The sequence below is a fragment of the Poecilia mexicana genome, unplaced genomic scaffold, assembly GCF_051168715.1.
Source record: "Poecilia mexicana isolate PSO_F unplaced genomic scaffold, ASM5116871v1 scaffold_8, whole genome shotgun sequence".
NCBI classification, from domain to species: domain Eukaryota; kingdom Metazoa; phylum Chordata; class Actinopteri; order Cyprinodontiformes; family Poeciliidae; genus Poecilia; species Poecilia mexicana.
Window position 1 is genome coordinate 10161339 of NW_028263377.1, and position 288358 is coordinate 10449696.

Genomic DNA, 288358 nt, shown 5'->3' on the forward strand with positions numbered 1-288358 from the left:
TGCAAATGTTGCATCTTTTTACAAGCTTAAACAGAGCAAGTAGAAGAATTTTATTAAAACACGATAAGCCGTTCACATTTGTTTTCAGCTTTTATAATCGATGAGCCCTTTGCTGCTTCCATCTTCTTATTTAATTCACAGAGGAATTTATCTTCTGCTTTGACTGTGAGCAACAACAAGCCGTGGTATTTTCTTAAATGTCAAACTATTAACCAAAGGTAAACCGTCCATCATTTCAGACAAAAATACAAAACACTATTTTTAATGCAAGAAACTTTTCACTTTGTTTCAGTCATCAATAAAATTCATAATGCTTCAGCTTACCAGACAGAACCAGATATTTTTTTTATGAAACATCACAGATTCAATCAACGTGCATGAATCAAGTTACCATATGGAAAATGTATGGAAGTTTTTTTTATGTGGGAAGAGGATGATTAGCTTCTTAAGAAAAGAAAAAACAAAACAATTAAATAAAGGACACATAAAACAGAATATGGACCTCTCTATTATGTATCTGAGATGAAGCTGATTCTCCATAAAATAACTTCCTGATGTATTAGAATCTTTTTTTTTTACCATGGAGGAATCAGCTGATCACACCTTTAGTAAAATGTGGTGCGTTCACAGACAGAAACCGAAAAACAGAGGTGTGAGACGTCCACAGTTTAAAGTTGTTCTACACCAAATAACACAATCACTTTTTTCTTACCAATTTTCCAAATTGTCAGTAAGAAACGTTAGACACCGCCGGAGCGTTACCATCACCCACTTGGCTGCTACAGAGACAGAAGATCCAAAGAAAATACCGACCAGAGCTGCAAAATTTGTTGCGTCAACTTTAGACAAAATTGGACCAATTCTGGATCAGTTTGACATTTTAGCTCCTAAATTTGGCAAAAAAATAAAATGTTGTTAAACATGCAGGTTTCTAGAAAAACGTCCCTGTATGAGAACAAAATGTTCTTATTGTTAAACAAATCAGACAGGAACCGTAACTTAATGGCGTCCAAACCTTGCTTGCCACACATTTTCAACCAAATTAGCACCGTTTTTATCTTCAAATGAATGACTTTTACTCCTCGCTCGCCTTTGCCAGTCTTGTAAACACCGCAGTGGCAGCACTGCAGATTTTAGCCTCCCTGTTTCTTCTTACAACAGCCTAGTCAAAAATCAGTGCATGTAATTTGTGTCCATGCTTGTTAACACTATAATGTGCTGCGGGTAGTAAACGGTGCGCGGTACAATTATATATATATAAAAAAAAGGGGGAACGGTGCAGCCAGTCAGAGCAGCGGCGTAACGGCTCGTACGGTGGATTGAGGGCAGCTTTAGAGGCGGCGAGGAGAAGCTTGAGTGGCTTAGCGGGGTTGTGTGTATGTAGGCCGTGTTCTGCATGTTATTTCCTTGAAGTCATCAGACCTACGCTCCCCCCATCATGGAAAGGCTCTTATGATAAGTGGCAGCCATGAAATATGCACAGCCTGCCCTAGCTGCCTGACTCGTTTCGCAGAGCGTTGCTTTGCATTCCCGTCCGTTCCCTCCATCTTGTCCTCGTACCGCTTTCCTCCCTCGTTTCCAGTCGTTCATTAGTGAGTCTCCCTCCTCTTTTACAAACGTACTCCCTCCCCCTCCCCCCAAGCCCTCAGGTTGGTCAAAGATCACCCCTTTCTCTCACCCCAATCTCTACCTCTTGGATTATTTTTCTTTAAGTCTATCCATTCTCCATTCTCTTTTACAAACACATCAAGCTTGTTTCCCAGTGGCAACAACAGGGTTTGTGAGTTTGACCGTGTAATGAGTTAAAGCTACAGCAGTGAGGGATGCAGAAGAAAAAAAAAAAGAAAAAAAAAGTCAACAGTCACCCAACAGATACACACTGAAGGACAATAAAAATGCACAAAGCAAACTTGAAAAGCACGGATTTTGAATTCTTTATTTATGGAACGTCTGCTATTCTAGGAATACCCCAAAGAGTTTAAAAAAGAAGAAGAACAAAATGGAAATTTGGCACATGGAAAGCATTGTAAAAAGCACACTCCATTATATGAATCTTCACACACAAAACACATAAGTTTAGATCAAAGCTTTGGAGTACTGCTATTATAGAAAACATGGATCGTAATAATATTTGAGTAAATTCTAAATGATAAGAATTGTTTTTTTTTTCATGCACAGTTTGTTTTATCGTTGTCTTTTGAACAAAAAGGATGGGTAGAAAAACCCCCCACCAATCTTTTACAATACTGACCACATGTGTAATTATAAGCATATAAAGATATTTGACATAGTAATATATTGGTGCATAACATATCTTTATATTTGTCGTGTTGAAATTCAGCAGGAAATGAAAAAAATAAAATAAATAAATGAAAAAAGCGAGAGCACAGGCGATGAACACAAATTTAGACTGAATTTGGCGGTAAAATACAGAAGATAAATATTCTGAGATTCATAATTATATTCAACACATGAAAAGATGTAAATCCAGACTTTTCCCACTGCTCTTGATATTTGTAGCTCTTACTTTAATGGTACCTTAAACATCAAGATTCTTACCTTGCAAAGCATAAAAAAAAAAAAACACACACCGTTTCACTGATTGCACAAACAAGAGTTGAATATCTTTGTAAGACCAAACGACATTTAAAAAGAGAGCGCCGTATTACGGGAGATGTTACAATGCCAAAGAGAGGCATGGTGTGTTTCCTGGTTGCTGGAGAGAATCGTGTCACGGGTTGCAGTATTTATAAATTGGGTTGATGGACCAACGAGGGACCTGAACGAAGGTGGATCTATTGCAGTCATACGCAAACCTGCACCAGATTTCACTCAAAACCCGTATCTGATCCGAAGAAGACAAAAGTAAAGTACTATGAATGCAGAAAAGCTCACTTAGTCTGTATAGTGAAACATGCTCAATCAGTCTGAGTAAATGTAGACATGCAAACTTTTAAATTATACAGGACTGTGTTCAATTTGTCTCAGAAGTTGGGATTATAATCTGGGAATGACGGAAGACGGAAATTTTAGCCAAACAGAGGAAGTAACATACAATTTATGTCTTAAAATCCTTGCAATAAATGATTTTGCAACTATGATTTATGTTCTCTTTTTCTCCATTCGTCTCATTTATGCAAACCAACATGATCAATACTTAGCTGCCTCACCTGCTGAGCAGTTTATTGAGGTACTTGGAATTATGTTTTCTGCATATTTTAAGCAATTAGTTAAAAGTAAAGTGGAGCAAAGACAATATTCTTCAATTAAACAAATTTTCATGCCATTTGAGAGGAGAAGCTGCAAAAACACAATCTGACACAGAGAACAGCTTTTGTTTTTAGGGTCAATTAATAGGATGCGATTCCAACCTTAATGAGTAATGCATCATATAAAAACAGTTAAAAATGTGCTGTGTAATTTATTTATTTATTTTAAATTCACAGTTTTATCACGTTTTAACTCAATGTTGTTTACATCTAGAAAATACAAAAATGAATCCAAACTTTCCTTTCCTCACATTTTCGGATTTTGTGAAAACTATACTTTTAGGCAATAAAACAAAAAAAAGAAAAAGTGAAGATCACTTGGTTGTTAAAAACTGTCCCGCAACAATTTCTGGCAACAGATTGGCTTCTGACTAATTACTTCAAAAGAAGCTGAACTGATATGAGGACGAAGTGGCCGTGCTGACGCTCCGCAGACGGGAAAACGTAAGCGAGGACAGGTGAAGCTGTCCGTGTTAAGAAAAAAAACAAACTAAAAACTTCTGCATACAAGCATCATACACACTTGACGAAACCCACATGCCCACACACACACACACACACACACACACACACACACACACACGCACACACACACACACACACACGTTGTAAACAGATGTCCAGGTATAGGAATCATGCATTTGTACCGTAAACATAAAAAGGCTCGTTTCCAGGTTAAATACTTAACGACACGTCCGATCCGAGTAGAAGAAAGAGCGTTATCTAGACAATGAACTACTTCAAGCCTTCCAGTAACATTTAAGTTCCCAACTGCCTTTCGCCGTACGGATCCGACGGATGGAAAGCAATAACATGCACTAAGAATCAGATATCTGTGGTGCAAGTGTGACTCTGTACACGTGGCGGCTTGTCTGGGTAAAACAAGGTTCTGTAAAATGACTTACAGCAGAACGGGTAGGAACAAAAGTCTAGAGAAACTCCTAATACAGAAACCATGCAAGTATGTGAAGCATTCCAGTTTTAGATAAGGATAAACATACAGACACTCATACAGGTATATACTCATTATAATGCACATATCTAACTAAAATGTTCATGTTTCGACCCCCCAAGGAATAAAGTAAAAATCTCAAAAGGTCAGAGCTTGTTTACACAGAAAATCTGCATTTGTTTTCAATACTTGGCCTTTATTAGCCAAAAGTTTACTGGTGTGTGTATATATATATATATATATATATATATATATATATATATATATATATATATATATATATATATATATATATATATATATATATATATATATATATGTATATAGATATATGTATATATATATAAATGGTAGTAAGAAGTAATTTTTAATCCCTATTTGATTGTCAGTTAAATTATTTGTATGTGGTATAATCGTTTTAAACTGTTTAAATTGACATTTCACGAGCAATTTAACCGTCCAATTATTTTTCCGTCCTTGTTTTGGTTATGCGCTGATAATTATTAAAACACAAATCTTTGTTCACATTGCAATAAACACAAGCTAACAATGATTCTGAAAAACTTGGGGTGAATCAGATTTCCATGCTTCATCTATAAAAGTTTTCACTGTGTCATGCATATCCTTATAATACATTGGTTAATACACTGATGGCATACTTTTTTTTTTGTTTGTTTGCTGTAGCAAAAACCGGACAGCAAAAGCATAAAGAATATACCTGCAGTATCTTGCAAAGTCCCAGTAACGACTAAGAAGGTAAAGGTATCTTATTGGGAACCAACCAAAACTATAGAGCGTACGTTCAGAGCTCGAAAAAGTGAAAAGTTAATATTGTTTTTAAATGAAATCAATAGTCATACTTTCAGCTTTGAGATGTCTGAGATTTGAGATCCTGAGCTTTGAGATTTCTGCTATTTTTTCCACCAGAAAAGTTCTTTCAGAGCATCTGTGTATCAACTTTCAACTTTTAAATTTCGATCCCTCAAACCAAAAATACTTTCTTCCACATGTTGGCTTTCGCTCCTATGACTTGTGGGAAACTTTAAAGGTGACTTCTGCGTTTTGTTTTGTTTTTTTTCATTTTCCAAACGGGTTTCTTCTTACCCAAAGCTGACCTGTCAATCGGACTCTTTCACATGAGCTGTGAATCCCTGCAGCTCCTCCAGAGTTACCATTGGTTTGCTCTCTTTGCCTGGCCCGCTTCGCTGGACAGCCGTGTCTCGGCAGATTTTATTTACAGATATAATGGGATTTAATGCAAATGCATGTCACAGATTTCAGATTTCTATTAAGAAAAATGCTATTTAATGATCATTTCCCTCGTATATCATATATTTATCGTCTAGAAATCCAGATATAATACATCTAAAATTCGTTTAACATGAAAAAGGTTTACCAACTCTTTTGCAAGACACTGTAGTTATTGTAACTATGCTTTTTGTACTTCCAGAGAGCTACAGTTCATGCAGTTATGTTTTGAACCTCAGATTGGGGTCAACATAAGATGTGGAAGTCTGAACAACAAATCTGTGCTCGAAGCATCACCGTGTCCATTGATAGCCTGGGTATGTGTGTGTGTGTGTGTGTGTGTGTGTGTGTGTGTGTGTGTGTGTGTGTGTGTGTGTGTGTGTGTGTGTGTGTGTGCCGTGGAGTTTTCTGCGTGCGAGTCCGTGTTCCGGTGCGTGGAGCTGAAATCAAGCCTGCTCGGCAGTGGCGGCGGTAGCAGCGCTCGCTGGGAACTCCGGGTTGATAAAGGAGAATCCCTGGAACTCGTCCTGGTCCAAGTTCTGAATCACCTCCTCGTCAGGGGGGGTCAGCACCGGCGGGTGGCGCGTGAAAAAGCGGTCAAAGTTCTCGGCCTCCCGTCCGCACTGTCAAGGAGGGCGGGAGAGGGGATGGATTGGGAAGAGGAAGAGCGGGGATGGACAGGAATGGATGGAGCGGGTGAGGGTAGAAGGAGAGGAAAAACAAAAAGAAAAGGGGATGGAACCAAGGTGTGAGATGAACATCACTTGGAAATGGTTTCAAATATCAGAACAAGCAAAGTAACTGCGGCGCGCTCGATTTTGTTTCCCTCCCCCGAGTGGGAGACAACAACTGAAGCGCACCTCACTTTTGCTTTCCTTTTTCAAATATTTGAAGCGTATTCTCAAATTTCGAACAGAAAAAAACCGTCTCAAACATCCTGGAGCAGTGCACTACAATAAACCAGAAACCATGAGCGTGTGATGCAAAGTTAAAAAAATTTGGTGTCCAAAACACTACACAGTCTTGTTTTATTACTGCTGGAGCTAGAATTGGTTTTCTATTTACACATGAACAGCCTCAGAGCTACGAGATAATTATTTGAATAATTGTGTGTTAATTGCAGGTTAATTAGATGTTGCAGCTGTTGAGACCTGCTGAGATAAACTAAATCAGCTCAGATGCAAACGACCACTTTATCCAACTTAAATTCCTGCATTTTTTTTTTGTTTGTTTTTTTGGTTTCATAAATAATAATTTGTAACTGAATACATTAACATTCATGATTTCCTTTCAGCGAGAATTTCAGATTTTACAATTCTCTCCCTTCTTGGCGAAGCAGTTTTGGGAGAAAAAGTTACGACCAGTGCGCACATAAAAAGGGAAGCTTACCCCTGAGAAGGGCTTCCCTTTATGTGCATCCAACAAGTCGCTAGCTCTAAAACCTAGTTTTCCCCATGAAAGTGCTTCACAGGGACTTGTTTCCTCCCATCTCCATCGTTACGCAAAGCTTTAATTAACACACTAATGATCCTGTATTCTCTGACAACGTCGCCCACAGGACAACTGGGAAGTTATTAAATCCAACTCCGGATGAAATTTAACTGACTGCTGTGAGATTTGGGACAATTTACAAACTGAGAATCAAAATTGGAATGGGAGTTTAGAAGCATCTGGATGAGTTAACGGTGCCAAAATCGCTAAAAATCACCATCACACGCTGCTGTCTGAAACAGATTCGCTCTCACCTAAACGCCCTACACTGTTGTGGACATAACAGAGTTTTAAAACTAGCATTTTAAGCTACAAACAGCATGTTTGTCAAGCAGCGGACTGCAGGCCTGCTACTTGAGCAAGTAGCCAGACTAGCTAACGAGCTAAACGTACAACATTTTTGTTAAACTAGCTTGTTATGATCTGTAGTTTCTCTGTAAGAAGAGCAGCAAAAATAATTAAACTGAAAAGTAATTTAGCAAGTGTTTACTCCATCTAATATTAAAAAAGATTTTTTTTTACTAGTTTATTTGACAGGGATGAGTGTCATAAGCTATAGCACTTGCTAATTTGTAATGTTAGCAAATGTCGTAGTATAATTACAAAAAATCATCATTCTAGCAGCTGTATGAATAACCATTGCTGCTCTTTGAATACAGTAGGTCATGGTATTTATAATCTGTGTCAGAACAATATGATAGAAACCTTTTAAATCCTTGATATACTTTGGTACCGTTAACTAATCCACACCTGATTGAGACTTTGTAATAGTGAACAAGCTGAGGCATGCAGCAGAGTTACTTTAGATTAAAATGCTTCGATAAGAGAAAAATCTATCAGGCTAGTTAGTGTTTTTTAAGCAAGCGGGTCTCTAATCCACACTACATATGGTCAGATGTTTCTGGAAAAAAATTTGACACGGTTTCAAGCGACTTTTTTTTTTTCCTAGTGCACTCCATGGCAGGTTTAAATTTGAGACAGAACCTCAGAGCATGCAAATAAAACAGAAAAATACCCAGACAACTTTGAAACACTGAGAGGACAAATAAAATGTGCAGATGAGATGAAGCTGATGGGTTTATGCGTGGCAGATGTGAACAGACGGAGAGGCGATGGAGGAGAAATGAGCTGACAATCGATTGCTGAGAGGACAGATGAATGAAGACGGTCGCACAGCGATGCCTTCAAATGAAACTTCAGAGTGACGGCGTGAACATGTTTATGTGCTGGGTAAATGCATGAACCAGCCGTTCAGCCGGTCTGTTTTTTCGGTGTGCGAGTCCTTCACACGTTCACAAGTTAATGTGCCTTCGCATCAAGCAGATTCTCCAAAGGCATCAACAGCATTTTAAAACCAAAAACAGTTTTTGATCAGCATCAAATATCCCTAATAAATAACATGATAGGGCAGGTTATTTTGTGTTTTTTTTTTAGCAAAAGAAAGTAATTCACTTTATCAAAAATAACACAAATCAAAAACAAACTCCCCTCACTGAAATAGGCCGCCGTAAAAGGATCAAAGAAGCTCTGCCGAAAGTGTCCAGAAAAGACTAACGCTGTTTGTTCTTATTAATAGAAAAGATAAAAAGAGAGGAGGAGTGTGAGACGAGGCAAAGGCCTGGGAGACGATAGGTGTCTGAAAGACGAGATCCAACAGAAAGAGGAGACAGATACAGACAGAAAAGAGATCAGACAGCTTCTGTCTGCACTCGCACAACAGGAATTTACTGTAGATCCGCCTGTGTTACAACAGCCAGGTCCTCGGGATGACCTCTACTTTTAAAAAAAAACCAACCCCACATGCACACGCATGCATGCTTAGACGCAGCCGCATTAGTGATCAAGCACATAGTCCACCGAAAAAATAAAACATTAAAAAAACCCTGCAGGCAGAGAAAGATGCATAAAAAGCTCAACTCAGAGAAATTAAAAAAAGAAACTCTTAAGCAGCAGAAGGGCCCAAGGCTGTGAGAGCGTCCGTATGTATTGTGTGTGTGTGTGTGTGTGTGTGTATGTGTGTGTGTTTGTGAGCATTAGGTGACATCATTCTGACTACAGTTATGATCAAACCCATCTTGTCAGAGAAAAAGGAAAAAAAAGAATAAGAAGAAACACACAGAGTTATTTTCAAGACTTTTCTTTTTCTTTTTGCAGAAACTTTAAGGACGTGCACCTACTCCCTGGAGGCTTATTCCAAAGCGAAAAACAAAAACCCCCTCTGAGCTCATGCAGAGCACATCTGCACCGCAAACTGCAAAGCACCGATCCTGTGCATGCACGGTACTGCCCCGGAGGCGTTATCATCACCACCGTCGTTATACCCATCCCAGCCACACATCCTTCAGCAGCCCCCATTATTTTCAGACTTACCTGTGCACAACTTGCCACATAGGAGAGATAGAGTGTAAAGCTACAGGCAGCAACAGATAAAGACGCGATGTGAAAGTAAAGGAAGACAAGAGGAGAGATCCGGCAGGAGGAGCGTTTTGCTCTCTGCTTAAGCTGATGAGTGTCTTTTGCACGTCTTGTGTTTGATCTGCGCGACAGACTTACAGCTCTGGGTTTGAACGGCGGCTGCACTTCCTTGTTCTCCAGCTTCTCCCAGTCCATGTAGCGGAAGAAGCTGTGCTCTCGGATGTCCCGCTCGCCCTCCGGACCGCAGCCCAGTCGTTTGGCCGGATGCTTCGTCATCAGCTGCACAGAAGCGGACAAGAGAGAGTGAAGCATGGTTTGGTTTGATGCGTGCATCACGCCACCTTTTCTCCGCCGGCGCTCCGGCCTGGTGGATCGGTGACCTTTTCCCTCTCCGTCTCATTGTTCCTTCGCCATCTCCATCCACCGAAGCAATTATTTATGAACTGTAATTCATCTGCAGTTGTTCGTGTTGTACAAAGAACACGTCTGTCAACGGGGGCGCTGCTTAACTTTCGCTGTCCCATTTGTGCTGGAGCTGCTGCGCGAACACTGTTAGCGTCACCTGTGTCCAATGTTAATGTCACAGCGAATGAAGACGTACGACACGATCCACGGCAGAGTCATCCCAGGCCGTTGTGAAACATGCAACAAAAGAAGTCAGCGCTTTCAACTTGTAAGTTGCTCTCTCAACTGTTTATCTCACACGTTTTAAAGAGGACAATTAAAGTAGAGGAGATAATAATTGAAGTAACTTATTAAATCTACAGTCAAAGTGGTAGTAAAACAGATATGTAGCACTAAAGTCTGTAAAACTTTTTCAACTTTTCACAAACTGCACTGCAAAAATTGAGAGACATCGACACAGAGATTTAAAGGGATGTCAATCTACAGGTTTGTTTTTATTTTTAAAATTAAAAAAGAAATCTAAAACCTGACATGTCTGACGGTTTATTTTAATTAAAATGTTGCAGGTCAGGCAACATTTTTGTCCTTTCAAGATCTTTGAAATTAAACTGGTAGTCCTGCAGTTAAAGGTGTTTCACATGTCGATTTATGCAGCGCCACCTTATAATCCACAGTATGCATGATTTTCAACAAATATAATTGTCCATACTGACCTTAAATATTCTAAATGTTTCATTTATAAGTTCTCAAAGGAAAAAAAAAAAATCCGGCAAAGTTAGGATCAACAGAACTGGCCATCGTTTCTGGCCGACATAATGTCTGTCTCTGCATTCGCATTCTGTGCGCAAAGTCGGCTCTACTTTTTCTCTAATGGAAATTACTTGTAGTGTTTAAAAGGCCAGGGCTCATCCAGTCAAATGCACAGACACAAAATGACTTAACCCAGGCAGCGCCGGCAGGGAGCAGAGGGATCCGGGCGGGGGTGGACACGGGCGAGCTTTCACGCTCCACCGAAGACTCACTGTCGTAGCGCTACAACACTGTAATCATAACTAATACATAACATACAGCCTGTGTGTCACTGACAGGCTGTGAGTGTGTGTGTATCTAAGAGGCCACTGTTTCCATTAATTTGCTGATGAATGACTTTGCTTTTAAATTTAGGAAGAGGGAGATGACTAGTATCGGGCCAGAATAAGTGCAGTTCAGCGTAGTTTGATTTAAAAAAAAAAAAAAATAAGGCTAAAATAAAAACATATGACTTCTTTTGAATCAATGACGCCTATTTCATGCGAGATAAGGTTTAATATTTGAATATCTTTTCTGGATTTTTGTTAAGCTTTCTTAGATCCAGAACTTGAGCGAAGCTGCTGGAGAGAGACAACATGATCGGAATAAAAAGGACCAAACATATGTTACCATCCATCCGTCAGCCGATACGGTGTACTGTGTGTGTGTGTGTGTGTGTGTGTGTGTGTGTGTGTGTGTGTGTGTGTGTAGTCTGCTGTGGTCAGTGAAGCTTAGAGGCAGCAGATGAGACAGAGGTTTAATAGAGAGGGCCGACTCCATTTGTTGTAGTAATCAGCCTACCCCTCCCCACCCCCACACACACACACACCGACACACACCAGTCTAACGCAGCTGGGAGTTGTCAGAGCAGAGGAATCGTTTTGGTAAAGGCTGAGCAAACCACACACACTTAAGTTATCTGATCACAGTAGTCGATGCATGCAGCAATTATGAAGGAGATTTTAATGTTTTCTGTTCTGTTTTTCTCCTCTTACTCCCTTTTCTTTCTAAATTAACTGAAGACCCCCCTGTTACTCTGTGTGCGTTTGATAGAGCAGGCTTGCTTGTATGTGTGTGTGTGAATACTCACTCCTTTACATATGGCGACAGCTTCCTTAGACATCGATTTGGGATAGGAGACGTGATGCTCCATTATGGATTGAAACAACTCGTCCTCATCCTCACCATCGAATGGAGGCTGCAGAAGAGAGGGAAGAGTTGAGGAGGAAAAGGAGAAATGTAACACAGGACAGACAGAGGGTTTGCTAAACACAATTATTTTTTATTAATTTTTGAATGTTTTAAAAAAAAATTCTCAAAAACTGAACAAATTCAATCAGTTTAAAAGGTTTTTTAGTGTAATGCCATGCATCCCTTTATCTGACTTTCATACGTATAAATACACACATGATGCTAGTAATAATGGAGGGTTAAAGACCTTCAATTATGAAATATTTGAATACCTTACAAACTAATTCATAAAATCAATTTTTCAGGCAGGTATCAGCAGCCTTGGTAGAGCAAATAAATAATGCTGACAATGTAATATTTTTTTTCTTTTCAATAAAAACAAGACATTCTAGTTTTCATAAAGCTGCAGACCAACCTGTCCAGCCAACATTTCGTAAAGCAATACTCCAAAAGCCCACCAGTCCACAGATTTCCCATAAGGCTGATAGGCAATAATCTGAAATTAAACAAGAGCAGCTGTAATAATCAACAACACTGAGCGAATAGCCAGGTTTTAAAACAAACACGTTCTCCAACTTTGACCAAATTGTTTGAATTTGAGTTTTCCTGATGAACGAATCTTGCGAGCGCCACGTGCACACACACACACACACACACACGCACACACACACACACACACACACACACACACACACACACACACACACACATACACACACATACACACACACACACACACACACGGACTGAGTACCTCAGGAGCGATGTAGTCTGGTGTTCCACAGAAGGTCTTGGTTGTGACTCCGTCAAGCATATTTTCTTTACACATACCGAAGTCTGCAATCTTAATGTGGCCTTCGCAGTCCAGCATTACATTATCCAGCTTCAGATCCCTACATCGGTAAAGAAATTGAATTTCGTTACCGTCTGCGGTTTTCTGTTAGCTACAGCTGGTCTGATTGAGTAAATATGTGATTTGTACTTTTCAGAACTATGTCAGGAACGGCATATAGGTTTAGAGTAGTTCAACTCTCAAAAGCTGCTTTTTAAGTAGATGCTAAATGAAAAAAATAAAGACTAAGATAATGTGATGTGTGTAATGTTGAACATTACTTGCAAACTCACCATTCTCAACTTCTATCTGTTGTTTTCTAACCCTTCCCACAATCCAGCTGAACAATGTACACATACTGGCAAATTTAAAAGGAAATGTGACTTTTTTTTTAAACACACTCCACTTTGCTAAAGCATACAACTACTGACAGATAAAGTGAATTATTGAGATCATCTTGTTTTTCTGAGAGGTTTTAAATGAAGCAGGTGGATAAAATACATTTACTCCTTCTGCTTTCCAACAACCAGGTAGGCTGATATTTATGGGAGTTGCTACCTTTATTTTTAGCATAATTTTGCTCCATTTGCTGCCTTTGCACTTTATTCGTTTGGTTCATTGTGGATGTTACCTGTAGATGATGCCCTTTTGGTGCAGGAAAAATAAGCCAATGGCTATCTCAGCAGCGTAGAACCTGCAAAAGAAACGCAGGAAGAGACAAACGGCAGCACCAATTACAGCGAGGTTGAGAGACGGCGGGTAAACAGGGGAGTTAATTTGCGTGCGTCTACTCTACATAAAGGTCAGAGCTGTCTCGTGAAGGCCAAAGAACAGCTGATAAGATCAACAGGAAGGGCCTTTAACAGGACTGACCACGCAGGCAGCCATGTTTGGACGGCGTGGTTTATTCAAGAAATATACGAGAAGACAATGTGAAGGTGGGCAGGCAGGTTAGAACCAGGAGAGGCAACTTGATGTCTGTTTATTTGGATTTGAAATGAGGACGAAAAAGCAAGAATAGTTTGGAGGATTCTTATTAATTTTCTGCTACTTTAATGACACAAATAAACAATGTTTCTACTGAGCAGCACAGTGTTGGTGGCGTTATGTTTTGTGAAGCTTCACAGGTCAAATCTTTCTTTCGCTGTGACAATGATGAGATGTTTCAAGGACTAATCAGAGGTGACAACGCATTAGGCGTAATAAAAGACCAAAAGATTACAAAGACAAGCCTCAGTTCGTTCGCGCTGGTGTTCAGGGGACGGCGCTCATCGCAGACTTGTGGGATATTTGCGCACGTGTTGAGTAGCTTTGTTCTTTTGTGAGCATGCTATTCCACTCACGGACACTCCCCGGAGCAGAAAGCGTACTCAGAAGAAGACATGCGTCTTGTACCGCACACCTAGTTCTCGCAGATGCAGACTATGAATCTAATTAACCCCAAGCTGGTTGCTTCTTTACCGAGAGAAAAACAGCATCACTGAGCTGTGGAACGTCTACAGTATCTGCTGAGGACTGAGATTTCTACACTGGTGGCAGAAATGAGGTGTGTGTTCTGGGTACTCACACAGCATGGGGCTCTTTGAACTTGCCAGCCTGCTGTATCTGATACATGAGGTCTCCGCCGTTTATGTACTCCATGACGAAATACAAACGGTCCTACGGAGAGAAACAGAAGGGCGGGTGAAGAGCGAAGGGTCAGTAAGGGAAACAGGAAGGAGTTATTCTTCATCCGAATGTTCAAAAAAAAGGTGACGTGAAATAATTATGATATAAAAAGTGTGTACAAATAATTAAGATTTTATAAAAAGAACACCAAAATAGAGCGCAAATATATATATATATATATATATATATATATATATATATATATATATATATATATATATATATATATATATATATATATATATATATATATATATATATATATATATATATATATATATATATACTGCTAAAAAAAATAAAGGGAACATTTCACTTCAATTTTGTGTGTGGCTCCAAATCCAGGCCTCCATTGGTTAATAAATTTGACTTCCATTGATGATTTTTGTGTGATTTTGTTGTCAGCACATTCAACTTTGTACAGAACAAAGTATTCAATGAGAATATTTCATTCATTCAGATCTAGGATGTGTTATTTGAGTGTTCCCTTTATTTTTTTGAGCAGTAAACCATCCATGTTTATAAAACAGACAGACGAGACTTGTAGCAAATAAAATCAAAACCAAAGAAATCAGCTGCGGTGTAACATCATCATATGGAACAGCACATGAGAGAGCACAACATTTTTCTACAGGTGGTTCACATTAAACCAACGACTAAGAACACAAGAACTGAGACCAGAAGGAATAAAATAAATCAGAATGAGAGTAGAGACGAAGCCGTGAGTGTATTTTTGCAAGAGCATCAGTCCAATGCCTCTGCTTTTCCTGATTTAGATATAGAAAATATTTTAGCATTGTGTTGATATCAATGGCAGACATCTAGATAGAGCTAAAGGAGCATGTAAAGGCCTTGAGTCACCAGGAAACACAGCAGAATATCATCTGCATAACTGTGGAGATTTTCACCAGGCCGCCTTATAATTTTCCCAAAGCATCTAAAAGAACAACAAACTAAAACTGAGCCATGTGGAACACCACAGTTTACCTCATAACTAAAAGGTTTGAAACCTTTGATGCTAACCGGGGTCGGTTCGTAACAGTCTACCTCCTGGTACCGAACAGCCCACAATGTCAAACGCAGCGCTAAGATTGAGCAGGACAATCTTAAGATTGAGCAGGACAATCTTTCGGTAATTCACCGTGAAAAACGTATGCCCAGAGGTTAGACTGCTTACGTGAAACAAACGACACTAGAAGTGACAGGAGTAGCCATAAGGAGACAGAGAGAAGGAGGCGACTGGGCCGTTGTAAGTACAGCCAATCAGTCTTGAAGGGACATCAATTTAAGAACCTATTGTCTTCACTTATCTACAGAAATTGCCAATATGGTTCAGTGTTTCAGAAAATCATGGAAGGATTTGGTTTGGGTTTGTGTGTATATATGTGTGTGTGTGTGTGTGTGTGTGTGTGTGTGTGTGTGTGTGTGTGTGTGTGTGTGTGTGTTAGGGTCTGTGCTGTCTGATAAGCCTCATAAACTGACCGTTTGAAAGCAATATGTTGAGCTTGTGTGTCTTCCGATTAAAAATTTACTTGCATGTCTGCACCACAAGTCATGTACAGCGACGACGTCTGAATGCGTGTCCTTTATAATTGCTGATGTGCGATAAGTGTAGGCTAAATTTTATGGCCAGAGTCCTCTTCTGCTGACAGAATTACAGCTGAACTGGATTAGCATATTCACTCTCAGTTGTGTGTGTGTGTGTGTGTGTGTGTGTGTGTGTGTGTATCAGGTCAGCTGAGTTTGTGGCATCTCTCAACCAAGTGACGACGCATCACTAATAACAGCATGCGTTTATGGCTTGTGAAATGAAATGTCATGCACTGAGGGCTACATGTGAAACCACCAAGCTATATTTACTCCTCTGTTGACTCATCTTTGGTGTAATACGGATTATACATCACAAGTTGAGCATGAATTCAGGCTGTGTGTTCCAGCTGGGAGCTGGTGACGGCAGTCGAGGTAGCTGCTGTTAAGACCACAGCGCTCCCTGCGCGCCCTGCAGCAGCATGCTGCTCGCACAATTGTTCCCCACGTAACCTGACAGTGTGGAGATCAACAAAGGCAGCTTGGTTTTGTTTCGTTATCGGCGCCTCTCCTGCGTGTGTGAATCTGCATATTTTCCCCTTTAAACATCAAGCGCCTTGATGCTTCTTATAATCTGCGTCAACAAATATTTTTCAAGATAGATTACCGGTGTCCCTACTGTTGGCGAACCCATTATCTATTCAATAAATGTAACCAAATTGTTACATTCACATGATTTTATTTATTTATTTTGAGCATTGAGAGGAACATTTTATTATATAATCTACTGCTGTTAATTTGGAGCATAAATATGACAAATCTCTCTTTGCCATTCCTCAAAATGAGACGGACAAGAACACATGCCGTTCAAGTTAGGCTCATGTTTTCTTAATTTCCACAGGTCAAGAAGTAAAATAAAAATGATACATTAACAGACAGAGGAATATATAAAACATTTAAGGCAACTGGATGGTGAGGGAGCCATTTGTGTCTAAAAAGTAAAGGTGTAGCGTTTGCTAAACAATACTAGGACTTGATTTCACCGCGCAATACGAGACTTTTACATCAGCGTCAACAGAGCAGTGGCAGGAATGAGCCAATCGACCCACCATGGTCTGGAAGGTGGAGTGCAGCTGCGTTAAGAACGGAGGCTTCCCGGTCAGAGCCAACACCCTCTTCTCCACCATGGTGCACTCGACGTCGTCATCCTGGATGACCACGTCCTTCTTCAGGATCTTTATTGCGTACAGTTCCTCCGTTCCTTTACGCTCCGCCAGCATCACCTAGAGAGGAAGAGGATAGAAACAAAGGCAGGGGTTGAAGAGACGTAATACTCAAACTATTTTCCACACACTTGAGGGTCCAGAGAGAAGAAATAAAAAAAATACATAAAAAATTGGAGGAAAGGGAGAAAGTGATCAGGGAGGCATGGAAAGAATCCACATAATGGATTGTTTGACTGTTTCCATTTTGGGGAAATATAAAGAGCTAAGTGACAAAAGAAGAAGAAAAAAAAAACATGATATTTTGAGATGTCACAGGTGGAAAAGAGAAACCACGGGGAAACCTTCTGACACACTGAGATGTTTATGAGCAGAGATTGTGCTGCAAAACTCCTTTATGAAAAGATAAATCCTGACAGTAACAAAATACGAGTCACAAAATCTAAATATTAGCTTGAATTGTGCATTATACTTCTTGAAAACACATTAAAAAAAAACCTGAATCAGCCTTCTTTGTCTCACTGCATGTGTGATGGATTGAAATTTGGTTATTTACCATTCAGAGGTACATTTACTCTTTTTGAAGTTCAGAGGTTTTATGCTCTGCCCCCTGTTTGGGCTGAAGATGTTAATGTCTAGTCTGATTTGGCTGATGCAGTGGTCAGATTCAACCAGCAGGGGGAGTCTAGCGCACCGGAACTTCCTGCTTAGATAATAATAATAATCGTTGGAGCAGGAGCACCGTGTCCGGCTCTTTTATTAAAATATTCCCCTTCTCCAGGTATGAGTATATATAAACACACCTGTAGGATGTAAACAAGTTTATTAACTTTCAGAAAGCTTGTGAGTTTTTTTTATTTTTTTTACTCTCCGAATGTTAAACTCCGTTGTTAGCTAACATGCTGTTTGTAAGCTAACTTGGATAATAATAATCGCTGGAGCAGAAGTACCGTGTCCGGCTCTTTTATTAAAGTATTGCCATTCTTCGGGGCGATTACACATGTGCTTAAATTAATATAAAGGATCTACTGAGGTGAAATGTGTCAAAGTGTCCAAACCAAAGGCAGAACGTCTCCATCTCAGATGTTTGTTTTGTCAATCTGAAATTAACGATTGAGACATTTTACCATATCTTGGGCACTTTAAAGGTTTCATTCTGTCTGTCAGGTGTCAGTATTTCCTGCACGGGGTTTGGTCTGAGAGAATAAAATTTGGTTTACATGAGCTGCAGCAACCTGAAAGTCACCAAGATTTAGTGCTTCTCTAAGATCTCTCCATGGGGATTTTCTTTGCCCTTCAGAACATCTGGGAAGGACACTAAGAAGAAAAGAAACATCACACAGAAAAAAATGAGAACAAGAATAAAAGGATTTTGTAACTTTTTTTTTTTTTACCCAGAAACTTCAGTAAGATCAGTTTTAGAGGTGAGCTGAGATCAAGGACGGTTGAAGTATGAAAAAAGTGGGATTAGAAAGAAAGAAGTAGGTCAGCAAAATGTGGCGTGACCCGAATGTGAAGAAACAAGAGAATAAAAGGAATAGTTGCTCCTGTTTTAAATGATAAAGACCAGGAACACATGAGTAAAATCATGACTGGGAAACCAGTCAGTCAAAGAAGCTTTGTAATCAAATCTTCACTTTGTCCAAGGCTGGACAGTTCCTGCTGCGCCTACACGTCTTCATGTACACACAGAGGTGGTGATTGTTTAAACTGTGTTTGCTATAGACAAAAGTTAATATTTAAATTAAGGATTTTTTAAACTAAATGTCATGGGCCCTACTTAACCTATGCCTATTATCAGTTTCTAGGCTTAAGACACTTAAAACACTGGGATTTGGACATTTATCTTTCGTGGTTCTGACTCCATCAAACTTTAAACGTGTGGTTAAAAAAAAAGAAAGGTAATGACTCAGACGATGTGGTTCATGATTTGGTTTATCCACGTTTCAAATGCTCTCCCTTTAAATTGTGATGTTCTTATTTTTATTTTTTTTTGCTCTTGCGTAAGATTTACATTTTCAGAAAAAACTAATTTTGGGTTTCAAATTAAAAAGTGTAACAAATCAACATAACTTGTTGATCTGCTTTTGAGTATTTACTGTAAAAAATTAACTGTGATGTATCAGGTTCTTTTCTAATTTTTCTAATCCTGCATATAGCCTCAAACAACAAACATTGATCAAATTATTTCATTTCTAAATACAACCAAAATTCTGACTTGTTTTTTGCAGATTGCCTAATTTTTTTTTTTTAATGCAGCATTTAATTAAGAGGTTAATGCGCATTTTTCAAATTGAACAGTTGAAAATTAGCATTTTAGGTGCCTGTGCTTTATACATATTCAAGTATGATAATGTAGTGAGATTATTGGGACCGGCATTCTACTTGAAGTGCGGCACAAATGGATCCGCTGTGTGTAAAGATGTGCCAGTGTGTGTATTTGTAATTCTGCACAGAAGGCTGACACAGATTAAAACATTTCAACACTGAAATTATTGGAGACCAATAGCAAGAAATGTGTCTGCATGTGTGTGTGTTTGTGTGCATGAACTCGCTGTATGGCGCAGTGTGACTATATGTAAAAAAGAAAAAAAAAAAGAACGCTTTAAAAATGAAACGGCGACACCGAAGGACACCATCTGGCCCAAAGTTCATTCGCAGAACTGCAAGCAAGCGCTCAGAGTGAGAGAAGAAACGATGATGGGGAAACTGGAGAAGCATATCAGAAATAAAAACACTTCAACAAGCTAAACACGCGCAGCACAGAGCAACAAACCGGACCGAGTCGAATGCAGAAGTGCGTTTCTCAAGGTGAATCCGGCTCCAAAGTCTTGAGAGAGTAGTGTGGACTGTGGCGTGTGCAAGCGGTTCATTCATGAAAAGTTATTCGGGGTCAATTGCCAAGCAGCCCAGAGGATATTAGCCGACGTGTGACGTAAACAACGCCGAACGCTGCCCGTTTTCTCCGATGACCTTGGACAGCGACTCTATCAAGGCGAAATTAACTAACCAACACTCGACAGGCACTGGATGAAACCGCAAGGCCTTTGCCATCGTTATTATTATATATGCAGCGACTTTTCTATCCACTGAGCTGCATATAATTAAGAAAAAAAAAAAACTGAGGTGAAAACAGGCCCTTTTCAGGAGCAAAATAATGCAGCAGCTTTAGAAAAATACTAATTTAGATGCTTAGAGGCAACCCGGTGATGTATTATTTACCTGTTTATTTGCTGACGGCCACTTCCAGCAAGCCAAGAGGCAATAGCTCAAATAATTTCAAACTGTTCAAACTGGCTTCTTAAATCTGATCAGGAGCTCGCCGTAATCTGGTGATCTACAGAGTCATCCAAAAAATCATCTCGTTCTTCACAACGGTCAAGCAGGACGTCAGTATCAATAGCTTTGTGACGGTGGAACATCCTGGATGTTCAGCTGGCAGATCTGAAGCGACTGAGTGATTCCGTCACGTCAACATGGACCAAAATCTCTCAGGAATGTTTTGACACCTTGTTATGTCACGAATAATGAAGGTGATTCGGTGCAACGTGTGAAGCATTGAAAATGTGTCGCGTCAGCTTGCAAGAGATTGAAAAGCTTTCATTTAAATCAAATGACAATGATTGCCTAAACCAAACAAAAATGCAAATGAAGCCGAAAGTATCTGGCAACAGAAAAATATTAAACAAAAAGTCTGTAAATTATAGCACCAAACTGTCTAAAATACGCTTGATGACTTTGTAACTGCATGACTATCATGTTATTATCACTTTAATCTGCCTTGTTGCTGGAGATGCACTCTGACTTGACATAAAACAGACATTTTAAAGGAGCAAATCACAGTTTTCATCCTCTTTTCCAGTTTGTTTCCCTGCATTTTTTCCTACCAATTCAAACAAACAAAGAAATGCAGACTCGTCTCTTTGGCATTTGCAGCCTTTCCCTCACCGTTTGACACTCACAGGGCAGACAGCAAATTGTGGTCAGTGACCTTAGATGAAAAGAAAGCAAGGTAGGAAGCCATTAGTCCTTTATCACACCAGGTGCTAAAAAAGTTCAGCCGCTGCAGTGTTGTTCTCCAGCACAGCACCCTTGCCAGACTAATGTGAATTGCCATGGCAGCATGAAACCTTGTAAGAAGAAAACTCTGACCTTATGTGTTCACCTCATCCTCTCAGTGTAATGTCTAATCTAGCAAAATGGCAAACATGTGTGACTGAAACTATATTGAGGGCTGGTTTGTGAGAACGCAGTGAAAAAGACTTTTAAATGGCTGCATGTATAGGAACAGCAGACATACAAGCAAGATGGAAACTAATTTTTTATGTAATTTGCTGACAAAAAAAAATCCTCGAGGCTTTTTGCCTTTAATTCAGTGCTTCATTTAATCCATGCGATTGTGTGCTGCTTAATTGTCGTACTGTGTTACGATGACGTTTATCCCCGTCAAGAGAGGAAGATGGAAATGAAAACAAAAACATATTTCCAAAAATACTTTAGTTTTCCACAAGACGTTTAAAATGCTCCTATCAAACAGATGCATGTCCTGAATCACTATGCGCAAATTCAGGTAGAGATAAAAAGATGTCAAATATGAACCTGCATGGATTTTCCAACACTATTCCTCTTCAAAGATTCTGTATAATTCATAGCAAATCTCTGTAAACCAGTGAGCCTTCCTGCTGCAAAAGGAAAGCCTGCATTGCTTGACTTTAATGTTTTCTTCTCAGACATCACCTTTACTTATAACCTCCGTGTTTGCATAAAACACATCTGAGACGTTTGGCATTTATTTTCCTCTGTCTCAATAGTAAAAAGAAAAAAAGAAAATCAAAGAAGAAGCTAACAGGTAGTATGCAGCAGACTGTCTACTGTCAGTGGGCTGACAAATACATGCATTTCTATATTGGAATAATCTGTTAATATGTGTGTATTTTATTACTAAAGCAGGTAACACTTTTTTCGGTTCTACGCTTAAACTTCAAACAGAACAACACTCATCTGGCCACGTAAAAAAAACAAAGCACAAAATTGTAAAAACAGCTCTGAGGGTTTCATCCTCCGCCTCCCACACAGAGGCTGGAGAAACCCTTAAAGTGCGCAGCGTCACAGGAGCGTCCGCTTCTGCATTTGGCGAATTCGTTCCCGGTAGAGAAAGACGCCTGCGTTCGGGAATGTGCTTTTTTTAAATTTTTTTATTTTATTTACGTGCTTAAGCATGTGAGTCAGGTACTCCGCTAATGACGACTCCAATAATGAATGAGGCTCTCCGCGGTGACACATCAGTGTAGCTTTAAATCCCTGTTACCATGGAAACAGGCAGTTGCTGTACAGGTCTGACACAGACAATGGTCTCCCCCCCCTCTCTCTCTCTCTGTCGTGCTCTTTATGTCACTTTCAGTCTTTCTCCACCCCACTGCTCCGTTCATCTTTGGCTCCCAAAATCTTCCTTTCTTTCTTTCTCTCACATTGCATCCTCCTATTTTCCCCATTTTTTTTGTCTCCCAAATTTCCATTCATTCTTTCTCAGCACCACTCCCCTCTTTCTCTCTCTCAACCTCTCTCTCTCCCTCTCTCCGAGGACCCCTCACACCTATCTTGCCGACTCGCTTTTCATTCATCCTGACGTTTTTACCTCTCTCTCTCAATTCATTCATGTCAGCCTTGTCACCACGGATCTCATCGCCGTCTCCCTCTCCTTTCATCACTTTCACCACTTGCCATGTCCTCCTCTGTGCCTCCTTCCCTTCATCCATTTCTATCTACCTGTGCTTACTCTTTCTTTTTTTCTGTCTACATTTTTCATCCTCTCATCTCTTGTTTAAGCTCAGTCCAAGTCACTACGCCACACCGTCAAAATAGTGGTTTTGCATATGCACGATGGCTGCCTTGCGTATGCTATATCCTTCAGGAACTCAGTACCTGGAACCAATGCCTTTCTATCATTGCAGCATTTTATTTTATTTTAAAATTGCGTGAAAAACAAAAGAATGCATGAACCACAGCACACAGCGGACAGGTAATCAGGAGTCGAACAGTCGTTTAAGGGACAAAGACAAGGTAAACGCACAAGGACACGTCGTTCTCACCTTGCCAAAGCTGCCCTTGCCCAGCACCATCAGGAAGTTAAAGTCGGAAAGCCGTATGCGATCTTGGTTGCCGTTGGAGTCGAACCGGGAGGCTGCGTTTGCCGACTTCCCCTCCGTGTTTTTGCCCACTGCGATTTTAGCCCTCTAGACGGACAAGAAAGACAGAAATGTATAGAGAAACTGCACATATAATAAAGGGGAAGAAAAATAGGAATATTCTATTCTTTTGTTTCCCACAACGTGTGTTTCAGTTTTTCCTGAATGTGTGTGTTTGTAATTTTTATGGTTTTCCGTTTCTCAACAGATTAAAAAGTTCAGTTTTTTCACAAACACGTCGACACTCACAAGAGGATTTATTTTAAAAGTGTTTGCTTTTGTCGGAGGGTTTTATTGCACTCTGAAATGACAAAGATTACAAATGGAGAAATGGCTTGACAATACACTTGCGTTCATAATACATTAGACAAACCTCCATTCAAATCCTTCAGAATTTAAGAAGCAAATTAAGTCTTCCAGTCCAGCATCTTTTGATTTTCCAGTGACGTAAAAGGAACTGGAGTGACGATGCAGATGAATTGACCTGAAGTGTGAAAGTCTCGGGTTTGACTTCTACTTACAAAGTTAATACAGAAAGTCTAACGGTTCAAATTTTGTCTTTAAAACATCTGAAACGTAAAACGCCCTTCATCACCTCCTATCACTCAAACTCACTTAACCAAAGTTCATTTCTCCTCCCAGCTGATTCAAGCAGGCTAGCTTCTTTAAGATGAGTTAAGATTGTGAAGCTAAACCAGTCAATAAAGTCTTAATACATGAAAGCAAAATTAGTTTACAAAAATATGGAATAAAGCCTGGATTAGAACCACTTGAGGTTCTAATCTGAGCAGTTCAAACATTTTCAACACTCACAGAAATATAATATAACATTAATATTTCTTTATATAGTGTTTGACTGGAACCTTTTATGAATTAGCTCTCATTATGCCGAATCCGTGTGCATAAACCTTTATTAGTGTGTGGCTGTGGTTACATGGGAACATGCATCAGATCATGACGCGACCTTTCAAACTCTCCGTCTTTGTCTGTGTCTTTCCTTTCCTCCTGGGAGCCCCCCCACCCCACCCCCAAGAGCTATCACAAGCTCTAAATAAACAGACATTAATTTGTTTATTAATGTGTGCCGCCAATCCCAGCCACCCAGAACCGCAACCTTAAGGAGAAGCAGAGACAACAATAGATAATGGGTAAGAAACGCACAAGACAGTCTAGAGCCAGAGGACGAAAAACAAACAGGAGGAGAGGAAAAAGTAACACGAGGACAATAAAGGGGAACGATTCGAATAGGCAACCCACGTTTAAGGAGTGTTATTATGTTCTATTTTTCCGAGTGCATTCCCCTTATGTGTTGCAAACTGCAACTTAACACACTTTCAGAAGAAGACTCCTGTTTGCAGCTTGCAGTCAGTGTGACAAACGGAGAAAAGAAGAAGGAAGGAGGAAGAAAAAGGGAAAATCACGGAGTGGGGTGATCCTCATCGCTGCCAAATGTGTTAATGAATGGACCTACTGGTCAGCCCCCCCCGCTGCACCCACACACACACAAATACGTCTGGACCTGCCGTGTGCCAGACCGGATGGCGCTGCAAGTGTGCCTGCCAACTGCTAACAGCTCTCCCAGAGTGGCTCTCACTCAGACACACACACACACACACACACACACGCACACGCACACGCACATGCACGGAGAGTGGCCAAAGCAAACTACACACACACACATTCCCAAACACACAACGCATTTAAGCGCATGCAGGCAGGCAGGCAGGCACACACACACACGCCCACACACACACACACACACACGCCCACACACATACGCACGCACGCGCGCGCGCACACACACACACACACACACATATGTTTGTGTTGCTATCTTTGTGGGGACTTTCCATTGACTTCCATTCATTTCTACAGCCCAAACCTTGCCTTTACCCTTTTCCTAACCCTAACCATCACATACCTAACCCTAACCAAAACTCAATTCATACCTTAGCCCTAACTCTGACCCCTGACCCATAAACAGGGTTTCCCCTCATGGGGACCAGGCTCCGGTCCCACAAGGAGCAATTGGTCCCCCCAACGTAGTATATGTCAGGAAAATCGTCCCCACAAGGTATTACAAACAAACGCACACACACACACACGCACGCACACACACACACACACACGCACCTCAAATTTCTGCCGTAGCTCCTCGTTGCCCTCCTCTCCCTCTGGAGCCACGGGAACGTTGAAGTACTCGCCTTCTTCCTGAGAAAGGAGCTTAAACCTGAAATGAAGAGATATTCGCTCTTACATGATTGATGATTGACTTGCACACATAACCCGGGGGGGATATTTATTTTCTATAGGAGTACAAGGGAAACACTTTGCCCATAATAATAAGAACTTCTCTTGGCTGAAGCTCAAACCACACAGCTTCACCAATTTTTTAGAGAATTGATTTATTGTCACCTTCAGCAACCTGGAATCAGATAAACGCTCCCTGAGGCGACAGCCCACGTCTACTGTTGCTTCTTTAACAAAAATATATGAGAGCAAAATACGTTTACATTTCAATCAAAACCAAAACACGGTTAGAAATGATTTTATGTGTCCCGGCTGCAAGTCGTCTGCAAAAGTGTTCATATCCTTCTGATGAATCCCCATTGTGTATTATGAGAAATGTTATGGTACAGAATGGCACCAAGTGGAGCATAATTGTAAATTAAAACAAAAGTGGTGCGTTTTTTCAGCTCCCCCAAGTCAAGACTTTGTAGATTCACTTTTTGCTACTTTTGCAGTTAAAAGTCTTCAAGCAGTTTGTCTCTACCAGCTTTGCACATTTAGAGAATGGTTATTTTTACCCCTCACCCCCACAAATCTTCCTCGATTTAAAGCCTAAACTCAGTGAGATCGCACTCTCAGATTTGTCCCTGCTGAAGAACAGAATTCCCACAGCATGATGCTTCCACCACAAGGTTTCTTGGGGGGTTTAGGATAAAGAGCAATATGAGTTTTCACAACTTCCTCCCTGACCTGTTATGTTCCTGTTATTGCCTGATCACCAACGTTGTCCGACAAGCCTCTGTTTTATTTCTACAAGACCCCAGTTCCTATTTAAAGTGGCATCAATATGGAAACCATATATCCAATAACAGATCTTTTAGTCTGTCAGTAAGTGTGTGGAGCTGCACAGAGGTGGATTAGAGGAAAACCTGCATCTTAAAAGGCTCACTCCAAATATCAGGTGTACTGAGGCTCACCTCAAAAGTTGGCATCTCATTAAAAACCCTGACAGAGCAGTGTCAGCAAAAAAAAAAAAAAAAAAAAAAAGAGAGGAAGATTTAGAGAGATAGTGATTGGGCTGCAGACACATAGGGAGGGAAGGTGGAGGGGGGGGGGCGCGAGGGTGGAGGAGAGGAGAGATAAAGAAGCAGAGATAAAATGACGGGGGAAGAGCTACTCTGGCACTAAATATAACCAGATTAGGAAGAAAAGCTAAAAAAAAAAAAAAAAGAAAAGTTTTTTCTCCTATGCTACGGTAATGAACAAGGTCACCTTCACTCTCCCTCCTGCTGCTCTCTTCTGTTCGCCGCCTCAAATGTTTCCACACCCCCACTCCGTTCATCTCCGTGTCTTACCAGCCATCCACCCCTTGCTTTTGGAGCTCTGAGATGCCGAAGGACAGCGATCCCATGAAGTCGTTGCGGCTGGTCAAGTCCCAGTCCCACACCTCCACTGACAGGCGGCGGTCCTTGTCGTACTCCTTCAGGTGGCTGGAGGAGACACAAGGTTTTGTGAGTGGCGACATTCTCCGAGATACACACCTCTACTTTGTGACATTACATCATCTTAAAGTACAAAATGAAATTAAATCCACTGCTCGTTGTTTATAGCAGCTAGCATGACAATAGTGCTAGTATTAATTGGCAAAGCTTTCAATTAGGAGGTATTTGAATCAGTAATTATTTCCGATTAAGAGTCATCAACTTAAATCCTAGTTGGCATTTATAGAAGTTTCTGGTGAACCAAAATCCAATGTGCCTAAACAACACATTGCGTTTTTGTGGAGAACCCAAGAACAGACTTGTAACACGTAAAACAAGATCTCACAAAACAACAGGTGACATGAAAGGAGTCCACCGAAAGAACTGAAAGGTTTACATACTGAAACTCCTTCCAGTATTAATTACTGCTCATTAGTAATTACCGGTATATTAAGCGGCTGCATCTGATCGACTAAATGTGAAACGACCTTAAGAAAACAGGAAATAAAGCAGAAATGGCTGAGAACCAGCGCTCACAAGGGGTAAAAAGAAAAAACCACAAAACAACTTTTCTTTTTGTCTTTACAAACTAGTTTACTAAAGCGCAATGCTCTCTTATTTCTTATTTTGGTGGCTTGAAAGATGCACAAAGTTCCTCTAAGCCTGAACATCTGCACTGAAATGCCTGGAGTTATCAGTCTCAGTCTTCTCCTGAACTAATCATCGTGAGGATTATCAAGGATGCAGCAGCAGCAAAACAACCCCAAAAGCAAAGTTTTACAAGATACAGGAAGCCAGATGTTGTCATCCGAGCGCCGGCGGTCACTCGAGCATGCGAAGAGCGACACAACGCAGCGGCCCGAAGGCAGTTCTTTGATTAAGACGAAGACATGATATCAATGAGAAACCGAAAAACGCTCTTACAATTTGAAGGTCTCGTTCCATGTGGGGTTTAGGCAGCACTTTATAGTCTTGGTCTTCTGTTTGCTTTCACTGCGTGGATCTGGGATCAACTTCAGCTTCACGTAGGGGTCTGACAGCCCGTTGGGGTCCATAGGAATCAGATTCCTGGCCTCTTTAACTGAAGAAAGCAAAGAAAATATAAAAAAAAATAGCAGGTCAAATTTAGCAATAATTTAACTTTTTCAATTCTAGCTGACAGTTGTCCCTCTTGTGGTGGTCCAGGGTTACAGCATCTAAAGGTCCTGAAACTATTAGCTTAAAAAGAAAGAAGGTCAAGTTGCCTATGCTAGCTGTTCGGATTGAAGTAGAAAACTGGGTAACACTTTATGTGAAGGGGTGTGCACTGTCAAAAACATGACATAACACCTGTCATGAACATAAAGAAGTCTTTATGAATGTCTATGACTGTTGTCATGAAGTGTCATTCGGTAAATAATGACACTTTTAATGCAAAGTTGCTCTAAAAGTTGCATTATAAGTCCATTAAAAATGCCAACTTTGCATTAAATTATCATAATTTACAAAATCATCGATTACCAGAACACTGCAAATACATATTAGTACATTTAATTTTTTGGTTCATTGAAATCCCTCTCCCACCCCCCAAAAAATAGCAGATTAAGGAAAGCGGTGTATGAAGAAACACAAACGGAAAAATTATTTATAATTTTTTTTAAAATGTGGTTCCTTCAAAAACCTACACAAGTTACTGAACAGGTGTTTAGCTTCAATGAAATGTCTTTAGTCATTCACTAAATTTTAAATTGATTAAAAGAAACTTCTACTAATAAACAAGTGCAGCTAAAACGTGCAGATTTTATTTCACCAAATTTAAATGCTTTTTCATATTTACCGGTTAAAGAACTGTTTATTTTTTTACACTGTGATCTGGTGAGGAGTTGGCTGCTTTTATCTGACCTGGCCATCGTCTTCCTACGCAATTCCGCTTGATTCTCATCTCTCTTCCCTCCTTTCTCTGGGATTTCTCCCATCGAGCTGAATTTCTCTGGTAGAATTTCTAATGGGCCAATCAGAGATCAGAAGGAGTCGTTGTGAACAATTATGTTGATCGTCTATTTACTACTTTTTTTTACCACCAGGCTAGCTTTAATGACGTTTTTAGCATGATGAGAGAAATGACAATCTACCAACTACTGTAGATAGTTGCCATGCTTTTCCCCTACCCCATATTTCAGTGAAAGAAAATGCTGTACTTGTCCCATAAAAATCTAAAGGTCTCCTAAGGTGGCGTGTAAGTTTCCTTTGAACCAAGATAGAAAGGAGAGCTTCCCAGGAGATCAGGAAAAATGCTGCCGCTAAAGCATTACTCTCCGCTAACCTCCAATAGGTTAACCGCAGCGAAGACCCCAGCATTAAACTCTCAGCAGAGCGGGGCAATAAATATTAGATGATGCCAGTTAAAGTGACCATCAAATAGCAGTGGAGGAGAGCTGTGAAGAGGGAAGAATACCAAATAGTCCCATAGGACACAGAGTAAACAGCAAAGATGTTGCTGTGAGTAAAAGAACGTATCTGCTGGAGCGTACATATCAATGGAAGAGCAGGTTACTCTACAGTGCCACCTTTGGTGCTTTATTTTACTAAATTACTAAACAGAAGTTCAATCTCACCCAATCTAATCGGGTTACTTCTTTAATCATACGGTTTGTTTCTGTTCACCCTGCTCTAACGTCATCAGGCGACATACAATCCGTTTGGAGAGGAACATATGCACACATTTCAACAGCTACTGAGATCTAAACTAGAAGGAAAAAAATCTTCACCTGTATTGAAATGCAACTAATCCGGCAGCTTCTTGTCATAAAGCTTCTTGTTCCGACAGTCGCAGGTACATCAGTTTTTAAATAAAATGTGATATAGCATGATCTTTACACTTGGTACTTGGTTTGTTCATTTCAGCTGGAGGAGATGCTTGTTATTGCAGCCAGAGGACCGGCAACAAGTGATTCCCACAGCAACAGCACCACCAATAACATTGGAATAAATTACTTTAGGTGTTCCCACTCAGGCGACGGATTAGCTACCACTCCTGCAACCAGACTCCTTCAGGCATGTTCCAGAAACCAAAGAAGTTGCCAGCACAATACTAAACCACGCAAGTTTTGTGCATGCGTAGAAGAGTTAAAGGTCAAACACGTGATTTACGGTGTGCTCTTTGTCCGATGTGAAGGGTTTGAAAAGTCCTGTGCGCTTTTAAACCAGTCTTTCAACACTTGCGCTTGCTATTGATCACAATAACTCCTTTCCCATTGAAGGTTTGTTTACTAAACCATTGTCTTACGGGGGCGACACAAAGCATCTGAAAGATTTTGGTTCGATATCCTACGCTGCATTTTTTGCCATGCTGGAGTCTCTTTAAAAGAGAGGCCTCTCTGCTCCCATGAGCTTTACATCACCGTGAACTTTGATCTATCTACGACAAGAGAAAAGGATGTGAAGAATCTGATGCTTTACAACAGCAGCAACGGCTTCGTGAAATCCAAAATCAGAGTCAACACAAACTCGTCTCTCGGAGGAGCAGCCATATTTTGTTTACCAGATCCTGCTTTGTTAAACTTAAGGGAAGATGCTTGCACTTTCTGCTTCTTATTCACCACAGCTGAAATAAGGATGCTGCACACGGCTCCACACTGATCCCTGTCGGCAAAGAAATGGAACCGCTCCGGCCTCCGTCTTCTACCGTTAAAGAGTTATCACGAAAAACCAAAAGGACGTCGCAAAATAACTAGATGTTGAACAAAACCTTTAACAATGTCCGGATCATCTTTACCTGGACATTTACATACTGGAATTAGTTTGCCGTTCTGGTCTGCTAAGTGGATTTACTGCTGTCCTGGCAGTGTGTGTGTGGGTGTGTGTGTGTGTGATAAGTGCACTCTCTTATTTCCCACATTAACGAGCAGTTAATGACCCCGTGTTGGAGCGTGGGAACCAGAACCAAAGATGAGACTGAAACACACCGAGCAGCAGGGAAGGAGAATCCAGCATCTTGGTTCAAGCACCAAAATAATATTCATTTTTGATAACAATGAATAAGATTAATATTTACTGCCTAACCCTTACCCTGGAGACATGATGTTTAAGTCAAACTAATTTAAACGTTTAATTTAACTTATTTCTATTCCTCCTTTTCAGGTTTTCAACTCTTAAGTCAGCCATTTAGAGGTAATATTACTGTAAAGAAAATTCATAATTATATTGTGGTAATAGTAGTTATAAGGTCCCAGTGAGAGAAAAACATGAGCATGCGGGTCTGTAAGCTTCTAAAATGGCAACTTAAACACTCAACATTTACAAAGTAAAAATTCTGGAGATTTTTAAGTAACACGACACATAGAAACAAGACGAATCAAAGAGTTAAACGTCAAAACATTCTGGGTTTCCCAGGTTGCAATTTTCACACAATTTCAGTTCTGCCTTTGATGATTTGTGGTTGTCGGTTTTTAAATACAATCAGTAATTTTCTCTTCTTAAACGCTAAAAGGTCCACATCTTTTCAGAAAATAATGAACTAACACAGATTTGGTTTATGTCCGCATGTAGCCGTGGTGACGACACAGAAGGGTCCCAGTTAAGATTTTTTTATCAGTAAAAAGTTTATTATAATTTCTCACTGTTCAAATTATGCTGACTTCGAAGAACGTTTGTTATAGTCCTCTGCTGCCTCCTTCAGGTGAAAATAGCCACTACATGTAAAAAGAAATTCTATGAAACCAACCCTACTTTTTATTTTGGGCTCCTTTAGCATATAAAAGACTAAAAGCAAAACAATTTTTTGTTCAAAGCTAAATTAAGTCAAGTACATGAAGGTAGTTTTGTTCTTTGACAACAGAGGGACACATTTCTGCAGGTTTATATTTTTCATAAGAAAATTGAGCACGCAAAGAGTATAAATACATAAATAAATTCATAAGTCATAATTTAAATTTTTGCCTGATTACCTGGTAAAAGTCAACTACAAAACTTATTTGATATTACTTTGGTAAAAAGTAAAATATTCCTACTTGGTTGGAAAGCCCTTAGTTGATTTTGGCAAATTTCAGCCGGATTATTATCCACAACAGTAAACTGATTGTCCAGTTAATTATTCATTTGGTAATTTTTAAACGGTTCTTTGAAAGTTCCAGAACGTCCAACTGGTGTATTGTGAATATTTTTGCAGATTTAGTTTGGCAGAGTCTGAACAAGCAAATCGGGTCCAGAATTACTAAAAGTACATTTATACCATGTTCAGCATCACAAATATTTCCAAGTGTGCAAAAAGAAAGATTATATCTTAACTAAATAAAAGCTTAACCTTATTTTAAATTAGAATTACGTTAAAATTGCTAATTAATTTTAACAGGGATGCACATTATATCTGCACTAACACTGATATTGACTGATAGTCATTTTTTAATCATATTGCTTCGATGAATAAAACTGGACTAATATTTACACTTCTCATCTTTGTTTCTGGAGGGGAAGTGGAGCAGGTTGGTCATGTATTTGTTTTGTTTTGTGAATTATTTTAATTTTCCCAAAACATTTTCTGAATGTCTCATATCTAATATTAAATCTAGAATCTTATTCAAGGAAATTAAAGCTGAGAGACTTTTAAATGGAGGGTGCAAGTTCAAGTCACGTCTACTTCAAAAAACTAAATGTATGCCAGCTTTAAACATTCGAAAGAACGAGGGTTTGGGATCGTAGTTTTGCCGCAATGCCCGGTTGTGTTCAACCTTGTTCGATAGTCAGTGTATGGTACGTCAGTTTTGGATCAGGTGCCTTATGTGAGTAACAGGACAACGAACCCCAAACACGACCAAATACACTTTGAAAGCCCTCAAGCCTCACAAATAGCCCCGGCCTCAACACCATAAAAAAAAACAGATCGAAGTCTACAGTTTCTGGAAAAAAAGAGTAACTAAAAATTCAGCCACAATTAAGACATAAGAAATTGATACCTACAAAAAAGCATCTGGTTTCTCTGTAGCTTTGAAATAAATCACTAAAAGGCCTAAATGATTTATTTTAACTGTGAGTTTCATGGCAAAATACCATGAACCAAAAAAGAAAAAGACCAATCCTTAAATCATGAACCAAGTATTCCCATCTTCATCTCTGCCATCCTTACAGCAGAGGGAGACAAACACCTGCATTCCCAACGCTTCCCAGTCGATGTGTTTGTGCTCTGCATCTGCATCTGCATCTGCATCTGCATGTTTTCCTGAAATGCACTCACTGGTGACGGTGAGAACGTTAGTCTTGACCTCGGCGCTGATCTCGATGCGGCCTCTCCTCTCGGTGTGGTCCGTCCCGCACAGGTTGGGCACGTTGGGCACGCAGCGCTTGTGGATGTTCATCATGCAGTCTGAAAAGCACATCCAAGAATAAACTGTTTGTGTTTGGGGTATGTTTGAAGGATATTAATCCGCCAATGCAAATAAAAGGAATTGGTAAGTATTTTCATGTAGATATGAGCAAAAATGATCATGTTTGAGAGGGTTGTGTGCAGTTTGGAGCGCATACGGTCGCATCTCATCCCCTGGTGGATGAGGCCATAGAGCAGGGAGCCGCAGTGGTCGCAGAAGGTGGGGCTGGAGTAGGTGTGGATCTTGAATTTATGCTTTGCCCTCGGGTCCTGCAGAGAAACATTAAGAGAAACATTCAAAACTTGACAGGCATTCAAAACTATCCTTTTCATCAGAGCAAACATTTCACGACACACAATTAAATAAGCGGGAACTCTGCAGAATCAAAGAGCAAATAAATGATCTTCCATCTCTTTCACCACAAGCCATTCATCTCAGACTTTCCACTGCTGTGAACATTTACAGGAAGTTTACATGGGGGGTAGGTGAATGCAGAGGAGGGTTGACTGTAATCTGATAACGACAGCTTTCCTCTGAATTGCTTTGTTTCTTATCAGCTTTGCGAGGCAACAGAAGCAGCCCGAGTGCGTACGCGCATGCAGGTGAGCGTGCGCGCAGTTCTGTTGACACAACTGTCTTTAATAGGAAGTCAGCCTTCCGTGAAGTTTGATAGAAGCGAACACACCGGTCCGCTGAACAGTTATGAACATGCATGCAGCCACTGGAATGACACAACAGATGACTTGGCATTTTTTCTTTTTTTTTTTCAAACCCCGAACAGAGATTTAGACCTGTAAAATTTTAATGTCTCAAAGAGAGACGAAGTTAGGTTTTAGAGGGAAAATGCATTCAAGGCAAATATCTGTTTGGTTTAATTTTGCATCCTAGATCAAAGATTAGTTCTTCCCAACTAATTTTAAGCAGCGGCGTCGTTTGCCATGAGCTAACAGGCCAAAAGCTGAACCGTTTCAGCTGCTGCAGATGTTGGTGGTCACGTATTGTGCTGTAAGAAAAGCAATACTGAAGGCAGATTTTGATAGCATTCATAAAATTGTTCCCTGTCCTCTTCTGAAACTTAGCTAAGATTTTAGCTTTTGATCTGTTCAAGCAGAGACACTAGGAAACATTTTTTTTGTTTCTGTTTTTGCTGCATGTCTCCACCATCTCAGCATATTTGGAGACTTTTTGTAACTCAAGCTCAGTTAGATTGAGTGAAGAGCACCAATTTTCAAGTTTTCACAGATCTCAATCGAATTTAGGTATGAACTTTGACTGGGCCATTCTGACATGGATTCCCTTTGCTGTATGATGATGAAATTCTTGACCTCTCTGCTGACTTATGTGGTGTTGTGGTGTGGCTTTTTTTCCCCAGTAATGTTTTCAGACAAACCGCTACGGCATCACAGATTCATACTGAGGTCAAAATTTGGACACTACAGTAAGTAACGGTGTCACTCTGACACCTTTACTTAGAGGTGTCAGAGTAAAGGGGTATGAATGCTCTTTAACTCACTCAAGTTAAATAAATGAGTTAAATATAAAATTCTGCTAGCATTGAAGTTTGTGATAAAATGAGTTCAAGGGATATGAATGCTTTTATTGTACTCAAATAACATCTAAGAATTGCAAAACGAAAAGTTTTAAATTTCTGACTAAAGTAATTTGGTTTATTCATCTCATGTAAATAAATCATTGTAAACTGTCGAACTGTGAGTGCTTGATGGATCGTTTTCATGTCTGTAGTCATCACAGTGAGAGTTTTTGACAATTTCTGCAGTGAAGAGAGAATATCGCCTGCACACATGTACAACACTCTTTGCCTTCCTATTGTCTGTGACTAACTCATTTCTGCACATTAACATGCATAAGTTGCTTTTAACCGTACATTAGAGGATTCACGTGGGAGTGTGGAGGGCGGGCCGTATCTCCAGGTGGACTGTGATTCCTTAGGGGAACGCTGCCTTCAGGTTTCTGCATCGTTTCACTCTGAATCATATGACCCGTTTTCTTAATAAAACCCCTAATATGCTCCCCCTCAATTTTCAAACAACAAAAAAAGCGATTATAGTTATTTTGACATTTTGTCGAGACCGATACTGGTTACGTTCTTTGAGGTGAAAATTGCACAACAAATCCTCTTTATGAAAATATATTTAAATGTGGAACCAGAAAGGGGGGTTAGGGGTCTATTTTTGTCTGCTGTCTATCAAGTGCCCATGTGAGTTCATGCATGTGTGAAACCTGCAACCGCAGCAGTGGAGAGAATACGCACCTGCATCTGGAGCTCTATGGTAGCACAGATGTCCAGAGGGAGGCTACGTATTCTCGGTTCTTGTTAAAGTTCTGAACTTTCAAATCAAAAAGCCAGAACAAATTATATGCCTAAATTGTTACTCTAGTCTCCATTCGTCCTGGGACTTAATGTAGCATTTTGACCGTTACCGTCATTGTACCCAACATCTTCAAACTATAAGAACATCTTAGTATGTCGTTAAGTTTTAATCATTTTCATATCTTAATTTTTCTTTTCAGAGGAAGAAATGAGCAGAAATCAATTCAGAAACCTCGAAATTAAACAAAATGAGACAAACAGAAACCAACAAAAACAACATCTAGTTTGTGTCTCGATTTTGTTCGGTCTTTGGTTTGTGGAATGTCAGTAAGATAGCTATGCTCTTTTTTTTTTTTTGGTTTGTTTTATGAGTAAAACAATTATTAGAGTAACAATAAATTAAGAAAAAATAAAACTAAATGTTTTGCATTTGTTGATAAAGCCAGAAACTCTCCATCTACAGGACTGCAGACTAAAACTATAAACTGTTTTAATCTTATTCTAAGAAAACACATCAGTGAAAATAATCACTTGATGCCTCAAAGCTGAAACATACACAAATAACCTAATGAATGTTTAATCATGTATTTTTAGTAACACCTAAAATAATTTACATCACATGATTGTTTTGCGTCTCCATCAGAAACAGGTTGGCAAAGTTATTTAGTGCTATGCATTGGTCTCAACTAGCCTCCCTTTTGTTGAAGGGAAATCTTATTTACAGAGATTGAAAGATAATTCATTTTATTTGTTGTTTGCATTGAGTTATAAATTTTGGATATTTAAAATTTCTTCCATTTCCAGTGTTATATCAATCAAATCAATCAATCAAATTTTATTTGTATAGCACATTTCAGCAGCAAGGCATTTAAAGGTGCTTTACATAATTAAAACACAAAATAAACAGCATGTGACATTGAATAAACAGTAAGAAAGAGATTTTGGAAAAAGAAAAAACAAGTTAAAAAAAAACACACTTTTGTTTTGTATATATCCATTAAAAATAATTGAGAGGTTGTACTTGCATCATAAAGCCATTACCATTGCAGAACTTGAAGATATTCTGTAAAAACAATATCATCATTTATCGCAATAACTTCTGGGGCAATTTATTGTCCAACAAAATTTGCTATCATGACAGACCTACCCGTATTTTCCAGACTATAGAGCACACCTCACTATAAACCGCACCTACAATGTTTTTGAGGAAAAAAAAAAACAAAAAATAAAAAATAAAAAAATAAATAAATAAATAAATATAAGCCATATATAAGCCACTGGTATCTCCGCCGCTCTTGGTTTTCCACAAGGACACAGCAGAGGGCAGCAGAGGGCTGGGTCCTTAATAAATCTGCTATTAAGGACGCAGAGTCTCCAACGCAGAACCATAGTTTCATTCACGCCGAGTTTACATGGAGCGGCTCTATTTCCCTCCTGTACTGCCAGATCGACAGCCCTCAACTTAAAAACTGCATCTTTTTCTTCGTGTTGTTTCCATGATGAGGTATGAGTTTGAAGAAATTTCTCCTGCTGCTAGCATGTGTTTGTTCTAAATAAAAAGCAGCACTTTCTTCTTTTATGTCCAATTCTGACTTCCAATGATTCACTTCCTGCTAAAGCGCCCCCTGGTGGTTGAAGAAAAATCCACAGAAAAGCCGCACCGGGCTATAAACCGCATGGTTCAAAGCGTGAGGAAAAAAGTAGCGGCTTATATTCGGAAAAATACGGTAATTGGAAATTGCTTCATAACCCTTCTGAGACTGATGGGTAGCAGCACTTGGATCTCTAAGATTAATGCTTTTCCAGTGTGTAAACAAACATCTCTACGCTCCAGTGCAGCAAACAGCTAAAACTCCTAGATTTACAAAAGTTGCTGTTTTGACAGTTATGAAAACTTTCATACAACCATAAATTTAAGTTAAACATTATAATGTCCACTTTTTTTTTTAACTTATTTCCACGTCAATGTCTATCCTTTCCCCCTCTCTCCATTCCTTTGTTTTATCACAGCACTCTCCTGTCCAATTATATTTCCTGCCAACGGCATTAGTCATCTCCCGCCAACACACAAATCAAACACATGCTGTCATGTTATTGGAAATGCTCTGTGATAGACAGGCTTCAGAGTCACTTAGTTGGTGAAACAAAAATTTACTTTCTTCCTTGAAATGATCCACACAGGAAACTTTTAAAACACGCCCATGCTCATGTTTAGTCATATTTAAAATAAACGTCAACTGTGCAGCACATTAATGATGGTAATAATAATAATAATAATACATTTTATTTAAACATGTCTTTCAAAAACACTCAAGGATATATATTGTACAAACAAGTTCAAAACAACACATGAACAGGTGATTTTAGCTTGTAAATTAGCTGCATTACAGGCCATGCTATTTATTTTACCTGCTTACTTTTATAGCATTTTGCATTGTGTTTGTTTCAAAACAGGGTAAATGTTTAAGAAATACTTTCTTTATCATCCCCCCACCCCCCATCACTGGTAAAAGTTTAAGCAAATTCCTCTATCCAGCCACAGAATACAACTAATTGACAGCTTGAAGCAACAGGTGGCTAATAGGGCAAATATTCCTTTACATCTAAAATGCAAAAACTGTTGGGTTTTTTCCTGCAGTTTTGAAACCATAATTTTTTTTTACACCTGTACCGCTGAACCTTGAAACCATAAATCAGTTCATGTCCGACATGACGACTGTAAAACGTGCACAGTCCTTCAACCTCCAAGTTCTATAGCATTAGCAAGCTGTGGGCCTGAAATGTAGGTTTCATTAGAGGACATCATCCCTCGACTTCTCCCACAGGGAACCCATTCTATTAACCCAGATCTATAATTGAATTCTTCTTTTATACATACATAGCTGACAGAAGGGAAGAAAAGTGAGAGGCAGTATGGGAATTGAGGAACTGCGGACAGAGAGATGATCTTGCACACACTAGGATTAACTGTTTTCACTCTAAATAACATTATACGTCTGTTTCTAAGTTGATGTACATCTTGGTTAATTTCCTCTTATGTACAAATATAAGCCCTCCGCTCTATTTTCATCTCTAATAATAAAGTAAGCAACTAGTTTGGAGCAGAGCTAGCCTACATTCCCAGGGACTGAGGTCGTAAGGTCATGAACTTATTAAAGAAACAATACGATGATGGTGACACGGCCCCATAATTAAGAGCAGAAGATCCCTGGGTGGATGAGCTTTTAAAATAGACAACGTGTGCGGGAGATATTTTCATACAAGGGGAGAGCTAACAGTACACGCCTACCAAATATAGAAATGTTCAAGTGTCAGAAATGAAGCCGGTGGAAAATAGAAAGAAGATGATAGAGGTGGATGGTGAGATTTGAGGTGACAAATGGAAAAAAAACCCAAAAGCTTAATGCTGGCTTAAAAATAAGAGAGGAGATATTTGGACTAGTTCTTTAATCAGTAAAAAAACAAAAAGCAAAAAGCAGATGAATAATCAAATACTCGTATGTTTCACCCTCTACGAGATTTGTTTATTTTTTATTTGAATAATATCGCCTACATGACAAATTAAAGGTAATTTATTTATATCACCAAAACTGGGCATTTTACCTGCGGTGTGTGGGCTTTTTACTTCCTTGTATTTTCTGCAACATGCGGTTTTCTTTACTAGCTTTAACTTGATGTTCACCAGCTTTAACATATTTTACAAACCTGGACGTTTGAGCCGGATGGGTCAGACACAAACGCATAACGTGACGTCAGACTAGTGTGATGACATAGTATGGTGCACTATTTTGTCTCGTGCTTGTCAAAAGCAGTGACTTTTTTCTGGACTGTGTTGTGTAATACCGGACAGTGCCATCGTCCAAATGGACCTACCCAGGAATGTTGCCATACCAGACGGTTTTATGATTTTGTGATGTAAACAGAAAAAATGGCATCATGTTCTTTTCTTTACTGTGACTGCTAGGAAAGAACATGAAAAAAGCCTTGCAGAAAGACTATGGTGAATAAGCCAATATAAAATGGACTTTTGCAGAAAAAGTTTAAAATTTCGAGTTTCTAAAAAAAAACAAACAAAAAAAAAAAAAACAGATGCTAGCAAAGAGAAGAAGAAGAAGAAGAAATGTTGGAGAAAGAGCTCGACCCTGTGTGAGTTTCTTAAACTAAAATGATAAAAGAGACGCTGTTTGAACCACATCACCAAGAAAGAAATGCTACAGCAGTGAGGTGAAACGTGGGGAACAAATAACTGAGGTGGGTTTTAGACGCATATACAGCCTCATCAGTCAGAAAACCAATAGGCAAAACACAAGTTCTTCCTCTGGAGGCGTCTACGCTCGTCAGGCTGAAAGTTGAAAATCTGAGGGGTGTGTATAGCTTTAAAAATCTGACTGTACTCACGTCTGAGGCCGGTCCTTTGTCCGCGCCTGGACAGGAGAAAGTGACAAACTCATGGCAGCGTTTATGAACCACGAAACAGCACACTGTGAAAAGAGTGTGTGAGAGAGAAAATGCATCAAAATTCAATGTGAAAATTTCACATTTGTTACATTTCTCTCACAACAGTTGTCTGTAAAATACAACATGATAAATTCTCCCAAAATGAGCCTCAACACTGCAAACCAAAATCAAGAGAGGAAGAAAAAATGGATTCTGCACCATTTAGATTAAACTGACCTGGATCAACACATGAGTATTATTAGCTAATCACAGTCTCTCACTGAGGATGGAGACGTCTATTTCCACTTTTCTTCCAGCTTAAATTACTAATACCTTAAAAAAAGGCAGAGAGGAAAGGCAAGTATATCTGTACACCATCATTTATATACAAGGCAGCTTACAGTGTTTAACCACAAAAGGAAATGCAGTGAAAAACTTCATTAAAGGCAGGAAACAAAATCGAAAAGTCATTTAAATGAATGACTCTTAAGCATAAAGTGACAAAGTTGCTTATTAAAAACACTTGTTGAGTTCAAAACTCCCAAAACGCCTGCAGAAAAGGCGTTCGCATTTCGCTGGAATTCTGCTGATTAAAGTCAAACACGTCAAGCTAAAACTTGTGCAACTTTCAGAGGCTAGAAGAACTGCAACAGATGGTGCCTGTGATTAGTCTCTGTATCGCAGATTCAGACTAAGATAACTCCTCCTTTCAGTGGGGAGAAGGATTTGAATCACAGAGCGACTTCTGTAAAAAAAAAAAAAAAATGGCGGAGGAGACCTGATGTTCATCCCCTCTAAAATGGCCTCTCCTTCCGCTTTATCTCATTTCTAAGAGCACATATAATCTAATACAGTTATAAAGTGTAAAATGGCGCTCAATTTCAATTCTTCTTTGCAATTACTCAAATAGTGATCCAGAAATAAATTGTAGCTCGTCAGCTACAACAAAATAGTCACGCATGACCAAATGGATAGAGGCGTCCCCCTTCCTCTTTTGAAAATAAAAAATGCAAACAAAGAGGAATAACTGCAGCTAAAATAAGCTCCGTTTGCGGGCATCCAGTCCGTAATGTAGTCAGACTTGCATAAAACCACGTTGCGAGTAGAAGACGTTTCGCTTAGCATCACCTCACTCGTGCTGTGTTATATTGTTGCAGCTCTTTGCCGACGAACTTTGAAGGGTCCAATTACAGATTTTCTGCCTTTTAATGACTTCCTTCCAGGAGAAACGAGACTGAAAAGCTCTTGATGCGAGAACACTTTTGACTTGACACAAATGTTTTTATTGAAATTAAGGCAAATTACAGATGCTCTTAGGGAGACTTCTTGACCGCAGTGACTTCGCTCTTGGAAGCAGCACTTATATGAGAGTATTTAAAAGCTTAAGTAGTGGAACAAAAGGATCCTGTGGGTCTGTCTTAACACCTACACTGTCTTTGTGTAACTCCTGCGGCATTGTCATTTAGTCAGACGGCCTATTGGACGCACAATGGGCACCGTCTCCTTATCACAACAAGCTTCCTTTCCGTTTCTGGGTTTTCAACAGCTAAGCAAGCGTTACACTTTCTCCTCCCTGGGCTCCTCCAATTTGCAGAAAAACAACAAGGAGTCTACATCAAAGAAATCTTATGCAATCTGCAGCCAAATGAGATGAGAAGCGTGACACGGTTCCACTTTCCAGGTTGGTAACAATCAGCGAGGCACAAAACGTGGAAGCGCTGATGCACAACGAGCCTGTCATCTCCACCCCGATCAGTGTCAGCTCCACTTGACAGCCAAGACAAACACAGAAGGGTAATAACATCACAGACACTTAGAGAAATGGTTCGTACGAAAATGCCCTGGAGTCCATACGCGGAATGACAGATGGGCCCAAAGAGACGCGCTGGATGTGCAAGCAGGAGGTTTCACGAAAGCTCAAGTCAATCCAGGTTACACCACACAAATCTGTTCACATGAATTCATTGTAGCATTTTAGATTATTTTTTTAAAGATTGTGCATTTCCAGCTGATTGTTTTGTACGTACACTTATTGACACTGGGCAGGCAGCAGCAACACATACAATCTACTCTGAGCTTAACATTGAAACATTTGGAAATCTTTGACAAGATTTACGGCACGAATGTTTTTGTTAATTTTGGTCAGATTTTTTGAACAAAAATAGATTTGTGATTTCAGTCATTTTGAAGGTCAGAGTATAAAATTCTCATAGAGTAATTTTATAGCACAATCAAGTCACTTTGTTACCTTCAGCTGGTCTGGAAATCCTGTTAATACCAAAATAACTTTAAAAAAAAACTTGACTTTGCATTATAGCCATGAAATGGGCCTCTGTCTCTTTAAGAACCTCCTACTCTTTCCAACACACTGCCTTCAGTACGTCACTGGAACAATTCTTCTCCGTGACACCATTTACAACCCTTCTTAGGAGAATTGAACTGAGACGTAATTTGTATGATGCGCAGATCCACCAGGTTTGTTTAATTGCTGCTGTCGCTGGTGTAGGATTACGGTGGACGGGTTCACTGTGGGGCTGGGCTGGAGGCTGAAGGTCCTAGGAAGAACGTTGGGTATATTAATACCAACCATTAAAAGTATATATTTTATTCCACATTTATCTTTAATACTTGGTTAGGTTTATTAGTTTAAGAATTGGTAATGATGTGGAAAAGACTGCAGGCCGTTTGGACTAAAATAAAAAAAAAAAAATTACATCTGTGGCACAATTAACAGTTTGTAAATCGGTGTTTACGATTGCAAAGTTGTTAGTTTCAAATAAAGGAAGCTTAGCAGAAAGTTAAACAATTTTTTTTTTATTATTGGAGACAGGTTGTCAAAATTAGTTTTGAATAAAAAATAAAAATACGTACAAGAATACCTTCTGTCAGGGCGAAACTGTAAGCGCATCAAACACTGTTTATCCAGAGTTTACATGTGACTGTGCACACTGCCGAAATATTTTTAAAAGCCCATCAACCGTATACAAACAGTTGACTGACAGATATGTGATTATTATATCACTCCTTATGGACATATTTACTGTCAATAATGAGTTCAAACAGCAGATGCAGAGGCAGATTAAAATGTGGATGAATTAGATGAAAGGACTGGGGGAAGAAGAAAAAAAAAAGCCCACCACATATCTACACAGTAAACGAGTTCGGGGACACTGGGCCTGCATCTTTATGCACCAATCTGCACCAATCTTCGGCAGCAGATCAAGGCTAATTTTAATCATGTTAACGTTTACTTCAAAAAAAAAAAAAAAAAAAAAGATAATTGTTGTGTTGGACCTCCGTATTTTCAGCCTGAGGGAGAGAATACAGTAGGCCACATTGGCTGCGAAAATGAACTTGCCTGCCTACAAGATGATTCAGTGTTGGTAAACTACGTTTGGGAGAATGTGCTCAAAATGTTTCTCACTGCCAACAGACACTCGCTTTAAAATCAAGATAAAGTGCAGACTCATGGTACCCAGGGCATACGTCTCAGCGTGTTCAGGACATTAAAGCAATAAAAACAAACATTTTGGAGGTTACAACATATGTCCTGAGCTGGCAGACATAAAGGTGTGGCAAGGATTTAATGAGGTTTCACTGAAACCAGGAAGATGAAGCAAATCGCATCAGAACTAAAGTCCCTAAATCGGCTCCCTGTAGCTCGGAGAATAGACTTTAAAATACTGTTGTTGGTTTATAAATCACCAGATGGTTGTAGCACCACAATACATTAAAGATCTGCTGCTGCTGCTGCTGTTGTTCTATTAACTCTCCAGATCACTCAGGTCTTCTGGTTCTGCTCTGAATCCCCGGAACCAGAACCAAACATGGAGAAGCAGCATTCAGCTTCTATGAATTACAAATCTGGAAAAAAAAAAAAAAAAAAAAACTTGCAGAAAACTGCAAAACAGCTGAAACACTGAGTTAAAACACCCCTGATTAGAGCCGCCTTTGATTCATAACTGGAACATTGATTAATATATTAATATATTTGATATGTATTTGTGCTTTATGATGTTGGCTTTAAATGAAAATGTAGTGTTTATTGCAGTTTGATAATTGGTTACTGCATTATGTTTTCAATGATGTAAACAAGACTTGAATTTTTTTTTGAGTATTTCCAAAATATTATGTAAACATAAATATAGTGGATATCAATAATACTTACATTCATTTTCTAGTCACAAAAAGAAAAATCTATTTTTTGATTTATAACATGACCTGTCCTCAATGAAACATCGTCATGTTAGTATAAATTAATATCTAAGCACCCGTTTAGCAGAAATCACTGTTTAGTGCACTTTTGTGTGATTCAGTAATTGACATTATATTATATATATATACATATATATATATATAATAATAGTAGTTGCTCTCATTTTTCTCCTTGAATAAATTTACCTTAGAGGCCAGATAGAGGCATCACATCTCAGTGAATTCTTCTCAGCGGTTCTGAGCGGAGCGAGAATAATTAACACAGAACACGTTCTCTACTCTAACACACATTACAACACACATGTGCACCTGAATGGTACTTCACTCCCACGCAAAATTCACTCTCTGGTTACACCACCTACACACAGCAGTGATACTGTACACACACACACACACGCACACACACACACACACACACACACACACACACACACACACACACACACAGAGAAAGCCTCCCCCTCGCTCAAACGACATGAGATTGAAAACAGAACGTGCAGGTGGAGGGATGCGAGTACATCTAGGACTGGTGTGAGCTGTTCGCACAGATTGCTTCAAGGCGACTGCTCTTTTTGGGCTACTGCTACTGCCAAGTCCTTAACAAAGCACACAGTTACACATACACACACATACACATAATGATGGGACTAAAACTGTGCTACGCGTTCTCCATGGTACGATTCGGAGGCCAAAACAAACAGCACATCTGAACAAAAATAGCACCGGGACCGAAATGTGATCGTATTTTCTGTAACCAGAATAATTAGTAATCGCTTTATCTAATACTTACAAAAAAAATAAAAAATCCAACTGTCTGACCCCATGCGTTTAAAAAAATGGATGACGGGATGAGTCTAATTGTGTGAATGAATACAGAGTAGCAGGCTGAAGATATAGGTGGCTGAAAAGGAAAGATTAGAAACAATCTTGTGGATGTGAAGGTCTGATTCATTTCCTCAGGTGGAAAATGGCTTTATCTTTAAATTATTGAACGCAAAGAAGGATGTTTATTTTTTCCTTTTTTGAAGGATGATGCGCAGAAAGCAAAAGATGTTGTTCCAGTTGACACAACTTAACCCGGTATTTACAGCTGCAATATAAAAATAGAAGTAACCTTTTTATTTCGGTGCCGGACATAAAGCCTGACTAAACTTTATGTCCAGACTTCCAGACGGAGTGCTAGACGAGGACCAGTAAGGCTGCACAGCCAAATTAGCCAACAACTTTTCCTCCAGCTACAACTTGTTACTACCTACAATTCGAACTAACACTGAGCGACATTCACCAACTCCGGAGCTCCCCAAGGGTGTGTGTTAAGCTCACTACTCTACACTTTTTCCACACCATTCCTCCAGCTACTGTAATTTGAATCTCATTGTGAAATTTGCTGAAATGATCAACGACGATGACCACATACCAGACAGCCGCATCGTGTGACGACAACAACGTCAAGAAGACAACAAAACTCTCTCTCCACTGGAAGCGAGGTGGCGGAGAGCAATACTAACTTGAAATAGCAGGGAGTAACTATTTCGGAGGACCCGACTTGGGGCAAAACATTTCCTCAGATGTGGGTAAAATAAAGCAACGCTTGTACTCCTAGAGGAAGTTGAGGAGTATGCTAATCCCAAAGCAGTTGATGGTAAATATTTTGTAACTTTGCCATCAACACTGTTTTAATTTATGGATTTTTAGTGTGTTTTGCCAGCTGCACCGAGGTTGTCAGCAGGCTCTCCAGGAGGTGGTAAAAACAGCAACGAAGATTTTTCCAGAAATCAGAAATCTCCCTCCGTTGTGTCAGAGGAATCCACAAAAGTTATGCACAATCGGCTCCATTGAGCGAATCATCTGTTGCATCTGCTGCCCTCAGGTAGCAGGTACAGGCCCATACGAACCTGAACCACCAGACTGGCCTACAACCTGTACCTTCAGGCTGCTAAACCTCCTTCTTCATATATACAATGCTTTTGATTCAACATACGTAAATATCCGGTTTCAATTACTCTTCATTTGAAAAATGAGCGTTTCAAAATGTTGTCACAACCCCTGCCATTTTCTATAGAGTTAATAACAGTGATCAGAAGTTTACCAGCTCTTACAAATTCCCATTTTTGTTTTTTTTACTTTAACATCTAAACTGGTCCTATTCTTATCTGCTTGCTGCGCTTTAACAAATATTCCACATTTAAGAAATGAAGATGTGGCACATATTCCCTGATAGCAGTATTAGATTTAATTCAGGATAAAGTGACGGGGTAACAGGATTATTTCAATCCATGCATCAAAACAATCACGCCTATGTCCATTTCTTAGAGCTCTGTTTTGTATTCGCTTCACATAAATTTCTGCTCTCTCCCACACAAGTCCTAGTTTCACACATCAACATTCTCTGTCCTGCATATTTTTTGCATATTTCAACACTTCATTTAGCTCAACAATGTGACTGCATGAGTTCATGCAACATTCATGTTGATTAAAAAAGAAAAAACAATAATTCTTGCTTCCCGCAGCTGGGAGGAATCAGCAAACACTCGCAGACGCCAACTTATTGTATGACATAATGCATTCTAATGTCTTGTTTGCTACCATTTCAATGCGCTTTGTAATGTTTTAATGTTGCTGAGAGTTTTTCACTCTGACCAAAGAGCAACCGGTTTCTGTCCGAAGGGACAGCATCCCACTGCTTGCTCAGCCATCGCCACCATTTCCAGAGCAGATTCTGACTTCTGTGGAGAATGATTTTTTTTTTTTTTTTTTTTACAAACAATACAAGATGTAACATTAACAAATAATGTGAATAACTGTCAACTTCATCAGAAAAAATAACAACAGAATGAAAACAGTTCAATCAGTCATGAGAAGTTTGAATAGGTCACAACAACAAGCCTCCAAGGCCATAACCACCCAAATAAATTGACGATTCATCAAAGACCTCTTTCACACCTTCCTCCAACCTCTCGTCAGAACTACTCTTGAAGTCTTTCCATGCCATTCTTTTCCAAACAGTACACACAGATCAACACATGGACAAACCCAGCTCACCCCTATGCTGGTCGGCCTTTGCCAGCATAGCACTGAGAAGTGGCTTATATGATATAATGAGTCGATGTGCAGTCCCACCAGGTGTTTGCTAATTGCTGCTGGCTAGTCTGTAGGAGCTGAGTGAGCTGCAGCTTGAAGGCGGCGCTCGGGCCACCCAGGCGCTTTGCACAGCTGAATGGTTGCTACGGAAGGTAAGAAGATTTCTCAAACATGCATGGAAGAATCAGAGCAAGACTACAGGTATGTTTTTGATGAGGGAATAACATTATAACATGATTTAAAGCTCAAAAAGTAGATTTCTTATAATACTGCCCCTTTCAATCTTCATCCATTTGTCTTTTCAGTGGGGCAAGAGGAAACAGAAAATTATGCAATCTCAGTTGCCGCATCCATCTTCTTTATCGTACATTTCCTGGATCATACTTCAGCTGTAGATCACCACAGGGCTGCCACAAGCGCTGCTTCACTTGTTGTGTTTGGATTTCTAATGCTAAGCTCTTATAAGACACGGAAAATGAACCCAGAAAATAAACAGAAACCTCCACACCTATGTGTCTGCAAATTTAACATCAAGAATAAGTAGTTCTTGTGTAATTGTACACATGATGTTCATAGAGAATATCAAGTAAAAGTTTTGCAAGCCATTGCTGAAGAAAAGCAATAGAGTTTGCAGTTTGCAACAAGTCGTGAAGAGGGCATGTAAGAGGAGTCTAAAATTTTGGCAGAAAAAAAAACCACCTTAAAACTGCACATAATAAAATAAGAATCTAAATGTAAAAAGCTAGTAGAGAGCCAAAGATTTCCATCTGGAACTGTGTTGAAAGGCGAATCCATCAAGTATCAATTCAGGGGTGAAGTAGTAAAAATGAACGCCACACTTTTCAGATTTGTATCTGTATTAATAGTTTTCCGCTTACTGCTGCACGTTTACGAGCGAGCACAGCTGCAGTCACAAAACCACCGAGCCTGTGGCTTGACATATTCATTCACAGTTTTACATGTTTTCTCAATCTATGCGCGCCAGTCGCCCGGCGTTATTACGCAACAACTTGTAGCAAATCGATATCAACTTCCCGTCATGGTCCCTGCATTAGTGAACAAACTGCTGCTGGTTGAACCTCCTCTGCTTAAAGAGTCTGCTTTAAATTTTTTTGCTTGAATAAAGATAAATAAATTAAGTCTTCAGCCTTGAACGAACAGATGTGTGAGATTTCAGTCATGGCACTCTCATTTCCTCATCTCATTTCAGCATCATCTATCTTTAACCTCTTCTTTCCACAATTTGTGATCTCCTGCTCCTTTCGCTACTTATTTTCAACTGCATTATTTTCCACCGATCTCCTCTCCTCTGCTCTCGTCGCTCCAGTGTGTTTTGTTCATGAAATGTTGGCAGACCACGGCTGTTGTACGCAGCGTTTCCCTCTAATGAAGTGCCAACATGTGTGTATTTGTGTGTGCTTGCGACACGTAGTGACAAGCTGTACAACGATGTCCCAGATTTAAATGCCGTCGGATTCTGCAGCCGTGTTTAGAGCGAGAGAGATTTCCATTTTCTAGCGTCTCTCGACATATAGCCTCGTTAATGCGTCATAAATAAGTTTTTATGTAAGCGCAGGCAAACACACTGCGTTCTGTGGTTCAGTTTAGATCACAATCTAAACATTTGGTTGGACATGGGTTAAAAAAAACAAAAAAAAAAACAAAACATACCAGCCATACAAGAATATTCAAACCCCTAAGACAGCATGATGATGCTACCGCCATATTTCAACGTTCTTCGCCAGATTTGATTCGTTTTTGGACTTTGGAAATAAATCACTAAAAAGTGTTAAAACAAATACATCCATTTAGGATGTTAATTATACAAAAGTTGAAATCAGATTTCATTTTTGGGAGCACTTTATTTGAAGGGTTGTGCATAATACAGACATAATACTTGTCATAAGCATGAAAGAGTCTTCATGAATGTTTATGACTGTTGTCATGAAGTGTGATTTGGTAAATAATGACACTTTTAATGCAAGTTTTAATAGAATACCACATTAAAAGTGTAATCATTAACCAATAATGCAGAATTGACACATTTAATGGACGTCTAATGCAACTTTGCATTAAAAGTGGAACTATTTACCTAATGACTCTTCATGAAGACCTTCATGAAGGCTCCTTCATGCTTATGACAGGAGTTTTGTCATGTTTATCACAGTGTCATGTCAGTCTTGTGCACAACCCTTCAAATAAAATTACCTCTTTTTTTACATCACAAATAGAAGCTACTTTGAGTTGCTCTATTGCTCACAGGTTCAGAAAAATACTACGTTTGTGGTTCAATGAGTGCAAATACTCTTGCAAGCCACTTCTGTGTCTGATTTAATTATTTGATTTTCTCCCATCTTTTTTTATTTACTTGTTTATTAATATCAAATAATTGAGTACATCAAACACTGTCACATTTATAAACATTGGTGACAGGCACAGGCCTTTCAGTAACAAGCGGATATAAGGACAATGGATGGATGCATGGACATTAATGGCCATAACATTGCATAAACTGCCTTACTTTAATCTGTTTAACTGCATTGTTTTAAAAGGAAGTCGCTTTAATTTATTTGTGGCACAAAGAAAGTAACAGTGCCACATTTGATATTTGAAACCACTGGGGCAAAAGCACAGCAACTGAGCTTGTGCACGTCTCCATCTCGGGAATATCACTAGCATTTTGACTATGATCTCGTCCCTTTTGTTTACGGGATGCTGCTTAAGCAAACAACGCCGTTTCTTCGCCATAAGAAAATGTCAGCAGTCCTGTCAGCAAGAACAATCTGAACTGCAAGAGGAAGATTACGTGAGTGGCAGCACTGGGTGGCAAAACATCAAACAAAGCAGCTCAGATTACAAACACACAATACTTCACAGTCTCTGTCATTTCCCGAACTATAACCAAACGAACGCATCGTGTTACCGGCAAAACACCCCGATCAACTGAACATTTAATGTTCACAAGAGTCTGCTGGGCTCATGTACAGACACCTGCATCAGATCTTGTTGCCTGACTGCAGCCAGGCAGACCTGGCACAGGCTTTAAACGGCGTGCAGAGAGGTCTTGGCGAGCTAGACTCCTGTTGCCATTTTTGTTTCTTGCTCTCTTCCTACCGTCTCGGGAAAGGAAGCATCCCTGTGAGTGGGGTGGAAGACACAAAGACGAGGCTTTTGCAACAAGGAGTAAGAAGACAAGAGTAAGACGATGCAAGAATCGAAGGCAGAGTGAAGTCAATGATCAACACAAAAACGCATCATTCACCCAGGACGCCTCCCCACGTGTCTGTGCGAGGACATATGTGTGTACGGGCTTATATAAGGGGGTGAACAGCCTACGCCGGTGTATAAATACCCACAATGCCACTGGTGGAGCAGGGAGAAGGGTCACAGTGAGTCAGCGTACCCATATCACTCCTCCTCCTTCTGCCTCCTATCAACGCATCCTCTTTTGTCCTCCTCCAGCTCAACATCTACAATTTTTTTTTTTTGCCGCAGTTTGTGCTTTTTTTTTTTTACAAAAGCACAAAGGATTTCACTTGGCAGGCGAACGCTGACCTCCAGTTTGTGATGACTGCACGATAAGCAAACGCTGCAAACAAAACAATCGATTTTGGTTTCGTCGTGTGAAAGACGAGGCTTCCAAAAGAAAGCAGTTAATTATTATGAAAAGGAGGCTTTTAATTTGAGGGCGCTGCCACAATGCCGTGATTGCAACCGCAGCATTCATTTTTATTGAGCACAAAGGTGTAAAAGGTGTAGAAGGTGTGGCCCGGGGGAAGAAGAAGATGAAAAAGTTAGCAGGATTCCTGAACTTTAAATTCCTTTGCCAGATTTGATAATTGAAAATAAATAAATTTCTTAAAGAAATAAAGAAATTTCTTGCGGTTTAGAGTTATTTCAACCAGATTCCACAGAAACTAAAGCACCTTCATCCATCACTTTTATTGAATAAAGTAAAACAGCTGTGAATCTACAAAAAGTATGTCTGTTAAGTAGCCGAGTGCATGCTATAGCTACCTGAGCGGATAGCCTGACTACCAATCAATGTTGAAGGTTTTGGCTTTACTCCAGATATTAAAATCAAAACAATAAGCAATTATCACAGAACATGCTATTATACCTGTAATAATAAAGAATAAGTGTGGCATTTCTATTCTGTTTAGTTTGCCTGTGTGTTTGCTAAGCTCCGTCTGTCTAAATCTTGGAAACATGTTTGTGTTTTACAAATTATTATTTTAGATTTCTCCATTTTCTATGTCTTATTTTCCAGCCTCTTATTCACCATTTCACTGAACAATTTCTGTACATCAAACAACATTAAGGTTGTTTTTACTCAAGGTTATGAGAATCTGATGCCTGTCCATGCCTAGGATTTTGAATTTAAAGCTCATACATTTATAATGTTAAATTGCAAAACGTATACAGCATTATTTATTTATTTGCTTGTAGGTGATCATATATTGACCCCTGTTTCTATTGCAGATGCAACTAAATAATTTAGAAAATGCAACCAAATAGTTTCTGATTGAACATGATGCTGTGGTGATGTTCGCATCAATACGGGGGGGGAGGATGTGCAAAAACTAGCATATTGCATATTATTTTTTTTACCCTTTTAGGTGATCAGTAAAAGCATTTATTGACATTGCAGAAATCAAATTTCTTCTTATAGTTGCTGAGAAGCTTTTTAAGTGTTTCCACTGGTATTTTTCACCATTTATCAATAACGCCCAAATCTTTGAGGTTGGAAGGGCTCCTCGCCATCACCCTAATCTTTAGTTTCCTCCACAGATTCTCTGCTGGACTGAAATCCGTCTCCCAAAACTAATACTTATTGACAGAAGAAATTTAAGCCTTAAACAATAATCACAAAATCATTAAGTAAAGACTGTTAGGATATTAGGGAAGTCAGTACGTAATGTGATTTAGAGCAAGGCTTTTTTTTCAGTTCTGTAAAATCTTCCGGTCTGTGGACTCATTTGCAAGCTTTAAAGCTGCCAGCAAAACCAACAGAAGAAAGATCCTGAGGAAAAATCAAACACATGGAGCATGGTGGCGCCTGACTGTCTGTCATCGCTCCACATTCAGTTTTGAATGAGCCTTTCATTAGAAGCTAGGAAAAACAAATTACTTCGATGGTCAGATTTGCTTGAATTTGAATTTGCAAGAAGGAAGTTTGGAGTTGTGGAACCAGGTTAAATCTCATAAAGCCAGAAGAGCAACTATCCCGGTTATCGAGCAACTCTTCAAATGCCCCCCAAAGTGTTTAGTGTTTGTTTGTTTTTGCAACAGATTAAACTGCAATTGTGACTGAGAATGTCATAGTTTTTAAATTAGCAGAATCGCAGTGTGAAAAGCAAGCGAAAACACTCACTGTGAATATAATTCAATAATGTGTTACACCTTCAAATGAAGGGACGGACAAGACAATCAATTTCTTGCTTTTTCAGGAGTCTGGCCAGCTTCATGCTTGATTTTATATCCGTTTCAGCTCGGTGCCAGCTCCGTGAAAGTTCTGGCACATTCTGATTTTATCTGCTCCAGCAAACACCTCCATCCTTATTCTCTCTCTCTCTCAAGTCGTCCATGTCTCTCTTTACCTCTCATTCACTGTCTTGTCTGACTTTATATCCATCAGACCCTGAGCAGACAGGATATGTGGACGTCTGCCATGATTCACACTGAAATGCCTTTACTGATAAGCAGAACGACTACAAACCAAATCCCATGCCAATGCATGAGGACGTTCAGCAAAATGGATGCAAAATGAGGCATTAAAAGAGCGAACAGAGCACTGGGTTGGTTACCGGACATAGAGAATTAAAAAAATAAAAACAAAAGCAAAGATTGTTTTCGCTTTATGGACAAGCAATCTTGTTAGTAGGCATTATCAAGTTGTACTTTTCATAGAGAACCAGGATAAATGCACTTATCCCCCCGCCCCCATTCTGTTATTTGCAGAATAACACTGAAGTTCAACAAGCCGATATTTGCTGGATAATTAGTGAGGACACGTTGCCTATAAAAAGTTTTCACTCCCTAGAATGCTTATTCTCCACATCACCACAAACAGTATCCCCCACCACTGTGAAGTTTTGCTATTTAAATAGCTTTTTTTTTAAAGCAGTGATTGCAATATTTGACGGATTAATAAAAGTTCACTGTTGCAGTTTGGCTTACATACCTAAAAGATGACCCAGGCCAAGATCCTGGGTGGTTAACATCCAAAGACCACTGTAGTATTTAACACAATGACCACAGGACTGATGTGTAATATAATGTTTGTCAATTGCTCTCATTTACTTGAATGTGCAACCCAAAAGTCCTCATTTTATTAAAATAAATAATGCCCTGAAGCTTCTTTTCTTTCAAATGGTCATCAAATAAGTGCAGAATCACTCCAGAGGTGAAAGTGATTCAATAAATAAACCAGGAAAAAATAAAAAATAAAATTCAAATGCACTAAAACATAAACTATGAACCTGTTGCTCCTCTCCACTCTTCTCCTCCAACTCATCCTCGGCCGTTTCCTGCTTCTCCTTAGACGTGGGAGCAGAAATTCAGCAAAGCGTCTCCCATGACATTTACATCCATTGAATGTCTGATTAGTTTCCATCAAACTTGTAACTGTGGTCCAAGTCTCAATAGTCAAACACACGAAGAATTGCAATAATAAGAAAATCTGGCAAACTGTGTGGTAGGTCTACTAATAAATTTTGCGCAAATTTGGCGTATAGTTTATTTTAAAATTTTTAAATAACACAGGAAGGCTATAGATAACAGTAGAAGTCAATATTTTAGTTTGCAGTATACATATAAAGCTGGAACAATTATGTTTTTCTGATTTAAATCAAAGTAATTTGATTTATTTACTTTTTTATTTTGCATAAAAACAGTCCTACTGCCATGCTGTAAAGTCTTCATTACTTCATTTTACCTCAGATTCACATTTAGGTGCAATTTATTTATTTCTAAATGTTTAATACAGCAAGCAGATGTTTAACATCCCCACAAAGTATGGCAGAAGTACAAAAACACATATTTCAGAATAAATTATCAATGGCGATTTTGAAAAACACTGCGTTCAAATGAGAAAATGTGTTTTTAACAGCCCCATCATGTCTGAGAAGCAGAACTAATTGTAAACCAGTGTGGCATTTATTCTGTTAGCCTTTGCACTAACAATAATTGATGTGTGTGCCAGTGTGTGTGTTTGCTGTGTGTGTGCGTGTCTAAGTGTCTAGAGGGCTTTTTATGTACTCTTACTGCAGAAGTACATCTACCTCCGCAATCGCTGAACATGTGCAGCCAACTCACAAACACACACATAATCCTGTAACCCTTCTGTATTTTACATCAACTTTCGCTTTTGTCTCCATCCCTCACATTTCCCTCCCTCCGCCCTTCACTGCCACTTCCTTTCAGCTTCTCTTAACTCCCCCGCAAACAGAACCTGCTGTTTTGGGCCAGACGGCAAGAAAAATACAGAGGATAAGGACAACAGATTTGAGGAACGAAAAGCATAAGTGTGTGTGTGTGTGTGTTTTTTTTTTTTTACATCCCTGTTTCCTGTATTTAATTTGCAGAGAAGCAGCCATTATCCTCATTGTGATGCTTTATCTGGTGATTTCCTCATTAACTCAGGGAGAGAGAGAGAGAGAGGTGGTATGAAGAGGACGAGGGAGAAAGAGTGGGAGAGAGGACGCGGAGGTGAGAGTGGAGAGCTGCGGATAACGAGGGAGCTGATGAGATGTTTGAATACTGAATAATGGACAAAGTACATCTTACAAAGACGCCAGGATTTCACTGTAAAATAAAATGCATAAAAAAACAACACTTATCAGATTATTGCTATTAAGAAAAGCATCTTGGATTCCTAAACAGGCGCCTGCTCTTCAGCTCTGGATCTTCTTTAAACAAACTTTTTGCATTAATTTATCTGCAATACCCAGCTCACTCTTCAGCCTGCATGCAAACACTAACACAGTTTCCTTATAGAACATGCATAGTGATGGTATCTCAGTTTTCTAATGCGAGTTTAAAAACGGAAGCGCACTGATCTGTTTTTTTTAAAGACGACACCAACGTATAGTTTTCCTATCAGGTCTGATCTTCTCTTTTATTTCAAAGCACTACAGCATGTGAAAGCCAATTTGTTTATACCGAGTTGTAATTCGACAATTAAATGCAGCAAAGGTAAGATGAAGAGAGAAAAAAAATAGCTGCAGGTTCCTTAATAGAAGTACAAGATTTCATTGCAACGGAAAACGGCAAGCAGAGATGGGAATATTGCATAATTTACTCAATCGTCAATCTCCATTCATGCTCAATGATAAATACACAAACATACGGGGCGATCTGTTTGTCCTCCCCATTCGTTTTGTGTGTAGTGGACGAGAGCCCAAATGCAGCAAATAAAGCTATACCATAACGATGGTGTTCCTTATTTAAATCAGGCCTGGATTTTTACTGGGTTATTCTAGTCTGGATGTTCCAGTCTTAAACACTTTGCCTTTCCTTCAGGACTGCCGTCCATTCAGCTCCGTCAACGTTCAAAACTCACCAACGTCCACCTCATCTAGAGAAACACGACACTCAGAAGCTGCGCTAAACTCAACAAGTTAAGTAGCACAACACAGAACAATGCTATCTTGAATGTGCACTTTCACCTCAGCGGAGTACTTCACACCTCTACCGGGGGTGCTACTAAAAAGTTTCACTCTGAGACCTGGTTTTAAAAAGTGCCGTGTCAGATACTCAGATCACTGGAGTTGCACAAACGAGCGGCTGGATCAACTGATTGACTGATCGACGACCGAGAACCCGACTGTCTCTCTGTCAGAGCTCCTGGTGTTCCTCTGTGGAGACAGGAGAACCTTCCAGAGGGACAACCGTCTCTGAAGAAATCAGACCTGGAAACCAGATGCAGGTCATCATCATCCCTGACTTGTGTCCGTTGGACAGATCTGAGAAAGGCTGCACAAACATCTGTCATCCAACTGGATGGAGCTGGAGAAATACTGCCTAAAGATAGATGAGCTAAACTTGTGACATCACATTCAAAAAGACATCAGGCTGCCAAAGGTGGATCAACAAAGTATTAAGCAAAGGCTGTGAATGCTTATTTAGATGGGATTTCTTGGTTTTCTATTTTTAATAAACAAAAAAAGAGGACTGAATCAAAAAAAAATGTACAAACCACTTTTATTCTTTTAAAATCCTCAAATATATTAGGATTTGCTGTCACAGCTTAACTAAATATCCTAAAGGGTATGAATACTTTTGCTCTGTATCCACACGGCTGACATAAACTTTAGAGCAAAGTTTTAGTCCTGGCACTCAAAGAAATGCACCAATAACCTGAGACATGATATTACCTTATTGCATTAAGAGACGGGCAAGCTGGATTCAAGACAAAAAAAAATAAAAATAAAAAAAGGAGGTTGACAGAATGGACAACATACTTGAGGGATTCAGTGGCTGCACTACAAGGAGACTGGCTTTAAAAAAAAAAAAAGGATGCAAAAATGGAAGTAAAGACAGAAAAAGAGGTCTGAGACGCCTGTACTTCTGTCAGCTCGTGCCCCTGTTGCTAGGTTACCATCAAGCGATGAAAGGGTTAAAGTATCTCAGGAGCAACAGTGACACAGTTAGCTGGTCTGCACAACGCACACACAAGTTTGAAACGTACACAAAAATGGAGTGAGTCACAACAGCGTCTGGATCCGTGTTCAGATTTTGGCCGCTGCAGAACTGCACCGCGACGATCGCTCGTACTGCTGGGAGGGATTTCTCCTTATCGTCCTTACATGTTTCAGATCATCAAATAAGTGTTAATACCAGACAAATATAACCTGAGTGAGAACAAAACAGCAGGTACTTCGTAAACGATTCCAACCTGACCCCATGCGAACATGTAATCCTCCCTGAAACCTAAAAACTGGTTGATGGTTTTCGAAATAGCAGCTCTTGAGTCTCTTACGTCTCAGTGGAAGGATTTTGGTCCCGTCTTCTTTGCTGACCATTTTAATTCTGCTCCGTTTTCAAGCATGTGTGCATTTATTTATTTATTTTTGGATAGATGTAGTAGCAGGACAAATGACTTCCGAAAAGTTCCACTTTTTCACGCGAGTATTTTGTTGAAGTCTTGTCAATCATGTTAAATGCGAGACATGACAGTCTCACTTTGACCAGTTCCTTTCTTATTGCTTACTTAAGAACACTGACCTCAACCAAAACGAGTGCTTTACATTTTCTTTCCAGTTTTTTCATTTACATCCTAGATTAATGCTACTAGAGTAATTTTGGTTGGCTGGCCACTCTTGGGACGGTTCCCCACTCCTCCTTGTTTTATCCATGTGAGGATAATGGCTCATTAAAGCCTTAGAAATTGCTTTGTAACCATTTTTCAAACTAATGGATGCCAAGCAGGTAGCATTATTAAGTACTGGTTCCTAAAAAGTACAGAAATACTTTTTATTTACCCTTTACTCTACGTTCCCAGACAAGTTGCTGATCTACAGGTTGAATATTAATTTGGCCAAGGTATAATAATTGAAAATGAAAAGTGGTAAATTACAGTTAAGTGATTATTTAACAAAACATTGGTTATGTTTTCACAGTTTTTTTTTCAAACAAATGAAATAATCATTTGACACCAAAAAATATGTCAAAATTTACCTGATCAGCAGAAACATAAAAAAGTACTCTGTAAGATACTATAATTAAGATAAAATGTTGACATGTACCAGATATTTGGCATGTCTTCTTTTACAGCTAGAGATATCTCCAATCTAAACACACCATAAATTTGCTGCATGCCAGTGTACACACACAGCAAACATGCCATCAAATGGGTATTTACTTGTTTTACAGTATTTACATATAACAGACATGCTGGCTGACGTATCAGTTTAACACCAAGGGCTGCTGCTGAAACATCACAGCGGACTATAAAATGGACAAAGCATCTTCGCAACAGGACCCTGTGAAATCGTAAAAACCAAAAGGAATTATATAATTTCTCGGTTTGTAATCTAACTTGTCATGCAATCGTAGTCGGTTTCAAAGAACACTTTTAAACCCAGAACAGCAGCTTTTCTTTTTTTCCCCCTCAGCAGTTAGTAATCCAGGTGGGCCATCACACCTACACATCATGACTCAAGTTTTAGACATTTAGCTCATCTCATCATGCGCACCAATTTGCCCCGACTGCGATGGACAATGGATGGAGTTCAATCTGCTCACCTACGCTGCAGACATCCAAAACTGAGCGGGGCAGAAGGTCCTGTGATAATGCAGGAGCCAAGTGTCGGAATAGTGAATAATTAAAGAAAAAAAATGAGCAAAGGTGGCAATCGATTTTTGTGGTGAGAGTGGAGTGGGTGGAATGCGGTTAGAAACACCCAGAGAGTATAGTTGCACAAACAGAACAAGGAGCCAATACTTTACTTAATATTTCACGAAGAAAACATTATGCAGAGCAATAAAAATGTTGCATCACTCCAACACAGCGCTTAAGAGTTTCTTAAAGGGACCAAAGCAAAATGAAGGTCATAAAATATGTGTGATGACTGTAGCACAATCTGAAAGCTGTTGTAAAAGTTCAACTTTTACTTGTTTCAACAAAAAAAAATCACTAATGACAAAATAATTCTCACTGATCTCAATAGCAAATGTACAAATATGAAAGGCTTGATTTTTCTTAATTTATTTTAGCACGAGACTGAGCCAATGGAAAATGAATTTAAGAATCAAGACCAACCACTTAATAGCATCATCACATACAATTAATTAATAGAGAGGACATGAAATATTGTCAAGTTTATAAGTTCTGCATGTAAATGAAAATTACACAACTCAGACAGACACAAAATTGTGAAAGAATTACAGATTCAAAGTAAATGGTACAATATTTGTGTTGGGAAATAACACAAAGGAAGATGTTATTGTGCATTAATCTACCAGGATTAATGGTAGAAAAACAAAATCTATAAAAAACAAGAGGACCATAATAACCAGGAATATTCCTGCACAGGAATATTCTTGCTACCAATAATCACAACAGAACCGACTCTGTTGCAGCTCAGCAGAGTCACTTCTCCCAATTACCAAAAACAGGGAGATTCGGCTGAATTTGCATCTGCCACTGATAAGGGTTTAGGAGAATTTGGTGCAATTTACAAAAAAAAAAAAAGGTTTCCATAGTTTAAATGATCTTAAAACTCTTCTTGTGGAGTAAACAGGAAGACTGAACACCCAGCGATAATTAAACACCATGACTACAGGTCAGCTTATCCATTATCACCATCTGCTTTTGGAAATTACATCAGCCTTTAATGCTTTTTTCCCCCCCACTCTCTTTCTCACTTCATCCTGAGTCTGTTTCCATTAAACTTCAAATTTAAGACGTTATAAGAGAAAAGACTGAAGAGAATATGAACCACAGCTGTTTTAAGGGAATTTTTAGCCTTGAACCGTTTTTGGTACAATCATGATCTTCTTTTGAGTTTTATTTGGGTTAATGTCAATGTTACGACCCTGTTCTGGCATCGCATATATTAAATCAATTTTGACCGGAATCCTTTTAAAACAGAGCAAATAATCAACCTTGTAGAAAATATTTAGAGGAGTATAGTTTGGGTTTCATCAGATGAAATAAATGTGGAAAAAATTAATGAAATCTGTTTGAAATCCATATTTTTCTATCATAGTTCTTCAAAATGTTTAGTTAATAAACATCCAATACAGAAAATACATTGTTATTCTGCATATTTTTTCACCCGTTTGATCAGAAATCCTAATTTGGTCAGAGGCAACGAATGGCAGAGCAAAAAGACATCAGTGAAACACATCTGCAAGTGATTGCACCAGCAAGAGGAAGTGAAACAAAATCTATAAAAAACAAGAGGACCATAAGCCTAAAAATATAATGGGAAGGTAATTTACAAAAAGTAGAAACTTTGAGATAGCAAGACAAAGTGACAAGTTTTCTTTTTACCTGCATCATGAAAAAAGGTGACAACTAATCTTGTTTTTTTGCCATCTTTCTGAATCTCAGTGACAAAAATAGGATTTAAGTAAACAGTCACAATCATCATCAATAACTGTACCATTAACTTTACCAGCAAACACGTAACCTGATATGAACCAGAGCGACAAATAATTACTGTGATAACATTTGATGGCAGCAATAAAAAGACAGATATTTGCCTATGTGATGGGGAATTATTGCAGGGATCTGATAAGGTGGAAAACTCATATCCTTTCCAGAGAGGCTGTAAAGATTGCCTGGTTACCCGCTGGATGACCACAACAAACTACAGTCAGGAGTCAATGAGGTGGAAAGGAAGGCAATGCTGCACAATAAAAGCAGGAACTTGAGGCCTTTAAATAAAGCTTAGTCAACACTGACAAAAACAGATAGCAAAAAAAAAACTTTTCCCTCTGAGATTTTTGCAAATTTTGTCAGTGTCTGACCAAGCTGAGAGCTGAAAACCTCACGCTAAACATTTAATTTTCTTTTGATAATACGTTGCAAGAAACGTGCAATTTTTAAAAGTATACAGGGTGTGATTACATTTAGCTCAGGAGGTCAGACCATACCGAATATTTGATTCATATGAATCAGTTTCTCTTCAAAACTGTCATAGCAAACCTGTAATAAGTGGAATGATGCAGGTTATAAGTACATTTATTCATAATTAACCAGTTTGTATGTAGAGATTTTGGAACTGGTGTTGATATAAGTTTGTCTAAATGGGAATATTTGATTAATTCTCACACATTAAAAATCCCCTTTTATGAGTTTATACAAATGAAAAACAGTTTTCATAAACATGTTAACTTAGTTTCAGGAAATTTCTCTTCATTGTAACATTATTCAAATCAGTTTAGCCCAGGAAAGCTTTGCATAAACTTGAAATTCAGATGATCAAATGCAGCCAGTATTCCTCTTAAAACAGTTCTAAATGTCAAAATACTAAGAAATCGTTTGTGTTCATGTCTGTCCATCATTTTCTTCCTGCCTGGTATCAAAATGCTTTCACAAAAGGTGTGTTAAAGGTATTTGGGCTGTTTTCAAAGCTAATGTCACCAGATCGATCCTTGTCCCTGCAGGTATTTCAGTAGTTTGTGGATTTCATGTTTTAGAAATTACACATCTAAACCATACATGGAGTAAAATATTTTATAGAAATTTGAATTCCTGAGGACCATTGCTGAAGGATTAGTTTCCAAAAATTCGCTCTGGTCCTCTCATTCTGTTCCAGCCAACATTTTTCTCGTCCAGTTATTCTAACATGGAAAAAACTCATTGTCTCATCAGCTTGCGTTTTGTTCCAGTACTGCGTTGCATTATGTTCTCACATTTACACGGCTGTCGGACCGAGGTAAACCAGATATGCTATGATTTTCCATATTTTTTTATATCTCCATTGGCGGTGAATCCACCCGCGGTTCCCACACCGTTCACTGATCTTAACGTCAAAGGACAAAAACGAAATGACCAGCGCCTGTCTCAAATGTTTTGAGGATCTAAATCCTGCTGGACTATTTTGCACCTAATCCTTACACTCTTTCCAACAATCTAGACCCACTTAGCCTTGCAGGGTTGCTGGAAGTCTGGGCAATGTTCATTGGGCAAGAACAACCACCACAGGCAGAGGAACATGGAGGAAATTAATGACAGGCAATACAAGGCAAAATTCCAATCCGTGAAGATGGAGACATACAGTAAATATCCAATAATTGGCAAAAACAAAGAGAAACAGCAAGGAGAAATGCCCGAAACAATGAACTCCAATCAGCAAAAGAGAAACAGGGATTATAAAAGGCATGACAGGTGAAAAATACAATGATTAGGAAGCAATGCTAAAAGTTTTTTATTTATGAGATAAAACAAGCAAGAGGAAATTACACAAATTAAGAATTTGTACGCTTGTGTGCTTGGCCTTGAGCATGTCCAACCAGCTTGACCCACATTAACCGTTTGACCCAAGCCGACACGTCTCCAAGGTGTCGTTGCAGCAACGGAAATGCAGTTGCCTCAAATGTGAGCAGCGAGGACGCCCAGGCCCTGCAGGATTGTGTGTCAATCTGGATCTCAAAGCGTGGCACACGCACACAAACAAACTGCTGACATTGATCAGTCTTCAAATGTGTGAAAGTAGATCAGCGCAAAAAGGAGCTGGTCCTCGGTGACGAGTAAAATTAGACTTTATCTCACAAGCTCTCTTTTACACACCTGTGGAACATCGAAGACACACACACATGCACACACACACACACACATCAGGCAGCTAGAACTGATGGTCTGATTAAAAAAAACAAACCAGAGAGAATCTCTGTTTTCCCCCCTGCATCTTGGCTTCTTTCCTATTGTTCTCTGTGATGACAATGATGAAGACACCCCAATGTCTTCATCATTGTCCACACATTAGCTCTGCTCTCAAACAGGCTACAGTATATAGACCTTTATCACTAGCCCACATTACAGGAGAAATTTATTATAGACAGAAATGCAATGGCTGATATTGGGCAAGTGATCAACTCAATTTAATTAACCATATAGCCACTAACTTGTCTCAGTAAAATGCTTTTTGTTTTTTTTTGCAAGTTCACCGTTTACAATATTTGCCTTCCCTCAGACTTTTTGTTATATGTACTAACTTAACATGTATTGTGACTAGAAATCCACCAAGAAACTGGGTGGTGACCAGATTTGGTCTTTTTTTTATGGTCATGTAGGTCAGAAACTCAAAAGTCCTATCTACTTTTTACAAGTGAACGCACCATTTCTAAGCGTTACTATGTTAACGCTCTTCAGTGTGAAAGCTGTTCTCTCCTCAGTGAATGAACTGAAAGGAAAGATGAAAGAATCTATTTAAATGTGGATTTCCTTTTTAAAGGTTAATTAAGATTTTTTTTAGATCTTTCTCTTTTGAAGTTGTTAATGATAATAGTTCCTCGTGTCTATAATAGAAGTATGATGTCATTTCACCCTGAGCATGTTGAAAGTGCAAATTCTTCACCAGCAAACCGGTCATGACATGAAACTCTGACATGACATGAACACCTCAGTTTGATTTGTTTAAATTTGCTAGTCAACTAAACCAGTTTACATCTGATTAGTTTGATAGACATCCACCTTTTCCAAAGAGTTTGTTACTTTTCAACTTGGTTATGGTGGTATGCTAATACCCCACTTCAAACAAGTTCAAATTGACAGTGTAGGTTCAGGCTGCAACAACAGACACTAAGACTTCATTAAGACTGCATTGCAACAATTTCTTTTTGTACCGTTTATATATTTATTTGATTTTGTGTTCTTTTCTTATGCCTGGTTTTGTTGTCAACCCTATTCACTTATGAACCCACACGGAGTCACAAAAAGACGCAAGATTGGGCGATTTTTTTCCGTAAAGTTAACATTAGCAAGCTAACAAATAAAAATAAATAACAGAGGTGTTATTTATTTGGTGCAATAATTTATTTTTGCAAAGAAAGGTTTATAGTTGCACACAGTTCTGTCTGTAAACTGATAAGCCATTTATATCACACATGCATGATTTAATTACTGGATGTGGAGGCAGCAGCTCTGACTACAGCTGGGAGGGACTGACTCCTTCATGAGGACCTGCATGGGAGTGTTTGAAATGAGGGTCGAAGTTTATAGATTTTTCAAAAAAAGATCGCTTAACTTACTTACAAAGTGTCTAAGTTAGCAACATTTATCTGTCTAACTGCTGCAGCAGCTAACCTACTGAATAAGCTAACATTAGCTTAGCAGCCCCCCAAATGTACCTTCAGGAAACTGGCTGGCAATCTGTGACACCGTTGAGTACATTTTAACATCTTTGAAACTGTCTTGATAGCTCTCCTTTGTTGATTTTTGCGGTGTAACCATAAGTCAATCAAGTTATGTTTTTATGCCCCTTCTCTCTCTGTGTCTGCTAATCAACAGCTAACAGAATATTTACTGTTCCATAATTTGACTTGAGTAGTGTTTTATACTTGACTAAATCATGAAATGCATTTTCAAAATATCATGATACCCTGTAATTTCTGTACTTTATTCCTTATTATCATAAACTCAGAATTTAACTGCCCCTATGCCTTAACAGTAGCATACAATGTAACTTCATATCAATCCGGAGGAAGGACAAACCTCAGCATTTGCTCCACAACTCCTAATCAGAGAGCAGCTTTTCACCTACACTCTTCGATTCATGGTATTTTGCTGTGCGCAGTGGTCACTGGCTGTTTCGGGTGAAAGCTCTTTGTGTCTGAAAAGCACCGGGGAATGATGGAGAAATCAATGCACTATAATGCTGCAATATTTTTGGCACTGTCAATAAGTTGACTGAGGCTCACTGTAAAGACTGCAGCGGTAAGTGACCAATGACCGCAGAGTGCTGTTGTATAACCAGAACCTTTACAAAACGCTGCAAAGAAAGTGCTTGAAAAGCCGCTTGGATCTGGTCAGACCTGGACTGACGAGTGTTGGTATACAGACTTACAGCATTCATGCAGAGCATTGACTGTATGCTCTGCAAGGTGCAGGATATTGGAAGTAAAATGTCTGCAAAAGATCCCCTCCAGGCCATGGCGATATGTAAAGAAAACATAGACGATCCATCCATCCATCCTCATTTGTGACAATCTAAGTGATAGTAAGCTAAATGTACTACAGGAGGTAAAGGTAATTGTATTTATATAGCACATTTTCAGCAACAAGGCAATACAAAGTGCTTTACATGATTTAAAAGTGAGTGCTCCACAGCTTTTAGCAAAATAAAATAAAAACAGGAAAGGACACATTAGGGCAAATGGCAACATTCAGACAAAAAAACAAAGGGCAAAACAAAGACATGAGTGAAGGCGGAGACGTAAAGGGCCATGGAACCACGTTGCTCAGCCTCCCGGCAGAAGTCCGATACAGGTGTTGTCAAGGCATGATGTCCTTGGGAGCGCTCAGCTCCACAGCTGCATGGGAAGGAGCGTTATGTTTACATATCTTCAAGGAGATTGGAAATATGCAGCGCTTCCAAGCAGGGAAAGCCAATTCAGAAACGGAATGTTTTAGGTCGGGTAGATTATAAATTTCAATCTTCCTTAAAGTCTCTCCGATATATCTCAGTTCCCAGTTATCCAAACCAGTTTGGTTGTTCCACTGAACTGAAACTAGCAACTAGAAACGAGCAACTTCTCCAAAATCGATTCCATTCTGTTGGTGAGTTTTTGAGTCCTCAGCTGGGCTGCGAGTCTCAGCAAGACTCGCATCCAACTTGCGTCTCTGTCCACACCAGCAGTCTGAGTGTTTGCCTGCTCAGCCAAGTCCGTCACAAATTTGTCGATAAGCCAGGAATCCACAAGCTCCCAACAGTAGAAATCCTGTTATCATGCATAAATCCAGGATGAATCCCACCGGGTCTGTCCCTGGAGGACAAGAGGGCTCTCCTGTGCCCACACTTCTCATGAGAAGATTTGATCAATTGCATTGAGAGATCGGTTGACCAGATCCATAATTTGTAGATTTGGATGATGTGCAAAGACAGGCTCCAAAAATATAGCAAAAGACAGGACAAAAACAGAGCAAGCAGGGCAGGCAAGGGCAGGGAGGGAGCAGAGGAAAAAAAGCGTCCACAAGAGCGCAAGAGAGGAAAAAGAAGAGAGTAAAAGAAAAACATACACAAATATAATGTGGTGAATTAGAAATATGTGATTGGCATTTGGAAGCAAAATCTGGGTGCAATGGTACCAGCAAGAAAAACAACACACAGGAACCAAAGGGTATGCTTCACCAAAAGATATGTCAGGAAATTAGAAAAAAAATATGTGAAGTTAATAAAAACAAAGCAAAAAGAGCATCAGAACAAAGCATTAAAAACAGCATTCAGGGATTGGATAAACTTATCCCATAACCTTTTATTAGTTCTTCACAATATTAATGGAAAAAAATGACCAAAATTCAAGCTTTCTGGATGAAGATTAAAGTTCTGACAAGCTTTTCTGTGGTGCATGGCAACAATAATCTGAGTGGCAAATTGCCTGGGACAACAGCTTAATTTCAAACAAGAAATTTGACAAGTTTTTTCACCTCGTAATATGTTATCTAACGGCAGACAACTAAAATATCGGCTCCCACACAGACTGTGCATGGGAGAGGTTGAAGCTTTTTCTACCAGATTTTCATCAGGTGATTCACTGGGGTGATTTCTCCAAATATAAGTCAGGATGTTGGACAAGTTGCCAATATTAGGAACAACACTGGTTGCTGATGGTCTCAGTATATTACTGTCCATCTATCCATTGTCTTTATATGGATAGCATAGCATCAAATTACACAATGTTATTATTAGGTAAGTTTTATTTATATTGAGCTCAGTACCATGTAGAGAGGTTACTTCCTGATATCAAGACAGATGAACTCCAAAATGATGGGATTGTCAAAAAAAAAACATTTAAAAAATATATTTTCAACTCTTTCTTCTTTCTATTTTGTTTCCTGAATGATGTGCGCTTTTGCCACGTTCTAAGGATAAACTCAGCCTATGAGAGTCGCTTTGAGCAAAGATGGCAATAAGAGGAACAGAGAAGCAGCAGAATTGACACCACAGTGTGCACAAATTGATGCACGGGGTGGTGTGAAACATTTTTACGATAGCCTCAACCTTTTCATCGCTGACAAAGTCAGGAACGCAACGAGAAAAACCGTGAGGTAGAAAACGGCAAGAGGGGTGCTGATCGACACCAGCGGTGTTTGGCAAATGAAAAAAATGTCACATCTACATGGGGGGGGGGGTGCTTCTGGTTTTGAAGATGTCGTGTTTTTTAATATTGGCCAAAGTAATGATTCATTTTTATGTTTCCATGAACAAGCAGCAGAAAAGGTAGCAGGAAAAAAACTATGTTGAATCTGTCCCTTTAACATAGCTTACCGGTGTAAAGACTTTTCAACATGTGTATCAATGAATACAAACATATTCTAAAACACAAGAGGGAAAACAAACAAAAAAACATCCTTTCAGGGTTCAACTTTGACTTATGCCATGTGTTACGTAAACCAAGCATTCCCCTGAGACTGTCGGCATTGAAATGATCCATAAATTTTGCTTCGTAATAAATACTTCCCACTGTTCTTCTTGTTTATATTGTTCTCCCATCACACCAAGTCTGGCCTTCTCCTCTTTCTCCCATATATTCATCCATCCATCCATCCAGCTGGTGCTCTCAGTGAAACAATCTATTTATAAAAGCACCAAAGTCCACAAATAGCACACAGGCACTTGTGGGTAAACGGGGAGGAAAAAGAAAAGTGGAGACGGAATTGAGGGGTTGGAGGAAAAGCAGGAGAGAGAAGAGAAAAGGAAATGAAAGGAAAGCAGGGGAGAGACGGGAAACAAATGCAGAGCTTGGAAGGAAGGTTCAAATGTAGCGTAAGAGTTCAGAGCAGAGGAAAGGTAGGGAGTCGGGAAGGAGAGATCAGAGATGCTAAGAACATAAAAGTAGCAGAAAAACAAAAAAGAAAACTGGATGGCAGTCAAATGCTTTAACCTTTTTCTTTTGGATTGAGGACCTCAGTGATAAACCTCAATATGTGCTCAGGGCATGTTAATGCATGAAAACTCCTTTTGGTTTTCTGTACGCGTTTTTATTTGCGTGTGTGTGTGTGCGTGTGTGTGTGTGTGTGTGTGTGCGTGGGAGGTGGGTTTTGGATCCATCGGCCTCCCACCCACGCAGGTTGGAGTTGCAGAGGCACCTGAGCAGCGATCAGACGTGCGATGTTAGCAAATTTCCACCAGCTCATTTGAAGCCGTACCGAAGCGTGAAAAAGCAAAAAGAAGCCTTTTGTTTACGTCCAGGAGAACTGCCCTCGGAGTCCAGAGAGCTGCCGGATGACTCCCAGTTAGGCAACATTCAAGTAAGCTTCAACAAACCTCCTAAATGGGGCTTTTTATAACTTCGTATTATCTGTTCTGAAAAGCACTAATAGCTGCCGCATGCAATAGCTTCATGGGCTTGTTTTAGGTGCAATCTCCTCTTATGCACGCCTACACCATTTTATCTTCCCTCTTTTCTACCTCATCTTCCCTATCCATTATCTTCTGTGCCCAGCAAAAAAAAAAAAGTCTCTCCAGCCAACTCTCTGCTGGAGTATCATTCTCGCACATCTTTTTTTTCCCCCCCACTCAGTTTCAACCATCTGCCTTGTTTTATTTACAGTGGATTACCCTCGAGCCGCCGGCAGCATCACATGTAAATAAAGATATCTGGTGAGATTTACATGCAGGTGTTACAAAATGGGTTATATTTAGTATTCCAAAGAAGAGGACATGTAACATGTATGCGCCGTTATTTACCAGTCCAGCTTAATTTCCTTATGCAAAAAACGACAGATAGCAATCAATGATGCAGTTATTCCCAATGGTTCAAGAAAACAACATTCAAACATCATGTGCACCACAAATCAGGAGATTATAGAAGAAATACACTGTAGAGTCATGAGAAGTCCTGTTTACAGTGTGCCGAATGCCATATAGGAGGCACAGCGTAAGCGAGAGAAGATGCTCAGTCTGAACACGGAATTTAACATGCTTAATACAATGAAACACGGTGGCAGTAGCATCATGCTGTGGGGACGCTTTTATTCAACAGGGACAGAGAAGCTAGTCAGAGTTGAAGATACAGGAAGAATCTGTGACAGAGGCAGGAAAAGCCTTGAAACAGAGGCGCAGGTTGACCCCCAAACAGGACAATGATCATAAACTTACATTAAATTACACAAACGTGTTAGAATGGCCCAGTCAAAATCCAGACCTGTATGTGAAGATAATTTAAATGTTCACAGATTTCCTTTATTCAAAGGGAACTATTTTTGCTTAATTTTTTTTTTTTTGCAAAGAATTCTGGGTACTAATAAGATATCCCAGCAGCCTTAATGTAATTCAGATGAACTGAACAACAATGAGTGTACGTATCATCATAAAACTATGTGTCATTTTCATTTCGCTTCACAAATATCATGGGGAGTCACATAAAACCCTAAAAATAAAATAATAAAAAAAAGCATTAAAGTTAGGAGTTATAACCTGGATGCGACTGCAGCACACAGTGTAAATAGTGTAGAGATTGTTTACCGCTTGTAAATCACTTCACATCGTGTCACAGCTCTTAAAGCCGTTTCCTTCCGGCACTTGACGCGAGCGTCTTTTGATTTTCAAGAAAATTTCACGTAGGCCTCCTCCCCGTTCTACGACCTTCCCACTCACATTCCCATCCTCTGTCTCTCCCTGCGCGCTCAATGATTTCCTCCCCCAATTAGTCAGCGAGTCTTCCTCTGCTTCTGCCTCCGCCTCCCGTCTTGCCTGTAAAATCTTTTGAAGCATCTTTTCTATTTGTTTTTGCTCCTCTAATTCTCCCTCATCGTCTCCAACTTGTGACGTCTCACGCTCCCCTGCCTCTCGCCGCCTGCTTATTTCGTCTCTTTCCAGCTCCACGAAGGGATGCCATGTCCATTAACTCTGCGAGGAGCGAGTGGAGGACACTTAACAGCCGTGTTCAAAACTAAAGCCCAACTCATTATTAACGCGCTCGTTTCCGAGCATGTGCGTAGACACGGAGACACAAAAGGCAATCGTACGGAAGCAAATGGAGTGCATGCAGCTTTGCACAGGCAGCCATTAAAGAAATAGGCACTCATTAGCAGAAACACGGAGCACATGCATGTACACACCGTCTCACAACAAGTGCTAGAACTGAAAGGAAAAATAAAAAAAGTCTCCGAAATTAAGATGATATAATAAAAGAGTCCCTGTTCAGTCAGACCCACAGTATTTCAAGAGGTTAGAAAATGAAACGGCTGAATCCCATTCAGGCATTCCAGGTTATCGTTTACAGCAACAACACTGCAGGAGTCAGCTGCTTGTACCCGCAACGTTTTACACAACTTTGCACCATGTGCAAATATCAGCCGGCTTTACAGCTTGTGAACACCCAAACAAAGAAACAACTGTGCTTACCCAAGAATTATTATTTTTTTATCATTAACAATCATATATATAGGCAATCGTGTATATATAAGTGTAAAATGACAAATCTGAGGAGTCAGAAGAGTGAACATGAAAATACACATTTCTGACTCTCACTTTGAAATTAATAGATCAAATCAGTTTTTTTAACATGTTGTCCAGCATTATCCACAAACAGCATCTCGTACTCTGCTTGACTCATGGTGGGATTTATTTGCAGCCTGCGTTTAGAGTGAACTTGCGTGGACGGCCACATGTGGGCATTTTGGCAATTACTTTGCATGTCTAATCTAAGGTGGCCTCTCGAATCACATCTCATCATAAGCACAACGTAACGTCTAAGACATTAACTCTTCAATATGCTGAGTAGCAGCGTTCTAATCCGTCGAACCAGTTTCGACACCTGATTATCCTAGGTGTTGAAATTGGGAATCAACTTGGAGGTGTCCTCATTTATTAGGTCTTATGTTGGTTTTTGGTGTATACATCATGTTTTTAGTAGGTTATTAGACTGCAGGTGTCATGCAGTGAAGCTCTGGGTGACAGTAACACATTATGCCCTCTTGGATGAACTTTGACTATTTTGCCTGAGAAAACAGGCAGAATGGTGAAGACAATACGATGACGGCAAAAAAGTCATAGCAGCATTCACCAGTCACTTTGCGGAGTATCCCCAACACTGTAGAGTTCAAATGTTATACTAAATAATAAAACAATACATTTATTAAAAGGCCACAATATCTGTGCTTTATGAAGTCAGGTCCAAGCCAAGCATACTACCTTTAACATTACTTGCAATGTGGAAGAAAACTAGCAGGTAGAAATAACATGGCAGCATTTCTGTCTAGCGGAGAGCTAAAAGCTGCTTCAGCTTTGCAGATTTTTTTGGATTGCAAATCACAATACTTTCCACTCGTGCACACCACCATTCGCCACTGATTTGCTAACGTTCACACTTCATATTGGAAACTTTGATTTTAACCTCAGTTTGTGCAGAATAAATTAATGTTTCGCACCCCTTCCCTTTTGGTTGTGGTCTGTGAGCCAGGCCATAACAGCTGGAGGCTTGTTGTTTAATCAAGAGTCTTTTGGTTGCCAGTGGGAAAAGGTTTTTTTTGTGCGTGCTGATTAGCTGATGGACGCCGACTAAACACTCTGAACTAGGGTACAAACCCTAGTTCGTATTAGCAAAATGTGTTTGCATGCGTTTCCATTTGTTGTGTTGATCCATTTGCTGGATCTCCATATCTGGTTGGTCATTTGTGGTTTGGCTGACTTGTTGAAGTCGTAATGTGGTGTGGTAATGGACGATTTTGTGTGTGGCCATTTGTGCTGCAGTGACAACAGTTCATGTTAGGCTCGGATAACTTGTTGCTATGTGTGGTAGCTTGTGCAAATATTCAATAGTGTGTGATTTCTCTCTTTACTTTTTTGTTTTGGCTACTACTACATTTGTTGCCATCATTTAAGTCAGGCATGTTTGTTTAATTTTTGTCAGTCTCCATAAGAGGCATCCTTATATCCATTTGGTCAGTCAAATTTTAACAACTTATAACTATGCAGTTTTGTTGTTAAAATGGTTCGTCCTCTTCCTGCAAAAGTCATTCGATTGCACGTATATTGAACATAGCAGTAAAGGAGTAACAGGACCTCATTTTGGTGATTTCTTTGGGACGCCATCTTGAGGAGGGCCCCTGCAGGACCCTTGTGATTAACTTGGACGTTTACTTTACGCAACACTGATTACTAATATGGGAAGCCTGAGGACCTTGTTAATCCACTGGCACGCCGCCGGCGTTTGTTTTGTAAGTCATTTTGATTGCACAATGCAAGACTTTCACATGGATCCTCCACCTATTTAACAGACTTTCACACTTCTTATTGAAAACTTTGACCTTAACTTCAGTTTGTGCCAAATTAACACAAACTGGTTGTAGATTTTGAGCCAGCTGTTATGATCTTTACCACAACATGGCAATAATGCACAAAGTCGTTTTCCCCTTGGTGATCGACGAACACAACGAGAATTGTGCACTTTCTAAATAATCTGAAAACAGCATCACTACACACTTGCATCCTGGCAACACTAAACCACAGGGATTGGAAGAAAAATCGGGCTGACGTTCTGCACCTCCACGTGCTGCAGTTTGTTGGACAACAGGGCCCTGCAGAGGTTAGTGACTGGAGCTGGAAGGCTCATTGGAGAGCCTCTACAATCCCTTCACAGTCTTGTTCAGCGCTGCTGCTGCTGCAGACAGAAGCTCTTCCCATCGTCTCCATGAACTTTTTAAACTGCTGCCGTCAAAAGCAGAACCACCAGACGACTACTCTGCTTTTTGCCTCGAGCTGTTGAAATACCAAACTTCTGTTAAGATTATGCATATTTTCACATATCATTTTTGCATGGTTTGTTGCACCAATACGTCATGGTTCCCAGAGAAATGCCAAAATGACAATGAATTGATCCGACTGGATTTGATAATAGATGCTTCCAGGGCGTATTTTAAAATTGGCACCAGTCAAAGCCCCTAATGCACAATAAGAGGGAACAAAGTGATGCTCGATGCTGGATGACTGATTAAAAACAGAATGCTACTTCTGCACATGAGTATGTTCTCTCACAGGTCACTGTTTTTCAACTTTCATATGCAATACAACTTTTTCTGTGCATTGCAACAAATGCATGCTGCTCTAATGAAAACACAAGGTTTTTAATTCACATCATGTCCAGTAAGGCACAAAAGCTGCATGCGTATCTTTTCAAGCATATACACTTTTTTTCTTTTTTTTTTTTTTTTTTAAGTAAAGGTCTGATGACGGAAAGCATTTCATACCACACAGACTTTCAACAGATCTAAACGACATCAGATCAGGCAAGTAAAAAGGAAACTCAACAGGCCACATCGTTGTTAATTATATGCAGCGTTACATGTGGCGGCTGGTTGTCTCTGCTGCTTTCTGAGAGCTGGTACAAACCAATGTTTAGGCTCCATTGGCACACCATGAACTAGGGACCCGTTTCATTCAGAATAAAAGCCTTTCCAAACTGAATGAAGCAATGGATTTTACTCCTGTTCTGTTTAAAGTACAAGCAAAAGTAGACGTACATTAGCGATGCAAATGCAAGCCCAACTTCCTTTTTTTTTTTTTTTTGCCACTCTTGACTGTGCAAAAAATAGCAATGCCATGTGCAGTTAACGTAGCTGATTAGCATTTTGCTGAACCTACTGTAAATTCAAACAGATGGACAAACTATTTGGGCCGTCTGGACAATAAACAAGCAAGTGCATACATGTTTGGCTACAAATAGAACTAAAGTACATAACTAATGTGAGATATCAGTTGGTAGATCTTGCTACAATCTCACACACACACAGACAGACACTATCTGTGTGGCTCTCTGAGAAGAAGTGAAGCACACCCAAACACTGGCGTGTTGCTTCATTCCTTTTGCATCTACTTGTGCATCTGTTTGACCTTGCAGAGAAATTCCCCGAGTGATACTCTGTTCCAAGCGGGAAACAAGTCAAAATCACACTCATCCTCACATTCCCATGAAACAAGACGGCTGGATTGTTGCTGGTGCCCAGTGTTTACTCTAACACACACTTTTCCTCATACTGGACAAAAGCTCGAGTTCAGTCAAACAAGTGAGACTTCCCTACAAGCACACCACTGACAGCTTACACGTCGTATGTACACATGTGCTAATTACCAGCTAACCCACTGCTGTGTTGAAAAGCACCTCCTACATCCCAGAGCCTATAGAGGGCTGTGTCTGGATGCTTCGCTGTTGCTAAGGAACGAGAAAATCCTTGAACATCCAACTGGCTGTAAAGACAGTAGGGAGAAAATAAAACAGACTTCAAGCAAACTGAATAAAGATAAAACGGCCAAAAGCTCCTCCACATTTTTTTTTCTCATGTTCCTGTGGCTGATTAGATCATTTGTTGAGGGAAGACCGGGGAACAGGGACTCTAAAAGTGTCTGACTCTAAAGGTTTGAGTCCACGGAAGCTCGGTGAGCAAATTTTAAAACGGTCTTGCTACGTTTTTATTTTTTTTAATGTTGTTTGCCAGGTCGGATAAATTATTAACGATGCAGGGTTAAATATTCATACCCTTTAAACCTTTTCACATTCTATCATGTCACTGCCTGTGATTCCATATGATAGGCCGACACGAAGCAGTGCATAGTGCTGAATTGGAAGAAAAATTACTCCAATTACAGATACAATTCCTCAAGGTATGTCACTGCAAGCTTTGCACGCTTAGAGATGGAAATTTTTTTAGCCATTTTACTCTGTAAAAGTACCTCAAACTCAGTCAGAATGGATGGAGAGTATTTTTAGTACCAGTTTCGAAGCCTGACACAGATTCTCATTGGGATGAATTAAGCCTCTGCTTCAGTCTAGAGTCTTTTGCAGTCGCTTCCCATCACCTGTTTACAAATCCCTGCTGCTAATGCGCAGCATTATGTGTCAAAAGAGCCAGAAGCAGATCAATGCCACACTTTCCAGATCTTATATTTGTAAGAAATGTTGAAATATGTATAATTCCCCCCCCCTTTTCGATTACATTACTTTGTGTTGGTCTGTCACAGAAAATCCAAGTGAAATGCTGTGGTGGTATGTTTGCATGCTGTATGTAAAACACTTGCAAAATTCCAAAATGAGCAAACTTTTGACCTTTAACTCTATTCATCAAGTGTAGTTTAGCCTTCATGTTACATAATTTCTCAGACACTCATCACTGAACCGTGCATGAACCGATGACAGGAAATTTGTTTGGGCTTCCAGCGACATTTTCTTCAGCTTTTTGTTTTTGTCGTCTAAATCTAAATGTTTGCCGTTTCACAGACGCAACTTCATGAAACAAGGGGGGCCAGACACTCTGATTATGTCATCGTTAATAACAGTGCAAATATTTACTTGCTTCGACTTGAAGGTTTCAAGCTTCAAGCACGCTCTGCCGTTCCACCCCCCCCCCATTAGTTTTGACAAACAAAACATTCATAAGCATTAATTAATAATCATTGTTATTGTCATTTCCTCCTTTGCACCGGCATTTATTCTATTCCCAGAGCTTTGTGATGCTGTTCTCTGTGCCAGTCAAAATTAATTGCACACCAGGGATGTTGGGTGGCCTGTTTTAAGTTTAGAACTGAGCGTAGGAAACGGTTTCTTCAAACCTATTAGAAGTGCACTTAAAGAACAATGTTTGACATGTTGCATTTTCGTCTTTTGAGTGAATTTGTGACTTTTTCAAATCAAGAGAGCTTGGCAAATGTGAGAAGAGTGTGTGTGAGTGTGTGCACTTTCAATTAACCTACCTTGACACTGGAATCCCTGCTTCCCAAATCCCCTGTGGAGCGAAAACAACAGAGGGAAAAAGTTACATAAATACAAAATCTGACTAAGCAAACACATATATTGATCAATAACGTCCAATATTTGCATAGAGAAAAATGTTAACCATTGAAAATTAAAAACACACCGGCAGAGGTGTGTCAGAGATACTGATTTTTTTTTTTTTTGGGGGGGGCAAGACCCGTTCTGTGTGTGAAGTGGACAAACTCAAAACTTTGCAACTCAGCTGGGAAGAACGCCAGCTGCACCGAGGCAAAATGATCTGACACACCTCCTCCAAAGGTATATGGGCAGTGTTGGGATGGCTGCAGGTGCATGCATGAAAACACACACACAGACATCTACACACAAAGTGGCGCACATACACACGCACACACTCTGCCCAGCTCATTTTCATAGTGTAGCTACAAATAGATAATCTCCACAGGTGTGACATCTCTCAGTGCGCACATTGTTCTTTTTCATACTGCTTTTTGACCTAGATAGATAGATAGATAGATAGATAGATAGATAGATAGATAGATAGATAGATAGATAGATAGATAGATAGATAGATAGATAGATAGATAGATAGATAGATAGATAGATAGATAGATCTCTCGTTTTTCAGCCAGTGGGATCTAAAGTCCCAAACATAATCTTCTAGGTCAGATCACTTAGTTATTCACAAATTAAAAAGCTTGTCACAGGTCTGAACTAACAGCCATTCTGGGACTGGTGCAGAGATAATAATAAACGGGACAAATTAGGCCAAACTCCAGAACTAAATTAATTTAACGACCTGAGTGCAGATCTGTGCGGCTGTCTAGTAAACCCAGGTGGCCTGCGTTGATGGTGACATGTTTGCACAGGTTACTGACAAGCAGTGGGAGTTTTTGCATGAATAGCTCCCCCAGGCGAGTCCCTTCTTTAGGCCCCCACCCCAAGCCCCACACACACAACCCAGAAAAAGAAAGGCTGCCCTGCTGAAGCCCAACCTGCTTATAAATGGCCCGTCTTTATCATTCAGTTTAAGGACTTGCATGCTTTCATCTGTTTGACATTAGGCTAAAAGCTAGGAACCAGATGCATCAGCATTGAGAGCCACCTGTACTATACAGTAAATTGAAAGGGGTGCCAAACATAAGGGGGGGGGACGGCTACCCCCTTCCTGGAGATGCAAAAAAAAAAAACGCAACAGAAAGATGGGGTGTAAATAAAAGCTGACATCTGTTTCAACTATTTCTGTCGCCCCTCCTTGACTGTGTCTCCCTTGGTGGTGAGCCATATAGCAAAATGTTAAACATTTATCACTGAGAAATTAGGGAGAAAAACAATTAAACATGTATGTGCTTATCAATTATTTCCTCTCAGGTTATTCCACCAGCCAGGCTTGTTCTAAAAAAAAAAAACAAAACCTAAATTTTTCATCCACTCTCACTTCTTCAACCTACTTAGTTCCATCAAATGTTGGTCTGCAGCTACTCTTTCTTTTTTAACACTACAGCCCACATATTTCTTGGTCTTCCCTTTTTGTCTTGGTGTACAGTTATAGCATCAACAAGTGTGATGAAAGCTGAAGTAGTCGGTTATTTTAAGAAGACGGCAGCCACCTACTTTCTGTATTTCTTAAGGGCAAGTTAACATGGCCGTATTTCACTTCTCCTTGAACTGAAAATGTTTCAGTCTCTGTGAAAGGTAACCCAAATAAAAATCAAATCAAATAACTTCAAAAAAGGATGGCGGCAGCATCATGATGTGGCGCAACAACTGTTCAAAAAGCCCCACTGAAACAGACCACGAACGACCCCCCGCCCGCTCCTCACCAGATGAAGTCGGTGCAGTGGCTGCAGAAGGTGGGCTGCTTGAAGAAGCGCGCGATGAATTTGTGGTCCTTCACCTCGTGCACGTTCTTCTGCCGGAGCGCACCCTGGCGCGCGAAGCCCCTCATGGGCTGCTTGGGTCCGTCCTCCCCGTCGCTGTTGGTGGCCGCCGAGTCTGCCATTCTGCCGAGTTCAGGGGCTCCTGCTCCGCGCTGCTCAATTTAAACCGCTCGGCACGTCGAAGTTGTTGGTGCGCAGAAAAGAGAGAAAGGGAGTGGAAAAAAAAAATAAAGAAAAAAGAGCGCTTATTGAAGCAGAGCAACAACAACAAATAGTTGTTGGAGTTGAGAGAAGTGGCTGCTTGTTTGTTGAGGTGTTGCAGTCTTGTCCGTCAGCGGAGTGAGCTGCTGTCGCCGCACTGGCTTCCCTTCCTCCTCTTCCTCCTTTTCTTCTGACAGCCGCTGACAGAAAGGAGAGAGCGAAACAGAGAGAGCGAAACAGAGAGAGGAAGAGAGATAGAGAGAGAGCGCGCGAGAGAGAGAGAGAGGTAAAAAGCATTTAACGCTCTTCTCCACAACATTTATACGTGTTATTTTATTAGCCAGCACTAGCTTAGAAATAAGCCTGCTGTTTCTCAGTTTTTCTGAAAAAGGAAGCAGCGGTAGATTCTTTCACATGTAAACAACACAGTTAAGCAACTAATGTCAGAATTTGAAATGCAGGTGTTTGTGTCTTAAATTATCTAATTAAATTTGAGGTTTACAAAACCTTTTGAAGAGACTGGTGCTGAATTCAGTTAGCATAGCTGTAGATGTGCTTCCAAAATGTTTATTGGTAAGATTCTGAGCATTTTAATTCAATTTCACAACGTTACCTACAAAACAGTGCTTTGCAGAAGTATTCCCAGACTTGCACTTTTTTCATATTTTGTCACAGTACAATCACAAACTTCAATATGTTTATTGGGTTTTCTTGTTATTGACCAACATAAAATTTCTGCATAAATAGGAAGGAAAATTGTCTCACTCATTTGCATTGAGCCATTAGTTTATTGGTTTCCAAATGTGCCAAAAATATGTTCATACCTACAAATCGAACCATTTGTCCTTAATGGAGAAATGATCTTATGAAACCACATCATGACACATTTGTTTGTTGGCAGCTGTGTTGATTGCTACTAATGTGACAGATCCAGACTTCAACATCAGACAAAGTTTAAGATTGATGTGCAACCTGCCAGACTGTAACGATGTGACAAAAACGGTCAAGATTGCCTGCTTTTGACTTCATCTGCAGAGTTTATCTCCAATATTACAATCAAAGTGCACCTTACAAGCGGTGCAGGTGTCCATCTTTTTTGTGATTCAGGCAATGATGACGGTATGAAATTCCTCTTCAAAATTATGGCAGTTTGCCTTGCTTTATGCTATGTTTTCTACTTTTACTTTCACCAAACTGTGACATGGATAAACATGACGTGTTCAAATAAAACATCCTGACAAGAACAAATGTATCCACACCACCTCTACAATGGAAAGAGCATGGCGCAAATGAAAACCTACAGAGATGTGGCTGTCCACCTAAACTAGGCAGCTGGGTAAAGGAATCATTAATCAGAGAAGTCACCAGGAAACGAAAGGTTACCCTGGAGGAGTGGCAGAGGTCCACTGCTGGAAGAATCCCTGGAAAAGTGCCAAGAAGAAAGAGACATACTGAGGCAGAGAGTCACCTTGATACTGACTCCAAATAGCCAGAGAACGACTGAATGTTTTAGTCGGATCATATTTGTCTTAGTCAAAGTTCAAACCATGAATCTAGTTGAGAATTTGTACCAAGATGTTAACAAGATGTTAAGTTGAAATCCACAGACACTCTGTCTAATCTGAACGAGCTGAAGCTATTTTCTCAAAAGGGGCAACGACTTCTGTATATGGTTGTATATGGTTGTGCCATATACACAACCATATATATGGCACATATATATGTGCCATATATATGGCACATATAAAAGAGGAGTAGATGTTAAAACACGGCACACTTTTAAGACTTTTATTTGTGAAAATAAATAAATAAGTTAAAACGTTAACAATTTCACAGACATTTTTTTCTTCTGTTGGAACAGATGCTTTACAGCAAGAAAGTTGTAAGTTTCTCATTGTTTTAGGTGCCAACTGACTGGTTTGTGCCGTTCACACACACACACACACACACACACACACACACACACACACACACACACACACACACACACATGTGCACACATGCAGTCATCTGGTTGTGAGTGACCTAGATGAGATTGATTTAGCTGCAGGACAGATGACAACGTCCACGGTTCAGCTTGGTCTCATCAAATCAGTGTTTACTGTAGATTTAGCAACCGGTTCAAATGGCTCTATGTTTTTAACCATATTGGTTCCCCATTACCCACCTCACCTCTTACATTAGAGGCACATCTAGCATTATGGTTGCATAACTGTGTCTAGACAGCTATTAAAAGAGGAAGGCAGCTGAATTTGCAATGGTTACAGGCATCTAGACACTCACATACCTATGAGTACCTGAAACGTAATCAAGTGTGTGTGTGCGTGTGTGTATAGGCTGTGGCAGCAACTTGTCATAAAGCCTCAGTGATCTCTTTTTTTATATGTCCAATGGCCAGGGTGCGGTGTAGCTTTTCCTCGAGGCTGTTAAACTATAAGATCTATAACAGTGAGCCGGCCTCCATGTTCAATATCGTTGGTGATGTCGGACTGGAAACAGCTGGACAGTGACTTGTTTGCTCTTATAAATATATTTTTAAAAATGACTTGGGTGATATATGTGATATATGTGATATATCACCCGGTCGCCCCTGTTTTCACCAGAAAAAATTTGGATCATCTGAGAAAAATCATTATTATTATCGTTATGTTTTTTTTTTAATAAACAAGTTGAATAGCAGTTTGAGAGGTTTTCAAATGGTAAACTTTGTGCTTGAATTCTGGTTGTTCACATGTGAGCCTTTGCAGTGTGTGTGAGGGAAACTCACAGCTGGTTAACCGGGCTCTGTTTGGTTATTCACACACTTATGTTTTTGGTTTTGGCCAATAAGATTCAAGTTTAAAAAAGCAAATCAAAAATAAAAAACACATGGCTACTTAACATCACAGTCACATCGCAGTATTTTCATGGACCATGTTGGGCTTTCTTCAAGCTGAAAGAAAGCATTGTCTAATATCTTGTATTGATTATTATCTTGGCCCCCTGACAGCTTTCCTGTGGAGATGAGGAGTAAACAGCTATAAAGGTTGTGAGTGTCCAGTGTTGTAAGCAACCAAAACTACGGCAAATGTGTGTTTTCTTGTTGAAAGATCAATTGTTGATGTTGCCTCTTTTTTCAGCCTCTGCTGCCGTTCTGTTTTTGGGATATAAAGCCATAAAGGGAAAGAAAGATTTTTTTTTGTGTATTTCAACAGGACAACTTCAGGATAATGTCATGGCTAATTTTACTACCTGATGATTTTTCAATGAAAGGCAGTTCAAACCGGAACTTATTCAACACTATGAAAATGAACACACTGTAACTTCTCTTACTCGCTATTTTAGCTTAGTCACAATATTCAAAGTCATTTTTATTTGCTAAATGTCATAAGAATGTGAAAGATGTTTTTCATTACTTCCTTCAAAGTCAGTAGTTTATGTACGCTAAGGTTAATATGCCTTTAAACTATCCAGGAAAGCCCAGTTGATGAGTTTTATCCACCTCTGCAAGTATTTTTTTTACAGCGACACCTTAACACTGCTTCTTTTGTCTCATAATAAGAAAATAAAAAACACAGGTACAGATAGTTGAGAGAGGAGACTGTTTTTGTGTCTCATCAACTCCTGGTCAAAGCTGAAGAAAAAGCCAGCTTACCTTTTGAAAATGTACAAATATATAAATGAAAACATTATGTCGCAATGCTGCAGTGGGGGAATGGCTTACGTCAAAACTTTATGGCATCTCGCAGGAAGAAACAAACGTATTGGTTGAATTAAAATTAGAGTTTAAGGTATGTAAAAACGTCAGGCTTATAGCTCTAGCTGTCTAGAAAGTTATTACTGAGGCTTTGGGACACCTGCACACCACAGTAAGAGCTGCTACACGCAAATGGACGAAACCGAGTCAGAACTGATGTAAAATGAATTGATGACTCATCAAGGAGGTCCTCAAACAACCCAGAATAGCATCTAAAGCGCCTCAACAGCCTTAGTTATTTTCTGTTACTATGGCTCAACAATGAGAGATCTGGCAAAAACAGCGAAAGGCAACAGGAGAGTGTGACAGGAAATGCAAATAGAAAATGGCATCATATTTATAAGAAGAGCAAAATTTGCTAGAATCATAGCTCATCACATGCTGGGTGGTCTGCATTTGTCAGCATAGGAATATTCTTACAGAGAACCTGGTTATACACTACGTAGGCCTGGCGTGCAGCCATCTGGTGGGCATGCATTGTGAATGGCTTTGTCCATCACCTCAAGAGTACAAAGTCTTCCTCAGAGATGTTTTAGATCCAACATCTGGAGGGCACATTGCACCTCAAGGTAAATGAAATGCTCATCAGCTGCATTTCTGACACTTGCAGTGATCACACTGTGTTTTAATGTCTCTTTTCTTCTCACTTTTTTTTCCCCCTTCCCTACTTATGTATACGATGCTTAAAGCGCGTCCCATTCTCTTTGCTTTTCCTCGCCGAAGCAACGCTATTCATTTTCTCGTGATTTCCTTTCACGACTGCAATGGTTTGTTACATAAACCCCCCATCGTTCAGTGACTGCAGCAAAGCCGGGTCTTCGCAAACACAAACACACAAACTCACACAACAACCACACGGCCGTATTATCTCCATTTATCGCTCAGAACATTATACATTTATCTCCCCATTACGTAACTCCTCCATGTCTCTGAAGATGATTGTTTCCCCTTCCCTATCTCTCAGTGGATCTCCACATTGAATCCCCTTTTCTGTGCGTCTCTCATTTCGAGCGCTATTAAAACCAGAGCTCAAACATCATTGATCTGAAACCACACCAAGCTCATTCTTCTGCTTTCACGTCGTATTTGCATAACACCACTTCTCTCGCTCTTTCTCTTTGGCTGCGTGTACGACTGTGCGCATCCGTGTGCGGTTGAACGTGTTTGTTGCGGATTGTTGTGCCTGAAGTTGTTATTGTGCCTCTGCATGAGTGCATGCTGGTTGGGTCCTTGATTGACGGCTGCAGTGGCAGCACTCAAAGCTCTCGGGCAGATGGTTTTTTTTGTGTTGTTTTTCTTTACTTGGAAATCTGTGTAAAAGTCGGCAGTGTAATTGGCTTTTCAGACTGAGTGCTTTTTCTAAAGAGACTGTGGTTAGAGTGGAGGAAATAATTATTTGATCCCCTGCTGATTTTGCATGTTTGCTCAATTACAATTAAATGAACAGTCTAATTTTTTTTTAAGGCGGATTTGTTTTACTGCAGAGAGACAAAATATTAACCAAACACCTAACAAAAACATATTCAATGAAAAGATGAGAAAACTTGCATTAGAACCTGATGGACAAAACTTTGTTGGAAAGATCTCAATAAGGTTTTGTTTTTTTCTTGTAGCTGGACTGCAATTCTTGGGCTGAACTTTGCTCCATACATCTGCCATTCAGAAATTTTGGGAATCATTGACGTTTCTTGGAGGTCGGCTAGAACGGTCAGCAGAACTTCATGGTTGCCTTGGCAGTACTCTTTGGTTGCTGCTGTTCTCCTGGCAACTGCTAACCCAGACCCCTCAGTGCCAGACAAAGAGGCTTGATTTATCGCTACAAAAAGACTCTAACGCAACTGCACTATAGCCCAGTTCATCATGGAAACCCATTGTGTGACGCTTTATGTGCACTGTTATTGCGCTAATCTGGACGCAACATGAAGTTTGGAGGTTTGCAGTTACAGAGTCTGTAGGAAAGCTGCCGACCTCTGCATCCCTGAGTGCGACACATTCTTTCATAAATATTTCATAATGTTTATGGTGGTAGTCGTCATGCCTGGGGTATTCACATGCCTACAGTAATCCAAAGAATTGTTCGATCTAAATTCCAGCGATTTAGAAAAGTGACGGTGAGAAAGGATTTGGCATCTTATGGCGAAAATGTTTTATTTCACTTGGTGTTTCATGCAGTTTGTATGCAAGTTTTAAAGGGGCAGTAAGATGTGTTTTCCAGGCACAGAGTGCCATTTTATAGCATAATCATGTAATTATATTACCATCTAAAAATGCTGTACCTTAATAGACATTTTACTTCTTGGTTTAACACTTTGAAATTGGTCTCTTTAAAAAGGTCCCACTCTGAAGCTTCTCAAACATGGATGAAAGAATCAAGGCAACACTTTGTGTATGTTTTTAATGGGGAAAAAAAGTTCATTTTACATAATACTGCCCCTTAAGTACATTTTACTTTCAGGATTTGTGATATATTCTGAAGAGTTACAAATCTGTGTTCGGCACAAAAATCTTCTTTACTGTCATAGCACTCCAGGTATGGTGAGTAAAAACAACAAAAAATCCCTCTTGAAATACTAAAAAGTGATATGGAGTATTGGCCACCAAGATAGTTTAAACTAGCTGTGCAAATGTTAATGTAAGATTGCTTGAAGATGAACCACAACTGGGGGTTAAACTTGTTCAAAGACATGATGGTGTCACGAACTGGTTGTTAGGTGGAGAGGTTAGACGCAGCACAGGCGAGCAAAAGCTAGGAGCTCAGACACTGGAAGCAACTGGAATAGCATGCACGAATGGAACAGAAGCAGAGCGACAAGATGCAACTTACAACAAACCACGACAAGGACCTGACAGGGAACAAGAGACTCAGGTGGGTTTAAATACACAGGGAAGATCATCAGAGGAAACGAGAGACAATCAAAGGGAAGACGCCACAACGTGGAACTAAATTAGCACAGACAGGACAAGGCTTAGTTTTAGAAATGACAAGATCTGGCTTGTTTACTTCATATAAAATGTATCACCTTTTGTAGACAGAAAGGTTGTTGGCACCTCGCAAAACCATAACAGTAGTTTATGCGCTCACTTATTTGCAGTGTGATTTTTTTTTTTCATCATCAATATTTATACGTACAACAATAAACGCTGAAGCAAAAACAGAAGCAGCTCAGGTGAGCGCTTCTGGGAATTTCGCAGTCTTCTCGAGATGGAAGGTGTAGCACATTCTGGATGTTCGCGATTCAGTAAAGCAACATAAATTGTCCTCATGTCTAAAGTTTACTGATCATGGTTCAAAACACAACAAAAAAAAAAAATGCACGTGCTGCTGGGAATTTGTACAAATTTGTACGCTTTACATGGACAACGCATCAAACCGGCAGTTTTTGTGAATGCAAGTGCACGTCCTTCTTGCTGAAGCACACCTGTGTTTGGCACCAAACCAACAAGCAAAATCAATGCATTCCTTAAAGGCATCTCAGAATTATACTCCCCTGCACTGGAACAGTAAAACAAAACAAAAAAAAAATCCCTCACACCATCGTTCTCGCTGCATCTAACTCCCACTGTTGTCCCAAGGAGGGTGAATACAGTGTTCTGCTTCTCATGCCTGCAGCCTTTTTTATTTTATTTTGCCTATCAGACTGGAACTCCTGACAGGCCAGGTGGTGGGGAGGGAGTGCATCCTTGTTCTCTCAGAATGAGACACTGGATGCACCTGTGGGAGGATTCAGACCTTTGTTTGGTGTTTATGAGATGCACACTCACCGTTTGGCAACTGGAGGCAGTTGACGGTATGTAAATACCCTGAAGGGAAGCTGATCCTGTTCCCGTACTTTTACATTAGAATTCTCAATAGGTATCACAGAAGGGCTTTTATCGCAAACATTATATTTTGCATTTTCCTAGAAAAACAATATAAACTTTTCGGCATCTCTTGGCCTCCAGATTACACAGTCATATGTGTATCGGGGAGGATAAATGGACCAACTTAAATTGTGTTTAAACAAAAAAAAAAAAAAAAAAAAAAAAAAAGACTTGAGAGTAGTGTACAGCTTCCTCTTCTAGCAGGAAAACAGCCTGCTACAACAAAAACATGGAAATGTTTGAGTCAAAGCATATTTAATTTTGAATCTGTGGCAAAGATTTATTTGTTTGTCACAAGAAAAATCCTACTAAAATATACAAATGTTGTGGTTGTAAAAGCAGAACATATGAAAAAGCACCACTGAAATCTTTGCAGGACCTAGTCTTGGTTTTAATTAATCACAACTGGGTTCTGCAATAGCCTGTTTGTAGTTTGATGATTCATAAACAAAGACTGGATCTCATGGGAACAGAAATTAGATCAGAGGGAGAAAAGAGTGAGAGGACATTTTTACCTTCAGCCTGATGAAGATTTCTATCTCTCATCTGGCAAAACACGCCCACGCAGCACCTCATCATGACCTGGCTCTGCTCCTTCACTCAAATGCGACGCCTCCCATGCTTTCTCATCCCGTTTAAATTACTGAACTGCCCCCTCTAGTGGCCATGAGCTGTAGCGCGCAGCTCCAGTTCAAATTCGACGTTCAGGGAAACTCAGAATCATCTTACAGTAATCTTTTTGATTTACACATTGTTTTTGATTTCTGTTTTATCATTTTTATCCTACGGCATCAGCTTTTCTTCTCAGTTTTCACTCTCAGCTCTGTAAATGTAAATGTGGTCCAAAGGTATCTTTGCAACCTTCAATAATAATAATAATAATAACAATAATAATAATAATAATAATAATAATAATAATAATAATAATAATAATAATAATAATAATAATAATAATAATAATAATAATAATAATAATGTTTCAAACATAAAAACACATTATCCGCAGAGAAACTACCACAAACGGGCGCTAGGGGGCGACAAAGCAGCATGTAAATCCTCCGAGGCCTGGAGAGCTAATCTCTGATTCAGGGTTAAAATGAAAGTAAGATGGGCCGCAGGGATTTTTAAGCTTACATTACAGTTTTACATTGGCGGTAAGCCAATTTCTGATTTGAACGTCTCTGTCTAGATGTTCTCCCCAGGGCTGTTATGCGACAGCCGGAGGTAATACATGATGAAGTGATCAAGAAATTCACATTTGGTTCAGTTGTAGCGATAGTTGTAAGGTTGCCCATTTCAGCCATGTATAAGCTGTGTGCAAATATTGTGTCCCTCTGTAAGTTAATGTGATAGTTCATGCTTTTTGTTGGTTTGTTTAGAAGTTATAGGCAGTCAGTGAATAACTATCTCAGAATGCTGACTCCAACTTAATAACTTTTTAATTTTAGACCAAACAGCTCAAACTAAATATGTCCATCATATTAAAAACACTAGTAGCCCTGATGCAATTCATTGTAATCTTCATTTGGTTTAATTTAAGAACAAACAGAAAGGTGGAATCTGGGATGGTAATAAAACGACACTCCCGGAGTACAGTTATTAATTATACATGGTTAATTTCCTCTTTTATGTTGCACCACTCCCACCATATTCAAGTATAAAGAAACGCCCAAAGTGCAACACTAACTCTAAATACTCATTGTTTTGCTCAGCTGGTCGTTTTACTGTTTTTATCAGTTTGTTTGCCAACTTGTGTGAAACTCCTCACATAAATACAGAATTACAAAACCTGACAACATTCACACAAAAAGAACAATCTCACAGTGTCTTACAACACAGTTGAAAAATGCTTTTGTATTTTTATGTTTTATTTTTTTTGGAAGAGAGGACATGCATAAAAACTCAAAAGCAAATAAAATTGATCAAAAAAGGGTGCTGGGATGAAGTTCAAGGCAGCATCTGGGCCTCTTCACCTCCAGATCTCATTATCACATTTCTGAATGGTTCACTTTGGTCTTATGACCACATGCTGGCATGTCTGTTTCCCTGGCAACCCAACACTCGCTCATGATGTCTGCGCATGTCTCTTTGGCTGGTAGTACTCCCATCCTTTTGCGGTTAAAAACGAGAATATGTGAAAACCCTCTATATGTTCAAACACCGAACACATTAATATGCACAGTGGAAACTATCTTAGCGCTACAGCAGAAATCAACATGCACAGTCTTCCTCAGCTCAATCAGTGACAAGAAAATAAATCTCACTCCTGGGTTGCAAACCACAGCCAATAAGCGTGTCATGTAGCATTGGGCCTCTGAAGGTTTTTCCACTTCAAATGCAGTGAAAAAGCTGCATATTCACTCAATGCTTGCAGTTATGCATTCTGCAATGCATCCCACAGGAAAATCTGAGTAGCTGAATTTGCAAATAGGCGGGGTGCACTGTGTGCCAAATGTATAGCAACCCTATAAGCTATTTGTAATTTATTGTTTTACTTTAATTATCCAGTTTATGACCAGTTTTTTTTTTTTTTTGGTAGAAAAGTGAATGTTAAACACAGCTAGAGCTAGTTAGTGCTAACTGTTAATGCTATCTTAAAGGAGCAAATTTGTTTTTTACTGAAAAATCTGGGAACCAAATATAAAGCACACACATAGAAAAAAACAAAAACAAAATAAAAAAAAACTGTGTGGGAACAACATGGGCTAAAACGTGAGTTATTTGTGTGTTTGTCTACAGGTTCATTTGTAGTCCAACCCAACAAACTGGTGTTTTGTTGGCAGAACCTAACAGCTCAAACCCAGCATTTGAGATTAAAAAAGGTCCCAGCACTTTTTAAAAGGCTAAATTAGAACAGGCGATATGATGTTAGTTATTTTCAAAGTAAGGATGTATATTTGTAGATTTGCATTTTTCAAAATGTTCTGATTACTTTCAAACTAATTCATGGAATAAAGGCAAAAAAGCAAAGAACTTTCACAAGAAGCATAAATAACATTTATATATATATATATAAACTACTTAGTTCCTGTTTCTGGTCTGGTGGTTTCAGTGAGAACATTCATTCTTTGAAATGTAGACCTTAAAAAAAAATCCCAGAAACTGACCCCATATGAGTGGTATTCTGAGAAGTTCCTTTGCTTACTGTCTGACCAGTTTCCCGAAGCTGTACATTTAAGAAAACAGTACTACTCTTTCATAATGTAATACATTTCAGTTCGGATAACTGTAGATTTTTGGAGGAAATACATTTGGGACTAATGAGATTTTTTTTTTTTTTTTGCATTGCTTCAAGTTGAATCAGAGGCTGAGACGATGTTTTTATCCAAACTGACCAGGATGTATTTTGCTGGACGCGATCTCTACCCTCGCCTTTCGGGTCGCCGGTTTTAACGTTAAAGTTACTGAGAAACTGGAGGCGAAGTTTTCAGGAGAAGGAAGAAGTGGGTCGTCCAAATGAGCTTAACACTGACAAAAACCATCGTGTCTACATCGACTGTTCACCACTGACTTGTTTCATTGTACCTTTTTTGGGGAAGTATACTGTACGCAACATGCAACCCTTTCTTTAATTAGTCAACAACTGGAAGCACTTTACTACATTTCACATAAGACCAATATTCACGTCAAAAGCATAGTTATTCTTAGGCCTGTTTAAGAGCTAATAGTCCACATTTGACCAGATTTTTTATAGTATAACAAAACATAATTTGTTTCTGTAAAGCAGGATTGCCTGTTTCCTTTTGCTTCCACACTTTGTGCAAACAAAGTTCTTAAAAATATATAAAACACACCGAGCAGACACAGTATCGTCATGCCCCTTGCTTGTGGGTGAACGATATTTGAGCAAGTTTAAGAGGAACCAGATTATGACAGTTGATCCTAACTATTCAGTGCTAAATTAAAGGGACATATCGCCCGTTTTGAGGTCCTCTTGACAACTTTGGATCATCTCTTGTCACGTCAAGCCCAAATTAAAGGTTTGGTTAGGTCCGAGTTGTAAGACTAGTCATTCAAGAAACACCTGTGGCCTTTTTTTTATTTAAATTTTTTATTTCTTTTAACTGTATTATCCACGTGTGACTTAGAGACCGGTCCTTTCCAGCTGCACCCCACTGAGTGTGGCAGAAGTCCCAACAGAGTCAGAACAGCTGGATTGGATCCAGTGGTTAGTCAACATTACTCATGATTCAAAACCATGGCTTGCATCAGCTTGCTCGTGTCTGGTACAACCATGCCAAATGTCAACAAGCTCCGGTTCAAACCTGTTATGTGTCGTGAGAAAAAAAAAACAAAAAAAAAACGCTGCCCGTCAGAGATGTGAGAAGACACGGCCCGGTCAGAGAGAGGCGGCGGGAACGTCTCCACGTTCATTTTTTTCTGCTGTGCTATAGCTCTTTACAGATCGTCGTCATTGTGCTTAGTAATCCAGCAGTAACGTTGGTATTCAGTCAGACAAACCCGAGAGTGTCTGAGGCAACCTTTACCTCAGCGTACTCATCCAAAACCTCGCCAAGATTTGGATGACGGTAAAGTCGTCATCGTGTTTAAGGTCTGGCCTTAACTGACCCGACTGTCGAGGTTAAAACCAGCTAATTTTGTTAGCGAATCGTCTATTTATATTCTGTGTGTGTGTGTGTGTGTGTGTGTGTGTGTGTGTGTGTGTGTGTGTGTGTTCTGGTAATTACTGTAAATGTTTTGATGACATCCTATTCCTCAGAAGTTCTAAATGATCAGAAAAGTTTCATTTCCTTTTTTTTTTTTTAAGTTTTTTTTTTTTTTTTAAAGTTTTTTTGGATACCTTATAAGAAGAGGACACTGGATGTGAACAGGGACGGACCAAAAAACGTCTCCTGGTGTCACAACCATCACACTTTTAACAACACCTTAACATATTTATTGACGACCTGGCGCTTATGTCACTTTCATATCGTCATTTCTTTGAAAGTGAGAAGTGTAAGTTCAGGATCGTCACATGTCTTCCTCTAAAAGGACATTGCTTTCAGACCAAAAAAAGAAAAGAGTGTAATAACGTAACATGCATAACTGATGAAATCACACTTTTTATGACAGATGTGGAGCACAAATGAATGGACAAAGACACTCCAAAGATCAATAAAAACAAAAAGCAGTTTACTGATCACATAAAGGCTGTGTCAGCACATCGCTGGACGTTTCAGTGGAAGGAAAAAGTGTGTGTGTGTGTGTGTGTGTGGGGAGTAGGGGGCAAAATGTCAGAACAACCAATATTTACTTCAATCACCACAAGCATCACTGTGAAAGTTTGACCACCAAACACCAAAGTTAGAGGCCACAGTCTGATCACATTCACACACAAATGACCGTACATGGACACGCTTCACCGAAGCCAGCATCTCTGCATTAAAAATCCTGCTCTTACTGAGCTTATTTAATATTCAAATTACATGAGAAATTGTTTTTTTTTTTTTAAACCACAAATATCTAAATGAAGAGAAAAATATTGAATCTACAGCATAATTATATTGCTGCAGATTCATATAGGATGAAATAAGAGCTGTCTGAAAACATTTATTCAGCTGAAAATTGTATGAAAGAAGAAAATAAAGGTAAATGTAGCATCGACTGGTTTCGGTTTGACATATTTTATTATATATATATATATATATATATATATATATATATATATATATATATATTTTTTTTTTTTTTTTTTTTTTTTTTTTCTGCAGTGCCTTCAGTTCAACATGGGTTCCACCAGACTGAGTGCTATTCACTATGTACCAAGTGCCACCAAGTTAACACAGTAGGTTAAGAGATCAAGTCATTGTGGTCAGGCCTGCATGTTCGTTTATTGCTGATAAACTCTTAGTCTTTAGTGGAAAGCCTGAGCTTACGATTAGTGCCGGTAAAGATAAGCTTGCATTACTATAAGAGAGAAGGAAGAGGTGGAGTCAAGAGTTTTTCTGGTGCATCATGCATCTGTGACTTGTGAATGTGGATCGTTCTGGTACGTTTAACAAATCGCTAACTGAGGTAGCAAAGTCACAGAAGTGGGCTTTGCGTGGAGAGATGAGGTTTTATTAAAGTGTTGGTGTTTTATGACTGCAGGAGACAAGAGAACAATAGGCACTGACTTTTTTATTGTAAGTAATTGTCCAACTGTCTGCACCTACGTTGAGTTCTTGCTAAATTGTAAAGAATTACAGAGCTAATCATTAGCGTCACGTTACCTCTACCATACAATATAAAGGCTTACCTAACAACCAAGATGATTGCATTAATCATTTACTGGGCTTCTGGGAAAAATGGATTATATCAGTGATGAGTTGAAATTACTACAGGAAGTATTACTATAGTTAAACCACGATGCAGTCATGTACTGGTGTCAGTCAAATACGAGTTTGCATGCAAATGTGCAACTTTTTTCAAAATTTGATAATTATTTATATGCAGCTTCTTGCACAATTACTGGCCTCATTTGTAAAGACGTGGGAGAACTGTAAGAAATTAAAAAAAAAAAAAGGTTGACATTAGACATTTTTAAAAAATCCCAACTTAAATTTGAAAATGTACATTTTAGGTTGAATGGAGTGAGTGTACTTCATGAAGTTACACAGATGCCCTCAACTGGAAAGAAAAGAGAACATTCTTTCAGTTCCAGATGAGATCCATTCATCCGTCCGTCCGTCCGTCCCCTCATCCCTCCATCCATGTTCTGTTAAAGTTTGATCCTTGGTTTTTATTAATCAGGAAGTAACCACTTGTCTAAACTTGCCCCTCTCCTGACATATTTCAGTCAGAGCAATATGTAAAACAGTTAAAACAAACAGAACCGTGACAACGTGGATAAGGATCTTGGTTTATTTAGTCATCACAGAGAGTAAACGGGAAGGTAAGGGAGTAAAGAAATGTCTAAACTTTTGATTTGGTCACCAAATGGCTGTAACAACTATTAAATGCCATCTACCCACCTGCGCTTTTGAAAAGTAGGTCACAAAAAAAACAAGGCAATTTAAACACATAAAATGGAGAGAAGTGTATTTTAATCAGTTTGCACTGACAATAGCAGTCGTCACCAAAGCAAACACCGTCGGTTTTTCTGACCTGCCACAGTGAAGGTCTCGGGTATGACATCATTTCCCCGCTCCAAACACCGACTCCTGGGAAAACTCAAACAGGTTAGCGTGTAGGCCATGATGAGCGCTTAAAAATACCAGATTTTTTTTTCTCATAGAGAAGATTTTACCCACTGAAAAAAAGAAAAATCATTCTTAATTTTGAGACTAAATTTTATTTTTCTATTTTTATTCTTCTACATTATAAAAATCTCCAGCAGGGATGCGAATAAGTGGAGTGCTTTGCATTTCGTATCCTTGCATATTATGTACGTGTAGCGTGTTGCAGTCATGATTATTGAGCCGAAGTGTGTTTGCATTTTTATTTTGCTTAACTTAAACTAATCACACTAAAGATAATGCCCTGTTGAATAAACTGAATTTCTTTTGAGACAAAAAATTATATTTTGTTTTAGTCTAATTATTAACAACTTATTCTTCTTGGGGAGATTTTTAAAATTTTTTTATTTACTTTTGTATGTTTGGAGGGTCTGCACAACATTTGAGTCCAACTTATGTTAACTGAAAGAAAAAATATTCAAAGTTCATTTTGTACATTGTTGAAACCCATTCTGTGCGAGTTACACAAAAAGACATCTTTCTTCATGACAAATGCTCCCGTTGTGTTGGTTGTTGCTGTTCTGGGTTCATCGGAACAAGCAGGAACAGAAGCAGCAGTCAGAACATCAAACTTGGAAAAGTATACAGAAAGTCGTATGTGCCGTATGCATAAAATCAATAGTTTAAACATATTTTTTAACTAAAAAAAGACAATGTATGCTTGCACTACTGTTGCCTAACTGCACGTGAGCTCGAAGGGGTTTGACAAACCGCCTGTAAAGGGTGCAGCTAAGATCTCTTTGTCTTTTCTGAGTCATGCAAAAATGCAGCATTGAACAGAAACAGGGAGTTAAACATATTTGCTTTAGACTGGCACATACAGGTAGGGAGCTATTAGCAGATATAGGACATGTGTGGATGTTTGTCACGGAACCTTTTGGCTGCAGGGCTGCATGTTGCGTCTTGTAGGAAGTGCCGCATTTAAAAAAAAAAAAGCTTGGTGGTAAACACACATGTTAAAAAACGCACAAGTTAACAACAGTAACGACAACAACCAAAAAAAAAAAAAAAAAATAATAATAACCTGTTGAGAACATAGGTGAATTTTCAATGTTGGGTAACGTTAAGGGGTATGTTGTGTCATCTGTTGCTACAGGGGTGAGCGCAGCTCAGAGGGATACTTTCACTTTCTTCTTACGAGAAAACCGATCGTTTCAGGCTCAGCAGTGCACCCGCCCTGGATTCTCGTTTGAATTTTTCTGCTGGGCTGAAATGCGAGATTACCAAAATAAATATTTACATTATTTACTGCTTTTGCATACCTTGCCCCACTCTTTTCATCATGCAGAGACACGTTATGTATTGTTAGTCTATAGAGATGAAATTACTCAGAGTAAGTTAGCAGAAAGCTACAACAAAAAAAAAGAAACAAAACCAAAAGAAAAGAAAAAAAACAGGCATTGTCTGCAGTTATCTGTCACTGTGTTGTTGACTGATTATTGGGTGTGGGATGTTTGCATATTTGGCTTTTCAGACCAGAAATTTTCTCTTTTTCCGCTTGCAACGAACTAAAGACAAAGTTTGCTTTAGTTCGCACTACTCGAGGTCCAACCTTTTTTTGGAAATCCGCTCTTTTCCCTTGAAGAAACTGAGGATTGACCTAACCTTATAAAAAAAAAATGCAAACACCGGACAGGGCTTCAGATTTCAGTTTCATTCTGACATCTCACTCTGCACAACACGTGAATCACCAACCAATAAAACAATATAAAAACCGTAGATTTTTGCAACCTTTTGACATATTTACAAGACTTTATGGCAAATGCGTCGTCTAAGCATCTCAGAAATACTTTGGTACTCCAGTGGTTTCCCCCCAGCTGTATATTCCTGAAAAACACTCAAGTTAATTTAGTCACTATTACTGCATACAGTGGACCCTTGGTATTCCTGGGAATCCAGATTTCAGGATTAGCTGAAATCTGGGACTATTTGAGACCCGCTTTGAATAAACTTGTGACTTTAGATTTTAATAGTTCAAACACCAATTAAACCTTAACATGCACTTAAGTACAGCACACTTTGGACATCATAAGCACGGTCATTATATGCATTATTAAAGTCAAAACACCTGAGTCTGTCCTACATATTTTCCTAAAACATATCTACAAGGAATTCTTGCTGTCTGCAGATAAACTCTTAAAATAAAACAATCATAATCAAACCTTTGTTGCGTTTATTTAGCAAATGATTTCATGCGTTTTGTTTCTTAAATCTAAGGAGTAAAAATTACAGTTTTGACTCATCACAGCAACTATTTCTGGAGCTATTCATTAGGTTGATTCTACTGGGATTAGAGTTGTTTTTAATATTTGTCCTGACCTTCAGTTTCTTTCACTAAATCTTTTTCTTTCAATTCATAGTTTGTTCCTTTGACGTGGAGCTGCTTCTGTGAACGCCTGGGAAGGTTTGCAGGCTTTGTGGACTGTCACAACCAAACGACAGCATTTGAATGCAAGACATATTTCATGAATATTATGGACGTAAGTAGAGGCAGGTATAATTTGTGTAGCTTTCTTCTGAGGCGCGTCGGCAGGAGGCGCCTCTGCAAAAAGGGATTATTTTATATCACAGTTTTTTTTAAACACATATTTACCAAGGGTCTGGCACTCTGTGAGAGACCTTATTTGCTTTTTTTTTTTTTCCAAGCTGAGATAAGGATAACGGCAAAGTAATAAAAAATATTCAACATGGCATGATAAGTGACTTTTCTGTTGCAATGTGAGGTTCTCTAAATGTAGCAGTTGATCTCATTGGCATGTAGTGAATTGTTTGCACCACTGGAGGCCACAAATGGCAACTACTATTGCATTTTTTTTCAATCTTTCGTCAGACTCAGCAGCACTGCGTCCATGACTTTACTGGCCATTATATTAAGCAATCGCTTCATATTACTTTCCACAATGGTTAACATTATACTTGTGCGATGCAACCTTGTTTCCACATGCAGATCCAGAAAGATTGAAGGGAACAAGCAGCTTACTGCAGCTGTGATCAGTTTCCTCATGACGTTTGTCTCTGCATTTGGGTTCATCGTGCACATCATCATATTAAGATATCAGGACATTCATGTCATTTTTTAAAAGAAAGTCTTATGATGACGTTCAGACTTCTAAAAGTAGCTTTGACGGCAAAGGCAACCAAAGAGTCAAAGATTATGTTCTGTGCTTTTTCCCTACATTTCAAACACTCTGATTTTTTTTAATTTTTTTTTTTTATGGCATCTGAATTTCTATTTTGAACAAAATCTAAATGTGTGCAAGAAGAAATTAACACTACGAGACAAGGAATGAGGAGAAAATCCAAGAAATGTTTTCAAAAATGACATTTGGTGCGGAGGAGTAGCTTGTTTTTATTTAACTTACTACTTAAAGAAAATCCTTTACTATACATAATTTTTTTTTTTTTTAAACGGAAAAGAGAAACACTTTCCTAACAAATGTTCCAGGAGTTATGACATTTAACCACAGATTTGGTTGCCTTTGTACTTTTAAATTACAAACTCTATTTCTGTAATGGCTGTGGAGGAAACTGAAGTTCATTTCACATGAACAGATTTTTCCGTTTAGGACGGATGACGTTGAGGGCGGAGCGGTGTGGAGGTGAACACTGCTCAACAAAGAGGCAACAGACAGACGATGCAGACATGCAAAGCAACGTTCATATACAAAGTAGTTCCTAGAGACTTATGGTGATATAAAGAACCAGAGGTACAGACAATTACAGTTAAAAGAACATTCAAAGAATTAATTCAAAATCATCTAAAGAGAAAAAATATGAAGCAAAAAAATTTAATCAAGTTAGTGGTTACAATATAGGAATTGTACTGATAATAAAATATTTAACTTTTTTTTTATAAGTGGGAGTAAACAGTAATGCTTTCTGCTTAAAGGAGCCAACTGCTTCTTATTATCTCAAGTTTCAGGAAATTGGTCCCAGGCAACCTGAGGAAACTAGATACCTTTCCGTCTCATTGTTTACAGCTGTGATCCCGGGAACATTGAGTGAACAGGTGTCTGGTTACCTAGGAGACCATGTGGCACATACCTTTCAACCAACTCCAAGCTGATCATTCAGCGCTTCCCAGAGCATGAGCAAGACTTTAAACTCCATGCTTTGATGAACAGGGAGAAGAAGCAGAGATTTAAGGACTGTTTAGATGCGACTAATATTCTTGGTGTTGGTCAGGGTAATAAAAACACCTTTACAAAAAAAAAAAAAAAACACCACACTTGTTCTTCTGCGTCTTGTTTTTAGATTTTTCTTTTTTTCTAAGTCGTGGAAGGTCGATTTCTTAATTGTCGTTCAGTGAGTTTCTTCCACGGTCGGTCGCCGGCCTCATCCAGTAAAAATCCTGTCAAAGTCACTCACTGATATTACGAACACACTTGTGGTCATGCTGCAGCAGAGCTATAAGGTTGGATGTGTAGTCACCCGCTGGTAAAAGATACAGTCGTTACTCCACAAACTGAGCTGGAGGAGGATGCTGAGTACCGAGTCTGTTTATGGAGCCACAAGTAAATGTCATTCAGGATTGGGAATAAAATCATTTGGCGTGTCCTGGATAGAGTTTTATGTCCCAAACTCTAACCAAAAGTAATTACAGAATGATAAGCACCGAGATCCAGATCACCTACTACTTAAAAAGCCAGTAAAAGAACCATATCTAGATTAGCACTGTGTTTATGCTCCACTTTATCCCTCACCAATCACATTCCAGATGTTTCAGTATGAAGGTTTCTTTTTTTTTTTTTATCAGGGACATAAACGTTCAGTCGTACCATTTCTGCAGAACAGTTTCTAAACACACGTGACTCAACAGAGCGACAGTTTTCAAAAGCCTCTCCTTTGCCTTCTGCTGCCTATGTCCACATGCTAGTTAGCTTATGTGTTAGGCTACTGCTACCACGTTTCCCTTCTGTTTTAATGATAATTCAGCTCATAACATATTATAATGCAGCTGAGGTTTAAATATGTGAGGCTAAAAAACCAGAAATTAATCTAAAACAGTGATGTATTTCCCCCCCGATGAGGGTAAATCAATTCTGCAGAAGTTTGAAAATAACTCCTCCACAAAGAGGTAAAAAGATGAAGTCACCGAATGGATCTATAATGAAACACTCTGTGTTACTACCAGGAACTATTTATTTCTATATTATTACCTAACTAAATAAAAGCTCACTAAAACATGTCGCAATGTAGATTGTACCTCAGCAACTACCCCCCTTCCCCACACACACACACCAACTTCACCTAAACGCTGCTATCAATAACATCTGTCATTATATCATGATAATCTGAAGCTAGGAGGCTGAAATCATGCGACTATTAAAACACCAAATATATAATTGAAAGCAAAAGAGTCATCTGAAGCATTTTCTGGAACAGTGAATCCTCCCCATGCTAGCTAGAAGTTTCTCAGCGGACTGGTTGTTCCTCAGAAATGCTGCCAGAGTCTGTCTATAGTGATAGTGGAAGTAATGCTGGTTTCTTCGAGTCACTCCGTTTCATTTGCTGCAGGTGCATTACAGTAAACTGTTTCAGTTCCTGAAAAAAACACAAGAAAGGAGTTTCCTTGAATTTCTTCAGCCCTTCCAGCGCTATGGCCAATGACAAAACACAACAGCTGACACGCCAGCTCTGTGGGTAATGCTTCCATGAGCAAAGCTAATTGTTAGGGTTCAAAAACACTTTTTGTTTCTCTGGAATCAGTTTTCAAGAAAGTATAGCTTGTCTTCAATACACTTGTCTCTTACTCTTGCCGGCGGTGTTTTCCAGTTAGCTAAGGTGCTAATGTTAGCATCTTTACGCTGTGTTTTGAAGGGACTCGGTGCTAATTCAGCTCCAAACACGCATGTTTCGTCTCCATTTTGATATTTACATTGATATTCCAACTTGTAACATGTGTCAGTGTGGTTTCTATCAATTGTATGTAGATAACACTTACATAAAAGCTTCCAAAAATTACCACTTTGTCATAAATAAACCTAAAAACTAGAATCTTATTTGTTGGGATATCTCAGCAGAGAAGGTTACATGAGCAATAACCTAAAAAAACAGAGATCCTCATTAATTAATTAATAGTGGCAAAAGAATAAAGTAATATGGAGAGATCACAGCAGTTTTGCAAACCGTGAAAACAGAAACGGTGCCACAAGTAGCATCAGCACGCTTCTTCGGCTTTGCAGCGGAAGAACCAAAGACGGCACAACAGCACTTATTCGGTGTTGGGTTTGTCCAGGCCGAGGTCTTCATCATCGATTGTTTAGGAAAATAACATGATTGGGAATCCATCGGCTTGGGATGGGATCAGGACGTCCTTCGCTTAAAGGCATTAGCTGATACCATTTACAGAACGAGCAACTGTTTTAGCATCAGTTCTTGGAAAAGACAGGAAGATTAGAAAAGAGGAAAAGGCTCATAGGCCGGCAAGCCAGACAGCACATGATCTACTATAGAAATGAGTCAGAGATGATTTACATCCTGTATGGCTTAGGGATTACCTGATTCTGGAAAGCTGAATTTCAGGATAACATGAGATCATATCTTTCTGAGGAGTTTTAACGTCTACGCGAAATGCTGCAAAGTGCCTTGTGTTTCCCAGAAACGTTGTGAATTCTCTGATTTCATTCACGACAATCAAGGCAGCTTCGCTTTCACATCAGAGTCCACAATAGGGCGAATGCCCTCATTTCACGGACTGCACAACAAGTTTGTTGGCTCGGTTTCTATTTTCTCTTTTGTAAGATAGAGATAATACATTTCCTCCCTGGGCCTTACAATAATCCTCACAGATTCAGCGAACTGGAGCTGCAACATCCCTTCCTCTTTCCTTCAAACTAAAATTATGTTTTGACAAAATAAATACAGGAACTACTCCATCAAAGTCATCATCCTGGAACTGAAGCCAACTTCAAGACGCATTAGCACCCGTATTTACAAATGCTAACGTCGGTAGATTTAAAAATGAGGGTAAAAAAAAAAAAATTAAGCCATTGTTTTAACTCCAGGCAGCTGAGGTTGACATTGATATGCTTTGACTGGAAAAATTTCTGTTTGCTTGCCAAGAATTTGATTAACGCCCGAACGGAACGTCTTATTACTGTCTTGTACTTGTACTGATATTGTAATCTGTGTATTTTTTTCTTCCAGTTTATCTTTTTAAAACATTATGTTTATTTTATGACTTTATATAATTCCAGGTGATGAACTGTTGGGTGATTACTCAGCTGAGTTAAACTGAAACTGCAACAAAAAGTTATACAGTACTCTTTATGATATACATAAATCAAAACCGTGCCAGAGTATCTAAAACACACAGATTGTAAAAATGAATCCTACGTGTTTTTTCCTGGAAGTTAAGAATACAACATGGAAGCTGGAAAACTCAAGTGTTTCATACAAGACTGTGAATAAACCAAGTAACACAAAACATATGTGCCATCTTCATAATGAAAGTACTCCCTGTTGTGTAGCAATACTGAAAGAAGGGAGGCATGTTCCTTTTTACTGGAACACTCAGCCATCTCTACATTGATGTTTACGGACCGACAAGTCGGACCTGAAGAGATAGTGCAATTACTTCCTGGTGGTAACGCCGCTTTTCCTTGTGCAGAGGTCATCGCAAAAGTCAAACAAGGAAATCGGTACGGGTTTTGGAAGAGAAGAAAAAAATTCCCCACACGCAGACGAGGCTGACGGAAGCCGAAAATGGCCGCGCCTCCATCAAACAAAGATTTTACTATTTCTTTTGACAGACACACATGTGACACATTCGCGTTGTGTTCCTGCGTGCGACGGCTCACGGCCTTCTGGTGATTACCAGCCTTTCAGAAACAATGGCTTGAATAACTCTGTTGTTTTACATTTTCCATTGTAACAACCCCCGGCATGTTTTACTGACATGAAAACAATGCATAGTGCTACAAATAACAATCACGGAAACCTTCATTTAAAATTAGTTCTCTTTAATGTAATACCCCTCAAAAAAACATAATGCAATCTTGATAAGTCGCTCAGTTTTCTAAACAGAGAGACCGTCTGTGTACAACGACTGTTCTGCGCAATTCAACGTACTTTACATAAAAATATGTCACTAAGCTTGCAAAAAACAAAAAATGCATTGCATTTTCAATGAAAATAAACATGGTGCTGACAGCATCCTGCCGAGGAAATGTTTTTCTTCGGCAGAAGCAGGGTCAGAGGTAATGGGGTGAAAGATGGAGTTAAATACAGAGGACTCCTGGGAAAAAAACAAAACAAGACAGTCTGCAAAAGACTTGAGAGCAGAGTGGCGGTTTCCTAGTTTTCATGCAACAACCCTTAACATACACCCAGAGCTACAACAGAGCGGTTTAGTCATAATCTATTCTTAAATCCAATTTACAACCCGTGACAAGTCTCCATCCAATTTGACAGAGTTTGAGGCTTTTGAAAACTCGCAAAGATTTTAATTGCTAGTTTAATTGGAAGAGACGTATCTCCGAAAGCACGCAGCCACACATGGTGGCCGTGCAAAGTATTGATGGAGGGGCAGAATAAAGCTGCACACCGCACCATTCAGATTTTAATCTGTAAGAAATGTACTTTCATCCTTTCACTTCATAGCTGTACAGTGTACATTTATACAACACCCAACAAATTACACTATTGTTTTAGTTCAAAATGTAAGACAAAATGAAAAAAAAAAAGTATCAAACCTTTTCCAAGGCACCATATCTGTACAAAAAAAAAAAAAAAAAAAGACTCGTCATGCTCATGAATGCTCATGCTGAGTCATTGCTAAAGTTCAGCTGCCACAGCTGACAGTCAGCAGTAATGCCTCACTGAGCCAAGGAGACAGATATATGATTTTTAATCATCATTAATCATGTTTGAGACCAAGCGTGTGGTGCAGCCTGCCTGGTTGCAGTGGCTGTAGTTTGCACACACCTGTCTTTAGACACAGCACCACCGTCTGCTGCTCGGTCTCTTCCCTTTTGACAGAAATGAAACTTATGGTGCAGGCGCGTGTGTCCAGATAAAAACAGGCTATATGTAGTCAATATCAACAAGTCACAAGTTTTGTTTTGCCACCAAACTTCACGGCGAGCAAACTCAATGTTACAGAAATCCCTGGTGCGTCCAGGAGAACCGAGGAAGACGTGCAGCGGGAGTCGAATCGGTGTGGGGGGAACCAGTTGGGATGTTTCTCATTAAAGCTGCCTCTGACACGCGCAGAGTTGCACCCATGTCTCTTGTTAAATCCCTCCCTCTGTCTGGCTTTGAGTTTCTTTTTCTCCCAAACAAGATGACATAGAAGGCTGGATATCCATAAATACATGCACGCACACTGCAAAAGTTGGCCAAATTGTGCAAGCATGGGTGAAATGTGTTGCAGGCCTTGTTTTGTTTTTAACTGTACGAGCTGCAAATGCAGGATCTGACATGCACATACCATTGGTAAGGGCTATATTTGAATCCTAAAGTGAAACAAAACTACTCTGAGCTCTATTTAAAAGCTCGAGCAATAAAATCTAGAGCTGCCTCTTCAACTGACCTCGTGTGTTTCCTTAAGTTTCTGTTTACATTGCCGGGAACCCGAGAAGCACCAGGCCGCCATCGGTGATCGCAGTTTTTATTTTCTTGAAACACAATATCGAGTTTCCCCTCTGAGGAGTACGTTTATTCCGGAACGGTCAGCTGAATCCGACCACAACACGAGCGACCGGAGCAGAACATTTAAAAGGTGGTACAAAAAAATCGGAAAGTGGGATCAGCCTTCCTGTAAGCTGTACTTACAGATACCTGATCAGTCAGGATCCAGCCAACATGCATAAAGAAAACAAATTATGTAAATTTAAATTATGGGTGGCTACTGCTCAAAAGCAGCGTCATGCTCCTTCTCCACTAATTGTTAAGTCATTTTTTTTTTTTTTTTATGTGAGGCCTCACCAATGGTAACAATCAGACTGTTACAAACAAAGAGGCAATCAGGAAAGGGGAATAGTATTAAAAGGAAAGAAGGTGATTTTAATGGAAACAGGTTTATCTTCTTTGCTTTTCTGGAACTCTGACAACAACCGTCATAAAGCCAGACATGGCGACGACAAGATGACTCCATGTCTGCCTGTTAATAACTGAATTGAAAGTTGATAGGCTGTGCAATAAAACCAGACAACCGGTGCTTTGCAAAAGCTTCACGATCCCATTCCTATTTAGGAAACAAATTCTCGATAAAAAAAAAAAAAGCCTCAAATTTGTCCCTTTTAAAAAAAAATCTCTTCTGAGTAAGCAGTGTGAGATATGACTCACCGCAGCATATTTTCGGTAGATTGTGTTCTTTCAGTTGTGTTCTGCAGAAGAGCTTCCAGTTTCTAAAAAACAGAAGTGGCCACATGTATGACTTAATTTTCACATCCTAAGTCAACTGATTTATCTGTAGTTCTTTTTTTTCCCTTTTTTATGGAACTTGCATTTCATTCCTATTTAATTAAACAAAACTCATTATATATGGCTGCTCAAGTGAGAAAATGATTACAATAAAGTTACATAAGTGAGGTTCAAAAGTCATATTATCCACCAGGTGTGCCATCTGATGTAGCACACAGCAACATAGTGAAAGAGTTTTCCTGCAAATTTTCTCTTTAAAAAGACAAACAAATAAATTGAAAGCAAAAATGTTGGCCGACTATGACATTTCTTGAAACAATGCCATGCTCGCGTGGAATTTTTTACACACAAAAAAATAAATGCAAAGATTGTTTTGGAAAAAGCTTGTGTGAGTCCGGGGTGGGGGGTGGGGGGACAAAGCTGGTTTCAGCCCTGGGGCCTGTGTCTTCCTAAAATCAGCCCTGTACTCAACAAATAAATTTTCTTACAAGTCTTTTGCAATATTGCAATTTTCAAAGAAAATTGTTGATATTAAAACACACACACTGCATCACTGTGAAGAGTCTTTATAGCATTCCCCCCCTTTTTAATAAATCCCTAAAATAAATTAACTTTTGCACCTTAAATGACCGGGCTGTCATAATGTTATGCACGATAAAACTAACAAATAAATAAAAAAAATTCCATATAAATGTGGAAATAAACCCACCCGTGTTATTTGGGATGCCTGCGCAATAAACGCAATAACACCAACAGAAACATTTGAGGCTCCGGCGCCCGAACAGCAAAAGTTAGGAGTGTTTAGGAAATGCTCCAATTACTCTAATCTGTCACCTGTGTTTCTGTAAATGTTCCACTGTCATGTGGCTTCGCGGTTAAAAATGAGATTCTCCAAACAGGAGCGAGTTCAAAAGAATTGAAAGAGACTCGGGGATACGAGCCGGAGCGCAGAGTTTCGCTTTCGTTTCTGAGAAATGGCAGAGCTGCCGCTAAAGGCGACGGTGGGAGGAGCTTCGGCTTGGCGTTATAAAAACCTAACTATTTACCAGCATTCACACGTACATACAGGCAGTCAGACGAGCAGACGGCTCGGAATCACAACTAAAGAGGAGGAAAGAAAGACGCCGAGTCTGAGTCAGAAACTGTCCCCATCAGGACCCTGCAGGATTATCTCCTTGTTTAACCACCGGCGCATTTGCTCTATGGGATTACTGACTGGCGGATCCATAACACGCAGCTGCTGTTAAAAACAAAACGGTGAGACTTTTTTAAAAAAATGTTAATGAGTATTTATTCATTTTTAAATGAGGGATTTATGATGGACTGTTTCTTTAAAACGACGATGATCTGGATAAAAAATAAAAAAATGGCCGTTTTTAGGGATTTTTCTGCAGTTTCTGCGCAGGTCTGTATCCTGTCTGCATTCTTATTGTAAATGGACACAAAGAACTGATTTATGATGGCATCCAGAAGCTGAGTGACACCTTAAACAGTTTCAGGTCCCTGAAGTTTGAACGATCCACATCCCAAAAGCATTAGTAATGAATGCAACACCTCCTCTGGTTAATTATTGTATTTTCCTGGAATTTTTTTGTACCACTTTCCTTTAACTTGGAACATGAAATTCAGAGAGGGACAGATGAATCACAAGCAACACGGGATGTAGACAAGCCTAGAGGACTATTGTCTCATCTCAACCACCAGATCCTGACTGAACCCTGTCCTATTCCCCTCGGGGTCATTACTCCCAATGTCATGCTGTTTTTTTTTTTGTTGTTTTTTTGTTTTTGTTTATTCCAACAAAAACATCAACAAAAGATTTTAACATTTAATTCACAGATGAGGTCAGATGTGTGTGTGTGTGTGTGTGTGTGTGTGTGTGTGGATAGAGCCGGGATACAGTAAATTGGACGTGGGTTTACCAGCCAAACCACAAATTCCAGTCATATGAAGAACAGCAGAACAGCACCGCTCTGTGGAAAGATTACATGACTAACATAATGCACACACGGCCTTTGATGTGTTTGGACAGTGATTTCCAGAATTGGAAATGCAAATCATCAAGACTGAGGTTTTGGGATCCTCTTTAGAAATGAAACCAAATGCAGGAATAATCATGCAGATGCATTTTTATGCTATAACACTTTGCCATGTCCAAAAAAAAAAAAAAAAATCACTTGGAAGCTAAAAGTTTTGGGGATTGCTATGCAAGGCCTAATGTGGTTTTAGCCTTTGGGTTTGAGATGTTATTTGAGGCTTTTGGATGTTTCTGGAAGTGCTGAATAACTAACGTGCATCTTCTTTCTTGTTTCCTTCAGGATGTCAGTGTGGTGGTTAGAGATGGGAGAGGTTTCAGGGCCTCTCTCCACTGTAGGATGGTAGCCGACAGCACAGTGGAAGGCCATGAGCGGACTGCCTTACCGAGCGCTTCACCAGCACCATTATCATCTTCTGTAAGATCATCATCATCAGCAGCAGCAGCAACCCCGACGCAATCGGAGCAGCTTCAGCGCCAGGCCGGTCCAAATCCGAGCCTGAAGTCCGCGTCCGCCCGCTCTGTGTACCTAACTCACTTCCCGACGTTCACCTCCAAGGAGGACTGCAACATCATCACTGACACAGCAGCCAAGCTCGAGCGCAGCGGCTTCTACTGGGGCCCGCTGGGAGTGGAGGAGGCCCACCGCATGCTCCGCAACGCCCCGCTGGGCAGCTACCTTATCCGCGACAGCCGGCAGAAGGACGTCTTCTTCACCCTGTCCTATCACGACAAGAAAGGACCCGTCAGCGTGCGCATCGACTACAAGCAGCAGAAGTTCTCTCTGGCCGGCAACCAGCGCTCCTTCCCGACGCTCTTTGCCCTCTTGGAGTATTACATGAGCACACCCAAGAGGAGCCTGAAGGTCCCGTACAGGAAATGGGAGCCCACGCTGCAGGAGCTGTGCAGGAGACGAATCGTAGCGTTGTGCGGAGGAAAGATCCCGGAGCTGCCGGTCACACATGTGGTCCAAGATTTCCTGTTGGACTTCCCTTACAAACTGTAAACAGTCTGCCATTTAACTTCTTGGCTGCATTGTTGATGATTGCAAGGTGGCAGCTTTTACCAAGTAACGGTACCGCAATCTGGCCTTTGCGTCACAGATCCAGGGGAGAGACGATATGGTTACAAATGACATCGGCAAACTCTTTTTGGATGAAGAACTGTGAAATGCTCATAAAGAACCACAACAGCCAAAGGCGAGCACAGGGAGCCTGCGGTTGGACATTAATCTTTCACGACATTTCAGCATCTACCTCTAGAGACTCGACACCCAGTGGCACATGGACGGAGCATCCTTTGGTGACGAGGAAGTATAGGAAGTTGAAAAGTGCTGCATTAAAAGAAAACAACACGAGCGTAGGAGCTTCCACCGAGATGAAAGCACCGGTGAGGAGAGCTCACAAGTGTTGCCGGAGGACTTTGAGGGAATGGACTTGGAAACATTTAGAGTCACAGTGGAGGGTGCGGTTGAAGCGTCACACGCAGATTTGTAGCAGAATTAAATACTCTAATATCAAAAAGTTTACATCGCCCTCGACTGTTTAGTCAGCGCCGAAGGCTTGAACACCACTCAGTGTCTTGGTAAAAGTCTGACGTGAATGAAATCTTGTCATTCAGAGCTGGAGACATGATTGATGAATCTTTGTACTGTACAAAGGGGCTCGTCACCTCTTATTTACATGCCTCTGCCAAGCCGATTTTTTGATTCAGCTTGTTTTATAGAATCTATTTGGCATTTTCTATACTTGTGCACTGTTTTTTAAGATGTTTGAAATAAACTATATTTAAGTGAACCTCTGTTGCTTTTCCTTCCTCTTTCGACGGGTTTCTGCTGCTTTTTCGTCTTGTAATGGAAGTTTTTGTCAGGCGGGTCAGGTGGGAAGTGACGGATCACAGGACAGACAGAAAGTGTGGAAGGTTGTGTACAGTATTGCCACCGCACTGACTCATCTCTGTAGGGCAAAGTGACAGGTGGGTGGGGTTACTTTGGTAGTAAATGGAGTGTTACACGTACATAAACACACTTACCAGAACCAGGGGACGAGATGACACATATCGACGTCTGTGATAGTAAATCTATAAATGTGTGCGGACAGATTAACATTTCTTCAAGAGGAAGTGGGATATTTTTGAGGCTTATTGGTTAGACTGACATGCAGATCGAGATCACTTTTGGAGGCAGAATTCAAGTTTTACATTAGAACTTTAAATAATAAAACAATAAACCCAGAGTGTGGATTATTAAAGTCATAAAGTAAAAACAAAGTGAAACGATTTTGTACAGACAGACTAGGGTAAACATGAGGTGTCACATTTAAAAGAAGACTCGGGTTTTAAACCGTCTGGAATGACGGATGTGTCCGTTCAAAGAACACATGGATACGTTGGAGCAGTGGGATTACTCGACGCTTTCGCTTTGCCTGTAGAATTAAAACAGAGTCCGGCTTCAGCCTCGACTCGACAGCGTTTCATTCAAAAATAAATGTTGCTCAGTGGGTGCGACTGGTTACCCTTTAAGGTTTGAAGATTTACCAGAAGCTTTACTCACTCTTGCTCAGCGTCATTGTGTTCATGAGCTCAAACCGAAAGCTTCCTGTAGACTTTCAGGAAGCTTGCTCCTTGTTTGAACAGAAGAGGTGCAAACAGCCATTGTTCAACCTTGTCAGTTGTATGACGAATGGAGTCAAAGTTTTCTTTTCTGCGAAATTGTCCGGTAAGCTTCAAACTCACGGCAATGAACAAAGCAACAACAACAAAAAAAGACTAATACCAACAGTACTGGACGTGATGCTCACTCTTCCTTGGTCATTTGGTGATGATATATTTCACTAGAGTCCAGTTGTTTTTTTTTTTTTTTCTTTGAGAAGTTTCTGGTTGCCAACATAAACACTCCCCCACCGCCCCCAGTATGTTATGTCCAATTATCAAGACTACAAGGCTTCTGCTAATACCTGAATAGACTAGATTTCAACCTATTCAGATTGCCAACATGCAGTAGTACTACGTATGGACGTCTGCTGATTTCTCACTGTCAACTCGTTTCTTATCAGCAGCAGAGGATTAAGTGGCGGAAAAGCTGCTGTGGACAGCAAAATGTTATTTGAACCTTGTCCTTTCATTCTTCGTTCTAAAGAAGGCCCTTTGTTGACAACAGATAACAAGGATTTGGGCATCGAAACCAAGGTTCACGACTGCATTTTTGATTTGGAGACTGTTGTTCCCAACAGGAATCATGACCTCGTTTCATGTGTTAATATGTAACTGTTAATAAGTAGCTACACCCAGATTGAGATCAGATGCAAATTTAAAATAATACTAATGATTAAAAAACATTTCTAGAGAATTTAAGCAGAATGTTGACAGCAGCTGAAATTTCATGTAATGTCATTTCCAACACCTGGTAAAGTACCAGGCACACGAGAAAGAGGTGACATCACCTCACACGCTTGACAATTTCACTTTTGGCATTCAGGGTTTGAAAGGAAATGCGTTTGTCTTTAGAGGTTAGTGGTTCTGTGTGTGATTTAAAGGCAAATACAGAAGAAGAAAAAAACAAAAACCCCTCTAGTTGACAGCAGGCGTGTCTTGTCTCCGTTAAGACGGTTTTGGAAAGGTCAAAGCGCCCTTTCGTTATTGATTTGGTCAAAGTCACACAGACGCTGCGGGTTTGTAAGATTAGACCTCAAATATTAATTTTTTTTTCCACACCCATGACATTTGTGAGAGTATATGCGTCACATTTAGTGAAGTAAGCTTCAATTTTATAATCTTTAAGAGTTGACCTTGCCTAGCTGTCAGACTCTCAGTCATACCAAACCAGGCCTCCAACGCTGAAACCAAATCTAAACCAAGAGGCTTTGTGACCTTCTGGGGATTTTTTACAAACACTTTTGGTTCTAGACTAATCTAGCCAAACACACTCAGGTGAGTCATACCGAATATAAAAGTTTCTTTCAAGTAAATCCAGACTAGTTAGAGGATATAATCTTCTCCGATTAGGGAAGACAACATGGCACAGCACACAAGCGAGCAGTTAATGTTGCTTCCGAAATGTAATCACTGTCAATTCTCTCCTGTTTCCTTATAATTGAAATATCCCAGTAAAAAGAATAAAATAAAAAAAAATGATGTCAAGGTGCGAGTTCGTCTTGCCAGTCTGGTGACGACTGAATTATGCGTTTCGGTTCAACTCAGCTCTTCTGTTTTCAGGACATTCCAGATTATTTTGAGAAGTGAAAGTCGAAGTGAGGTGTTCTGCGACTCAGTATTCATCAGCTGATTTCTAAGGAATTATATTTTCTATTCCATAACTCGCAGCAGCCATTAAAAAAAAAAAAAACACAAAAAAAAAAACAATGGGTCTCTAAAAACATGAAGAGAAAGCAGGCATTGTGAGGAGGAACAGCAAGGCGTACTTTGACATTCCATACGGGTGAGATGAGTCGAGTTTGGATTCCTGACAACCTTACGACATTTTGAGAGGCCTTGAAGTTAAACTGAACTTCTTGACTTGTTCCTTTAGTGGTTATTCATTAGTCGCTGTGCAGAGGTTAGCAGCCCTGGCTCTAAGAGGCAACAGAACAGAACAGTCTTCCTTGTATTGAGAAACGTTTTAGAAATTCCCTGAAGACTCCTTAGTCACGATCTTCCCACATTTCCCTCACTTCCTTCTAGTGCAGTCTCCTAAAATTCCCAGTGTGATTGCAGAGTTAAAGCAAACAGTTTGCAGAAAATGAGTGATTCTGACTGAGACTTGGAAAAAAACACTCAAAAATCGCTCAGCTCTTGTTACATCACAGTATATATTAAACTGCACTCTTATTTAGACCACGATATCCTGGTGACTAGCTCCGTTTGATTCCTAACAAAAGTACGTTATGTGGAAGAAAAACAGGTTGTGCTTTCTTTAAAAGCTAAGAAGACTCTACAAATAGCAAAAAGGTTTTTCCTCTAAGAATTTGCTAATTTTTGTTTACCATGACAGGGCGCGACAAAACCAACGTAATACTTTTTATTGGCTCAGTTTGACATTGTGGCGAGTCCACTTGAAAACAGCATGAGCAAAACAATCCTTGACATCTTAGCTTAGCATAATGACGAACAGAGGGTGGAAACAGGAAGCTTGACTGATAATAGAAATTAATGTTTTCAACACTGCAAAGTTTATTTATCATGGTTTTATGGTTTAAAGTCTTTAAATTGAGATGCCAGAGTGATGAAACCTTAGATCTTCTATAGGCTTTTAAATCTGTTAGAAATGTCACTATGGAGAATAGAGTAGCAGTGCTGCCCCTCCCTGACCTGTTGCTGCACACTGGTAGCTAGCTGGCTGAAAGGGAAACACTATCCCCATTGCCCCCTATTTAAAAATATTTTCAGTTTACTAAAGTAAAATGCATAAATAAATGCCCATGCTTTGTGCAAAAGCAGCACAGCCTGATCAAGGTTTAGATTTATGCAAAACATTATTGATTTATTTTACACTGGTTTATGTGTAAAGAGAAGTGCTATATTCTCGAATTTAAAAGTTTCACAAACACGGACGTTTTCACGAAGCATAAAAACCTTGTGAACAAAACAACAACAACAAAAAATCTTCGGTCAACAGCTCATACCTCCAGTTGCCACATGTGAAGGTAGTGACGTACATGAAGTCTTCAAAAGCACAACAGTGCAGGAGGGGGAAAAAAAGTCATCAGTCTGTGATCTCCACAGTTGAGAAAAAAAAAAACAAACAACTTCAATTCATGCTGTGACTGTGGTTCAGTACAGAGAAGACACACACGGTATCGCTTCAGTACCAGGAACCTGTTCACGTTTACGCACACACAACCAGACTTCCCTGAAGAGAGAGGAACCACGATAAAAACTAACACGTACAGACCACAAGATGACTGAGGGCCCCAACAGCCGCAGAGAAACGGAGGCCACATCAAGATCGCAGCTTCAGGCAGGCTACCCATCTCACACAGGAAGAAAAATACAGGGTCTACACATCTAGTCGTAAAACAGCAGAGAAATGAGGTGGAAGCAGGTGGCAGTTTAAAACACCTGCCACAAACAAATCAAGGTTGTACGTTGCGAGATAAAAATGTTAAGTTATGATTTTTTTTTTTTTTGGGAGGTTTAGACTCACACAGATCCCGTCTGCAAAGAATCACATGACTGTTGTTAAGTAGAATAATTTATTGCGGTTCTTTATTCCTCTGTTTTAATTCATTAACAATACTTACAAGTTTAAAAGCGCGGAGCATTTACAGAGCGTACAAACATATCGTATACACTCACACACTACAATCAGATAGCAATGGAGGGTCCCAACGGCATGTTGTGGTTGTTTCCATTGGTTTTAGGCACATGATGACATGCTCCTAAACCCCCCCTTCAACTCCACAAACCGTGCCGCGCCTCTTCAGTGATCACCTTCATCATCATCTTCATTCTGCTGAGCAGGATGAAAAGATTAAGAGACATAAAAGACCATAAAGGACAGTATTGCTCTGAATTTAGTCAAAAAAAAAAAAAAAAGAATAGTAAAGCATTAAGACCTACATTGTGTACTGATGGCACAGAAAATGAAGGATGGGAATCAACAGGAAGTAAGAAGGGATTAATTAAAGATTTAAACAGCCTAAGTGTGCTTTGTTCTAAAGAAATGGAAACTGAAGTTGAAAACGAACATGAATCTAGAGAAAAGAGAAACGTTACATTCATCTCTCCTTATGTTGGTTAGTTTTAAGGTTATTGCAGTAGTACAGCTTCATTCATCTGATTAAAGTAGGAAGTTAAGGAGCAGTTTGACCTTAGCGTATGGGTTCTGAGGAAGAAGAAGAATACAGCGTTAACCAATCACCCAGACAAGACGAGAAAAATCTCTCCAAGCAATCACACTTAGAAAAAGTCTTAGGGATGTTACAGAGCATTTGTCCATTTAAACCCAGATATTTAGAGGATAAAAACTACAATCCTATCTTTTTAATCACAGACTTAGCTTTAATTAAACTGATATAGTAAATAAATAACAGGATGAACTGAGATGCTGTTTTTATTCAACTCTAGCGCACTCTGTGATTCGCCTCTAAAAATAGACCACTACAAATGAATGGAGTGAAAGTTGAACACCATGTTGACGTACATTAATTTGAGAACAAGTGGCTGCTCCTGATCACCTTCCTTCACACTATTTTCCATACAGAAAAGAAAAATCAAGTCTGGTTCAGGGTGGCAGAAACAGCTCTGACATGATGCTGTGAAAAGGCTGTGCTGTGTGTGTGCGTGTGTGTAGGTGTGTGTGTGTGTGTGTGTGTGTACAGCAGTGAACACTGTTGCCCTTTTATGTGAACTGAAACGTGTCAGAAAATGAGGGAAACCTGCTCTGATCATCAGCATGTGGTGCATGAATGATGAACAATCAGAATAAATAAAAAATGTTTGCTGGTTGCGCGTCTCGACACACGCTTGATAAATCTTGAGCAGACGCACTCGAGTGCTCAGAAAACAATGTGCTTGAGCCTTTCTGGGCTTTTGACCAGTGTCTGTCTTTGTTCTCTGAGAGGGAAAAATAAAAGTGTCTTTCTTCATGTGCAAACACAAATTAGGAAGTTCCTCCCGATGCATCCTGGGACTATTTACAATCACACCCAAACATCCCTGTGGACGCTGACATGAAAACACACTGCAGCGAGGACCGGACAGTCCACCTACCATGCTGCACAGCACTCTGTGTGTATGTGTGTGTGTGTGTGTGTGTGTGTGTGTGTGTGTGTGTGTGAACGTAGAAATGTGAGGCTGTTTAATCCAGTTCAGGTGACTCTGCTGTTTCGGCGTGTGTCGTCTCCACAGACTCTGTTGTGCTCTCTCTTTCCACCTCTAGAGACGCATCCTCACCTTGGTGGTCTGCTCCGTCGGGTCCTTCGTCAGTGGGTGTGATCAAGTCAGTTGTTTCAGTAGTTTCGTCCTTAACCGTAGCATCCGTCTCCGTCTCGTCCATCAGCGAGCCGTCCTCTTCCTGCAGCTCCTCTTCTCTTTCCCTACAAGCCTCTCTCTCCTCCTTCTCCTCCATTATGGAGGCTTCAGGTCTCTGTAGGGAGTGGGTCACAGCGTACGGATGCAGGTGCGGGGAGTCCGCGGGGGGCAGCAGCGTTAGCGACTCCACGCTCAATGTGTCGGCGTTGCTGTCCGTCAGCAGGGAGATGGTGGGCTGGGAGGCCGGCGTGAGGCTCGGTGCCAGGGCTGGAGCCGGGACCGGGTTTGAGGGAGTAGAGGGAGCTTCTCCGCCTCCTCCTTCACCTTCACCGCCTGAAGATGAGGACGGGGTGTGCTCCAAATATGCACAATCATCTAGAGAATGACAAAAGATAGACAGCCGAACTGAGACTTTCTTCTTTTTTTTTTTTCCTCAAGTCTGTCATTAGTGAAGAAACTAGTAATCATCTACAGAAACTGTACAGAGGAAGGATGTTTCTGGTGCAAAATACAACATTTAGTCCCAACACATGAAATATTTCCTTAAATTTAATATGCAACTGTTCTGAGGAAAAATCTAAAACTTCAAACAAAACAACTTCTGGCGTCGATGTAAGCACCTAATAAAAGTAAACCGCCTGATCAGAGACAGATTTAACTTCATCCAGTTTCCAAGAGCACACAGCCTCCGTATGCCCAGAGGGAACCAGCAACGGAGGTTTGTGGTGTCGTATCATTACACAGAAAAGTCCTTGTGTGAACCAAGCTCAACATGCAAAGAGACCTGATAAAATACCCATCAGGTGATCCAACAGCCAAAAAATAAATGGTGTGCGAGTTCAGGCCTGATGATACGGGGACTCGTGACTGGGTGGCGTTAGTAGATGAGACAGACTTCTGAAAATACTGCCTTCAAGTTCATAGTTGGAGTAATTTAACAGCTTAAAAAAATCTCTTTTTTTTGTCTTCTCAGGTTGCAAATACACTTGTTGTTTGGAAGGCGCATACAGTTGGTTTATCCACATCCTCTCCCAGCTTTACTGCTTGTTTACATTGTAAACCAATCAGCTCATAGAGTAGAAAAAAGCAGCACTGGGTGTGTATGTGTGTACATTCTCGCATACACCACATGCAGGCATATATACGACACGGGAACAGAAATGTTTTCACAATGTCACACCACCAAGAACTATTGTGGTTTTGGTGGGTTGCACAGTCACCATAGAAACACCAGAGACATGACATGAGTACGCCATGTATAGACGACACGTAATGAAGTAGAAATACTCTTTCCAAGCGAGTCGCTTCAATTATATCTGCACAATGTCGACTGTAAAAATGTGTTCTCCTAAAATTATTGAGTCACTTTATACGTCCAATCAGTGCATCTCACAGCTTGTCTGCATGTTTATGAAATGAGAGATCCGGTTGTGTGTGCGTGCACGTGTGTGTGTGTTACCTGACGGGCTCTGAACTGATGTAGTGCTTGCGGTAACAGAGTCGCATCGTCCTGTGCTTCCACTCCCACTGGAGGGAGGCGATGGGGAGGAGAGTGGTGAGGGACTGTGCTGGGGCACACAGTGGGCCACTGCAAAACCTGCAGTGGGCGCGACACACAGACATGTTTACATTGCGTGTGTTACCACTTGCTCAGACTTGTGCCTGTATTCTCATTTTTACATCTTTGTCCTTTACGTTCAGACTTGTAGCACATACCAGTTCTACTATTACACACAAAATCCTCAAGAGGCAACAGTAGCATTAGCAAAACCTCCAGATCCAACTCGAGGAGGAGGAAGTCAGGAATAGGGTCTGATACTAGAAGAGATCTAACAAACCAGCAACACACTGAGATATTTCAAAGTGCACTGTGGTGAGCCGAGAGCTGCATTAAGAATAAAACCTTGAAGGAATAAAAAAAAACTAAAATTTGAAATGCATTTTGGCAGTAATCAGATTATTTGTGTTCCCCATCTGACCAGCCTTTGAACTTTTAAGCCATCCCATCACTACACAAATCCTGTAGTGTAAGGCACTTTTGAGTCGTCACTATGATTAAAAAGGTATCATTTAAAATTCAGTTAATTTACTCACTTTTCTTACACAATTGGTGAGTTTTTTAATCTCTCACAAGGGTTTAATCCAGTCTGTCTAAAATTAGCTCTGACAGCATGTTGGTCCAAAGAACTTACTTCAGCCTAACATGTCATACATGTGGGTGGAAGGGAAGTTAAAATACTGGGGGAGCATCTGCAGTAATATATTTGCTCCTTCATTAAGCTCAGACACAAAAAAAAACAACACTGTTGTAGTTAAACTTTCTGTGAAAAAAAACATCTAACTTTAAAGACTCACATTAATCCGTCTGACTTATTTACAGCATTAAAGAGTTGCACAATATAATATCACCACCATATCTGTGTGCAATCACCATCACTCGTTTTTCAGATTTTTGTTTGCATAAAACTTAAAAGAAAAAAGCAATCTTGCTTCATTTCTTTTCCACTTCAGCTATGTCGTACTTTGTGCTTTATCTCAGGCTGAAGTTTGTGGTTGTAACGTGATAAAATGTGCAAATGTTCAAGGGGGTTCAAATACTATTTACACTGTACTGCATCAAATGAAGCCCAGAACCGGGGACTTTCCAGCTCTAATTTGCAGAGCAGTGATTCTGCATAAAACCTCTAATTCATGTCTGCAGGGTGGAACATTATCACTCTACTTTGATGCTGCAGATCAAATCACAAACTGATTTCCACTTATTTGGAGTTCAGAGCAAGTCAGAGTTAAACATTTTAAAAACAATCCTCCTCATTCTCAGCAGTCTATGACGGAAGCGTCTGTGGGTCACCTGGTACTTTGTCGACGGAAGCAAATACTGCTCTGTTTGCAGTGGGATCGTTGGGCGCTCGTCTGGACTGCTCATAGAATCGGAACGGCAGGCCGCTGGGAGAGGCGCTGGCGGTCTGACTGAAACCCAACACCTCCGTAGCACTGGGCTGCACTGGCAGGTCCAACAGAGCTGAACGCACGGGGAGAGGAATAAAGAGAGAACAGTGTAAACATGTGGGACTGCGGCACGGCAAAGGAGCCAATTCCCTACGTTGGAAAAAGGATGCATTTGTATTTTTCACTGGACTGCAAAGAAATGCGCAGCTGTTTCTATGCGACTATGCTGGAAAAACAAAATCCAAAACTGTTGCTTCAAGATGCGGTTGTTCTTGTAGGCGTCACATCCTCCTCAGTTTGCTGAACTAAGCTAGATCTTCTATTTGTTTTGTTGGGTTTGAGTGGATTTCTGAAGAATTTGACCGTAGTAAGGGGAAGTACAAATCACTTCTGGGTAAAGTGATTTGTGTTCACAGTACAAATAGATTCCTTATGATATTAACAGGCAGGAACACTGGAGCCAATCAAAGCAAATTATGACAGACAGGAGAGAATAATGCTCTAAAGTGCAATATGTGAACTACAGAGATTAAAAATATATATTTTTAGTTGCTTTTATCATGTTTGATAGTCATCATGGATGTTGGAGGTCCAGAAAAAAACTTTTATAGTTTAACAGAAAGCTGCTTTATATAAAATTAATTTAATGAGAACCTAATGATTAATTTTTTACACTTTGTGAAACTGTATTAGCAGATAAGTACAGCATGTTTTGAATATATAACCATCTTTCATCCTTCTGTTGTGGATATTTGAAAGTTTGAGATTCTTTTATTTAATGTACTTCCTTATGCTCTCCTTTTATTTGGTTTATCATTAGTAAAAGCATCCAAAACAACAAAAAAGAGACACAAACAGCAAAACAGTCTGATCATTATACATTGAGTACGTTTTTAATATAGTTCAGCTTCATTATATAGCATTTGGATTTTCTTGTTTCCCTATAAAGACTGTTGACTTCTCCCCTTTCACACATCTGCCCCATATAATACAATTATTAATAATATAGTTGTTTATTTTGACTTAACATAATCTGTCCATTATTTTGTTTTCTGTAAACCAAGGCATGTTATCTTTTCTGCACTTCAGTTTTGTTGTTAAAATCTGGGTTTTGCTTCAATATCTTCCTCCCTTATCATGCTCCCTTTTACAAAGTGCACCAGTCCCTGCTGCAGCAAAACACCTGTACAACCTGATGCTGCCATCCTCATACCTCGCGATTTGGATGGTGTTCTCTGGCTTTTTATGCTGCTCAGGATTCCTGGCTACTTGTCCTGTGAGACGCCTTTCAGCCCATGTTGTTTCACTGTGGATAATGACTCCCTCCTGAGCTTCATATCTGGCTTCGTTCCTCACCTGCGATCCTTTGCATCTTCATGCGTCGAGCCTGAATGCGACCCTTGGCGAGCCTCTGCTTGGCGATGATGCAGCGGATGTGATCGGCGAAGATGAAGTTGGCCTGCAGGATCGGCAGGGGCTTGGCGTGAGGGTTGGAGCTCGGTTTATGAATGACGATATTCAGAGCTCGGCTGTCGTCCTCAACGCCAGACACCTGCATGTCCTTTAAAAAGGAGGAGGAAGATAGACAGTGAAGAATGTTCAATTTCAAACTGCAAAATGGGTAATTTGAAGAACTTTTATAGATCCAAGAACCCCCCGTTTTTTTTTCAACTTTGTCGTGATATCTGAGTTATTTGCAAATGTTAAGCTTCAAAAATCAGGTTTTCTCCTTTTTTCTGAAGAAAAAAAATAATTCTCCAGGCTAGTTTTCGTCTTCAATAAGAATAGATGTGTAATAAACTCAATTCTTAATCCACCAACTCCAAAAAGCATGCCTCATTATTCAAATTAGTTTACTCATTTGTGAGGTGAAACGATAAATGACTCATATCTATGGGATTGTCCACGATAGTAATTTTCCTACAAACTAGGGAAAATTAAAAATATTTAATGAACTTCAAAGACTTTTGTAAACAGATGCAAAAAAAAAAAAAAAAAAAGCAAAGTAAAAACAACAACTACTTTTCTCTTACCTGCAAAAGGCCGGCAAACTTGACTACTCCCCAACCGAGACGTTTGGTTTCTGGTTCAACTAGACTCATCTGGTACACATCTACAGCGAGGAACCTCTGAGCTTGGCTCCCATCTTTGCTAACCACCATACATGCTATCAAGTCACTGTTATCTGAAACAGACAGCAATGTACAGTCAAGTGGATACTTGAAACCACCTGTTAAATGATTGAAAGATAAAGACAAACATTGTTTTTCTTGTTGCCATTTTTTTCTGCTTTGAAGTTTTATTTAGAATTAGTTAAGACAATTTATAATGTTGTGTTCTCAACACTGTGGTGTTGTGTTCAGAGTAGAAAAAGCTAATCTGGGATGTCACAAATTAGCCACTGGGTAGAGGTTCACTATACGACACATCTGTGACATACGAATTTAACTTGTTCTAGAGGTCTGATCACATTTTTACAGGCAAAACTTTAATATTATAATAAAAATATTTGAAAAACCTGGGGGCAGGGGGAAGAAGGGGTCCTGTGCCTTTGCATTAAAAAACCCCCAAAACATTTGAAAAGGGCTGAGGAAAATATAAACTAAGGGACAATAAACCCACAATCTTGACAAAGCCTGCTTCTGTTTAATTCTACAACTGGAACACAATCCTGTTCTTTTGGAACAACTTTGGGCAAAAATAACGAGGGCTAATGAAGTTACTTAAAGTAAAATATATATTTTTTTTGTATTGTGACTTTATGATGCTGTGCTAATTTGCGTACGCAAACCCCAGACAGAAGCATAGTGGGCCAGAGCAGCCAGACGGTTCGATGCACTTAAAAGGACAGAGAAGATGCTTTCCTCCCACATGCTGAGGAGCAACAAGAACTGATAAGCCCACATATGAGCATTATTTACTGCAGTGCACCACAAAACCAGCAAAGTGAAGCTGCAAATGACCTGATCTGACACCACTGGTTTTGGTTGACACATCGCCCACTCTCAACTTTCTCCAAACGTAAACAGGCTAAACCAGCTAGTGTACAATTCCAAGATTAAATTCTCTCTTCCTTCTCATCCTCCACCCAAAGTATTCAATTGTTTTACCGTACAAAAAGTTGTTGGAGATCAGATTTTATCTCGCCAGTGTACAAACAGAGGAAGCGAGAAACTTTTATTACTGTTTTAGTGTTTCCACTTAGACCGGTGGGGTGTGGAGCACAGACATGCATGAGCTTGTAAAACGTGTGGCGTGATTAAAGATCAAAGGGGATTGCCAGGAACTGAATGCCACCTAGTGAAGCAGAAACCAGTGAAAAGTACCTTCACCAGGAGAGAGACAGTCCTTGGTTTCCAATGGTAACAAGGGTATACTAATATTTAAATGGTCAAAAAAAATTAGGGGAAGTTCAACAGATTCAGTCCCCTGACAAAATGGGGAAAAAACCATACCACCCCCCCAGTGTCTTATTTTAGCGTCGACAGAAAGTGGTCGGCTTGCTCCGACTACAATCTAGAGCCATCTAATTGATATTATCTTTGTTTCCATGAGTCTTTTTATTGCCACGAAAAGTTGGCAAGGAAGCAACTTGGCTACAGTGAAGTAAAACACAATTCCATGCATTGGTAGATGATGATTTGACATCTTCACTCTCCAAGAAGGAGGAAGTAGTTTAGAAATATACAAAATCTTTTTCTGAGAAATAAAAGGTCGACATGACATCAGGCGCTTTTACAACAGAAGTTCACACAAACATAGTATCTGTACAGCTCATCCTTTCTTGAGCAATCAAAGCAACTCATCACAAAGATGTAATGTGCTCACAACTTTGCTGTGAATACATTATGACAACTTTGTTGCATGATCACAACAAAGTTGTGGATTACCCCTATTAAGTAAGGGTAATCCACATTCAACAAGTACTTGGCACGGAAAATAAGGGAACTTGTTACAACAACAAAGTGAACCGATAACGCTTTATGACACTAATGGTTAGAAAATCCTCACTGCCAAAGAGAGTGGAGTGGTGCAGCCACATCAGACACACTGAAGAGATTCTTCAACTAGTGGAGATTTCACACCTCAACTTTTAGGCCTAAATTCACTTCTCACCCCTCACAGAGCGAGGTTTATCACACTACCTCAAAAATCTGGTAGTGGAGAGGATGGAACGACTGATAGCAGTCGTAACCTCATCGCTACTAAAAACTTGTGGGATCAGCTTGTTAATCATAACAGAGTGACCAACAAGACTACAGAGTGAGGTCTACTGTATTAAGTGACTTACAGGCACATAATGCCATAAGTAACTGTTACTTTATTGTTATACTTGTTGTAAAAAAGCTGTGAATGAATGAAAAATAGCTTAAAAGAAATTTAACTTTGTAATTTGTTGCCTTGAAATTGGGTTCTGCTTCTTTAACAAACTCCTATTTCCAACACTCTGTCTTCAGCACGTCATCACAACAGTGCTCCTTCATTATGCTGTTTACAGTCGTTCTTAGTGACTTTAGAATGAAAAGTAATCTGTATGATAAGCCATCGGTGTTTCCTAATTGCTGCTGCTGCTGGTCTGGAGGATCTGTGTGGGGAAGCAGCAGGGGACTGCAGCTCTGAGGAGGAGCTTTAGGTAAGTAGGCGGTGCCTTGTGAGAGCAAGTGGTTAGGCAACCCCGAATGGTTGCCATGGGAGATTCAAGGATGTCTCAAACATGCATGAAAAAGAATCAAAGTGGCACTCAAGGTATTATTTTTGATGAAGGAACAACATCATAAGATAATATAAATCTCAAAAATACCAACTGTACCTCATACCCTCCCTTTAAATGTCGTAAGTGATTCTCTATAGAAGGGTTCAATTCTTCAAACTTTATATTAATCTGAAATAAATAATCTCCACTTATCTTTTAAGCAGATTGTTCACATTTGCGAGAGTTACAATAAAACTCTCTGAGCTACTTTGTTTGCCTTATGAAACAGTACACTGACCTGAACCTTTAGAAATTTGGTAATATCCAAAATGAAACGGCACCTCTCACCTCCAAAACTCCCCAAACTTGTCGAGACAAAGAAATGCTCCATGATTCAAATGTTATTAGAAGAGGAGGTGGAATGTAGGTGGTGGCAACCTAATGGTCAGAAAAAACATTTGTGGGTGAGAGATTGAAGAGGTTACTCTTCCCACTCGCCAGGAAAAACCCTCCCCCTCCGCCTGCAATTACTAAGAATGTGTTCTTAGATAATCACCTAGCTTACAAATACAGTCAAACAAGGAAAGCAATTTTTTATTTTTTTTTGTAAATCAACTGTTTGCAACTCAGGGAGTCATTATTACTACACGTTTGGTTGAAGATCATCTTTTCAGTGACATCAATTCCAGGAAGTCAAACCACATGACACCTCATAGGTTTGTCAAAACCCAGATCTGCCACAGCCTCTTTCGACTGGCATTTGGAAAAATCAGAACGCAAGAGTTTCAGCCACTGAGTTAGAGATGAAAGTAAAACAGAAGAGAGATATTTGGTCAATGTTTTATCTCTCTGTCAAAAGTCTTTCCTTTTATCTTATTTCCTTTTCCAGAAAGGAAATAAGGAAAGTCCTAAGACGGTATCTTTTAATCATGTCCAGTCATAAAAATGTAAAACCTACAAGTTAGTCTAACTGCCAACGGACAAAGATAAAGCAGATGGTGGCGACAGACAACGCTCTGCTGTGTCACTGGTTTGTTACAACTATCAGACAACAGGTTGACACCACAATCTGCAACCAGACATGTTTTTCTAGTTGACTCACCACAGATAACATAACATTTAAAGGCCACCGCTACCTACATACGACACAGATTGCACAGTCACCATTACCAAAGAAAACCCATGAGATCTACAAAAGCCACGCATCTTCAAAACGGATCCTCAAAGCAGAAATCTGTATGCTCGTTATAATTTTCATCAAATCTATGGATATAAGTCAAAGGGATGGAACAATCCCAATGTTGTTGAAAACTCTTGCAAAGCAACACCTGGTAAGAGCATTCACAGGAAACAAAGCTTTCAACGTTTAACCATTTGAAAAACAGTGTTCAATATATATAACAAAGAGAAGGCAGAACTGCAAACCTTTGGACATTTCTTAGGTAGAAAGTACTAATAAAAAAGGCAGGCAAGAAGGCCATGGTGGCTATAGAAGAGCTGCAAAGTGTCGACATAAGAGGTTGAATAAAAATATGCAGCAAAGTGTTTTGATGTTTTGGAAAGAACAAAGGGAAAAGTTAATTTTCAACTTCAAAATATTTTACTTTGTGTTGGTCCGTTTAATGAAATCCTTCCACTCCCAAAAAACATAAAATAAAGTTTGTTTAAACAAAAAAACCCATGGAAATGTCTAAGTGATATAAATACTTTTGGCATCATGGTCATGTCGAGACTCCTAGCTTTGGAAACTGATGACGGAGGTAACTTCTCCTTCACAGTATGCAGCAGCATCCTCAGAGCAGTCATTTATTTTAACACACCAATAAAAACATAAAAAGCAGAAAGTTTAGCATCGTCTTTGTAAATGTCCGTAACGGTTTTGCTTTATTACACTGATAAACCTGAGGAATTGTTACTTTTTTAACTTTAATAACATAACATACATAAATTAAGAGAAATCTAAATAGTTAATATTTATGCTTTTATAAGCCATAAAATTAGGTTAGAAGATCAAAATGAAGCTAAAGATGAGCTTTGACCCTGAAAATTGTTTCTATAGTAAATGATCACAAGAAAACCACCAGCTTTACAGTAAAGACAGATATAAATTTTTTATAATCTAAGGTTATCGTTCAATTATGTTCAACATTAACAAAACAAACGCAAATGCCAAAATATAAGAATGTTATATGAGTTTGTGAACCACCAGAGAACCAGGACTGGTTCACATTACTGTGCAGCTGCAGAGCTAACCACGACTTTCCAAAACACACCTGTGAAGGGTGAAAGAAAACTGCTCAGGTTATAATCTTTGCACACTGCATCTGTAAACTCTGCACTCTGTTTTAGAGTGGCCGCTTTACCTTAGCAGAGAAAATCAGCGAGCGGTTTGTCAGATCGGAGCGTTTTAACTGTGGAGTGCAGGAAACTCTAAAAAAGTCCCCTCTTTACAGGAAGACCAATTTATATTTGCTTGAGTGACTCTGAGGTCAGATTTCACTTACTTTCAACTTATTAACGACATCATTCCTAAAGCTAAGCCTGAGTGTGAGACTCTTACTGAGGTCTAAGACGTCATCTGTCTTGATTAGGTCTTCGGGTCTGGTCAGAGGAAGCTGAGTTTCTGGTTCTCCCTGAAGCTGAAGTGACAATGACCGCAACATGAAGAACACTCGAATAGCCTGAAAGAGAAACAAAGAGGGGCCAGGCAAAACCCAAGATGAATATATTGAAGGAGCAATCGCAGCTGGTGTTCGAAAAACAAAATTCCAGAAAGGACATTAACACACTGACATTATAAACAAACTGAAAACAAGAGGCTTTTTATGAGAAAAATCTAAGATTTGCTTTCCTGGGAATGTAACAATCAGTGCCCTGAGCTCCTGTATGCGGACGCATCTGTGTTGACGAACCTTGCGGGTCTTCTCCACGTCTCCACAAGGCAGCCTCTTTACGAAGTCGATACCCGTCAGAGGGGTGCCGGTGGGCGGCAGCAGTATGGAGGCATCCATCATTAGGTACTCCACATTCAGAGGTTTACTCTGCGACAAATACACCACGATGAGTGACAAGAAACACCTCCAAACTAAAGTTTAACTTCCAGATGATGCTTTTTCGAATGTATTATTAGCGGAACGACGAAGGTTAACCTACTGTCATGCTTCTGTATTCATCTTCAAACATGTCCAGAAAGATTTCTTCACCCTGTGACAAAAAACCAAACATGAAAGCTGCTTCAGGAACTATGTGAAAACACAAGTCATAAGACATTTATAAATTATCATCAAGCCATCAATATACTAAAATGCTAAGCTTGCAGCCATATTTATGAAGCATCAGATCTAAGTACGTCCACTGAAGATAAGTGTTTTTGTACTTATGACTATACATCTTGAACTGACAGCTATGCAGTACTTTGTGTTTAAACTACATAATGTGTTCGTCTCGTACATTTTTTAAATTTGAAAAGAATGCCTTTTTTAAATAACATTTTTATCAAATGTAATGTATAAAAAACACCAATTAGGCTATCGAGAGATGAAAGCAAATGTTTATTGACGGTTTCCCATGAAAAATCAGTTTTGAAGGACCTGAAAGAAAACACTGAGACACCGTACTTCTTCCATACGATCTGGAATGATCTGCAGTTGTTAAAATGAGATTCTGCCCATAATTTATTTTCAATTTTGTCCTTATTTTTACCAGTTGGCCACAAATTGAGATGGAATGAACAACTTCAACACAATTAGCCATTTCCACCTTTTTTATGCAACCCAAAACTTTGGAGGCTGGACTGCATTATGGTTTTGCACAGACAAGAAAACATTTGGTGACATAAAGTTTAACGAACAAACCTGGTCGATTTTCTGTAGCAACATAAGATTAAATGGAAAATGAATGCAGTCTAAACGCATGTCATGGAAGTAAACACCTCATACAGACCACCTGCTGCTGGTCCTTATCCGCTCTGAAATTAGTCAATAGCACAACAAAGTGAGATTTTTGGATCGTAAGGGTAACTACAAGTTCAGACCTAGAGAATGTCAAACCAAAACCAAAAAAAGTCTCTTCCTCTAACAGAACATGACGCTAATCTATAAGTTTCATCACTTCAATTAAGCATGGCAGCTGGAAAACAACTTTCAAATGACGCATCTAAACTTGAACATTATGGACAGAAGACAAATTGTTTCAACAAGCACCTCCGGGCAGCCAAGGCCAAGGAACACCAAGTTACTTGTTTATATGTAAACTGAGAAGTACGTGTTCATCTAATCACCATGTTACATCAACAGCAGTATATTCCACCTCCTATTCAGAACCTGGCAAGGATTAAGTAGGTACAGACAATGTCAAAGTGTTTTCCAAATTAAATTTACACCTTTCAAATATTACACAGAAACAAGGAAGAACCTCATGCAGATTGTTTTCAACCAACTGCTGAGCATTAGACACATTCATTCCCCTTCTTGAAAGAATAAGGTAAAAACAATAACATTCACAATTTCAATATATTGAAAACTGAACTGAAAACTGAAATGTAGAAAAGTGTAAAAGAAAAAAACTGATCACATGACCACCAAGAACACAGCTGAAAGTTTGTTGAAGAATGATGACATTATGATTAGACTGCATAAATGTGATATGGGTGCATCACGCAATGTCCATCTAAGACAAAACAACTGGTAGCACAAGTCTCCGGGTCCAAACTGACATCATACAGTGAAGGGCAGGAGAAAAGTTGTCTAGCTCAGAAGCTTGGATAGCAAGCAAACCAGAACCCTACTCAGGAATTTAAAAGTATACGGTGGCTATCTAACAACAAACATAATCCATTACATCACTATAATTATATACATTCCCACAACAGCTTCAAGTTTGGCCCTAAAAAGTCCCTAAACTAAAGCTACACATATGGTGGATGAAATGGAAGTTAAAATACAGATAGAATCAGACTGCAGCCATACAGTCCCTCATTCATTTGGTTAAAATACAATGGGTAAATAAGCTGCAGCTAAAACTTCACATAAGGAGCATGGTGGGACAGCAATCACTGATTTAGTGGAATTTGTGATTCCACTAAATAGATGAAAGAATAGAATAGATGCACTACCACTACCTAAAAAGATGCATCTCCTGAGAAAAAGTTATTTTTCCCCCCCTAATAAACTTCAAGCTCTCAAACAACAACAACTGCAGCAGCCTCAGGCCTCTAGTTGTTTACAGTCTGTAGTAGCTGTAACAACAACTCTCTTCTGTCCTCTTTTCATAGGCTTGGCTTGTTTCCTTCTCCTCGCTCTCTGAATTGGAACATTTTCACAGAACTTGTCACGTTTCCTGCATGAATAATCTTCGTAGGAAAAGTGCTCCATTTATTCTTTCAGCCGACACCCCTCCCCATTTCACATATTACTATCAGAATGGCTTTTTTGTCTAGAAGATGATCTGTTCTGTGATTGGTATGAAGTCTCCAGGTGGTAAAGTGACATTCTCCCCTTTTATGTTCATTCTTTTCTGCTTTAATAGCCATGCATTTTTTTTAAAATCGGCTTTGAAAAACTATAAAAAGGGCAAAAGTTATTTATTTACATCTTATTCTTGCAAGATTTAAAAATATTTCTGGCACTGAAGATTGGCAAGATATGATATACACTCTTTAAATCAGTAACTTAATTGTGAATAGACAAATCAAAGTCAGTCAAAGTCAGACCATCTGCAGATCTGCAGACAGTGATAGTGTCATAATCGAAGCATTTATGACTGGAATATTGCACAAAGATGAGCAATGTTGATAGCACGCAACAATGAAAGCCATTGTTCTCCAAAAGTATCCCAGATTACATCAGATAAGGTTCTCTAGCTTTAGTAACATTTAACAGAAATTGGTGCAAAGACCTAATTATTAAAAACTCAGGCTTACTGCAATTAGTATGTTTTTTTAAGAGACACAAACCAAAAGAAAACTTTCATTTTAAAAAGAAAAGCAACTCATCTGAGTGATTGCAGAACAATATCCAGACTGAATCAAATAAAAAGTGAAAGTAAAGATGAAACTTTACATTTAACTGTAAAGAACAAACAAAATACCAACACTAACTTTGATCTGCAGGCAAAGACAAAGCTTTTTTCTCAGGATCGAGTTACTTTCAATTATAACCAACCGACTAATCATATGGAAACTGGGAGGTTTTCACTTAGTTTCTGTTATGAGGCTGTTCTCGGATTAATCTGGACGCAACACAAGAAATTTTGTTGTTCCTTTTTCTTCCAAGATCAATTTCTCTGAAATACTGGTGGCCAAATACTAAATGCTTCTTGTTTCGGCGACCTGAAGTCACGTTGTGCAACACAAAAATCAAGAATGAAAAAATGGAAAATAATCCTTTTGGAATCCAAAGCATATAAAGATGATACAAGTCTTTAATCGAATGCACTAGTATAATAAAACATTGTGTGTATTCCCACGGTTCAAAAGTGTGCTGTTGAGATTTGTAGTTTGTGTAATTACCTTGTAAAAAGTCCGCAGTAAATGCAGACTCTCTTCTCTGGCACCCTGCAAACACAAACACGATGCTCTGTTTTTACTCTGTTTTTTTTTTTTTTTTTTTTGGAACACCACTCGATGTTCACAGAGCAATGTTCCCTTGCATATTAGGGTTTCCCTGTGTAACATGACACAGTCTTAGGGGAATTAACACATGCGATAGAAACCTTGATGCGCTGTCCATAGAACTGGCCAGTGATGCTTCAGTGGGAATATTGTACGTTTCCGATGCAGTTCCTGAGAAACGCTGGCTTACGAGCAACAATCTGGTTAATCAACTATGGTGAGTCACTGCAGCTTATTTATAGGAACAACAGTTACCTACAAAGGGAAGTTTACACAAGGGAAACAAATAGAAACCAGATACAATCTACTTAAAGCTTGTTAGATTCCAATTATAAATGAGGTTAAAATATTAACTGGTCAATCTAATGATATCTATATATACGACTTAATGACTGACAAATGATCATTAACAATCAGAGAATCTATACATTGCCGGTAATGGCCTCTACCTTCGATAAAACAACATCTGGGAGTTGTTGCCCGTAAGAAGTCCAGACTGACTGTACAGTTGAAAATACCTGCTTTGCTATTATGATTTATATACGATCTGTTTTCTGGTACTTTATATTAACTAATACAAAAATACAAGCAGCTGTTAGAGTTGCTACACTCCGAGAGGAGACCTAATCAATTATTGCTTCAAATATCGGCACCACGGGGTGGAATTTCTTTGAAATATTTTTAAATCTTTATTTGTTGTTTGGCATATCCTGGAATTCAGCAACATAAATTAGATGAGACAGGAACAGAAACCACAGATTGTAAACAAAATGAATTATGAATTATTGACTCTTGGACAGAGGAGGGAAGTCTCTTCACATTCTAAGGAGAGCCTCATAATGAATCATAACAAGAAGTGAGCACTTCACAAGAAACCCGGATTCTAGTGAAGCAGCATGACAAGGAAAGCTCTGGCTCCTGTTATCTGGAATTCGTTGTGTCAGGAGAGATAAAGAAACATGACACTTTGTTTTTTAGACAAACGCATCACTCAGAAGCTATTATGTGCATGCAGAGTATGTGTGTTACCTCGAGGCAGGCTAGATGGACATCTTTGATTATACAGTGGCTTCCCGACAAAACCGACTGCTTCAACAGAAGGCAGCTCAGCTCAAGTGTTGCGAGGCGAACTTTCCCATCTGGGAAAAAAAAAAAAGAAAAAAAAAATATATATGGGAATGGAGTTCATCACATTAAGTGCCCAATTAAGAAATTAACATGAATGGTGAACTCATCTCTAATTCACAACGAACAGACTGTATGCGCTCGTTCATGTCGTGTCCTAATGGTTTCTAGGCAACAGATTGCCAATACTTGTATTTTCAAAGTGAATCTTCTTGAAACGTATTGATTCGTGGTAACTCCACGCCCTATTGTTTGGTCTGGTAATCAGCATTCAAAGCTGAATATTTTGTTACCTGGCAACGCCGCCTGGTTCATTATTCTGATCAGTCTTTCCACAAGCACCACGCTGTAAGAACCTCGCTCCTGGTCGGGAACCGGCAACTGCAGACGCTCCAGAAGATCACGGTTCACACCTTTAACAAAATTTTAAATTTTAAAGTCACTGCACTCAAGCAGGATAAGCTGATTTATCACAAATACATTTTATTAAATTATTGCCTTTCTGGTTCTTAAGGGATGTCAACAAGTTCATCAGTAAGATGCCATTTTAAATGTGAAGTAATTTTTAACAATAATTTGGTGATTCAGATTTATTAGTTTACAATTAGTTTTTACTGATAGCTATGTAATTATAACTTTAATAGGAAGAATATTACAATTTAAAACAAATATTTTTTTAATGATAAAGTACATTACTCATTTGCCAGGTACTTGGGATTAGAGAAAAAAAAAAGTAGAAATATTATTTCATGTAGTCATGTCGAGCTCTAGACCAGACTTCAATAATCAGGGGATGACTCATGGCGCCATGAAGAAGAATGCAGGCCATCAGGAACTGAGCTGACAAATACACCAAAGGTATTAAACTGTAACTCATTACAACATTATATAGTTGTTAAAAAGTAATGGGGCATGAAATTGGTAAAGGAAGCTGTCAAACGTCATTTATGTGAGAAAAAAAAACAAAACATTTCCAAGTTTGCATCCACCACAGTCGGGGACACAATTTGTTCATGAGATTCATTTCGTCGAAACATCAAACAATCCGCATCTGAGGACTATTCATAGGATATTTGGAGAGGACTGGACCATGTGACGTTAACACCGACTGCTGCAAATTAACAAACCTTTGCTGTGTGAGATGGCATAAAGCAGACAGAGCACAAACAGAGCGTGGTAGTCATCGTTGGTGCACTCCAGGGCGCTGTACACCATGTCCAGGAACGGCCTGCGAGGGCGAGAAGGTGACAAGATGTCAGCCCACCGACATTCTTCTGCTGCTGTGGGAAGGAGTGTGTGAATCTGCACCTGCTTCTTTCTGTGTGTGTTCGAGTGGCAGCGGCGGTTTTCTCTTCATCAGTGATGTTCTGTTCAGTCAGTTCTGATGCTCTGCACTTTTCCATCACCACCATCTCAATTTCTGTGTGCAGACAAACAAACACACACACACACACGCACACACACACACACACACACACACACACACACACACACACACACACACACACACACACACTCTTTGTAGTTTAAGGTGCACTCCCGACAAACTTCTGTCCATCAGTATAGATCATAAAAATAAAAATTTTTAACTGAACCTTCTTCAACATTTCAGTGTATTTTATTGGAATTTTGTGATACGCCAACACAAAGCACTGTACATCTATCAAGTGGTAGGAAAAATGCAGGTTTACCTAACAGTTTGAAAATAAAAACCTGAAAAATAGGGTACATTTGCATTTACCCCTTTTCCTAATTAAACCCAGTTTAAAGTAATGCTACAAGAGTTCCCCAAATAAGTAAATCACTTCTGCTTTAATAATAAATCCAGCTATACTGTGAAAACCTCAGATTTCTTTGAGAATATCTGTGAACAAACAGCATCATGAACACCAAGGAACACAGCAAACGGGTCAGGGAGAAAGCTGAGGACATGTTTATTGCAGCGAAGGTTAAGAAAAAAAACTCCATAACTGCACATCTTTGGACATTTCTGAGTAACGTAAGGACATTGCTCAGAGAAGCACTGAAGATAAAATCTGGGGAAGCTGCAGGTATCCACAGCTCTGGTGGAAGAAGCTATTCACAGAACAACTAACTTGTGATTCCACAAATAAGGGCTTATGCAAGAGCAGCAAAAAGAAAGACATTATTGAAAAAAAATTCAAAAGAACTATTTTCAGGGGGCAAGTTGGGGACGTAGCAAATGTGGAAAAGTGTGATCCGATAAGATCAACATGGAACTTTCCATCCAGAAGAGGGCACCGCTGGGCATCCTTAAGCAAAACTAGTTCATACAGAAATAAAGATGCCGGGGCCATCCCAGAACGGGAAAGAAAAATTGTCCAAACGGAGTCTGGTGTGGGATGGAAAAGGCACTTAGTATGCTTCTGTTTTGAAATGTAAAAACTCAACAAGCTCATTAAGGTGAAAATGGGGTGAAGATAACACACACAATTTTTAACATGATAGAGAAAGATGCCAGTTGGTGGACAGGGGGCGGGGGGGAATTATGCAATTTATCAGTTCCATAATTAAAAAACAAAACAACTAAATTGTGTAATAATGTAAGTTGTAACCTAGAAGCACCCAGCACTCGATACATTTTCTGTTGTGAAAATGCGAAACTATATCTTAACAGTAGCCTGACCTCTATGGAAGAACGTTGACACTAAACTGATGCATGTCCCTTTGCACCTGCCCATTTGTCAAGAAAGCCATCAGATGAAATGGTGCAACACTGTTTTCAATAGAGATCAATAACTGGCTCAAACCTATATTTTCTACTAAGTTTTATGGTCTGACATGTTTATTTAATAGCTTTAAGTAGATAAATATTTCTCATGCATATTCTAAGAATAAATATTTTAAAGTTTATCACTTGGGATTATGTAGCTTTTCCTGAGCTTTTACCTAATAATATGAGACCAACTTGTTGGCTTCCCCTGCCTGTCCTCATTCTTTCCATCCTCACAGCTGGATGATATGAACTTTGTGTTAAGTAGGTTTAAAAAAATACAGCAGTCAATCCACGTAAAAAACTCCAAACACATTTTAAATAATGGCTGAATGCTACATTTGATCAGACTTGACACATCACAACAGCGCTGTAGCGTTATACTGCGTGAAGACATTTAAACTCAGGTTTATCACTGCCAAGTTCTATAACTTTTTCCTAATTCACCATCACGTTACATGATTACAGTCAAAACATATTGCAAACAAATTTATTAATTTTTCTTGCTACAATCTATTATAAATGCAGCATACACTTGCAAAACAGTAACGGTATTTTGCTAGCAATTTAGACTAACCTGAATATTTACAAACCTCCTCTGCATACAAAACTTACCTGCTGTCTTTCAAACACTTTGAAAAGCTTTTTTAATCCCTACATCTTTATCCTTCTCCCTCTTTTGTTTTTTTTTGTGCCCCTGAGTTTTGTTTTCTGCCTCTCCATCTTTAGTCCCCAGTCATCAGATATGATTTGAAATCGCACCCTTGCACATCCTTGGGCATATTTAATTTTTCTATTCAGTAATCTCAGAGGTTCCTGTTTTGCATTATTGTATAAATGTGTCTAAGTTAATGTAAGATAACCATAATTTTGTATTTAATACAGCTGACAAAAAAATGGTCTTTTGGTCAGCCCTCGAAAAAAGCAAAAAATGATCAGGTTTTTAAGAAAACTGCCATTAGTGGAGCAAGAAGATCAGTCAACTTTAACTCATTAACTGATGACCTGCATCAGTTAATGCAAGACCATATGCAAGTCTAGAACATGTTCCAGTTTAATGAGGTCAAATGAAATATAGCCAAACAGCAAATAAATGTTGCACATGTAGGAAGATGGGTAAAAATATACTTTGCATTTGAAAATAGGATAAACATCTTAGACGGTCCATGTGCCATTTAAGTTTCTAATTTTACTGCATGGTTTACCAACCTGCAAAGTAGTGTAGGCGTCGTTTTTTTCCTACCCATTTAGTACACATCTTATTTTGAAACTACTTCTTGCTAATCTGCCCACCACATTACATTTGCAAAAAATCCACAGTCAAATATTTTTTTCCTCTGTCTAAAGAGACTCTCTTGTGAAAAGGGACTATTCCATCACAACATAAAAAAAAGAATTAATTTCAGATGATTGAAATGGCCACACACACACGCACACGCACGCACACACACACACACACACACACACACACACAGTAAGAGAAGCAGTGGGAGACAGGCAGAGGTGAGGAGCACAGGATGGATGGTGTATCGTCGCAGGAATGGACAGTTTTGATTTAATGGACGTTGTGTTTAATGGGGTTATTTATGGATAAATTAAAAAAATATATATATCCCAAACAGTAGAAAGAGCAAAGCCTGCACCATAATCCTCAATTTTCTCTTTTCATGTTTCTTAATTTGTTTTTTATCCAATGAGGTCACAGATGAAGAAGAGGTTAAACGGTTTTAAAAAAAACAAGGTTTGGAAATGTTTTCATCACCCAAAGGAAAACCAAAGCAGAGAGCAATTAAGCAATTAGCTCTTCTCTTTTCTGTTTGGAGGACTCATGGGGAACAGGAAGTCTGATTGATGGGAGAAAATACACACAAACACAGTCCTGTACTTCTGTGTCCAATGAGACACAAACTCACCTTCCGCCATCTCCCCACTCGCTCTGCCTCCCTTAGAGCTCCCACTTCCTCCTCCTCCTCCTAATCCCTCTGTACCTTTTCCCTTCTCCCTCTCTCCTCCTCTGCCTCCGTCGTCATCCCAGCCCTCCTCCACCTCTCCTGCACAACTGCTGCCGCCTCCCCCCGCTCTGTCGTCATCCTCCTCCCCCAGGTTTTTGTAATTCGGTCTTTTCTGGGTTCTTTTGCGGCCCCGGTGGCGAGACATTTCCAGGGACCGCTCCAGAGTCTCTGGGGGTTTGACGAAGCGGCGCACGCCTCCTGCAGCGGCATGCTGGAGGGAAACAGCAGCAGAGGGACAAAGGGGGAAAAGATGACAAAACAGGAAATTCATAAAATACCTCCAAGTTTTTTTTTTGTTTTTTTTTTTTAATTTAAACAAACTGACCAAACAGTGCTACTAATACAAGTTTTTTTTTCTGCTCTTGGCTTCCTCCCTATATGTTCAGAACACATTATTCCAACAAATCTAACATCTGCAAAATCGTTACACAACCATTTCTAATGCTTTGGGATGGCTGGGACCACCTTTATCCAGAGAAAACATGGAGCATCCTTGAAAATCCCCTTTAAACAAAAAGAACAGAAAGGCTCCCATCACATCTCGAGGATCCTCAAAAGGTCTGGAGAAATATCCTGGACAGAAAAGAGTTTGTGCAAACAGCTTTCTGACAGTACGGCCAAACAAAGACTAAAAGAGGTGTAGCAAAAGCAACCAAGGAGGATTAGCAGCAACATTGTGGTCATCCACAAGGCGCTCAGATGATACGAGATACAACATTTAATTTACTTTGGGACAAATAAAGCATTTTTGAATTGAATTAGATTTTTAAAAAGTTGGGCATATTTTTTTGCGAAAACGGACAAAAAAATGTATATTTTTGTTTTGTTCCACCAAAACAAAAATGTTCAATGAATTCCAGCATTTAGTAAAAATAAATGCATTTAAGATCATAAAAAACACTACAAACAGCCAAACAAGATGGTGGTGTTTGAAGCATGATGGAGCCACGACGTCTCGCCTCAACCAGAAAAATCCTAAAAGTTACTGCGACCTATTTTTAAACAAAGTCATTTGAAAACTGCAAATTGGGGAATATTTTCAGTTAATCAGCCCTTCTTAATCTAAAAAAAATCAGACTTAAAACAGTGGGAACATTTCAGTGATTTAGGGACTCCAACTTTTGAAAACTTTGATAATGATTGCTATTCCCATACCTTCCTAGAAGCAAGAATAAACAGAGGATTATGTTACTGGGAAGTTATTTGATAGAAAACTATGAATCCAGTTTGCTACAATACAATTTTCCAGGAAAGAGATGAATGTCTGTGCTGGATACAGAATAAAGATATTAATCATAATTCTCTGAATGAAACACACCAAGGCCTTTTGTACTTGGAAGAGTATAACCCTTTGGCTTCTATAGAGCAACTTTATTAAATGTGCATGCAAAAAGAAAAAAAAAACAAAAAAAAAACAGATGCTCATGAATAATCATGTAACGGGAAAAAGTATCACAATCAAAACCTCTCTGCACACACAAACACACAGTTACCATAAATGCTTATTGCATTATCAGTGCTCATCAAGGTCACTTAAAAAAATATCTATAAACCATTTCCTCCAAGATGCAGATAGGCACAACATGAGAGAAAATGACCCACAGACACAAACTACACCTATGAAACCAATGCATTAAATCATCAGCTTGTCGGCCGCTGCCGTGAAGAAAAAGTGCAGCAAAGAAAACGCTGTTCTTCAGACATTCGGTTGCAAGGCATAAAGTCTCAAACCACATGTTATGAACCGAACAGGAAACAGCTGGTAAATAAAAAAGAAGCAGCACAGTGATGTTAATCCAGTGACTTACAGGAAAGACTGAAAAACCTGTGAAAACGTTAGCTCTGCTGAAAAATCTAATAACAGCTGATAAAACGATATAAATGACTCAGAACATCACAGCAATTAAAAGAAATATGTATTATAAACACAAATCTGAATAAACAGTCATTGTGAGGACAAGAGATCCAGCTGGATGTACAGAGGTAGAAAAAAAATGACTGATAACATGCATGGTGACACAGGAATGAATCGAGTTTGAACTTTTGGTTTTGAAGCAGCTGGAACCCAGTAAGATACACAAACACGCAATGAAAGAGTCCTGAGCACAAAGGCGAACTTTGGCTTGAATCGTACTAAACGCAGCTTGCTCAGACTTCCAAGCAGTCAGATGTCAGCACTTTTCACTTTTGATTTTTCTGACATTCCTTTTCCGTGTCGAGCATTTCGACTTGCTGGACCGAGGCAGGATTCTGGTTAAATTGAGGTCAATCAGACGTCTGACCGTAAAGCAGAGAGGCGAGCTGACACGGAACCACAACACCCCAGATACAGTGAGAGCTGCAATCTGTGGGAGCAAGGTCAACAATTTTACAATGCAGTCAGGCTAATCTGTGAGAAGCGCAAACATCATCAACTGCTGAAAAGCCAACGTCAGCTGGAAACTTGTTCAACTCAGAATTCCCACAACCTGCAGAATTAAATGCATGCATATGTATGTACATGTACAGGACATGCATTTCCCCCTAAGAGATGACCAAAAAAACTTTATAGTACCGGTAATAAATCAATATATGATTCTGAAGGCTGCAGGTTCTGAAAAGTCTGGTTTTGTTTTGCGTTTTCAACAGTAAAGCAAATAGAAAGTTTCTCTGAAAATACAAACAATGGAAAAACATACTCCAAAATGTATTGATTTCACAAATACAACAACAAAAAAATCCTTATCATAAAAAGAATAGTGGGACATAAAGATACACAGAGATAAGAGGTAAATAACCAAAATTTTCTGATTTTCAGTTTTATCCCTCAAACATATTTCTCCAATCAATGATTCCTGAATAAATAAGTGCTTTCAGGTCACACCAACAACAACATTCTTCAGTGAGAAAATGATTAGCAATGGAAGACTTGGGTGCCATCAGTAAGGCATTGACAGGTGATGTCAAAAGAAGCAGAAAAGCTGCAAGATGCTTTACAAAAATTTATTCTAGTTCCCAGCCTGATACAACTTAGAAAGTTGGAGATCTCCAAGCAGCCTAAGGGGAGCTAGGCACATAAAAATTAAAAACACAAAAGACACCAATGTTTGAAGTTAGCAATGCTAACTCTTAACTTAGGATTCTAACAAGGGTTTGTCAACTCAATGGAGTTGGCAAACACAAAGAGAAATCAGAATTGGCCAAAAGTAAAAACCAAAACAAAAAGCAACAACAACAACAAAAAAAACAAGATTGAACTATTATTTTTACTTATTCAGACATGACTAAGGATACTGTTAAAAAAATAAGGTTAAAAAACCTCATTGAAATCTACTAAAATTCTATCTAAGTGGTTTAGTTTCTTTAAAAAGCACTGAAACCAGGCAGCCTCATTTTCTAGTGCAAACAAACCATGAAACATGAACATGAGCAGATAGCAACACACCGACTAAGGACACAAACTGCTTTGAAGACTCAAATAAACCTCTGACAGTTTCACAGCAGCCAATGGAGAGTATAGATTAAACCATGGTTGGTTTAGCTGTGGTTTAATTGATTGGGAAGTAATAATAAAAAAAAAAAAATCCCAATTAATTTTTTTTCTTGATCTACTGGGTTCTCGTGAGAAAGCAAAACTTGTAATAATTTTCTACAACTACTGCTTTATTACAACTTGATAAGAAAAAATGTATAAATATCCTTTAATATTTATGTGCTTATCAATATTAAAATGCATTTAACTGCATTTGTTTTACATAATTTACAAGGAAAAGCCTAAAACATACATCTCCTATAAACACGTTAAGCAGGATTGTATTGTAGCTGCAGCCAAACACACACTGAGCATGCTGTCTGACAAAAACCACAAGCTAGTATCTGTGTGTGTGCTGCACCTGCTAGCTGACAATGTTCTGGTAAACCGCTCACAGTCTCAGCCACTGCTGAGAAATTAATGGAGGTCAGGGAGCATGCCCTGCGCAGAGAGACACACGTAAAAACACCCCAAACCAAACAGACGCTTAAAAAGAGAGCACACTGTGCAGGTAGAACATCAGCGGCTACATATTGGCGTGAACTAAAAAACAGTCGATCTCACGTTTGGGGGGGGAGAAAAAAACCCAAAAAAAAACTACATGCTGCTAAACGTATGCAAATACTGACATTATGTATCTAACTGGTGCACTTGCAAGAAAACACATCTACAAAAGCAATAGAGAGAGGAAAAACACACTGCTTCCAGGAAAGAGATCTGGGTTAGGTGAGCCAGCCCTGTCAGTGTTCCACCATGTGACCTAATTTCCTGCCACATCACAGACAAACAGGAAGTGCCATTTTACCACCTGCGAAGAAACGCGGCTCATTCCTGATCTGCCTCCTTTTCATCTACCAGAAATCAAACAACAGATATCTGATGAGGCGGAAATGATTAACATCCACATCTCACGCCGATTAAAAAGAATTAAAATAAAATAAAATGTACTTTCTATGCTGCTTTCTTCGAGCGTGCTTTGAAACCGCCTGCTTCTCCTTGCTAAACCGCCCTGAAATAGCACAGGTGTTCAAGCAAATGAAGGTAGAAAGGAAAGAAAATCTGATAGCAAGCTAAGTGGAAGTAGATTCAATTATTGCTACTAAAAATCAGCAACTAACATGAATGATTGGATAGAAAATGTGATTGGATGTGACGTAAACTTGAGCATTTTTTTTTTTTTTTTTGAACAAGTCCGAAACCATTTCCACAGTTCAGAAATGTGAACCCTTGTTTGGGGGATGGCTCTCTCCTATTGTGGTCTACCAGAACTGTGAAGGCATTATGCCTGATGTCACATTCACTGAAAAGGTAGGCAGCTTCTTACAACAGCGGCAGACTGAGCACACAGAAATACACACGGAGCACAGAGAATAACCACAAGGGTTCTGAGAAACGCTCACTACTGCTGCACACCCGCCCCCCCCGCTACAAACAGATGGTCAAAATTAGGAGGGGAGGGAGGAGCACAGGGGGAAGAGAAACTAAAAATCAAGAAGAGAGAGAGAGAAAAAAAGAGGGGCCTGGGTGGTTTAGAAAACGAGAGGTGAAGGGAATAAGACGGGGAACAGAGGGGGATCCTGAGGGTAAAAAGAAGAGAGGCGAAATGACTAACAGGCAGACAGGAGCTGTCACTTTATCACAAATCCCAAAAAGTCGGACAGAAAAAAAAATGGCAACAAGTAAAAAAAATAAAAAAGATAAAAATCATTAGCATTTTGTTGTGTTGATGTGGGTGACCAATGGGAGAAAACCCAATGACCCTGCGATCTCATAACCACCTACATGCTCTTCTGGAACCCTGTGTGTGTGTGTGTGTGTGTGGTTGTGTGCGTAGGCGTACATTTCTTGCTTGAGCCAATGGGTTTGCTTCACTTGCTAGTTTACGTTTGTCACTTTGTGCACTGCTTAGTGAGTCAGGTTCTGGTTTTTGGCTATTTTAAACTTTGGGAGCCTAGTTTGCATTTATGTTGTGTTTATATGACAGAATCTGCTACACACTGGGGACTTTTCGGCGTGTATGTGTTGTGTGTGTGTGTGTGGGTGTACGTATAGAATACCGTGTTTTTGTGTGTGCTGTGAACATCTGGCTGGCAACTGAAAACAGAGAGGTCTCCATTGAGAATAACATCTGCAAGGGCGTTGACCAGGGGCTGATAGTGGATGATTAGAAACACCTGGAAGAAAGAAAAAAAAAACCCACAACATTTATAAAACATTAGAAAAAAGGCTATGCAAGAGTATCTTCAGAAAATGTGTTGCAAAAGGCTATGCAAGTTTGTTGTGTTGATGTGTTGCATAGCCTTTTGCAACACATTTTCTGAATTCGAGGGAATTTTGATTTTTTTAAATGAACAGAAGAGGAAGTGTTTTTTATTTTGAAATAAAAAATATTTTATAAGAAAAACACCCCCACCACATGATGCTGTTACTACATTCGATCTCAAACCAACGTCCTCCAAGGCCGGTCGGTGTCCTTCGGCATTTGAACACACCTGAATTAATTAATTAGATCAAACGCTAGACTTTATTGAACTTCCTCGGTGGCTGAGGGTCTAATTAATGCCTTGGATTCAGCTATGACGGAGCAGGGATGAGCTAAAGGCTGCAGGGATTTTTGCAGCCATCAGTGACTAGATTTTGAGAGCCATTAGGGGATGTGTAATTTGAGCTTTTTGATAAATATTTACTTGTTTATTTTGCCTGAAAACAGTCCACAGAGATTCACTGCAGATCAGTCTGAGACAGCTTTGATTTGATTTTTATGTACATACATCCCTCTGTGCTCTGAACGTTGTACCACATGAGAATGAGATTTCTGACAATACTATCTTTACGTCCTGGACCGAAAGACAGAGTACAAGTTGAGTCTCAAATATCTGTTTTTGCAATTTAACTGTAACTCAAGTCCAGAGCTGAGACTGGCCGCCCGTTCTGTGATATCTATTGTAGCTTACTTGAGACAGCAGGTAGAGCGACACCTGGGGATTAATCTTCCGCTCTTCAGACTGGGAACACAAGAAGAATATCATTAGGTTACACAATAAGATTGAATATGAGAAAAATCCTGATAATGGTTTGGAAACATCTGCATGCTCAAATAAAACTCCCTCTGTAAACCTTTAAACATGACTACATCGGTGACTCAATTTTTTTTAAATGTCAAACTATAATTGTATATATGTAAAAAAAAAAAGCATTGCTGTGTCAGATATTCCTATCTTGACAGCACTACTCTAGATTCGATCACTTTCAAGTGTCTATGACTAAGTCACTTTACGCAAGATGTCTGTTTCATACTGCAGTATTATTTATGGTGAAGAAATTTAAATCATGTGTAGGTAGATTTTAATCTGTTAGTATAATCTCTAAAAACAAGTGGAACGGCTTTTTAACAAAGCATTTATACCAATTCTTCTAAACGTAAAGTTAATAAACACAATAAAATGCTTGAAACAGCCGCAAGTAAAACACAATCTGACCCTGTGGAGGTAAGAGTATCTGGGTTTCAAAGTGTCTGTGACGGTGAACATACCGTCTCTGGACTGACCAAAGAGTAGACATAGAGGGGCAGGAAGAGGCGATTGAGGAGGTGGTCGGTCAGCACGTCGTTGAGGAATTCACAGTTGATGATGAGGATGTCGTTCAGGTAGTGCAGGTGGTCCAGGTGCTCCGCTACCAGGTCACTTAACTTCCCTCTGTTCTTATGCCTGCAACACAACAGGAAGAAACAGACATCAGCTAAACTAAGAATTAACTCTTAATCTGATTTTTAAAAAATAAATACTAATTACAAAGCAAATCTAACTGTGCATGCGCCACATACATAATGCCAAAGCAAATGCTGTTTCTCCAATGAGGAGTAGGAATAAACCTTATAATCCTGAGACAACAATGCCCCCTAGAGGCTACAAAAGAGAGGGAGACGCTTACTCTTCATCTGTCTGCACACACTTGTCCAGTTCGATGACATGGCTGCCGATAAACCAGACCAAGTTACTGAAATATGGAACCGCTGTCTTATCTCGAATGTAGTGCAGCATGTGCTGGTTGTCCACTGGAGAGTGTGGGAGCAAAGAAGGACAGTTAGTACCAAAGATGCTCGAGGACTTCATTCATACACACAACACACATCTATAGAACAGTGTCTGAGCCCTGAATTGAAAATACCCACAATTGAAGCTGGATGCGATTATGAATGCAATACAAATATTAAAATTAATTAAAGCATTCCCATAAATTAACAGCAATGGAGCTAAGAAGAATTTTTTTTTTTGTATGACTGGGGTCAGCCATATTCACTACTGCTTTGTTAGGATACACTTTGTATTTTGTTCTATCGCAGTAAAACAGAATTCCCACAAAATAAGCAAGTGATGTAAAATATAAACTAGCATAAAATTACACAAAGTGTTTAAAAATTCAGGTTTACACCTCAAAAAATAAATAAATAAATAAAATAAAATAAAAGTACCACCAGGATCTTTTTTGGAGTATCTGTAGAATAAAGTAACGAGAGCACTGCCCCTCCCCCACCTATTGCTGTATCTGCTGGGTGAATGAAAGTTTTGACACATTTTCCTCACTAACAAGATATACAAAAATCAGCTGCATGGAAATATTTTCATTTGTGAAAAAATATGGCCAGGTTTTGAAAAGGAGTGCCACCCATAAATACAGATGCCGAGTCACGAGTGGCATGCATGTTAGGCTACCTGAGCAGATAGCTTAACTAATTAGCAAGCCAATATCTACTTCTTATACTCTACAATGAGCAGAACGATAAAAAAAATTTGCAAAACGATGAGTTTTGCAAATTTTTCTTGAATTTGGCAAATATTTGTTCTATAATTTTGCTCAAGTCTATGAATCAAAATAATAGAGAACTAACAAAAAACTTGCTATTTCAGCATAATATTTTATTTGCTTTGAATTAAATCAATAATAACCTATAATTAAAAAAAAAAATCTTTGTAACACTGGTACTACAATTTGTGGTATTTACACTTCATAATAAATCTCACACCAGCCCATTCCTACAGCTAACTAAATCCCACTTTGACAGTGAACCCTCCCACAAACCTAACATTAGCCATAACCGGGCTAAATTTAAATTTATCTGTACGTGTTAGCCATCGTCATTATTTTTAAGAGTTTATTGGATGACACCATGTTCATGAAGACAACACTGTGCATCCCAGGTACAAAACCTCGTATGCCTCGACAGTTTATGGAACGAGAAAACGTCACTTTCCCCTTGGCCGACTGGAGTAACTCTGAAAAATTAAACATTAACGTTTTATAAAGTTCTCTGAACCATCTGAAATCCAAATGGGAAAATATTTTTTAAAGCTCCAACATCCACCACCCTTAAGATAAGCGACCCTCTAGAATATTTCAGGTTTTTGAGAAAATTAGGCCAAGAAGAACAATTAAAGTGGCATGCAGGGTTTTCTGCATGTATGCAGGTGAGTGAAACATGAATAATGATTTCTAGGCAAATCTACCCACTTATTAGAAACAAATACACCATTAAGAAGAAGCAGGACTTGGTAAGAGCACCTAGAGCCGATTTAGCTGTAAAAAAAAGAAAAAGGATATTCCATGTACAGATTTCCACTAAGAACAAGTTTCATTTTTAATGTAGAACTGCTCTGTGTTTGCAGCAGAGTAGGATTAACCGTGCTAAATAAGCTCAGGTAGGTGCTGGTACCCAGTTCTAAAAAAAGACTGAATGAATGGAACCAACTTACATGACACTGCAGTTAGGCAGATGGGACGCGTAGAAGAAAGAGGAGGAGGGGAAGAGACAAGGAGAGGAAGAGCAGGAGTGATTGGAGAGGGGGGGAAACAGACACAGGGTTAATGTGAGTATAGGGGCGGCTGTGGACGGGTGGAGGCAGGGAAGTGATCCCACAGTCATTCTGACAAACTGCAAACAACGCCATACTTGGAAAAGGAGTATTGATTTTTAATAACAGCTGTTAAACCTTCTTTTGTTTTTTTTACTGACATTTCACCAATAAAACCTCAGTCTGATCAGCTAGAGTGCCACCATGTTCCACCTCTCATTACAACAAACTTCAATGTATTTTATTGGGTGTTTATGCGAGACAAATGTAAAGTGGAGCTTCACTGTGGAGTAAATGAAATAGTCTGGACTCTGACTTACCTGACTATTCAAAAACACAAATGATTTGATTTAAATAGCTTCCCTGTAATTCTGGCTGTATGTTACCAATTGCTGTCCTGCAGGACAGTAAACTCAAAGTCTCCAGAACATGTCCCCCCCCCCCAGCCTCTAAACAGAGTTTCTTCAGGCTTGTCCTGCATCTACTTTGACCAACTTTCCCGGCCTTGCTGAAGAAAAGTATTCCCTCAGTATGAAGCTGCCACTGCTGTGTTTAAACATTGCAGACCAAATGCTCAGACTAATGCAATGTATTTTCTGCCACTCTACAGCTTTTTCATAGGTGGCTTGTGTCAAACTGTTTGTTATAATTGGCCTTCTTCTTGTCACAGCTCCCTAAAAGGCAAAAGGAGTAAACAATTGTCTTCCTGTGAAAGTCTTCTCCTACATGAGTTCTACAGATTTAATTGCACACAGATTGGCTTTGCTTAAGAATTGGGCAACTTCTGATGGTAATTGGGGGCAGAACACTTTATTTAGGAGTTTCATAGTGAAGTTGGGGACTACAATCACATGCCACACTTTTCAGATTTTGAAAAGCATGCATCGTTCCATTCGACGCATGTGTTCGTCCATCACATAAACTTCTAATAAATTGCATTTTGTGCTGTTGTAACGAGGTTGGTGACAAACTTGTTTTTCCAGGTGGTCAGTTGTTGCAGTGCGTGGACAAGGAATCAACAGGAAGCGTCAATTATTTACAGTTAACTACAGCACAAAGACATAATTGTCTTCATTCTTATTTTGTCCATTTACAGAGAAGGGTGAGGCCAAGAATTTTATGGCTTCTCTTTGACTTGCTAGACTTGGTGTCACCAACTCTTGGCATGATGACATGTCAACCAAAAATACTGCAGCGGAGTTGTTGCAAAATATTGATTCTTCCACTTGAGAGATTCCTTGTCATATCATAGCTTTTAACCAGACAAGCAATAAATTCAACAGACTACAAAGTTACATGAAATATGACTTCCGATAATCTGAAGGAAGAGAGCGAGCTGCCCGGACTAAGTGTTGAAAGTTTCAGAATCAAAATGTCATGGATGATGCGAGAAGAAAAAGTGGCAGGGTACAAAGTGTCACATCCAACAAACGTATCCCATGACAGTAATTCAAACAAACTTCATCTGGAGTAAACAGGAAGCTGAGCATGACAGGAAAAGGTTTTGGCCTTCAGAATGATAAACAGCAGGCCAGTCCCCTGAGGAGCTCAGAGAAACACAAAGTTGAAGGATGTCACATTGCAGGAAGTTCCTGGAAAGCTCTTGAGCAAAGCTGATGCTGAGCTGCACGGTGTCCATTTAAATAACCTGCAGTGCAATGTCCAGCATTTCATCAGATTCACAGAAGCAGAGAAGTTGTTGTTTTTTCTTTCTCAGAACTAACAAGTAGGTCATGGAAGCAATGGTTTTGATTGCCAAATGATTAGAAAATTACAATTTAACAAAAAAATAAATAAAATAAGCCAACTTTTCTAGTAAAAAAAAAAACCCAGCAGAGCGCACACACGTTAATGCCACCTGCTACTCATGCTCATGCACAGGAAGAAACGGCAGAAAGGAGGAGGCAGCACAGAGGAAAGGCTGTCGGCTGTCCCAGAATCCTCTGCGTTTGAGGACATGTCTGACTGTGTGTTGGCATGCATGAAGCCCGGCACTCACCTTTGTAGACGTTGAGTGTGATGGTGCGAACTGCGATGCGAACCATGCTTTCTGGGTGGTTGAAAAACTTAATGGCTTCGGTGTACAGGGCAAAGTCATTAGTGTGCTGTGTGTGGGAGACAGAGAGGAGGCGCCGGTGAGCAAAGCTTCACACACCTGCGCTCAGGCTGTACATGACAGCAGAGAGATTAAGAAGGCAGCTGGGCAAAAATGCTGACCTCTCTTGTATTTGATTGACTATTAAGAGAAGAAGTTTAGCTCTGTGACTGATGTAACTAGGAACGTATTCTAGAAAGGTTGTTAGAAATTCAGACAATACTTTCAACAGAAAGGCAAGTGGATAAATTAAAGTGAAACTGATCTAAAGTTGTCTGGTGTTTAAGGCGTTAGATGAACTCAAACACTATTTCATGACTTAAATTAAGGACACACACATAATCTTACTTCCTCTATAATGTTTTTATACTCTATAAGCATAGTATTGACTCTTAATGCCATCTCTCTGTGTCCGTGCCTGCTCCTCCACTCTCCTGCTCCTCACTTCCTGAGGCCTCTGTGCAACTAGAGCAGAAACTTCAGCAGTCACTCAGAGGCTTCAGCAAATGAGGCAAACTGATCCTGAAACCAAACCAGCAGCTTGTAATCTAGCTGCAAAAACCTAACTCATTTATCTGACTCAAGCTGAAAAGAGATGTCCAATGGCGCCACCTGGAGGTGGAGAAAAAGAAAACTCAAAACACGTATAAAACCTTAACTTTCTGTAATCATATTTTATGCATTTTTAAAGAACTCATTTTACTGTGGTTGTGAATGATACAAAGTAAACCAAAAAGCAACATAAAAAGTACAAAGAAATGTAGAAAAAGAAATAATACAAAGTAGCTTTCACTAACGTGACAAAAGCTTCAAAATGGTTTTGGTTTCAGGAGCACGGCTACCATCGACAGTACACCAACAACTTCCCCCAGTGTACACAAATAGAAAGGTACTGTGGAAAAGGTGACATCACCACTAACAGTTCAGGTGTTGAGATTATGTTTTCGAGTTAACATCCATTACTGCACATATAGGCAAATTAGAAGCAAATTTACTAAATATGTTCTGGAGAAAGATTTGTCTTAAAGGAAAGAAAATGGGCTTGTTGTTGAGTTCTTGTTACATTTGAAAAATGTGTCTTTACAATAAATTTATTGCAGTTTAGAGATGGTAAAATAAGCATTCATCAAAGCTACTAGTATAAAACTACTGCAATAACTAACAGAGTTCTGTTATTTTCTCCCTCATTAAAATCCTCTTCAAACTCCCTTTCTTCTTGACTCTAATGCAAACGGCATGTCAGAAACGGCTGCCTCTCAGCAAAACGTTTCACTATTCTGTCCATCTTCGTATCCTCGCATGCACCCACCCCAGAGAGGCCTCACCTCGTTGTAGAAGAAGTGCACAGTGTGGTTGTTCAGCTTGAGCGACAGAGTCTTGAGGAAGGAAATATAGTAAGCCATTATCTCTTCATCTGAAAAGTCGAACTTGTGGACGATGATGGAGTTGACGTGGTTGTTCGACAACAGATAGTCTGTGCACGGAAGAGAACTTAAAATCAATTAAATAAATACATTAAGAGCTAACAGTTGCACAACCAGGAGTTTCTCTTTACAAGCCTAAAAACCACCGAACCTACCCGCAAAGATCAACAGGCCTACAGCTCATACTCTGTTGCTTAGCAAGAGACCTGCAGTAGCGACGCAAGTGTCATGTATCTAGTGTTGGTACTTACACAGTGAAGTCTCATGGCTGATGTTTTCAAACAGTATGTTGAGGGTCTGAAGCAGCTGGACACAGACGTAGCGACCAGACTTCTGACGCAGGATGTTCAAGAAGAAGACAAACATGTTCTTCTCCAAGAAAAAGCTGCTCACATAGATGAGAGAAGAGAAGCAAAGTAACTCGTGTTTCTGACTACAAGTTGTCAGTCAAAAGAATAAGACGGCCGTAGCATTCTGGCAGCTCCACTAAAGTGGACCCGTTCGGGCATAAAGACCATTGTTACATTTGGAGGGAAAAAAAAAGGCTTCGCTTTGGCAAACAAAGTAACATATTTCCCTCCTTACTGTGGTGTTTAGCAAACAGAATAACCAAAATTATTTCTAAGTAACTTAAAGACGTCTTTGTTGTGTGTGTAAACTTCTGCTTTCAACTACATAACCTTGCGACAACCTAAGTCGCTCTTTAGGCTGTCCTTGTCTGAAAGCCTGTTCTTGTTAACACAAGTTTTCGGTGCAGCAACATCAGCTGCCATGAAATCACTGACGTAATTCACAAGTCGGGTTTTTAAAAAGGTTGAGGTTAGACTTTTTTTCCTTGAACTCTATCATAATGGCTCTGTTTGGATTAGAAAGGCTCAAATTTACACATTTTTCCCCCCCCCCAACGTCTGAAGTTAAGAAGCGCCACAAAAGACCTTCAAAACAATGCTATTCAGCAAAATGATTCATCACTGAATATTCAACAGAGATAAAAAAAAAAACTAATAAGGGCTTCATTGTCTGGGACTTACTCAAACACAGAGCTGTCATTCTGATCTCCCCATATGAGGATCTCTGTGATGGAGCGGATGGTCTCGACGAGCAGGTTTCGGTTGTGATCCGTTACGGTCGTGTTTTTGGTGAGAATATGGTACATGTATCTGACAGAGAGATGTGAACAAATCACAGAAGCAAAGAATAAATACGCTTTTAAGTCCTGTCGGTGATATTTCAGCAGAAACGCACCAAAGTAAACAGAGTTTGGCGCTACACTAAAGCAACACTGTCCCTCCCTCACCTGTTGCTGTGCATAACCAGCCGGTTAGAGTTTGCAGTCACTTAAAAACAACAACAACAACAAATTTGACCAGTACTGGTCAACAAAAATACATACAGTAATGGATATGGGTAGTCACCATATCACTATCTATAGTGCTACTATTAAGATAACACTGTTAATAAAGTACATTTAATAAGGTAAAAAAACAACTTGAACATTGCTACTAAACGTAGTCTATATTTCTGCTTCAAGTCTCAATACAGAGTCTGGTCCTAGATAAACATAACTTTAATGATCAATATTTTGATCACACAATATTAATTTAACAGCAGCTGGATAATTTGAAACGTTTAATAATTTATAAGAGATTTGAATATACTACATGTTTTTTGGTAAACACCGCTATCTTCTCAGTACAATGCTCCATAAAATAGAAAAGCACAGTCTGTCAGGAATGCTGAGACACCTATGAGAAAAATGACTAATAAATCATTTTAACATACAGTTCCTTTACCGGAAGGAGGTGAATTTGTCCATTAGATATTATGCTTCAGTAAAACGTAATATTTATGGCCTCCAACGAAACCCTAACAACACTCATATTAAACTCCCGGTTGCGTCCAACCTCAATCAACATCCAGTCTTCCTCCTAATTTGAGGCACCTGTTGAAAAAACTGATGTGAAGTTTAGCACACCTGTTCAGAACACACACTGGTAACCCCAGTAATTTGCTGCACTCTCCTGCCAGGTCAATCTGTTCCGTGGACTGATTCTCAAGATCACCTGTTCGGACCTCATAGGTCTGCAGATGCATGTTTTGCTACAGTCTACAATTGTGTTAAACTGGTTTATTGACTACAACCACAAGCATCAGATAAGGTTAACGGCATGCTAGCTAGCATTTTATTTTACAATTTTATTACACGAACGATAAAGCAGTCACAGCTATATTTACTGTTATCCAACTCGATACAGAACTGTTAACGGTACCTCTATTACTCAAACAGCTGATGAATAAAGCACTATTAACATTATTTCAAAGCTGTGACTCTGAGCTAGCGTTAGCCTACGTTACGTTATCTACTCACTTCAAATGGTCCAAGGAGTGGATGTTTTTCGTTTTACTCTGTCCTCCAACCCAACTCCGTGACCGGCCGAACATGGTTGCGGTTTTTAATAGAGCTCCTGTCCTGGTAGTTACGCCAATTTGCGAATGTTAGGGACTGCGTTTACCCATAGCACCCACTTTCCCCTGTACCGATACCTCCTTAGCAAACAGAGGGAGATGGGCGGAGAAGGCAGCGCCGAGGGGGGCGCTGCGTAAAGGGTTTACAATGTGGGGTATTCTGGGAGTTGGTGTTCTCATCGACGAATCAGGGCGTCTGTCATATTGTGCGTGGCAGGTCGCCTTGGAAACCAATTAAAATATGGCTGAAATGCGAGCAAAATATAAAAGTTTACATTCATTTTTGTATACAACAAAAGTGAAAATAAAAAATAAAAGTGTGCCTGAATTTACTTAAAATTTAAAAAGAATGAGGATAGGAACATTAATAGTATACTAGTGTATCAACAATTCTAGTATTTATAATGTAAATTATTCTAAAATGTTCCCTATTTTTGTATTAAAGTACAAAAGCACGATTTCTCTCATAAATTAAACAGTTCAGCCAAACTTGTGTTGGTTTCCGAGGCGAACTCGCCACTCCCAATACGGCGGACTCGTTCACGTGTCGTTTCTACGGGCCAATGCGGTGTCTCTCTGGAAGGAACTACAAGTCCTCCTGTTGGTAGTGACGCTTATTTCACGCGACGATTTTTCTTCATTTCGACCTTCTACACTGATTGACATCTCTATTCGCCAATCACTGTAAAGACAGCTAATTAGCGAGCCAATCAAACATCCAGGGCTTCGACTTCGCTTCGTGGTAGTCTGTGTTTTGATGTAGTTGGCATAAACGTTTTGGGACATTTAGCGTTGGGAACATCGTGAAAGTGAGCTGTTTTTGATTATCCGTTTCTTTTTCTCGTTGCCCAGGAGTACACCTAGACCATCATAAATTCAAATGTTCGAGTTTGTTTTGGCTAACCTTGGATGCAACTGTTTTTAGCTGTGGCCAGCTGGCATGGCGTGAATTCGGCAACCCCCAGGAAACCAATGTGGAGAATGCGTCGAGCAAGCTAGACCGACATTTGAACACTGTCCTTGAGTTATTATTAGCAATGAGCATATCGCCGTTCACTTTGTCCGCTTTTTTCTTATTTTCTTCAGGCCCGTACAGATAAACAGCTGAAAACCGCAAAGCTTCCTCGGTTGCCTCTGCAAGTCGGGCCGAGCCGAAATGGATGCGCCTGTCCCATTAACTCAGACCGATTGTCCACGATAGCCACCGCCGACGGAGTCTGATTCAAGCCCTGCTCACACCAGACCGCGGCTGTCTGTGTGTTTTCTATGACCCGCTCGGTTTATGCCCAGCTAGATTCGGTGGAATTGCTTTTGGACGAGCTCCCATATATGTTTTATTTGGGCCTGTTTTTTGTGAACGTCCTCATACTTTACTATGCTTTTCTGATGGAGTACATTGTCCTAAATGTGGGGATAGTGTTCCTGCCCGAGGACATGGACCAGGCGCTGGTAGACCTTGGAGTGCTGTCCGACCCGGCCTCCCTACCTTATGACACAGACCCGGAGCTGGACGTGTTTGAGGGATACCTGGAATGACGCGGTGTGACCGAGGAAGCAAAGACATGGGGAAGCGGGCCTCCCAGTGGATGTTAGGGGAGGCTGCTTCCTACAGAGATGTCTTATTGAAAAAGTAAGTTTCTAAACCAAAACAGCAATACTCAGAATTAATATTTTGGACTTTTTAAAAGCTGACCTTTTCACCCCCCCTCCCCAGGTTGTCTTTGCTCAAAGGAAGGTAGCCTTTTGCAGAGATTCAGGAGTCTTCGGGGACTCTGTTGAGGTCCAGCACCTGCGGATGGGTTCCAGCAAAAAAAAAACCCAAAAAAACAAAAAGCTACTTCCTTTATGAAAGAGTACAGTTCTGATGACTTGCATGGAGATCCAGCAGCCTGGCATCCTCTCCCAAAAACTTTCCAGGCTTACTTGGGATCCTGTTGTTCTTTGAACAAATGGTCTTCAAAATGAATTTTAAAAAACGGTCACGTCCATTTCAGTGTCATACTCTACACAATGAAACATTTGAGAACTGTTCCATCATGGGCATGGTTACAATATAATCACTCTAAAGCACGCCAGACCCCGCTGCTGCTGGTTGACTGAGTCAGAATGGGTTATTTTGAGCTTCCTCACACTGTATGCCAGCATCATCAGGGACAGGCACTGTCTCAGGAGTAAAGTTAGCACCTCTGGGTGCACTGACAATACTTGTTTTACTAGAGATATGCTGTGAAGCTTCAAGATGGTAAAGCAAAAACATTTCAAAGTCTTGCTTTTTATGCTCTCTCACTGAAAGCAGAAAGGAATGATTTTTTTTTTTTGGTTTTGTTTTTGTATTTTTACAGTTTTGTTCAAGTGGATTTTAATTATTTTGGCTTAAATGTTTTTTTAATATTACGAATGAAAACCCATGAAGGGAGATTTTTATTCTGTGTTCAACAGGGAGGTGATTTAGGGTGATTGAACTTCGCATGATTTTTGCGTGACGAGTTGATTGAACTGAACACGTTTTCCTCGTTCTTACTTCGTTTAAATGATCGTAAATCTAAGACTCCTTTCATAAAGTGTATGTCCTCAACAGCAATAATAAAACTAGAGTAACGCAGTGGTCAATTAGACTGTAGTGAGATGATTTACCTAATTTAGTGGTAAATCATCTGATAGCAGGGCCGACTGATAGCAGTCGGCCCTGCTATCAGGGCCGACTGTAAGACTGTTTATAATCGATCTCTGAATTTGCCATCCATGCTGCAGATCTGGAGGGAGGAGTGAGCCCAGCATTTAGCAAACTAATCACTTTGATAATAAAAAGAAAACAGTGTTTTTCTCCCGATAATGCTGATTTGCAGAATATACAGAATGTCAATCACGTTGTCAACCCAACAACGTATGGTTTTCGTCGTCGTCGTGTTGCACCTGCATGTTCCACTCTGAAGTTTTAATCCAGATCTCTTTTCTGCCAGCTCACCGTCAGTCCGTCAGACTGCCCTGATTTTAATTTCAATGACACTGCCTGGTCTGCTGGCATGGCAGCCTAAACTTCTGGTGACCCAACTGCGTATAGCCTGACCACTCTCAAACTGAGCTGTAGATAGAAGTAATTCCACCCTAATGCAAGACTGTTTTTCTAAAGCTTTGTTAGACTCAAACCAGTGTTGGATCATTGAAGTCAGATTCCCGTGACCAGTTTGGATTCACACAGCTGAAAAGCAATATGTAAATATGAAAAATTTCACTTTGTAACCCAGTGTTACCATGAGTATTTTTTTTTGTTTTATTACTTTCTGACCAAATTTAAAACGGCCTCTCGGTTTGATCGCTCACAACTAGAACTCAGGAAATTACTTTTCATTAATGTAAGCTAAGTTTGTACAAGATTTGGCCAGATTAAAGCAAGAAAACGTTTAAATCAAAATAAAACAACCAGCACCTGATGGTGAACCCACGAAAAAAATCTATTTTTTTATAGCCGTTTTTTTTTTGGGCAATTGTAGAAAACGTGATTCGTTTAGTTTGAATGATTAAAAATTGTACAAAGTACAAGATCGGTTTGAATCAATGCCAACTTCACTGAAGTCAAAGGAGATGCTCCTTTTCTAGCTTAGATTGTAAAATCTACCTGATGCCGTTCGCAGCATCGCTGTTTCGAATCCAACGACTACATCGGAGACTCTCAGACACTGGGGTAGTGGAGTGTCGGAAAAAATAATGTTCTGTTTCAAAACACCCGTAGCCTGTAATCATCAGCTTTACAGTGCAGCGATGTTTATCAGACCCCGTAAACGAACAAGAACTTTATATATGACTTAACTCCTAAGTATGTGCTATACCGTTGTCATATGGTTGGATTCAGCGACGCTTCACTCTGAAATAAAAATGATTTGCAAATGATTGCATTGTGTTTTCTCTCTTGAGCGGTAGAAACACCCAAAACGATTCACATTGCCTCTACTTAGGAACATTTCCTATTGAGCAGATTGTGGGTTTTATTTTCTGATTACGTGTTAAAGAAATTTTGCCTTAATGAATAATACCCTCTCTCTTACGCCAACACCCACTTTTAAAGATTTTTTGTTCTTTTTCTTTTTTAGGATAGAATGCTTATTCAAAAATGCTCCAACAATAGAAACACCCAGATTTTTAGCATCGTCCAAAAATGTCCCCAGAAGGTTTTGGATCATCGTCCTGTTTGAGCATCAATGTCCAAGTTTGTACAATCTAGCTGCTGATTTGTGGTGAAGCTCAAGTGTCTGTTTTCTTTACTCCATCTGTTTTGTGCAATTCACCAGAACCAATAGTAGCTCATCAAACTCCTCGGCATTATGCAACCAGCTTAATGTTTAACACCTAGCGCTGTGCTCTATTGTAAGACTCGTCCTGACACATCCAAATACACTGACAACATAAATATCCCCCAGAAAACATTTGGACCGTTCATGCGCACGGCAGCAAATTTCAGTCAAGTTTAAACTTGCGCATTCTGATTCAGGTACTTTTTATTTTGTTGCTTGCTCTCTCCTGCCGGTTTCCAGTTCATAAGGAGGTTGAATATTTGAGGTTATTCATGAAGGTCCAAAGCAATATCTTTTCACCCAAGTTTGAAACTTGTTGAAGCTTAGAAATAACTTGAGTGTTCCAGTAACAGAACAATAATGGAATAATCCAAAACGGTGCTTCAAAGCTGAGTTTGTGCAAATAAGCCAGTCATTTGAAATGAACTCTAACAACTTTGCCAAAAAGAGAATACCAGGAGCATACTTTTAGCCAGAAATGTACACGCTTCTGTTGTCATGTCACATTTTAGCCACAAGAGCGCGCCAGAGAGCAGCAGAAATACGCTCTCCTGTAGAAATGAATCACTATGGCTCTATGAGGCGTTCCTTTATGTACCGGAGGGAATAAATGTGTACAATAGCTAGAGTTGGATGAGAAAAAGATGAATAAATAAATAAAAATACATATAGATAAGTATGTGTTTACATGTGTAAAAATGAAAGCACAACTTGCTCCAGTTTTCATATCCATTTATGTTGTAGTTGGAGTGTCATTCCAGGAGAGAGGTTAGCACCATTCACACAGGCCAACATTGAGATTTCGCTCCACATTTGTAACATTTCATCCAAACACAACTGTGTTCAACTGCTAATGCGACAGACGTTAGCAGTATCAAGAGACCGTGTAACGCGTAAAAACACAGAGCTGCAGGCAGCACTCCTGTCTGAAAGGTCAGTCTGTGTACAAACAGGGAACAGAAACTCGTAGGAGAGGAAGTATAGAAGGGAGGTTTTTTAATAACCTCAAGCATTTAGTAGAAAAAAATAAACATGTGACACCACAATTAAAAGAAGTATATGTATGAAAGTAACCAGGGTATGAGCTTGTAGCTCACAACCAGAAAAAAACAAACACATAAAAACACACAAAAATTTACATTGATGATTGTAAAAAAACAACAACAAAAAACAACAGCTTTTCCATGTAGATGATATAAAATTGTGCAAGGTTTATATAAAGCATTCCACACAGGTGATCCTGAGTGGTGTGGAAGTATTAATCCTCCTTTAAAGAATAGCTAGAATCTTTACCTGAAGAGCTGAACAGCAGCTAATTATTGTAGTGCAAATCTTCACATGCTCTTAATGTCATGATTTAAAGGCTTTCGAACACTGAAAGGGTAGTGTTCACATGAATACATAGGACAGATTAATTCAGTGCAAGGCAGAACTTTTTTTTTTTTTCTTTTTTTTAAAGGACCATATTATTGCCAGAGGATGCGGCTGTCCTGTTGCTTAAGTCTCTCAAAAACTCCATATGGGATACACTGGTTCCACATCCTGGGATGAGATCAGACAAACAGAGTTAAGGGCATAAAAAAAAAAAAAACTTGTGATGTTTAGTAACGTGACTCACCTCAAAGTCTTAACTTTAGAGCACTTTCTCAAACTGGCTCCCAAACTTTGTGCTCCAATATCCGTCATCTTGTTATATTTAATGCTGTCAAATGAGAACAAACAGGGAAACACAAAGCTTGTTAATCAACATGGAACATCTGACCTAAAAGAGCAAAAATACTTTTTTTTTTACACACGATGCTTCTTGAAATCTTTCAGGCAAAAGTTGTTCACATGTTCAAACGTCATTTTCACTTGTTGCAAATAAAAAGTTGTGTAAACTCTTGAAGTGGAGGAAGAATGGCAAAGAATTGTTTTCAAGTTTTTTTTTTTTTTTACACCAAAAAATCTGAAAAGTGCGGCATACATTTGTACTCAGCCTCACCAAATCATAACTTTGTAGGGGCATATTTGCTGCCATTGAGATGTTGAAATATAAATTAAATTTTTAGCCATTTTTCTTAGAAAAACAGCTAAATCTCAATAAAATTTACAAATACAAAAAAATTTGTTGTGTGTGTAAGCGACAGCATAAATTGTCTCACTAATTAAATAATTAACAGGGAAAGATTACTGTTGCTTTTCAGAATTTTTTATTTGCATATTATCTGAAAATAATGTGATTTATTTTTTAAAACCGAATGCAAGTAATTCATATGCAAATTACATTCAGTCAGAGTGCAGAAATCACTGGATTCAGTTCCTTCCTTATTCATCAAACTATCTAAAAATATAAGCTGCCCATACAGCTCCGTATGCTTTGCATTTCACACGTAGCAAAACTTCCATAAGTTGTCCTGTGCGTTAACATTTCTGACGTCAGAAAGGGACGGAAAACTTACTCGAGGTCTGTAAGCGAAGCCATGTGTGGGAGCACAGCTGCTAAACTCTCTGCCCCTTCGTCGGAAATCACGTTACTGTACAGACTGGAGACCACAAAGATGGAAGTGAAATTTTGTGGTTCAAAAACAAGATGCCACTTATAGATGTTTGTGTAGGCACTCGTTAATATGCAAGATAATGTGCAGACCTCAGACAGTGCAGCTTGGGCAGGTCCTTCAAGGCGAGGGCTAGCTTCTTCACTCCCTGGTCGCCTATGCAGTTCTCGGACAAACTGAAAACAACGAGCTTGTTTAGCTTAGAACATTAAAAAGGAAGAAGGAAAGGGATAGACATGGACTCACTTCAGTACTTCCAGTGAGTGAAGAGAGACTAACGCATTTGCCAGTTTCTCTGCTCCTTTGTCTCCGATCTTACTGTTTTCCACGCTGTAGGACGTTTGACGAAGGGATTGTTAGAAGAGTGTTTTGTGTGAGGAGGCGACTTGAAATACGACTTGGATATGTGTACTTACTCCAAGTGCTGCAGGTTATGGAGCCCGGGGAGAAGGTCCCACAGTTTGGGAAGAGCCAAGGGACTGTTTTCTGGGTCAAGCCTTTAAAGAAGAGCGACTGTTACTGTCACCATCAGGATGACATCAATACGATTTTTATTTGTATTACTTTCACTATTTTTCTCCAGTCCTGTTCCAATTACATCACAGAGTTATATTTCCAAGTTACTCACTCAAACTCCAGCTTGTACAGCTCTTTGACTGCTGGCACCCCTTCTGCCAGGAGGGAATTTGATTGGTCGGAGCTGCAGTTAAGTATAAAAATGAATCAAACACTGAACGTTTCAAACGTGCATTGATCTCTGTGTGTGTCTTTTGCACCCCACCTGTCCGAGAGCCTCTTGCTGGTGTGTATGCTGACGAGCCTTTCCAGGTGCTCTATGTGACAGACCTGAGTGGCTTTCAGAGGATGGATCTTGAACTTGGACACCGCTTCTTGCAGGAGACCCTCGTCGCTCCTCTTCTCCAGCTCCTCCCACAGGGTGACGACGTCTGCTATGCAGGCCCTAAGGAACGCGCAGGCTCCATTTTATACATGTACACACGCTTGATTCAACTTGACGGCACAACAAAAACACAAACTAGACAAGTTATCGTCCAAGTCAAAAACAACTATTTCCCAGAGTAAAGCAAAGCATAGAATTACCCAAACAGAGAATTCACTCATCTAAACATTGAAAAATTAATATAATTGCATTCTGACATACTGTCCCAAAGTTCTTCTTCATTTTCTTTTAGATTATTAACATCAACCAATTTGGGTTGAGTCTGCATCATTACTGGAATTTATGTTGCAACAATTTTGGAGGCTCAACCGGGACGTACCAGACAATCTATGCAATAGCTTGCAAACTCAAAATGTCCTAGATACAGTTGCTGCAACAGCATGCGAGTGTGCAAACACAAAAACATCCAGAATTTCCCTCCTGCTGCAGTGATCGTATCAGAAACCTAGGATCCCAACATTCATGTGGGTTTTACTCAAACACAGCTCGTCTGCGTCTTGAACGATGTCAAAGAGATATCCGTGGCAACTGCAGCTCTTTATTCGATCCTTTCTTTGGCCTCAAAGAGAATCAGAGAACCATATCCCTCCAAGTCAGATGTTTTTTAGGTGATAAGTAGTTTTGTGGCTTCGGACAAAATGTGTCAGACTGAGGTAATCTGACTGTACCTATCGGTGTGCAGACACGTGTTTCAAGCATTAAATATAGCTATCGACTCCAGCTAGAACGAATACCTTACTGACGGATTTTTACACAATAACACAGTACTATCTGAATTCAACACAAATATATCGAAAATGCAGATTTACAGTGTCCTCAACTTACTGAGGCCTTCTTGAGTCCAAATGTCTAAATTTGTCAGATGTTTATCTTAGAATCTTCTAAGCTACCAAAAGGTTTATTCTATTTTTTGTTGCATTCTTCTCATCTAGAGACATACAGATATTGTACAAAGCCGTTTTCAATTCCTCATGCAAGTCGCAGCGGCTTTCTGCACCATCACACAGTTTTTCAGTTCTGCATGCATCCTTGGGCTGTGACAGATCGGCGTAAGAAAGCTAGAGACAGATGAGACCACTTTTATTTTTCTCCTTTCACCTGTGAATATGCCCCCGTTTAAGCATCTACCTCTACCGAAAGAGCAAAAGCACAGAATCCGGTTTTACATCTGTACAGATCCAGAAGCACGTTTCTTTTAATATGCTGTTTGTGGTTTTTTTCAGCTTCTGTCGCAGGCAGGAAATGCTAGCATGCTCCTCCTGTGTACGGCAACCGCACAGCCGTGGCAAAATTGTGCTGCATCTTCACCCTTTTTTTTAATCATAAATGTGTTTCCTCCTATCAAATACACATTTTTATAAGCACTACTGTACAGCGTGGTAGTGGTTACAGAGTGGCAGAACTTTCCTTAAACGTCATCCGTTAGTCATGTTTCTTTTTTTTTTACGGAGATACAAAAATGACCACAGAATCAAAGCAGTCTGGTAAAGTCCAAATTCGAAGATATTTCTCAGGACTTCTATCAAATGGAAAGATTTTCTCTCAACATAACCTCAAAAACCAATCAAATAAAATGCTATGACAGCTGTGGTATTCTGTCATCACGTCAAGCAGTTAGTACTTTCAAGCAGTACTTTGCCTGCTACAGTATATCGTTAGCTTGTATTGCTAACGGTAGTTAGCATTTCATTAAACTATTTCGACTGGACTTTGGACTTGGAATGTAGGAACTTTGGATTTAATGTAATTTCAAGTTCAGCCACAGGAGGTAAATAAAACTAAAACATACATTTGATCTATGTTTGCTATTTGCTTTGACTTGTTACTGCTAGTGCTTTGAACTGAAAGTTTTGGATGAAACATCACCCCTGTCCTCATTAACCTAACTATTTTTTGAACATTAACATTTTATGCTGCATTTGCATTTACCGTGCACATTTTCGGGACAAGCTAGAATAATAAAACTTGAATCAAAGCAGACATTAAAACGACTTTGTACTTATGAAAAACAATGACGATGTATATGTGGGCTCTGCAGATCCCATCATAATCATTCCCACAGTCCTGTATCTGCCTCTGTTTCTACTAAACTTCAAATCTAAGCTGAAGAAGTTAATGGCTGAGACGATATTGTGAAGCGGGTCAAAGAAAAAGCAAGCTGCAACCGTTTTGTGAGACTCTTTAGCCTAGCATGGTGGTAGCGATGCTCTGGATTCTCCTTTTAAATTCTGGATGTAACATTATCTGCATCCCTCTTAATTGAAATCTAATATAGCGGTGCACCGATTGCAGTTTTTTTGGCCGGTCACTGATTGCCCATCTTTAAAAATTCTGACCCGATGATTCTGATTTTGGCCTATAACAATTTTTTTTTCTGAAATGTCGCTAAATAAAGCAAGAAAGTTGCTGAGTTGGCAAGAGTGAGGCGACTATTGCTAACTGCAGACGTGCAGACGTGACCCGGTGGGCCGGTCTATCAGGTCAAACCTCTCTCATGGGAGAGCAGGAGAGGACAGTGGCTGATTTTCAGACGTTTGCTTATGAAGCTTACAAATAACTAATTCCAAAAGTTCCCCTGAGAGACACTGAGTTTCAAAACACTGCAATTTGAAAAGTGTGGGACTACACAAATTATAATGATTTCACTTCTTGAATTGGTCATTTTGAATCATTTTGGGAAGAAGTTAGTTTTACCTGTATGTGTTGATGTTGCTGAGGGCCACTAACGTCCTAAGTCCACAGATCTGTATCCCAGAGTCTTCCAGATCCAAACAGAAGCTCCTGCCTTCAGCTCCACCCGCCCTGAGAGCGTTTTGCACTGTGAACACATCTGGCGGGTTGAGGGGAACGCCCCGAAATGTTAGGAGTTCAGGGAGATTTGATGCCAGATGGGTCAGCATTTTGGCACTGGTGTCCGTCCCGCTCTCTTGGTGCGTGAAACTTGCTTCGTAGACGTAGTTGCACGCCTCCAGGATCTGAGCTGAACTCAAATCCCCAAAGCACAGACCTTCCAGGTGTTTCATCACCAAAGCCTGCTTACTGGCAACCATGTCCCTGAAGACCGTTTCCGAGTATGAATGAAGACTCTGTAGCTCTGTCCTGTTGTGGAACAGGAGGCCTGCGGCGATCCGCTGCGTCAGCTCCATCTCCTCCCTCTGTGGTTTCCGTCGGCCTTTGGCTCCCATCTGGAAAGGCAAGGTCTGGAGAAAGGAGTGGTCTGTCACAGACCTGGGCAGAGACAAACATTGAACTGGGTGAGGGAAATGAAGAAACAGAACTGAAAGTAAAAGGAAAATAATGAGAGATGAAAATAACAGCAGAAGCCTGTGGGCGATAAATTTTTATTTTTATGGCCAGAGTTCCTTGTTACCTTGACAAAGACAAATGGACAGCAGCCATGTAACTCTGAAGGAAAGGATTAGCCCACAACAGGATCCCATCTTCACATTCATCAGACGTTTGTGGGTTTCCTCCCTTTTCTCTGTTCTCTTCCTTCTCTACTTCTTCTATCCCTTTGTTAACTTGTCCTCCTCCCTCCGTCTCCTCTCCTTTGGAAGGCGTCCTTCTCATGAGGGACTGAGAAAGCAGCAGGCCCGTCCTCAAGCTGAAGGCTCTGAGTTGGGTGGAGACAGTTCGTCCTTTGGGAACAACAGATGAGTTGGATTTCACCCCCTCCCAGGCTATAGAGCAAAGCTGGGACAGCAGCTCTGATCTGATGGTGTCCTCGCACACGTTCTCCTCATCCAGTTTCTTCTGTCCCTTCGTCCTCCTTGCTCTTTGGTTACCAGAAGCAGCGCAAGCTACCGCTCTGGGCCTTGTGCGATTATTTTTCTGTACTCTCCTCCCCTGAGAATTGCTAGAAATGTCTGTATTTTCCATGGGTTCAACTGTGTTCATTTTATCGGCCTCAGGAAGTGACTCTGTGCTTCCTCTGTCTTTTTCCATTTTCAAGCAGAGCACCTTGTGACAGAGTGCAGTTAATGTTCTTGGTAAGGCAGCCTCGCTTTTGCACTGTTCCAAAGCTGTGCACACCAAGTGGCAGAGAGCCGGGTTCCAGCAGAGGAGGTTCAGGTAGCTGCTGCTTTTTAAGAAGTCCAAAGCAGATTCCCTAAGTCCAGGATCGGAGAAGTATTGGGAGACGTATGTCTCCACGTTCGCTGGAGTGAAGCCGCAGACCTCCAGAAAGCTGTCCGCGCGCCGGAGCAACTGGCTGGCCGTGCCTCTCGGGCGGGTGGCGAGGAGGAGCGTGCAGCCCGGAAGCAGGACCCTCTGAAGGATGCTGGAGAACAGCTGCTTCACCGTGAAGGCCTGGGCTTTGCTGTCTTTTTGCAGCGAGGCTACCAACTCCTTCTTCTGAGTCTGGAGCAGGACTTCGTAGTGCCGCAGCTCGTCAAACCCATCGAAAACGATAAGCACCCGTTTAGGAGCTGCGAGGATCTGAGCGTAAACCCCATCAGGGTCCGCGCAGCGTGGAGCGAAGGAGGACTGACTGAGCAGCAGCGTCTGGAGGCTGTGGACGGGCTCCGTTAAAGCGAGCTGTTTGCCGTCTAATAGGAAGACAAAGTCAAACTGGGGGATGCAGTCTATGGACCAGTCGAGACACAGCTTCTTGATCACGGTTGTTTTCCCCATGCCAGCATTGCCAAACAGCACGTTGTAGCGTTTCCCATTCAGGCTGTCAAAGATCTGAAAAAAGACAAACACACATTCGTTTAGTCAAAGGAACAAAGTGCCATGGGTCGGTTCTCATTGTCGCAATTGCGCCAGTTGCACAACTTTTCGTCGTCCCTCTCTGGATGCAGAGTTATTGTGTGATCGGTCAGAATTTGGTAGTCGTGTTTGTTTATGTGAAAAACATTCAGAGAACTCAACTTCTAGGAACAGTTTTTTTTATTTTTGGCCCGAGAGCAGGATAGATAGTTTTAAAGAGGAAATGCCAGAGGGTGTGGAAAAGTAAAAATGAGATCTTGCAGCTCGTCAGTCCTTATTTCCTCCTCCTCCAAACTTGTGAGCTTGTAAACAGTCTTTTTTTTCCATATTGTATCTGTCGATGTATTTCAATGCCACTGTAAACTGCGCAAAAACACCACGACACACTGCAAAAAGAGGTTTCCCAGGAGTTTGACTCAGTGTGCTTTGTGGACCTGGAAGGGTGTGTGCAAAAACAAATGTCCCACAACTATGTGACCAAGCGTCGACTGTATGACTTCAGCCTGACCATTCCTGGCTCATAAGGGCGATCTCTTTCTTGTGCCAACTCTACGGTTTCATTTTGCAACTTCCTGAATTTGCTCACACCTAATCCTTGCCGTAGGTGCAGCACGCTTGTGAAATTTATTGCATTTTGCCACCATTTAGATACAATGAATTTATTACTGCTGCATCTCTTAAATCATGTTTCTTGTGAGTCAGCCTGCTGCAAGAGCTCACTCAGGTTTCCAAGCTCTCTCCTGCAGGCTTACTGATCATTTTAAGTTGCAGGTAGGTATTTATTTTTCTGCAAATACTTGAAGAGTCTACTACTGTTACTCATACTTTATCAAATATACTCCAATATGCATAAATGCCCACCGTCTTAGCAGAAGACCTTCTCCTGCTTATCGTCGCTCTTGAGGGTACAGCCAATGAACGGCACTCCTGGATTGGTTGCTTTGTAATCAGCAGCCATTGACTTCTCAAGTAGCATTGCACCTATGTATTCCAGCACTGCAAGATGTAATTTCTTTAGAATATTTAAATGAAAAAATACGCAAATTTTCCACTCATCTGGAATTATGTTCCACAGTAAAATCTGCTACGAGGCGAATCTGTGACAGTAGGCTGGATCCCACTACACTTACTTACTTCATTTTTTTAAGCCATAACGTCCAGCTCCTCAATGATTTTACTTTTGTCATGGTCACAATTCACAGTTTTGTTTTTTGTTTTGTTTTTTCTAAATTACTAGTCTATAAAAGAAACACAGTTACCTGACTCTGTCCCATGGAGTTCTTCTGGCGGTCTATGTCTCCAGTTATGATGAGCTCCTTGTCCAGACATCTGTTCGTGTTTTTCCCAGCGCGAGCGATCTCTCTCTGGCTCACACTCACGTTCACGTAATGGGCGTTCATCCTCAGGCCTGCCTCCATATCCTGGCAGACCTGACTCATGTGTATTTTTGACTGCTGGATGTAGTCCTTCACAGCCTCTGCAGAGGAAAAACAAGTGAAGCCAATGCCAATTTATTCAACAAGGCATAATAATTGTGGGGAGCAATGAGAGGAAGTTGCAGAAGCAGACTTACGGGGAATTTCCACAACCACAGGGGACTTTGGCGACTCCTTACATGGGGATACCTCTGAAATGAAATAAGTTGTGTTGTTTTTATGTTGTAGAAAGGTAAAAAAAAAAATGTACCCAGCATGGACTGAGGGTCTGAGAAACACACTCAAGCTTACCGTTTGTGGGGGACGGAGGAGCTGCAGGGGGGGTCGTGACTTTGCTGGCTGTGTCCGACATGGAACCTGGCTGGATTGAACTCATCAGGAAGGGCGCCACTGCACCGTCCGCTACAAACACAAGAGAAAAATCACACAGACGGATTAATATTTACACAAAGGCACATGAATGTCTCAAGATTAATCCCAAGATTAAGATAAAAAGCAATGCTCACCTGGAGAGAGGGGTGGAACCTGGCGTTTGCGGGTCGGAGAGGGATTAGGAACTGACGGGAAGCAGGATTAGAGAAGACAGCGGTTATTCACTGCAAACAGCTGCCTAACATTCATCTGATGAATTTGAGACAGCTAAGGACAAAAGTATGTTAAAAACATCCACATCTATTATGAATGACAAATGGGATGTTTGCATCAAGCCCATAAAGTGATCATTTTTTACATCTTTTCTTTAAACTTTGGGTGCAGTTGTAAGAAGTTTGTGTTGACATGTACAGTTTCTACTTATGTGTTTAGCTTGTGGTCAAAGTGAGCAACATGCTCTATGACTGGTGAAATCTCTCAGATATTTCCTGTTCAGTTAAGTCAGACGTGTGAAAATCGTAACTGGTATAATATGAATGAAAACCTTATCTAGTGAAAATATCTCTTCGAACTGTCATGTTACTAGATAATCGGTTGCAGATTTACCAGGGATCGATTTAGAAGGTTAGTGTTTGTGAACATCAGTTTTTAAGCTATGTGACAGATTCCAGATTAGATTTAAGCCATTTTAGTACATGAATATGCTTTGAAATAAATTCACTTGCAGCTCTAGTTGCATAGGGTCTTTGTGATTTTCTACGGTGATTTATCCCAATCAGTCCTACCATCAACATGCTTCCATTACCGTTGTTCATGGTGTGTTTTGGTTGATGTGCATTACAATCTTTCCGCCACACAATATTTAGCCCACAAAGTTCATTGCTGGACTCTTTTTCTCAGATTTGTTGAGTGCTGCATGGATATGTGTTTTGTCAACGTTCTGAGGATCTCGGGTCAGTGGACACTTCTCTGATCAACGTTCTGCTGCCTATCAAAAGAGGCTTGAGCGTGTCTTGGTAGTAGTACTCTTTCTGTTTTGGGATGACAGACTGAACTGCATTCTGTGAAATATCGCTGCTTTAAACGTCTCCAAAGCTTTAACCCTGACCTGTCTGCTGCATGAGGCTGTTTGCCCTCTAAGCAGTATGAAGAGCTATATGTGTACGACACAGTTTTCCATTTATCCATTTTCTTCCACTTCACAGCTGTGCACTGTTTTGTTCTGGTCTATTACATAAGGTCTTTATGTATTGTTGTCACATGACAAAGTGTGAAAAACGTTTGAATGGTATGAATGCTTGGGCAGTGCCTGGCAGGTGAATTGAATAATGTTGCTCTACTTGTATGAAGTTTTGCTGGGAAGCCATAAAAGGGTGCGGGTTTGTTGCTATGAAACATTCAAATGAAACATGATCTTATTGTTTTGGCTCTGACTTCTTCTTACATTGCAAGTGATCCAAATTAAAAAACAGCAATCTGTAAGGATAAAAAGCTGAAATTTTTTTTGCATGCATTCTACTAATTTGCCTAATCAGTTGTGAAAATTATAACAAATATGTGAATATTATCTTTAGGCCTTAGTATTTGCAGCCCTCTGTTGCGCTCTGACCCAACTTTCAGAAACTCTGATCCAGAGGCTCCATTGTTAAAATCCCAGCAATAGACGCTCAAGGATATCTTTATATGTTTTTTTTGTCCACATCCTGGCTGGTCAGAAGTGTTTTGGCTACAAATCAGAGATCTATAAATAGATCCACGATGTTGACAATAATGTTCCGGTTCAGTTCTGTGTAAGAGGATCACAGCAAAATGTGAGCAAAATTTACAGCCAGCCAGTGTTGTTTGGGTACAACTAAAACTGAACACCATAAACTTAACTATTGGACCTTACATGCAGTATTATTTCACAGATTTACTCACCGAAGATGTACGTTGGCGTAGCAGCCGTGTTCGGGAGCGGGAGCCTAATAAGCGGAGGAGGGGAGGAGGATAGCTGGACCACTTTATAAGCAGAGGGGTCTGGGATTGTGATGAACTGAATGGGAATGGAATTAGCTGACTGAGGCGGGAACATGAGCAGGTTGCCCGGAGGAGTGGTGGGAAGGCATCCCACAGACTCTGCTGGAACTGACACTGCTTCGGCATCTGCAAAACGACACCAGGGTGAGATTGTTACCGTTTTCTACAAACAGGTTTTGTTCAGTGTGGGAGGGCAGAAAGCCTCCCCAGGCTGCAGGCTTATGACAAGAAACAAGGGATTGATATTCCAATTTCAAAACAAAGAAAAAAAAATATGCTAGAGCACTGCACTAAAGGTGCACTGTGATCAGATAAAGTCATCTTTATAAGCTTCAGGGTTATAGAAGCAAAACGACCATTACCACCTAAAACTGTTAACATCATGCTAACACGTACAACTGAAATAACATAGAGGAAGTCGAGCAGTGGAAGAGTTCTTCTTTTGATTGATCACATCTCAGATCACAAAATAAACTTCCTTTTTCTTGCAGCCCTCTGTTGTGCTCTGACCCAACTTTCAGAAACTCTGATCCAGAAGCTCCATTATTAAAATCCCAGCAATAGACGCTCAAGGATATCTTGAGCGTCTATTGCTCAAGATAGATGCTCTTATCAAATCAAATCACATAAAAGAAGAAAAAAAAAAGAAAAAAACAACCATACTGTTGTTTTAACAGTAGAAGTCCTTTAAGCCTTCAGTATCTCAGATAAACAACATGTACCTGGTTTGCAGAATAGATGTGGCCTGCTGATGTGACCCGTGAAATCTAGGTCACATCAAGTTTTGATGGTTTATTATGTACGTTCTAAAAAAAAAACTGTGGCGGGGACAGTTTTAGTTTTTTGGCTGTGCTGCATAGCGGATATCCATTCGCTGAAATTCATGTAGTTCCCTTCAAAATAATTTCAGTTGCTATGAGAAACTCACCATGAATGGCAGGTGGCTCAGCAGTTTCTTCCTGGGTTTTTGGTGGTTCTGTAAAAAACACAGGGGGGTTAGCCAGCTGCAGACTAACAAAATAAATCTCCAAATAAATTGTGGTCCAAGTATGACTGTTGCCACCTGAATTGTCTTTAATAGTAGTTTGGTATCACTTATTTATATCAAATCAAGTGATAGGTTTTTAAGAACATTATTTTTGGCTTAAAACAGAAATTATTCAAAAGAGATGTTCAGCAGAGGTGATTGGAAGAACCCTATGAACTGAGGTAGACAACAGCGAACCAGCAACAAGTACAACACTCCATCTGGAATGATGGAAATTACATCATTCTGGAAATGACATCATTCCAGATGTCAGAGGAGTATGACCCAACCAATTGAACATGTTCATATCCATGGGATAGGCTGCAGGTGTTAAATAACATCCAAAATTTTGTGTTTGCTTTTACAGTAGACTGACGAGCCTCAGTCTAAGAGGTGTATTTACACAGCTGACAAGATCAACTAGCGTAACTTCATTTATTTTTTTATGGTTAAGAGAACTTAGCAACAGCCTCTTGAAAAAGAGTTTGATACTTGTTAATAGCGTAGATGCTAACATTTAAAGTTTGACTTGTTTTGAAATTGCTAAAATCAGCTAAAGAAGCCTGGCTAAGTACTAGCTGTTAGCCTTTCACCAAGAGAGTTTCTTCACTTCGCAAACTATGATATGAGGTTTGCTAAACTGGAAAGTATTGCTGATGATAAACTAAAGCCATACAATGTAAATTCAAACATTTTGACTTTTATTTTTAACTGTGTTTTAGCTGAAAAATAGTGGAGTTGGTGTGCTTGGCAACCTTGCTAACTGCTACTAGCGATGCAAGCTGAATTTTTTTTTAGCACTGCAGCAACACCTTCAATATAAAAAGTAATGAAGTGTCACATTACAGATTAAGTACATGTAAACTGTCAACAGGAAAACTATATTATTTGTTTCATAAAATGATTTCAGAATCAGCCTGAATTTAAATCAGCCATCCTGTACTGAATAGGACGTTATTTTCATTCACTATGACCAGATAGAAAGATGGTTGCCATCAGTCTACCTGGCGACCGTGATTTTATGGTTATTTTTTTGTAATTGATTAGAAAGTAGGCCACTAAGTTGTTATATCATAAAATTATATAATGACTTAGAGGCCACAGAATGTGGAACTTTGCCTAAGTCTGATTCTTACTAGGTCAAGTTTATCCTATTATCAACCAACAGGAGGGCAGAAAAAAATATAGTTGTTGCCCAACTTATTCGTGACATAGTAATCTGAACTTTGGAATAATCTGACTGACTGTAAAGATGATAACTGATTAGAAATAAAACATCAAGATAGACGTAGGGTGTCACCATGCGCAATGAGTCGATTTATTTGACCGTGTGCATGTTTACGTGAACATTTCTCAAAAGACAAAGAATCACAAGCAGCCAACGAAATCTGTCACCTGTTGTTTTTTGCCTTTTCACTCTGGAGTCTCTATTGGTGCACTGCGTGGACAGAGCATCTGGAAGAGAGAGATTTAAGATGTAAACGAGCAAACACTACAGACAGGCCTGCTGAACAGCCAAACTTGAGCTCCCTTAACCTCTCTGTCTTTTTCTCTTAGGCTTTATTTTGCCCGATGGCTTCCACTGCTCTCTCTGCTCGTTGTGGTTAGCGGTATCAGAGGCCTCCAGTGCCACAGGAGTGTCACCTGCAGAGCACAGAAGGGGAAGTGTAAAAGTCACCGAAGCGGCTAGCAGACACAGTAGACAGGAACGGCTGTTTTTATCATGCCTTTTCAGAAGGGATCTGAAGAAGACGGCTAAGAAGTGTATCGTTTCTAGAGAATTTGGAAGACTCAAAGCGGGAATTGGCGCAAAGGGTGTTTCTGGCAGCAGTCAGAAACACAAGTGAAAGATAATAACCCTCACAAAAATAATAATAAAATTTTTTATTCCTTATATGAAGTAAAAGACCCCATGGCAGTGTCCATGAAAAACAAAAATTTATTTATGCTTGAGTTCAATATCATATATTGAACTCAATATATGATATATATATATATCATATATATTCAATATATGATATTGAATATATGAGTTCAATATCATATTGAACTCAACCACATCATAAGAGTTAATGGCTCAATTCTTTTCTTTTTTGGGGGCTTTTTGTTTTTGTTTTTATTTTTTATATACAAGACAATAACCAAAATAGATGCTCACTGTTTCGGGTGATTTCATCAAGGCAGTCAGGCCCCAGATCTTGACTGAAGAGCAGATTTGAGAAACTGAAGATTTGAGAAACTGCAAATAAATAATTATTAATAGAATCATTTTCAAAAATTGGGCAAAATTAATAAGGTAAGCCGCAAAGCGTCAACGTTTACTACTTACGTAAATATTCATCATCCCAGCAATGGTCCGCTATATGACCTGAAACCATAATTTTTGATAATGAGTGTTTTAATGTAAAAAGGAGGAGGCATATTGTAAAACACTGGTGGAAAATAATCAAAACTACAAACCCAAATCCAACAGGCCCGAGGAATCCTGGTCGTTTTCTTGCATCTTGGCATCTAACAACCAAAACACAGAAGTAGTAAGAAAAACACAAAGGCTGAAGAGTAAGTCTGCCAATTAAAAACATTACAAAAGACGCTTTAACAGACAGGTTTGGCTGAGCTCATTTTCTCACACGAACTATTTCTGGATGACAACGATGCAATTCTCTACTCACTTTACCGAGTAAACCAGCTCTGCTAACCACCACCAACCAGTGGGACGGGTCTCTTCTTTTTCTTTCTATCTTTGAGAACGGCCATATTGATAAGTAAGAAATGTTTCCAACAGAAAATAACTACAGACATACTCAAGCCTCTTCACAAAAAGGTGCAATGCAATTTATGCATTAAAGTGTATTAACTCAGCTTATTATCTGCATTACAGACAAATCTGAACACTTCTGTAAGATTTTTTTTTAATGTATTACCACAGCTTGGCCTAATTTCGTACACACCCATTTCTAAGAATTTGCAACCAGACTGAGGATTCATTACCCAGATATGGAGAAAATATGGAGCAGTGGTGGGCCTTCCCAGCAGTCGCCATGGAGCCTCCCTTACTAAATCAATTCTTTTACACATTGGACATTTTCATATTTCTACATTGGGGTAGACTGAATAGTTGAAATCAGATTATCTTTGTCTCATAAATAATCCGTTTGATGATCTGAAACATTTAAATGTGACAAAAAAGCAAAAGCCAAGGGAGCGTAGTGGGACACAAATGCTTCTTCACAGCACTAAATATGACGACGTTGGCAATGAAGAGGTTAATGAAGGACAGACTGAAAATAAAAAGACTGTGAATCCCCGTTTGGACACTAAAGGATGTTTGGAAAGTCAGCTGGGAATAAAAGAGGAGGCTGGAGCACAAGTAATGACGGGATTCAGGAAAGTACCAAAATTTAAATAAATACAACGGTATTTATTAAATACCAATACATTTTCAATTGTGTCCTACATGCCTAAAATTGCATTGTGGTAAGGCTGCGCCGAAGATCCACCCAGCTGAAATTTGAAAGGCAAATTCTTCATTTTATTGATAAATGAAAAGCGAAAACAACGTCCAACTCTGGCCAAGAATTATTCGGAAGCAGAAACTCACCCCAACTTCAAGAGACCTCGATTGTCTACGGCCACGACTGTGCGCTTATAGGCGTTTGTTTGAAAATATCCGAATGTGGCTATTGGAAACGAAATAAAGCCTCCGGGGTATTTTGTTTTTTTCCCATTCCTGTTTATCTCGATCTCACCTTGAACTTTGCCTTTCGATTTAGCCAGTACAAAGCCAAAACACACCCACACCCTATAAAGATCACACAGAACAGGTGATCTTTGAAACTTGGATAGGAGACTATAAGGCATGCCAGGACAGGTAAGCTATAAAATGCCAGTCTCAGTCAGTGCCTTATCTATACGGAAACCAAAAAAACCCCCCATATTATAGAAAAAAAGAAATCCCAGCCAAAACAAAACAATGGCCTGGCATACACAATGACTGATCAGAGGAGAGTCACTTTGTTTTGGTTTTAAGAATATTTTCAGCACTAGTCACCTTTATTTACTAGCAATCAGGCAGGAAGAGGACAGAGGGGATTAGAGCGAAGATATGTGGCAAAGGAAAAAAAGACGGCTGAGTTGAGGTCTGTGACCTCTAACCACTGTGCCACATGATGCCCTAGAGGAGACTCTGTTTAACGACAAAATAACAGCTGCGACGGAAAATGATCACTCCTCTTTAAATGAATGCAAAGACGACATTCAAACGTGAATTTTGTGAAGTTTTAGACACGCTTCATCAAACTGTCTGAGGTTCTCATCATCTTCACCAAACTGCGTATGTGACCTTTTAATATTGGCTAAAAGATGTTGTCTTGTAAGGCAATATGCTTTTTCTTCAACATACAATTCATTGAGGGCACATACAGTTACCCAGAATTCACTGGTACATGTAGAACTTGGAGTTACCGCCGTTATCTTGAAATCGTGACCAATCTTCTATTGAATATGTAATTTGAAAGCTGCACAAACATTTCGTTAACAGACTTTATGACATAATAAGTCCTCTCTTGAACTTCCCCACCATCACAGACATTTTTGTCCTTTTCATGGACAGCAGCCATCCTGAAAATTAAAACGCAGAAACTTCCCCTGATTGGAATAAGCAAAGCTTTGCTGCATCTCCTTTTTAAAGAATGATTTATAAAATTCCCTAAGGTGTAAACAGTCCTTAATCATTAAACAAGAGCAGAGGATGAAAATGGACTGGGAATAAAACCATTATGAGGTCAAGCCTGCACATATCCACTTCATCAAAGTAGTATCTTTGTAGAGTCACTTTGCAGCTTTATGTTGATCTGATTTCTCACAACTAATAAGTCAATAGTAAAAATATACGGAAATGCGTTTGTTGGACATTCTTTTATTTTTTTTTGCTTTTAATATTGGGTTTGAAAGTGGGGGCAGATCATTTTGTGATCAATTTTGCCACCAGCGACGAGCAACTGGAGCAGCCTGGAGCTAACTCATACCTGACATGGCTAACGTTTCATATTCACTTTAACAACAGACCATTCAAAGTAATTTCTTTAATTCTACCCATATTCTTCTGTGAGAAAATGTGCTTATATGACTCCAATAAACAACATCCCACATGAAGTTCAGTCAGAGTTGTTTTTGTTTGTTTTATTGTTTTTTTTATGAGAGTCAACACAAAAAATAGGAAAGAAATGGAAAAATGGTGTAATACAAAAAAAATAATTCTCTCCAGAATGCATGAAAATACTCAACCATACATTTATAGTTATAAATGTATAACTATACATTTGGATACTACTTTTGCCCTTAAAGTATTCAATTGCATTGCATGGATGTAAACATGTGGTCATGGCCTAACAAAGAGACACAATGTAGGCAACAACTTCTAACTTTGCTCACATCTCTAAATTAAAATGTGACAGTGAGGTCAGAAAAAAGTATTTGTGGCGTTGAAGAAATGTAGGCAGTACAGACGTGTCACACTTTTTTTTTTTTTTCCATTAAATCTCAACCAAATTTGGTCTTCATGTCCAGCAACCCAGAGACGTCATTAGCAGAGATGCTGTTCATCAAAAGCAAGGGGTTTTACCTGACAGCCCAGTCCAGCATGGCTCTGAATTTAGCATCACGTTTGTTTACTCACACGACATATTAATGTCAAAAGCAGGAAGTGAAAACCAGGCTTTATTTACATCTCCCTCTACCTTCTGCTTCTCATTGATTAGCGTGAAATATTATTTTCAAATCAAAGAATATGTGCATGTTTATCCAATTTCGGGACTTGCGTGTACTTTTTTTTTTTTAAAACTTGCGTAGCGATAAAACCCGCTGCCAGTGTGTGAAGAGCAACACATCAACTCCAAATGTGGGTTTACAGATTGTTGAACAGACGGTCAAACTCTTAATAGTTTAGGGGCAAAAGTCGCATCTGTTTGCTCGTATCAGCCATGCGCCTTCATAAAGAGCAGAGCTAAATCCTTAAAAGGGAAAGTCCAAAACTTTCTGTGCACACTCAACTTACTAGATACGCGCAAGTTTGCGACCGCCATGTTATAGTTTCACCTTGACTGGGTTGTAACGAGAAAACACAGGTGGTCTCTGAATTCCCCTCATCTTTCAACGACCAGCAATTCAATTGTTGTTGCTTCTGTGCATGCCAGAGTGAGAATTTGATTACATACATGCGCAATAGAGTCCGCATTTTAGTGCTTCTGGATTTAAAGTTAAACAGGCTTAACAATAAAATAAATGATGGCTATGCATTTAGGATTATTCGAGGTAAAAAAAAATAAATAAATAAAATAAATAAATAAATAAATAAATAAATAAATAAATACAAACTTCTGAAATTAATGTGATCATTATAATCACCAAATAGCTTAAGTCACGCAAAAATATTTTCCTCTTTATTACCCCCCAAAAATTAGCATAAAATATTTACGTCTTATGCATAGACCCCTAACTATGCGTAAGCACGTTGAAAATGCGCACCCAACCTGTCCCGTTATATGAAGGACAAAGAATTTACCTGTCGAGTCTCCCTGGACGCTGCTCAGGTCCTCTGAACTCTCTCCTGTATTTTGCTGCATTTTCTTCTATGTTGTGGCATATTTCATGCCACACATCACACTAAACGCTCCAGACAGCCTATCCTCGGATAACCCGCAGCCCCACTGCGTATAGGCGCAACAGCATCTGCCGGTTGTATGGGCTTTTGCTTTCACTTTTACCAGGACGCCAAGCTGCGGGGCTTGGTTTGCACCACGGTGGGCCAAGACCGCATCGTCTGCGTGCACATGCATAACCGTACTTTCGTTTTTATGTCCCAGACCAGAGGCAACAGAACTCAAGAAATAAAAGAAATGAATAATAATAACTCTCTAGAAAGAAAATCATGGTGCAGCTATACTTTAATTTGCCGTTGAAAACAGGTTTGGTATATGCATACATCAGCACCGAGTCTAATAAACCTGAGGGGAAAACAAACAAAGCTGCCACACCTCCCTCTGTCGATTAACTGCACACAGTGCTGTGAGAAAACATTTGTCCTCTTACACGTTTCTTCTGTTTAGTTTTTTTTCTCACCCCATAAAACAAACTTTAACAGACAAAGATACCGAGGAAAATAACAGGTAACGCTCAGATTATTATCTTTATTTATTAAAATTACAACTTAACTTTTTGCCCTCCTTTGTTAATCATTTACTGTAAATAGATTTGGGGTTTAATTTCAATGGCCTGGCTTGATTACCTGTGCGACCGGTAGAATTGTAAAAAGCTCAAATCAAGCTAAAAGTTCACATTAGTCCCCAAATCTATAGTGAAACTCAAGTCATTGTTGTCCTTTATTGTGGAAAGAGTTACAAATCCTTTATTATTATTATTATTTTAAGTACAGTGAGACCCAACATTCCAGAACAAAGACATCATCACACTGGCAGCTAAAAGCCTTGGGAGCAGGAAATCAGGCAGAATACAATGGCTATCTCTTTTCGGTGTTATTGTCAAACACACCTCGGCTTTCCCCGAGGTAAAACGGTGTTCTGAAACAAAACAGGAAGTCTATCACTAAATGGCTGAAAAAAATGTTAATAGAAATAATGAAGAGCTTGGATTGGCTGCGTCAATGTCTTACTTAAATCCACTTAAGATGATGTGGAACGACCTTGGAAAAGACAGCTCCTGCTCAAAATCCCTGCAACATGTTTGAAAACAATTCTGAAAGGGACTCCTCGAGTGTGTAAATCATCCACTGTCTGCTCCCACAAAGCAGCCATTGCTATGAATTGGATTGCTAAATATCTTTCTGATAACACCTGTTATTTGTAAAGCCTATAAAAACTATACCTCTGCCCCCTTGGCCGTTTTACCCATTTCATTGCTTTTAAAAAATCAGTCATTATCAAATTTGGCTTAGGTGACAAAAAATACAATAACACATTTAATGTCAAAGTGAAAACTAATTTCTGCAAAAATAATAACATACAGTTATGTAATGTGAAAGATGTGATTGCATAAGCATCCACTCCATTGACAATAACTGACCTAATTTAACAGAGGTCCAACCAGTCAGTGCTAGTAAAGGAGATCGCCAAAATGCAGTGATTGTATCTCAAGTCATTCTAGGTAAAGACGCCTGTCCACTCACTGGTTAATCAGCATTCCTGGCTACAATTATGGCATGAATGCAAAACAACAACAAGAAAATCTGAGAAAAGGTTATTGAGAAGTATTAGTCATGGTAAAGATACCAAAACAAATTTCTACGGCACTGTACATCCCCTGGAGTTCAGTTAAATCCATCATTCAGAAGTTGTAGGAATATGGCCGACTAAGACTGAGATTATTTGACTAATTGTATTACAATGTTTCATTTCATGTTACATGGCAACACGCTTAAAAACATGGCTTAAAACTGGGAAACATCTAAAGGTTTTAACGACTATTAATCATAAATCACTGTCTCCTTTCTTCTCGATACAGTGGTACCAATGTTTGAACTCCTAAGATCATATTTCTTGCAAGAAACCCAACAACACACACACAGTTCATCTGACCTAACATAACACTAAGCACAGGTGTTGCGTGGAAAGTACCTGCCCTGCTTGCTCACCAAAGATAACAACTCCCTATATGGGTTGGATCACCCAAACTAATACCGGTCCACCTTTAGCAGCGTCCTTTTTGCCTCTAAGCTCTTAATGTTTACAACAGTGCTGAAAACATCTTTTTCATTTATTTGTGAACAACAAAATGTGCAATTGAGAATAAATAAAACCACAGCAGAAGACTTATGGGAAAGCTGATTGTATCCACATTACTGAGTTGCATGCCGGAAATATTTGATGAGCCAAAACTATTTGGACTTGGTCCCCTGCAAAAACCCGGTTTAGTGAATTGTGTTAATAGGTTTTACAAAATCTGGATTTGCTATGGTTAAAATCTAAGAGTTGATCTCCTGTGCTTTTTTTTTTTTTTTTTTTTTTTTTACTGTCCTCAGACGACCTTTCCTAAAACGCCACTGGCTTTGATAAAACCTTGCAGTACTTCCCTACAATCGTTTAATTCAGAAAGTCTGCTATGAATCACAGATTATCCAAGAGCTGAATAAAACTGAAAGGGATCTAAGAAGTCATAGCCCACCACTCGCTGACACAAGATGAAACTGAAAGTAAACTCTACCATCCCCACAAGGCGTTCACCAAAAATAAACTGCCTGGCAGATTAACAAGTCAACAGAAGGCAGACTTTCGGTTCTGGATAAAAGGAGGGGGGGAAATGGAAAGTACCTATATACCCAAGAGGAGAAGAAAAAAAAAAGCTCTCCAACAAGTAATAGAATATTTGCTTTTACAGAAAACTCCTGGTTTTCCACATAAATAAGATCAAGAGGACAGAGAATAGAGGATTGCAGGATCTAGCCATACTAACACTGGAATGTTAAAATCGAAACCACTTTTTTCATGATTCGAAACGTTGAAACTCTCAGCTGTCCCATTTACCTGTAATTTGAGCCCAAATACTTTAAATGATGATGATGAACAAACTTACCACAATGTAAATCCGTCTTTTCTTGGAATTCTCCATCTTGGTTATACATTTCTGCATCTTCTAGGTAATCTGTTAATCCTTCTGCGAGACTATAACGAGAGGCATCTTGCAGAACAGTTCTGCTGTCTTCAGGCACATCTGAATGTAGCAGGTCCCTGAAAGTGGCTTCAGACAGTCCTGACTGTGGTCCACATTGTTGATATGGTGCATCTGGTGTGAAACAGAACAGGTCATCCACTTTGTTTGCCGTCTTGCCAACTGGACACAGAACGTCGAATTTGCCCTCCAGTATTTGGGTCATGTATCCCGCCTCCGTTGCTTCGCAGGCTTCAACAGGTGAGGCGTTTCTTGTCGCTTCGAGGATCCTGAAGTCGTCCGCGTTGAACACAGCAACCCCGCTGATGGTAGAGAAGTGAAGCTCTTCTCGTTCTGACCTGCCTGCATCTGTGTCACACGCAAAGCTCAGCTCTTCACACTCAAAGTCGCCAACGCAGGTGTCAAGTGAACTGCAAGTGGCTGCAAGCTCCATTTCCTCCTCCTTGTCCAAAACGACACTCTGGGCTTCATCCTCCAGCATCATCCTGTCGCTTATTGAGCAGCTGCTTGGCCCACAGGGCAGCAGGGTCTGCAACATCCCTCTCCCTCTGTCCCAGTTCTGCCACAGAGGAACAGCAATCCTCCTGGCCGATTCCTCTAGCTGTTGTAACCACACCTCCTCACTTTCCTCATTCCCCATGTTTATGCTTTCATTATCACTAGGAGGCTCACTCCTTGCACCGCTCAGCAGTTCTGCTTTTTCATCACTGGATCTGAGAGTGCAGTCATACACTGACAGTGAGGAAAGAGGGTCCTGGTTGAAGTAGGACATGTCCATTAGAACTTCTTCCAATAAATCCTGCATTTCCTCCTGATTTCGCTGCAGAATTTCATGTTGGAGCCACTTGTTCTTCTCCAGGGTAAATCTTGTGCTGTTTGGTTCCTCTATTAATGAGACCGATTCTGTTTGTTCCACATTGTGGTCACCAGCGAGAGATTTCGATCCGCTTGTTCTCACTCGGCTCATCGGTTCTTGGTTGAGGTCCAACTGAGCCACGGATCCTGGAGAGTTTAAGTTCTCATCCAGCTCGACGCATCCTGGTTTGCTCGTGAATTTAGGCACAATGCCATCATTGAGCCAGTGCAGATTCAAACTGTTCCTGTATGCCTCCGAGATGATCCCCTCTTCCACCAGACCCTCCAGCAGAGCGTGAACCTCACCGGGCAGCGCCACGGTGAGGACCGACCTCACCTGGTTCAGGACCTCGGCGAACTGAGCCATGATGTGGACACCGGCCGCCAAGGCATCCAGCTCCAGTTAGTGAGATGCCATCTGATCAAGACGATAGATTTCGTATGTATTTTTTTTTAAAGGGACACTGCTTTTGTCCAGGAGGAGGTTTCAAATCGAGTGGGGGTGGTGTTTCGTGGTTGGAGTGGGAGGTCTGCTTCAGAACCGACGGGAATGCATGCACCAGACTGGAGGTGGCAACGTCATACGCGGTATTAATAGTAGTTGGAAGTGAAATTTTGTAAAGCTTGCACAACTATGAAGTCAGGAGCCATTTCTCATTTACTTTATGTAAAGTTTATTTATTTTTTGCTTTACAAAAAAACAAAAAAATTCTAAATGACTTGAATAGGAATTAGTTTCAGAAATATTTCTGATATTTTGCTGGGTTTTTTTTTTTTGTCATTTAAAAAAAAAAAGACCAAAAACAGATATTCTTTGATGCAGAAGGACACTAAATACTGAAATCATCACAGTAGTTTATTATTTGCATTGTTGCAAAATGCAACATGAAAACACAGTCAGCTGATTCAATACTATCTCTTCCACCCAAGGACTTTCACACAATGCAAGAGGATGTAGTCTGGGGCAACACTTCCCTTAAATATTCAATCTCCAGACATAACCTGCTATGTAAGCTGTGGGTTTAATACACGGATTTGTCAATAATTCCACATAGGCAGTTCTTTTCTCTTAAGCGCGCTTGCATGATCTGGTCAACAAAATAAGTTTTGCAAACAAGTGTCAACAGAAGAATGCATGCCAATCTACTGCTACAATCTCTTTGAAGTGCTGGAACTGGTTTGGCTAAATGTTACGGGCAATAATGACTCATAAAAAAAATATATTTCGTGCTCTCCAGCCACACCCTTTGTTTGTATATGTTTTGTATATTTAGAGACTTAATCATAAAGAGCTAATTTTCTTGGAATTGGGGTTTGAAATTGGTACCCATAAATAAAACAAAACACCTGTGTGCTAGTATTTTAAAAATGACAAATAAATTCAACTTTGCTTTGACACTACAAAACAGACCCTAACATTATAATCTTTAATTTAGTGGGATGATCTGCTCAGAATATTTGATCAACACCAAAAACAACAAATACATTTGGCATCGTTTTCTTATTAAACTGCTGGGGGAGTAAAAAAAGCAAAAGGTGTTTTAAACCACAAATGTCTTGCTTTATGCATTCTTTCAAGACTCTTTATAAAGCAGATTCTGAATATCACCATAAGTGAAAATGTCAAATATTATGTTTTTATGCAAATTATTCTTTCAAAAGGTTTTCAAATTAGATAAGCAATATTAAAGGAGGCTGTCCCATAAAATCTTTGAAAATTTAGCAGGAGATGAAATTCAGTGATGGCATATTCTCTATGTAAACCGATTATTAAAAAAATAAATACATAAAACAAGAAAAAAAAAACTGTTCTAACAGAACCAAGCCGAGTAGTGAAATTTATGTCAAAAAATTAGACTTACAGCTACTTCCATTCACTGCAGATACGTTATACAGCAACACTGTTTAGCCACAAACACCAGGTATTATGGCTGCAGGTTCTGGGAGAGAAGGCAAAGCTTTTAGTCAGACTAAAAATACTGGTTAGGACCAGGCATGGGTCAAGCATGAGATTCTCACAGTATAACAACCTGTGAGTAAAAAAAAAAAAACTGAGTACAAATCTCAGTATCAGATTTTCACAAAGCTTTAAAACAATGCTTTTAAAAACTTTTTAAACCTTTGGTACACATCCCAATACCTGTATTTGGTACATGCTTAGCAGAAAACATAACATCCACCTCAATGATGCTCCAATTTTAGTCTTTAGAGTAAAAACGCTTGTTGTAAGCAGTCATTCACCAATGTTTTAGAGAAATGAGAGATTGGCCTCACCACAGAGCGCTTTTAAATCCCTGTGTAGGGTGTTAGTTTGTTGGATCTCCAAGCTACTGCTCTCACACTTTTTTTTTTTTTACCATCACAATTCTTCACTTTGGGGATCAGGCTGGTGATGAACATTTCAAAATCACACTGATATTTTGGGGTGAACATTGCGATATGTTGTGCCATTTCTACCGCACTCTTGGTTGCCAAAAGAATAATAATAATAAAAAAAGGTTAAATAAATTCGCACAAGCTGCCGAAACAGAGATAACAATCCAATTTTACATCATCGAGATTGAACTGGAAACGTGTTCCCCGTGTTTACGTGACAAACATACGGAGACAGGTCAATGCACACGTTAAATCACTGTGACCAAGGCTCAGATTGTTTTGTTTGTGTTGTAGCTGGGGAGGTTTCACATGTGTTTTTTCTGTGAACCCTGGAGGAACTACATCTACACAGCAAGTACAAATGAGGACGTAGTCTCCTCCTCACGCTGACACACATGCACACAAAAAGAGCGTGTTAAAATGAGACTTTTAGCATGGCAAATATTTTTTTAGTGCTTGTAAAAGAAGCGGGAAACTATCTCTTTTACTTAGAAAGTTTGACTTTTTAAGAAGTCAAACCTAGAAATAGGATGATCAGACCTGTATTTCGCAAACCAGTTGAGTTTAAAAAATGCGATGCCTATTTTTAAATGGCCAAATTTCTGGGGGGAAAAAAAAAAGCTTTATTCTTTTAAAGCTGTTGAATTCGTGGTAAATAATAGAAAACTGAGTAGTTGTAACCAAATGAGGAAGGTGCCTGTGCCCAATACAATGAGCCGCTGATATGAAATTACCTTGTGTCAGCTGAGGTGAGGAACAGTTAGAAAAGTGAAATGCAACAATATGCTGACATTTAAAGTCTATTTTTTTACAAAGTCTGAGAACAAACCTAGCACTGATTTTATCTTCACTACCTCCTTTCGTATAATTCAGACGTCTGCTGTTGGCTTTATTATGGGAACTGAAGATTCGATTTGATTTATAACCACATTTAACAGCTTTACCCTTAAACATGATCTCACATGTTTAGCTGCTGTTAGAATGACCTACTTACTGCACACAGTGTCGACGAGAGCAAACAGGACGATCCTTACTCTGCTCTTTAATAGGAAACAGGCTTATAGGCTGTTTCAGAGTGGAAACCAAAAGAAAGAAAGAATTAACTCTAACAATCTTTAGATGATTATACAGAGATTAAAACAAAACAAAACAAAACAGACAAAGCAGTTATTTTCCTTCAGGCCAAACTGATACCTTTTTTAAAAAATCAATTTTGTATTGGTTGAATAAAGAGCCACAGGGTTTCTTTGCCATTAGTATTTATTTGCAAATACCATAAGAAGACTCCAACAAAATTACTCTCAACCAATTTAAATCGAAATTTTACTTTCGAGGAGCTTACAGCAAGTTTCAGAACAATCACTCAGGTTTTGTCCAACTACTGAAACGAGCTGCTAGATGACAAAGTACAAACTCTGTTAAGTGGCTAATCATGCAATCATAAGCCAGTCTGCTTTAAAAAGAAGAATTAATTAGCAGATTTGCGATCTGAATAGCTCAAGTCAAATGAAATGTTTCACTTGCGTTATGGGCTTTGAAGCCAGAGCGACAAATTATGCAACACTGGAGGCTCTCGGCACATTTCTCCAAAATAGGGAATAAATTTATGGAAGACGCAACAAGTAAGTGGAAATATTTAAGAAATAACTATCTGTAAGTATTTTAAATATTTGTACTTTTTTAAAAACAACTGAAATGGTTATACTTAGGATTTTTTTAAGAATCACAAAGAACTTCAGATGTTCCTTCACAACCAGCAAACCTTTACATGAGATGCATGTATAAACCAGTGTGAAAGCGGCCATTTTGACGCTGGTTGAGATTTAAGCGATTATTTGTGCTTAAAATCACAACTGTGATTATTTAAATCTAAATGAGTAAAAATCTAATATTAATAATCAAAAAAACAAAACATGTGACCTTTTTTTGTAAAGATTCCCATTCTTAGTATGATCATTAGGCAAAGATTCTTTGGAGATTTATCTTTTTGGGACAAGCTTTATTTCTTCATCAAAAAGTGGGAATGCATTCAGTTAGTATTCATTCAAAGTCGTTTGTCGGATTTGTTCCACCCGGTGCTTTTTACATGACATATCTGTGTTTTCATTAGAGTAAGCAGAGCACAATGAGGTCGGATCAAATATATACACACAAATCAAAGTTTCTGACAATAAAAAAAGCCTGTTCTTGAGAATAGTTCAGACTAAAACTGCAGCTATAATGTCAGTGTCAGAAGCGTTCTTGTTCTCCAGGTCTCTACCAGGCTTCTTGTAATCTGCTTCGGTCTTGGGGGTCATGTTGCGTTCTGACCGTCGGCCGCTCTGTTGGCGCAGTAGTCCTGGATACCTGGCAGAAGAAAGAGAAAACGCTTCAGATAAATCTGCTGAGGTGCACAAACCCCAGTTAATTCCATAGAATCGGTTTTATGCTGAACTTAAAGTTATTAAATTTTTATTAAACATTTTTTTTTCTTCCTCTTTAGCAGACTGCTTCCCATTTTTTAAAGTGAATACTTCTTCTTTCAGTAGATCTAATCAGGAATTAGACCAGCCTAACAAACAAGTCATCAAAAAAAAAAAAAAAAGGGACTTCACTAGAAAAGGGAATGTGACTGAGTGTACGTCAAACTTCCTCACTTCTAAAGGATGAAAAAAAAAGACACAGAATTATGAAAGAAATGGAATATGGGGAATAGAAATGAACTCACTTTGCACAATCCCATGGTAGACCTCAGCTGCAGGAGAGTCGGGGACTTCTTGGAGGAAAGACTTGCCCTCATCGCAGCTCCGTCCGATCCTCGGGTCCAGTGGCACCTGGCCTAACAGAGGTAGATTTAGGTCTGCGCACATTTTCTCTGCACCGCCGCTGGAGGGGGGAAAGATCTGTGAAGTGTTCTAAAAGAGAGGAAAAGAAAAACAAAAGCATAATCTGGATCTTAAACCACAAAGCTCCTGTCCTACATTACACATTTGATGTCCGGGCATTAATAATTATTATAAAAACCGACCGTGATATTTGCAGTTCGCCATCCATCCATGTAATCAGTCCAAAATGTACCCTGATAATTCACCAAACTGTTTGAATAACTGCAGTAAGTTTGGTAGACAGTAGGTTGATTGTTCTACATAAATTAATATGTCGTCTGCATAAAATGTTAATTTGTGTCCAATAGCTTTAATATTTATTCCTTTAACATCCTTATTCTGTCTTACCGATTGTGCTAATGGTTCTAAATATAACGTAAAAAGCAAGGAATCGGTTCTGACTGGCAGAAAATCTCTTAATGTAAAACCTTGAAGTTTAGCTTCTATTCAAACACACATAACAGAAATGTACAAAGAAAAGACAGAAAAATAGACATAATTTATGACTGTTACGTTTGCACACAGAGGAACATTTGGTTGTGAAAACTTTGTAGTGGGTCCGTCTAATCAAACTGAGCTGGGACTGAGCTACTAGTAGATTGGGACACAGAGGCCCAAAAGGTCCGTCCTCTGGAGGTTCCACTTACAAACTTCCTCATTCCTCTTCTCGTTTATCTCAGCTGTCCTGGTCTGCGAACAAAATCTTTCCTCACCAAATCTAATCTTCTTCCCGTATCCATGTTTTTAGTACACTTTTGAAAAACATAAAATTAACCATTTCAAGTTCTTAACAGTATCGACTGCATGACAGTGGTTCATATTTGCCGGCAACCTTGCATTTGGGACACACGAAGCCGCTCATGTTCTCCACAACCCCGATGATGGGCAGCTTGACCTTCTGACAGAACCTGATCTCTTTTCGGACATCCTGGAGGGAGACTTCCTATGATGAAAAGGAAAAAAAGAGACAGACAGCCAATTAGGCATGAAGGGGGGGAAAAAACTGAGGTTGGGAATGGCAGTTCAGGAAATTACAGCAGTTAAAGGAATGTCAAACTTTAATCTGGAAAAACGTCTGGATAATGAAAGCTACTGACTAAAAGACACTCACATCAAAGCAACAAGTTTTTCCACCATTCTTAAGAGTCATCCCAGTCTGGTTTTTGTCTGGTAATGGAGAGACTTAAGGAATGAGGAAGTGTTTTTGGTTTTGGTCTGATCTCACAGCTTAGGCCCAGTTAGGTATGAGGAAACAAGCACCGGTCAAATGTTTCGCACCGAAAAAAAAAAGAGAAACACAAACATCATCTGTGTGTTTATAGCCAGAAACCTGGAGGGAAGAGAAATCTTATCTGAACAGTAGATAAGCTTGTTCAGTGATCATTTTGTTACTGGAATAAAACACAATCTGAGAACAATAATTCTAGTCTTGGCAGCAGAGAATCCAGTCTGCTGCTCTGCCTGGTTTCCTTTTAGGACCGGTTCTACTTTGACCTTAAATAACCAAATCCACAGCAGCCCTTATCAGATCTGCTGCAAAAGGAAATGCACAGGCTATTTTACAGTCCTTCACTCTTTGTGTGATACTTTTAAACGAATGCTGCCTGAGTTACTCCAGACAGCACCGTGACGCTGCTGACATTTACTCAAATAACTTAAACAAGCTTTAGATTGCACCACAGGAGTCTGTAGCTTTATTTGCAGCATAAAAAAACCAAATAAGTGATATATTTATTCAATAGATAGAGGCATATAAAGCAGAAGACATACAGTGCAATGGAAAAGTATGTGCACCCCGACAGATTTCTTTACTTTTTCCACTTGTACAAACAACATGACAGGTAGCATAACTAAGTATAAAATGCTGATTAAAAGGATTTCATTTTAAGGCAATTTGACAATTTCCCTTATGTGAGAATGCAAACAGTCCCACTTCACCTTCATCCCATCATGCCATTTTTATAGATAATGGCATGATGGGATTGTTTAAGGCCACAAGTTAAGTCAGGACTTTAGGCAGACCCACCAAAACCCTTTGTTTTGTGTTTCTGAGCCATTCAGACATGGATCGCCAACCAGCTGCGTAACCCAAGTGCTGACTGGGCATTCAGTATTTTTGCTACAAAGCTGAATTCATGGTTCCCTCAAATCCAGACTCAGGAAAAACCACCACTGCGGACACAGCGTGGCGTTTTGATCCACATCTTTCAAAACGATCAGATTTTGTTGCAAATCTCTCTTGCTTTTGCGATTTTTTTTGGGGTCAGCAGCGGTTCTCGCTCAGAAAATCTCCCAACACGGCCATTTTTGCCTGGCTTTGTGTTGGGAACACAGACCATAAACTGAGACAAGTAAGGCTTATGACAGATCTCACTTGGCACTGTGCCTTTCAAATTCAAAAATACTTTATTGATCCCAATAAAGTTGATGCTGTTCTGAATTGTTGATGTGATTTTGGAGTAATTTTGGTAGGCGTGCCGCGGCTGCTAAGTTTCACGACCCTTCCATGTTTTTTGTATTTAATGGCCCAAAGCCCAAAGTCTTAGAAATGACTTTTTAGCCATTTCCAGAGTGATATCAAAGAATTTCTCTAGATTAGGGCAGAATGTGTTGCTTTTTGAGATCTTTTATTTTACATGAAAGATAAAAAGGTAATGATTTTTTACCTTTCATGTAGAGCATTGTTGATTTGGAAAGCTTTTTCCATTCGCAAATTTAATATGAAATTGGTTTTATGTCCTTATTTATGAATTGATTTAGGATATCTTTGTCAGATGTTAAAATTTGATCTGAAACATTTAAATGTAGCAACAAAAAAAGAAATCAAAGAAAGGGAGCTATAAAAGCTGTAAAAAAAAACTTAAATTGTAGTGGCTCTCCTTTGCCATTTTGTTGTTTTGGTTCACATATCAAGCTCATTAACCAGATAAATATTAACCAGTCGCTTGCCAACATCTCTGGAAGTTAACAAAAATGTGGACATGAGTCACTGATTTAAAAGAAATATCAAACAAGGCTGTGGGGACTGGGGATAACTCCCGTTAATAATTACACAGGAAAATTTCCCTCTACAGATGCCAATTAATGCTCTACTTTTGCTCAGCCAGTGCTGAAGAATACACAACTTCACATAAAGTGACAAACTCTCTAATCCATAAAAGGGTTGATAAGAAGCAGTTCATGTTGAGCTGCTTCAATGCTCTGCAGTCAGGACAGCACCAAAACATTTTTCTGACTGATTTGTCTAAATATGTTCTCCTTTTTTTATCTTTGATTCCTTCTTGCTGAGACCAAAACTGGTTTTATGTTACTGCTGTTAACCTTTTACATTTTTATATAACATCTTTTACCTTCTCACCATTTACACTATCAAATTGTAAACCACAGTATGTCTTTTTCAGCCATAAACTCCCAGTCATTGTGCTTTCATGAACAATCGGTTTTATGGATTCACTTGCTACAGATGAAGTAAATTAATAACCTCATCCTAAGTTCTCATCCTAAGTGTTGTTTTAAAATATTCTGTAGAATACCTTTTTTATTTTACAGTGCTTGAATGATTTGTTTTGTCTTTCTAAATGTATTTATTTTAAGATGAAATAGCAGTCTTTAATGTTTTGAAATCCCCCATCTGTAGTTTGAGTTACGGTGACAGAACACATAAAGAGTACCTGAACACACCATACCATCAAAGAAGAAAAGATTGTTCATGACCACATAGGGGTGGCTTTTTTTTTTTTTTTTAGGAAACTGCTTTAGTTTTAACTAAAATTTACACCAGTCAGTAAAGTAAATCAAATTGACATTTTTTTTTGAAACATGAAACATCCAAATACCAAGGTAGTCGAGTTGCAAATCATTACACCAGGTATCAGTTTTTAGAAAGCAGTAAAAAAAAATTAGTGCTCTTCTTTATCTTTTTCACAAACTTTCCCTTTTTTGAGACTGAATAAAGCACAGAACATGTAGCATAAAACTTTTCTGGATTTCATTTTAGCTACATATTTTCAGTGTTTTATTTTTTTTTATACATTTTTTTATTCTTACTCTCTTCCAGTACTCTTCTCTTTAAAGTTTCTACATTTTCCGGATGGCAAAAAAGTTAATTTTATAACGGACTGCCGAAGTATTTAGAAAATCTGTTGTGATGAAAGTAAGCAGTAAACCCAGTTAAAATTAACTTTTTAACTAACTTTTTATAACCTACAATACAATGGATCCTAGACTGTAAAGCAAAGAGATAAGAAAAATGCCAGAGACTATATACTTTTTAAAAGGAATTATATAACTCTAACAATACGCTGGAGCTCTTGGGCATGTCTTTGTATACCTGAGGTGTGGTGATGATGACTGCTCCATCCACATTGGTGGAGCTGAGATACTGAACTATAGACAGGTGCTCATCAGAGGTGCCTGGTGGAGTATCTATGACTAGGTAATCCAGTTGTCCCCAGTCGACGTCCCGTAAAAACTGCTTGATCATTCCTGAAGTGGGGCGAGAAACAAACTGGAGCGTAAGATCTGGGAAGCCGAAACAAAAACATCCAACACTGTACTCGCAAATCTACTGCAGCTCAGCACACCGTTTTTCTTTGGCCCTCTCCAGATCACAGCGTCGTCAGGACTGCCGAGGAGGAAGCCGATTGACATGACCGCCAAGTTGTCTTCGACGTACTGCGACAAACGAGCAGGCAGGAGAAAAGTAAGTAATTTGCAACACAGAAATTACCTCGTAAGAGCAATAAAACTGAAGCCTGGATTGGCATGACTCACCACAGGAGACCAGCCAGAGCCACTCTGATGAACCTACACACATTAAAAAAAAAAGCAGAAAAACAGATCAAAACACCCACTCGTTAATATAAGTCAGGTGAAAGTAAAACAGGAGTCGTATTCATACATAACATGGTAAACCGTACTTGTTCTCCTTCTAGGCCCATGATCCTGGGAATGGATGGACCACAGATATCCACATCCAGTAGTGCAACCTACAAATAGCGATACAGAAGACAAAGTGAAGGAAAACATTTAACATATGTTTAGATTTAGTGTTTGTAGTTTAAAAAAAACGAAACTCTACAAAGGCAATGATCAATCCTAGTTCCAAAGAGTGGGTGTCCTGCATAACCAATATCTTTTTCCTCCTTGATAAAACGTGCTTTAGATAAACGGATCCTGCAGATCTTGGTAACTGGCTCAGCTGTAGCCATCCAGCTACTGGAAGGGTGTTGGTTGGAGTCCAGCTCCCTCCACATTCATGTTGTATACGGCTTAAGTGTAAAGAGTTTTGAGTCATCAGTATGACTAGTGAGCACTATATAAATAAAGTCCATTTGCTTCTGCAGCCCAGCACCTGCCACAGGAGTCCCCCAAGGCTCCTGTGGCACTCTTCTGTGCCACAGAAACTCTTCTCTTTGCCACATCCATCCATTATTTTCCCACTTTCCTCCATGCCTGCACTCAAGTTCTATATTGTCACCTCTGACAGAAATCTGACCAGTGGTCTTCCTTCTATGCAATGTATTACTAGCTTTGACATTAACTGCATTTGTAAGACACCTTGAATAAAAGTGTCTACAAAATCGACAAACTTAAACACAAACAAAAAACTGGGGAGATGTTTAAACTGTTAGCACTGGGTGTGATGGTAGAGAGACACATCTAAAGTAATCAATCGAGCAAAGAGCACAATTAGTCAATTTAAACTTGACTGGCTTTGATCATTGATGAGCAGATCAACTACTAAAAGCTTTTTCTTATTTAATATTTTTACCAGAAAAATTCTCAATTTTCATTCTAGGAATTCACAAACTAACACAATGTACTCTAGTGCCCTTTTTGATGTTTTGTAAAAACCAAATAAAAACACTCGGGACATATGCTGTGATAGAGAATTAACAATAAAAATGCTATTTTATTTGTAGTATTAAAGAGTACAACCTTTCTTTGTTTATGGTCCATAAAAATAAACTAAATACAACTGTAAGTTTGCATTAAGACACCAGCCTCCACGCTCTGATACTCTGCTCTACTCTGAAATACTTCAGCTTACTCATAAGGCATGTCAACCTGTGCTTTAGATGAGCAGAACATTTTCATATTTAAATCTATTGAAATATATCGAAACTATGCATCATTTACATTCCCACCTTCAGGGTGGTTAAAGCACAACAGCAGCCAGACTCAAAAGCTATAGCCTGGTGGTAGTAGTGGTGGTCAGAGTTACATGATTAGGGACTCCATCTCAGCATGTCGGAGACAATGAATAGAAAGAAGAATGAGGAACTTTTTTAGAAAATACTTTTTAAAAAAAAATCAGATTAGAAAGACTGAGAATGAGGACTGTGGATACCAGGAGTTACAAAAACGCAGGTGTTTTGAACCCATGCCATACAGTTGACATTTGTTTTCCACTAGCTCTTATATAAGCATTTCTCCTACATCAGGTGTTTTCTGGTAACCTGACACCAAAGAAAAGGGCGTGTATGTTGATCCCGTTGGCTTTGGCAACTATAATAACTAAATAGGCTGTGTCTCCAGGTGCTATGTTCGTATCTCCAGAGTTTTTGGTTTCGGTTTTCCTATTTAGGTGAAGCTCTGTGTGGAATTGTTTCTTGTAAATAGAGCAAGAAAGATATTATGTGCAGTGGGAAGCCATGTCTCTGCGGCTCCTCGGCTTCTTAAACCAGAAACAAGGAAATCTTATTTCCTCTCTTCGGTATTTGTTTCGTAGAACCCAGTTTGCAGAGAAGAGGATATGCAATTAAAAAAAGCACACTTAAAGAATAATAATATTTATAAATCGGACATAAGTCAACATAAAAAAGCTAAACTGCCTTTTTTAATTGGGACAGTCTGTGTTGATTGCAGCATGTCTGACCTGACGCAGGTCAAACTACAAACTAAACTGCAATGAGTCCTATAAACAACTTCAGGTCACCTTATTTGACCTGTAAGCCTGAAATACACAAATGCTTGGTAATTAAATGGATGAATGTAATTTATATAACTAATAAAGGGACTTTTTCTATATTTAATTAAACAAAAGTCAAAATAAATGCAAAAAGTGTTTTTGTCTTTGATTTTTATTGCAACTTCTTTGTGGCTTTACAACAGTCTGAGTTTATTCAAACACTTACTCTTTTAAATACTCATGAATTTTAATGATGATTAAAACTGAATCATCATTTCAATTTTTCTAAACATTTACATGCCTCGTTTCTTCTAGAAACCATAGAGCTAAAAATAATGCATAAAGCTACGCTACAGTGACCTCTAGTGGTTCTTATTAGGATTGCAAAAGTTATGCAATGACAGAATTATTGCTTTTCTCTCTTTTTTAAAGGTTTTGTTGGCTCTAGTGGCCTTTATTTGACAGTAGTTAGACAGAAAATAGGGTAATGAGAGAAGGGGAAGATTAATATTGCACACACTCATACTGCTATTAAAGCGTAATTTTCAAACACTGTGCAAACTTATTCCACCTGTTTCTTTAGCAGACATAGGACCAAAATAAAATCAGTTCTAAATTGTACAGCTCTGTCCAATGAAACTCTTACATCCTTGTGGGAGACGCACCTAATTTAATAAGTCTGACATTTATCTTTACCACATTATGCTGACCATACATCATTACCTCCTTGGTGCCGTCACTTGCCAGAGCGTGGGCCAGATGAGCGCTGAAGGTGCTTTTCCCAACTCCTCCTTTTCCTGACAACACCAGGATCTTGTGTTTGACCACTGATAGCTTTTCACCTATTTCTGCAATAGCTGGAGAGGACGAAGGACTGAGATTAGCCACATGAAGCTTTAGTACTACTGCAACATGAATATATGTTGGGATGAGGAAAGTTTTACCAGGGTCTGGGGCCTTGGTAGCTCCAGAGGCACACAGCTGCTGGTTGGGGCAGCCCTGGCATGATGCAGACTTTCCTGCTTCCTCACTTGACGTGCCTGGGCAGTCTAAAGAGAAGAAGAGTTTGCTTTGAATCTAAACATGTTTTCTATGTTGAATTAAAATCTGTGAATATAAAGTATGTTTACTTCTGAACCCCTTAGCATCTGCATTTCTAGGTAGATAAGCGTGAATAGAAATATAAACTAGTAATTCTTGAGCTTTTTTCACTCCGTGTGTAATAAATAAATAATGGCTTTTATGACATCGAAGTCCATCTGCTCAGCTCAAAGGATATATGGTTATCTTGTCACAACTCAAATGAAGATAACAGAGATAAAAAAAATAAATAAATAAGCTGAGTCATGAAGGTTTTACTTCACTGTTTAGAACAAAATGGATGACCTTTTATGTGTGGACCTGAACCATAACTACGTTTTGGTCATTACAGAGTTTATCAGCAGGAAACAATGCATGTGGATTTGTTTGGCAGGAAACAAAGGATTAATACGAGACAAAGCATACCCACTACTAAGAATAGTGCAGCATCCATGATGCTTTTGGAAAGTTTCTCTTCTAAATGCTTGCTGAGCGGCAAGCCAGGACATTTTAAATAAAAAAACGGACTCTTTCACGAAGTTGAAAATACAACATTCAAGAGGATTTTCACCCAAAACATATGATCAGCATTTCCGACATTAAGATGGATATACTCAAATTAAAGCATGGACTTTAAAAACAAATGGAGCATTTGTTTTTGGAAGACACCCCTACAAGAAAGCTGGACTTATTTTAAGGCTTTTTACCCATTATTTACCAGTGGTGGCAAGAAATTTGTCAGCGTCTGTTAATTTTTACGTCTTACATCACCAATTTCAATCAAAATACACAATCCAGATGGTTCTTTCAAAGTAAAAATAACATAAACGCACTGACAGTCCAAAACCCAAGATTTTCCACTCGTATTCTGGGTGTTAACTTTCGTCACAATGTAAGTGGGGAGACATTTTCCCATCAAATACATCAAAGACGTGAATTAGCGCTAAATATAAACTAACAATCTTGCGAGATGCAGGTTGATGTAAGAAGCGCTAGGGGGCAACAGGGTTTTATTACATCGCTTCAACGTTTTAAAGCAATTATATTCATAACCAACGTCCTTCTCACTGAGTTATGTACTCGATTAATAAAAAACAAAATTCATTTCAATGTTCCAGTTACTTCAAGTAGACTTTTTCTCCAAGAATACTGGACAGAGTCACAGCGACTGGCGCAGTATTTACAACTGTAACGTTTGTAATTCAGAGAAAACATCGCAGTAGAAAGCCGCTGAAACTACTCTAAATATTCTCCAAACCACAAAAGTTAAAAGAACACTTTAAACATCCAGAACCTGTCCCAATATTTTAATATTTTAAAGAAGAAATACATGAAAATTAATAAATGAATTCTCACGTTCTGGAGCGTTTTCTGGTACGTCTGCCATCTTTGCTTGAGCGTCCTTCTGACATATTCTTCCCCTTCAAAGGTTCCGAGCGGCCGGGAGTTTTTTTCCTTTTTTCTTTTAATGAAAAACTAATATAGATGTTGATTCTCTGTGCACCTTTGGTTGTTTTCAAAATGTAACGATAACTCGTTTTTGGGTGCCTTTGGTCCGACTTGCTAGAGATGTAGGTTAAAAGATATTAAATTCAGAGAAACAGTGTACAGTTAAAGTCGACAGTGTCCAATATTTTTGCATGATAGTTTGTCTTATATGTTGTTATGTTGTTAGAATATGCTAATAGTATTGTGTTATAATAATGTGTATATAAGATAATCTTTGTAATATGCGTTAATAAGCAAATGTACTTGTTGAGTATTTTTTTTATTTCTGCATCAAAAAAGTGCTTAAATCGCAGATAAACTGGACACTAATAACCATTAAATATTATATGTATGTTCAAACAGTATTAAGTAATACTTTTTAAAAATAAATATTTTTTTTCATAAGCAGATGATATGATAGCACCTATTGGACTTTTTGTAAAACACACAAACACAAGCTTGAACTCGTTTCATTCCTTTAAAACCTATTTATCACAATAAACTTAAAGTCACCACTGTGTCCGCTAGGGGGTGGTATTGTTCAGACAGGCGAGAAAAAAAAGTAATGTGCTCTGTACAAACCAGCAGATGTTTTGTACATCTGCTCTGTTTTGAAGACGAAGTTTGTATCACTGTACACTTTTTTTTTATTGTGAATGGACCTACGTAGATGACCAGTTCCAATAAATACAATAAATAAATAAGTTACTACTACTACTACTACTACTACTACTACTACTACTACTACTAATAATAATAATAATAATACATTTACAAAATATAATAATATTATATTATTATACCTGGCCCACGCTCTGGCAATAATAATAATTTTACAACAACAAAAATAATTCTCTGAGTGATATTTTTTTATTTTCATACAATGATAATTAAAACTAAAAAAATTGTGATAAGCACAGGCTGAGCTCAAGGAGATAAAAGCCAATAATTAACAAATCCATATAAAAGCTATACATACACCAGTTACCTTAATTTCTAAAAAGATACAAGGCAGTTAATTCGACAACATGGCTTTGAAGAAGGAATAACATAAAATAACTTTTTCAAGAGTGTCTTTCAGTAACAAAAGTCTCAATTTAAACGTACGGAAACGTCTAGACCAAGGCGCTTATTTATTGTTTTTTCTGCTTCTGAGACGTTCAGTCATAGGTTTAACTGTTTGTCTGAAAATAAAGACAGAAGTTTCATGAGGGCACATCTCTGACATCACTGTATCAGTAAGCCTGTAGATCTCTGTGCCCCTGTAAACCTACTTTGTCTGTTCTCATGTGTCTGACCCTCCCCCCACCCTTCCACTGTTTGCACTGTGGAAGTTGTTTAATGAGATGTTTTCTTTGTGCTGACCCACCCACCCAGATGTATTCATACTAGACATGCTACACCCATGGTGGGATATGATCCACCAGCTCGGCATATGACCTAATAAATTAGAAGTGAAGTATATTTTGAGATTTAATGGAAGCTGTTCAGATCATAGTTCCTCACCGTTTAGGCTTTTAATCTGTTGCACAGATTGTGATCCTGGCAAACCAGTACACAAACAGGTCCAACTTCTTTAGCCAGATATTTGAAAAATTCCAACCATAATGCATTTTGGTGAACCTAATCTTGTGTTTTAGCACCAAAAAAGGATTCTACTCAATGAGCTGTGAGTGGAAAACTTGGCACAGAGTAGAATACGAGCTGAAGGATGCTGCCAGTAAAACGTCAGAATGAAAATGAGCTTGAAGTCCAAAATGAGGCCTTTGAATCTCAGAACTGCTTTTCTATATTGCAGAAAAAACATCTTGTGTAGAGCTATTGGACAGGACTGTAGAGTAATGATTAGAAAGACAAGTTCAGTTGATGCATGAAGTCAGACCTATTCTGCCTATTCAGCAAGAGCAACATGAAACACACACACACACACACACACACACACACGCCCGTGAGCTCACTGACTGACTGGTGAGAGCCCGGGCTCCAAGTTATTCAGCAAAAAAGTTAATGTATTTAGCACCAACCAACGCCACACTCACACAACAGCAATCAAGTTCAATCCCACTGACTTTCTGTAAGAATAAGCAAATCAGCAGATGAGCTGTGTGCGTGTGTGTGTGTGTGTGTGTGTGTGTGTGTGTGTGCACGTTGTGAAGGGAATCCCCCAAATAAAGAGGAACAAGGAAGTAGGCCCTGTACGGAAGCCGATGGGTGTGACTTGGAGATGTAGTTTACAAGCCCTGTGGTAAAACTGAGCTCTGGCCACAAACAAAAAGTCCATTCAAGGTGACCACCTTTATTGGTTGGAAATGAACAGTGAGCTGGAAAACCTACTCCCCACTCCATATCCCGCCTTCAAGAGCAGCGCTGAGTGATTCATTTCTCTGAAATCAAAGTTTTTTTTTCTGCTTGGTTCTGAGTCGTTGTCAGGGGTTGCACTCCCTCTTACACCTCCCATGTTCTTATTTCTCAAGAAACTATCAGCTGATTAGCTCATTATGAGTCATCTCTTCCAAATTTATTTTAATCATTCAATTGCACAGAACTGGCATCAACATAACTACTGTGCCTCATTATAGGAGAAACGAAAACTAGACTTGGTTTTCCTAATTTAGTACACGTATACTTTGATTGAGCCACTCTAGTTATGAAAGTGCTTTCATCTAAACCATTTCATTACATGTTGCTGAATGTTTAGAGCTGTTGTCTTGCCAAAAGGTGAACCAGCTTCTTCCACATGTTTGCTACTTGGCTGGTTGCACACTGCACACATGGGACTTCTTCTGACTTTCTTTCAAAAAAAAGCTCAACAAGTGCGGTGCAACCTCAACAGCCGACTTATCGACACTTTCTTCCACGTGAGCTGTGGATCTCTGCAGTGTATCAGCATAAAGGAGGGGCTTTATGCCGTTTGTTTATTTGTTTTCACACATTTAGGCACCTGGAACGATGAGTTCTGTTTGCAGAAAATGCAAAACACCACCCACTCACGAGAATTAAATATGTGCTATGCAAAACAGCTATCACACAGTCACAATGAGCACATTGTGCACAAGCGCAGGCATTATTAAATCTTCATGTCTCTCTTTGGAGTGTATAGATATATCTATATATAGGAATAAAGTCAAAATAACACACCGTTTTTTTTTTTTGTGCTAATTTTGTGTCTGATCACTTGGATGAACTGAGCAACAAGAATCCTGAGCTGCCTCTGTTTATGTGCATTTGCTTTGCTGCAGCCACATGAAAGGCTTTTTAAGCATATTTAAAATCATGTTACAGGGTATTAGTCAAATATAACTTCAAACTTTGACTAGGCTAAACCAGAGCTTTCTTTCTTTCTCTCTTTTTCTTTCCTTTAAGACAATCAGAGGTGAACGTGCTGGCGCTCTTTGGATCATTGCTGTCCTGGATAACCCAACCCAAGTTGATGCCACATATAGCGGCATCAACTTTCATTTCCTCCTCCTCCTCATTCTCACCAAGCTACAACTGGAACCACTGGCAAAAACTTAAAAATAAGAATTCTAGCAAAATCTGCAAAAATAACCTTAAAAGTTCAACCTCAAAAAGGGTGATGTGACTAAAAGCGAAATTCTACTAAGTGTGATTACGATGCATAACTGGTGTGACATATTTAATAATTTCCAAACGGACTGCTCTGTTTCACTGTTGCTAAATATAACATGAGTAATACTAGCACACACCCTTGAACACAGCTTTGGCTCATCAGAGAGGTCGTGCGTTGACTGACGGGAAACAGGGTGGTGCCCACGCACCCTGTGAGCTGTCCTGACTGACTGCCCGGGCAGAATAACCCCCAAAATAACCGTCATTATCTCCCCGAGCGCCTGCATTCAGCACTTGGGGTGACTGCTGATGATAATGGAAATATCTTTGTTCCGAGGAAGGAAGGCCAGTGAAATATGTCCTTGCATGTGTCGTAGTGTTTGTGTAGAGGAAGGAAGATAAGCTGGGCGAGCGTCCTATTTCAGGATGTAAACATACATAATGCAGCAGTTATCAACTTTGAAAACAGGGATACAAACCGATAGTTGCTAGTATACATAAGCGTTGTTTTTGCACCGCTGGAGAATAAGTTCAACATTCTCCAATATTCTCTCACCGTGAATTTCAGCACCCACTGCACTCCCGAAAGCCTTAAAATAAACAGTATCTCCCCGCCAAAAGTTTTTAAATCTCACAAGAAATGAATATAAATAATTCACTAACAACTGCAAGGTAGGTCTCTGCCAGTTTTGCGTATCTGGAGACTTAAATGTGCATGGATCAAACAGTCTGCAAAAGGTATGCTTCTGCTCTGTCAACCAAATGTGTCCATTGGCTGCTTTGCAAACACGTTTTAGGTAGTTTTGAGGTCTTGTTGAAATCGTTTTCACTTTCCTGCCATCTTCTCTCATCCCGTCATTTTCATTTCGGTTGATCCATCTTTTGATTCCTCCTGTGTCTGAGCTCCTCCTCAGGATTTGGCCAGGTGCTCACGCAAATGAATGAAAATCTGGGGATGCAAATGTAACGGCTGTGTGTGTGCGTGTGTGTGTGTGTGTGTGTGTGTGTGTGTGTGTGTGTATGTGATCTTTTGTTCTGACCAGAGCAGCCCGCGGTAGTTACACACATATCCTGTCTGCATGGGTGGGGCGTGGATGTGAAGGCAGGACGGGAAAAGGGGGTTTGGCACATGAATTCTTGACTTGTTTTCTCCCTCTGTGACCTTGTACTCATTCACAGATTTAAAAAAGAAACAACAAAAAAACTGGAATCGTTCTTTCTCTGAAAGTGGGTTCTTTGTTTATTGTTACATTTAAGTGAATCCTGGAGGTAATTATACCATATTGGAAGAAAGCAGCAAACATGGCAGTTTTTGAGAGCTGATGAAAGCGTCCACCTATCTCAACCTGACCTAAGTGTCACAGTTTCTGAAAACACTGGAGCACACATGGATATGCTTTTAACAGTGTTTCAAAAGACTGAATGTCTGTCTTGCATCCCTGTGCGTGTGTGTGAGCACAGCCTGCGTCTCCAGGAGAGGAAGGGAGGGAGGTGAAGAAAACAGTTTTACTGCCAGCATTGTTCCACAATCACATCCCTCCGTCACAGCTTCCCTCTCTCTTTCTTTCTCTCTCTCTCCGTATAATCTTCTGCATATTTGTTCCTCTCCAATAATATTTCTCCTATCCTCCGCTATCTTTTATCACATTTCGTTGTGTAGTTTTTTCCTGCAGTGATCGGCCTGCCTCCTGCTGATTGCCGCCGGTTTGCAAGATCCTACGAAAAGAGCATACACACACACACCCTCACACACACACACACACACACACACGCACACACACACACGGTCATACATGTTGTGAGAAACAGGAACAGGGAAGGTGGGGGTGCTTCCGGTCTGGCTGCAGCTCTCTGCGTAGGATATTTATGTGTGCGTTTCAGTGAGTGGGCCTGGTATGCATGCATGTGGAGGACATGCACTGCCGGTGAGACTTTAGCCTTACGGCTCCCACATGATGAAAGAGTCTCAGTATTAACAAACAACGTAGGCGAGTGCTACACATTCTCATGCACACGTCAACAGGAGCAAGCAAAACTCACGGAGCTCGTAAAGGAAAAGCTTGTCTCTAAAAATGTACCAAAACAAGTCGGATTTAACAATCTGCTACAAGTTAACGTGCAACCAATTTTGGTTTTCAATTCTATATTTAACTTATAAACACTGTAATGTCAAAATGTCGAGACAGCTAAAACGCTGTCTGTGTGTTTTGACCATATTTTCATGTCAATTTTAAAAATATTAATAAATTAGCCCAGAAAATGTAGATATTTTCTGGACTAATTGTCCTGTTAGCTCAGTGTTTATGCTTGAAAGCTGCTCAAAACATTTTACGTCAGGAAATTGCAAAGGTGACTTATGATAGAGAAAGACACAAGATGAGACACTTTATTCAGAAACCCCCCGCCCTTCCTGAAGTTTAACTGGATATACAGTTGCTATATTGTTTCGGCCAGGTCTCCAACAATAGCAGGTAACTGATATGTGTCCATGGCGATGTAGAAATATAACCTTTGTATATTTGCATGAGTGTATAATGTCTAATGTCTGCGACGCCTTTATCTGCAGGCTACCTTACACCAGGCACAATAGTTAAACCAGTTCCTACCACTCCCAGATATGTGTGTGTTTGTGGGGGTCAGTGGCCTAAAGGGCTGGAGAAGATGGGATCACCCTGTTGGCTAAACAAGCGCCAGCTTTGGAGGTATTTGTATGTTTATGTGTGAACTTTTTGTTGCATCTGTACAATGTTGAAACGATCAACAAGCGGGCAGGACGCTTAGACAGGACAGAGATCAAATATATTTACAAAAAGACAATAATAATTATTTATTTATTTTTTAGAAATGTGTGAAAAATTGTTTCGACCGAAAGAAGATTTAAACTCAATTTTGGAAAAATCCAAAGAAGATGAGAGAATCCATTGTTGATAATCTACTTACCGTAAAGAGTCTGTTTCTCCACAGCAGCCTCAGCAACATTGCATCTCTTCCTACCAGCATGTTTCCTTTAGCAAGCATAAGGGCGTGAAAACTGAACAGTTTGAATTATCTCTCCTGCGCATCATTGATGTAGGACAATAGACTGCTTCACTAAAAATCTTCCAGCGTTACTTTCCTCTGCTTCTGATACTTTGGCATAAACAATTTAATTTGAGAAGATTTGCTTGGACATGTTAAAATACTTTACTAGGTAAAAACAAAAAACAAAAAACTCTGAGATGCTACAAATATGAGACATAGTACAGATGTATGATAAATTTGAGTCACTGCTTTGGATTTCCATGACTACAGAAGCATTCATCCAATCACAGCATTACTTGTTTCCACGCTATGCAACGCATACACTCTATCTGTGCTGGGGAAACAGTGCGACAGCATCTTAACTTGAGGCCTTTCCACTTTTATTCTTAACCCAAAGGTTCAAGCTGTATTGCATCTGTTTTTAAAGTGCCAGTAAATTTAGAAATAACTACTGCAGAAACTCTTTGCGCCTTAAGACTTCACACTTTGTAAGCTCTGGCAGCACTTGAGCTAATACTCTTTAACAATATTTGCCCAGCCAACTGTGTGGTTCTCACTTCATTTTAGCTACAACCTTCAATTTCAAATTGTTTACATCATGCCAAGCCATTTGCACTCATGCTTGCTGTGACTCTGGTCTGGAAAAATGCATGGAATTATGAGTGGGGCATTGAGCTACGACAATGCCCTCTTCATTGCCTTGTGCCCGTTCTAACTAACCATCTCCTTATGACCAGCTGAATGGAATACCTTTCTCAGCACAACGGCTGTCTTGGTCCATGTCAAACAGATAATTGGTCATTTGATGGCTGCAGGTCAGAGGTAAAAAAAAAATGCCTTACATATTTGAGAGCTTCTGAGTTTTTAGGCGTATATGTTGATTGTCTCAGTATGAACTATGCGCCAGTGGAAGTTTGATACGTTGACAGGAGTACTCCATCACAATGCCACGAGAAAAAACATGCGAACGTTTAATTACATGTTCAATTATTGTTGGCCAATAAAACATTCAAAGAAATTTTCTAACTCTTGTGATTTCTGTGTTAGTTGCTCATTTAACAAACTTTTTTTCTTTTTTAAACAATGCTTAACGATGATTAGCATATTATGTACTTTCATTTAGCTGCTCAGTTTTTCTTGACTTTGAGTATTGATTTCACTCAGTCTTGTTTATGCCTTTCTAATCAGATTTGCCAGCTTTCCCCCCCCTCTTTTATTACAAGTGCACAGCCATGTTCATCTGGTGCTGATTGTGGCTCTGTGTTTAGCAAACAAACCATTTCTGCTATGAACAAGAACGACAGAAGGAGCTGCCAGAAGACATGTTTGTGCAGTGGCTGGTCATGTGTGTCAGCAAAAAACAGACAGCAATTGATGTCGAAGCGCAGATATGAAAGTTTTTAAAGAGACAAAATCTATGTTTCCATGTTGGTTGCTTTGCTTTATCATGATTGCACTTTGAAAGAATGCCAACCCTTTGTCCTCTAAGAAATGATGTGCCTCAACAGAACTTTCATTAAAATGCCCATGGCAGCCCGCCCGCAGGGAACCGGGCCGGCTTTTCTATTCAAAACCAAACACTGAGCGCAATTCAAACAACACATCAATAGAAAGGAGTCCTTCCCAGGTAAACAAGAATAAGAGAAAAATGCAAACAAAGAAGTCAAACACAGTGAAGTGAACTGCTTCCAACACGGAATCAGGAACTGACAGAAGAAGCAAAGGATTACAAAACATTAAGAACACGGTGTTAAAACCAAAACATTCAATTAATTAAAAAAAAAATCTTAGACAAGAGGGTAAAACAGAGTGGTGCATGTGTATAGTGGTGCAGTCTACCTATGTCTAATTTTCCCTCTCTATATTTTACATGTGGTTATTTTTTCTTTAGGAGATAAAGGAAAATTGGCCAAGGTTAATGTGAAAAATAACACTGAGAAAGGAAAGCTACAGCCTGCAAAAGACTTCAAACAACAGCGGAGGTTAACTTTTCAGCAGTTAGTGTTTGCAGAGTCTGCATTGCTCACAGATTTACTTGTGTGTATATATGCGCAGTATTACCAAGTATATAGGAGCCTTTAAATTGCTGTGTTTTCATTATTAATTTATTGTTCCACACATGGAACAGATACATTCAGTTAGCTGAACTATTCTTGTTTCCTGGCTTTTAATGAGACGCTGGCATCCAAGCCTTCAGCTTCAGTGACGCCTTGTCAGATCCTTCAATTGCCATGGCAGTCCTCTGTTATTTCTCCCAGGTTCTGTGTCAGTATGTGCCCCCTTCCCAAATACCCATATATTTGTCCTCAATAAGCATCCTCCATCATGACTGCGCTTCTCTTATCTCTTGGTGATTCAGACGCTTTGAGTCTCTGTTTTGACCTCAGAGCTGGATGCAATCTGACTGAGCTCAAGGTATTTTGCAAAGCAGACTGGGGTAAAAAAAAATTGTGATTGTATCTGTAAAAGACCTGAGGTAGACCCGACCTGCAGCAGAAGGTGGTTCTATTCAGGTAAGCTGATGACAACATATTTAGTTTTAAAAAGAGTTTAAAAAACTTAAAACCATGCATATTCTTTGATCCACTTCACAAAAGAGCACTGCTTTGTGGTGACCCACATCATAAAATCCACTGTCAAATAATAGCTTCCTGGGTGTAACGTGGCAAAACGCGAAAAAAAACATCAAGGGTATGAATCCTTCTGCAAGGCACTCTGTGTAGGATTACTATCATATTCCATTTCCTCCTTCCCCAGATCCTGCACTCTTCCTGAACCTTCATACCCTGCTTCTGACTTTCCATCCCCTTTTCATCTCTTTAATTTCCTCTTGTCTGCCTCGAACTGAACGTCTCTCTTCCTCCCCTCCCGGCCCTTTCTCCTTCCACATGTGAGGAAACACTTTTCCCACAAAAACCTCAAATACATTCACGCACACGCAAATTCATTTCCTAGAGTCACTCAGTTAAAGCAGAACTACTGCTCAGTTAAACCATCATTGGATTGTGTGTCCTCATATCCCGCCGTTACGCACTCACGCACAGCTCCCGAGCCCAGATCCAACCAGAGACCACACCCTGCTTCAGGTCTCAAGCCCTCCCACACGCGCTCGCGACAGCCGGGGTCAGAGAGCGCGAGCCTATTGGACTTTTTTGGGGGTCTGTTTTTGAGGAGTGGGCTTCGAGTAAAGATTCCTGCTGTGTGTAGCTTTTGGAGGCAGTTTTCTTTCTCTAACACGTCTCTTTCCTTTTTTTCTGGAAACTTTACCCAAATTTGCTTCCTCCACGTCCCAAACTCGGTGAGTAAACTTAAAATTGGTTATGCTTGGTTTACTGAAATGTTGAGCAAAATTGGGCACGTTTTGCGTGCAATTCTCAGTTTATTCAGATATAAAGTTGAGTTTTTCAAATTCTTTGAGAGAAACTTGCGCTCTAAACTTAGTAATCCATCTATTTTGTAAAGGTTTATTGTCATGTTTGGACTCTTGAAAAGTCCCTTTCTGTCCATTTCGCCCGCGGATATTTTTGTTAAGCTCGTAACTGAGGCTCTCAAGATGAAAGGGGCGTTGTCAGTGTGTGTGTGTGTGTGTGTGTGTGTGTGCGTGTGTGTGTGTGTGTGTGTGTGTGTGTGTGTCTTTTAGGGAAACGTAGCCCAAAGTGAATTAATGTCTGGTGCGTTGGGAAGGAAGAGAAAGCTTTTTTTTTCTTTTTTTCTTAAGTTGATGCAGGAAATTTGCAGGTTCCTCAGCAACTCAAAGTGGCAGACGTTTCGATTTTTTAGATTAGTTTAATCAAAAGTAGTTTATTTCTATCGAAGTTTTCTAAGTTTATTCTTGTGACACATTTAAAACATTGTTTTGTCCAAAGTATCCACAATTTAAATAATCAATAACGCAATCAGCAAATATAAACTACAGTAAAATACCTGCAAAATACATCAAGATACAATAACTCTTAAAAAAAGCACGATGATGCACAATAAAATAAATATGATTTTATTTAATTCATTATTTTAGGGGCTTGTTAAGTTTAACTCCGGTGATTAATGCCTTACTCATGACTAGTTGTGAAATTACCACTAGCATACATAAGTTATATAAAAGACCCATCTATAATGGAGTTGTTTTTGCACTGTGTCCCAATGCATAACGGTGCACGTCTTTCACTTTGTATGTGGCAGTCCATCACTATCGCAGTCTCCCGTTACTTAGGGCGCCCTCTTGTGGATAAAATGTATTTGAGACACAGCCTGGATCAGTAAAGATAGTCTCTGTAAAGCTAAATGTTGCCTTAATGTTACATGTTGTTGACATAAACCGAGTTGAAATTCTCATACAATAACATTGACTAAATTTAGCATGATTTACACAAACGTTAAAACGAATCTAATCACGTTTTTGAGACAGTGAGACAGTAATTTTTCCTCTGTTTCTGTTAACATAAAGTAGTGTATTGTTTGTTACTGTTATGATGACATTATTTATAATATTTCTTTATTGTTAATAGGATTTTGAAACAGAAAGTTTAAATGAACAACTGAATTTAGTCATTCCTTTATGCTATTCTGCTAATCACAGACTACACACAAGCGGAGGAGTGAGCTGCAGGTAAAAAAGATGGGTGGGACGTCCTTCGTGTCTCCTTTCCACTGAGGCATACATCAACTTTATGGTTAGGGAGGATGTAATGATATCACACATGGTCCATTGACTTGGAGACTGATAAACATCACTACTTGTGACCAACACAAGACTTATAGTGCCTTACATTTGCCGTCACACTAGAATGACGTCTAACTTTCTCTAGGATATCATTGGCAGACTTTAAAGTGAACTAATGGGTTGATTAAAAATTGGATTGATTCAAAACCATTTACCTTCTGATTGCTCACTGTCCTAACGTGCCGCTTAATTTAAAGTTCAGTTGCAAACACATGCAGATATTTTGTAAATTTCAGTGTGGACTTCAGCAACTTATGCAGAAAGAAAGATTGCTCAATTTAGACCTGTTGACTCCAGATGTGAGTTTCACACTGACACTGAACAGTGTTGGCTTACATCTACAAGAAGCACCTCAAACTTTCCTTAGATGGAAGAATAACTCAAGCAACCAATGAACATCACCTCAAAATCCAGAAAAAAGCACTTTACCCAACAGTTTCATTACATTTGCATCTTATCAAATTAAGTAAGTATTCAGTCCTAATTCTGTGGGTCATAGTTCTTTTTTAAGCACTTTCTTTTCTTCTAAACCTCTGAACCAGACACCTTCAAAATTTGAGTCCAGTATATTGCACTTTAACTGGTCCTCCTAGTGATCCCAACTTATGTGAGATAATTTAAAGCTCCACCTGTGTAGCTATGGACAGATTTCTCACCTGTCCCTTTATCATCCTCGCTCATAAGATAAGACATTGCATATTCCTTCCATCTCTGAATAATCGCTCTCAACAAGACTCTCACTCTCAAAGGGCATTTTAATGTTCCTCCAATCTACTGTTTTGTCCAAGACGTCCATTGTGATGGGAGGTGTTGGCATGTGAGAGCATCTGATAAGAGAAAGGTGTGAATTTGACAAATGGGATACTAAACACCCAGGTATGTAGAAGGCTGTAATCCTGGGCTGACAGACATATAGCCTCTGAACAAGTGTAGAGCATTTAGGGGAAGAACAAAGGCAGACAACGGGGGGATAATAAACAGGTGGAGATGGAGATGAAAGTAGAGTTCTTCTTTCTGTCTCACTATGCCATGTGGAAGTCATTACTCAAGGCTGTCACATGAGGAATGTAGGGGAAAAAGACACAGACACATAAAAGTCTGGTTGGCAATCGACTTGAAGGAATTCCTATGTCAGAGGGAGGTCTAAGCAGAGGAGGAAAACAGTTGTGTGTATTTATGTGTGTGGATTGTTTTTTTAGGCACCTTTTCAGCCATCAAGACTGTAACGGCTACATTACTCTAGTATTTACAGATCTACGCCAAGTAACTGTTTTATTTACGTTCATATACAGAAGCATGACATATCACTGGCTGTTGTTTTATGACTTAAAAAGAACACTGGCTGTAATTTTCTCTTAATCAGCTGTTCATCTGTTCAGTCGCTGCATGCTAGCTGTTTGTGGTGGTGGCTCTTGCATGCATGGTGCCTTCGGCCAGTGACTCCTTCTGTTGCCCTCCAACCAATTAAAACGCAGGAACTTATCTGAGGCTATAAGGTAGGATAAAATACGGTGCATTTACATTTACATCTACATCCCCTTTGAAATGCCACCCTGAGCAACTGCCGGTAAGGCTTATATCAAAAATTGCCACTGACTGTTATTATTTACAAACAGCTCATTTCATTGTAACGTATTAGTAAAAAAAAAAAAAAATCTTTGATTAAATTCCCTTAATTTTGTAATAAGAAATAGTTAATAATATGAATACACGGGGAGAAAGCTTTAGAATAATAATCAATCTTGTTTGGCTTGGTTCTTAAAAATTCTCTATTAATACTTCATCAGTTGAAGTATTAATTGTGATACTTCTCGATTTTTTTAAACTTCGTCCAGTACTGTCTGGAAGCTGGAGCCTAAAGGTTAAACGTCTTGTTTACTGTTTATTGTAAGAACATTAAGCATTAAATGTCAAGAAGTAAAACAGTTGTCCTTACTGAAAATAAACGAGGAGTGGAGTGAGGTTGCAGCTGAGGCTACGTGCAGAAAAAGAAAATAAATGGAAAGCCAAAGCGTTTTTTCCATCGCTGTATTGCACATTAAGACTTCTTAGAAAGTGGCAAAATACCTTTAAAGATCAAACATCTCGAGGCATTACCAGCATTTTTAGGTTTTCACATATTTTATATGTAATCTCAATCGTCTAAGACTAATAACTACTGAGTAGTAGTATTCTAAGAGAGAACAACACTCTTCACCATCTTATGAAGATTTCATAAAATTAAATATGGAAACTCTTTTTTTCTACATTAATAGTACTAATGAAGTCAGGATATGTATGGCAAGGCAAGTATGAAAATAATGACCTTCTATGTCTGGATACATGTGTAAAAAATAAAAATGAATTTGGAAAAATATTTTGATATTTAGGCTTCATACATTTACAGTAAACTTTTGTAATCACACTTCATGTATGAAGAAATCTGAAGCACTGATGTGCTAGAAGCTGGAGTTGTGAAATCTGCAATTCCTAAACAAATTGAAAGAAGGTTCTTCACTTAACTAAGCTTGTCTTTTAATATGGCACAATCAAGTTGACATATTACGGAAAATTTGGTCTAGAAATTGTGCCTATCCTGTGGTCACATCCTCTGGACGGACTGTTAAATCTTTGTCCAGAGAAAAGTAAGTGTTTTACCATCTGTCATGCAGTTCAGAAAACCTTTTCCTCTTTTTAGAGGAAAAGGTTCAAGCACTTACTTGCCTCTTCTACTCTTATTGTGGTCTATTCCACAAAAAAGTGTTAGAAATTACATGCATTAAACCGCTTTTTACCTATAACTCTGCAGCTTTGTGTGTGTATATGCTTTCTTGCGAGCTTTTTCGTGTACTTCCTTTTTTTGTGTACTTTTTTGTTAGCTAATACAGACAGCATTGTCTGTATTAGCTAACTTTTTTGTGCAAGTTAGCTAATACAGACAAGCTAACTTATCTGTATTAGCTTGTTGGAGATGGGAAGTGCCTTTTGTATTTTATCCAACAGTCAATCACCATGGCTGCTGATGCTATAAAAATGTACTGATGACGATGAAAAATTACACAGGCTATGTCTGAGAAAGAAAAAAAACTGTTGGAAGTATTTTTCAGTTTTAATAATGTTTCCACCTCGGCTGTATAAAAGCCATTGCACCCTTCTTTGCTTTGCCAGTGGATTCTATTGTTTAGAATCAGCTCTGTGTGGCCTAAAGGTGAAACACTATGGAGCAGATGCTTGTTTCTAAAAGAAGGCGCGGGAGCCGACTTGGAGTAACCGAGATTGATCAGTTTTACCCAAGACTTGACAGCTCAGTTATAGTCCCAGTGAGTGCAGATAACAAAGTCAGCCCAGCTGGTAAATAACAAAGCAGCTTAATTATCTCAGAAACTTGTGTTTAACAGAAAGTGTGGTTCGGCGCAGCCCACAGATTATAGCGTACCGTCACATTCTTGTGGTCGCAGCTCGCTGCCTTGCTCTCTTGGATGTTGTAGTAGTTGCTGACTGTAACTCTGGTGCTGTGTATGTTATGGCCTTCAGAGCTCTGAAGACTGTTACGTTTCTACTTGCAATAACAATTCTGCAGTTATTGTCGAGGAAATTGTTAAATATGCTACTTTTAGATCTAATGAGCGCGCCTTAACTGCAAAGGCTAAAAATAGAAAACAAAAAACACGAGTGACCAATTCTTGAGCCAGTGAATGAATGGTCTTTTCCTTTCAAGTAGTCTCATGTTCGTTTCTTTACTCTTTCTTTAATTATTATTAATATTATTATTATTATTATTATTATTATTATTATTATTATTGAATCTGTAAGTGATTACTTCCAACCTAATTGTTTCAGTTTTAATATATTGCAATGCTCAGATTAAATGTATTTTTATAACACATTTCCTTCTATAAAGCATGCTGCCAAATCTTATTTAGCAAAATAATTTACCCTATTGATAGACGTTAACCAATTAGTTGTGTTTAATGAGACTGACATTTTTAAATCGTAATCACAGTTCAGTAATTAACTACTCCTTTAAATGGTTCACTGTTTATGAGTTATTTTCTTTTCCTACACATATAAATTTATTTATTTTTCCTAGTTGGAGAGTAGTAATCTCTAATGTATCTCTGCTGAACTGCATTTTATGAAGTTATATAATTTTTAGTTACAAAAATCTAAATTAGATTTATATTTCCCTTGATGTTAATTTTCACCTCTGTTGTTTGGGAAGAGTTTGGATTAAACAACTCGGATTTTTTTTTTTTTTAGTTTCCAGTCTTCCCAAATTATATATTGCTAACTAATAATCCTTAAAGTAATACAACTATCCTTTAGAAAAAACCTTGAATGTTAAGTTGACTTCCACTAACATTAAAAATAAAGCAAAATAATTCAAAAGAATAACTTAAATGTATTTAAGGCTATATGCAAAACAGACATGATGGAGATTTTTAAATTCCAAGTTAAAAGAGAAAAGTATATTTTTGGTCTTTTATACTTCAGTCACTCATTTAGATAGCAGGAGTGAGAGAAACACAGAGGAAGGACAGAGACAGGAAGAGTGGGACACTGAGAGAGACAGGGGAGTGAGACTCAGCAGCCCAGTTAAGTCTGTGGCTTTGTGTTTTATGAAAGGAGTAAAAAAAAGGACTTTAAAAGTCAGCATTTTCCACCAGGCAAGAGAATCAGCCGACACACACACACACACACACACACACGCACACGCACCCCCCCACACACACACACGCAAACTTGTACTCAAATACTGAGTCCCCCAGCCTCCTATTATAAGGCTGAGTGGAGAGGAGGAATGGCTGCATGTGTGCCTGCTTCCAGTTGTATGTGTTAGCGCGTTCAGTTGGTTGAAGTTTATCTGTCTCTGTGGTTCTTTATATTTGGCTCCAAAAAGTCGGAGTTTCCAAACATCACATGCAGCGAACGCTATCTCATCCAGTACAAAATTAGCTCAGAAATTGTGCTCAAGTTAAAGTGACCTCCATTATAAAGCACTAATTTATGTCTGTCCCTTTCTTATTTCAGCTGCATAACTTTACAGGCTACATGTTGATTAGATCTGGTAAATCAAAAGCTCTGATTCTACTTTTATAACCCCCCAGTGTTTTGCCCCCCCTTACCCCCACATGCCTCCTGAAAAATGATGTTACAGGGAAAAGACTAGCTTGCAGAAATCAGCACACAAGAATCAAATGAATGGCTCATTAACAGGCCAGGTATTTCAATCATTAGATTCAAGTGCATTGGATTAGGAATCCATTTAAAGTTGCACTCCAGTGGCTTGTTAACACGGGTTGGAGACCTGTGATGTAGAACATGGAGGACAGAGGCAATTCAGGATTAATGTTAGACACTTCAGCCCAAAGTGATTCATTTTGAATTAAAAATATTTAAAAAAATTGCTCAGCGTCACCGTGACACTTGGAAATGGGAGGTCAGACATTTGTTTTTGTGTCATACAAATAGGACTTGACATTTAAAGTTTACATTCTTAACATTTACATAATCACGCCAAGTCATTGACAGGCTTTGATGTCCGCTCCACTCCATGCTGGTTTGGCTGTTGAATCATCTAAAACTCCTTCTTTTTTTGTTTGTTTATTTTGGTTCTTGGTAAACCAAAAATGTGTGTGTGTTTACACTCGTAACGCCCTTCTCCCTACCCTCCAATGGAAATCGTTTTCTTCTCTTCCTGCCTCCTTCTTTTTCCTCCTCTCTCTCCTGGTTAGTTAAGCCTTGGATGCCAATGGTGGATGTAGTCATCAGGCTTTTAAGGAAATTAGGATCAAATGCTTCTGGTGGTAGTTTGTGATACCCATAGCGGTAGTTTGTGAATTAGGACAGTTCCCCAGGCAGCATTAGAAAAGGGCGGGGTGAAGCAAGCTCAAGACAAAACTATAACTTATCTCTCAGTTGCATTTTCTATTGCTTTTATACCTGTGCTGCCAATTGGGAGTTGTTGCCTTTTACTTGCAGATGCTGGAAAGAAAGACGATTTTACATGCTTTGTGCCGAAGTGCAATGCATTTTATCCTGCCCCAGAATTGAACATTTTCCTCTTTTTTGATTGTTTAGGGGACATTAGAAGGACGGATATTTGCTATTCATGGAAGAATATGAACATCTGCCTCCAGACAAAGGAAATTAGATAAATAATTAAGTGAATACAAATGTAGAGCTTTGCAGCCTTTTATTCATGAATTATACCCATATGAAAACACACATATAAAACAGCCCATCACTCATTGCCAATGCTTTTGATCCCCCCCCCCCAACTCAAAGTGGGAGGTCCTATTCCACGCCACATCCCACAGCCACATGCACGACTGGCACACAAAAACGGCGGCTGGCTTCCTGTTGGTGGAGAGAGCTTGTTTTTCATTGTAGCTCCATTTTGGCAGACGAGACTAATTCCACTACTGTCTGGCTCTGTGTTTTTGAGTGTGTGTCTGAGCTTCACACATGTGCCTTTAATTTTGTTTGGGTCTCTGCCTCCACAGCTTCAAAGTGTTATTGGGAGGCTGTCTCTGAAGTCAGATTGCGTAAACTTGTCCGGTATAATTGCCACATTGATAGAGCTTGATGTGTGACACAGTACACAGAAGACAGACAGCAGTTGTGATCGTTATATTTATGATGTTCTTAATCTACAGCCATGTAATGTTTTTAACCCACCTATAAGCTTAAAGCAATGCTGTAAAAGTGACCAAAGTCAGTGAATGTACTGACTTGTGTCCAGTGAGGATGCTCACTGGACAGGAAACACTGGATGAAATGTTACTCCCAATAGATATGAACATAAACAGCTCTTCTGCAGAGCTCAGCCCCTTTCAGTAGCTTCATTTATAAGGTCACTTGCCTGGTCGCTTGTTGTACAGCGTAAATGACAGATCGCTCATTTGGTTACATAATCACTTCATGACCAGTGTATGCAGTGAATCTCAACATTGTTCAGACCATAATCAGATTTAGTTAATACTTTACTCAGTAATCTGTGGAAAAGATGATCTAATTAGCATTACAGCAATCAAAGCCTTCCTATGATCGCTGACCAGCTTTTTGCCTCGCAACATTGCTTTATTCTGTTTGGCATATAGCTGGAGACGGCTCCTGTCACTCTGACTCTTTCTGTGACGTCTTACTTAGGAATTATAGGAACAGCACTGCTTGAGTTTTGAAACCAAAACTTTTTAAATCCTTGGTACAACTTGGCCTGTGTCAATGCTCAACATTGGACTTCTAAAAGGCGTTCAGATCAGTATCACTTGAAAGCTAGAGATAGATAGACAGCTTTCAAGTAGGGATGCACTGATCAATTGGCCACGATTTTCTTAATTTTGGGAGATCTGCCGATACTTACATGTGAAGATGATATTATCCACTGATCTTATCCACCTCGGCAAAGGTGTAAAAATCAACTACTGTCCTCTTTTGCTCTGCTGTCAGAGAGGGTTGACTGACAGATCCACCCACCAGGTCATGTCTGCACATGTGCAGCTAATAATAGTAAGACCTCTGTTGGCAACTCAGCGATTTTCTTGCTATAAGTAGCAACATTTCAGACCAAAAAACTGCAGGTGCTTACATGTTCAGTACAAGCATGTATCTCTTCTTGCTCCAAAGATGTCTTGCAAATAATTTATTTCCTGACTTCACTGTTTTCTTCAAGGGAACTTCTTCTTTTAAAATTGTTTCTGAATTGATTGGCGTAACTTGGTCCTAAAACAGAATGAGGTCGTCTGTGCGTCGCTACTGCATGAAATAAGCTGCTGTGATGAAAGTTGAGAGCCCGGCGTGAATAAAGGAAGAGCCAAGAGGCCTGTTCAATTAATGTCTGTTTAAAGAGACTCTCTGTCCCTTGTAATTCACATTGTTTCATTTCAGATTGATCATCGTGTTTAAAAACAAATTTGATTTTCAGTTAATAACTTCAGATTTAGATGTTATAAAACATAATAGGATAGCAGACATGGATAAAGACTGAACGTTTGACTTGGATTGAGTTTTTATTCCTATCATAGAAATAGGAATCCACCTGATATGATCACTTCATATAATCAAACAATAACATTTTAGAAGTGTGGTCAGTCAAATAACCACACGCTTTCTGCCAACTGTCTGCTTTTCTCATGTGCTGGCTTTAAACTTATACACCTTGAGCCATTCCATGATTTATTACACAACAACCACAAACTTTGATGTATTTCATCAAGTTTTTAGTGTAATAGAATAACACAAATTGATTGATAAATGGAGAATAAATTATATACAAAATTTTCAATGTTTCTGACAAATAAGATCAAAACATTCTGTATTTGCTCTTTTACCCCAAATAAAATTCAGTCCAACTAGCCTCCTCAAACATCTCACTGACCACTGTTCGAGTCATCATCTGAAAATGGAAAGACATAGCGGTCAAAATAAACTGGCAAGATCATTCATCAGAGAAGCACCCAGGAGGCTAATGGTAACTCTAGCTCCTTTGGGCGAATCTGGACAACTAATAGTTTCGCATTCCACAAATCTAACCTTCTATTTGAAAATGGCATGAAGAAAGCCACTGCTGAAAGAAAGCTGTAAGGATCCCTATTTAAAGTTTACCACATCAATGTAGGGGACACAGAAAAGGTGAGAAAAACATTATGTAACTTTTATGTTACGTGTGGAGGGTTCACAAACATATTAAGTTTAATGGTTGCCCTGTGACAAGTTCTATTAATGCTACAGTACTATAATATAGTGTAAGAATATAATAAGATAGTTTAAGCTTCAGGACAGCTATAGCTTCTTGCATGGATTAAAAGGAAATAAAAGCAGAGAATTCATATCTAAATGACTGATGACATATGGGTTATGCTGATTTCTGTAGCCAAATACTGCGGTCTTTTACTTTTGTTGTAATGACACAGAGACCCTGGGGACTCTTCAAGCAACAAACGGAAGAATAATCTGTGATCTGAAACAACACGTTGTCTGCACTTCATATACAATTTGTAGATTCAATTTGACTGAGCTGAAGAGTTGTTCTGTGTATACATTTCATGCCGTTGTCCTCCGTAGTACAGAATTGTGTATCTGGAGTTTTTGCTTCTGTCAACAATTCATTGTCTGAATTAAGGCCTTGAAATAAACACTCCCACTCATTGCAGATGTATATACTAACAAGCTCAGCATCTCAGACACAGGCTCAGAGGCAGACACAACACAAACATTTCTCTGTAATTTCAAGGGGAGACTTTGAGACGACAATTATTTTCTTTTTTTCTTTTTGTTTTATTACCACTGCGTTTTTCTCAGATGTTTGCAAAAGCTGAATGTTGGGAATTGGCTCCAGATGTGTTGAAAGCTATGCACATTAATGCTGCTTTCTTCACCTCTCATTTAGTTTAAAGTTAGCACACATAAAAAGACATAATGGTTGAATTTATTCTTATGTGTTGTTTGTGAGAAAAATCTAAATTCCTTTCAGGAGTTTCTCATGAACTTTTTTTTGCGAGAGTGGCCTACAGTGAGAATCTATATTTCACAGTTATAGTTCAAATAACTACAGAAATGAATCTTTACAGGCTTTTTTTTCCACCTCTGACAGATTTTGATCCAGTCTTCACCCTCATCCTGCAGCCCAGCCTGTGTGCCCTAAAGCACAAGCATTCAGAAGTAGCCCTACCCGAAGCATCGACGTACATCGTACAGTTTCCAGCCAGTGAAGAACCAACCAGCTCCTGAAACAACCCACAGGCCTTCCAGCTGGAAACCAAAGAGAGACGGACACTACAGTGCACTAGAGAGTCAGACTAACAGGAGAGTCATGTTGATCATCTTAGCCTTCATCATCCTCTTCCACCTGGCTTCAGCCATCTTGCTGTTTGTTGCTACAATTCACAATGTAAGCACAGAACAATGATCTATCTATGTCTTCCACACGCAGCGTTTCAAGATGTGCTTTTTAATCTTGTCAACCTATCCCTCCCTGATAAAGGCATGGTGGGTGGTGTCGCCTCCCGGTCGTGAAGTAATCTATTCCGACTTGTGGTACACCTGTAACAGCACCTGCTACATTGTGGAGAACAGTCACTCTACCGAAGCTGGTAATATGAAATACCAACTCTGTGTTCCTGACACATGTTTGAGCTCATTTAAAGCTCACTTTCACTTTTTTTCTCCCCCCCCTCAGTTTATCTACAGGCAGTTCAGGCTACGATCATCCTGGCAACCATTTTGTGCTGCGTCAGCTTCTTTGTCTTCATGCTTCAGCTGTTCAGCATCCAACAGGGAGAGAGATTCATTTTCACAGCTGCTATCCAGTTGCTTGCCTGTACGTAAGACACACGTGCTATCACTTTGCCAACGTGATGTTGTCGACTGCAAACTGCTACCACGGTTGGGTGTTGCTACCAAATAAGACCAGAGGTGGAACAAAATCCACTTCTTGCCACTAAATGAAATCTAGTACAGTCAGTGAATATTGGTGTTAAATTTATGGAATAGAATCCACTTGTGTGAAATGTATAGTTTGTGAATACCTTACCAATGCCCATGCAGTTATGCAAAAATGTTAAGATGTACAGAATAATTTTGGAAAAAAAGGGACATTTGCTGTTAACCTTAAATAAAAAAGTAACATGATGTGTTCTTAGTTACTTAAAAAAAAACAATGTGGGTACCATTTAACATTTCAAAACTACATACTTGATTTACTTGAACATTCACTGAAGTCCCTGCTAGCTGACTTGTAACATTTTACTTTTTGTCTCTTCCTTCCAGCTCTATGTGTGATGATCTCTGTGTCCATCTACACAGCCGAGAGCAAGAACTTCCATGCAGGCAGTCTCAAAGATGGCTCCTACGGTTCCTCTTACATCGTGGCATGGGTTAGCTTTCCCATGACTCTCATCAGCGGCTTCATGTACCTGGTGCTCAGGAAACGTAAATAGATGTGACAGGGGAAGCAACAACATAGATAGGATTTTTGGATGTTCATGCATAACAACAAAGGGGCATTTTCACATTTTCTCTCCATCAGGTTTTTAGTATTTACATCTGGAACTTAAATCTCTTTTGCTAACACATTGTCTTCTTAATTTTTTATTTTTTTGCCAACCAATTCCATCAATTTTCACAAGAAAAGTGTAAAAATTCCTTTGACTGTGACGAAAGGGTTTACCAAAGGGCCCGTATTTTCAGTAAACTGCAACATTTTTGTGTACATATTTGAAGTGTATGTTTAATTCAGGTTACGTTTTAGCAGTAGAAATAAATAAGATATATTACTCAAAGCATAAAAGAAGTATAGTGAAGTCATAGCGAAAGTGTCACATTGTAGGATTTTGACGCTTGGTTTGTATCCTTTTTAAGCTAATTTGTGATTTCTTAAAGAAAGAGGAAGCAGTGATGTAGTGTGTTATTTGGGATTAAAATTGAACAAAACAGACAAACTTGAAATATGAATGAAGATTTTCTTTGTTACTGACTTTTGTCATAGCTTCTCTGAGAAGCTATTTATTGTTATAAACCACTGCTTATCTTGTATTTTTAAAATACTGAAGATTGAAGAAACATTTGTCTGGTCAAGCTATTTCCCTTTCAGAACAATATATTTCATTTATGCATATTAACCAATATGTGTATCAGTCTTGGGCTTCATGTTTATGTTTGAACATTTAAAGAAAGCTATTTGAAATTCATTGTGCTAATTTGTAATAGAGTTTAGACCACATAATCTAGGAAAGACTAAAATAAACAGGCCTGGGAGAATGGACATGAAAATGATTATGCTCTGCTGTCTCTAGCTGATACTTGAAAATGGATGGAACATTATGTTGTAGAGCAAGAATGTGAATTCATTTTGTTTCATTTCTACAGGTTTGTTAAAATTACAGCAAATCTCAACACTGAACAAAATTTTTTTTTTCATCTAAAAATCATAAACCTTAATCAGATGTCTTACTGGAACCAAATTTGACCTGGTTTTGTCATGAATTGTCTCTTATTAGAACCTCTATAGAAATACACAATTTCTTTCACCAGAAAAAGCTTTTTTGAAGTACTAACTTACGTTGCTTGAGCATTTCATATTGTTATATTTAACTTTTTAAGAGCTTATGTTAAACACGATTGTCAGTGTATAGAGTTTTCTTTTTCTGTTTCCTGTGGATGTGTAGTGCTGCAGAGCACTGTTTGCTGTTTTTATTCTGGCTTGTTTTTCATGTGGTTGTTTTTGACCTCAGTTGCAACATCTCCATCATCTATTGGACATCATGTTGTGTTTTTATGTATCACATAAAACTTTACTGACACCCAGTGGACAGTTTGGGAACTGCAACATTGTTTTTAAGGATACAGATATTTGTCCTTTCATCTTTTGAATATAAATTTTAATAAATGTTAATATTAATTCATCTTAAGCATTGATATGTTTCTGTATTTTTTTTTTCTTGTTCTCTGCTTTCCTGTCTACTACTACTACTACTACTACAACTACTAAAAAAATTTCAGAAAAGGGGAAAAAACACTGGTTTATATGTTTTTCAGATGTTTATGTCAGTAGCTTAGATTCAGGGAAGCCGTCTGAGCTACTGGATTTTGTAGAATCCATTGGATTTCATCTAGAGAATGACACTTGATTACCAGTAATATTTTTTGTATTTATTTTTCTTGTCATAAAGAAAATTATTCTTTCGTAGCCTTGCAAAATTGTATGTTTCTCTTTACTTAAAAATCTGAACACGTTTCGTTTAGCTGAACTGAGGAAAAAGGGTCTTTTGGCATCTCATCGGTGCATACTCCAGTCCAGTAGGTGGCGTCCACACTGTGCTGTTGATTTGCTAGCTGCTAGAAGAAGAAGAAAACCCGGAAAAAAACCAAAGAGACGACGATCTGAGGTGTTGAGGTATTGTTACTGTTAGTAAACTATTTAACTATTAATTTTTTAAATACCTGTACTTAAGGTAGAAAGAGCAACTTTGCAGCTATCGTACTTTTCTAAAAACATCTTCCCCACCGTACCGTAAATGTACGAATACAAGGAAAAACACATCAGCCGTTGCCAGTTAAAACCGTTATTTTGTGCCATCATCATCTAACACGTACAAGCTTGAAGCATCATTATTTTACCCATATTAAGAGTCTGAAAGGTTTACATTGAAGTGAAACTACGCTATATTTCTAAGACGGCGTTGTTCTGGAACGTTCCTTCTCCAGCTCGCAAAAATGCTTCAGAAAATTGTGTGCCCGTGTGCTGCCTAACTAATATTGTCTGTCTTATTGAATCTTAAAACCTGCCATTTTCGTTGATGCTGCTCCTTGATGCAAGATTTAAAATATTTTCATGGCGAATCATGTAGTCATCAGAACAACAACAAAACAAGAACTCAAAACGTCTGAGATATACATCAGTTTTATGATTATAAATTAATTTCACTTTTTGAATTGAATCACACAGGGCTGCATAGCGGCACTGTTGCCTTTCAGCAAGACAGTCCTGGGTTCAAATCCCGGCCTGGGGGTCTTTCTGCATGGAGTTTCCATGTTCTCTCCGGAGATGTACTACTTTACTGAGACGCCCCTCCACGCTTTGTGCCTGATGTTATGAGCTTCTGTTTCCACAGTACACCAGAGACTTAACCCAGCATGTCATCCACACCAAATCAAAGTCCAGCTTTCACTTGCTCTAGCGAACATGCTGGTCTGTCAGCTAAGCGTAAGAGAATGAAACATTTCTCCAAAAAGCAGTCGAACAACTTACGCCGAATAAACATTGGCGTAGCCTTTCAAAGATGGCGCGACCTCAAAGATTCGCATGGATTCAGGTCTGACGCACAGTTGGCCTTGCATCTTCTTCATGAGTAAGTTCCGTGTTTAAAGCTGTCTTAGCTGAAGCGCAAGACAAAACTGTCTTGTATACATGTGCATACATACCTTTCTGGCTTGCACTTTCACAGAGTTTGTCTCTTTTGCTTTCTTTGTCTCTGTTGATGTCTGCACATCTCCATTTCTGGGCCATAAAGAGAGCTTTGACTGTACTGCTCTGCTTGCATGGGAAATGTACTCACATGCACAATGTGCGAGTACCCCCCAAAAAGTGGTATTGCTCCTTTATAAGAGCTTTTTCTCTCCACTTACCAAAGTAATGGCTTCCTGGGAATTGTTAAACCTCTTCTCATAGAGGAGATGTTTGGGTCAGTCTTGGTCACGAGAGCTTTATTAGTGTATTTCTGAGTGGGGTGTAGCTTTGCTGCTGATGTGATGCTTTGTGTCTTAGGTTATTGTCAACAATTGTTGGCATGCTTACATTCACTCTTCTTATGACTAAAAGATGAATGAAAAGACACAATTTTCTTTATGTATCAGTAGAAGACACTTGAAAGAACATATGCTCAAAATATTTTATATATATTTGTTTATTAATGTATTTTACTGACTTCTTGTTCAGGTTTGTGACTGACATTTACCTCCAGCGTTACAGGTGGGAAGTAAAGAGGTCTTTACCTGGTGTGCATCTGGTGTGAAAGGTCATGTGACCTTTCACACCAGATACATGGAATTGATATTGCTTAGAGTAGACACTCTATTATTTTATTTTAAAACTTCAATCAGTTGCCAAAAGTCAAAACAATTATTTTAGAGCTTCTGGAAGTTAGAAAAAATTTTGTTTGGCAACAATTGTTGCCGGTGAGATTAAATGGGTTGAGAACCAAATCTGTAGTTAAAAATTTTAATGTTTTTTTAAGAACAGACCTCAAGTGCAACATTAGACAATAAGATGGGACTAGGGAGGGATCCTTGGGGAATGCCATGTCTAAGTGAAAGACAGACAAATTCAACTTTTTATGTTGCACGGCAGTCTGAAAAAGGATTTGGAAACATTTTTTTTTTTTAATCAACCTGTTCATAATTTCTCTACTGTTTGTCAGTTCTCCAATGTTGTATCTTGCTTTCTGGCATTTGACTTTCTCTCACAGTGGTGTTGCATATAGTGCTGAGGGGTTTGCTCCACTGTGATGCAATACTTCTTGCTTTGCAGTTTTTGTTGGTAAATACAGATAAAGGCAAACTTAGCTAATCTCTAATTGTTTCTCTTTACTTTTTGTTTCCTTGAGAAGAACAGAGACATTTCCTCCTGTGTCTGGACCTGGTGAAGCCGGCGATATGAGGCTAATGATCTCCCAATCAGAAGTAAGAAAATACCTGATATTTCTGAGGAGGTTAATATTAATTTAACAGTGCAGTTGATAATAAAAAAAGCTTAAGCCAAAGCTTTTTAAAACTATGAAGTGGAATTGAATCCTTTGGACATATCTCTAGACATTGCATGTGCAAGATATTTGAAAATGTCCAAATGCAAATGCAATGAATTTGTATCCTTCATGGCATTCTGTGTTTCTACAGGTGCAAGCTCTCATTGAGCAGGAGGCCCATAAAGCTGTGGCAAATAAGGAAAGGCAGATTGAGAGTATGATACAACGCATTCAAGACTCAAATGATGAAGACAGCTTCGAAACGTCCATTCAGAAACTAGAGGTGGGGGGAACACAAGAACAGGGAACATGCGTGGCATAAACAAAGTACAGCATGCCAGGAAAAAAAAACTCTTAACCAGTTGTGAAGCAAGACGGTGGACCTGTCATGGCTTGAATATGATAAAGTGTATCGGAGGGTGCTTAAAGTAAACAAGACATTTGCAAAAGAGCAAAAACAAGAAGCTGTTTTTACTGAACGCTTTTTTTCTGTCTTCATCAGAGTCGAATCGATGCCATAGCGAGGAGAGCGGAGGTGGCTCTCTCCTACTTAGCAAGTATTCAGAAGCAGGTTGGTACAATCTCATAGTCTCCTCTGTTTATGGGTAACGTCTATCTTAATATTAATACTTTAACAATGACGCCAATATATCCCAAATTTGAATCTTAATTTTCAACATCCTTGCAGAGTTCTCCGTCCTCCGCTGGCGACGCTGACGTCCTCGGGTGCGTTTCAGCTCATTTAGTGCTTCGTCAGTAAAGACCCTGAATTTTGTGTGCGACTTGTTTTCATTGAATAAAGGTGGAAATAATGAGGTTTGCTGTGAACTTTGTAGGAAAGGCCCACAGCGTGACCCTTTGGAAGCGGCGTCGCAGAGTAAGAGCTCATTCGGCAAAATTGCTCTGGTATCCAGATTGACATTGCATTTGTTTTTATTTCGCTTGCTTGTTTCCTTGTAACCACAGCAGACACAATGAGAACAAACCGTGAAGCGGAAAGTGGGGAGCTTCTCAAAATGATGGTAAGTTTAGAGCAATTTATCCCTTACTAGTAAATCAGTCGGTTTAGTTTTGAACGATCTAATGCACAGTTTCCAAGAAGGATCAGTGTATCAGCTCAGATTTGCTTTGCAAAACCTGCACATTGGGGTAGAATTAAAATATATTGTTTTTTATTGCAATGGCAATAAAATTGTTGGTGTAAAAGGTTTTAGTATTTTGTCTTTTTAGCCATAAATCAACCAGTTTAATCATTTGAATCCTAACAAAGTGGAGAACATCTTCAGAGTGAACCATGTACATTATCCAACAGGCCACACTATTACATTAAGTGATGCTACTTTACTGCTAAACAGCATTAAGTGAATTCATATTTTGAAACACACACACAGCATTTACTGACAGTCTCAGGAGGAACAAACTGTTTCATAAAACACATATTTGATTATATTGTGACTTTTTCTTTTCATAAAATGAATATACACATTTTTCTCAATAGATAATAAAAACACACTAACAGTAATATTTGCTGTAAAACTTAATTTCTCTCCTTACTCAAATTGTTATAATTTGATGTTAAAATTAGTTTTATTACACACTGTAAAAAAAAAAAAAAATACAATACCAGCAACTGTGGTTGCCAGAATTTTACTGATTTTAGATGGTAAAATTATAGATGTAAATTCCCGTAAATTAGAGACGGGTTTTTTTTTTTTTGACAGTGCAAGCAGCAAATAGCCAGATATCATTTTGTCAAATAATTGCTGTTTGACTCATAACAAAGCAGCTTTTCATTGGTTTGTTTTGTTCAGGAGACAACAAGAAACGCACTGAAGAATTTTCGTGCCGACAATGAGAGTAAGTTCATGTCACAGCAGCAAATATTTCAGTCTTTAAGGTGAAAATAGATTTTTGGTATTTAGTTTTTAGAAGAAAATATGGCCTACGTGCATTTTTTTAACTATTCAAAAATATCTACAAACATAATATTCTATTTACTAATTCTAATCTTTTAATTTTGTGTCCTGCCTCTTCTGATTTGTGCAAAGCGTTGACCACTGCCTTGGCGAATTTAGAGGACCCTCCTCCCGTTCTGACGCCTCGGTGTTCTCCTGTTGCTACGGTAAAATTATATTTTGTTTGTTTAAACATACTGATCATAGTGTGGCTAACTATGCAGAAGCCGAAACAACTTCCTTTTAAGTACAGCATGAATATACTGACATATTTTCCTTCATAGGAAAGAAAAGTATGTGGACAAAAAAATCAGTGGTCAAGTAATGAAGGTAAGTTGCTCTGCAGATATTTGACTGCACCAGATAAATCCGTTTTTATGACTGCCTATACATGTCATGTGATTCTCACACAAATCCACACACACTCTCCATGACACTGATTTGATAAATCACAACAAGTCCCAACATTTACAGTTTATCCATTTTTCTTTTACACCAGCATCTTTTGTATTTGTATCGGATTAGCTGGAATACAGTGTAAAACAAATACCAAACAACAGGCACACAGTAGATCCTCCTATCCTGAGTCATGTACACACAGTTGCTTTCAAAAACATTCACACCCCCTTTTTCATATGTTGTCACTTTAAGCCATAAACATAAATACGTCTCATTTGAATTTAATGAGACGCACACAAAGTGGCATACAGTTGTGAATTTGAAGGAAAATTACACAATCCAAAGCTTTTGTTTTTCAAATAAAAAACTGGAAAGTGTGGTGTGTAAAAGTTTTCCAATTGATTAGATTCAATTGAATCATCTGAATAGAAACCAAGCTGTTTGTTGTTATTCCCTCCTGATGTTTCTCCGTGTTTTTCTGTGACGGAGCAGATTTATGCGAGAAGCCGCCGCCACCGTGTCTTAGTCCCTGTGACTCTAAAGAGCATAAGGTAGGATTGGAGTCTGCTTGCTTGTTAACATTTACTTTCTTTATAAGCATTTTTTTATTTAATAATTAAACTTTTTTTTTTTAATCATAAAATTGAAAGAAGATCAGATTTCATCACCCATTGCTATTGTTCTCACGTCACCCTGTTTGTTTCTCTGGATGCAATGATGATCCACTTCAGTGATTTTGCAAAACAAGTGAGTGCAAGTAAATGGAAAAAAACAAAAAAGTAGTTTGAACGTGGAAGAACTCGCAGTCCTTAGCTTGAAACCCTTCCTAAGTTCCTACAGGGTGAAAATTCAATGAACGTGATGTAAAATAAACAGCTTAATCTTTGTGGGCGCTTTTTGACATTAAAACAGATAATGATGCTCGCCCATGTGGACTGTTTCAATTTCCACGAGTTTGAAAATGTCAATTTTGAAGCGGGCCATATTTCTTGGTCAGTTTTGCAACATCCTGAACGATTTGCTTTCACTGAATGATTTTGGATCAAATAACGAAAACCTGGGCACAGTTGGTGTTCCAGCATAGAGACCTAAAACACATCAAAACTGGTTGTGGAATAGGAGAAGCAGCGAGGCGTTGAGCTGTGAGAACGCCCTCCTGAAAGCCCTGTTAAAACATGTGGACTATGTTTAGATCTTGGATGAAACCTCCAGGAAGAGTCGCCACATGTTCAACGAAAATTTTGCTGTAAGCTTATCTGTGGATATGCAAAGGGTGGTAACATGTAAATCAGTAGATCTGTTTTTATACCACTGTGTATGCATAATTCTGCCCATGTGGGTGAAAAGCAGGAAATAAATTTAAATCTTTTATGGTTCTGTTTAAAAAAAACAAACAAAAAAAAACTGAACATGTTTGTGTCAGTATCACTTTAATACTTAAGTAACACAGGAATTGTAAGGATCTTGCTGACACTGTAAATGTTAATGCAACTGACAAATCAACCACACATTTTCCATAAGATTTTGTTTTATTTTATTTAATTTCTTCCATTTGGTTTGTCAAATTCAGAAGATTGCCAGTATAAAAACAGAGGCAGCAGATTCCCGCAACGAGAGTCAAGACTTCTTTGATGAGCCCATGGCTAAGCGGTTAAAAACAGAAGCTTCCTCTCCTGGCCACAGCAGCAGTCCTGCACTCAATGATTTGGAAGGAATGGAGTCGACGAAGGAGGTATTTCAGACGCTCCACAGATGGAAGACAAAGAACGTTTTGCAAATCTCATTACATCTCTTTGACCCCCCTCCCCTCCTCCCCATCCTTCCCCAATAGGACATGTTCGTCTATCCGCCTCTTCCCAACACCCCCTTCCCGGCCGTCCTGAAGATGGAAGCGGCTTCGTACAAGATGCCTCCGAGAGTAGACGTAAACCTGGCCTTCATCAGGAACCCGACTCGAGTCTCCGTCCTCTGGAACGTAGAGGACGAAGACCCCAGTTTGCCACCGATGGAAAGCTACACGTAAGAGACAGCACTGGAAAAAAAAAAAAAAAAACCCTGTTGCGAGGAAGGCTGTTATTAAAATATTGTGAAGGAGAAGAGTTTAATGCCACACGTTTCCTCTCTCTCTCTCTCTCTCCCTGCCCTGCTGCAGCATCCTGCTGGCGATGGAGACCTTTAAAGGGAGCGGCGTCTTCCTCAAGTGGGATACTTATGACAAACTGCAGGCCAAGTCTCTGCCCATGTGCGCTCTGATCAATAAGTTCAAGCGTGGGCACAAGCTGTGTGCTGCTGTGGTGGGCAAAGACATATTTGGTCGCTACGGACCCTATAGCAAAGTTGTCACGGCGATCCTGCCGGACTAATTCGGAAGAGGATGCAGGCAGGAACGACTTGGAAACCTAAAAGCTTTCGATTATTGCTTCGATTGTTCAGAATGCATTTTATTGTTGTTCTTACGCAGGCAGAACTATTTGTAAGTAAAACAGCATGCACTCAAATGCCCGTAAAGTGAGTTAAGAAGCAGGTCAGCTTTAGAAAGATGTCTCTTAAAAGTTTTACAGTCAGGTTCCAGTTGGTAAAATAAGTGCCAAGATGTAAATATTCTTAGTTCACCTTTGTGTTTAGATGCCAGGAGCAGAAGTAATGATGCCATCTTATCTTTAAAAGCAGGCAAGCAAGATTTTAAGAAAATGTTGGATTTTGTTTATTTGCAAATAAAGTTGACTTTTAAATGTTACTTACTTTTCATCAGCTACTACATTTTTTTTCTATTGTAAAGTCAAAACAATTTAACATATTTTAGCTTAAATTTTGTTGAATAAAATCTTTGTTACATTTTACCTGGATAATTTACTGGCTTTTTTTTATCTTATAAATGCTAGATGTAATTTGTAGCCCAACATCAGCGGGTGCCTTCCTGTGTGTTTAAAAGGTCAACCTGTTCTACTTGGTGAACCAAATGAGATCCGTTTCCTTGTTTTTAACCAGTTGGAACATTTGCATTTCGGTTTTCTACACAAATGTCGTCGTGTTAGAAACAGCCTCTGCTTTGTTTGCTCGTGTTTGAGTTTGGAGCTTCATCTACCCCTGAATCCAAAAATAATATCAGTTTTTCTCAGTCAGGTCAGCTTTTTATTCAAATTTGATTTAGAGAAATCCGATCTTCTGACTAAACCGATGACATTTTTTGTGACATTATTCGTTCATTTCCATTAAACAAATATCATCCAAAAGAAAAAAAAAAAAAGGTTTTAGGAGAAACAAAAATGTTTTGTAACAGAGTGTATTAATTAAATGATACAAGCTTGAATTTCTGTAAATTGAATAATAAACATTGATAAGGGTAAGCACGTGTAAAAATGTTTTCACTGTGCAAAATTCAGGGCATTGACGTCCATTTCTTCGAACGCCTTGAATGCTCAGCAGCAGGGATATCCCTCGTCAGCTTAGTTCAGAAAGTTGACCTGATTGAGCAAAACCAATGTGATTTTTAGATTCCGCTCATCAAAATCACCCTAAAACGGTTGGAAAAACCCCAGACAATGATTTGGCTGTTGACCAGAGTAGTTTTTACCTGTTAACCCAAAAATCTGTTTACAGACTTTGTAGATAAACACCTATAGCATCCAGAGTTCATGCAGATCTTTTTCACATCTTTCACATTACATCCACACATTTCAATATTTTTAAATACTTCAATGTATTTTATTTGGATTTAATGTCGCAGACCTAGACAAAACAAAAAAAAAGCATGATTGGGTATTAAATGAAAGGTTTGCTTTCTTTCTTTTCAAATTGAATTAATACAGTCTGATGTACATACTCTATGTATTTTCTCTTATACTTTCCAAGTGGTTTCCAATAAATACTAGCCAGGCTTTCGACAGTTTGTCGTACGAGGAAGGCAAAGTTATTATGCAATAGTTTGTATCAGCAAACTATTACATTGCTCATTGAGTGAGCAATGATGAAGAAAAAGAAAGTGTTGGGCCTGATGCTTGTGGTTCACTGTCTGTTCTTTACGTAAATAAAAATCAAACTGGACTTCAACGATAGGTGGATAAGTGACCCTTAGTGTGAAATTTTTTTTTATTGAATAAAAATCAAAACAATAAAACAGTACCCGTTTGATTAAATTCTTCTTATTTTGATATATGAGGGAGAGACGAGATCTCCAGCTAGCAGCTTGACTAGTAGCAGCTCTGTGTTTGCTGTAAACATCCATGGCAAAAATGAATAGAGCTCCTTTGAATACAAGGAAGTACATGATCATGTATCTCGCTCAGATTTCAGTTCATACAAACATCCTTAATTTGTGTAAATACTGACCAGGTACTGATCTATGCCCCCTCCCCCGTGGGGTTGACCAAGTGCACATCCATAAATGATACCGTCTGCTGTTCTGTCCTGTAGTGTTTGTTCGGTCATTCATAAGTCACCAACTTTTCAGGCTGTGAAGATGTTATATCTGTTACTGGGTCTTGTTTCAGGTGAGCAAAAATATTTTTGGTTCTAATTTCTTTGATTATGAAATTGTTCAATGTACGAAAATTTTAGTAAGTCAATGAATGACCATCTTGAAAGCATTTTTGCTCTATTTTATTTTAAATAAGACAAAAGGAACTTTTCAACAAGATAGTGGAGCTTCTTTTAATTCACTAATATTGATTTAAAAAAAAAAAAGAACTACAAGTTCTACTGGCAGATTGTATCCCAAATGGTAAACATGTTTTGTAATGAGTAAAATTATCTGCCAGTGGAAATCGTATTTTTTTGATCAATATTAAGGAATTATTGATTTAAAACAAGCTTCTATGCCTTTCTGAAAAGTTACTCTTAAGTTAGTTTTGCCTTATTTCAAGTGTAATAAGTAGAAACTAGACCAAAAACACTTGGTAAGATTTTGTGCTTTCCAGTGCAGTTGGACCAAATATTTGACTGGAAGGATTGGATTCAGATTGTAATACTGAACGACAGACATAATGAGCAAAATATTGTGGTTTGGGTAAAACTATTTGATTAGAATTTTTATAATATCTGGAACGAACACATAGCTGTGAACTACGATTTTATTAAGTTGAAAAGCAGTCATTGTATGTCTTGAAAGATGCTGACATGTGAAGAACTTGTCAGATAAGATACACCAAAACCATATGCTCTGGATTTATCAGAGTCTTTGTGAAAAATAGTATTTTTTCTGAGATTTTCAACATTTTTCTGGTGTTTTTATTACTTTGTTCTCACATCACCATGTGTTTATTCTCTCTCTCCCTCTCTACTACAGCCTCTTTTCTCTTGTGCTCATCTTCAGCTGCCGGAGGTCAGTCCATATCTCCAACTTTTGCAGTTATTGTTTCTTTAATACTTATTTTTAAAATGATTATTTATTGTTTATTTCATTTCAGGCAACATTGTCAGATTGGTTGGTTCGAGTTCAGATGGGTATTGCGCCGGAAGAGTTGAAATCTACCACAATGGAGAATGGGGAACAGTCTGTGATGACGGCTTTGACTATAATGAAGCTGATGTGATCTGCAAACAGTTAGACTGTGGACCACGAGTAACTGTTCATGCGTCCGCTCACTTTGGTGAAGGCACAGGAAAGATCTGGCTGGATGATGTGAGCTGTTCAGGAAACGAAGATTTTCTTTCTGAATGCAGCCACAGAGGATTTGGAACCCACAACTGTGACCATAACGAGGATGCAGGTGTCACTTGTTCCTGTAAGTGTGTATAAAAATCCAATGTTTTAGATAACACATAGCACTCAGGATTTCTGATAAAGCCGGTTCAGTTCTGTGACAGTGATGGATGTGAGATTAGCTGTACTGAGAATAGTAAAATGATGCAGTCATTCAGAAATGTCTTTCTGAAACAGACATGGCTTGTTCCTGCTTCTTGTTGTAGCCACACTCATCTATGCTGCTATCAAGTTGGTAAAACAGCATGTGCTTACTTCTTTTTTGTTATTTTCTCATGTAACTGTAGCTCATCAGATCTTACCATTTCCATCATGCTCTGGAAACGTCCATTTATACCACGATCGGGGATGGAGAGTACTCAGTTATGACGGCTTTGACATGAATGCTGCTAAAGTGGCCTGCAGACAGATGGGCTGTGGTCCAGTATCATCAATCTCTCAGTCAGGCTACAGCTACAGTAGCCTGCCTGATTTGAGCTGTTCCGGAAGTGAATTTTCTCTGTATGAATGTCACCACAGTAATTCTTGGACATACCAATATGGTTCCTATGCTTCTGTCTCTTGTTCAGGTATGGCTCAGTTTCTTGTACTTTCAATAATGTATTATTAATGTCTTCATGATTATTATACATCAACAGCTGAAACCCACACATGTAAATATGTTGCATAAAATACACAACCCTGTGTTTTCGGACTGCCTGGCATGGACTTAGACTGAAAGTTTCCTGTTTTGGGTCAGTTAGGATTAACACAATGACTCCTGTTTTCTGAATATCCCTGCAGTGAGAATTATTTTTTAAGAATTTTAATACTTTCCTAATTATAATTAACACAAGAGCACACAAGCACCTTCATGCTTAAATTGTATTAATTAAAAAAAAATCTTGTAATTAGAAACGCAACATAATTTTGGTGATCTTAACTGGCCTACATCTGGAAACATTTTTGTAATTTATTCACAGTCATGTATCATTTTATACACTGTAAGCATTTTGTTTCATCTGTACATATTTTGTTTGTTCTAAGGAATATGTGTATATTGTGCACCTAATGATTCATAGTTACAATCTGAGTCTGAGACCAATCCCTTTTTGCTCACTCTTTGTCCCTTTTTACACTTTGACTCTCGTCTTATGCACTTTATAGATTATTATCCAGTCCGTCTAACTGGGCCGTCTCGGTGCGCTGGACGAGTCGAAATCTACTACAATGGTGCCTGGCAAACAGTGTGTGATGACGGCTGGGACTTGAATGATGCTCAGGTGGTCTGCAGTCAGTTGAACTGTGGCGTAGCCGTGGCTGCTCCTCACTCAGCGCACTTCGGGAAAGGATCAGATAAAATCCTGTTTGACGATGTGGCCTGCACGGGGAGTGAAACACATCTGACTCGGTGCTCACACAGAGGATACTTGGTACATAACTGCAGTCATAATCAGGATGCTGGTGTGATCTGCTCAGGTGAGAAAATGTTCATCACTTCTCTCTAAATGTAGTTTTAGTTCAAAACCAACATGTAAACGTGAGTTCTAGTAGAACAGCTTTGTTCTCTGGCTAGTCTTTCTAATGTGAGCTTCTTTAAGAGAAAGGATTTGATTCAGCAGCTCTTCATCTTTTAGTATTATTATATGTTAGCATTGTGTAGTGTCATACATATTTGTTTTGTAATAAACCAGGCTCCATCTTTTAAACTGTTCATCTATACATTTTGCCAAATATTTTTTCTTTCAAAAACTCCCTTTGCCCCTATTTTAAATAGCATGTGGGATGAACATTGAAAATATGCAAATTTCTGGGGATTCACCAGTTTTCCACAAACACAGAAGCCAGCTTCCTGTTCAGATGCTTTACTGTGACAAGCAAATTTTTACTGTTTGTTTTGTATCTGAATAGAGAACACATTTATTAAATTAATACTCAGTACCTTTTAATTACTCTTCAGTCATCTTGAGCCGATTTATATTAGAATTTGCCTAAAATTTGTTCATTTGCATAATTTAGATAAAGGACTTTCTATACTTTTTAGAAAGTTTTCAGATCAGTGTTATTTTACAAAAGAATCAATCAGATTGCTTGTACACCTTTTATAAAGTCCTGTTTTTCCCATTCAGTATTTTGACTATTAATTGTGCCTCGTGGTTTTCATAGCCGGCCTGAGCAGGTTAATTGGGCCAAGTAGATGCTCTGGACGAGTTGAAATCTTCACCAATGGATCCTGGGGAACCGTCTGCAATAACAGCTGGGACATAAACGAAGCTCGAGTGGTCTGCAGACAGCTGGGATGTGGTGCAGCACTGAGTGCCCTTCACTTTGGAGAGGGAACAGGAGAAATTAATGAAGTGACCTGCACAGGGAGCGAAAGATATCTGCCTGAGTGTTCGTACGGTAGAGTTGGAGCTCAGAACTGTAATCACAGTCAGGATGCTGGTGTCATCTGTTCAGGTAATGTAGGTTTTCTACTAAATGTATTGGTAAAAACTTGTAGAAGTAAAATCTAATCTAAGTCCTCATTGGGAGAATTGGAAAAAGTCCTACTGTAGTTATTATTTTAAGAATTCAAATGGTGTTTTGCAACCCTCCAAAAAAATCCCTACCACTGTAAGTGACAATAGATTACACACTGACTGTATCTCTCCATAATTCGGGGACTCATTTAAAAAGATATGAGGTACTTTTGGAAACAAAGTAATTAATGCAACTTTAAAGGAAAAACTTAACGTAATATTGTGTCTATTACATCCAGAAACAGTGCAGTGTAGTAAGTCAATCACAGGCTTTTGTTGACGACAGACTGTATAAAAGTGCTGCAATAAATAGAAGAAAATAGAATCTGTGTCGTCATTGTACAGAAATGACTTCAAATCTGAAGCCTGACAGTCCTTTATGAAATGTATTTACTTTGTTATGGTGACACTGTGTGACTCTGACACTATGATGTGTTTTTTTGACAGGCCATATAAGGCCCACTATTGGACTTACTCCTCAAGGTGACATCACCTTGGGTCGTAATGTCAGCATCAGTTGTTCAGTCTCTGATGCACAAGTAAGAGGGATATTTGTCTTGACGACGACCACAGGCTCATTCAGCCGGTCTGTGAACTCAAGCAGCAACTCTGCTACTTTCTACATCCTTCAGGCCACTTTCAATGATCAGGGATGGTACAAGTGTCAGGTTCAAGTCATGCTTCCCAATGAGAACTTCACCACTCTCTTTAGTGACACAGTCCAACTAAGAGGTATTACTCCTTTGCATTCATTTACTCTTATAACTCTAAATAAATGTGCTGAGAAAATAACAACTGTCTCACTTCTTTAGTGAGCTTTCCACAACCCACGATCAGTATTGAACCCTCTGGAGTGATTAATCTCAATCAGGATGTTAGAATTATTTGTTCAGTCACTAATGAACAAGGAGGAGGGTCATTTATCTTCAGGAAGTCTTCAGGAAGTTTCAGTCAGACTGTGAACTCAAGCAGCAACTCTGCCGCTCTAAATATCCCTAAAATTACCTTTACGGATGAAGGATACTACCAGTGTCAGCTAAAAGTGAGGATTTCTAACGAAGACTTCAGCACCAACTTCAGCAGTTATGTCTCACTCTATATTAAAGGTGTGTTTTTATCTTTATTTTGCAAATAAACTGAGTTTACTACAGGGTTCAAAGTATTATAACAGGTGACCAAACTTTGCACCATTTTTCAGGTGAAATTCCAAAACCCAACATCACCTTGCAGCCTGCCGGTCTGGTTTCTTGGGGTCAGAGTGTCAGCATCAGGTGTGACGTTATGGATGGATTGAGTGGATCGTTTATTTTCACAAACGCTCCCAGTTCTGTCATTCAGACTATAAACTCAAACAGCAACTCGGCTACTTTCCATATCGCGCAAGTCCGTTTGGGAAATGAGGGATTGTACCAGTGTCGGTTTCAAAGAACGGTTTCTGGTGAAGTGTTTCACACCAGCTATAGTGTCCCTGTCTGGCTAACTGGTAATTATTTTTTTATTAGCTTTGACCATTTGATTAAACATAGAAAATACATGATGTTTTTGTTGCTTTTTAGTGAACCTCTCACAGCCGACCATCACCTTGGATTCTGCCGATGGGGTGATGTGGGGTCAGGATGCCACCCTCACCTGTTCAGTCATCGAGGGTCGGGCAGGAGGATTATTTGTCTTTAGGAGAACACCTGGTAATTTCATCCAAACTGTAAGCTCGAGCAGCAACACAGCTACCTTCCATATCACTCAAGCTAACTTGGGAGATGAAGGATTATACCAGTGTCTGTTTCAACGGAGAGTTTCTGATCAAGACTTCAACACCAGCTTCAGTGACCCTGTCCAACTAACTGGTAATTATGTTGTAATTTACATTTGCCATTTCTTATGAGATCTCTAAAATATACTGTGACGTCTCCTCACTGTGAATTATGTCAAAGGTTTATGGGCAGTAAAGCTTTTCTCTTGTGTTATTTTTTCAGTATTTCTTCCAAAGCCCAGCATCACTTTGGATCCTGCTGGTGTGGTTTCTATTGGTCAGACTGTCAACATTGCTTGCTCAGTCTCTGAGGGTCAAGTAGGAGGATCATTTATCTTCAAGAAGACATCAGGACCAATCACTCATGTTGTAAATTCAAGCAGCAGCTCGGCTTCATTCCACATCAGTGAAGTCAACTTGGTGGATCATGGATCGTACCAGTGTCAGTTTCAAAGAAGGTCTTTTAATCAAGACTTGAGCACCAACTTGAGTGATTCTGTCCAGCTAACTGGTAATGTTTTGTCTTTATGTTTTAGATTGTTTTTCCCTTTCACTGAGTATATTTAAGTTGTTTTTTCTCCACTGTCTCTTTCTGGTTTACTCCATTGCCATTCCTTGTTTACTGGATCCTCCATTGTCTGCATTATTTTGTTCTGCTGCTACCTATCTGCCCATGTCAATAAATTATTTATTTCCATGTGAGTCTCCACTTTTGTCCTCTTTTACAACTTTCTAATTTGACATTTGTGTTATTTTTCAGTGAGCCTACCAAAGCCTACCATCACCATCCAGCCCACTGGTATGGTTATGTGGGGCCAGGATGTCCACATTACTTGTTCAATCACTGGGGGTGAAGTAGAAGGATCATTCATCTTCACAAAGACCCCAGGTCCTTTCACCCAGACTGTGGTCTCAAGCAGCAACTCGACTATTTTACATATCCATCAAGTCAACTTTACAAATGAGGGATTGTACAAGTGTCAGTTTCAAAGAACAGATTCTAGCTCTGTTTTTAGTGATAATGTCAACCTGAACGTGACAGGTAATTGTTTGTGAAATTAGTTTAATAAGTTCAAAATGACATAATAAATAACATTCTCATTATATTTTTAGTGATTCTTCCAAAACCAAGCATCACCATGGACCCTGCAGGCGTGGTTACCTTTGGTGACCTCATTGCCATCAATTGTTCTATCTCAACCCAATATTTTGGTGGATCATTCACCCTGCAGAAGACCTCTGGATCATTCACTAAGACCCAACAATCAAGTACCAACTCCTCTACATTCAGATTTCTTGAAGCCAATGATAATCATGAGGGAGATTACTTTTGTTATTACGAAAAACTTGTGGAACAAAAAACTTTCACCTCCCCTCTAAGTGACAATGTCACAGTTTCTGTTACTAATAACTGAAGTTCATGTTCCTGACCCTTCCTCAGTCTCCTCATATACGACTATCTTAAACTAATCTAATCTAATGAATGTTGCGTGAGGTGAGTGTGTAAGTTGTCACGGTGTAAATCATAGTGCTGATGCAAATAGTAGAGGTAGTAGTTGCTAAATATATTCAGCAAGTAAACAAGAGTGAAAAAGTAGTTTTTTATATATATATTTGTTGAGATGTAAGAGTACGTAAAATAACCCACACTTATACCTCAGTGAGGTAAGAAACTTGGTTGAGATTAGTGACGTGCGGTTAGGTTCATTGCTGGTGAGACACTGACGTAAGACTATATAGAGACACCAAGCCTGTTATTGGACGTACGGAAATTTTGCGCAGGCATACAACGCTGGGGGGTAAAAAGACTAATCTTTTAAATGTCATCCATAGCCGCGTTAACTCAGTGAAACTTAGAAATGTAGGTATTAATTTCGTGCTATGATCCACAGCAAAGAGAAAGAGAAGAGCAAGAAAGCACTTTCTCGCTATGTATCCGCCAAGCTATACGCGCAGACTCGTTGCCATAGCAACTGACAACAATGACACTTCATGTTTTAGGATTTAACACCAAAACATCTAGATTAGCTACCGCTTCTACTTTACTGAATTACCTAGACATACAAACTGCAGCCCACACAATGTACATTTCATTAAAAAACTAAACAAAAACATTTTATTGCTGTCTTACCTTTACTTATCAATGAAATCCATGCACCGCTAATTCTGCACAAAAATATCCGTCCATCCAAAGCCAAGTCTATCCTCGGCATCTGTTTTCTACTCCGTTTAAGAATCGTCAAACTGTCTCGAAACAAAAGGTCTTCCTTTATTTATCATCTCCTGCTTCAGTTGAAAATCCACTTTAGAAAACTGTTTAAGTATAGAAATGTAGTCTTTCATGTTGACGTCGGAAGAGAGGAGAAAACAAATATATCGCTGTACACAGAGCTAGCTACTGTGTGGCTAGCTCCATGGCTAGCTCACTGTGTCTTACTCTGCAGTTGTGGAGTGACAATATCTGGAATCACGAGCGCCCCCTGCCATGAGGCAAGAGAACTGCCTGCCTCACCTCGAGTCTGTTCTCTGCCATTTCTGATCACTCCTCCGCACACAAAACACGATACACACACAGCTGGTGACAAAAAAACACTGTACGTTATATACATAAGCTAGATTATGGAAAATCAGTCCATATATTAAATGTTTTTTAGCCATTTTATTGCCGGTGTACAGACAGGATGAACATGCTCCCATAGAATGGCAGCCAGTCAGTTGGTGAAAGGTTGCGCAATCCCAGGTGAGGCTCAGCTCACTGCTGCCTCACCAGCTTCGCTTCTGAGCATTTGAATGGGAAAATGCGAAAATCCAGCGATTTTCAAGAAAAAATCAGAAGTAGTTAAGCTAAGTAAAACATAGGTACTTTATAGTACAAACCGGGTGATAAATAGCAATATACCGTAAATGATTTTATTATTATAGGCCTATATTATTCTTCCATGATGACAGGTGAGGGACCCCTGACTGCACGTCACTGGTTGAGATCAAGTTTCACGCTGCAAAACAGCATTACCAGACACTCCACATCATTAGATTTAAACAAATTGTCCCTTAGCCCCCAATAAGTTTGAGTATCATTTTTTCTAAACACATAGATAGGCTACTGGGTGTAATGAAAATAAAAATGTAAATGTATTAAAAGTTAGTTGAGTAAACTTGAGGGTTTCTTATAACTTTGTCAAAGCATTTCTGTAGTTATTCCTTCTTGGACTTTTTCCTTCACAACTGTAATGTATAATCTTCTATGGGATAAAGGTGATTACTTTATTTTTAGATTTTGAGCCTATTTATATTTCTGTCCTCATACTGTAATTATCATTGTTCTGTATTTGATGGTGTTCTTGTCTGTGGGTGAATTTTAATAAATGATGTAGCCTAGAATTTGATAGATTTTGTTACGGGTATTTAAACATTTTTGAGTGACAAAACTTTTTGTAATCTTTCTTCTATCGATGACCATTTAACAACCAAAGTAGTCTGTAAAACTGGATTAGTATGGATGTACAATGCACTGCAAAAACAAGTATACCAGACTTTATGGGATTTCCTGGGTTTTGTTGGCTGTGTATCAGATACCTAGAGACTGAAATTTTTGTCTATTCTAATTTACAAAACAACTCAAGCTCACTCAGTTTGGAGATGGACATCTCTGAACATTCATTTTAATGTTTTGCCACAAATTCGCAATCAAATTTAGGTATTGAGTTTGGCAAGGATATTCTAACACATTAGTATGCATTGATGGAACTGCAGCGCAGATCAAAAATTCAGTTTTGACCTGCATACAAAAACGGTTTTGGCTACAAAAGTCTGAATATAGACGCATTCTGCATTTTCCGGTTTTTATGAAGAACACTTAAACTGAGCTGAGGTGATTTAAAAATTGGGCTGAAGTGGAGAAAAGGATCTTCCTCCATTAGACAAGTTTGGTAAATATATTAAACATATCTCAGTTGTTGATTAGGAATATTCAGAAAGTTAAACTTCTCTGACTTGGTTCCTGGAGCAGATGGCTGTGCACATATTGGTGATCAGGAGGGAAAAGTTAGGACAATTCCAAGGACTCCTGTGGGGCCCTCCCATAAAAAATAGTTTTTGTTCTTATAGAAATAGAAATTTTTTTTACAAAATTAATCATATAGTGTTTTTAAAATTATTTTAGAAGTAAAAATTAAAATTTTACCACTCCCAGACCAAAAAGCACACATCTATATTTGCCCCGAACACCCCCCTGTATCCACATGAAATGGTTTGTTCTTGCTTAGCGAGCTTGACGTTGACGGTGTTCAGCAACAGTAGGAAGAAGACAAGAACGACTTTGGCAGTTACTATGCTGCTAAGAAAAAAAAATACCGTCAGGTTTTCAAAGAGAGAGAGAGAGAAAAGACAAGAGAGTCAATTTATAGCCCAGTTTTTCTCCAAGAGGGGTGGGTAGACTTTGTGAGATTAACCATTTAGCATAGTTAGCTTAGCTACAGACTACAGTTTGACTCCATTTCATTAGCATTTAATGAATGAAGTAAAGAATTTAACATTTTCTTATTTAACTTGTCCCTGTACCTCTTATCACACTTAACAACAGATGAGCCAGTGAGCAGTAACTCTAACACTGATACCTCTGATATCTCCCCAGTCCGAGTGAAAAAAAGGTGAGCAACACTGTGTTCAGTGACAAGCTAGTTAGCATCATTCCAGGGAATATATGGATTTTTCCTGTCTCTCTACTCTTTTTACAGTTACACAACAATGTATTTATTAGTCATAGAAATTCAAACAGTCTTTATAAAATCTTCCATTAGCACACTTAGCAGTCCTCTTGCTTCTGATTGGCTGTTTTTGGTCAGAACGGTGCCTTTCTTTCAATATCAGTAGCAGCTCTGGGAGGAAGTGGAGGAGATTGATCTTTTCACAGATGATCTGTTTCATAGCAAACTGTCATGACATGGTGACAGCTTTAACAAATGTGGAAAAAAACATAATTTTGTTAAAGTTACATTCTGCAGCTTGAACAAAATGCAACAACATAGCATTTTTTGAGAAGTCTGGATTGCTTCATGTATATTTTGCACATCGCCTGTGTTTGTTGCTGTTGGGGAGAGTCGTTTCAATGAGCTAAAACTAATAATAAAAGAATTTAAGCAACCTATTTGCATGCAGTATGTGGGCTGTTGCATGTAAAATTCACTTGTGAATATTGTGCAAGTATCAGTATTGGACCAAAGAAAGCAAGCCAGTTGCAAGTCTTTAAAATTGTGACGCTTTTGATGGGTCAGATAGGGGACACAATTTAATTGTTTAAATTGGCCAAAACAACAGAGTGAGTTGTTTTTATTGATTGCCATACACTGTGGTTTTTATCTGGCTGTATGCTTGGTATACTTCTTATGCAGTTAGCTGCCTACATTGGAAGCATACCAACCTTTATATGTATTTATACACTCCTGTATTTATGAACCTTTTCCATGAAGTGTCCTGTTATTTGTTAGTGATTAAGATGAATTATCCGTATCAGGGGAGAAGCAAAGGATGGGTTTTATGATGCTTTAATTTCACAGATTAACTATGCTTCTTTATTAAAGCTTTTCTGAATGCTTAAACTTATAAATACCTGCCTTTTGAAGTTCCTTGCCAAGCCCTAAAATTAAAATATTTATAAAACAATAAAATATTGAAAAAATAGTGACCACGGAAAACCCACCAAATGTACCACTACATTTTCCTTCTTCTTATAGTACAGAATTGGGATTTATGCAGTTAATTTAATTTAACTGTGTATTCTTTTTATTTTGCTTATGTAAATTGATGAATATATGAGTTCGGCTTTTCCAATAATCAAAACAAATCAACGATTGAACTACATCTTATTTATTGAGAAGATTTCACAGATAACCAAAAAGAATATATAATAGGCTCTGGTAGAGTTCAACAATAACACACAGAAAAAAATGCTAATGGATGCTCTACATTACGATATCACAACACCCACATTATTGATCCAACTCAACTCAAATTTTAGGTGGATTCATTCATGCTGCAGAAGACCTCAGATTCATTCAACATGACCATCAAGTACCAACTCCTCCACATTCAGATTTCTTGAAGCCACTAAAAGGCATGAGGGAGATTAAGATTGTTATTATGAGAAGACATTGAGGAATCAGACCAAATATCTTACATTGTCCAAATAAAAACGGCTGTTGTAAGAAAGGGGATTTTTTTTTTACATTGTAGACAGAATTGAAAAGTTAGTGATTTCGTATTGCAAGACGACAAAGTTTTCAAGTTGCAGTTTGTTGTGATGATTTTTAACGTCACAACAAATCCAGTAATTTTCACAGAAGAGATTATAAGCTATTTAGATACACTGCATTTCTGTTTGGAGATCTTTTATTTGTGTGAAATATAATATACTGCAACTTATAATGTGCCATAACTGTTTAATTTTCTTTATTGATTTAAATTAAATGTCAACTTACATGAGTAATCTTGGTAAAAACATGTATTAAAACTAAAGCAAGAGATTAATGAGGGCCTAAAGAAAATCCCAAAACAAATTCCAGTGACTGAAATAACCTAAAAGTCAAATGAATCCCTTTAAACAGAAACTATTCTTTGTAAGAGCCATGTTTCTATTTACATTTAGTACAATCTCACATCACGGACGTTCCTTTTTACAGTTATGTTATGGAAAGTACTAAACATGAATACACCTATTCATTCAGAGGCAGCTTCATATTTATATGATGCTCTGTTTTGTTTATAGGCAAATTTGTAGGCTATAAAACCCCTATAAAAATACACAGGTAAAGGTCCAACACACCTTATTACATCTTATTTCCTTGAATTTTGCTCTTTGTAGATCTAATTATAATATGCAGAAGTTCTCTAGAGGTTGTTACAGGATACCTGACAACAAGATCCAATGAAACTAATTTCAGCACGGACTCTTCTTTGCTGTCTCGATTTCATCTTCTCTTCATATGCTCAGTCAACAGGATGGTGAACAATCTGCTGCTTTTAGGTGAGCAAAGTAGATGATTTGGTTATGATTCATGTCTCAAATTTGTACAGTGATCCTACACACATTATTGGTAATTCATGCAGATGTGGTTTAACACAGAAGTTGGAAAAAGGCAAGGTGATGAAAATGACTAAATAATTGTTCATAGTCTTATCTTAAATTAGGCTGAAGTACACTAGGAATGGTAACAAATTATTTTGAGCAGAATTTCCAAACTTCCACCTCTCATCAAATTTTGTCCTCTGATGATTTATTTGTCAAGTAAGAACTTAACCACATTAAATGGATAATTTTTGCTTATTTCTTCTAATGCAGTCTCTTGTTTCCTGTCTTCGTATTCTGCATCAGGTCTGTTCACTTGTCACAAATTGTGCAATTTCTTTGGTGGTTCATATTAAATCAAGTTTTGAGTTTTTTCTTTTTAGATAATCTGATCAGATTAGCTGGATCAAACGAGCCATGTTCTGGAAGAGTTGAAATCTACCACAATGGTGTCTGGGGAACAGTCTGTGATGATGGTTGGGACCTAAATGATGCTGCGGTGGCCTGCAGACAGTTAGACTGTGGTCCTGCTGAGGAAGCTAAACAATCAGCTTTCTTTGGCCAGGGGACTGGACAGATCTGGCTTGATAATCTGGTCTGCTCTGGAAGTGAAACTTCTCTTGCCGTGTGTAGGCACAGAGGATTTGGGACTCACTATTGTGGACACGGAGAAGATGCTGGCGTCATCTGTTCAAGTAAGATTATGTTCTTTACATTAATAGTTTTCTGATATAATTTATTTAATTGTTTCCATAATCAAAAACGTCAATATTTAAAAAAAAGAATAATAATTTTGGACAGATTTTAATTTGATTAGGAATAAAGCCTGTGTGGTCACAAACAGGGCCATACAGTTTGATGATTTTTTTTAAAAAGAGGGGAATGTAGCAAATAAAGAATTAGTGGTTACTGCTTTTGCCAGCAAGCATCTGTATGACCTACAGCCACAGCAGATATTTGCATATTGTCTACTTTGTTAAATACATTTGCTTTCCATTATTTTGTGAAAACTTACAGATTCAATCAGATTATCTGGATCAAACGAGCCATGTTCTGGAAGAGTTGAAATCTACCACAATGGTGTCTGGGGAACAGTCTGTGATGATGGTTGGGACCTAAATGATGCTGCAGTGGTCTGCAGACAGCTGGGCTGTGGTCCTGCTCTGGGTGCTCCACAATCAGCCCACTTTGGCCAGGGGACTGGACAGATCTGGCTTGATAATCTGGTCTGTTTTGGAACTGAATCTTCTCTTGCCATGTGTGGGCACAGAGGATTTGGGACTCACAATTGTGTACATGACAAAGATGCTGGCGTCATCTGTTCAAGTAAGGTTGTGTTATTTACATTCATAGTTTTTTTTATCAAAAACTTTGATATTTAAAAAAAAAAGTAATAATTTTGGACAGATTTTAATTTGATTAGGACTAAAGCCTTTGTGGCCACAAACAGAGTTCAGTAAAAAAAAAAGTAATGAAAGATTTTTGTCAGTGTCTGTCTGAAGTTCACTTAGAGCAGACATTTGCATATTGTCTTTGTTGAATACTTTGGTTTTTCCATGTAACAAAAATTTACAGATTCAATCAGATTATCTGGATCAAACGAGCCATGTTCTGGAAGAGTTGAAATCTATCACAGTGGTGTCTGGGGAACAGTCTGTGATGATGGTTGGGACTTAAACAATGCGGTGGTGGCCTGCAGACAGTTAGGCTGTGGTCTTGCTGAGGAAGCTAAACAATCAGCTTTCTTTGGCCAGGGGACTGGACAGATCTGGCTTGATGATCTGGGCTGCTCTGGAAATGAAACTTCTCTTGACGTGTGTAGGCACAGAGGATTTGGGACTCACAACTGTGTACACGGAGAAGATGCTGGTGTCATCTGTTCAAGTAAGACTGCATATATTACTGTGAAATAAATCCACTTGAATAACTATTCTTTTTCTTCTGATATAATTTGAGCATAAAAATGTTTTAAGCTCCAGCCTGCTTGTAAATACAACAAACGAAACAAAGGAAAATGGCAAATGTTTTTGTAATTCTCCGACATGAAAGTCTGAAAAGTGTGTCATGCATTGTTTCTCCCTCTTTGAAATAACTTTGAAATACTACCACATTTTCCTGCATGTTCCTGATTGACACCACCTGCATGATTCTTGGGGTCACCTAGAAAGGTTGTAGACAAGATATGTTATCACAATATATGTAATATGGAGGAAATTGGAGCAAGTTGTCAATGAAAATAGTGTAACTCTAAAGAAGACTGAATACAGTTTTTGAGTGAAACTGATTAAAAAACTTAAATGCAGACAGCTTGCTGCAGGTTCACTATTGTCCATTCTTAAATTAGTTTCTTTTTAATAATATCTATGTCACATTAAAAAGCTTCATATGTTTAGGTTTTCTACTTCTTTCACATAATCTTGCCATCTTAACAGGAACATATCATTTTCAAGAGTCGCTATATGTAATAATTTCAGTTTCTTTTTCACCTAAAATCTGATTAAAACAAATTTAAGTTTGTGGCTTCAGTGTGACAAAATGTAAATAAGTAAGAGAGGAATGAACACTTTTGCAAGGGAGTTTTGATATCCAACACCTTTTTTGTTTGTGAAATACTAATGATTTCTGTGTTTTCTTGTGTAACTGAAGATCCTCAGATCAGGTTGGCTGGTTCAGGTGCGTCATGCTCTGGAAGAATTGAAGTGTACCACAGTAACTCCTGGGGAACAGTCTGCAATGATGGATGGGACATGAATGATGCTCATGTTGCCTGCAGACAATTAGGCTGTGGTCCAGCAACAAGTACCAGTACAGGGGGTGCAATTGGCCCAGGTACTGGACCAATCTGGCTCGATGAAGTGGCATGTTTAGGAAATGAAACTTATTTAAATGAATGTCAGCACAATGGTTCTGAAACACACAACTGTGGACACAGTAAGGATGTTATTGTTGTTTGCTCAGGTAAGAATGACTTTTTAAAAAATATATTTTCTTATTCAGATAAAAATTTTTTTTGAGTAGCATGAATGTGTTTTGCATTGTTACAGATTCAGGATTCCTGTACATGCTGCATTTGGATTTTTTACAATATTTTGATTTCATTTTGCATGCCTGATAGGTGCCCCAGTCCGATTAATTGGGTCTTATCAATGCGCTGGTCGAGTGGAAATCTATTATAATTATTCATGGGGAACAGTATGTGATGACGACTGGGACATAAATGATGCCCAGGTAGTCTGCAGCCAGTTGGGCTGTGGTGCAGCACTGGCTGCCCCTCGGACAGCCTACTTTGGGCCAGGAAGTGATAAAATCTGGCTTGATAATGTGGGATGTGCAGGGAGCGAAAGAAATCTGTCTGATTGCTCACACAATGGATATGGGAATCACAACTGTAACCACAACAAAGATGCAAGTGTGATCTGCTCAGGTGAGAATTTCTCATTTTGCTACATACAAGTGTGTGTTTGTGGAAATGAACCAATCAACATCGCTTCATGCCCAGTCAGTTCCCCTGACTAATTTGCAGCGATGCAACCGTCTACCCAACATTCACTTCCTTAGCAATTTGAACTTCTGCAGCTTTCTTGTTGAACTTTCTCTCTTGCTCTCGGTGAAGGGGGATGCTTTTTTTCCTCCGCTCCCTCCCTGCCCATACCTGCCCTGCTTGCTCTGTTTTGTCTTGTCTTTTTCTATATTTTAGATCCTTTCTTTGCACATCCTCCGAATCTACAAATTATGGGTCTGGTCAACCAATCTCTCAATGCAATTGATCAAATTTTTGACGAGAAGTCTGGGCACAGGAGAGCCCTCTTGTCCTGCGAGGACATACCTGGCGGGATTCACCGTGGATTTATTCATGATAACAGGATTTCTGCTGTTTGGAGCTTGTGGATTCCTGGCTTATCGCCAAATTTGTGATGGACTTGACCGAACTAGCAAACACACAAACTGTTGGTGTGGACAGAGACGAGGACTCTAAAACTCATTAATGAGTTGGAATCGATCTTGGAGAAGTTGCTAGTTTCGGTTCAGTGGAATGACCAAACTAATTTGGATGATTGGGAACTGAGATATATCGGAGAGACTTTAGGGAAGATTGAAATTTATAATCTTCCCGACCTAAGACATTGTTTCTGAATTGGCTTTCCCCGTGTGGCCTTAGAAGGGCTGCATATTTCCAATCTCCTTGAAGATATGTAAACACAACGCACTTTCCCACTTCACCCCCTCCTGTTTCCATGGAGCTGTGGAGCTGAGCGCACCCAAGGACATTCTTCGACAATACTTCTATCGGACTTGCCAGGAGCCTCAGCCACCTGGTTTTATGGCCCTGTGAGACACCGCCTTCACTCATGTCTCTGTTTTGCCCATTGTTTTGTCTGAATGTTGCCATTTTCCCGAATGTGTCCTTTCCTCTTTTTTGTTTTAGTTTGTTAGAAATGGTGGAGTACTCCCTATTTAACCCAGAAAAGGATTACTTTAGTTTATTAGTAATATTAGAAATTGTGGAGTACACACTATTTAGATCAATATTATACAGCCCAGAAATGGAATCAGAATTAGAATTAGAATAACTACGAACTTGGAATCCAGAAATACTTAACAGGAACAGTCACTGCTTAGTTTTATCTTACTTTTAACCAGGGGTGAAAGTAGTTTGAAATTCTTGGGGCTACTATGACAAAAGTATATATATATATATATATATATATATATATATATATATATATATATATATATATATATATATATATATATATATATATATATATATATACATATATTATATATATATATATATATATTATATATATATATATATAATATATATATATATATATATATATATATATATATATATATATATATATATATTATATATATATATAATTTAGGGATTTAGGGTAATCATACCCTAAATCAAATACATCCAAATACATATCCATAAATACATATATATATATATATATATATATATATATATATATATATATATATAGCGCTTCTTTTGGTGCTTTGGAATTTCTGTGCTGATTAATTTTTTTGCGAAGTGATAAAAGCTGGGTAGCTCTTGAATTGTTACAAAATAAAGCTGTATTTCCTTCAGCCCACTGACTGCAATGTTGACACCTTGAGATGCCATGAGACCTAAATTCTGAACATCATGGCATGGAGGGCATCCCAGTTTTCCATGTCTGGCATTTTAGATTTTAAACTGGTTCTATTGATCCTGTGTCCAGACAGAGGGTAATCAGTAGCCCAGCATCATGACCTGTTTGTTCTGAAGATCCTGCAGCTTCCACTTCTCTTCCTAACATGGCGCCTCCTCACTGACTCTCATACTGACAGGAGGAACCACAGAGCTCTGTTAAGTTAAAAGCACAAGTTGTAAGTTGGGATATTTTTCCTCCAACAGGTTCCAGAGGAATCACCTCAAACCAGATGTTGGACTAGAATTTTAGTTCAATGTCATTTGTGAATGTTAGCTCCTCATTTTCAACAGTGGAGCTATAAAGGTTGAAAAAGGTTATTATTTTGGAGAAAGTATCATCAACATCAATATTTCCATTAAATAAGAAGCAAAAAAAAATTGATAGAGGAAAAGCCTCTCAGACTCTGAGCTCAAAGCGAGATTCCAGAGAGCAATAAAACTATTATTTGTGAATTAGATAATTTAATTTCACATAATTATCACGTAGAAGCCGTTTGTTTGTTAGGTACTTAATTAAACATATTTACTGTGTTTGATGTTTGTTGTAAATAACATATACTCACAAAGAACGAGGTAATTAGTCCAAGTTTGTCGTTTATTGGGCGTTCAGAAACTACAGGGCTGTGATGCGCCAAAACAACCTGAACAGGTGATCAACTCAAAACCACTTGCACTTTTTTACTCTCTCTCTCTCTCTCTCTCTCTCTCCCTTTGTCGTTTGAGCACACCCATTGCCGTGGCAACTGCTCGCTCCTCGAGCTGAGCACAGGTTATGTTTAAAACATTTAGTCCATTACAGTAGGTTTTCAGGCTTGATATTTATTTTGCCATTGTCAATAAGCCTCTCATGAACACAGCGGTGATTGATTAGTTAATTTTAAACTCCTGCTCTGCTAGTTATTTTGATAATGGAACCGAAACACACAGAATTGCGCAAGACCTTGTTGAAACAATAATCACTGAGATTATTATTTTTGTTGGGTCATTAATTTGAAAACGTTTTGTTGACTTTTTGTTGTTGTTCTTTTGTTGTTGTTGTTCAGAGGAGGGCGTGCTGGTCTCAGCGCCCTGGCGGGGTTCAGTTTGTCACCTAGTGCCGCCATCGACGTATCACACCCCTGCTCTAGCAAAGAACAGTTGAGAAACAATATGAAATGGGGAGGGGGAAAGCTATTTAACTGATTAAGTCGCGTTTTGGATTGTTCTTGAAAAACTAATCAGTCACGGCTGCACAGTGAACCCACTGACTTTTTACAGCAGACAGCCGCTCCTCTCTCTTCCAGGTACTGCGTACCCCCGCTAAATCGTTTAGGGGTACGCAGTACCCTGCCATACCCCTATACTTTCACCCCTGCTTTTAACCCAGAAAAGGATTTAGCTCTCTTTCTTCTTTTTATCTTTCCTATGGTTTGTTATTTTGTTTGTATTTCCTTTTAATTAATGCTAAGCACTTTGAATTGCCTTGTTGCTGAAAATGTGCTACATAAATAAAATTACCTTACCTTACCTTGCTTCTCAACTACATTAGCCTTATCCTCCCATCACTCGGTTACTGGTTCTACGTTATTTCCTTTATTTCCTTTAACTGTTTCAATAGTTATTGACCACTGAAACTTGGAATACCTCAAAGGAGCTGCTGTTTTAGAAATGAACTGACCCAGTCATGTCACCATTCCAACTTTGCCCATGTCAAACTTGGTAAAATCCTTACCTTTTGTGCCACTAATACCTACCTAATCTTTTCCACCTACTAACATGTGTCATGATGAAGAGATGATGTGTATCATACAGTTCAAGTGGTGATAATGTACTGCCTGATTGGTATTGATTTTGTTTTTAGGCGGCAACGTAAAATTAGCTGGGTCAGCTCGGTGCTCTGGAAGAGTCGAAATCTACAACAGTGGATCCTGGGGAACAGTCTGCAATGATAACTGGGACATAAATGATGCTAGAGTGGTCTGCAGACAGCTGGGCTGTGGTACAGCAGTGAGTCTCCGTCAGTTTGCAGTGGGAACAGGACAAATCTGGCTTGATGAGGTGGCCTGTACAGGCAATGAAAAATATCTGACTGAATGCTCCCACAGTGGATTTGGTGTGCATAACTGTGCTCACAGTCAGGATGCTGGTGTCATCTGTTCAGGTAATGTCAGTTTCCTACTAAAGGCATTAGTAAAAACGTATAGAAGTTGAGTGTAATTTAAATCCTCATTGGGAGAATTGGAAAAAGTTCTACTCTATTCATTATTTTATGAATTCAAATGTTGATTAAATTAATTAAAGTAACTTTAAAGGAAAAACTTAATTGTGTCTATTACATCCAGAAATAGTGCAGTGTGTGCATCCATTGTGTAATAAGTCAATCGCAGGCTTTTTGTTGACGAGAGGCTGTATAAAAGTGCTGCAATAAATAGAAGAAAATAGAATCTGTGTCGTCATTGTACAGAAATGACGTCAAATCTGAAGCCTGACAGTCCTTTATGAAATGTATTTACTTTGTTATGGTGACACTGTGTGACTCTGACACTATATAATGTGTTTTTTTTTTTTTTTTTGACAGGCCCTATAAGGCCCACTATTGGACTTACTCCTCAAGGTGACATCACCTTGGGTCGTAATGTCAGCATCAGTTGTTCAGTCACTGATGCACAAGTAAAAGGGATATTTGTCTTGACGACGACCACAGGCTCATTCAACCGGTCTGTGAACTCAAGCAGCAACTCTGCTACTTTCTACATCCTTCAGGCCACTTTCGATGATCAGGGATGGTACAAGTGTCAGTTTCAAATCATACTTCCCAATGAGAACTTCACCACTCTCTTTAGTGACACAGTCCAACTAAGAGGTATTACTGTTTTGCATTCATTTACTCTTATAACTCTAAATAAATGTGCTGAGAAAATAACAACTGTCTCATTTCTTCAGTGAGCTTTCCAACACCCACGATCAGTATTGAACCCTCTGGAGTGATTTCCCTCAATCAGGATGTTAGAATCATTTGTTCAGTCACTAATGAACAAGGAGGAGGGTCATTTATCTTCAGGAAATCTTCAGGAAGTTTCAGTCAGACTGTGAACTCAAGCAGCAACTCTGCTGCTCTAAATATCCCTAAAGTTACCTTTACGGATGAAGGAGACTACCAGTGTCAATTTAAAGTGAGGATTTCTAACGAAGACTTCAGCACCAACTTCAGCAGTTATGTCTCACTCTATGTTAACGGTGAGTTTTTATCTTTATTTTGCAGATAAACTGAGTTTACTATAGGGTTAAAGGACTATAACAGGTGACCAAACTTTGGACCATTTTTCAGGTGAAATTCCAAAACCCAACATCACCTTGCAGCCTGCCGGTCTGGTTTCTTGGGGTCAGAGTGTCAGCATCAGGTGTGACGTTATGGATGGATTGAGTGGATCATTTATTTTCACAAAAGCTCCCAGTTCTGTCATTCAGACTATAAACTCAAACAGCAACTCGGCTACTTTCCATATCGCACCAGTCCGTTTGGGAAATGAGGGATGGTACCAGTGTCGGTTTCAAAGAACGGTTTCTGGTGAAGTGTTTCACACCAACTTTAGTGACCCTGTCTGGCTAACTGGTAATTATTGTTTTTATTAGTGTTGGCCATTTGATAAAACATAGAAAAGACGTGATGTTTTTGTTGCTTTTTAGTGAATCTTTCACAGCCGACCATCACCTTGGATTCTGCCGGTGGGGTGACGTGGGGTCAGGATGCCACCCTCACCTGTTCAGTCATCGAGGGTCGGACAGGAGGATTATTTGTCTTTAGGAGAACACCTGGTAATTTCATCCAAACTGTAAGCTCGAGCAGCAACACAGCTAGCTTCCATATCACTCAAGCTAACTTGGGAGATGAGGGATTATACCAGTGTCTGTTTCAACGGAGAGTTTCTGATCAAGACTTCAACACCAGCGTCAGTGACCCTGTCCAACTAACTGGTAATTATGTCTTAATTTACATTTGCCATTTCTTATGAGATCTCTAAAATGTACTGTGATGTCTCCTCACTGTGAATTATGTCAAAGGTTTATGGGCAGTAAAGCTTTTCTCTTGTGTATTTTTTCAGTATTTCTTCCAAAGCCCAGCATCACTTTGGATCCTGCTGGTGTGGTTTCTGTTGGTCAGACTGTCAACATCGCTTGCTCAGTCTCTGAGGGGCAAGTAGGAGGATCATTTATCTTCAAGAAGACATCAGGACCAATCAGTCATGTTGTAAATTCAAGCAGCAGCTCGGCTTCATTCCACATCAGTGAAGTCAACTTGGTGGATCATGGACCGTACCAGTGTCAGTTTCAGAGAAGGTCTTTTAATCAAGACTTGAGCACCAACTTGAGTGATTCTGTCCAGCTAACTGGTAATGTTTTGTCTTTATGTTTTAGATTGTTTTCAAATTTGCTTGCTCTTTTGTCATGTCCACTTCCACTCAGTATAGTTAAGCTCGCTCTTCTCCAGTGTCTCCTTCTGGTTTACCATCTCTTTTTTCCTGGACCCTCCATTGTCTGCATTATTTTGTTCTGCTGCTGTCTGTCTATGTCAATAAATTATTTATGTCCATGGGATTCTCAAGTCTGCACTTTGGTCCTCTTTTAAATTTTTCTAATTTGACATTGTGTTATTTTTCAGTGAGCCTACCAAAGCCTACCATCACCATCCAGCCTGCTGGTGTGATTATGTGGGGCCAGGATGTCCACATTTCTTGTTCGATTACTGGGGGTGAAGTAGAAGGATCATTCATCTTCACAAAGACCTCAGGTCTTTTCACAAAGACTGTGAACTCAAGCAGCAACTCTGCTACTCTATATATCCCTGAAGTTACCTTTACGGATGAGGGAGACTACCAGTGTCAGTTCAAAGTGAAGATTTCTAATGAAGACTTCAGCTCTAACTTCAGCAGTGATGTCCCACTCTTTGTAACAGGTGTGTTTTTATTTTTATTTTGCAGATTAATTGAGCTTACTATACGTTTTAAAGGATTATAGCAGGTGAACAATCTTATCCATCAATTCAAGTTTACAAATGAGGGATCGTACCAGTGTCAGTTTCAAAGAACAGATTCTAGCTCAGTTTTTAGTGATGATGTCAACCTGAACGTGACAGGTAATTGTTTGTGAAATTAGTTTAATCAAATAGTTCAAAATGACATAATAAATAACATTCTCATTATGCTTTTAGTGATTCTTCCAAAACCAAGCATCACCATGGACCCTGCAGGCGTGGTTACCTTTGGTGACCTCATTGCCATCAATTGTTCTATTTCGACCCAATATTTAGGCGGATCATTCACCCTGAAGAAGACCTCTGGATCATTCACCCTGCAGAAGACCTCTAAATCATTCACCAAGACCCAACAATCAAGTGCCAACTCCTCTACATTCAGATTTCTTGAAGCCAGTGATAATCATGAGGGAAATTACAGCTGTTATTACAAAAAACTTGTGGAATATAAAACTTTCACCTCCCCTCTAAGTGACAATGTCACAGTTTCTGTTACTTATGACTGAAGTTTATGTTCCTGACCCTTCCTCAATCTCCTCATATACGACTATCCTAAACTAATCTAATCTAATGAATGTTGTGTGAGGTGAGTGTGTAAGTTGTCACGGTGTAATCAGCAAACTCATGATACAGTAATGAAGTAAACAAGAATGAAATAGTTATTTTTTATATAACTGTTCAGATGTAAGAACACATACAATGACACATGTAAACCTCTATGAGGGACAAACTTGGTTGAGATTAAGGTTCAAGCTGTAAACCACTGCTTAACCCCCAAAACATTTAAGTATTGTTTTTTTTCTCACAATGGCAGATAGTCTACTTACTGGGTATAATAAATAAAAGAAAAAGGTCTAAAAGTTTGTTGAGTAATCTTGAGGCTTTCCTATGACTTTCTTGAAGCTTTTCTGTATTAATTGAGGTTTTGACTTTTTCTTCACAACTGTAATGTAAAATCTTCAATGGGATAAAAGTTGATTGCTTTATTTTTAGATTTTGAGCCTATTTATATTTCTGCCTTCATACTGTAATCATCATTGTTCTGTATTTGAGGGTGTTCTTGTCTGTGGGTGAATTTCAATAAATGATGTAGCCTAGAATTTAATAGATTTTGATACTGGTATTTAAACATTTGTGAGTGACAAAAGTTTTTGTAATTTTTATTTGATCTATGATCATTTAACAACCAAAGGAGTTTGTAATACTGGATGAGTATGTATGTACAATGCACTGCAAAAACAATTATACCGGACTTTATGGGATTTCCTGGGTATTTCGGGTATGTCTCTACTACAGACACCTAGAGACTGAAATTTTGGTCTATTATCATTCACAAAAAAAGTCTTGCCACAAATGCACAATAAAATTTAGGTGTTGAGTTTGACAGGGGTATTCTAACACATTAACACATATATATTTATACTAAGATATAAATATACTAAGCATATCTGGCTTGCTGATTTGGAATATTCAGAAAGCCTAACTTCTCTCACTTGGTGTATGCATTGAGTTCCTGGAGCAGATGTCTTTGCACAGGTGACATATATTTAGTACATAAATGAATGCCACTGTTTTGACATAGAGATAATGTTCTGCATTTTGCTTTATGAAAAGGCATTTTGGTTCTGTTGTCAATGTTGCATAAATACCCAGCTCATACTTAGAGGATGAGGTAATATTATACCTTAAAGGCTTAAAAATCTCCCTATTCAATAGATTTTTGCTGATTCCATCTTACTGTTGTCACCACACTAATTCACTGTTATTCAGCTGGAACAAAAGGAGGAAAAATGTGAGTCGAATTTTTCTATTTTCCTTTTTGTAAAAGAGAGCACCAATACAGGAGCTAAGGACATAATGACATGTGCATCCCAAATGTTTAAACCTTTGATGAAGAAAGAAAAACCTAGTTCACTTTATACTTCAAAGAGACAACATACATTAGAAGCTGTACATACAGCAGAGTTAGATCAGCACAACTTCAACAATTTGTTCTTCTCACCTGATTTTGTTACACATGTGAGAGGCGGTCTATACTGCCATCTACTGGTTAGAGTGGACAAGCCAAAACAACTGAGTGAGTTATGTTGATTACAACACACTGTAGTTTTTACCCAGATGTATGCTTGGTATGTGTCTCATGCAGGGAGCTGCCTACATGAGAAGTATACCAACCTTTATATGTATTTAAACATCTCTGTGTTTATGAACCTTTTCCATGAAGTGTTCTGCTTTAATTTTACAGCTTAACTATGCTTCTTTATTAGACATTTTTCTGAATGCTTAAATGTATGAGTATCTGCCTTTTGATGTTCCTTGCCAAGCCCTAATATTAAAACATTTATGAAACAATAAAATATTAATAAATAGTGACCATAGAAAACCCACCAATTGTTATCCCAATAGTACCACTACATTTTCCTTCCTCTCATAGTACAGAATTGGGATTTATGCAGTTAGTTTAGATTAGCCGTGTATTCTTTTTATTTTGCCTATGTAAATAATTCAGACTACATGAACTGCATTAAACCAACAGCTGTTCCTGGCTGATGGCTGTGAAATTATTTTTGGATTATTCAAATACACTCATTCATTCACAGCCCAGGACAGATTTACATGATGAGATGCTCATTTGCTATTCTTGCTGATATGTAAATCTTGTTTTCTTACAAAATGTAATGTTGTTCCTGTTTTTCCCCAATCATACACAGCTTTTTAAGAAACTTTTGATTAAAAAAAAAGTGATTGAAAACTATATCCAAACACAGACACTCACCAAACAAACACTCACAGTTGAGGAAAGTGACACAGCAGCTTATCTGGAGCCTTGAACGACTTGTGGCCAGAACAAAACCCAGTACAGTATCGCCAACTTGCTGTGTAATGCAGAAAGTCAGGAAGTCAAATTTCTGTTAATATTTTCAGAAAATGACCGTTAACTTTTCTGCATAAGTTGCAGCTGTTTTGCTTAGGCGATATAATGCATTGCAGCAGTTAACAGTATTTCCTGTTCACAAATCTGCCGGTGAATTATACCCTGCACTTAACAGTATAACTCTATAAGTTATACCCTGCTTTTTGTTGGTTTGTTCACAGCGAATAGGGTAATACTTTATTGTATTGAGTTAGGATTACCCAAAAGCCAAAATATAATATTTTTATTTAGTTTTATTTGCTTAGTATTTACTGTTTCAAGGGCAATTTTTCATCCAGATTTTATGGGTTGTAATCCAGCTATCTCTAAAGATTGTAAGAGGAAATAATTGCAGCATGTAGCTTAACAAGAAACAAGTTGTACCTTCTGATTGTCAGGATTTAAGAGGATCTCAACAGAGGGTGCTTCTGCTGCTGATCATCAAGCTCCTGAAGCTATGAGGAGCTTCATGACAGCCATTCTCCTCTGGATGATTATCCTCTATCCTCCTGGCATTCTCCAGTGTCTCTTCAAATGAATTGTGAAGAATATTATGAATACTTACCTCTGTTCTCTCTGCATTCAAGCCCTGTCACCAGCAAACCTCCCATAAAAGAACTACTCCAGACCACGCTACCACGATTGTCCTCTGCAGCTCAATCGTCCTCAGAACATGAGTACTTGCCTCTCTCTGACGCGCTGCCGTCTCCTTGGATCCACAGACTTCCCTCAAGTATGTTGTTACATTTATGCTAAAAGTTGATAGGACTATTTTCATTCACAATGAGTGTTGTGAATGAAAGTAGTCCATGAGTGCATTGAACAGCCCATGTGCGCACAGTTCAGAGAACACGATCAACGGTGGTTCTAGAACAAATTTACAGGTGGGGCCAGTGTGAAACAAAATAGGCAACAGAAAATGAATTCAGCTCATCTGAGAGATCGGTTTTGACTTTCAAATGCTTCTTCCTCCCATCACACAGGTGCTCTTACCAAATATCTGATATTGTCCAAATTGAAATGGCTGTTGTATTTTTTATCTATTTTTTTACATTAAGACATATTTGCAAGTTAGTGTGATTTCATATTGCAAGAAAACAAAGTTTTCAAGATGTAGTTTATTGTGATGATTATTAACATCACAAAAATCCAGTTATTTTCACAAAGGAGTTTTTAAGCTATTTAGATCCACTGCATTTCTGTTTGGAGATCTTTTATTTGGGTAAAATATAATGTACTGCAATGAATAATGTGCTATAGCTATGCAATTTTTTAAAATTGATTGAAATTAAATGTCAACTTACATGAGTAGTCTTGGTAAAAGCATGTTTTAAAACTTAAGCAAGAGATTAATGAGGGCCTAAAGAAAATCCCAAAACAAATTCCAGTGTCTGAAATACTCTAAAAGTCAAATGAATCCCTTTAAACAGAAACTATTCCTTGTAAGAGCCTTGTTTCTATTTACAATAATGTACAATCTCACATCACAGAGGTTAGAATATGGAAAGTATTAAAAATGAATACACCTATTCATTCAAAGGCAGCTTCATATTTGTATGATGCTCTATTAATATTTTGTTTACAGGCAAATTTGTAGGCTATAAAACCCCTATAAAAATACACAGGTAAAGGTCCAACACACCTTATTACATCTTATTTCCTTGAATTTTGCTCGTTGCAGATTTAATTATAATATGCAGAAGTTCTCTAGAGGTTGTTACAGGATACCTGACAACAAGATCAGATCAAACTAATTTCTGCACGGACTCTTCTTCGCTGTGTCTCGATTTCATCTTCTCTTCATATGCTCAGTCAACAGGATGGTGAACAATCTGCTGCTTTTAGGTGAGAAAAATAGATGATTTGTTTATGATTCATGTCTCAAATTTGTACAGTGATCCTACACACATTATTGGTTATTCATGCAGATGTGGTTTTACACAGAAGTTGGAAAAAGGCAAGGTGATGAAAATGACTAAATAATTGTTCATATTAAGTTAAGCTGAAGTAAATTAGAAATAGTAACAAATTATTTTGAAAAGATTTTGTCCTCTGATGAATTGTCAAGTCTGAACTTAGCTCACAATGAATGGATCATTTTGCTTATTTCTTTTAATGCAGTCTCATGTCTCCTGTCTTCACATTCTGCATCAGGTTGGTTCACTTGTTGCATATTTTACCATTTGTGTAGTGGTTTATGTTAAATCAAGCTTTGAGTTCTTTCTTTTTAGATAATCTGATCAGATTGAACCAAACGATTGGACCAAACGAGCCATGTTCTGGAAGAGTTGAAATCTACCACAATGGTGTCTGGGGAACAGTCTGTGATGATGGTTGGGACCTAAATGATGCTGCAGTGGCCTGCAGACAGGTGGGCTGTGGTTCTGCTCTGGGTGCTCCACAATCAGCCCACTTTGGCCAGGGGACTGGACAGATCTGGCTTGATAATCTGGTCTGCTCTGGAACTGAATTTTCTCTTGGTGCTTGTGGGCACAATGGATTTGGGACTCACGATTGTTTACACGGAGAAGATGCTGGTGTCATCTGTTCAAGTAAGATTGTGTCCTTTACATTTATCATTTACTGACATAATTAGTTTAATTGTTACCATAATCAAAAACTTTGATATTTCAAAAAAAGAGTAATAATTTTGGACAGATTGTAATTTGATTAGATATAAAGCCTGTGTGGCCACAAACAGATCCATAGAGTTAGGTTTTAAAAATTAAATAAATAAAAAAGACTGAAACATACTTTTGTCAGTAAATGTCTGTCTGAAGTACACCCACAGCAGACATTTGCATCATTTCTTTGTTGAATACTTTTGTTTTATCATGTTTCAAAAAATTCGCAGATCATTCAATCAGATTATCTAGATCAAACGAGCCATGTTCTGGAAGAGTTGAAATCTACCACAATGGCTCATGGGGAACAGTCTGTGATGATCTTTGGGACCTAAATGATGCTGCAGTGGCCTGCAGACAGTCAGGCTGTGGTCTTGCTCTGGGTGCTCCACCATCAGCCCACTTTGGCCAGGGGACTGGACAGATCTGGCTTGATAATCTGGGCTGTTCTGGAAGTGAATCTTCTCTTGCCGTGTGTAGGCACAATGGATTTGGGAATCACGATTGTCTACATGACAAAGATGCTGGCGTCATCTGTTCAAGTAAGATTGTATATATTACTGTAAAATAAATCCACCACCATAGAGTTACAAAGTAACGCGTTACTGACCTCGGACCACTGTTTTCAGTAACGAGTAATCTAACGCGTTGCTATTTCAAATCCAGTAGTCAGACTACAGTTACTTAACAAAATCACTTTGCGTTACTGTGCGTTACTATTTTCTATTACTTACTCTATGCGTCTTGGGGAACGACCGCCGCTACAGCGGCAGCAGCGACAGAAATGTAAACAATGGAGGCAGGAGAGAGATGCGCATTTTGTTAGTAAAACAGGAACTATGTTGAGTTTCTGTCACCAAGTCCGATTATTATAAGCGGCTTTGGGCTTATTGTTTTGTTTCTAAAATCGCCTGCAAATTTAATGAGTCGCGGGTTGGGTTTTTTTGGTGCACGTTTTTGAACGTGAAGTTCCTCATTTGGGCTTCGCGTTGCGCTCCAGAAAACTGCAAACATCGAGACTAATAAAAACACACAAGTAGAGATTTTCCAGTTTTTTTGCAAAAATTTAACTTTGGTAAAAGCTACAACAGCTAAGAGCAAATGTGTTGCAAATAATTCTAGTATTTCCATTTATTGAAGCAAAATAACTAATAAGGCTTGAATATATACAACATAACCCAAATTACCACAAAACGATAATTCCACAACCAAATGAAATAAAATATAACACACGTCATCCTTATATATATTTGCAGGAAAAACAGCAAATATATATAACAGCCACGAATGAACGACTCCGTAAAGTTGTGGAACTAAACGCCATTACAATAAATATTAATTTAAGTGTCACACATCTGTGCAGAAGGCCATCTGTGTTGTGGAGCCGCAGGGGAAGCGCTGTGCGCTGCTCTCTGACAACAAACGCAGGGCCGTAACACACAACCTGGAGGCTGGGGCGGGGGGGCTTGGAGGGCTTTAAAATCCTTCTTAGAGTTTTTCAGACAATAGTGGAATACACAAATTGCAAACTTTTTTTGTACTCTTGTAACCATTAAACAATCTCCCGTTCAGTTCAACCATATAAGTGGAGACACGTTGTTGATGTTATAAAATAACTTGCAACTAAGTATTGGCAAAGCTCAAAGTAATATTCACAGGTGGTGGAGTGTTGTTGTCAGCAGCTGCTGACAGTAACTACAAAAAGTTAATTTTAATGTAACTTAGTTACTTTCCAAATCAAGTCGTCAGTAATCAAACTAAGTTACTTTCTCAAGGAGTAGTCACTAATCTGATTAAAGTTACTTTTTCAAAGTAACTATGCCATCACTGTCCACCACAATTAATACTCTTTTTCTCCTCATTGAATTTGAGCATAACAATGTTTTAAACTCCAGCCTGCTTGTAAACACACAATAAAACCCGTACCTTTATTTTTATTTTTTACATTTTGGCGCATTACAAACACAAACTTGAATAAAACATAATTGTGAAGTGAAAGGAAAATGCTAATGTTTTTGTAATTCTCCGACATGAACGTCTGAAAAGTGCGTCATGCATTGTTTCTGCCTCTTTGAAATAATTTTCAAATATTGCCACATTTTCCTGCATGTTCCTGATTGATGCCACCTGCCAATAAATGCAGTGGGTTTGTCTGCAAGTGACTAATTTGCCGTCACAATCTAAGATTCTCACCAGTGGTTACACCTGGAGGAAATTGGAGCATGTTTTCAATGAAGAACGTAATAAAAATGCAGCCAGCTTGTTGCAGGTTCACTATTGTCCATTTTTAAATTAGTTTGTTTTTAGTCATACATATGTCACATTAAAAAGCTTCATATGTTTGGGTTTTCTACTTCTATCACACAATCTTGCCATTTTAACAGGGAAGTGTCATTTTCAAGACTCGTAATATGTCATAATTTCAGTTTCTTTTTCACCTAAAATCTGATTACATTTTATCAGATTAAATTAAATTTAATTGTGGCTTCAGTGTGACAAAATGTAAATAAGTTGGAGAGGAATGAAGACTTTTGCAAGGGAGTTTTGCTATCTAATGCCATTTTTGTTTGTGAAATACTGATGATTTCTGTGTTTTCTTGTGTAACTGAAGATCCTCAGATCAGGTTGGCTGGTTCAGGTGCGTCATGCTCTGGAAGAATTGAAGTGTACCACAGTAACTCCTGGGGAACAGTCTGTAATGATGGATGGGACATGAATGATGCTCATGTTGCCTGCAGACAATTAGGCTGTGGTCCAGCAACAAGTACCAGTACAGGGGGTGCATTTGGCCCAGGTACTGGACCAATCTGGCTCGATGAAGTGGCATGTTTAGGAAATGAAACTTCTTTAAATGAATGTCAGCACAATGGTTCTGAAACACACAACTGTGGACACAGTAAGGATGTTATTGTTGTTTGCTCAGGTAAGAATGACTTTTTAAAAAATATATTTTCTTATTCAGATAAAACATTTTTTTGAGTAGCATGAATGTGTTTTGCATTGTTACAGATTCAGGATTCCTGTACATGCTGCATTTGGATTTTTTACAATATTTTGGTTTCATTTTGCATGCCTGATAGGTCCCCCAGTCCGATTAATTGGGTCTTCTCAATGTGCTGGTCGAGTGGAAATCTATTATGATTATTCATGGGGAACAGTATGTGATGACGACTGGGACATAAATGATGCCCAGGTAGTCTGCAGCCAGTTGGGCTGTGGTGCAGCACTGGCTGCCCCTCGGACAGCCTACTTTGGGCCAGGAAGTGATAAAATCTGGCTTGATAATGTGGGATGTGCAGGCAGTGAAAGATATCTATCTCAGTGCTCACACAATGGATATGGGAATCACAACTGTAACCACAACAAAGATGCAAGTGTGATCTGCTCAGGTGAGAATTTCTCATTTTGCTACATACAAGTGTGTGTTTGTGGAAATGATCCAATCAACATCACTTCATGGCCAGTCAGTTCCCCTGACTAATTTGCAGCGATGCAACCGTCTACCCAACATTCACTTCCTTAGCAATTTGAACTTCTGCAGCTTTATTGTTGAACATGACTGCACAGGCTAGCGTTTGCTTTTCAACTACATTAGCCTTATCCTCCCATCACTCTGTTACTGGTTCTACACTGTTATTTCATTTATTTCCTTTAACTGTTTCAATAGTTATTGACCACAGAAACTTGGAACACCTCAAAGGAGCTGCTGTTTTAGAAATGAACTGACCCAGTCATGTCACCATTCCAACTTTGCCCATGTCAAACTTGGTAAAATCCTTTCCTTCTTCCAACTTTCTGTGCCACCAATGACTACCTAATCTGTCCAACCTACTATCATGTGTCATGATGAAGAGATAATGTGTATCATACAGTTTGACTGGTTATAATGTTATACCTGATGGGTTTTGATTCTGTTTTAGGTGGCAACATAAGGTTAGTTGGGTCAGCTCGGTGCTCTGGAAGAGTTGAACTCTTCTACAGTGGATCCTGGGGAACAGTCTGCAATGATAACTGGGACCTAAATGATGCTGCAGTGGCCTGCAGACAGCTGGGCTGTGGTCCTGCTCTGGGTGCTCTGCAATCAGCCCATTTTGGCCAGGGGACTGGACAGATCTGGCTTGATGATCTGGCCTGTTCTGGATGTGAAAGTATATATATATATATATATATATATATATATATATATATATATATATATATATATATATATATATATATATATATATATATATATATATATATATATATCACCTCAAACCAGATGTTGGACTAGAATTTTATTTCAATGTCATTTGTGAATGTTAGCTCCTCATTTTCAACAGTGGAGCTATAAAGGTTGAAAAAGGTTATTATTTTGGAGAAAGTATCATCAACATCAATATTTCCATTAAATAAGAAGCAAAAAAAAAATTGATAGAGGAAAAGCCTCTCAGACTCTGAGCTCAAAGCAAGATTCCAGAGAGCAATAAAACTATTATTTTTGAATTAGATAATTTAATTTCACATAATTATCGCATAGAAGCCATTTGTTAGGTACTTAATTAAACATATTTACTGTGTTTGATGTTTGTTGCAAATAACATATACTCACAAAGAACGAGGTAATTAGTCCAAGTTTGTCGTTTATTGGGCGTTCAGAAACTACAGGGCTGTGATGTGCCAAGACAAAGGTAAACAAAGGTAAAACAACCTGAACAGGTGATCAACTCAAAACAACTCGCACTTTTTTACTCTCTCTCTCTCTCTCTCTCTCTCTCTCTCTCTCTCTCTTTTTGTCGTTTCACAGGTTATGTTTAAAACATTAAGTAGGTTTTCAGGCTTGATATTTATTTTGCGATTGTCAATAAGCCTCTCATGAACACAGCGGTGATTGATTAGTTAATTTTAAACTCCTGCTCTGCTAGTTATTTTGATAATGGAACCGAAACACACAGAATTGCGCAAGACCTTGTTGAAACAATAATCACTGAGATTATTATTTTTGTTGGGTCATTAATTTGAAAATGTTTTGTTGAGTTTTTGTTGTTCTTTAATAAAGTTATGAACGTTTTGATAAGGAGTCAGAGGAGGACATGCTGGTCTCAGCGCCCTGGCGGGGTTCAGTTTGTCACCTAGTGCCGCCATCGACGTATCACACCCCTGCTCCAGCAAAGAACAGTTGAGAAACAATATGAAATGGGGAGGGGGAAAGCTATTTATTAACTGATTAAGTCGCGTTTTGGATTGTTCTTGAAAAAATAATCAGTCACGGCTGCACAGTGAACCCACTGACTTTTTACAGCAGACAGCCACTCCTCTCTCTTGCAGGTACTGCATACCCCCGCTAAATCGTTTAGGGGTACGCAGTACCCTGCCATACCCCTATACTTTCACCCCTGCTTTTAACCCAGAAAAGGATTTAGCTCTCTTTCTTCTTTTTGTCTTTCCTATGGTTTGTTATTTTGTTTGTATTTCCTTTTAATTAATGTTAAGCACTTTGAATTGCCTTGTTGCTGAAAATGTGCTACATCAATAAAATTACCTTACCTTACCTTGCTTCTCAACTACATTAGCTTTATCCTCCCATCACTCCGTTACTGGTTCTACACTGTTATTTCCTTTAACTGTTTTAATAGTTATTGACCACTGAAACTTGGAATACCTCAAAGGAGCTGCTGTATTAGAAATGAACTGACCCAGTCATGCAGCCATTCCAACTTTGCCCATGTCAAACTTGGTAAAATCCTTACCTTTTGTGCCACTAATACCTACCTAATCTTTTCCACCTACTAACATATGTCATGATGAAGAGATAATATGTATCATACAGTTTGAGTGGTGATAATGTACTGCCTAATTGGCAGTGTTGTGGTACTCGAGATCGGTCTTGGTCTCGAGTCCGGTCTTAAGACCGTTTTCTGATGGTCTCGGTCTCGTCTGGGACTCGACCGCATTTGGTCTCGGTCTTGTCTCGGTCTCGGGCTCTGAGGACTCGGCATTTTATTTCAAGACCAGTCGAGACCGCAACTGTGAAAATATCACTAAACGTGCAGCATACTGTCCAGTTTATTTGTTAACATCTTTGTTTTCAGTGGATGCAAAACTCACCGATTAAAATCCAAGCAACTACGTGTTTCTCCCCCTCCCCCTCCCCTCCCCACCTTTCACTCGCGTGCGGCGCTACTCCCTCCTCCCTCCTCCCCCTCCCCACCTTTCACTCGCACGCGGCGCTCCAGGACATGCGCAGTGGTTTTCTCTCAGCAGCAGAAAATGTTTGTCTAATCGTCAGTAATATAATAGCGCTGCATAAATAGTAAGAAATCCGATGGCCAGAGCTAACTCAGCAGCGCTTCGCTTTCAGAGACGATGGGGACAACGTCTAACTATTTTCGTCACTTAGAAAAGTAGCTCAAAGAAGGTAAGCCCCGTTAACGTGATGTTAGCAAAGCTAGCTGTACAGAGACACATAAGAATTTGTGATGAAAAAAAGTCACTCACTGCCTGAATTATTGTGCGGAGATGTTGACTGACTTGTCGCATATATAGGACAACGCTATGTCCAAAAGTCTGCAATATAGTGATGTGACATTCAGAAACAGTCGATTCTTCTCCACGGCTCTTTATTTATTAGATAGGACTGGAGTGTCACTCACTGAGAACCGTTGTTCTATCAGATTACCATACACTGTCAGAATAGCATACGTGCAGTGAGTACCATGCCTGCGCATGCGCATTAAGAAGTCCGACCGTCAGAGGAGTTCAGTTCACCATATGCAGCAAGTTATGACGAAAATAAGTCATTAAATTGTTTTCAATGATAACTATATAGATATACATGTGTTGTCATGGTTGCAAAGTGTATTTAAAGCAGGTCTGGCTGCAGCTGGAGTCAGCTACAACACACGCCCGTGTAAAACTCACTTAACCGCTAAGTCAGGATGCCATACAACTGTTAATAACAGATCTACGTCATGATTCTATGTTCCTAGCATACATGCAGTGAGTACCATGCCAGCGCATGCGCCTTAAGAAGTCCGACCGTCAGTGGAGTTGTCAGTTCAGCATATGCAACAAGTTATGACGAAAATAAGTCATTAAATTGTTTATAATATGACATAATATGATAATTAGATAGATATACATGTGTTGTCGTGGTTTCAAAGTGTATTTAAAGTAGGTCTGGCTGCAGCTGGATGCCATACAACTGTTAATAACCAAGTGTATGATGATCTACGTCATGATTCTATGTTGCTGATTAAATAAAATCATATGGTAATGACAGCGTATGCATGTCTGAGCTAAGCGTACGACTATCTGACAACGTATGCTGATCTGACAGAACACCGTGAGTTCGTGTTAAGCGTATGACGATCTGACCTGACAGAACACCCGTTCTTTGTTCTAGTAATGCTCTGTGTACACTGCATCATTATTTAATTATGTACGTTGATATTTAAATGAACAAATAACTAAAACACAAGAACGAAAGAGCACGCAGAGCATGCACATTGCTCTTTGTTTTTGTTCAAAGTGGCAGCTGTAATGTCTGCCATGGTGTCAGACTACCTGGCTTCATGTACTGGGAGAGAGAGTGAAAACAGTCACGATGAGCGCCTTCTGTTTGGTTACTTCTTGCTTGTTGCTCCTTGGTCAGTGTTCATAGTTGAGTGTTATTTACCATCAGGGCATTGCCTCAATTGCTATGTTTAATGGTGCAACAGTGGTGGATTCTTATATGAGCAATATGGGCAAATTCCCAGGGTGTTATGTTTTTAGGGATGGCACGAGACCATCACACATTGTAACACAGAAATGGAATATTTAATATTGGTAAAATGTATTAAGTATTTAATATCTAGGTGTTTTTATGGGAATATGGATCTTTCAGATTATTCTGAGAAGCAATTTCGATCATATTTTACATTTTATTGTGTCATGTAGCTGTAGCTGGTCTTGGTCTTGACTCGGTCTCGACTTTCCTCGGTCTTGGTCTTGACTTGGTCTCGGACCCTAAAAGTCTTGGTCTTGTCTCGGTCTCGATACACTCTGGTCTTGGTATAGTCTTGGTCTCGGGTTAGGTGGTCTTGAACACAACACTGATGAAATGTATTTACTATGTTATGGTGGCACTTTGTGATTCTGACATTATATAATGTGTTTTTTTTGACAGACTCTATAAGGCCCACTATTGAACTTACTCCTCAAGGTGACATCACCTTGGGTCGTAATGTCAGCATCAGTTGTTCAGTCGCTGATGCACAAGTAAGAGGGATATTTGTCTTGACGACGACCACAGGCTCATTCAACCGGGCTGTGAACTCAAGCAGCAACTCTGCTACTTTCTACATCCTTCAGGCCACTTTCAATGATCAGGGATGGTACAAGTGTCAGGTTCAAGTCATACTTCCCAATGAGAACTTCACCACTCTCTTTAGTGACACAGTCCAACTAAGAGGTATTACTGTTTTGCATTCATTTACTCTTAAAACTCTAAATAAATGTGCTGAGAAAATAACTGTCTCATTTCTTTAGTGATCTTTCCACAACCCACGATCAGTATTGTCCCCTCTGGAGTGATTTCCCTCAATCAGGATGTTAGAATCGTTTGTTCAGTCACTAATGAACAAGGAGGAGGGTCATTTATCTTCAGGAAGTCTTCAGGAAGTTTCAGTCAGACTGTGAACTCAAGCAGCAACTCTGCTACTCTAAATATCCCTAAAGTTACCTTTACGGATGAAGGAGACTACCAGTGTCAGCTTAAAGTGAGGATTTCTAACGAAGACTTCAGTACCAACTTCAGCAGATATGCCCCACTCTATATTAAAGGTGTGTTTTTATCTTTATTTTGCAAATAAACTGAGTTTACTATAGGGTTGAAAGTATTATAACAGGTGACCAAACTTTGCACCATTTTTCAGGTGAAATTCCAAAACCCAACATCACCTTGCAGCCTGCCGGTCTGGTTTCTTGGGGTCAGAGTGTCAGCATCAGGTGTGACGTTATGGATGGATTGAGTGGATCATTTATTTTCACAAACGCTCCCAGTTCTGTCATTCAGACTATAAACTCAATCAGCAGCTCGGCTACTTTCCATATCGCGAAAGTCCGTTTGGGAAATGAGGGATTGTACCAGTGTCGGTTTCAAAGAACGGTTTCTGGTGAAGTGTTTCACACCAGCTATAGTGACCCTGTCTGGCTAACTGGTAATCATTTTTTATTAGCTTTGACCATTTGATTAAACATAGAAAAGACGTGATGTTTTTGTTGCTTTTTAGTGAACCTCTCACAGCCGACCATCACCTTGGATTCTGCCGGTGGGGTGATGTGGGGTCAGGATGCCACCCTCACCTGTTCAGTCATCGAGGGTCGGGCAGGAGGATTATTTGTCTTTAGGAGAACACCTGGTAATTTCATCCAAACTGTAAGCTCCAGCAGCAACACAGCTAGCTTCCATATCACTCAAGCTAACTTGGGAGATGAGGGATTATACCAGTGTCTGTTTCAACGGAGAGTTTCTGATCAAGACTTCAACACCAGCTTCAGTGACCCTGTCCAACTAACTGGTAATTATGTTTTAATTTACATTTGCCACTTCTTATGAAATCTCTAAAATATACTGTGATGTCTCCTCACTGTGAATTATGTCAAAGGTTTATGGGCAGTAAAGCTTTTCTCTTGTGTATTTTTTCAGTATTTCTTCCAAAGCCCAGCATCACTTTGGATCCTGCTGGTGTGGTTTCTGTTGGTCAGACTGTCAACATCGTTTGCTCAGTCTCTGAGGGTCAAGTAGGAGGATCATTTATCTTCAAGAAGACATCAGGACCAATCAGTCATGTTGTAAATTCAAGCAGCAGCTCGGCTTCTTTCCACATCAGTGAAGTCAACTTGGTGGATCATGGACCGTACCAGTGTCAGTTTCAAAGAAGGTCTTTTAATCAAGACTTGAGCACCAACTTGAGTGATTCTGTCCAGCTAACTGGTAATGTTTTGTCTTTATGTTTTAGATTGTTTTCAAATTTGCTTGCTCTTTTGTCATGTCCACTTCCACTCAGTATAGTTAAGCTCGCTCTTCTCCAGTGTCTCCTTCTGGTTTACCATCTCTTTTTTCCTGGACCCTCCATTGTCTGCATTATTTTGTTCTGCTGCTGTCTGTCTATGTCAATAAATTATTTATGTCCATGGGATTCTCAAGTCTGCACTTTGGTCCTCTTTTAAATTTTTCTAATTTGACATTGTGTTATTTTTCAGTGAGCCTACCAAAGCCTACCATCACCATCCAGCCTGCTGGTGTGATTATGTGGGGCCAGGATGTCCACATTTCTTGTTCGATTACTGGGGGTGAAGTAGAAGGATCATTCATCTTCACAAAGACCTCAGGTCTTTTCACAAAGACTGTGAACTCAAGCAGCAACTCTGCTACTCTATATATCCCTGAAGTTACCTTTACGGATGAGGGAGACTACCAGTGTCAGTTCAAAGTGAAGATTTCTAATGAAGACTTCAGCTCTAACTTCAGCAGTGATGTCCCACTCTTTGTAACAGGTGTGTTTTTATTTTTATTTTGCAGATTAATTGAGCTTACTATACGTTTTAAAGGATTATAGCAGGTGAACAATCTTATCCATCAATTCAAGTTTACAAATGAGGGATCGTACCAGTGTCAGTTTCAAAGAACAGATTCTAGCTCAGTTTTTAGTGATGATGTCAACCTGAACGTGACAGGTAATTGTTTGTGAAATTAGTTTAATCAAATAGTTCAAAATGACATAATAAATAACATTCTCATTATGCTTTTAGTGATTCTTCCAAAACCAAGCATCACCATGGACCCTGCAGGCGTGGTTACCTTTGGTGACCTCATTGCCATCAATTGTTCTATTTCGACCCAATATTTAGGCGGATCATTCACCCTGAAGAAGACCTCTGGATCATTCACCCTGCAGAAGACCTCTAAATCATTCACCAAGACCCAACAATCAAGTGCCAACTCCTCTACATTCAGATTTCTTGAAGCCAGTGATAATTATGAGGGAAATTACAGCTGTTATTACAAAAAACTTGTGGAATATAAAACTTTCACCTCCCCTCTAAGTGACAATGTCACAGTTTCTGTTACTTATGACTGAAGTTTATGTTCCTGACCCTTCCTCAATCTCCTCATATACGACTATCCTAAACTAATCTAATCTAATGAATGTTGTGTGAGGTGAGTGTGTAAGTTGTCACGGTGTAATCAGCAAACTCATGATACAGTAATGAAGTAAACAAGAATGAAACAGTTATTTTTTATATAACTGTTCAGATGTAAGAACACATACAATAACACATGTAAACCTCTATGAGGGACAAACTTGGTTGAGATTAAGGTTCAAGCTGTAAACCACTGCTTAACCCCCAAAACATTTAAGTATTGTTTTTTTTCTCACAATGGCAGATAGTCTACTTACTGGGTATAATAAATAAAAGAAAAAGGTCTAAAAGTTTGTTGAGTAATCTTGAGGCTTTCCTATGACTTTCTTGAAGCTTTTCTGTATTAATTGAGGTTTTGACTTTTTCTTCACAACTGTAATGTAAAATCTTCAATGGGATAAAAGTTGATTGCTTTATTTTTAGATTTTGAGCCTATTTATATTTCTGCCTTCATACTGTAATCATCATTGTTCTGTATTTGAGGGTGTTCTTGTCTGTGGGTGAATTTCAATAAATGATGTAGCCTAGAATTTAATAGATTTTGATACTGGTATTTAAACATTTGTGAGTGACAAAAGTTTTTGTAATTTTTATTTGATCTATGATCATTTAACAACCAAAGGAGTTTGTAATACTGGATGAGTATGTATGTACAATGCACTGCAAAAACAATTATACCGGACTTTATGGGATTTCCTGGGTATTTCGGGTATGTCTCTACTACAGACACCTAGAGACTGAAATTTTGGTCTATTATCATTCACAAAAAAAGTCTTGCCACAAATGCACAATAAAATTTAGGTGTTGAGTTTGACAGGGGTATTCTAACACATTAACACATATATATTTATACTAAGATATAAATATACTAAGCATATCTGGCTTGCTGATTTGGAATATTCAGAAAGCCTAACTTCTCTCACTTGGTGTATGCATTGAGTTCCTGGAGCAGATGTCTTTGCACAGGTGACATATATTTAGTACATAAATGAATGCCACTGTTTTGACATAGAGATAATGTTCTGCATTTTGCTTTATGAAAAGGCATTTTGGTTCTGTTGTCAATGTTGCATAAATACCCAGCTCATACTTAGAGGATGAGGTAATATTATACCTTAAAGGCTTAAAAATCTCCCTATTCAATAGATTTTTGCTGATTCCATCTTACTGTTGTCACCACACTAATTCACTGTTATTCAGCTGGAACAAAAGGAGGAAAAAAGTGAGTCGAATTTTTCTATTTTCCTTTTTGTAAAAGAGAGCACCAATACAGGAGCTAAGGACATAATGACATGTGCATCCCAAATGTTTAAACCTTTGATGAAGAAAGAAAAACCTAGTTCACTTTATACTTCAAAGAGACAACATACATTAGAAGCTGTACATACAGCAGAGTTAGATCAGCACAACTTCAACAATTTGTTCTTCTCACCTGATTTTGTTACACATGTGAGAGGCGGTCTATACTGCCATCTACTGGTTAGAGTGGACAAGCCAAAACAACTGAGTGAGTTATGTTGATTACAACACACTGTAGTTTTTACCCAGATGTATGCTTGGTATGTGTCTCATGCAGGGAGCTGCCTACATGAGAAGTATACCAACCTTTATATGTATTTAAACATCCCTGTGTTTATGAACCTTTTCCATGAAGTGTTCTGCTTTAATTTTACAGCTTAACTATGCTTCTTTATTAGACATTTTTCTGAATGCTTAAATGTATGAGTATCTGCCTTTTGATGTTCCTTGCCAAGCCCTAATATTAAAACATTTATGAAACAATAAAATATTAATAAATAGTGACCTTAGAAAACCCACCAATTGTTATCCCAATAGTACCACTACATTTTCCTTCCTCTCATAGTACAGAATTGGGATTTATGCAGTTAGTTTAGATTAGCCGTGTAATTCTTTTTATTTTGCCTATGTAAATTATGTCAGACTACATGAACTGCATTAAACCAACAGCTGTTCCTGGCTGATGGCTGTGAAATTATTTTTGGATTATTCAAATACACTCATTCATTCACAGCCCAGGACAAATTTACATTTTTCCCCAATCATACACAGCTTTTTAAGAAACTTTTGATTAAAAAAAAAAAAAAAAGTGATTGAAAACTATATCCAAACACAGACACTCACCAAACAAACACTCACAGTTGAGGAAAGTGACACAGCAGCTTATTTGGAGCCTTGAACGACTTGTGGCCAGAACAAAACCCAGTACAGTATCGCCAACTTGCTGTGTAATGCAGAAAGTCAGGAAGTAAAATTTCTGTTAATATTTTCAGAAAATGACCGTTAACTTTTCTGCATAAGTTGCAGCTGTTTTGCTTAGGCGATATAATACATTGCAGCAGTTAACAGTATTTCCTGTTCACAAATCTGCCGGTGAATTATACCCTGCACTTAACAGTATAACTCTATAAGTTATACCCTGCTTTTTGTTGGTTTGTTCACAGCGAATAGGGTAATATTTTATTGTATTGAGTTAGGATTACCCAAAAGCCAAAATATAATATTTTTATTTAGTTTTATTTGCTTAGTATTTACTGTTTCAAGGGCAATTTTTCATCCAGATTTTATGGGTTGTAATCCAGCTGTCTCTAAAGTTTGTAAGATTGTGAGCATGTAGCTTAACAAGAAACAAGTTGTACCTTCTGATTGTCAGGATTTAAGAGGATCTCAACAGAGGGTGCTTCTGCACACCTACTGCTGATCATCAAGCTCCTGGAGCTATAAGGAGCTTCATGACAGCCATTCTCCTCTGGATGATTATCCTCTATCCTCCTGGCATTCTCCAGTGTCTCTTTAATTCAAATGAATTGTGAAGAATATTATGAATACTTACCTCTGTTCTCTCTGCATTCAAGCCCTGTCACCAGCAAACCTCCCATAAAAGAACTACTCCAGACCACGCTACCGCGATTGTCCTCTGCAGCTCAAGCGTCCTCAGAACTTGAGTACTTAAGTATCCACAGGAGACAGCGCGTCTCCTGTGGATCCAAGGAGACGCGCTGCCATCTCCTTGGATCCACAGACTTCCCTCAAGTATGTTGTTACATTTATGCTAAAAGTTGATAGGACTATTTTCATTCACAATGAGTGTTGTGAATGAAAGTAGTCCATGAGTGCATTGAACAGCCCATGTGCGCACAGTTCAGAGAACACGATCAACGGTGGTTCTAGAGCAAATTTACAGGTGGGCCCAGTGTGTCCTCATGGGGCCACAGGACGAGGGAATGAAACAAAATAGGCAACAGAAAATGAATTCAGCTCATCTGAGAGATCGGTTTTGACTTTCAAATGCTTCTTCCTCCCATCACACAGGTGCTCTTACCAAATATCTGATATTGTCTAAATTGAAATGGCTGTTGTATTTTTTATTTATTTTTTTTACATTAAGACAGATTTGCAAGTTAGTGTGATTTCATATTGCAAGAAAACAAAGTTTTCCAGATGTAGTTTGTTGTGATGATTTTTAACATCACAAAAATCCAGTTATTTTCACAAAGGAGTTTTTAAGCTATTGAGATCCACTGCATTTCTGTTTGGAGATTTTTTATTTGGGTAAAATATAATGTACTGCAATGAATAATGTGCTATAGCTATGCAATTTTTAAAAATTGATTTAAATGTCAACTTACATGAGTAGTCTTGGTCAAAGCATTTTTTAAAACTTAAGCAAGAGATTAATGAGGGCCTAAAGAAAATCCCAAAACAAATTCCAGTGACTGAAATAACCTAAAATTCAAATGAATCCCTTTAAACAGAAACTATTCTTTGTAAGAGCCTTGTTTCTATTTACAATTAGTACAATGTCACATCACAGAGGTTAGAATATGGAAGAAAATGAATACACCTATTTATTCAAAGGCAGCTTCATATTTATATTAATCTCTACTAATGTTTTGTTTATAGGCAAATTTGTAGGCTATAAAACCCCTATAAAACACACAGGTAAAGATCCATCTTATTACATCTAATTTCCTTGAATTTTGCTCTTTGGAGATCTAATTATAATATGCAGAAGTTCTCTAGAGGTTGTTACAGGATACCTGACAACAAGCTTAGATCAAACTAATTTCAGCACGGACTCTTCTTCGCTGTGTCTCGATTTCATCTTCTCTTCATATGCTCAGTCAACAGGATGGTGAACAATCTGCTGCTTTTAGGTGAGAAAAATAGATGATTTGGTTATGATTCATGTCTCAAATTTGTACGACGATCCTACATACATTCATGCAGATGGTAATTCATGCAGATGTGGTTTAACACAGAAGTTGGAAAAAGGCAAGGTGATGAAAATGACAAAATAATTGTTCATATTAAGTTAAGCTGAAGTAAATTAGAAATAGTAACAAATTATTTTGAAAAGATTTTGTCCTCTGATGATTTGTCAACTATGAACTTAGCTCACAATGAATGGATCATTTTTGCTTATTTCTTCTAATGCAGTCTCTTGTCTCCTGTCTTCATGTTCTGCATCAGGTTGGTTCCCTTGTTGCATATTTTACCATTTCTGTAGTGGTTTATGTTAAATCAAGCTTTGCGTTTTTTCTTTTTAGCTAATCTGATCAGATTATCTGGATCAAACGAGCCATGTTCTGGAAGAGTTGAAATCTACCACAATGGCGTCTGGGGAACAGTCTGTGATGATGGTTGGGACCTAAATGATGCTGCAGTGGCCTGCAGACAGTCAGGCTGTGGTCCTGCTCTGGGTGCTCCACGATCAGCCCACTTTGGCCAGGGGACTGGACAGATATGGCTTGATAATCTGGGCTGCTCTGGAAGTGAATCTTCTCTTGCTGTGTGTGGGCACAGAGGATTTGGGACTCACGATTGTGTACATGGAGAAGATGCTGGCGTCATCTGTTCAAGTAAGACTGCATATATTACTGTAAAATAAATCCACCACCATAGAGTTACAAAGTAACGCGTTACTGACGTCGGACCACTTTTTTCAGTAAGGAGTAATCTAACGCGTTGCTATTTCAAATCCAGTAGTCAGACTACAGTTACTTAACAAAATCACTTTGCGTTACTGTGCGTTGCGTTACTGTGCGTTACTATTTTCTATTACTTACTCTACGCGTCTTGGGGAACGACCGCCGCGACAGCAGCAACAGCGACAGAAATGTAAACAATGGAGGCAGGAGAGAGATGCGCATTTTGTTAGTAAAACAGGAACTATGTTGAGTTTCTGGTCCGATTATTATAAACGGCATTGGGCTTGTTTTGTTTCTAAAGTCGCCTGCAAATTTAATGAGTCGCGGGTTGCGTTTTTTTGGTGCAAGTTTTTGAACGTAAAGTTCCTAATTTGGGCTTCGCGTTGCGCTCCAGAAAACTGCAAACATCGAGACTAATATGAACAGCGCAATAAACGTGAAAAACAGCCACGAATGAACGACTCCGTAAAGTTGTGGAACTAAACGCCATTATAATAAATATTAATTTAAGTGTCACAAATCTGTGCAGAAGGCCATCTGAGTTGTGGAGCCGCAGGGGGAGCGCTGTGCGCCGCTCTCTGACAACAAACGCAGGGCCGTAACACACAACCTGGAGGCTGGGGCGGGGGGCATGGAGGGCTTTAAATCCTTCCATCCTTCAATCCTAAAATCCTTCAACTTCTTAGAGTTTTTCAGACAATAGTGGAATACACAAATTGCTAACTTTTTTTGTACTCTTGTAACCATTAAACAATCTCCTGTTCAGTTCAACCATATAAGTGGAGACACGTTGTTGATGTTATAAAATAACTTGCAATTAAGTATTGGCAAAGCTCAAAGTAATATTCACAGGTGGTGGAGTGTTGTTGTCAGCAGCTGCTGACAGTAACTACAAAAAGTTACTTTTAATGTAACTTAGTTACTTTCCAAATCAAGTCGTCAGTAATCTAACTAAGTTACTTTCTCAAGGAGTAGTCACTAATCTGATTAAAGTTACTTTTTCAAAGTAACTATGCCATCACTGTCCACCACAATTAATACTCTTTTTCTCCTCATTGAATTTGAGCATAACAATGTTTTAAACTCCAGCCTGCTTGTAAACACACAATAAAACCCGTACCTTTATTTTTATTTTTTACATTTTGGCGCATTACAAACACAAACTTGAATAAAACATAATTGCGAAGTGAAAGGAAAATGCAAATGTTTTTGTAATTCTCTGACATGAAAGTCTGAAAAGTGCGTCATGCATTGTTTCTGCCTCTTTGAAATAATTTTGAAATATTGTCACATTTTCCTGCATGTTCCTGATTGATGCCACCTGCCAATAAATGCAGTGGGTTTCTCTGCAATTGGAGCATGTTGTCATTGAAGAACGTAATAAAAATGCAGCCAGCTTGTTGAAGGTTCACTATTGTCCATTTTTAAATTAGTTTGGTTTTAGTCATACATATGTCACATTAAAAAGCTTCATATGTTTGGGCTCTCTACTTCTATCACAAGTCAATACTTCTATGTCAAGTTCAAAGCGGAGCTTTTAGCTCAGTCCTTAGTGATTTTGTCCATCTAAATCTGACTGGTAATATGTTTTCCTAATTACTTTAAATCAATTAGTTAATTACAAAATTGCACAAAAAAATAAAAAATAACATTCTCATTATGTTTGTAGAGATTCCTCCAAAACCAAGCATCACCATGGATCCTGCAGGCGTGGTTACCTTTGGTGACCTCATTGCCATCACTTGTTCTGTCCCGACTCAATATTTAGGCGGATCATTCACCCTGCAGAAGACCTCTGGATCCTTCACTAAGACCCAACAATCAAGTACCAACTCCTCTACGTTCAGATTTCTTGAAGCCAATAATAATCATGAGGGAGATTACCGCTGTAATTATCAGAAGACTGTGGACAGTCAAACTTTGACCTCACCTAATAGTGACAGTGTCACAGTTTCTGTTTCTGACAACTAAAGTTATGGTGGGATTAGTAACCTTCCTTCCTCAGTTTCCTAACGTGTGGCTTTCATTCAAGTTAGCTGTTTTTACCAATGGCTAAACTAATCTAATCTAATGCATGTTGTATGAGATGAGTGTGTAAGTTGTCACTATTTTATCAGCAAATTAAATGTTGGTGCTGATCCAGAGCAGAGGTGGTAGGTGCTGTTCTGTAAATAAAAGCAAATTACTGTGTTTTACAAGATTGATGAGATAAGATTACATAACATAATCCAGAAACTTTGTGTCCACATCATTGGCCTCAAAAAATGCGTTCCTTATTACATAAAAAACAAAGCAAAAATCAACAACAACCACAAAACTCAGTTTAAATGTATTTTTGTAATTTTGGTAGATAACCCAATGAGTGCAAAAATAAAAATAAAATTGGTTACATACTGAGTTCATAAAATCTCCTGAGTAATCTTGACTTTGTCCAATCATTTCTGTAGCTACTGATACTTCGAATGTTTCCTCATAATTCATTTCATGTAAAATCTTTTATGTGATAAAAGATTGTTGTTTTATTTTTATTTTTTTAGATTTTGAGCCTGTTCATATCTACATACTGTAATTTCCATTGGTCTGTATTTGATGGTGTTGTTTGCTGGTGGTTAATTTTAATAAATGATGTATCCCAAAGAGTGGTTGATTTTTTATTCTGACATTTAAAGCCTTGTGTCAATCCTCTAACTTCCTTAAGACAAAGAGAATAGGTAGAACCAGATGAGTGGGAATGTACAGCACACTTTAAAAGTGAGCATACCTGACTTTATGGGACATCTTAGTTATTTTGGGGGTATGTCTTCACATCATACAGAGACTAAAACCTTTGCCAATTTTTACAAACTAACTCTGTAAAATAAAATCAGAATAAGACTCATTCTTATGGGACACGGAGTGTCTGAATAATCATTTCCAAGTCTAGCCACATATTTACAATGAATTTTGGGGCTTTAGCTGTAGATCTGATTGAATGAATCGAGGCTTAATTAAGTCAAGATATCTGGAAAATCCCAACTCAATCTGCTATCTCGGTTTTGCAAATCACCACTCAGATTTTTGTTCTGCATGGCCATCGTTCCTGGCATGTGTGAGAGACGGTCTATACTGCCACCTTCTGGTGAGAGCCGGTAAGCTAAAATAACGGAATGAGTTACGTTGGCTCATTGCAGTGTTTTCCACGGGTACATAAGTATAATCATTTTTTTATTTTACACGTGTAATCAAAAGGTCTCAGCACATAGAGACAGGGTTGGAGTGAGAGGAGTTTTATAGGCAAAGGGAGAAAAAAAGGGATCTTCTCATAAACCAGACATTAGTGACATTCAAAGCTATTCATTAATATTTCACATACTGACCTGTTGGGATCTAAAATTTCACAGTTTTTGCATTTGGATAATCTCGGGAGGTTAGTTTGCTAAAGTTATTTTTAATCCGATATTATGATTAAAGCCTGGTATTTTTGTGCGTCCATTATTGCATAAGCGCTGCAGTTTGTAACTCAATTTATGCACGTCTCAACACAACAAAACAATAAAAAGTGTTCAGACTGTCACCATTCAAGGCTGTAAAAATAATTTAGTATGTAAAATCTTAAACTGTAGCCTGAGAGACATGAGAAGCCAGAACATATAAAATTAATGCAAGCTTTTTATTATTGTCCTAATCAACATAGGTTCTATTAAAATCTGTTGTGGCTGAACAGCTGCAGGAATAGTTCTTTTGACATTCATTTATGTGGAACGCCTGAAACATTCCCTCCTCCCACCACACACACACACACACATACACAGACACAGACACACAGTCTTACAGCTGGGTTCGCTCTGTGAGTGACTACTTCCTGTCTCCGGAAAAAATAACTGCTCACAGGCTTATAAGCCAAAACGCGCCATTTGATATCCAGCTATGTGGAATTTTCTGCTCTTGCTTACTACATGATGTCAAGGTAAAGCATTTTACTCCATGTCTCAAATGATACATTCATGTTAATTATTAACAGCTAAAATAAAACTAAAGAAGTATGGTAAATAATTTATCTTCACTTGTAAAACATGAGATGGGGCAAAGATTAGAAGACAAGACTTTTACTTTCACTTTTAAAGACTTCGTTTGACTTGTAAACCTTGATCAACAGCATGTAAAGTTTGTTTGCTTGGATTGTTGTTTTTTTTGCTTTAAAATATGTCATTCCTGACAGAGTCACTGTGGTGAAGAAATAACATCATGGGGAACCGGTGCTCTGGCGCCAGGAGGGATAAGGAAATGACAAAAGGATCCTGTAAAAAGGATAAACGGAATGACGATTCTGACAAAAAGAAAAGTGGAGACATTTGTTCAGCTGCACAGTCATCTCATTTAAGGGACGTAAAAGATGAAACGGAAACATTGAAGGAAGATACTTTATCTTCTGAGACAAAGGACTCTACTGAGAACTTTATCAGTTTGGCAAATGATGCATCTCATGAAATTCACAATCCAAGGTAAGCTTTGTTGGATTTTTAAAAAAAATAATTTTTATCCTGCTAAGGGTTATACAACGTGCATTTATCATTATACACATAGGGCAAGGGTTTCCAAGTCCATTTTTTGAGAGCTGCCTACCTACCTATGTTCCTTCCCCAACACATCTAAATCAAATGAGCTGCTCATCACTATGACTGCTGCTGCTGGTGGTGGTGGTGGTGAGGGAATTCAGCTACTTGATGTGTAGGAGCAGGAATGCATTTAAAATCTGCCTCTTGAGAACTGGATTTAGACATCCCTGACAAAAGATGTGACTAAACATCCAGCTGTACAACTGAAAAAAAAGCACATTATAGAAGAACAAAAACCAAACAAGGTGTTGTCCAAGATTTCCTAAAAAAACAATTATTTGTTCCACTTAAAGCACTGTAATAAAATAAGCTTGAAGCATCTCTAACGTCTATACAGTTAAGTTGCTCTTGTCTTTTGTCAGCTCATCCAAGCTTGAATCAGATGAAGAGAAAGGTAAGTAAGATAAGATGAAAAGTCTAAATACAGTCTCCTGATGCAGAATTACATATGTATAATTGTTGCTGTGTGGTGCAATAACCTTTATTTTATTTTATTTTTTATTAAAACAAGCAACTTGGGTGGACAGTAACATGCCTGAGCTTATTCAGAGTGTAGTTCCAGTGATGCCCATAGCTGACCAGATTCTCAAGTTGAAGATAATCCACAAGGAGACGTATGACCAAATCGAAGCCTCGCCGGTGAACCAGGATCGAATGAGAAAACTCCTCAGGGCTCTTAATTCTCCAAAGGCAAAAGCAGCTTTCTACGATATCCTTGGAAAAATTCAACCTCAGACTTGTGGAAGTACGTTATGTTTACTTCATGCCTGTTTTTTTTTAATAGGTATTGTGTTTGCCAAAGGTAGCTTTTACACTGTTACATATATGACTTCTTTAATATTTTATTTTACAAAAATATATACGTAGATTTCAGGAAATACCATTCCTGGTTTACGCACCGATTCCAGTAACAGCACATGTAAATCCATTCCCAGCTAAGACATTAAAAGCACTGCGAGTTTTGTTAAATACCATTGTTGTTGATAGTCATATTTTTATTAGCTGTTTTTCTTATTTTATGCTTTTAAAGCTAAACCAATCTACTTCTATGAATATAAATGTTGATAATTTCTACAATACTTTTTATCTGGTCAAATGAAGGTTATTATTTCTACCATTATGAGAAATCTTGTGCTGTGCACATTGCAACTAATCTCTTGTTATGCCATACAGATGCTTTGCTGGCACAATTAATTGACATACCTTAGCATGCTGTGCCAACAGTCAGTTTAACTCAAGTATTTTTTTAATTATGTTAAACTGTGACCATATGTGGGCACTTTTTAAATGTACAAAGACCATGATGGTCACACAATAGAATAGAATGTGCAGTGTATAGTAGGGGCAAAATTTCAGCATAAATACTATGCAGCTTATCTGGTCAAAACAAGTGTGCAACTGTGTAAGTTCATCTAAAAAAATGATCAAAATGTACACAAGTTAATAACATGCTTAAAAAAAAATAATGATACGACGTAAAAATAAAAAATTAAAGCTTTTTTTTTGTTCCCGCAGCTGAAGATATCATTAAAAACGTCATCAAAAATAACAAAGAATACTTGAGGAAAAAGTGCGCATGGGAGTTGGAAGGCACTGAAAAAGATCACAAAGAAATAAAATTATTGGATCAGATTTATACGGAGGTTCACATTGTTCAAGGAGAAAATGAACATGTCAATAAGCAACATGAGATTTGGGAGATTGAAGACAAGTTTAGAAATCAAGCAACAGAAGGAATTAAGATAAACTGCAACAATATCTTTCAAAGCACACCAGAAATGAGAGCCATTAGAACAGTGATGACCAAGGGAATTGCTGGAATCGGTAAAACTGTGTCTGTAAAAAAGTTAATTCTTGACTGGGCAGACGGGAAAGCGAATCCAGACCTGGACTTCATCTTCATGATTCCATTCAGGGAACTTAATTTGGTCAAAGACGATGAGTTCAGCCTTGAGACTCTTGTTAAGGAATTCCATCCTGAACTCAAGAACATAGCAGTTGCTGAAAATTTTGATAAGTACAAAGTTTTGTTCATTTTTGATGGCCTTGATGAAAGTCAGCTTAAACTGAACTTCCTAAAAACGAAAAGATTGACAGACCCAACAAAGGAATCATCCGTAGACATCCTGGTGACCAATCTGATTAGGGAACATCTTCTGCCCTCTGCACTCGTCTGGATAACTTCAAGACCAGGAGCCGTTCAGCGCATCCCCAAAGAACATGTCCATCAATGGACAGAAATCAAAGGTTTCAATGATCCACAGAAAATACTGTACTTCAGGAACAGAGTTCAGAACAAAACGGTTGCTGAACAGATTATTGATCATATTACGACATCACGGAGCTTATTTATCATGTGTCACATACCCATCTTCTGTTGGATTGCCTCAAAGGTTCTTGAGTACTTGCTTTTAAAAATGGAAAACAGTCGAGAGAAAACCACTAAGATACCCACAACTCTCATTGAAATGTACACACACTTCTTTTGTATTCAGATAAAGATCGCTGCTGAGAAATACGACAAGGAGAACGAGCTAGATATCACTGAAATCTTCAGATTGAATGAAGATTTCATCTTCAAGCTGGGCAGGATGGCATTTGAAAAACTGAACAAAGGAGAAATTATATTCAGCAGTGATGATCTAAAAAGTTATGACATCGACACGAAGAAAGCTGGAGTCGACTGTGGGTTGTGTACCACAATATTCAAAGAAGAGAGCATCTTTCACTCAAAGAAGCTTTACTGCTTTGTGCATTTGACAATTCAGGAGTACTTTGCTGCTCTCTTTGTGTACAGAAGCTTTGCAAGTAAAACAATCGATTCTCAAAGCCTCAAAGATTTCCTTCTTATAGGATCTGAGGAAGAGCTGAAGGAAACCTTGGATGTTCACCCAGTTGATCTGCCTTTGGATGAGCTAATGGAAATTGCTATAGCAAACTCAACTTTGAGAAAGACAGGAGAACTGGACATGTTTCTTAGGTTCCTCATTGGCATGTCCTTAGAGTCGACACAAAATCAGCTTCAAGGCCTCATTCAGCAAACAGAGAAACACTCTGAAGTTGTTGAGGAGATCAGGACAAGCATAACAGAAATTGATCTTTTGGACTGCTCTCCAGACAGATGTCTGAACCTGGTTCACTGTTTGTCTGAACTGAAAGATGATTCCCTATATGACAGTGTGAGAAAGTTTCTGAATCCAAATCAGTACCCAGAAACAGAGCTCACCCCTGTTCAGTGTTCAGCTTTGGCTGACTTAATGCTAATCTCAACTACACCGATAGAGGAATTTGACCTGACGAAATACACAACAAAAAGTAAAGGCATTTTCAGGATTATCCCAGCTGTGAGGAACTGCATAAAAACCAGGCGAGTTTTCTTTTGGTTTTTGGTTAGTGATGCTATTATTTGATTAGGGTTAAATATGAATTGTTTAAAAGGTATTTAAATTGAAAGTGTGTGGAAGTATTTGAACCGCTTTGTAGGTTTGCTCAGTCTCTTGATTTGAGGTTTCAGTTAAAAAAGGGACTGCAATGATCAGAATTGTCTATATTGGTCCAAAAAAAGGAATTTGACTTTTGTTTCACGCATTCACCTGGTAAAAACTAAAAAGTGTGCATATGGAAACGTCAGAGGAAATTAATTAAATGATAGGAGAAATAGGTGTGCTTCAGCCAGTAGTAACTTACTTAGCTTAATAAGATTAGTAATAAGAATTTTAGATTTAAATCTGTCACCACAAAACTTAAATAACTTAATAAATAAATAAACATTGTACCTGTGCAAGTTGGTATAATCAACCAAATACAGCAGTATATCATGTTGGACTTTATTATATATTTAAACAAACGATGCATAGATAGATTCATAGGCCTCAAGGGCTGGTGTCCTGCAACCTCTGAATGTCTCTATGCATCAGCACACTTGGCTCAAATATTAACTCATTAGCAGAGCTCTGTAGAGCTTGACTGCATGCTAACGAGGCAGTTTCACCATTTAATTCAAGTGTTTAGGACACTTGATTCCTGCAACGTCTAAAAGTTGCAGGAATCAAGAACTGCAGTTTGAGACTGCTGTTTTAAAGATAAATCATTAAAAAATACAATTTGAATTTACTTACGTCTTTGTCTGCAAAACATAATTCCATTTTAAAAGCTTGTCTCATTTTTGCAGAATATCAGGTGCAGATCTTAATCCCTGGCTTTGTGAAACAATCTCTTCGGCTCTGTGGAGTCCACGCTCTCCACTAACTGAACTGCATCTGGTGCATAACACTTTTTATGAAAAAGGTACTGGTGTACTGATTGATGGACTGACAAACTCTCCATGTAAACTGGAGGCTCTCAGGTCAGTGAAAGTAATATTTTTATGGTTGTTTTTCTATTTTTACTGATATAGAACAAAGTACAAAAGAAACAAAATGACCACTTGTTTAAATGCACTGCTATCACTGTTAATATAAAGTAGGTGAAGCGTCAGAGACATCTGATGCAAACTAATAAAGGCTAAATTAGTTGCATCAAGAGTGCCTGAGAAAGAACAACTCAAATACTTTAAATGTTGGAGGTAACTTTCCATAACTTACTAGAAATATTGCTAAGGGAAGAAAAATGATCAAAAGCTTCAGAAAATAAACAATTCCAGTGTCTGGGTTTTGGCTAAATAACACTTTGCACAAGTTTCTCCCCTAAGAGCGAAAGATAATTGTTGTTAATAATTTTGTCACTGCATTAGCCAATAATGGGTAGCTCACGTTGACCAAAATATATTGTGTTTATGCAACAGATTTGTCTCAGTTTTGCTCAATGTGTTGTGCAGTCTTTCAGGACACGGACTCTCAACATCACTGGCAGAAGAGTTGGCCTCGGCTGTAAAATCAATAATCGCCAACATAAGAGAACTGGAGCTGAGTGAAAATGTGTTGAGAAACTCACTACTGCCGGTGATCTCTGAGGCTCTTCAGTGCCAAAAATTGGAGAAGCTCAGGTCAGTGTTGAAAATTTGCTTTACGGGACGTAGTTCCCTCTGAATTCCTCCATAATTTTCACTTTCTACTAAAACACACAATGTAACTTATTTTTTCAGTTATAGAAATTAACCTATCATGTTGGTATTACCTGTCTGTACATTAAATCATCACTTTTTTTCCCCCATTTCAATCTAAGGCTGAACAGAAATTATGAGATTCAACAAATATGCAGTAAGATAGGGGAGGCATTCACCACCAACTCGACAAATCTGAGAGAACTAGAACTGAATTACACCAATTTTTCCGACTCAGAAGTTGAGATCTTATCAAAGGCATTGATGAGCACAAGCTGTGCTCTGGAGACCCTGAGGTAATATCAAAAATAAGCTACATACTTTTCTTTACTCTAACACACAGGTCTACTGTTGCTTTAAATTTATTTTAAAAAGTTAATGCGTTCTTGAACCTTTTTTTATTATTCCTATAATGTGTAATGACTTTCACATCCATGTTTTTATGTTACATGTCTTGTAATGTTTATTATCCTTATGTCTTTAGTTCAAGTGTACTTTGTAGCGATGGTAAAAGCACAGAGTACTTTACAAATGTTTTAAAGGAAATTATGATTTATTTATAAATGATTTAGATATACTCAAATGCAAATACAAGCAACTTTTTCAATTTATTGCTTAGAAAAAACAGAGTGGCAGATACTTTTGTCTTTTACGGTTAGTCTGATTTTGAACTTATTTAAATCAATTTACAACTGAGCGATCTGCTGTGTATCTGATGGTGTTTTGACAGACCTTGGTAGTAACTCTTAATAGTGAGTCTACAAGTGGGTTTCTATGTGCTCCTAAAGAAGGAAAATAAGACTTCTTGACCCTGAAGCGTTCTAGATCTCACAAATGGACCAACTCTAGTTGTTGTCTGACTAACAAGGGAATGACTTGTGCTGCTGGTGCTACTGTAAGTAAACCCTGTCCCACCCAGCCGTCCATCTCTCCCTCTCTCTGACTTAATCACTGGAGCCACTGTCTAAGCATAGATAGTCAGACATCTGTCTTCTGCCTACCTCTTCAAGCTCACCAAGTGTGTTAGATGTTACATTACAAGCTGAAAGTCAGACTGTCTCCAACAACTGTGGGATCTACTGAAAAGCGTACTTCTTATCACAACATACGGTCTCAGTTTCAACATTATTGATGTTTACAATGTTATAAGTTAGTCAGTGAATTGCAAATCATTGCACTGTTTCTCCTTTTAATTGTTTTAATGACTACTCAGTTTGATGAGGTTTATTTGTCTTTCAGACTCAGTCACAACAAGTTGACTGAGAAAGGTTGCAAGACCCTGGCTTTGGCTCTCACTTCCAGACCTACACCTTTAAGAGAGCTGGACTTGAGCTACAATGACCTGCATGATTCTGGAGTAGAGACACTCTGTAGAGCACTGACAAGTTCACATTGTGGTTTAGAGACATTAAGGTTAGTCCACAAGTTGCTGTTTCTCAATGTCATCATTTTAAAACACAAAGGATGATAGACGTGGCCGGCCTGAGATTATGTCTTCTGAAATGTCAGCTGGTTGATTTCTCCAGGCTATCATTCTGTAAAGTGACAGAAGATGGATGTTCCTCCTTGGCAAAGGCTCTGATGTCTGACCACTGCAACCTCAGGGAGTTGGACCTAAGCTTTAATCACCTGACAAAGCAAGGAGTCAAAACCCTGATGGAAAAACAGAGAGATTCAAACTGCAGTCTAGAAAATCTTAAGTAAGAACTAACTCAAGTCTGAACATTATTATTCCAGCATTAAGATGCAAGATTGAGTTTGGCTTTCTTCCTGCCATCAGTGTGGACCATAATGAAGAATGCTGGGTTAACCATAAACTGCTGCGAAGGTGTAAGTATATAGCTTTTTATTATAGATATTTGTTTAGAATTCAGAATTCTCTGAAGAATTTCTTTCAGATGAAATTTTACTTGTTGGTATCCTCCTCTTTTGGCATCGCTTGGCTAGACTACTTCAAGTTGGATTAGCCAGGATGATGTTAATACCAGATTTTAAATGTGATGTTCAAGGATTAATAACATTTATAATGCTCTTTATAGATGCCTGTGATCTGACGCTGGATGGAAACACTGCAGGTCGAAGAATCACTTTGACCCAAGACAATAAACAAGCACATTTTCAACAAGAGAAGCAACATTATCCTGACCATCCAGACAGATTTGATTCTTCACAGGTTCTTTGTAAAGAGGGTCTGACAGAACGCCACTACTGGGAAGTTGAGTTTCACGATTTATCAGACGGTGAGGCGGGAGTGGCATACAAAAGTATCACCCGGAGTGGAGACTCTAGTAGTGAGTTTTCTTTAGGACAGAATGAGAAATCTTGGTCCTGGTCCATAGATGGAACTTTTTCACACAGTGGTTCCACCGAATGGTTTTTGACTGAGTTTAAAACGTTGAGCCTTGGAGTGTATTTGGATTGGCCAGCAGGTATTTTGTCCTTCTTTGAAGTGTCTCCAGATGAATTGACTCACCTGTACACGGTACGCACAACTTTTACTGAACCACTCTATCCTGGTTTTGGTTTAACTTACGGATCAATGTACATAAAAGAAACAGAAATGGAGGAAAGAATGAACTAAATAAGGTTGCTGTGAGGCATAGACAATGGATTAAACAACGCAGCACAAGAATGCTTTTATTCAGCTTCTATAAAGGGAAAGTTTTTCTGCTTTGCCCCAAAGCCTCAGCTTTCTAAATAATGTGTGTTGTTAAACACACTTCCCTTTATTAATATTTAATTTGTTGAAACGTGCTGAGCTAAGATGACCCTGAATGTTCTCAGTGCTTTGTGTGTATAAGGTTTATAAATAATAACAAGATCCTATTGTGGGCTTAAACTGCCTCTTTAATTCTGTTACGCCTCAAGTAACATGTGCAAAATCTGACTGGGGTCATTTTGCTTCTTTAACTTTGATTTTTTTGCCAAAAAAACATAAACTTTGATTGCGTTTCTAATTTAACTGAACAATTATCTCATCGTCTCAGGATAAGTTTCTTCTTTTTTTTTCTTGTGATAACAGTTTTATTGCCTGGGGGAATTGCTTAGTTTTTTTCAGCTCACAAAGTGACAAATAGACTCTAATGAGAAAAAAAAAAACTTTGTTTTTCTCATTGTTTCATTTGAATGCATCAACATCTCCTTGTTCCAGCCTGGTTGATCTTTGTTTCCTCTCTTACATTGATGTCTGTGGTTGTACAATCAAGCAGGAAATAACGGTGCACTCATTCAATTCAGAAAAAAAACAAACAAACAAAAAAAAACATCATCTGCAAAAAACTTGAAAATGATAAAATGATCAAAAAATATTACAGCACCTGCCTTTCATCAGCCTGACATTACGAATTAAAGAATATGATATGTTTGAAAACAAAAAATTGGTGATATATCCCATGAAAAGAATCTAGATGAGTTCACCTCACTTTATAATAAACATATAAACTTGTTTTAGTTGAGAGGAATTTTGTCTGGACATTTGATCTTTTGTAGTATAGATGGTGGTAACTTGAGGTCCAGAAATCTTGCATCTCAATTATTTATGAAGTTTAGAAGTTGCGGCATTTATGATGAAATACTGTACAAGTGTTATGAGATCTGAACCGATGTTTGAAAATCTTCTGCGTTCTCTGACAAAGTCAAACCAGCCTTGACAGTTCAGAGAGGAAAAACAAATGAGATTGGTGAAAACTGAAAAAGCTTCAACATGGATCAGACTTTTTGTTTCTCTCTGAGTTTAAAGTTTTGGTTTGTGGTCATTTAATCATGCCTGTCATGTTCTATGACACTTAGCTTGATCGTTTTAAAACAGCTTGGCAGGCATTTAGTAGATTCATGAAGAAATAGCTTTATAAGTGAAGATCACTCTAAGGTGTAGGCAGTTTGCAATGGGTAAAAGTTTTGTTTTCATAATAAACCATACAGTAATGAGAAGAAGTCTTCATTCAATCATAGTTTTACAGACTTTCTTAACGTTATTTCTTTGGTCTTTGGTTGGTACAAGAAGCCTCACAAATTCTTTATTAGAAACGATCTTAAAGTTAAAGTATAAAGTCAAACACAATGACTGTGCTTTTCAAAACCCATCCAATTAATTTCATTTCTAACATTTCAAAGTCCAGTCAGATAATAAGGGAATTATGGATTATGAAGTTGTAGATAAAGCATTTTCAAAATGTACATTTCTTTTCACAGTTTGGCTTTTATACCCTTACTATTCTAATCAGGCAGCAAACTGGTAGGCTACGAAATACCCAGGGTCACATTTTGGACACCCCCGTCTTAAAGGAACAAACTGTTTTTCGTTTGTGAACATTACACAGACTGCATTCATAAAATAGATGCGACACAGAAACCATTCAGAGAATCTCACCTGTTCTGAACTGTAATCCATTCATCTACCACTAGAGGGCAATGTTTTAAAGGATATGACATTCCAGCATCCTAAAAGTCTACTGGAGGTGTGGAAAATGTAATCAAAGATGTATTTGCTGAATATACACAACAATTTTACAGAATATGCACTAAAGATAAACTCTTTAGTAATTCAAATCTGAGCTAAAGGCACGTTCATAGGCTCCTGTTTGACTTTTGTGATGAAGTACATTTGTCTGTACTTTACATTTAACATTAGAAAAAGACTGTACGCTAAAAGGAGGCACTCACTCAGTCACACGCATGCACACACGAACACACACGGCAAGAAATATATGGAGCTAAAGCCTTTTAAAAATGACAAGACCAAATCCTTCACGCATGAGTCCCCCCTATTTTTGCATATCATTTATTCATATTCCCATCTTGCTTCTCACCATATGTTTTAAAGGTGAAGGTGTAGAAGTGTTTCAGGGGATTAAAAAGTTAGGGACATGACAATAATAACCAAAGTTCCCCTGAGACCCTGTAGACCTTCAGATTATTCAGTATTAGAATTGGAACTGCCTAGTGTTTAATAATAATAATAATAATAATAATAATAATAATTATATATATATATATATATATATATATATATATATATATATATATATATATATATATATATATATATATATATATATATATATATATATATATATATATATATATATATATATATATATATATATATATATATATATATATATATATATATATATATATATATATATATATATATATATATATATATATATATATATATATATATATATTATATATATATATATATATAAACAATTAGTTCTCCTCATGATTAGCATCAAATAAAGTAACATGTAATAATGTATAAGTGGTGAAAGTGCAACTTGCAAGACGCTTTATAGTCACATTGTCAGTCATGGGATTCTCCATTAGTCCTAGTTTATTTTTATTATTTTTGCTTTCAAAAGTGCGATAAGTGTTTAAATGTTCAAAGCACACAAAGAGAATCACGCTGAGCTGAAATGGATAATTTCTCCCCAAAAGACTACAGAAGATACACATCGTAAAAAGACTATCTACATATCATATCATCTCTGATGTAAATAAATTCAAGAATAGGTGCCAAAGCAAACACTTTTAGTCTGCAAAGTGTTCCAAAAGCTTGTATCTCATTTGGGAGGACAGCAAATTACAGCTGTAAGTCACTTTGCTTACGAACTCAATTACAGTGAAGCAGTTTTTAGGTCTGTTTTGCTTTGTCTTCTGTTTTTTCCCTTTAAACTTTAAATGTAAGCTCAATGACAGAAACACAGAATAGGTGTTTTTTTGTATTATTTATTTATTTTCTTTGGTTAATCTTATCTAGCCTAATGTCCTGTAACAGTGCTCTGAATATTCCTTTTGCATTTTTAATGCTGTGAAATTGATATTATTGCTACCTGCTGGCAGATGACATGAATTACAGCATTTTGATTGGAGCTCAACAGTGTAGAGAATTTTTTTTTATCAGTATAAACATTTGTATCTTGTTGGGACTTTTTCTGAATTCAGACAAGAAAATACCAATTAAAGATCTAATCTGTTGTTTTGCTTCTAGTTCAATGTGATGCTCAGAGTGAACCGACATAAACTCTACTTGTTGAATATAAACATATCTTAAACTTAAGTTTTGTTCCTTCAGCTTTGAAAATGCAGTATAGTTAAATTCTATCTTTTCAGATGGAAGTTGTAAATACAAGTTATTTCTGTTTTAAATCTTATCTGCTGCAGGGGCTGGAAGAAGTATATTTACAGAACTTCTTCTCACCCCAGTTTATCCATTTTTTTACTCTGATTAATCTAATGAACTGTTCTTTTCGCTCCTAAAATCCGGTTCGAATCGGTGGTAAGGTGGAAAAGAAGAGCGAAAGGTGATCTTTCTTAAGAATGTTAATGCAGCAGTCTTGTTTCACAAGATTAAACATCAATATTTCAAAAAGCAAGCTTTCAAAAGTAAATGCTGAAGGTAAAAGCCTAAATTTTTTAGGCCCCTCGAGCAAACAGACACAGGCCTAGATAAGAAAAGAGGGCGGACTTTCTTGACAGCTAATGCACAGTGGAAAAATGCCTCAGTTTTGATGAGGAAAAATAACTTCTTTTTTTTTAATTTACAGATGAGTGGATGGAAGAACAATATAGTTTATTTCTGGATGTAAAAATGTCTCCATAATTCCCACTTCAATTCTTCATCACTTCAAAAGAAAAAAAAAAAAGAAAAAAAAAGTGAGCCATACACATGTACGCTTCAACATATTTCATTTTAATTCTATCACATGGCAGCCGTGAGCACACAGCGCGCGGAGCGAGCTTGTAGAGTTTGATGCTTCCCTTTCTTTGCCATCATGAATATTTGATTCCACCCAGAAGGTTCCATCCAAAAGGAAAAGAAAAAAAAAAAGAAAAAGAAAAAAAGAAACACAGCACGAACAACAACTTCAACACCAGAGATGGCAGCAGCCACTATAAACACGCAGCCAATCATCAACAGAGGCAAGGCGAACGCCGAGCTTTCTTTTTTCTTTTTCTATTTTACTACAGGGTCACGAAAGGATGCAAAATGAAAGCAACGACTGAAAAAAAGAAATCCTTTATTTATTTATTTTTTTTTTAGGGTCATTGACAGAAATACAAAAACGGATGCTTTGAAATCTCTAAAACGGAACAGAGACCCTCTTGTGATTAAATTGTCTGTAAACATGCACCAACAAAATGGAAACAAATGAAGAGGGGAGGGAAAAAAAATGAAAAAAGCAAAACAAAGAAAATGCGTGCAGACAGCAGAGAGAGCATAGCAGGCATTTCCAAAAGGAGCTTTAATCACTTAAGTACTACATGTGGAAATAAACGTGAACATGTGCATAGCGACACGTATGAAAATATCCGTGTTTCTGAAAGACTCAGAAGGCGGAGGTACGGGTGCAAGTTTGAGTTAAGTTTCTTCTGTTCCGGTGGGTAAGTGAGTGCTTGCTGACTGTGTTTACAGGTTTATTGTCCTTGAAGGAAATAAACTGAGAAAGCTCCATGGAGTGATTGCAGAGCTGAGGATATGAATGACATAATGGGTTTTGAAGGAGAGTCTAGGAAGCGAGAGGAACTTTAAAAAAAAAAAAGAAAAAGGGGGAAAAAATGTTAGGAAAAGATATTACTGTATGTAAGACACAGATATATAACTCTTCTTTTTTGTTGTTCACTGCTGACATTTATGTTCACCTCCTGAAATGCCAGCTGATATAGTCAAACACTGCCAAATAAGTTTTTTTTTTTTTTTTTTTTTGCACCAAAAGGTGATTTGTATGTTCGAAGTGCTTGACAGGAAAAATGTGAAAATGTCAACAATTAAGCAAATGAAAATTCAATTGAAGTAAACTCAGTGGAAATTGTTTATTCAAGTTTAATAATAAAGCTTTATATATATATATATATATATATATATATATATATATATATATATATATATATATATATATATATATATATATATATATATATATATTATTTTTTTTAAAGTAGGTAGCACTGTATTTGCTGTGAGACTCTTCCTCAGGTAATGAGTTATTTCTGCCTTGTTATATTAATGCATTACAGCTTGATGGCCAAAAACAAAATGTAAAATTCAACCAGTTTTTCTTTGGGCACATCAAAGTCTTGTGCTGTAATAGCAACTCAAAGCTTTTCCTGCCAATATGTGATTAAAACCACATTTACATTTATTTAACCTCCAGGTTAGAGGTTGTTGATTACACTGGGTTATAAAAAAATTGTTTTTGGAAGTTGTCTGTTTTTTTCTTTTTTTTTTTTCCTTTTTTTTTATGAATTATGACTATTTCGCACTGCTGAATCTATAAATGACATCAGTTTTTCCTCAATCAGGTCAAGTTTTTAATTCTAATCTGATTCAGGGAAATCCAATCTTCTGGCTAAAGTGGTTACATTTTCGTGACATAATCAGTTCATTTGTGTTAATATTTCTCATTCAAAACCGTTTTAGGAGGAAAAAAATGTTTCCTAACAAAGTGTATTAATTAAATGTTACAATCTTGGATTTCTGTAAGTCGAATAATAAACACTGATGGGGGTTAGTGCATGTAAATTGAACATTGCGTCTTCATTGTGTAAAATTCTCCGTCTCTTTTCTGTCCTGATGGAGTCTCTCCTCCTGCTCATCAGTCATTGATCCCAGATTCTCAGGAAACCGATCCAGATGTGAGAACAAGTCCTGCATTTTGATGCCCGATTGAGCAAAACCATTGTTATTTTTGGATTCAGCACATCAAAATTACTCTAAAACAGCTCAAAAAAACCCCAGGCAATTTTTTTTTGGCTGCTGACCTCTTAAACCTTCTTTAAAAATCCTAGAAAAACAAGCCGGTCAAACGTTGGAAAAAGGATATTACCTACGGCAGCACTACACTTGACACATTGTGCTCCATGTTTTGAGGAAACAGTTGTAACCATGACAGGAAACATGGAACTTTACTTATTCCAACATTTCAACTGTATCAAAAATATGTTCCAGTGTGCTTTGCCAGGTTGATCTGAATCAGCTGACTGCGTGTTTGCATGTGTGTGTGTGTATGTATGTGTGTGTGTGTGCCAGTGTACTTCCTGTGGTGTCCTAGTTTTTTTGCCCAGCACTCTCTGGGGTCAAGCAAGGAGCAAACTTTCCACACTGCTAACAGAAGAATCATACCCACAGGCATGCTCAGAGACATGCGTGTACACGCAGACAAAACACACGCTTGCACAAAATAAGACTTGTACACAGCTATTATAAATTCTGACTGGTCGCGCTGTCAGGATGCATCTTCATAGATGCGATAATAACAGCTGCATCGTCTTCCACAAGCAAAACAAGACAGAACGGCGTTTATTTCACTCGTGAAACGATCCATATTTGGTTGTTTCGCGAAGTAACGCACGATTCATAGCTCTGATACGTCTAGGACGTGCAGGAAACATGCTGGATACGCAGTCGGAGGACCACACCGTCACATATCATCACCACGGACAATTCTGCATCCGATGACGCAGCCAAAACGGACACCACCACTGGCAGGCATGTTGTTGCCAAACATCTCCACGTAGAAAACACACACACACACACACACACACACCACACACACACACACACACACACGCGCGCACGCACACACACACACCCACACACACACACACACACACACATGCACATGCATAAGCACGCACACACACAATTTAATGCGAGCAAGGAGCAGACATCATGGAACCTGACGTGGGCCGGGGGTTTTCATCTGATTGGCCGTCAAATGCACTCTGGTTGTCTTGACAACGGTTGTCCCTGCAGGACAGTGGCAGCCTGAGCTCTGCATGGAACCGAGCTGTGACACTGACGGGGGGGAGGTGGAAACTTTTTAAGCCTCCGTGAGGATTTCACTCCGTGAAATTCACTTAGATTTGCGTCCTCACTCTCCCCTCCCCCACGCCTTAAGTACAGAAGAT

General features: G+C 38.9%; 12 protein-coding genes across 21 annotated transcripts; 8 read left to right on the top strand and 4 right to left on the bottom strand.

The window, feature by feature from the left end:
- Positions 1 to 1910: 1910 nt before the first annotated feature.
- prkcbb (protein kinase C, beta b) lies at positions 1911 to 77968 on the bottom strand. Its single transcript, XM_014982674.2, has 17 exons — positions 77512 to 77968; positions 75670 to 75701; positions 39974 to 40056; positions 33401 to 33512; positions 33114 to 33242; positions 27830 to 27986; positions 26780 to 26914; positions 25329 to 25425; positions 23100 to 23243; positions 16897 to 17070; positions 14160 to 14251; positions 13224 to 13286; positions 12515 to 12653; positions 12176 to 12256; positions 11660 to 11767; positions 9514 to 9654; positions 1911 to 6092 (listed from the first exon to the last, which is right to left on the bottom strand). Exons 1-17 carry the CDS (start codon positions 77688 to 77690, stop codon positions 5916 to 5918), a joined length of 2043 nt encoding a protein of 680 aa, XP_014838160.1. The 5' UTR covers positions 77691 to 77968; the 3' UTR covers positions 1911 to 5915.
- A 26018-nt stretch (positions 77969 to 103986) lies between these two features.
- Positions 103987 to 106133, top strand: socs1a (suppressor of cytokine signaling 1a). The gene is made up of 2 exons (XM_014982688.2): positions 103987 to 104208; positions 105270 to 106133. The coding sequence occupies exon 2, from the start codon at positions 105327 to 105329 to the stop codon at positions 105990 to 105992; it is 666 nt and encodes a 221-aa protein (XP_014838174.2). The 5' UTR covers positions 103987 to 104208; positions 105270 to 105326; the 3' UTR covers positions 105993 to 106133.
- A 5024-nt stretch (positions 106134 to 111157) lies between these two features.
- On the bottom strand, positions 111158 to 148551 carry clec16a (C-type lectin domain containing 16A). 6 transcript variants are annotated; one of them, XM_088008232.1, is made up of 24 exons: positions 148325 to 148551; positions 146988 to 147116; positions 146208 to 146341; positions 145858 to 146006; positions 144437 to 144542; positions 140519 to 140642; positions 140136 to 140295; positions 139543 to 139593; positions 138646 to 138762; positions 132979 to 133288; positions 129640 to 129751; positions 129459 to 129559; positions 128625 to 128744; positions 128236 to 128345; positions 127105 to 127149; positions 123750 to 123800; positions 123509 to 123637; positions 123157 to 123277; positions 117937 to 118088; positions 117260 to 117464; positions 115806 to 115976; positions 114414 to 114551; positions 112877 to 113329; positions 111158 to 111434 (listed from the first exon to the last, which is right to left on the bottom strand). In XM_088008232.1, the coding sequence occupies exons 1-24, from the start codon at positions 148396 to 148398 to the stop codon at positions 111427 to 111429; spliced, it is 3270 nt and encodes a 1089-aa protein (XP_087864358.1). In that variant the 5' UTR covers positions 148399 to 148551; the 3' UTR covers positions 111158 to 111426. The 6 variants fall into 6 exon arrangements, with proteins under 6 accessions (XP_087864358.1, XP_087864356.1, XP_087864359.1 ...); XM_088008230.1 differs by having other exon boundaries at positions 140121 to 140295; XM_088008233.1 differs by having other exon boundaries at positions 133054 to 133288; positions 140121 to 140295; positions 148325 to 148550.
- A 573-nt stretch (positions 148552 to 149124) lies between these two features.
- On the top strand, positions 149125 to 152310 carry dexi (Dexi homolog (mouse)). Its single transcript, XM_014982690.2, has 2 exons — positions 149125 to 150052; positions 150137 to 152310. The coding sequence occupies exon 1, from the start codon at positions 149689 to 149691 to the stop codon at positions 149956 to 149958; it is 270 nt and encodes an 89-aa protein (XP_014838176.2). The 5' UTR covers positions 149125 to 149688; the 3' UTR covers positions 149959 to 150052; positions 150137 to 152310.
- A 1116-nt stretch (positions 152311 to 153426) lies between these two features.
- ciita (class II, major histocompatibility complex, transactivator) lies at positions 153427 to 176743 on the bottom strand. Its single transcript, XM_014982676.2, has 22 exons — positions 175359 to 176743; positions 168234 to 168284; positions 168103 to 168141; positions 167932 to 168012; positions 167310 to 167417; positions 167169 to 167228; positions 165675 to 165722; positions 164648 to 164872; positions 162862 to 162912; positions 162647 to 162757; positions 162493 to 162546; positions 162179 to 162396; positions 159580 to 160895; positions 158904 to 159437; positions 156030 to 156209; positions 155877 to 155948; positions 155665 to 155745; positions 155495 to 155578; positions 155341 to 155424; positions 155153 to 155236; positions 154330 to 154413; positions 153427 to 154253 (listed from the first exon to the last, which is right to left on the bottom strand). Exons 1-22 carry the CDS (start codon positions 176674 to 176676, stop codon positions 154178 to 154180), a joined length of 4959 nt encoding a protein of 1652 aa, XP_014838162.2. The 5' UTR covers positions 176677 to 176743; the 3' UTR covers positions 153427 to 154177.
- A 3920-nt stretch (positions 176744 to 180663) lies between these two features.
- nubp1 (nucleotide binding protein 1 (MinD homolog, E. coli)) lies at positions 180664 to 190997 on the bottom strand. Its single transcript, XM_014972099.2, has 10 exons — positions 190899 to 190997; positions 189407 to 189511; positions 189186 to 189319; positions 186469 to 186537; positions 186323 to 186355; positions 186133 to 186223; positions 185880 to 186034; positions 182382 to 182492; positions 181393 to 181579; positions 180664 to 181031 (listed from the first exon to the last, which is right to left on the bottom strand). Exons 1-10 carry the CDS (start codon positions 190927 to 190929, stop codon positions 180979 to 180981), a joined length of 969 nt encoding a protein of 322 aa, XP_014827585.1. The 5' UTR covers positions 190930 to 190997; the 3' UTR covers positions 180664 to 180978.
- Positions 190998 to 200598: 9601 nt separating this feature from the next.
- Positions 200599 to 214730, top strand: emp2 (epithelial membrane protein 2). 2 transcript variants are annotated; one of them, XM_088008237.1, is made up of 6 exons: positions 200599 to 200919; positions 203705 to 203837; positions 211916 to 212212; positions 212306 to 212414; positions 212501 to 212641; positions 213091 to 214730. In XM_088008237.1, exons 3-6 carry the CDS (start codon positions 212135 to 212137, stop codon positions 213258 to 213260), a joined length of 498 nt encoding a protein of 165 aa, XP_087864363.1. In that variant the 5' UTR covers positions 200599 to 200919; positions 203705 to 203837; positions 211916 to 212134; the 3' UTR covers positions 213261 to 214730. The 2 variants fall into 2 exon arrangements, with proteins under 2 accessions (XP_087864363.1, XP_014827584.2); XM_014972098.2 differs by lacking the exon at positions 203705 to 203837.
- A 369-nt stretch (positions 214731 to 215099) lies between these two features.
- atf7ip2 (activating transcription factor 7 interacting protein 2) lies at positions 215100 to 223163 on the top strand. Of its 4 annotated transcripts, none has more exons than XM_088008235.1 (15): positions 215100 to 215215; positions 215768 to 216170; positions 217428 to 217500; positions 217714 to 217845; positions 218065 to 218133; positions 218251 to 218288; positions 218399 to 218439; positions 218529 to 218584; positions 219374 to 219419; positions 219611 to 219684; positions 219802 to 219847; positions 220409 to 220467; positions 221490 to 221648; positions 221748 to 221935; positions 222069 to 223163. In XM_088008235.1, exons 2-15 carry the CDS (start codon positions 215956 to 215958, stop codon positions 222277 to 222279), a joined length of 1407 nt encoding a protein of 468 aa, XP_087864361.1. In that variant the 5' UTR covers positions 215100 to 215215; positions 215768 to 215955; the 3' UTR covers positions 222280 to 223163. The 4 variants fall into 4 exon arrangements, with proteins under 4 accessions (XP_087864361.1, XP_087864360.1, XP_014827582.2 ...); XM_088008234.1 differs by having other exon boundaries at positions 215102 to 215215; positions 221487 to 221648; XM_014972096.2 differs by having other exon boundaries at positions 215102 to 215215; positions 215934 to 216170; positions 221487 to 221648.
- Positions 223164 to 224345: 1182 nt separating this feature from the next.
- Positions 224346 to 235473, top strand: LOC106906702 (uncharacterized). Its single transcript, XM_014972090.2, has 13 exons — positions 224346 to 224406; positions 225201 to 225236; positions 225322 to 225639; positions 225905 to 226186; positions 226764 to 227075; positions 227763 to 228056; positions 228566 to 228850; positions 228931 to 229224; positions 229317 to 229601; positions 229675 to 229962; positions 230092 to 230379; positions 230629 to 230910; positions 230982 to 235473. Exons 1-13 carry the CDS (start codon positions 224376 to 224378, stop codon positions 231281 to 231283), a joined length of 3297 nt encoding a protein of 1098 aa, XP_014827576.2. The 5' UTR covers positions 224346 to 224375; the 3' UTR covers positions 231284 to 235473.
- A 9175-nt stretch (positions 235474 to 244648) lies between these two features.
- On the top strand, positions 244649 to 248256 carry LOC106903843 (leukocyte immunoglobulin-like receptor subfamily A member 2; the record flags this gene model as incomplete). Its single annotated transcript, XM_014967850.2, has 7 exons — positions 244649 to 244982; positions 245063 to 245356; positions 245448 to 245732; positions 245807 to 246094; positions 246223 to 246510; positions 246780 to 247073; positions 247329 to 248256. Coding segments are annotated over 7 exons (2112 nt in total), but the record flags the coding sequence as incomplete, so codon positions are not given.
- Positions 248257 to 251885: 3629 nt separating this feature from the next.
- LOC148157973 (uncharacterized) lies at positions 251886 to 264548 on the top strand. Its single transcript, XM_088008401.1, has 11 exons — positions 251886 to 251910; positions 252297 to 252617; positions 252920 to 253231; positions 255301 to 255612; positions 255770 to 256078; positions 261201 to 261494; positions 261587 to 261871; positions 261944 to 262231; positions 262360 to 262647; positions 262917 to 263210; positions 263466 to 264548. The coding sequence occupies exons 1-11, from the start codon at positions 251886 to 251888 to the stop codon at positions 263792 to 263794; spliced, it is 3057 nt and encodes a 1018-aa protein (XP_087864527.1). The 3' UTR covers positions 263795 to 264548.
- An 8052-nt stretch (positions 264549 to 272600) lies between these two features.
- On the top strand, positions 272601 to 282376 carry LOC106903842 (NACHT, LRR and PYD domains-containing protein 3-like). The gene is made up of 12 exons (XM_014967848.2): positions 272601 to 272753; positions 273006 to 273288; positions 273765 to 273796; positions 273914 to 274147; positions 274918 to 276769; positions 277574 to 277747; positions 278219 to 278386; positions 278566 to 278739; positions 279683 to 279856; positions 279970 to 280143; positions 280224 to 280273; positions 280483 to 282376. The coding sequence occupies exons 2-12, from the start codon at positions 273032 to 273034 to the stop codon at positions 281022 to 281024; spliced, it is 3831 nt and encodes a 1276-aa protein (XP_014823334.2). The 5' UTR covers positions 272601 to 272753; positions 273006 to 273031; the 3' UTR covers positions 281025 to 282376.
- The last annotated feature ends 5982 nt before the right edge of the window (positions 282377 to 288358 follow it).

Excerpts from the sequence above, each read along its gene's own strand:
- ciita (XM_014982676.2), bottom strand. The coding sequence starts at position 176,676 with ATGGCTCAGTTCGCCGAGGTCCTGAACCAGGTGAGGTCGGTCCTCACC. Across the intron at positions 162,547-162,646 it reads TCCTCCGTCCCCCACAAACG|AGGTATCCCCATGTAAGGAG; the intron begins GTAAGCTTGAGT and ends ATTTCATTTCAG. Across the intron at positions 154,414-155,152 it reads GCTTCGCTTACAGACCTCGA|CATTAAATATAACAAGATGA; the intron begins GTAAGTTTTCCG and ends CTCATTTGACAG.
- nubp1 (XM_014972099.2), bottom strand. The coding sequence starts at position 190,929 with ATGGCAGACGTACCAGAAAACGCTCCAGAAC. Across the intron at positions 186,356-186,468 it reads TGGGCCTAGAAGGAGAACAA|GTTCATCAGAGTGGCTCTGG; the intron begins GTACGGTTTACC and ends TAATGTGTGTAG. Across the intron at positions 186,035-186,132 it reads GAGAGGGCCAAAGAAAAACG|GAATGATCAAGCAGTTTTTA; the intron begins GTGTGCTGAGCT and ends GCCCCACTTCAG.
- prkcbb (XM_014982674.2), bottom strand. The coding sequence starts at position 77,690 with ATGGCAGACTCGGCGGCCACCAACAGCGACGGGGAGGACGGACCCAAG. Across the intron at positions 40,057-75,669 it reads GCAGGGATTCCAGTGTCAAG|TGTGCTGTTTCGTGGTTCAT; the intron begins GTAGGTTAATTG and ends CTCTTTTCACAG. Across the intron at positions 33,243-33,400 it reads CCAGGGGATGAGATGCGACC|ACTGCATGATGAACATCCAC; the intron begins GTATGCGCTCCA and ends TGTGCTTTTCAG.
- clec16a (XM_088008228.1), bottom strand. The coding sequence starts at position 148,398 with ATGTTCGGCCGGTCACGGAGTTGGGTTGGAGGACAGAGTAAAACGAAA. Across the intron at positions 123,801-127,104 it reads TACTGCGGACTTTTTACAAG|GGTGAAGAAATCTTTCTGGA; the intron begins GTAATTACACAA and ends TTTTTGTCACAG. Across the intron at positions 123,638-123,749 it reads ATGAATACAGAAGCATGACA|AGTAAACCTCTGAATGTGGA; the intron begins GTAGGTTAACCT and ends TATTTGTCGCAG.
- dexi (XM_014982690.2), top strand. The coding sequence starts at position 149,689 with ATGACCCGCTCGGTTTATGCCCAGCTAGATTCGGTGGAATTGCTTTTG.
- socs1a (XM_014982688.2), top strand. The coding sequence starts at position 105,327 with ATGGTAGCCGACAGCACAGTGGAAGGCCATGAGCGGACTGCCTTACCG.
- atf7ip2 (XM_088008234.1), top strand. The coding sequence starts at position 215,956 with ATGTCATCCACACCAAATCAAAGTCCAGCTTTCACTTGCTCTAGCGAA. Across the intron at positions 216,171-217,427 it reads GCCTTGCATCTTCTTCATGA|AACAGAGACATTTCCTCCTG; the intron begins GTAAGTTCCGTG and ends TTCCTTGAGAAG. Across the intron at positions 218,440-218,528 it reads TTTGGAAGCGGCGTCGCAGA|CAGACACAATGAGAACAAAC; the intron begins GTAAGAGCTCAT and ends TTGTAACCACAG.
- LOC106903842 (XM_014967848.2), top strand. The coding sequence starts at position 273,032 with ATGGGGAACCGGTGCTCTGGCGCCAGGAGGGATAAGGAAATGACAAAA. Across the intron at positions 273,797-273,913 it reads TGAATCAGATGAAGAGAAAG|CAACTTGGGTGGACAGTAAC; the intron begins GTAAGTAAGATA and ends TATTAAAACAAG. Across the intron at positions 276,770-277,573 it reads AGGAACTGCATAAAAACCAG|AATATCAGGTGCAGATCTTA; the intron begins GCGAGTTTTCTT and ends TCATTTTTGCAG.
- emp2 (XM_088008237.1), top strand. The coding sequence starts at position 212,135 with ATGTTGATCATCTTAGCCTTCATCATCCTCTTCCACCTGGCTTCAGCC. Across the intron at positions 212,213-212,305 it reads TTGTTGCTACAATTCACAAT|GCATGGTGGGTGGTGTCGCC; the intron begins GTAAGCACAGAA and ends TCCCTGATAAAG. Across the intron at positions 212,642-213,090 it reads TGCTATCCAGTTGCTTGCCT|CTCTATGTGTGATGATCTCT; the intron begins GTACGTAAGACA and ends TCTTCCTTCCAG.
- LOC148157973 (XM_088008401.1), top strand. The coding sequence starts at position 251,886 with ATGGTGAACAATCTGCTGCTTTTAG. Across the intron at positions 256,079-261,200 it reads TGCAAGTGTGATCTGCTCAG|TGATCTTTCCACAACCCACG; the intron begins GTGAGAATTTCT and ends TCATTTCTTTAG. Across the intron at positions 261,872-261,943 it reads TGACCCTGTCTGGCTAACTG|TGAACCTCTCACAGCCGACC; the intron begins GTAATCATTTTT and ends GTTGCTTTTTAG.
- LOC106906702 (XM_014972090.2), top strand. The coding sequence starts at position 224,376 with ATGTTATATCTGTTACTGGGTCTTGTTTCAG. Across the intron at positions 224,407-225,200 it reads GTTACTGGGTCTTGTTTCAG|CCTCTTTTCTCTTGTGCTCA; the intron begins GTGAGCAAAAAT and ends TCTCTACTACAG. Across the intron at positions 230,911-230,981 it reads TGTCAACCTGAACGTGACAG|TGATTCTTCCAAAACCAAGC; the intron begins GTAATTGTTTGT and ends TTATATTTTTAG.